We start from the raw sequence: 280011 nt of genomic DNA on the forward strand, positions 1-280011 counted from the left end.
GCCCATAATTCGTTCCCCTGCCTACCCTCTCCAGAGAGGCCTGTGGTTGGCAGGGAATATGGTCTGACTTCATATTCCATCACTTGAGGGCTGAGGCTGGGCTGAGGTGGGACACCTTGGGGCTGAGGTTGGGCTGGGGTGGGAGATTCTGCAGGGGCGTGGGACAGGAGGGGTGGGGCACAGCCTCTGCCAGTGTCCTGCAGCCAAGCACCTGCCAGAGACTGTGAGCTCGTGACTCTCAGGGGTGACTCTCAGGGTCGGGGAGGAGTTGGCCCTTCCTCCCTCTCAGGCAGTCACCTTTATCTCGCACTCTCCTCTGAGGAGCTTAGGGTCTACTCAGACCCCAATGGCTGCAGCAGGGCCAGGGACAGGAGGGCAAGGGCAGGGCCAGCCCTCTCTGTGGCCAGGCCCCACATCCAGGGTCCTGGCCAGAGCCTGAATCTCTCCTACTCCAGCCCCCATGTCTGAGCAGGGCTCGGCATGCAGTAGGTGCCAAGTGAGTGTGCAGGTGGCTCATGAGTAACAGCTGACCAGGTGGATGCTGGTCTTGGAGGACTCAGGGCCAGAGAGGGGACCACGCTAGGTCCTATCCTGTCTTGCTCCCGCCGGGACCCACCACACTGCCTGGGAATTGTTTCCATGTCACATGTAAACACCCATGCCCTGAACTGGCTGAGACACCATGAATCGATTGTGGCACTCTGGCCAGTCTGGAAACTATGGCCTTGAAACAGCCGAGGCATCTCTGTGGCCCCAACCTGGCCTTGGGTGGGGAGGGAAGGATGCTGCTTCCAGGGCCCACAGTGGCTTGCAGAGGCTCCCAGGGGGCCCCACCTGGGGTGCTGGGGGCCTCTGGTTACAAGATGCTGGGTGCAGGCTGAGGGGAGATGCAGAGGGAGGTGCAGCTCTTGCGTGGTCCCACTCGCTGCCTATTTTCTGGTCTGGGGCCTGGTTTTCTCCCACCTCCTCTGGGGCCTGGTGGGGGAGGGGAGGAGGGAGGGATTCTCTGGGGCTTTGCTGCTCCCCAACATCATTCCCTGCAGGCTGGCTATTTGCACAACTGAAAGGGGTTGCTAAAGCATGAATGTGAGCCCCTGCCCCCCCTTCTCCCCCACCTCTCACCACCTGCCACTTCTGAGGAGCCAGGGGTGTGGCTGAAACAAGCCTGGACAAAGGTTTGGGGGAGGGGTGGCTCTGCTCTGCAGGGCCACCTGCAGCCTCCAGCTCTGGGCCTCCCTGAGAGGGGCAAGTGTACAAGGGGCTTGGTGTCTTTCAGGCCCCACCCTACCCTGGGACAACCCTCCCCACACATCTCCCCACTGTAGAAAGTGCAAGGGCATCTCCCACCCCCCACAGGAACGCCTACCCACTCACCCCCTCACCCAGGGGGCTGTGAAGTGGGAGGCAGCATCGCCCTCTGGCACCCACCCAGGCATGTTTTGAGAGGGACTTCAGAAGGGAAAGTGGAAGGTGGGCCCCACCCAGCTTTGTCCACCTGTCAGGGCCCTGGGTTTGCACGAAGACCAGCACCTGCGGCTGTGGGTGTGGAGGGGGCAGGTGGCCCTCAGCCAGGGGGCAGCCCCTAGTTGAGGTGGGGCACCCAGCAGGACTCCCAGCCCTGGACTGCTTAGCTCCCCTGGTGCGAATGGGGAAATTGAGGCCAGCCTGAGCCAGAGGCAGCCCTGCCTCCCCCTGCCTTCCCTGCTCTGCCCTGCCAGGAGAGGGGGTGGGGCCAGCTGTCTGCCTGCCCACCCCCCTTACGGGGGTTGGGGGGCAGAGTTGACTCAGACTCTACAACCCCCAGCAGGAGGGGCCTGTTTCCCTGAAAGGGGCAGACCAGGTGGGCTGTTTGGTCTGGAGAGCAGGGCCGAGGGCTGGAGGCACCGCAGACACTGCTGCAGGGGACTGACCAGGTTGGCCTGGCACCCCTCTGGGGCTCTGAGACCCCTTCACTGGCTGTGCGCAGGGCAGTGGGTGGGCAAGTGGTGGGAATGACAGAGTGGCTGTCCTCCACAGACCAATGGCCTTGCAGAGTTCTGGACCCACCCTGGGGTCCTTCAGAACCCCCACCCGAGGCAGTCTCCTGCTTCTGCTTCTCAGCCTCAGTGAGTAATGCGAGTGGGCTGCGGCGAAGGGTTGGACTGCCAGAGTGCAGTGCGCGCTGGAGGGCAGCCAAGGGTTCTTTGGGGGTGGGGACCTCAGGAGAGGCTCTACCTGCCCCATGCCTCCTCCCAGGTCTGTGAACAGTGCCCCCATCCTTGGGAGGTGGCTCAAGTTCTGACAGGTGTCACAGATCTCAGCAGGTGCCTGAGTTGTGGGCAGGTTGTCAGGCACGTCTCTTCTTGCCTTGCCCTGCCCCATAGGGTTGCAGGCTGAACTAGGGCAGTGCTGAGATGGGGCCTCCAGCCAAAGGGAGGGTGTTTGTGGGCTAGGTGTCTGACTGCCCTGAGCAGTGGGGTTCTGGGAGAAGGATGTGGGAGGCCTGTGCTCCCTGGTGGGGTGCAGGCCCTGGCCTGGGGTAGGGCATGGGGGGCTTTGAATATGGGGTACAGGGGCCTGACCTTGTTTCCACACCTGTGGGGTGTGCACAGGGCTGGGGCCAGGGGGAGGCTGGATTTGCCTCCGTCCTCCCCATGGTAGGGCCTGCAGCAGGCACACCCAGAAGCCCTCAGCCGCCCCCTTGAACCTTGTGTTCCTGCCCTGCAGGGTGGGCACTACCTTCCACGGCGAAGACTGCAGGCACAGGACAGGTAAGGACTCTCTGGGGAGACAGGGGAGGGTTATCTGGCCCTCGGTGGGGGTCCTTGGATGCTGGGCCACGCACGGCTCAGCCACAACCCTGCTATGTCCTCAGGGTGTCACGACCTCATGGCTGCAACGCACCTCCTGGGCTCAGCAGCCTGAGCCAGCTGTCGTCCTCCCAAGGGCTCTGCAGGGCACAGAGAGTGAGCACAGGGCCCAGCCCCATCAAGTGGGAGACCTGAGGGTGGGGTCTGGCACTATGGGGTCTCACTTGCTAACGCTGTGGCTTTTTCTGGCTGCTCAGCACATTCAATTGTGAAAACCTTGGAGAGGGGACAGAATCTCCCCATTTTGCCAATGGGTAAACTGAGGCCTGGAGAGGGTCATAATTTGCCCAGGGTCTCAGCATGGTGTGGAAGGAAGAGGAGGTTGACTGGAAAAGCCCAGCCCCCTGACCCCCTGCCTGCCCCTGTAGAGAAGGCCTGCCCCTCAGGGAAGGAGGTCCACACGGTGGATGAAGGCCTTGTCTTCTATGAGGACTGGGAGCTGGAGGCCTGTGTGAGTGGGGCCCTGCTGGCCGAGCAAATGAACCTGGTGAACGCACTTCCCTTCACCAACGAGCAGCTTGCCATTTTAAAGCACAAACTGGACCAGGTAGTTCATGATTTAGCTTCTGCCTGCGGAAGATGCCAAAGCCTCCCCCAACTGACTGGGGAGTGGCTGTGGCCCTCACTGTCAATTTCCCCGGCAGCTCTACCCACAGGGGTACCCTGAGTCCCTGATCCAGAACCTGAGTTACTTCTTCCTTGAGGTCACTCCTGAGGACATCCACAAATGGAATGTGACATCCCTGGAGACAGTGAAATCTCTGCTTAAAGTCAGCAAAGGGCGGAAAATGGATCCTCAGGTGACCACCCGTTGGGAGGGGAGCACAGGGGGTGAGGCTGTGCAGGCCTTGGGGGATGCATCTCTCCCCGCCCCAAGGCACCTCACTGGGCTCCTCCCACAGGTGGCTGCCCTGATTGCCCGCTATGTGATGGGAGGGGGCCAGCTGGACAAGGTCACCCTGGACATGCTGGCCAGCTTTCATCCCACCTACCTCTGCTCCCTCAGTCCTGAGCACCTGGGCTTCGTGCAAGAAGATGTTCTTCGGTGAGTCCCAGGGGTCTGCCCGTGTGGGGGGTGTGCTGTGCTGCGAGCTCGCTTCCCAGCACCATACTGCCCCTCCAGGGGGGTCAGGCCCCAGGACCTGGATGCGTGCCACCCACTGCAGATGGACGTCCTCTATCACAAGGCCCACATCGCTTTCCGGAACATGAGCGGGTCCATGTACTTTGCGAGAATCAAGCCCTTCCTGGGTGAGCCGGGAGAACGTGGGGTAGCGGGATGCCAGAGGTCCCCATAGGTGCTGCCTTCCCCCTGGTGCTGGGACCGGGGCTCGGGGTGCCCACCATCCTTCCGAGTGTGTGTGTAGGCTGAGGTCCTGTGAGTTCTGACTCCCGCTCATGCACTTGACCACCTCCAGCCCCTCCCCTGACTCTGGGAGAGTCAGGTGGTCACCAGGCAAACCAGGGCCCAGGAGTTCCTTAGGAAAAGGGAATCTTGGTAAAGGTAGCAGGCTTCTCACAGCTTGTGTTCAGAGGGTGAGAGTGGGGATAGTGTTGTGAGTTCTCACACTTAGGGCTCCCTCTCCCTGGCCACAGGTGGGGCCTCCACGGAGGACTTGCAGGCTCTCATTCCGCAAAACGTCAGCATGGACATGGCCACATTCAAGAGGTTAAGGAAAGAGGCCTTACTGGTATGGCCACCAGAGGGGCGGGGCCATTGGAAGGTGCCGTGGAGGGGAGAGAGGGGCCGAGGAGAAGGGCTTGTCCATGGGTGGGCGGAGCCGCTGAGTGGGCGGGGTCTTGGGAGGAGCATCTGCTAAGCCAGGACCTGCTCCAAAGCCTGGAGGTGCTGGCAGGGTCTATGATCTAGGGAAGCATGGGGTGGTTTGGACAGGGCAAAGTCCAGCAGCCCTCTGGACAGAGGCAGGGAGACCCTGACGGCTGCCTGGGGGCTTTGGCAGCCACTGACCATTGCCGAGGTGCAAAAACTTCTGGGTCCAAACCTGGAGGGCCTGAAGGCAGAGGAGGGAAACAGCCCTGTGCGGGACTGGATCTTCCGACAACAGCAGAACGACCTGGACAGCCTGGGGCTGGGGCTTCATGGCGGCATCCCCAACGGCTATATGGTCCTAGACCTCAGCTTTCGAGGTGGGCTGGGGCGGCTGGCTGGGTGGGGCTGGGACAGTGAGGTAGAGGGTCTGAGTTACCCCCTCTCTGTGCAGAGGCCCTCTCAGGGGTATCCCACCTCGTTGGACCTGGATCTGCATTCATTATGGTCCCAGCTCTGCTCCTGGCTTTGAACCTGAACTGAGCAGGATGCTCTGGATGCTGAACTGGGCCCTGCTGTGGAGACTCCCACCTGGAGGGAGTAGGCCTGCCTGGGTGGTCCCTGCCCCACCCTAGGGGACAGGAGCTTAATAAAAGAGAACATGTTCCTCCTCCAAAGAGGTGACCTGTGGTGTTCTGGGGACAGCGTGGGAGGCCTTTATGGCTGTGGTGTTCTGAGAGGTGGGGGCCTGAGGGCTGTAACCCTGTGGACAAGACTCCCTGACTTGCAGCCCCTCCAGTTTGTGCTTGGAAGTGGGGTGGGGGTGGGGTGGGGAGAGGCAGGGCAGGGACCCCAAGCAGGTGTTGGGGGAGGGCTACGGCCTTCTGATGCCCTTCCATTGCTCCCATCTTTCCTGAGGCAAGGCCGAGAAACCCAGGGTAGCCTTGGTGATGCCCCAGGAGATGGTGGGTGAGAGTCCTGTTCCTGGCTAAGAGGGTTTCCGTGCCCTTCCTCGGGCCCAGAGCAAAGGGATACATGCAGGAAAACCACCTCGTCTTTTATTAAAATCAGCGCAGTGCTATAGCCTCCCCCTCTCCAGCCCCATTTCCTTGTCCTGAAGGAGACCAGAGGGCCGAGGCAGCATCTCCCTCAGCTGGCCCAGGTGACCCGGTAGTCCCAGCTCTGCCTGGGCCCTTGGTCTAGCTCCAGGTCCTAGGAGCTGGATGTGGGTGGGACCCTGCCCTGCAGGCTCCTAGGACGTGGGAGATGGCCGGGTTCCCTGGGCCCGGGGCCTGTGCCCTGGTCCCAGCTGGCATCCAGCTCCACCTACCGGCCCTGATTTTCCTGCATGTGGCGCCAGCACAGTGCTGTCTTCAGAGGCTGCTGTGCAGGCACCCTGTGAGCAGTCTCCAAAGGGCCCCAGGCTGCCCCAGTACAGCAGCCACAGGAGGCTGGAGGGCAGGGCCACAGCAAGTGGCAGACACCTCAGGTGGGCTGGTGGGCTGCCTGTGGGTGGAACAGAGAGGAAACACCCATCAGTCCTGGCTGGGAGGCACACCCAGGATTGTCTCGGCAGCTTTGGGCAGCCCCTCCTTCTGGGTTCCAGGCTCACACCAGCCCTGTGGGTGGGAAAGGCCATGTGTGACCACTCTTCTGCACCCCAACAAAGATCTCAAAGCTTCCCCTTCCCTGGTGTCTGGTCCCCACTTTATGCAGTCAGTGGGTCTGGAGGAGGCAGTTGTGTCCTTCAGTAAGTCAACGGAAGATACGGGGTGAAGCATGTCACTCAGATGTCACCCGAGAGGCAAGTGGCAAAAGCTGGCCAACGGAGTATGACATTGGGCACGAGCAGTGGTTTGGGGCCCATAGAGGCCATGGGCAGACAGGGCCGAGCAGAGGCAGGGGAGCCTGGGTGTGAGGCTGTACCTGAGGAGGGGCCTTCATTCCCAGAGCCACCCGATGTGGCGGCTAGATGGGATGCCCAGAGGGTTGTGTCTCGAGTCCCAGGGGTCGAGGGGACCAGGCTGGTAGGGCTGGCAGGGCTGGCAGGGTCCGTGTCCAGGCCCAGCTTGCCCAGAGCCAGTCTGTTCAGGCTGCGGAGCCAGGAGCTGACGGTAGGGTGGCTGCGTGCTTTCTGCAGGTCCCCCACATTCTGCCCGAGCAGCATCGTCACGTGGTCGACACTCAGGCTCTTTGAGGGAAGTGAGGCGGCCAGGTGGGAAGGGACAGAGAGTCATGAAGGGGCCCGGCTTCGGGGCCAAGGCAGGACAAGCAGTGCCCACCCAAGGAGTGGGCATGGGGGCAAGGACTGGCAGAATCACCCCAGGGAACTGACCTGAGGCCCACTTTGGGGTGCCCGCGAACCTGTGGCCTGGGGCTCCCCTGGCTTGGCCAGCCTGCCCCACGCCCCCAAGGGGCAGCCCCCAGGGCCCACCTGCAGCACGTGGGGGTTCAGGTTGGTGAAGGTGTGGATGTCCATGGAGACGTTGGCCTCGGCCAGGTGCTGCAGATCCTCCAAGGGGGCACCACCTGGGGGTGGAAGTGGTGAGGAGGGAGGGGGCCTTCTAGAGGAAAGGTGTCTGCGCACAGGGCGGGGTCTTACCAAGGTAGGGGCGTATGAAGTGGTAGTAGGCAGCCGAGCTCCTGGTGCTGCTGAAGGCCTCTCGGGCCTTGGAGTACAGCACATCCTTCCGGCTCTGAGGGCAGGAGGAGACATCCAGGGCCCCGGCCAGCCTGGGGAGGGGGTGAAGCTGATGGGCAGGCTGGGAGCCCTGGTTGTCTGGTTGGCTGGGTCTGGCCCTCTCTCCCTAAACCACAGGGGTCCCCTTGTCCTCTGTCCTGGGCTGATAGCATTTCCCCAAAATTTACATTCACGCAAAACCTCAGAATGTGACCTTATTTGGAAATAGGGTCTTTCCTGTTGACAGATATAATTAAAGTAAGACGAGGTCTGACTGAACTAGGGTGGGCCTTAAAATCCAGCGCCTGGTGTCACAGACACAGGCACGGGTTGTGGGGGAGACAGCCATGCGATGATGATGGTAGCAGAGATGGGGTGATGGGGCCAGAAGCCAAGAACGGCCAAGGACTACTGGCAACACCAGAAGTTGGAAGAGGTGGGAAGAAACCTCTGCTATGGGTTTCAGGGGGAGCCCGGCCCCTTTGACACCTTAGTCCCAGACTTCTGGCCTCTGGACTGTGGGAGAATGCATCTCTGTTCTTTTAAAACTCAGTTCGAAGTACTTTGCTTTGGCAGCTGTAGGAAACTAACACACCTGTGGTGGCCTGGCCCTGACCACTCCTGAGCCTCAGTCTCCCCTCTAATTCTCTGTGGGGAGCAGTGGAGCTGATGCTGAGGTGCAGCGAACATGTCGCTGGTGGGGCTCACCGGAACTCTGAGGGCCTGATGGCTTGGATCTGCTGGGGGCTCATCCAGCAGAGGCGGGAGCCCCCAATAGCCACAAGCAGTGCACTGGTGATCTTGCCCTTGTGGTCCAGGAACTTCTGCAGGATGGCCTGGGGGCAGGACAGGGGTTGGTGGGGCTGGGGTTGTTGGGCCAGGGTCAGCGGGCTCCCCTACCCCCCATCCTTGCCACCTGCCCCACCTCTACTGCCCTCACCTCTGTCTGGTTCTCCAGGGCCACGTCTGAGGCCAGCAGGGCCGTGACTGTGTCCCGAGATGTGATGTTCCACAGGCTGATCTCCGAGTGAGTGTAGAGGTAGACCAGTGAGGTGATGAGCCGAAGCTGCTCTTCTGGGACGCTGCTCGGGTAAATCTGCACCAGCGAGAGGGTCAGGTCCCACCCCTAGGGCCCGTGACCCGCTGGCCTCCACCCAGTCCTCAGTGCACCTGAGCCAGCTTGGCCTTGACGACACGCTGGCACTCGGCAGGTAGCGGGTGCTGCAGCAGGGGGTCCAGGTTGGCCTTGAGCACTTGGCTGCCCAGGCAGGACTCGAGCTGTGAGCAGTCATAGCGCACCAGGAAGAGGTCATCCCGCAGTGTGGCCGCCGTGATGTTGCCGTGGATGCAGGGTCTCACTGTGGCTGTGGGTGGGGTGGGCTTGACAACCCAGCCATGGCCTGAGCCGGCCACTGTGGCTCTACGGTGCTCCTAACCCTGACCCACCCTTGACTCTGTCCCCGAGCTTGACCTCTAGCCGAGAACCTGGCTCAGAGTAGACTGAGTCAAGGTTGACCTTGACCTCAGCTCCTAGCCAGGCCCTGGCCCAGAAGTCCAGCCGCACAGCCTGAGCCTGCCTGTGCTTGACACGGATGGCCAGGCCAACCTCGGGAGGTATGGCAGCAGGTGGGCCATGTATTGGGTGCTCCCACCCCAGAATCCAGAGTACAGACTGGTGTCCCCAGGCCACTCTGGCCACACTGACCTGTGTCCCTCTTGGGCCGTGAGGACATAGACTTGGCCTTGGTCTCAGCCTCAAGGAAGCTGGTGACAAAGCGCCTGGCATCACGCTGGCTGAGCTGTCCTGCCCGGCACGTGGCCACCATACTGCTGAAGAAGTCCAGGCCCACGGCCTGGCAGAGGGTGCTGGAGGCTCCGCACCCTGGAGCCACCTGGTTTCTCCTTCTGCCCCACCGATAAAACCCAGTGACAGGAGCGACTGGGGACAACACGTGGGCATTGGAGCTGTATGGTGAACAACCCTCAGGCCTGACCAGGCTGGTGAATGGTCATCTGGACACTCCTCCCTACGTCTAGGGTTAGTTTAGTTCCCTTACCTTGCCCCAGGGCACTATCCTACCTCCTGCACCTGCACCCACAGGCTGGGGCTGATGTAGGTGGCCAGCGGTCCCAGAGCCTGCAGCCCCGCCGGGTTCCAGGAGACAGGGGGCCTGGTGTGGGGAAAGAGGGAGCTGTGTCTGGGTCTGGAGCAGCACCCCAGACCCTGGAGGCCACCTGCCCTTCCCTGAGTGCACAATTCCCAGGGCCTGACCTGGTGGGACACCTTCCCTGCCCAGGACAGACTCAGGTTTCGGAGCAGGGGGATTGAGAGGCCCGCTGGGTGTTGGTAGCATCCCCAACCTTGTGTGCCCCAAAGGCTCTAAGGTCTGAGAAGGGCTGTGAGCTGCATCAGAAGTTGGAAGTCAGCAGGGCTCTGGAACTCAGTGAATTCCTGGGCCCAAACCCTAAATTGCCTCTGGTCTCATCTCCAGGAGCGGAGGCCTGGACAGAGGGGTTGGGGCCCCCACTCACCCAAGCACGGTCCTCCCACTGGCCAGTAGTGTGTTGACAGCAGCCTGCTGGGCAGGGGTCAGCTGGGGGCAGTGCTGCAGGTTCTGTAGCACTTGGGGGTCCGAGGCCACGATGCTGGACGCATCCATGTCGCACACCAGGATCCCAAGGAGCAGCAGGTCTGAGGCACTGAGCTGTCGGTGGGGCCCACCCTGCAGAAACAGAAGGTTGGCGAGAGCCAGGCCCCCTGACCCTCCCACCCCTCTGGCCCCACCCCAGGACCTACCAGGCAGGCTAAGGCTGCATGCTGCAGGGCAGCCCTCTGGTCAGGCAGGTTGGCCAGCAGTTCTGTGTCCCCCCGGGCGGCACGGCCAGTGAAGGCCCGACAGTCGGCTTTCCTTACCTGCTCCAGGCTGCAGGCAGGTGGGGAACTGTTGGGAGGGTGGGGCCAGCCAGGGGTCCTCTGGGGTGGCCCAGGTGCCCATGAGGAGCTGGGGTTCCCGGGACCCAGAGAGGCATGCTTGGACTGCTGGGTGTTGGGTGGCCGGGTGGGGGACACTCACTTGTAGAAGAGCAACAGGTCGGGCGGGTGGAGCAAAAAGTCACCCTGGAGGCCACGCAGGGCAGCCAGGTTGGCCAGGCAGCAGAGCTGGGCAGGTGGGGGATGCATCACTGCCTTGCCCAGCCCCGCTCTGTCACAGCATCTCCCCCTACTCCCATCCCCACATTCACCCAGTTTCCTCCTCCCATCTGCCTGCTCTGTGTGACCCGGACTAGTTGTCTTCCTCTGCCTGCCTCAATCTCCGCATCAGAATGGCCTCAGAATGGGTCAAACCCAGCCTGAATGTTACCAGCCCCTCCACCTACACCTTTACCCCGGGAGGGCATTCAGGCCCTCAGTTTACCCCCAGCCCCACTGCACCATGGAAGCTCATCCCAATGTCACATGCCCAGACCTCTTGTCCTGCCTAGCCTATGTTGGGGTTTAAAATTTATTACTAGTTCTGCCCTGGCTAAGTGGCTCAGTTGGTTGGAGCGTCATCCCATATACCAGAAGGTTATGGGTTCCATTCCCAGTCAGGGTACCTATCTAGCTTGTGGTTTCGAGCCCTGGTTGGGGTGCATATGGGAGGCAACTGATTGATGTTTCTCTCTCTCTCTCTCTCTCTCTCTCTTTCTCTTTCTCTCCCTCCTCTCTCTCTGAAATCAATGAAAAACATGTCCTTGGGTAAGGAGTAAAAAAAATTATTACTAGTGTTTTTTCTTTTCTTTTTTTGTGTGTGTGTTTCTTCCTTTTATTACTAGTTTTATACTAACTTTATAATGAGACAGAATGACTTCCTTCCTTTCTTCCCTCCTTCCTTCCTTCTTTCCTTCCAACTCAGAGCAGGCTATTCGTGGGTCAGCTGTCATTGAGGTGAGCTCAGCTGGTCCTTCTCATGGCCCAAGCTGGGGAAAGGCCAGCAGGCTGGGAGATCTACCTCAGCGGCCCGAGGACATCAAGAGGGCATGGTATGGCAGGTGGAGGCACGAAGGGGCCAGCACAGGCCAGGTGGCCAAGCCCTCACCCAACCAAGAACAGGAGGCTGGGGTCTTTGGGTGACTGGCTAAGGAGTCCTAGAAATGGTCCAAAGAGGAATGTACAGGAAAACCACCCGAGGGCGTGGGCAGGCTCTGTCACCTCGGAGTCAGCCTAAGAGGCCTCTTAGGTGGCTGTGAAACTGGCGGGTTGGCTTAGAGACAATGGTGTGCAGCGTCTCCAGTATGGCCCTAGGACTTCTGTGAGCACACCGTGTCCCGGCCAAATGGCCCTGGCCCTTGCTGGCCTGTGTCTTCTGCTGGGGACACTCCCATCCTACCCATCTCCAGGTGCCTTTTCTTTGGAGCCTGTTCTTGCCCTCGACACCCCAACCCGCTCATGCCAACCAGGGCTTCTTACCTGCCAGGCTTTGAGGAGCACCTGCTGCGACGCCATCCTCCTGATCAGAGCTGAAAGCTCATCCCGGGACAGCTGGCTGGCTGGCTGGCACCAGAAGCCTTGCAGGAGGGAGGCATTGGCACTGAGCAGAAGGAAGCAGGTGGTGAGGGGTGGGGGTGGGGGCAAAAGGGGCAGTCCGGACTGCAGCATGCAGGGTGGAGGTCAGACTCCCAACACTGAAGGAACGAGACACAGGAAGTGTGGCAGGCAGGGCCTCGACACAGGCAAGACTCCTGCTTTACCTGCCCCTCCTCCCTCCTCCTGTAAGCATCCCGTTAAGGCTCTGAGCTCTGAGCAGGGGTGTTCCTTGCCCAGATGCTGGGTCTTTGCTTCTTCCTAGCTGGTCCCAGAAGTGGCTGAGTGTTTAAAGGTGTGGCCTGGGCATCTGCAGGGCCACTGCAGCCAGGTGTATCTTCTCGCTGAGCCTTCCTCATGGTGTGAGTCTAATAAAATTTGTGCATGAGGAGGGGATCACTTGGGACTTTAACTAGGGCCCAGCTGGTCCAATTTGGGCACCCAACCTTGCTGGGTCAGCCAACTGATTGATCAATTGATTGATGGCTGACCAGTGAACTCCAACCCCCCAGGGAAGGAGAAGACAGCTGAGCCTAAGCATGGAACCCCTGGAAAGTGCACAGAAGTGATGCAGACTCTGTTCCGGGGCTTGGGAGGACAGCAAAGTCTCAGGGTACAGGAAGGATGAGGACTCAGGATGGGGAGTAATTGCCTGCCAGTCCAAGCAGGGCAGCATGAGCACCGGGGGACTCAGGAAGGACCCTGGACCCAGACAGCTGTGATGACCTGGGCACCTGCTGTCAGCCATGTGGACATGACCCTGATGCAGGACACCAAACTCTGGGCCATGCCAGGGCAAGGTGGGCCAGGCAGGCAGGCAGGCAGGCAGGCAGGCTGGGCCAGGTTCCCCAGGTCAGAGCTGGGAGTCAGTGGTCCCGCAACAGCTGCACCTGGGCCGGGGCGTGCAGACCCTGGAGGTGGTCCTCCCTTTTCAGCGCCCCCACCCCAGACCTGCCAGGGAATCGGCTGCGGGAGACATGGTTTGTGGATGCAGAGCCTGCAGCGGAGGCTGGCACTCACTTGGCCCACAGGTTGGCCCTGCTGGCTTCCAGCCCTTCCTGGGAGAAGCCCATGGCCTGGGGACGATAGCAGTAGACAGTGAGCCACACAAAGAGGAGCAGACCCAGGCTCACCCGGGGACCTGGAACAGAATGGGCCGTAAACAGCCACTAGCCCCTCGAGAGGCTGAGCCCCACCTGAGGGGGAGCGCGTGAATGGGGTCCTTGTGTCCCGGCTGGGTCTGTGGCTGCCCCCAAATTGAGACCTCAAAAACCATGTGGTCTGGTCACCTGTGTGTAGCAGCCTGGGCCTGAGTAGCCGGGTGTGTGTGTCTGACCAGATGGATGTGTGTGTGGCAGTGTGTCTGGCTATATACGTGTCTGCCTGACATTGTATGTGTGTGTTCCTAATAGTGCGCATATGTGACACACACACACGTGTGGTGGTGTGTACACACCTGTCGTGGTGTGCTTGCTAAATATAGTACACTTGAGTGTCTGATGAATGGCAGCGTACATGTGTGACAATGTGTTCCCATGTGTAGCTGGTGGTGTGTACCTTTGTGTGTGTGTGTGTGTATGAGCATGCATATACATATGTGATAGTGTGTATGTGTACCTGCCGGTGTCCACATGTGTGATGATGCACATATGTGATATATCATGTGCACCTACATACAGGTACCTCCCATCCTCATGGCTCTGTCCTCACAGTCTGAGTCCCAAGACTGCCAAGCAGAGTGACTCAACTTCCACCTCCTCCTGAGCCCCTGCTAGCTATGACCTCTCTTGTTCCTGCCTTGTCCCCTTCTGGACAGCCAGGCCCAGTGCCCTGCCTGCCTTTCTCCTTCCTTTCCCGGACCCCTCAGGTGGCTGCAGGGGGGCACCCTGGGGCAGGAGCCTGGACTACAGGCCAGGAGGACGTGGTGGCCAGAGTGAGAGCACTTTCCACATTTGCCGTCTCACTGCCCGGGAGCCCCTTCCCTGAGGGGAGTCATCACCTGCTCTGGGGCCCATGGTTGCAGGATGTGCACAGGTTGCTCTGGCGGGAAGGCGTGGGGTCTCGGGCAGCAGGTCTAGAACAAGCTGGAGAGGAGACAGAAAGCGATGAGGCCGGCCCCACAGTCTTCCCCAACCAGCTTTGGCCGAGGGGCACAGGCTAGGAGGGTGCCGTCCAGGGTCACACAGGATGGGTGCCTTGAGGGCAGGCAACCTGAGCTGGGCCACAGCTGTGTCTACCCGTCTTTGGGGAGGGGCACAACCCCACAAAAAATGCCTCTTTGCAACAAAAGGGAGCTGCTGAGGGGGAGCCAGGCCTTTCTTATCACAGGTTGGGGCTCAGGGGACCACAGGCTGTGGCTTGGAGTATGGTGTCTCCGATGAACAGATCTCTTCTTGAGTTACAGGGAAGGGGACAGCTGTCCCAGTGAGTCCCCACAGGCAGCTGCAGGAGAGACCCGGTGGCTACCCAACCTGCCCTGGGGTGGCCATGGCTTCACCCCCATACTTGGGTGGCCCACGCAGCTCTCTGTCCCTCTGTGGGGCTGAGACCTGGCCCCAGATACAACCCATGGTGTGGGCCCCTGGGTAGCCCTGGCTGTGGTGGGGACCAAAGCTGCGAGGCTTGGGGATGCAGGTCCTGGGAGGTGAGAAGCATCAGGGAGCCTGGCCACACTGCCCACTCCCTGGCACAGCCTTGCACAGTCTCACAGCTTGGGGTAACTGTGGGCCTCTGGATTCTACTTGGCCCAGGAGAAAGACAGGGCATTTACTACCCCACACAGGCGGGCAAAATGGAGGCTCAGAGAGGCTCAGCTACCTGCCCAGGGCTGCAGAGACCAGACTAGAAGCCTGACCTTGTGGGTCCAGCTAGAAATGGCCCCCACCCCGGCCCCTAGACCTCACCTGAGTACAAAGACCTTCTGTGGTAGCGGGTGGTGCTCCAGGACCAGGCAGCAGCCGTTGGGTGCAGAGGGCTGTAACCAGGTACCACACACTTCAGACACTAGCAGTCTCAGCCCACTGAGTGTGTCCGTCCCTGCAGCCAAGCCCTGGGGCGCAGTGGTGGTGCAGGGCTGGGGCACCGGGATCCCTGCTCATCTCCCTTCTTGTGCAGCCACCCACTCCTGCAGTGACGTCCACCCGGCCGATGCGCAGGGCAGGGGCTGAGGCTGTGCCAGGCAACGCTACTGTGTCAGCCCCTGGGGCCCAGCACAGCAGGCACCTGTTCCCAGCCCCAGGAGAGCGGGAGTTTGAGCACATGGTTGGCAGCTGCCCAGCATTCCCCCTTCCCACCGAGATGTTGTGCCTAGAGGGTTGTGTGTGTGTCCACACCCCCTCCACCTTCATTGTGTGTGCTGGTGTGTGTACACATGGGGCCTACACATGCATGCCTGGGAGCACACACATGTGTGCATGTGTGTCCCCTGCAGGGGTACTAGGCATACACAGACTCAAGGTGGTGCTTAGGTTTATTGATGTGTGTGGGTGCATTTCTTTTCTGTGGGTGCTGGAGCAAAGCCAGGCACGTGTGGCCATATACCAGAAGCAGAGAGGGTATGTGAGCACAAGGTGGGCAGCCTTTATGGTGGAGAGTGTGCCACACATACCCTGGGGCCAACCCACCAGGCAGGCCTGAGGCTCAGCAGGAGGGGTGCCTGCAGGAGTGACTTCCCCACCTGCCCACACCCGGGTCCCGCTGCTGGATGACTGCCATCTGCATCACATGGTTGTATGTGCCCAACAAGCCAGCCTCATGGCCAAGCAGAGGCACCGACCTGAGCCTGTGGGCCGAGAGCTGGAGGGACCAATTGTGGATCGCTCCTGGGCCGCACACAGGCCCCATGGAAGTCCAGTTTTTGGCTGAGGGCTTGCTAGGGCTCTACACACTTAGGGATTTGGGGGCAGCAGAATGTCATGTGGTAGTGGAGTCTCCACCCATTTCAGGGCTGGAGACTCCCACAGGTCAGAAGAGATAGGAGCAGGAAGCAGGCAGTGTGTGCGGGAGGCCACCCGCTGGCCTGCCCGTGGCAGGGCAGCCCCAGGCCTAGGCCACACAAATGACCTTGGCCACAGAGCAACCGCTAGGCTGGAGAGTTGCATCCTGCCCTGGCTCTTCCATGCAATGCCTCACTGAGTTGGCCTGGGCCCGTGGAACAGTTTCCATGCCCAGTTCAAAGATGAGGAAACTCAGGCCCAGAAAGGCTGAGCAACTTCCCTGTGGCCACATAGCAGAGTGGGGAGCACCATCAGACCCTGTGGCCAGGCTGGGCACCTGCGTGTGGGATGTGACAGGAGCATGGGTGTGAGGACAGGGGCAGAGAGTGGATGGGGAGAGGTGGGTCAGATCTCAGCAAGGAGGTGATGTGTCCTGATGTGAAAGAGTGAGAACTGGAAAAAGCAGGGTGTGCCAGGCTGGGGATTGGCGATGCTATCCCATCACACCCCTGGCCAGTCAAGCTGGGCACACCACAGGAACCATCTGGGCTACCAATTCCGGCACCCTATGGAACCTTCCCAATAAGGATGAGGAAACAGAGGCACAGGGAACAGGGACTGGGAGCTGGCTCTCTGCAGAGGCCCTACGGTGGCTGCTGCTGGCTCCACCCCAACTGAGTTCCTGCTGTGATCCCAGGTAGGTCTAGCTTAGGAGCCTCAAAACAGGACCTGTCACCCAGCAAGAGGAGTCCAGCTCAGCCAGGTGCAAGGGCATAGTATATGACCTTAGATTGGCTGGTGATCCAGGTGACAGCCCTCCCATGGCATTCTGACATGGTGGAGAGCCCTAACTAAGCCAATATAATAGCGGTCGGGGCAGGGGCTCTATTAGGGATCCTGGGAGACTAGACGGATGCTGCAATGCTTTCGGCTGGGAGGGCCAGGGATGCTCCAGCTTTTCCCCAGCAGGGCAGGCAGATGCTCACTGCACGGGGGCACAGCCTGGAGGGGAGTCCTGGCTCTTACAGGGGAGTTTGGGGCAAAGCTCTGTCTGGTGTAGGGAAGGGGGCAGAAGTCTGGGCTTCCCCCCAAACTCCCACATTAGAATTATTCATGGTTGTTCACAAGGTTAGTCACTGAGCTTTTATTTGAACTCCTGGAGCCCAGTCGTGCCTGGAGTGATACAGGCGTGCCATGGGGCACAGAGGTGGAGGCTGGGCTCCCCTGGCTCCCAGGCTGCAGTCTAATAATGGGTGGCTGTGTGGGAGGACCCCCCAGACAGCATTATGTCAGGTCACAAGGGACAGACAGACCCTCCCCCATGTGTGATGAGCCGGAAGTGGGTGGAGGCAGGAGGCCTACGGACAGAGTTTGGCAGAAGCCAAGACGCAAAGCAGGACTGGCCAGGCAGGGGACAAGTGAGGATTTGCAGGGCTCAGCGGAACTGGGGTGATATCACAGGGGGTCTGAGCAGAATTAGGAGCAGGGTGCTCTAAGGGTGGAGTAGGAGCCCAGGAGGAGCCTGCCCAGGAAAGCGCTGGCCGAGTTCCTTTTCCAGGGTGACCCTCACGCAATCTACAAAACTGGTCCTGGAGGTGAAGCTTTGAAGCCAGAAAAGCATTCTGGGATGACAGACAGGCCTAGGTTTCCCCTGGGGGCTGGTACCACCACCAAGAGCCCTTCATCTTCCATAATCATGGTTGCCTGGCTCCCCCTGCTGGCCCTGTCCGTTCTTTTCCAGGTTTGGCTGCTGCATTTGGGGTGGAGTCTCAGTCCTCAGTGGCTGGGACACCTGTGCCTTGGGATGATAGGATTAGGGTTCTGACCCACAGCCCCCATCCACTTGGAAGTTCCAGCCTGCACCCCAACACCAGGCCCATACTCTCAGTTGTCTGGCTCCAGTGTCCACTCTGACAACCACTGAAGGCATGAGGCCCGCTGTGCCTCTGTCTCAGGAGGAGTGGCAGGGTGTGGTGGGGGCCGGCCCGGCCCTGGCAGGCATGAGGAGGGGCTGCAGGGCCCAGTGTCCCCTTCTGTGGGCTTAGGGTCGTGGGCAGCCCGCAGGACCTGGACAAGCTGGTCCAGTGGCTGTACCAGAGTGTGGGGGCTCCAGCAGGCGTCGAGGGTGGGCACGAAGGGGTCCGGAGTGCGGGCTTCCACACACTCAGCCTGTGTGGGGATCCGCAGGTAGAAGGCATGTAACATCATGCGGAATGGTTGCTCCTCCTGACCCGAGGCCTGCCCATAGGTCAGGTCCCCCACAATGGGGTGGTTGAGGGCACTGCAGTGCACACGCAGCTGGTGTGTCCGGCCTGTGTGGGGAGAGAGGGCCAGTGAGACGGGGGTGCCACTCCACAATCACCATCCACCACCATTCACTGATCCTAGCTGCTAACCCACTGCCTCAGGCACTGCCCGGGGACAGCAACCCTCCCTGCTTCCTGCTACAGACAAGGGTAAAAGCTCGGAATGGGAATCAACTTTTGGGGTCACCTCTGGTGAGGGCAGAGCCAGGGTGGACTCAGTCCACTGGAGAACTCAGGCCAGACTTCTCACCGCTTCACATCCAGACCAGCAAGACCACTTGTAGATCAAGGGCTGCAGGTTGCAGAGTTAAGTGTTTGGGAGAGGATCAGCTTTGCTAGCAATGGCTGGGGTGGCCCCAGTGGGGCTACTCCGCCTCTGGGACTCCCTTTCCTTCCCTGTGTAACAAGGATGCTGCAAGGCACTGCTTGAGAAAATGCTGACATCAGGCACCTACCACACCAGGGGCAGGACACGGTCGACAGTGAGCGGCCTGGGGAGCTTCCTGGCCCCTGCTCCTGAACATACCTGTGAGGGGCTGCAGCAGCACTTTGGAGACAGGATCACCTGCATACAGGCCGTGTTCTAGGACCACCAGCTCCGTGAGGCTTGGTTTTGGGTTCTCACAGCCTGGTGAGGAGAAAGGGAGGCTATGAGGGTTGGTCAGGCCAGCCCTGGGGCCCCAGTCCATGCCAGCACAAGTCTGTTGTCTGGGGCTGGCCCTACTCACCAAAGGTCCCCCTGGGTGAAACATGCCCTGTGGCCCCTGCCCCCTTTCCCACTGTACCCTGGGTGCCCTCGATGCACATGGTGTGGGCCCGACCCTCTGTGTTGTTCCTGCCGATGGCATAGCTGATGGTCATCCGGCTCTCCTGGATGTGCCCCCGAACCTGCAAGGCAGGGGAGGCTCCCTGACACTCAGGGCCTGCCAAAGCAGGCTGAGCACTGGAGGCTCCATGCCCCAGGACTGGCCAGCCCTTACCAGAGCCAGGTAAGCCTTGGTGACACGCCGCTCCTTGAAGCACTTGTAAGCACTGCCTGCAGCTGCCTTATTTAGGGCCACACAGAGTGCTCCGCTGGTGGAGAAGTCCAGTTGGTGGCAGAACCTGGCACAGAGCAAAGGAAAAGAAGTGGCTGGGTTGGGGGTGGCCACTTCCCTCCAGTGGAAGCTGCCCTGAGCTGCCTGTGTTGCACTCCTACACACCTGAAGCCATAGTAGGTGTCTGGGTCAGCCAGCTCTGGAAAGTGGTGCCGCAGCTGCTTCTGGAGGGTCAGCGTCTCCCTCCACGTCTTGCTATCGATGCGCACGTCCCAGTGCTTGTTCACCACCAGGAAGTCACGGCTCTGGTACAGGATGGACAGGTTCTCCATGCTGCCTGGTTCCATGGCAGGGGCCTGCAATGCAGGGCAAGCATATGAAGTGGTGGTTCATGGGGTGACCAACCCATGTCAGGGTTCTGCCCAACGGGAACGGACAATTACTGCTCTCCCCAGTTCTGGATCTGAAGCCACAGAGTCTGTGTCAGGCAAGCATATGCACCTTCCCTGTGCCTGCATCCACTGGGCCCCTTACTACTCTCACCCCTGAAGCAAACAGGAGAGTCAGATACGACGAGAGTGTAGCCAAGGTAAGGGAAGCCAGTGCTGCTCTGACTATGGGGCAGTTCCGAAGTCCCGCCCAGACCCAGGCCTAGGGGGAAGCGGTCTTGCTCTCCAGCCCGTTCCCACCGACCCTTCCCAACAGATCAGGAGTGCGCGATTGGGACCTTTTTCTGAGTGGCGATAGGGTCATAGAGAGAGGTTACTACGCACCCCCCCACCCCACCACATCGGGGGTGGCACAAGTCAGCAAGATGCAAGGGTGAGGGGCACTGGGTGCAATCTACCTTTGCCCACCTACATTCCACTACGCAGGCACTCATCCCCTACCTGCTCTCCGCAGAAGCCCCAACTTCCTGCGTGTGTGGGCACAAGCCGAGGGGTTCGGAAGGACCACGACTGCAAGCTCCTCCCACGACTCCACCCACTCCGGAACCGACCTGAAGTCTGGCCCTGTCGTCAGGGCCCCGGATGCCGCAGACTTGCTCCGGATCCCGCCTTCGCGTCCCCGCGCCTTGCGACCAAAGGCCCGCGGACTACACGGAGCTGCGTTTCTCCGAGTCCAGCAAGCCCGCGCAGCCCCGCCCACGCTTCCAGACGGACAGCCATGAGGGCCAATGGTGAGGTCCCGAGACTTGCAGCTATGACTAACACAGCTCCACTCGACCTGCGCGCGCAGCCACGCTTACGCCCCAACCCGCCCACTGACCAATGACGAGCACTGTTCGGGACTCCGGCCGTTGATTGGCGGCGCTGGGACGCTGCAGGCGGGAGCGGCGCGCAGTGCTGTAGCGGGAGGTTCGGAGCGGATGGTGAGCCTAGAGGAGTCCGCTGGTCAGCGTGGCCATGGAGGACTACGAGCGGGAGCTGCACGGCGTCGAGGACGACTTCCACAGCCAGTTCGCTGCCGAGCTCGAGGTGCTGGCCGAGCTGGAAGGTGGGCGCAGGTTCCGCCGCGGCGAGGATGGGTACTCGAAGGAGGGCAGGAGAGCGACGGCTGGAGGCAGCCGTCACCTGGGGCGGGGGGCGCATCGGAGAGAGAAGGGCCTTCCAGCTTCAGGGCAGCTTTCTGTCGATGTTGGCTGCCCTGAGGTGGTTGCTGTGAATCTTCTCTCCCAGCAGGGACAGCGGCCCTATCACCATCCAGGGGCTGGCGGCGGCGGACGTTTGAGGAGGCCATAGCTAGAGGGGACGCTGCAGCTCTCGGCTCTCCAGTTGGACCTTCAGGGAACCGCAAATGCGGTGCCAGCAAGAGGCAGCTGGCCACTGCCGTACAGAGGGACAGATCCCCGCCCCTCAGTATGTCTGCAGTCCCCACAGGGTGGGGTGTGATGATGCAGGAGTGGGGTGCCTCTGTTTCTTCCCAGAAGTGTGTGTCTCCCCAGGTCCCAGGGTCAAGCGGCCCAGGCTGGAGGCAGTCAAGAGGTTGAACTTCGAGCAGGATGAGATGGAAGAGTTGCTCCTTCCTGATTCTCCTCCTCAGGACATCACCCCCCCACCGAGTCCTGAGGTCCCTGCTGAGCTGTGGGGCAAAGGGTGTGTAGCTTGGGCACAGGTGTCCCAGGTCATAGGAGGGTCTCATTCCTCAGACAGGTTCCCAAGCCTGGGGCTGCAGGCCTGTGGGAAGGATTGGTAGTAGAGGGTGGATCTGGTCCTCTGGCCTGAGGGTAACAGTAGGCAAGAGTCCCAAGACAGCTCTGTTTTTTTTTTTCTCAGAACTGTGGATGCTGAAGCTGACACGGGTCTCATACCAGCCTCGCCAGCCACTCGTAACCCGGTCCTGAGGCGACCCCCTGTCCTGGAGGACTACATCAATGTGACTTCCACGGGTGGTGACCGGGCCTTTCTGGTGCTACGGGCTGACCCAGTGGGCACTGGGGTACAGGTGGGTGCTGTTTGGCCATAGGGCTTGGCTAAGCTGGCCACAGCCTTCCTATGGGATTGGCAGGCTTCATGCTGCCCAGGAAAGGGTCCCGGGCAGCATATCCACACTGGGACCCTGGGGACTGCTCAGGGAGTTTACTTGACTTAGGAAGCACTCTCTCCCTCTCCTTTTTCCCCTTTTTTTCCTCCTCCACTTTTCTTCACTTCCCTTGAGCTGCCCCTCTCCCCAATAGCTCTTCCTCTTTGAGTCCCTGGTTAGAGAGGGAGCTCTTCCATCTCTAGGCCTGCTGCTGCTTGGGAATGCCACCTGGGTCTCGGAGCATTGTTGGGAGGGGTTCGTGGGTAGCCTTGTGTCCTACTTAGGAGGGCGTCCAGAGGTGACTGCTACTCTCGCTCCCCCAGAGCCCTTTCTTGGACATCCAGTGGCGTGGACGTGGCCAGCTGGATCTGCTGGGTGTGTCTTTCACCTCTCTGAAGGAACAGGTTGACAGTGAGGTGGGGTCTGCTGGGATTTGCTGGGAGGGGCGATGTAGTCCTGGGGTGACCGTGGCTGTCCGAGCCATCCTGATCGCAACTCCTCCTGTGCACAGCGACGGCAGCGATTACTCGAAGAGGCCCAGCGGCTCTCAGATACGCTTCACAGGTGATTCACTGGGTCCTTTTGCTCCTGGGAACCTCAATGGTTCTTGAACTGTTGACTGCCAGCCTGAATTCTGGGTGAGCGGTAATCCCTGCTGGAGTTGAGGCAGGGCAGCTCAGGGCACGGTGTTCTTCAGCCTCAGGACAGAGGAGGCGGAGCAGGAGGTCCCTGAGGAGGTGTCAGCCGACAGCCAAGACGACTCCCAGCACTGCCTCTGGGTGGATGAGTTTGCACCCCAGCGCTACACTGAGCTGCTCAGTGATGATGTGAGACTTTGTACTTGCTTAACTGACTGGCTTTCTTGTCGAGAGGAGGGAATTCAGGGTCCAGCCAAATAACATATTGCTTGCCCACGGGGCTGTCAGAAGGAAGGGCACGGCTCTGGTCTGCCTTGCTGAGTGGTAGGTGGGGAAACAGGCCAGCATAAGGCCAGCTTGCTGTTGGTCACCTATAACACAGGCTGGGGATCCATAGCACCCCATGCCTGGAGCTTCTGTTTTCTTTCCTTTTAGCAGCTGATGTCCCTGGGTGGGATGCTCCTGGGTATGGTGGGGGCTCCTGGAGGGGTCAGGACCAGGACTATGGGGATGGAGGCCCCTTAGTGAACCCCACTTTGTCACTCACCAGCAGGGTTAGTGAGTGTTGGTCGCTTGCTGCTCAGCCTCAGCTTCCATGTGCGTGTCCTTGGGCTTATGTCAGCTAGAGGGACAGATGTGGCGGGTCCCTTGCACTGGTGGTCCCCCAGGCAATGCCTCCTTTCCCACAGTTCACCAACCGCTGCCTCCTCAAGTGGCTGAAGCTGTGGGACCAGGTGGTGTTTGGCCAAGAGCGGCCGGCCCGGAAGCCCAGGCCCAGTGTGGAGCCAGCCCGGGTTGGCAAGGAGGCCACAACCACCAGCAAGTGGAAAAGCCATGAGCAGGTGTTGGAGGAGATGCTGGAGGCTGAGCTGGACCAGAGCCGGCGGCCCCGGCAGAAAGTGAGCCCTTCCTGTCTGCACTGTATACACCCCTGAGCCCGGGGTTATACTCACTGGCTGGTGCCTTTGTACCTCTGCGGGCCACCGCACATGCACATTTACTGCCTCCATGGCTGTGGGCATGATGTGTTGGTGTGGGGTGTCAGCGACATGAGTGGGACTTGAGTTGTTTTTTTAACGACTTAGGTAAAGTCAGTGTCTCTCGAAGGGCCCTGTGCCTCCCAAAGGGTGATTGTGATGGACAGTGGGTGGTTTTGGGGGTCAGTCACATCAGTAACAGATGTGTTCCTGTCAGGCCTCCCCGTCACTGGCTTTATTCAGGGCTTTCTCATTCTGAAGTGCTGCTTCTGAGCCACGAACATGCTGGGTCCTCACCTAGTGACAGGTGAGGTAGGGAGGACATTCCTCAGCACCAAGCCTCACAGGACAGGATTAGCAGCCTTGGTGGTGGGGCTGCGAAGACCTAAATGTGGTGCAGGTTGCATCTTGTCTTCGTGTCTTGGCTGCAGGTGGCGCTGCTGTGTGGACCCCCTGGGCTGGGCAAGACCACCCTGGCCCATGTAATAGCAAAGCATGCTGGGTACTGTGTGGTGGAAATGAACGCAAGGTGAGTGGAAGAGAAGGCCTGGCCTCTGGGGCTCTCGTCTGTCCTCACGTGTCTGGTTGAGTCTGGGAGACTGGTGGGTTAGAGGAGGGGCTGGGGTCCTCGGGTCTCTGGGATTTGGGGCAGCCATGTTGCAGGCTGTCCACTTGCACTAGCTTCAAGGTGTAAGTGTGGCAGCTTGGCCCTGGGAGATCATCCTGCCAGGGCCACTGGCTGCTGCCCTGCCCAGACCACAGCTGCCCTGATGGCCCTTCCCCTGCTCCACGGTTCCAGTGACGACCGCAGCCCCGAGGCCTTCCGCACACACATTGAGGCAGCGACGCAGATGGAGTCGGTGCTGGGTGCTGGTGGGAAGCCCAACTGCCTGGTCATTGACGAGATTGATGGGGCCTCCACGGTGGGCCTGGGTGCCTGACTGGTGGGTGGGCAGGCAGTGGGGACTGAGCAGAGGCTCATCACACCCTCTGCACCTTCCCCCAGGCTGCCATCAACGTACTCCTCAGCATCATTGAGCGCAAGGGCCCGAAGGAGGCAAAGCCAGGGAGCCTGGCCGTGCTGGCCGGTGAGGGGCGGCGGCTGCGGCCAGAGGGGGGTGTCTTGATGAGACCGGTCATCTGTATCTGTAATGACCAGTGAGTAGTTTGGGCAGGGGCGTGGATGGGGGCCTGAGGGTGTTTCACTGGGCGGGGCTTCCACAGGGGGGTGGAGGACCCTGGTGGATTTGAGGCTGGGATCTGGCAGGGTGGTTTCCCCCACACTCTGTGCCCATCCCGCAGGTTTGCGCCCTCTCTGCGACAGCTGAAGCAGCAGGCTTTGCTGCTTCACTTTCCACCTACAGTGCCTGCTAGACTCGTGCAGCGGCTGCAGGAGGTCTGTGGGGGTGGGGTGGGGTGGGGTGCAGAGCCCAGGCCACCTGTCTCATGATGGGGTGTGGATATGGCCTTCCCTCTCCTTCCCTCTTGCATCCAGGGCCCCATCTCCTTTGCTGCTGTCACTACTACTACCCCCTACCCCAGCTGGCCCAGGTCCTGAGGGTGAAGGGTGACTAGGCTACTTTGGTCTCTGGTGGTGGGTGGTCCCTAGCAGGGAACACGACCAGTTCATAGGGCATGCAATCATTGTCTCCTCTAGGACAAGAGCAGCTACTCACCTGTTTTCAGGGAGGACGTGGCCATAAGGGGGCGTTGGGAGGGGATGTGGATACCCATGCTCTCGTCTCCTGCAGATCTCCCTACGGCAGGGCCTGCAGGCTGACCCGGGTGCCTTGGCAGCCCTGTGTGAGAAGACAGACAATGATATTCGCGCCTGCATCAACACCCTGCAGGTGAGCAGGGGGACACCGGCTGTGGTGGGGAGGGGCAGGGGTCCATGACCTCTCACCTCCCACACCCTCTGTCCAGTTCCTGCACGGGCGGGGCCAGCGGGAGCTGAGTGTCCGGGCCGTGCAGACCACACGAGTCGGCCTCAAGGACCAGCGCAAGGGGCTGTTCTCCGTGTGGCAGGAGGTCTTCCAGCTGCCCCGGGCCCAGAGGTAGATGGGGCGACAGAATGAGCGGGTGGACCAGCCTCCACCTGGACATCCGTGGTGCCCTGGCCCCGGACACCAAACCCCACATGTGCAGTCTGGCCTCCCTTTGCCAACAGAGGCCCAGACCTGCCTGGGCCCTGCTTTCAAGGCTGTGCTTCAGCCTTCCCCACTACCCCTTCCTCGGGCCATCTCAGGTTGGGAGGGTGCTGCCAGGAGGAAGAAGTGGGTGGGGGCTCCACTCCAGCCTCAGCACCCCCTCTGCAGGAGACGTGTGGGCCAGGACCCCACTCTGCCTCCCCACACGCTCCTGCTGGGCGACGGGCTCACGGGCTCAGGGCACCAGGCTGCCGAGGCACCCCTGACCATGGCTGCAGAGCGGTTCTACCACATCCTGCATGTGGCCACCTCTGCGGGCGAGCATGAGAAAGTAGTCCAGGTAACCACACTCTACCTGAACCTTCTTCTCAGGGCATGGGGTGGGGGGTGTGTTCCTTTGTTCCCAGTGAATAGGAGACAGTTCAGGTAATGCCAAGCTCCAGGAGAAGCAGGTGGGGTGGGAGTGAGGCGGGGCAGAAACAGCATCAGGGAGCCCTCTGCAGGGACTGTGAACAGGGCAGAGGGCTGGAGGAGGGGCTGGCTAGTGTTAGGTAGTAGGGGAATGGCCACCAGCGTGGGCGAGGAGGCAGAGGCAGTGGGCTAGGGATGGGGGTGTGGGGCATTGATTGATGGGATCACTGGCTGCCAGTTGGGAACCAACAGGAGAGACAGCTGGAGCAGCTGATCAGCCGGATCCAGTGACCCGGTGGAGGGGGGGGCTTGATTCTGCACATGAGCTGCGGAAATTGGGACATGTGGGCTAGAGGGCAGGTAGGGATTTTGGTCTATCTGAGCAGGCGGCAGATATGTCCCTCTACCCCAAAAGCCCAACTCAAGCTGTCTCTCTAAGCTGCTTTGGGTTAGTGGTCAGGGACCCATGCAAATGCAGAAATCCACGGTGAGGAGGACAGAGCAGTAGCGGGAGGGCGGGACTTCCTCATGGGAGGAGAGTGGGGGCTCATCCCTCAGTTCTGTGGACAGAACTTCCTGTATGTAGGGGTAAGGGTGGGGGTTCTTTTCTGTACATCCCAGGTCTTGGTGAAACCAGAGTGGGGCAGCAGGTGGGCCCTCCTGGTCCTCCACTCGGTGATCTGTGGCCACTCACTGGCATTTGCTGCTGTCCTGAGACCCCAGACTCGGCAGGGCAGATGGGCAGTGCCGGGCCCGGTGAGGGCCCCCTATGGGGGAGCCACAGTGCTGGAGGGGCTCAGGGTCATACCGCCCACAGGGCCTGTTTGACAACTTTCTGCGCCTGCGCCTGCGGGACTCCAGCCTCGGCACCGTGTGTGTGGCCCTCGACTGGCTGGCCTTTGAGGACCTGCTGGGCCAGGCTGCCTACCACACCCAGAGCTTCCAGTTGCTGCGCTATCAGCCCTTCCTGCCCGTGGCCTTCCACCTGCTGTTTGCCTCCAGCCATGTGCCGAGGATTGCCTTCCCTAGCAGCCAGCAGGAGGTGTGCCCTGCACCCTGCCCCTGTTGGGGCTGGGCCCGGGCTCTGGGGGTGTCCTGCCTGATCTGGTTCTGGCTGTCCTCCACCCCAGGCCCAGAACCGGATAAGTCAGATGCAGAACCTGATCCAGACGCTGGTGTCTGGTATCGCACCAGCCACCCGCAGCCGAATGGCACGGCAGACCCTTGTCCTGGACACCTTCTGCCTGCTGCTGGACATCCTCATGCCTAAGCTTCGCCCTGTGAGTGCCTCACCCAAGAGGGGAGGGCGTGGCTTCCAGCAGAACTGGGCTCTTGGGTGTGTTTAGCATTCCTGCCTGTTGCGTACTTGCCCACAGGTGAGCACACAGCTGTACAGCGCCCGTGAGAAGCTGCAACTGGCTACCCTCGTGGGCACCATGCTTGCCTACAGCCTCACTTACCGCCAGGAGCGCACACCTGATGGGCAGTACGTCTACAGGCTGGAGCCGTGAGTCTGTGTGCCACCTGGAATGGGGGTGCCGGGGGGCTGGGCTGGGAGTTGGAAAGCGTCGCCTTGGTGAGGTGTGTGAGTCTCAGTGTCCCTATTTGTCAGAGGTTGGGGATTGGCGTCCCTGCTCAGCTCCTGCCCTCATGTTGACTGTGAAGTGGGCCCTTAGGCTGGGCAGAGCTCCAGGACCTCAGGTTTACTACAGAACCTCTCACTGCCTGAGTGTGCCCTGGGAGCTTCCCTAGAGGACCCTTGTGCTCCCGAGGGCATTGTTTCCTTGTCCTGAGGTGGCTGTGGGGATGGAGTGCTGCCCTGGGGTCCTGCTGCTCCCCAGGGCTCCCAGTGTGTCTGGGATGCAGATGCTCCTCCGTGTCGATAGCGAGGAGGCAGTGACGGTGGTTCCTGAGCACTGGCCCAGCCTTGCCACGTTGTCTCGTTCCCTCCCCGGGGAGGTAGGAGGTCCCGTCTCATGGCCACACCCAGTTGAGGAAACTGAGGTTCAGGGATAATCCCTTTGCTGGCCTGGGGCTGGGGCATGGCAAAGCCGTACCCTGCAGCTTTTGAATTCTGGCATTTGGTGGTGGTGTGAGTTGCCCCCGACCTCACCACTGAGTGGGTGCCCGGGTATCCCGCCCTGCTCGCCCTGAGCAGGAACTTGGAGGAGGTCTGCCGCTTTCCTGAGCTGCCTGCCCGGAAGCCCCTCACCTACCAGGCGAAGCAGCTCATCGCCCGTGAGATCGAAATGGAAAAGATGCGGCGGGCGGAGGCCTTGGTCAGAGATGGCAACAGCCCCCAGGTGAGCCCACCTCTGGTTTGGGCAGAGCAGGGCCTGGTAGGGCAGTGCCTTCCGAGTGGACACTGCCCTTGGACTGGCCTTGCCCATCATCTCTCATTGTATCCACTTCTGCAGGCGGACAAGAGTCCCCCCAGGGCCAAAGATCCACAGAAGGGTGCTGGGGGAAAAGAGGCACAGTTACCCACTCCACGCAGCCACGAGCAGCGGCTGGAGCGCATCCTGAAGAGAGCAGCCCTGGAGGACCAGGTTGGGGCCCAGAAGGTGGCCGTGCGGGTGGGGCTGTGCGGCCTTGGTGCAGCCCAGTTCTAAGCTCTGAGTGCCCACGTAGAGGTGCAGCTCCCCTACCACTCGACAGGGCAGGGTTTCACCTGGGCTCTGTTTCCCACCTGGGCAGGAGGGTGGGCTCTACTGGTACTTCCTGCCCTGGCCCCGATGGAGCTGGCAGCTGTGAGGGTGGTGAGGGACAGAGGGGACACTTGCCGAGCGGGGTAGCACAGAATGAGGGGAAGGGGCTGGGGGAGGTGTCTACTCCCCACCCTGGGCTGCTGTCCGGAGGTGCCGTGAGACCCATTCTCCCTGGCAGAGCTCTCCCCTTGCGGTGGGGCGTGTCCTCTGTCTGTTCCCATGAGCCTGACCACCCTCCTCTTCAGACCGAGAGGGACTTCTTCGGCCGTGTGGTCATCAAGAGAGCAGCAGCCCTGAGCGCAGGTGTGTGTGGGGTGGGAGCTGTGGAGGGAGGGTCTGGGCCAGGCACAAGACCAACCCTGTGGCCCCACAGAGGATACAGCCCCAGAGACGGATGCAGTGGAGTGGCGCATGGGCACTGCGGTGGGCAGGAGCGACGTCTGGTTCCGCTTCAAAGAGGGCGTCTCCAACGCCGTGCGACGCAGCCTGCATATCAGGGACCTGCTATAGCTGAGTCACACCAGACACCCCAGGCCACACTCGACCAGGGTCATGCCTGGTGCTGTGGTCCACGTGGACACCCAGACCCATGCCGATGCCCAGATTTACACCGGATGCCCAAGTGTCCCTCCCAGATAACCTGACGTCTGCATCTGACCCCAGATCCACACTAGACGCCCAGCATTGCTTTCTCTGTTAGAAAATATACAAAAGCACAGACACCCCCAGAAGTCTTTATAAAAGTCACACCTTTACAGAGTTGTCCTTTTCACAAAGAGGCATGAACCCGGGAGTGTGGGGGGTCTCATAGGATGGCACACTTGCCCTTTTCCACCCACGGGTTGTTCTTCATGAGATCAGGGTTCAGGAAGGGGTCTTTGGGGATGCCATCCTCAATCCACTTGAGAAGCCTGTGGGTGGGGAGATGGGGTTGAGCAGGTGGGCAGCAGGCCCCGAGAGCTGCCCAGTGGCTGTGAGAGTGATAGATCTTGGCTTATGCAGATGAGTGCAGGGCGGGGAAGTGATATGCAAATCAGCAGCCGGCCCTGGCTGGGGTGAGGCTGAGGCTTGGTCTGGGGACTCACTCAGGAATGGTCTTGGATGACATCTCCCTTTTGAAGGCCAGCTGATACTTGAGGCTCTCGACCTCCTTCTTCATCTGGGGCACATCCCACTCCTCCATGGCGTCGGGGGCTTCGGAAGTAGCCAGCCTGGGGTGGGAAGACATGGGAAGAAGTAACAGAGCCTCGGGGCTGTTGGCCTTTAATTTCCCCCAGGTGGTCCCTCTCCACTGGTGAGACCTCCACACAAAAGGAGGGAGGGGCCCATCCTTGCACACTAACACCCAAACCGCTGTCTGGGGGTGTCCCTGGGGGCTACACCACCAGCTCTGGTGCAGTACGGGGTGCAGGGCCTGGATGTGAGGCCCCACTAATGAGGTCCCATGTGCCTGGACCGCCCTGCCCCAAGGGGCTAATTAACTGCAGAGGGAACTTTGTACCCTTGGAGCTGCATCCTCATCCAATCAAAGCTTTACCAAGGCTGAGCCTCTGGGTTGCAGAGGTTTGGGGCACAGTCTCTGCTGGGGAGGTAGCAGGACTGGCACAGCACAAACAGGTTCCCAGGAAGCTATACCAGTCCCCCCACCTTCCAACTGTGAGGCCCACTCCCTATTCCTGGTTGCAGAGGTGGAGCGCAGACTGTCATGTAAGGGGCGGGACCCTGCCTGGCCCTGCCGTGAGCCTCCCGTGCTTTGCATGGGCAAAGCCCCCACTGAATGCAACTTAATCCCTGGGCTAGGAGATTTGACTGCACTTTGCATCTCTGGCTGGGGGCTGGGGATGTTGGGGATCTTGGGGGATCAGTAGATCCAGACTCGGAATAGGTACGTCTCCTGTTGCCCAGTGTCTCCCCTGGAGCTTCACAAACTGCATGGGCTACTTTGTGAACCAGCTTGGTAAAGCCATGAGTCCCCCAGGAGACCACCCAGTTTGGGACACGTGAGGGCAAGTCACTTGTTACCTCCCCACTCCAGCGGCCCAGGGAGCCTCATTACTTCATCCCTGATTCTGGGAGCCAGGGGACTGGCTTTCCTGACTGGGAGCGTGGGCCGGGAGGCTGCAGGCTGACAGGAGCGTGACCCTGCCTGCTGCAGATGGACGGTCTCCATCCTGGGAGGAGGGGATGGCCCTGGTCTTTGTGGTGGTTGGGGAAAGTGGCCAGACTGGGAGCAGCTATGGGACAGCCGGGAGCGAGGGTGAGAGCCCAGGGAGGTGGCGCAGCTCTGACGGGCATCTAAGAGGGGGTGTGCAGTGGCTTCTCTTCCAGAGACCCCAAGTTTCAACCCCCAGAGCAGGCTCTCACGTGGACAACTACGTGCATTAGGGGGGTGCGGGGCATTGCAGTCTGGAGGTGGCAGTGGTCCTATACACAACCCCCTTCGCTGCCACCTGGCCCTACCTGTGTGCAGCTGAGCCCGGCTTTGCAGCCCCATGCACCCTGCCTGCCCCTCAACTTGCACCACCCCCACACAGGTACTTGGCAGGCACTGCAGGGGCGAATTCTGCTCCCCTTCCTGTGGGCTGCCCCACCCTACTCCGCCCGCAGACAGAGGGGTCCTCCTCAGCATTTGGCTTGGTCCCTTGGGATACTCTGCGGCTGCCCTGGGCTGAAAGACACACAGGCAGAGGTGTCTCGTCTTGGGTTAGGTCTGTCCAGGTCAGCTCAGTGAGACCAGGGCAAGTCTTGGAACCCCGGGCCTCAGTTCCCCGCTCAGCCTCAGGGACCACCCGTCCATCAGACCTACCTTGGGCAGTGATGGTGAGGGAGAAGTGATGATGAGGGCCAAGTGATGGCAAAGTGACAGCAAGTACTAAATGATGGGTGAGTGAGGCTGGCACACAGGCAGAGCCCAGTAGGTGCCGCCCACTCCCGCCACCTGGGGCCCAGCCCTGGCCCCGCCCCCACCCTCCACCCGCCCTCCTCAGGGCTGAGCTGACCCTGGGGACTTGGCCTGGCCCTGCTAGTCTCCAAGAGTGGGAGATGCAGGGTGAGTTTAGCTCTGGCCCTGAGAGGTGGGGCCCTCCTTCCTGGCCCCTCAGCTCTCACAGCAGATGCCACCCAGGCCAGAACTGTACTCCCTTCTCAGATGGTGCCCTGGGCATGCCCAGTGGGCCCGCTCCTGTGCCTTACTCTAAGGGAAGCGGTGCCCCCAGGGCCATTGGGTGACGCAGGTGCCAGGCTGTATCCTGAGCAGGCTCCCAGGTAGCAGAGCCCAGCTCTCCAACCAAGTTCTCTAAGGAGGCTGGACCTGAGGCTCCCCAGTTGGGGCAGGCGAGGCCTGGACCAGGTCCTTAGCAAGTGCTCCTGTGGTCTCCCCTGGGCTGAGGGCCTGTGATCAGCCATTCTGCCCCACCTGGAAGGCAGGAGGGGTGCCCCTGCCCCTTCAGACACCAAGGTCCTTCCTGTTGTGATTCTGTAAAAGGAGCCAGTGATGCCTCCTGGTCCCTCGAGCCTGTACCCGATGGCAGATCAAGAGGCGCTCTGGAACTGGGGCATATCGGGGAAAGTAGGGATTACTTTATGGATTTGGTGGGGGCGAGGGCTTAGACCCAAGGGCGTCCTCGTTCTCAGGACAGATGGCCACAGTGCTGGCTTCCCTCCCCCCCCCCTTCCCCCCCATGCCCCAACCGCCTGGGGCCTGCGCTCACCTACCTGCCTGGCCCCTCTGGTACCGTGACTGAGCTGCCCGGGCCTCTCCTGGGACTGGGGGCTCTGCTCACACTGGTAGGAGGCTGAGGGCAGGGGTTCTTGTCAGTCCCCAAGACTGGCTCAGGGTTTGGACTGAGACCTAGGCTGCGTAGATTCCACTGCCTCATCACACCTTCCCCTTGGCTGGCACAGTAGATGGGCGTCCGGGACCAGGCTGTGGCCCGACAGTATCCCAAGAAACCCCCCCGAAAGAGAAGCCCTGGTTTGATCTCACCAGGTGTGGACCATTGTGCTTGGCTCCAGGGGCCTGCTTTGCAGGTGCTGTTTGGATTCTTCGCTGTGGAATGAGAAAGTTCTATGTGATCTCAGTGCCGGAGTTCTCCGGGATGTCCTCGGCTCGGCATAGCCGGGCCTGGGCCTGCAGGGGAGCTGTGTGGGGCGCAGCACTTCCCCGCCCGCACGCTGGAACAGCCTCTGGTGCAGCTGTGGAGACACCTGGGGTCAGGAAGCGGTCATCGAGCTGACTCAGGCGGACCCATGTGATGAAGGCCACAGCTGTTTGGGGGCCGAGCTGGAGAATGTCTGCTTGTGTGAGCTTATGAAGCTGCCCCCAGGTGAGAGTTGGGGAGCCCTGTGACTCCTGTTCCCCACCTTCCTGGGAGGTGGACTGGTGGCCCCAAACACATCCAGGTCCAGGGCCCCTCTCGCTGGAGCCTCCTGTGGGGTCTGGGCGGGTGCAGAGTGCTCAGAGGCCCTAGGATTCATTGTGGGAGGAGGAGGCTCAAAGAAGCAGGGGCAGCTTGTCCTCCAGCTGAGTGCCAACACACAGACTCCCAGAGTGGGTCCAGGGAGACAACCGCCTTTCTGAAATTAGCTCCAGTAACTGGGCTGCTGGTGAGAGCCAGCGGAGCTCCTCGCTGGCCTAGAAACGGCTGCTCCAAGCCCCAGGCTTGCAGAGGCCCCTCATGGGAAAGGTGATTTGGGCCAGGCCTCCCAGGGGGCGTGGCAAACATAGGAGGCAAGGGCAGTGAGGCCCTGTGGCAGTGATGCTTTCTGCATTCAGGAAGAATCAAAGCACGTGCATGGGTTGCTTTGACGCCTTCTGGGCAGGGTCCTGAGGAAGGCTCAGAGAGGAAGGGCAGGAAATTGCCCAACCAGACAGGACCCACACACGGGTGCTCTCCCCACCTGTTCCCAAGGTGGCTCTGACCTTCGGCCTGTCTCTCACCAGGTCACCTTTGAGCCACCCAGTGCCACGCCCAGCTGCTGTCAGCTGCAGCTCCATGTGGGGGCACAGTGCCTCTTGGGTTCTCCAGAGACTGGCCCCTCATGCCGTTGTTGGGAAGGGCTTAGGGATGGAGGAGTGACTCAGGAGGCCAACTGCCACGGCCATGGCCTGACGCCAAACGGTCCACCAACCCCAGGGGTGCAGGGCCTGGGTGCCTCCAAGTGCAGACACCACGTTTGCCGTAACTGGACAATGTTCCCCAGGCTGGAGGAGAAGCTTACTGTCTGGAAGTAGGGCTGGGGTACCTGCAGGGCCAGTGAGGTCAGGGGGGCATGCTGTTCCTGGGTGGGGCTGCAGCCCAGGACAGAGATCAGGACGCCCTGTGACACAGGTGCTCAGTGGGTGTGGCCCGAGGGGCCCCTGTCGGGCTTCCAAGGGAATGTGTGAGGCACATCTGCCTGGTGATGCAGGAGGGTGTGTAGGGCGAGCACTGCCTCTGTACAGGGACAGGTTCCTGTAGCGTACCCTCGGGGCCTGCTTCATGACGGCCCGGCGCTTTACTGGGGGACTTGGGCCAAGAAGCCTGGGTTGAGCTCGGCAGGTTCGGTGCCCTTCTGTGGACACCGATCAGACAGGCACAGACACAGTCAGAAATCGGGGTGCTGTTCTGAGCAGCTTGTCACCCTTGCAGACCACACCCCCTTATCGCAGCTGTAGAGGTCGTTTCCTGTGGGGATGCTGCTTGGTCAGAGCATCCTCAGGTAGTTCTGGAAGTAGGCGGGCGTGAGCTGGCAGGTGGCGCAGCAGGCTGGGCTGCTCAGGGACACCAGGGGCCTGCAGTCAGCACGGCGGAGTCCCTGCACCGCGCAAGTAGAAGGGGCTCCTGCATCCTCGGGTGGAGGGAGGAGGGGCTTCTGAGGAGGGGCACACACCTCCCTGCACAAGCCACTTGGGATTCATTGTGACAACTATCATTTGGACTCAAAGTCCATGTAGACTTGAGAAGAAAGGGGACATGTGTAGAGAGAAATCAGCTCCTTTCTCAGCCAATGGCATTTCACACCTTACGGCTTTCAAGCAGCAGAGGAGTTCTTTGTACCTGAACCGAGGCAGGAAGAGGTAACCCTGTCACCAAGACACTCCTGAGGACCCTCGTGGCTACTGAGTGGGCGTGTGGGCTTTGATGGCCGTCATCCCCAGTGCATAGGACAGCGAGAGGGAGGAGACCCCTGGGAGACACCAGCCTCTCACCCTGAGCGGGTGCAGGCTGGAGCCCCAGACTTCAGATAAAGTTGGGGCCATGCAGGCTTTAAATTACGTGGGAAAGCTTTGGATGAAAACATAGCAAGTCGTTCTTGATAATGTCGCAGCAGGGAAGGCCTTTCTAAGAAGGGCCCAGAACTGGGAACAGGAGCTAAAGAGTTCTAAAGAAATAAAGAGTACATACTGGAAAGAATGGTGGACAGTAAGGGTGCGAGGTGTTTGCTGCCTTCACAAACCAGCATGGTAGAGATGAAACCACAGGAAAACTGGCAAAACTCCTGGATGCCAGGACTCTCCCCACCCACCCCTGTGTCTGGAAGCCCGAGAGCACCCCAGGGTGTGTGTGTGGGGGAGCTAAGCCATACCATGTGCAAGAGGTCACATGGGGGAAGCGGGCAGGGAAGGGCCAGAGGAGCTTCCCCGGACCTCGGTGCCGACTCTGGGGCTCAGAACAGCAGGGCGGGTAGGGGTGAAGAGTTGGCCCACCCAAGCCTTGCCCAGGCCACAGATTTTCGTGAGGGCTAGTTTTATAACTGACAATGTGTAGAGCTCCTGGTACTGCATGAACCCCAGCTCGGGAGATGAATAACCACCATGAACGTGAGGGGTCCAGACTGCCCAGAACAGCCCCTGGGCCAAGGTCCCCCAGCAGGGGACTCTAGGACACCATAGCCAGAGACTGTGCGGACTGCTGCCGCCTGGCGCTGGCAGGCGCTGGTCAGGGGCGGGCAGGCGCTGCCCAGCGCTGGCAGGCAGGACAGGCAGAGCTGCCCCTGTGGTGCCCCCACAGAGCTGCACCTGGGACTGAATTTGAGAACTTACTGCCCTGTGCGGCTTTCCAACTGATCCTGCTTGGCTCTGCTGACAGTGAAAACTTTCCAGAGAAACTCCTGGTTTCCATTCTTTTTCAGTTGTCTAGTAATGCTTTGGCCTTTTAAAACTGTGGTCAGCAGCACGTGGTCCCACAGCACAATGTTCAAACTGAAAAGTGGACAGATGCAATAGGTCCCAGGAACGAGTCTTCATCTTCTTGCTCAGGGATGGTGAGCACCCAGGCCAGCAGCGCCCAGGCCCTGCCTTCAGCTCCACTGCTGGCTGCTCCACAGGCTCAGAGAATGCAGGCAGTGGGTCCACTAGAGCATCAGCCCACAGTCAGCGCGGAAGCCCACCTGCCCGCCTACCTGGGAAATGCGCTCAAAGAGTGAGCAGAGGCTACAGCAGGGCCCACTTACCCAGGGAGCTGGGTGCACAGTGAACCAAGTGCCTGGCCAGTCAGGGTCAGCATGCATGTGGAGCAGACAGACAGGGCCGCTGGGCCAGCCCACCATAGCCCCCAGAGTTTTAAGCCCCCTCCTACTCACTCACCAGTTTGTGAAGCTGAAGCAGTGTGAGGGGACAGTGAGGGGATTAGGGAAGAGAAATCGGGGAGGGAGACTGACTAGAAGAAGCAGGTGAGCTTTTCACTCAGAATTTGGGGGAAATCACTGAGCACCACTGTCTGCTGGAGGTGTCACGTAATCCTGGGCTAGTGAGGAAGGGCTGGCGCTGGGCTTCAAGTGGGCCACAGTGACCATCTCCTGTGCAGACCATGAGCAAGAGTGAGACAGAACCCTGGTGAAGAGGGCCCAGGGACCTGCCACTTGAACAGTCAAGAGGTGCCTCCTCTGCTAGTGAAGGCCAGGACCCTCCTCCCGCTGCCTCCTTGGACCACTGCATTCCAGACTGTGACTCAGCTCCAGAGGGCGGGGAGGTGACTATGTGAGCCTGCGAGGGCTGTTCCACCTCATGTGAGTCATACATGTGCACATGCATGCCTCACACACTGCACATCTCACAGGCACACACACACATGCCTTCCATGCATGCATGCCTAAAATATGTATACTGTGATGCCTTAAACATGCACACCATGCATGCATGCCTCACACATCTCACACTCCTGCATTCACATAGGCTTTGTGTGAACTTACATCTCCCATGCACACTTACACTAAACACACATGGCTTGCATGTGTGTACACACACATGCATGCCTCATGCATACACACACACATCCTGCAGCACAAGAGCACAGAGAGATTCTAACTGCCCAGAATGAATGTGTGTAAACTGAAGTGTGGGCACTGGCTGTCCAACAGAACACCTGGACGCATCTCACAGCCAGAAGGGAAATCTGGAAAGGTCCCCTGCTCAAGACTGCAGAAGGCCACCTGCCTGAGAGTCTGTAGCTGGCCCTTGAGGCTTGGCCTGTGGCCACAGTACCGGCAGGAGCTGCCCAGACAGAGAGCAGGCATGACAAAGCCATCTCAGGCCTTCGGACTTGGCCATGAGGACAGGCACTGCCAACTCCGGGCTTCTAGTGTTCTGCTGAGACTCTGTGAAAGGGACACAGTGGGTGCCACTTGTGGACGTAAGCATCCTTGGCACACAGCCAGGACCAGGGTGTACATGGGCAGCAGCACAGGGACTGCTTACGGGGAAGTGTCCTCGTGCAGTGCGGTTTCCTTAAGGGCTCCCAACAGCGTGATGGCAGATGCCTTGTGGTGCTCCTGCTGTGCCTGGCTTCCAGCGAAAACACCACCAAAACAAACAAACAAAACCAACCCAACCCCAGAGTCCCAAGAGTTAAAAAGTGCCCAATTCCTTTATATTAGGTGTAACTGAGCACTGTAAGTTTACTTTTACATGGTTTCCAACTTAAGGAGGCATTACTGATAGACAAGCAGGAGCACCACTCAGCAGCCCCATTTCTGGATGCTAAATGTCAAACTGACCCCCGAAGTTGGGGGTGGCTGTCAGGACTTCTCGGAGCCTGTCCTTGATCCCCACCTGTGAGGCCACAGTGGGTGCCTGCAGGGGAGCTCTCCCCACCCGCCAGCGGAGGGAGCACTGCTTTCTGCTCTGGAGCTCAGGGGCACAGTCTGTTTCCATGTACCTACTGGTCCTGACACCTGGACGCTTGGCAGCCACCCTCTGGGTGCACAGGTGCCTGGCGCTGCTGGTGGAGAGGGCACTGTCTCGAGTGTGGCCATAACCAACACATGCAGGCCTGTGAGTCCTGTGGTGTCGCTCTGTGGAGGTGATGTGGGTACAGCATGGCAAGCTCCTGCACAAACTGCAGCAGATGCTTTCCTGGAAGGGGCAGGGTGGGGCTGGCTGTCAGCACCCTGATGGCACCCTGCAGACACCTGGGGCCTAGACTCAGCTGCTCAACGCCACACCACAGGTCTCTGTCAATCTCTAAGAGCTCTGAGTTGAAGGTGACAGGGATGCCTGCCAGTGACAGGCTGCGCTACTCCAGCCAGCCCCTCCTCTTGTGGGCATTGCAGCATTACAGGGCTGATGGTGTCCAGAACTGGCACTGAGGGGTTGAGGAAGGGGCCCTGGACAGAGCCGTGTCACAAGCACTGAGCTCAGCCAGGGCTACACTTTGATCTGAAATGCTGCCTGGGAACGATCCCACGATGCACACAGAAGCCGCTTTAGTCATTGTGAAGAATGCCTCTTGCTGGTAAAGATAACATACTTAGAAAACACCATTTCTTGAGGCCTCTGAGGGGATGGGGGACAGAAGCCAAGCCAGGCCTCCAGGGAGGTGTGCGTGTGCACCCCCTTGACACCTTGACCTGTACTTTGGGCCGCTCTGCAGTCTTAGGCCGCACCCTGCCCCTGTCTGGGGTAGATGGTCACATCAGCCCGGGAGACTAAGGCAGCACTCTGTCCTGTTGCTCCTCTGTGACATCTGCATTCCTTGCTTCTTGGACACCAACTCTTGTCCTCTCTGAGGACACCCTCAGGGCCTTTTCTTTTGCTTTTGTGTCTTTCACATTGGTGGCTTTCCTCAAACATCTGGACACCTGGCTGTCTATTTTTTTTTTTTTTCATCAGAAGCTGATGGGAAGCTTCAGTGACTGCACAGCCCGAATGGTTGATGGGGACCCTCAACTATCAAAAAATCTCTTTTCCTGGACAGGACTCCTGGGTGACAGGGGTTTCTTTGGGGACTGTGGACTTTCACCCCCCTCCCTAGCCTGGGTTCAGCGTGGGATTCCCTCTACCTGCCCAGGTCCTGTCTGCCACTTCCCGGATGCAGCCTGTACAGAGCATGGCCTTTTTGCTGGTCAGGATGGGGAACTTAGTCTCAGAGGCAGACACTAGACTTACAGGAATCTGGACATCTCTATTTCCAGTGAAACCTCCCAGGAGGGTATCTCTGACATGGGAGAGAGTGAAGTTCACAGGAGTGCCTGACAGGAGCAAACTCAGGCCTGTGGCCTCATTCAGACCATGCCCCAGACGGCAGGGCCTGCCTGGGTGGGGAGACAGGCTGGCCTTCCCCTGGTTCATGGTCCTGAGGTATGCCAGGCTTACTCTGCAGGTTCACCTAAAACTAACCTGTAACACTTCAGAAACATCACCTGAGCTTCACAATGACCTGGGGAACAGTACTGAAGGGAGCCCCAGTTCCTGTGAGGACTGCTAATCTGAACCAGGAGCCGCATCCCACTGGAAATGAGCCCACTGCACAGGCAAAGCCCTCCCTGTCGAGGCCTCCCGCGCCTGAGCCACAGACCCAGAGACCCTGCGTTGGCTCCGTGCCCACACTCGCCTTGGAGGCGGGGCCTGTCGCAGGTGCAGCAGTAGCACAGGCTGCACGTGTCCAAGTTCCGGCCAATGGGAAGGGCCGTCGCACTCTCAGTCTGCCTGAAACACGTGGGACTGGAGCACTCGTGGGCCATACACAAGGCCTAGCCAGCACCCTTGGCTTATTCTTACAAATTTTCCTTCAGGCAGGAATTTTGACAGGAAATCCCAATGCAATAAATGTCCTTTTAAAAAAATTTTTTAAATTATATATTTATCTCATAAAATTTCTGTACATTTACTAATTATGTTTTTATTTATTGACTTTATTGGGGTGACATTGATTAATACAATTATGTAGGTTTCAGGTGTACAATTCTGTAGCACACCATCTGTATTGTAACCAATGCCATTGTTAAAAGGTGTCTGTTAGACAAAGGGTTTCTAGGACAGAGGCTGACAGTCCATTTTCTCAGAGAACTTAGAGCCAAATAAAGGTTCTGGTACCTTTTGTAATGACCTTTAGTGTAATGGTGCTCAACATAAAATATTTTTAGTTTAGAAAAGTCTAAACACATGCAGCCCCAGTAGAAACCACACCGAGAAGTCACACACGGAGCTGGCGTGACAACCTACAAGATTTACAGATGAAGGGGTGGCTCGGTGAGAAATGGCCCCCACCAGGTTCCAGGCCCCTCGGTGGGTCTGGCCATGGCAGATGCCCTCCGATGTGTATCTTGAGTGGGGTACCACGTTCTGTCTCCTGCAGAAAGTTGCTGTGAGCTCGCATTCCTTGTCCACGAGCTCCTCGGGTAGCCTTTCCTCCAGGACCACATCAGCTGGAAAGGAGACAGGGAACATGCCGTGGCCACAGTTGTCTAATTGCCAAACGTGCCAGGGCCCTTGGAGGACCCCAGGCCGTGAAAAAGTCCCAGATGTGGTGCTGGACCCTTTTCCACCCTGTCTGGACCCCGAAGCTGGCCCTGCTGGGATGGGCTGCCTACCTGAACGGTGAGTGTGCCCCCAGTGTCCTACGTGAGTCTCTTGTAGCACTGCTTTATGAACACCTGCTGGGTGTTTCTGGGAGGTTCCCTGAAGGGCCGTTTGGCCCCTCGGACGCACCCAGCCCGCCAGCCTGGCAGAGGCAGCTATAGGTCACCCACAACACCACATCCAGGGTGAAACTGCCCTGGCCTGCACCACACATCAGAAGGCTCCACCAGAAGGGTGGGGTTTCCAAAGCTGTGTCCACACTGTCTCATCAACTCTGGTCCAAATCACAGACTTGTCGAGGACGGTGTCTGCTGGGCCCATGGTGTCTGCAGTCGGAGCCCCAGCACCTGTTGGTGCCCAGCTAGATGGCAAACTCCTTCTGTTGGAAAACCAGGCTGACTTGCCCTTATACAAACACTGGGGACAGTCACCAAGGACAGCCGAAACCAGCAGGGGCGAAGAGACCACCTACTCCAGAGAGCACCTGCTAGGGCACTGCATCCTCGAACCCTTGCCCCTTTCCAACCTCAAACCCAGCAGGCACAGACCTTGAGGACAGACGGCTGTGCTCTGCACACCTCTCCCAAGCTCTAGGATAGGAAATAGCCCCACTCAGCCAGGGCAAGGACAGAAGATGCTCTGTAGCAGCTGCAGAACAGACTGGTCGTTGGCACTAATTCAATGCCAACAGGAACCCCCAATTTGAGGTGTGGTGAAGGAAACTTTATTCAGTGCTAAACAGCTCACTTGTGATAAAGCACAGCTGTGAGGAGGCCCTGGGGCCAGGCTCCTCTCTGGCTAGACAGCTCTACTCTGTGCTGGTCTGCTTCGCCCTGCAGTTGTCTGCTCCACTCTGCTCTGGTGTGCTCCATTCTGTGCCGGTCTGCTCTGGTGACACATCTTCAGCTCCAGGAAGAAAAACCACACTCCTCAACTTTGGGAGGAAAAAGGTGCTCCACAGCTAGAATGGAACTTACTTATATAGACAGAAGTCCTCAACCCTGGTCCCTGATTGGCCCATCCTTCTGTGAATGAGACCTCCAAGTATTTACAGTTTGATTGGTCCAAAAGGCACTATTCTGATTGGCCAGAATGAAGCAGCTCTGATTGGTTGGTGAAGAAAGTGATGGGGAGAGGGCCAGAACGGAGAAATAGCTGTGCAGCTCCCCACTCCACAAGGAAGGCCTCAGTTCTACTGGTTGAAATAGGAATCCAGGAACTCCTTTATAAAGGCTGGCTCAGATGGTGAAACTACATGCAGGCATGCAGTTCAGTGCCCTGACCTGCAGTTTGCATGAGAGGCTCCTGTGTAGGCTAGGCTCTGTTTTGTTTTTTAAAAAAATCACTGTTAGCTCAAAGGTCTTACTAAAACAGGCCCAGTACCCACTCCGGCTAGAGAATATTCAGAAAAGAAGGGACAAAAGCTGGAGAAGAGGGAGGTAAAGAGTCTGGGTGGCTCTGCCCTCGCTGCAGGGAGGCTGAACTGAGCACTGGCTGCCTAACTGTGTCTCTGTCCTTGTCCTTAAAGAAAGGGCAGAGATGCCTGGCAGCTCAAATGAGAGACAAGCTGCGGGACCTCCGCCTCCTCTGGATCAGCTCATGAAAGCTAGCCAGCCCTAGCTTCACCTGTCACCCCTCCGCGCCCCTTTGGTCAGCCCCACCGAGTACACGCCCCACCCGCGGACGCATCCTCCAGGTAGTTGTGGGGACCCTCCGACCACGGCCCGACTCTCCTGCAGCTTCCCCTCTAAGGACACTGGTCCGGCTCTGCCCTGCCCAGGTGGAACCCTAAGGTCCACTACAGCCTCCGCCTCGTGCTGTCCCGCTGTTTCAATTGCCCTCCGAGCCCTGCGCACTCCCTCCACCTTGGGAGATTACTTCCGGGTCAAAGACAAAAGGGGCACATTTGTGACGAGGCAGCCATCTTGGAGCCTGGCAGCGGTGTGGGGGCGGGGGCGGAAGGATGGAGTTGGGGGGGAAGTCCACGTTGACCTCTATGTGTGCGGACTTTGTTGGACACAGCGATTTTCCAGACTTGTGTTAAATTTTGACACAATTTTGACAAAAGGCCTTGGAGGGAGCCAGGCACTTTTGCCACTGGCCCTGTGAGCGAGTGGGTTGAGATTCCGTGTGAAGTGGAGCAGGATTGGAGAAAGATGACAGAGCCCGGCAAGGCTGCACCTAGGTCCCCTCTTCAGGTCTTCCCACCCACATTTTCCTACTGAGGTGTCCTCACTCAGGTTTCCCACCCAGGTCCCCACACCAGATCTCCTCACCCAGATCTACCCACCCCAGGTCTCCCCACACTTACGTCTCTCCACAGATTTCCCCACCCCAGGTTCTTACCCCGTCTTCTCACCGAGGTCTCCTAACTCATGTTCTCCACCCAGGTCTCCTCAACCCTGTTCCCCACACTCAGGCTTCCTCACTCACGCCTCCCCACTCAGGTCTCTCCACTCAGGTCTCTTCACCCATAGGGCCTTTTTGGTGGCAAGGCAGTGGACACCCTTCTTTCCTCCTAAATGGCTGTTCTAGAAACCTGAGTGGGCTACATAATTGTTGCTCACAGTTAATTTTTGGAAGGTCTTCCTCAGAGACATCAGGCAGTCAAGTGTGCAAAACTTTCATGCTGAACAGGTGGGTGACAGTAGGCAAAGCTTGTCTCCCAACGTTACTCGATCCAAGGACTTCAGGTGATGTCCCTGAGGGTCTGGTGGCTCTGGACACTGAGGAGGCAGGTTGTGAGGGCAAGTTGCTGGCAAGCGGGGAGGTGTGGCTTGGAGAAAGAATAGTCTAGTCAGACACAAGAAAAGGAGCTGTAGCATTTGTACCCTGCGAAGCCTGCTCTCCCCGTGACCCACGTCCCATCCTGCCCAGCACCATCTCTGCCATGGTGCAGATGGTGATCTGGTCTGTCTGGTCTACTGGGGATCCTGGGCCAGGTCTGGGTGCATTTCTGCCCCTCACGACTGGAGTGCTACTGCCATCTAGTGGCTGGAGGCTGGCATGCAACTCGACACCCACATACCCCAAGTGGCTTCACCATTGTCCTATCCTGATGGATCCTGAGTCCCTCTATGTCCCCGCCTGTCACCTGTCGGTATGTACTCACACATGCCTTTCTTCCCTCCTTAGCCTCTGGCCAGCCTTTGGGCGAGGTCAGGGATGTGCACACCACCAAGTCCCACCTTCTGGGATTCCCTATCTAACAGCGGTGCATTGTGAAAAATGCTCTCCATGGTATCTGCAGGACCCTGAGCAAGGCCTCAGGCCAAGGTATGCACAGTTGGGTCTTGGAGGAGGGTCCCAGCAGCCCTGCCCAGATAGAGTTTGAAAACAGAAGCCTCTTGAGGTGGTGTGACGGATAGTGCCTGTGGTCAGCTGTGTTCCCAGCTGCCTGGCTCTTGCCTCTAGGTGGAGCCGCAGGCCCATGTCATCACCACTTTGGATTCGAATGGCCGTCAGCCCACTGGCAGTCCCACTCAGGACCCCGAAACGCTCCTACGCGCCTATGCATTTCAAGCTTCTGTTTTGTGGTCATCCCTAGGGGTGTTTTACCGTGTTAGAAATGAAAATAGAGAAATCTGTTATATTTCTACTTTACACTTAAAACTAACAATAGTAAATCCGCTGTATGTGAGCATTACATTTTAATGACAGTTATATTTTCCCTTAACAAATTCAGAAGCATCCTTTTACATTTATGTAGATCTCTTAAAGGAAGAGCTGCGTTCTCCGCTCTGTGCTGCCCTCCGTCTGTGATGACGTCGTGGCCTGGGGAGCACCACACACTCTCAGGAGAGCGGGAGTGCAGTCCCCTGAAAAGCATCTTGGCTCCGCAGACCCCGTGTCCTACATCCACTGTGAGGACCAGGTATGGCCATCTCATTTCCTTTTTTGATGTTCTGTCCACATTGATTTTATGCTTTTTGCTTCCTTTTGTTTAAGACAAGGAGGGTCAGACATAAAATATTTCATATAATTTTATGGGGAGAAATGAGCTTGTAGAAGTTGGATTTGTAATCAGGATTACTCTGGGCATTAAGAAGCTGCCCCCTCAGTCTTGCTGAGATGGGGCCAGACACCCTCATGCCCCTGGTGGGAGCCCCTGGTGGGAGTGCCTAGTGAATGAATCTGGCTAGAAGCACCTGGTGGGAGCACCTTGCGGGAACTCCTGGAGGGGACCACTTGGAGGGAACCCCGCAGCCCCTCCCGGCATGGGGCCTCATTTCAGGGGGCGCAGAGGCTCTGCTTTGGCAAGGGGCTGTCCACTCCCTGGTGGCCAGGCTCAGCCCAGGGAGCACAGTCCACCAGGCCTCAGCCCCTCAGACCCCCAGGACCCAACGAGCATTCCTGCCCAGCCAGCCTGGCTTGTTAGGGGCATCTCTCTGGCTGGGGGAGTTTCTCGGGGCCTTGAGGTGCTGCTTCATCTCTCAGGACTCAGGTGAGGGTTGAGGACCCTCACCCTGCTGGTGCAGGGGACCTGGCAGAGGGCAGCTGTTCTTGTAGCCTGCTGCTGGTCATGGGTGACCGGTTCCTGCCGAGGCGGGTCTGCAGGAGCAGGCAGGAGGGGAGAGGGGAGATTGCATGTGTGCGGGGACAAGGTGACACTCAGGGCCGAGTGGCTTGAGTTGGACTTGGAGGTGGGGAAGGTGCTGGGAGACCTGACACTTTTGGAACCCACCTCCAGGCCATCCTCTTCCCTGCTCAGCACTTGTGCGAGCAGCCTGGAACCCCATGGCCATCTGGGCCTCATACCTCGCTGTTTCTGGTGCACCCGGTTTGTGGAAAAGCCTGTGTCCTTCCCAGAAAAAGTGCATTGGGTTCCACTCTCTGCTGACACAATGATGGTGGAGGTTTCTGGCTTTTAACAGACGTTCTTACTGAGCCCGTGTTTTCCGTTGTCCCTCAGACATGGGCCGCTGGACGGTTTTGCGCCCCCGTCTCCAGGCCTGCAGCTGCGGTGCCTTCGTGCGCCTGGCAGGATATGACCACAGTGGTTCTCGCTGCATTTCGTGAGAGCGTGTCTTGACCCTTCATTTCTGTCAAGCCACAGCTTGTTCCAGACTCTCTACCTTTCTGCGCCCCTTGCTCCGTGGCCTCCCCAGCCGAGGTTTCCTCAAGTACTTACAGCAGAAACAGAGCCCTGCTCCCCAGAAGCTGAACTTCTGTGGTCTGCCTTCAGAAAAGCAAACCAAGTGTTGAGTGGGGCTCCAGTGGATCGCTTCATCTATGGATGAAGAGGTAGATCTTCCCATTTCAAAGTGCACACACCTCCTTTCTTCCTTCCTGTGGGGGCGAGGAGCTTTTCTGTCCATGACACGGGCCACCATTTCCCTGCCCGTGAGCTCTGAGCTCCCTGTGAGACCAGGGAGAGGAAGGGACAGGAAAGCAGGATGGCCCCACTCACTGTGGACACGCGTGCCTCCTGTGCCTGGGGGCTGGGCTCGCAAATGGCCTGGTGTTTCAGGGATAGGCCTGTATTTTTTGGAAGTGGAGGGGAATTTATTCACCTTCTGCCAAGTGGAAGAAACTCCAGGCTGTCAGGACAGAAACCTTGAGTTTTATAACGGTCACGATACTTTATCAGGTGCCCTAAACACAGCCACGGTTTTACTGGAGGAGTGAATCAAGGGGAGAGTGGGCGCTGGGGGCGGATGGAAGGGCAGCTGACCTTGGCGTGTGTTCGGCATACTGGTGTGACTGGGGCTCTGGGAAGCCGCCAGCTGAACAGTTTCAGTCAGGGGATGTTCTTGCGACTGTCCCTGACCTTTGCGTGGCTCCACTGCGGCCTGCTCTTAGAGGAAAGGGCAGCACGAGCCCACCCAGCAGTGACTCCTGTTGGCCCAGGGGGACTTGGTCACAGTGCTGGGTGATGGGGCAAATGTCATTAGGATCTGCCACCCTGAAGTATATTGCTTTGGCATGAGGCTTGTTTTGAGGTGAAGGCAATCGAGAATCAATAGATGCAGAAAGCAACCTTTTAGGAGCTTCCCTTGTCAGACTAAAAGCAGCAACTTCTGGGAAATAAGGCTGCTGTAAATTTCTCCTTCACAGCAGTCTGCTCCCCGAGGAGAGAGCGTGAAAAAGCCTGTCACAAATCCCTTCTCACAGCCCTGAAGGAGACAGGGGGACCACTTGTACCTGCATCGGCCAACAGTAACACGAACTTGCTTCTGTCCCTATTGTTCTAAAACTTCATTTGTCTTCCCTAAGGAAACATATTTGTTCTTTTCATAAGAGCCCTTTCCTTCCCCTCCCTTATCCCTACTCATGTATATAAGCATCTAATTGAAACCATTTACCCAGCCAGCTACTTCTGTTAGCTACCATGTGCATGTGAATAAACTTTTTTCTTCCGTTAATCTGTTGTTTGTCTGTTTAATCCCCAGGCCCCAATCACTGACCTCAGAGGGTAGAGGAAAAGGTTTTCCTTTCCCTACAGCTTTTTTCACCACCGAGGCCCTGACCTGGCCGGAAATGGGGGTGGGGAGGCAAGGGAGTCAGAGTGGGTGCTGGCCCTGAGGACCTCCGCACCCCCATCTGTCCCTCCTCCCCTTATGTGTGACATCGTGCTCATCACACTTTGAGTGGAAAGATCAAGATCGCTCATGATCCCCTTGGCAGACAAATGACAACTTTTCGTCAGGAAAAAAGCAGTATTGTGTCGTGGAGCTGAGAAAAGGTCCCCCGTGACGGAGAGAAGGGGCCGGTGGAGAAGGGACAGGATACACACTTCCGCAGGGCAGGGCGCTCATCGTGGTTCTGAGTGGCTACAGACACTGGAAATTTTTAAATTGCTTTTGTTCTTCCTTTGTGGTATTAATTGAATTGATAATGTCCTGCCTAGGAAATAAAAGGGGGATTTGCTGCGTGCCACTGCTGTATCCAGACTTGTCAACTCCTTGTTACTCAGAGAGAACCAGGAGTCCGTGGCTCCGATGCCTGGGCCATCAGGAGATGCAAGGGTCTCAGTCAGCTGCAGGGAAGCTCTGGTATTCGGGGGACCCAGGAGCGGCCCTGCACACAGCAGCCCGGTCTTGCTGGACGGAGGCATGCTGACACGACTTGCAGAGCTCATCATCAGAGACTTTGTTGTCAGGCCGCTAGCGTGCAGGCCCATGCCTGTGTTTTCATGTAGATGCCGAAAAATGTGGTTTCTGAATTTTAGGTAGCTCCTTTTAAATCAGGCTGGCTTTTCAGGGAGAGACACTGCAGGTTTAAAATGCAAAGTGTTCAACGCGGCTCTCTCGCATCTCATGTGCTTGGAGCACATCTGTTGAGAATTATGTGGGCCCTGCTTTTGTGGAAATGAGTCCAAATTGCCTGTTTATCATGGGCAGAAAAATTAAAGAAATAGTGAGCCTGCCGTGCAGGGAACAGACTTGGTGTCTCAACTTTGAAATAGTAGAAAACATCTTTTGCGTTTGGCATTTGCCACTCTTAAGTTTACTGGTGCATCTGTATCGCTCTGTATTATTGGGCAACTGACATCAGTGTAACATTTTCTCCCTCTGCCTGAGGGCGCATTTTGGTTCTTACAACCCTTCCAGGGTGTCAGGTTGTGGTGAACTTGCATTTTGATGGTTTGGAAGCACTGGTGGCTGTTTTACTGGTTGGAGGTGTCAACCTGGCCTTTTCAGACACTGACCACTGGTGGCTGCCCCTCAGCCAGCCTGCAACACTCCAGGGGGTGGGCTGTGGTTGGGGGCCCTGCAAGCCTCTCACTGAACGCCGGGGGTCCCACTCGTATCTGGACCCTGGGAGGGTCTCGCCCAGAGCATGTACGTTACAGGGGCTTAAGACAGATGAGTGGAAACAACAAAAAGACAAATACCCCCAGTCGAAAAGGGCACCGTGGCCTTGAATAGACGTTTCCTCAGAGGAGAGAGGCAGAGGCCAACGGGCACCTGAAAAGCCGCTCAGCAAATGCAAATCAGAACGGCCACAAGATACTACTTCACACCCATGAACGTGGTCACAACACAAAATGCAAAGTAGCAAACGCTGGTGAGGACATGGGGAAACGGACATGCGTTCATCGCTGGGGGAATGTAAAATAGAGCAGCCGTTGTAGTAAACAGCCTGGCAGTTCCTCAAAAGTTAAACATAGAATTACCATGTGATCCAGCAATTCCGCTTTCAGGTGACCCCTCAAGAGAGTGGAAAACAGGGACATGAACTGCCCCTGGGTTGACAGTGATCAACCCAGATGTCTCCAGGGGGACAAACAGTTTAGCAAAACGGGCCCCTCGCACAGTGGAATATTATTCGGCTGTGAAGAGAGTGAAGCACGGGCGCGCTGTGTGGACGGACCTTCGTGAAATAACCCAGACGCGAAGGGCCACGTATCAGTGCGACTCCACTTGCAGGAGATGTCCCAACAAGAAAACCCATGGAGGTAAAGGGTATTAGTGGTTTCCAGAGGCTGGGGGAAGGGGATGGCCATGGGTACAGGGTTTCATTTTGGGGTGGTGGCAATGTTTGGACTAGATCGGAGTGGTGGTTGGATAGAAGGGGGATTTACACAGCAGAGAAGAGCTAACCTCCTTCCCCATCTTTGTCTGAGTGAGGATGGTGACGGGGGCGGTGTCATGGGTGACAGCGTATGGCTTTGATGGGCGAGCCAAGAATTTGCCTCTCTCTGTCCCCCTCCCACCTGGTTGCACAGATCAAGAGTTGTAAACTGAGGTCCCGGAGGAGACACCCCATCCTCCCCAGGCCAGGGGAGGCTGGGGGATGTAGAGTGAATGCCTCGTGACCTGCTCTTCAGGAGGTTTCTTGCGATGCCCAGGGACACAGAGGGGGCGCCACGTTCCAGCCCCATGGCCTTGCAGGCAGCCCTCCTCTCGGCAGGCTCGGCTGCAGTGAGTTTTGTGAGGCTGCTAGACGTCTTCCCAGCAGAATCCCCAGAGAGTTCTAAATTTCAGTCACACTCTCTAAATTTTCATTAAGAGCCTTCACCCGGAGAAAATGATGGATTAGATTTTATTGTTGGAAAGGAGCCAGATAAAATTAGATGCCTCTTAGTCCCCACCGCCCACCCCTCACTCCTCTGCTCTGTTCTAAAGCCTCCACTTCTTTCCCAGTTCCCGGCAAGCAGGCACCCGAGGGTGTTTATTCATTAAAGTCGCTGATGTGCCTGTGTCTCCTTTAAGCTTCTCTGCTTTTATTGCACGTGTGATTTTGCTTTTGCTCCAACTTTCAAGTCAGGACAGCTTTGGGCCTTGGGCTCTGCAGACATCGTGTGTGTGTGTGTGTGTGTGTGTGTGTGTGTGTGGTTTTTCTTTTCTTTCTAAAGCTTGTGAGAATTTTACAGTCGTAAGCTGGTAGAACACTGTGTTGCACAAACGAAGTTAATCTGATTCCTTATCTGCCTCTCCTCCTCTCTCCCAAGCCTTGCTCTTCTTGGCAGTTAACTGGCCGTCCCTTCCCTCTAAATAAGAATTAAGAGTTTACCCCAACCAGCCACTTTTTAGCAAAGCCAGGTGCCGATGGGCGGCTGTCTCCTGTCACTGTGTGTGGATGGTGAATTTTAAAAACAGCTGTTACTTCTTACTGCAGCAGGATGAGAAAGGAAGGATTACTCTGCATGAAAACGGGGGCTGAGGTCCGTTGGAGGAGACCGCGAAGGCGGTCACTGGTGGTGGGGAGTGTGAGGGCCGCCGACTCACATGTCTGCGTTATTCCTGTGAGGGCCGGCAGGGTCTATACATTAAATTCCATGTGGAATTCAGCGGAGACCTTGAGCAAATTTCAGACGGCCTCACCCTGACGTGTCGCAGCATCTTAAATTCATCGAGTTTGAAGATCAGCGTTACAGAGGCAGGAGGAGCCCACATGCAGCAGAGGAGACTTTTGTGCCGTGTCTGGACAGCGGGTGGACGCCGTCTGCAGGGAGATCTGGGGTGCGTGTTCCCCTTGAGTTGAGAGGAATGTGCGGTCAGGGGTGCGCTGTGGTCAGACGACCCGGTCGTAAACCAGCTGACTTTCCCAGAGATGGAAACCTCCTTGGTTTTCTCTGCACTGTTTTCTTCCCGAGGCGCGTCTTGGCAGTCGCTGTAGACTCACAGACACCCACTGAGAAGGCGTCCCCTCCACCCCCTCCCCGAATTTTAATGTTGTCCCAAAGGGTGTCCCTTGGCAGCTGAAGGAGAGTTTAGTGGGCAGTTTCATTGGTTTCTTGGTGTCGTTGCCCAAATACCTTGGACATTTTTGGGAGCCGGGGACACTGGTGAAGCCCCAGAGGCAGAGGCCCCGAACTGAGGAACTCGGCAACTGCTGTGCGGTCTGCCCGGCTGCCCCGTGGGCTCGGGACGAGACACTGGAGCCCGTCTGGTCACGACGGACATTCTTCTTCTTCTTTTTTTTGATTTTAAAGAGAAGTAAGTTTTTATTTCCTTGTTTCACAATAAAGCTGGCTGAGCTGGTTTGCTTTTGGTGATTAGTCAGACTAAATCTCATGTCCTTGTCTGACTCTTCCTTTGCTTCAACCTTGGCTGGGGCTGTGGCAGCAGGAGCAGCAGCCACAGGTGCAGACGGGTCAGCCTAGACGGCCTTGGCCTTTTCCGCAAGTGGGAAGGTGTCATCGGTCTCTGCAGACAAAGCCAGGACCCGCTCGTATCCATGGATGATAGGATGGGGTGCTGATGCAACAGCTGGGTAACCCACCCATCTGCAGACACGTGCCGGCCGCACTTTGGGCACTCTCTGGGAAGCAGGAATGCAGTTTCCTCTGTGATGTCAAGCACTTCGGGTTGTAGATGCTGCTGTTGTCAAGCACCTGCTGGATGATCAGCCCAAAGGAGAGTGGGGAGGTGCTCAGCAGTGTGACTTCGCTGCCTCCCACTTTGCCTCCAGTCTTCATCAGCTGCACATCACTCAGGACTTCAGTAGTGCCCTGGAGGCCTTAGTGGTGACGCCTAGAGCCTGGGAGAAGGAGGTCTTCTTGGGCCCCAGGCCAGCGTTCTGGGCTGGCACAACGACCTCATGGGGGGCAATGGCACCTTACTGGCCCCCAGCACGTCCCTAATTTCAGTGTGGCTCCCACTGGTGAACACAAAGCCCACATTCCCCCAGATATGAGGCAACAGTTTCAGAGGTTGGGGAAACTGCTGCGCTGTTTCCCAGGTTTCCCGGATGGCTTGGCGCATCGCGGTGTTCCTGCCCATCAGCCCCGCGGCCTTCTTGGGAGGGACACGCGGGTCTGCTGCCTCTGCTTGGAGCCCACAGTGTCTGCTCGCACAGTGACGCATTCTGGATAGCCATCTAGAAGTCTGATGATCTTAAGGAAGTAGTTGGACTCCCAGGTTGTCCCGTCTTCCCTGGAAATCTCGGTGGGGATGCATCAGGGACTGCCACGCAGGGTTTAAAGACGAGTCACACGCATGAGGATGCCTGGTGAGAGCCACGGTGGCCATTCCGACAGGTTCTCCGTCACCCACCTCGTCACCACCTGCGGGGCCAACGGTGGCCATGGGCTGTCTTGTTTGGTTGTTGGTCGACTTGCTACTCGCTCACTGTCCCCCATGCAGGCACCTTAGGAGGAGCCTGGCACAAAGCAGTGGGCAGAGATGACCTGCACCCCAGGGTCACGCTGCCCACACCGTGCCACTGGCCACACACGGCCACTGAGCCCTGGAAATGCAGCTAGTCTGGGCTGAGGCACTCTGAGTGTGAAACACACACATGGTGAGAAGACTTAGCACAAAAAAGTGATAACAAATTAATAAACTTTTTATTCACGTGGTGGAATGGTAACGTTTTACATGTCAGTTGAAATGAAATGTATTATTAAGATTGATTTCATCTGTTTCCTTTTACTTTTAGAATGTGCGTGGCTAGTAGAAAATGTAAAATTAGATCTGTGGCTCACATGATCACACACAAACGTGCACACACATGTGTGCACACACAGCCACACACACATGTGAACACATGCTCACACAGCCACACACATGCACACATAGGTGCAGCCGACCCTGGGCCCAAACTTTTGTTCTTCTTCACGTGCCTTTAGGGGCCTTGAGTGGCCCACAGTCAGGACCGGCCGGCTTCCCACTGACACCCGGGCAGTGGAGGCCTCGCAGCGCCAGGACGGGCAGGGAAGTGACAGGCTGGCAGCCTCACAGGGAAAATGGACCTGTCTCCTGTCCTGACTGTCTGAGTCAGTCATGTGTCCTGAGAACCCTGCCTGCTGAGTGTTGAGCCCTGGTGGGAACCAGCGCACACCGTCCCCTGGGGGGGCCACCCCCTTCGAGTGGTGACCACAGAAGGGGTACGAGACATGCCAGCCCCTTTCCGCCTCCGACTCCCTCCACTGCCACTTTTCCACCAATCAGAACAAGTGGGTTTTTACCAAGTTCTTTTCCTTTTTAAAATTGAGGCAAAGTGCATGTACCATAAAATTAACTATTTTAAATTCAGCAGTTCAGTGGCATTTGGCAAACTTACAATGTTATTCAACCACCTTCAGCATCTGATTCCAAAATACTTTCATCATTCCAAAAAGAGACTGCACACCCATTAGCATCAATCCCCACGCCCCCCGCCCCCACGGCCCCTGTTCTCGCTCTGTCTCTGCAGACTTGCCTGTTCTGGGCGTGTCACGTACGTGGAGCCAGGCACGCGCTGTGTGGTCTCGTGTGCCTGGCTTCTCTCACTTGGCAGCACGTGTTCAGGGTTCGTCCGTGCTGTGGCGGGTGTCTGTGCTTCACTTCTTTTTTAAAAAATTCTCATCCCCCTTCCCCTTTGGCAAACATGAGCTTTTTCTCTGTATCTATGTGTCTGTTTCCATTTTATTTTGTTTTTTTAGATTCCACATATAAGTGAAACCAAATGGTGTTTGTATTTCTCTGACTTATGTCACTTAGCATAATACTCTTCAGGTCCATCCATGTTGTCGCAAACAGTAATACTGCATTCTTTTTTGTTGCTGAATAATGTTCCATTGTGTGTGTGTGTGTGTGTGTGTGTGTGTGTGTGTGCATGCCATATCTTCTCTATCTATTCATCTACTGATGGACATCTAGCTTGCTTCCATACCTTGGCTGTAATTGGTTATGCTGTAACGAAAATAGGGGTGCATCTATTGAGTTAGTGTTTTTGTTTTCTTTGGATACTCAAAACTGGGGTTGCTGGGTCATATGGTAGCTTTATTTTTAACTTTTCGAGGATTCTCCATACTGTTTTCCATAGTGGTGCACCGGTTCATAATCACCAACAGAGTAAGGGGGCTCCCTTTTCTCCACATCCTTGCCAATACTTGTTTGTTGATTTTTTGATACCCATTCTGACAGGTGTGAGGCAATATCTCATTGTGGTCTTTTTATTTTTTTTATACAAGGAATTTTATCTATTGTGCAGAAAGAGGGTTATCTGGCTTCCCAGAAGCTTCTGGGCTTCATTAAGACTGTCCATTCCACAACTCTAGTTCCAGTTCTGCTTTTTCTTTTTTACAATCATTATTGATTTAGAGAGAGGAAAACAGGGAGGAAAGGAGAGAAAGAGAGAGGAGGAGGAGACAGAGAGAAGAGACATTGATTTTTGCTGTTTCACTTTCATTGGTTACTTCTTGTATATGCCCTGACTGGGGATCGAACCCTCAACCTTGGCATAGTGGGACAACGTTCTAACCAACTGAGCTTCCTGGCCAGGCCTCCAGTTCTTTTTACAGATTAACGGGTCCAAAGGCCCACGATTATGGGCACTGAGGAGGGCCACACACTTTTTGGCTCCAGTTAAATCCTTGGTGTCTGCAGAGTGTGGAGACTGTGGCTGCTTGCTTCCTGGTCCTGCCGCAGCCCTGCAGTAACTGGTTTAGGCGTGTAAGGTGGCCACCTCTGTGAGTCAGGGGCGGGGGGAGACGGCTCCCTTCACTGTGGTCTTAATTTGCATTTCCCTGATGATGAGTGATGTTGAGCATCTTTTCGTATGTTATTTGTGTGTCCTTCTTGGAAAAATGTCTATTCAGGTCTTCTGCCTATTTTTAAATGAAATAGTTTGGTTTTTTAAATGTTATGCATTCCTTTTTAGGGCTTAATAATTCTCCAGTGTGCAGATGAGCACGTTTTATTCACCTGTTCTGTTCCCCTGCTGAGGGACATTGGTCGCCTCTGCCTTTGTGGGCCGTGCTGCTGTGACGGGGGTGAGGTATTGTCGAAACACCCGCCTTCACTTCCTTAAGGTCTGCACCCAGGAGAGGGAGACCAGCTTTGTCTTCCTCCCGGAGGGACTCTGGCTCTTCCACAATTCCCCTTTAGTCCTTTCCACGAAGCCTCGCTTTTTGCCTCCAGACCCTACTGCACTGGAGCCCCACCCGGGCCACCAAAGTCCCGGTGAAGCCTTTCAGGGCCGTCCACAAGCTGGTGCATTCATGTGACACGAGTGACATGCCTGGGACTCAGGGGACAGAAGCCAAGTCTTCGTTCAAGTGCAGAATTAGTCCTCTGCCCACAAGAGGACTTTGTAAAGGTAGATTTGCACGTCCAGGACTTTCATGATCAAATGGGTTCAGAATTCATTTTTCAGGCCCCAGGCTGAGAGCAGGGAGAGGACCTGTGTGGGGCCTGGGGCGTGAGACCTGACCTTCCACCTGAAAGAGGCTGGTGCTCCACATCCTGGGGTTGGGACCAGGCCCATCCTTACACGGTGTCAGCTGGGGTGTGTGGTGTGGGGATGGGGGGTGGGGTGGGGGTGGGTAAGAAAACAACAGAGAAATAAAGGGCTTGCGCGTGACACAGCGTGAGAGGGAAGGTCTATGGTCTGCAAGGGTCCGATGCGGGGGCCTCGAGGGGACGCGTAGGCTGAGGGGCCCACCTGTGTGCTGAGGGGGCTCTCCGTCTTTCTTTGGGCTGGGGCTGCCACTTGGTACATTCACAATGGGTTTTTTGGATTATTCATTTATTTTTGCATTTTTATTGAATTGACTGGGTGACATCGGCTAATACAATTACGCAGGTTTCAGACGTACACTTCTGTAACACATCACTGCTGTAGTACATTCACAGTTTGTGCAGCCACCACCTACATCGACTTCCAGAACATTTCATCCTCCAAATGAAACCCCACATTTGCCAGCACTCACTCCCCACCCCCTCCCCCATCCCTGGTCCCCTCTAATCCACTTCCTGGCACTCTGGAGTTGCCTGCTCCAGGACCTCACATAAGAGGAACCATGTAGGATTTGTTCTTGTGTGTCTGGCTTATTTTTCTGAGCACGATGTCCTCCAGGTTCATCCACATTGCAGCCTGTGTTGGAGTTTCCTTCCTTTTTTACGGCTGAATAATATTCCCCTGTTTGGGTGGGCTGCACTGTGTTTATCTGTTCTTCTGTCCCTGGGCACTTGGGGTGTCTCCGCCTCTGGCTATTGGGCTGCGATTCCTGCTGCAGGAACATTGTGTACAGATTCTTACGTGGGCATGAGCTTGCGTGTTCCCCGGTGTCCCCAGGAGCAGAGGTGCGGGGCCATGTGGTGATTCTATGTTTAACTTTCCAAGGGGCCCCTTCTGTGAAGGTGGGCGGTCTGCCCTCCGGATAAGAGAGGCCGCACCACGTGGTGCCTGTCTCCTGCTGCCTGTTTCAGGAGGCGGCGGCCTTCAGACTGCAATTCCAGGCAGAGCGTCTGCAGGAAGGACCGCAGGCGGAGTCGCACCTTCCTGTGCAGTCTTTGCGGGGGTCCCATTATCCACCTGTAGATGAAAACAGTGTTCATGGACTTGTCAAAAGATGACTGTGGAATAGTGAAATATATGTATTTGGTCTTTGTCCCAGTTCCTGGCACCCACTCCTAAAAGCCTGGGCATCGCTGGGGGATGACTGTCTCTTGTGAGCCAATGAGGTGGAAGGGGTGGGGCTCCTAGGCTTGGTTTGTGCATGGGAGGGCGAGGGCCAGAAAGACCAAGGTGTGATTGGAGGGTTGGGATTTTCAGCCCCACCCTCGACCCCCAGAATCCCAAGAGGGACTGGAGACGGAGATAATCACCAATGACTTAATCAGCCTGTGTAATGGAACCTCCATAAAAACCCTAAGTGAAGGGCTGGGGAGCCTTTGGACCGGTGAACACGTGAGGTGCCGGGAGGGCACGCTCCCGGAGAGGGAGAGGGAGAGGGCTCTGACGCTCTGCACCCTTCCCACACCTTGCCCGGGCATCTACCGCCTGCGGTTCCCCAGGTGTGTCCTCTATGACAGGTCAGTAAGCGGAAGTAAAGTGTTTCCCTGAGTCCTGGGAGCCCTTCCAGCACATCATGGAACCTGAGGAGGGGTCGTGGGTGCCCTGTTTTATAGCTGGTCAGTCAGAAGCACAGGCGACAACCTGGACTTGTGACTGGGGCCTGAAGTGGGGGCGGCCTTGGCTCAGCCCTCAGCTTGTGGGGTCTGGTTAATGCCGGGCAATTAGTGTCAGAACTGAGTTAAATACCAGGACACCCAGCTGGTATCTAGAGAGTTGGGAATTGGTTGGTGTCCAGAGAAAACCCACACATTTGGTGTCAGGAGGGCTGTGAGTAAACTCGGCTCACTGCCTTCCCTCTCCGGACTCAGTGAGGCTCTAGGTGGGGAGGCTCCGGAGGCTGGGGAGGCTGGGCGCCCCAGAATGTACGCCAGGCGGAGGAATGTGAGCTCCGGGCGGAGTCACACGCGGCGCCTGCCCTTGTGCATGGGCCTCCGAGTGTCCGCTGCGGGGCCCCGTTTCCCTTGGCTGAGGCGGGACAATGTGAGGGCGTTTTATTAGGAAGAATTTTTAGCGGGAACGAGAACTCTGTCTTGCTGCCTGTGGTCCGGCCTGCGCTCTGTCTGTGGCCCTCGGGCCTGGCCGCATCTGGAGGCTGAGGCCCGGGAACCGCCGCCTGGGCTCCTAGCTGCTGCTGACTCGGCGCATTTCAGATAAGCAGGAAGTTCCTGAGAGGAAAGCCACAAGCTTTATTTTTATTTAATTCCAGCCATTCTGTGGTTTTTGGAGATGGCCTTTAAAGATTTGTTTTTGATTTTTATCTCAAAGAGAATGCAGAAAAGCCTGAGTCGGGCTCCAGAGAAAATACAGACAAAGAAGAGAAGAAGTGAGTTTGTATCACACCAGGCAGCTGCGTGGGGCCAGGCAGCAGGTTGAGCCTGGGGAGCTGGGGGCTGGTTCCCTCAGGAGGAGCTGAGCTTGGCCTGCCAGCGCCTTGCTTCCAGAATCCCACCTCGGGCTACTGCAGGGACAGTCCCCATGGGCAGTCAGGCTGTGCTGGTGGTCAGGTGTTAGAGGTGGATCCTTTTGTTGGCACTGTGGGCCGTGAAAGCATCGAGTCCTTGTCCCCTGCTGTGGCCACAGGGAGGTGATGGTGTCTCAGGGGTGCTGTTCAACACCACGGAGAGTCTGCTAGAGTATGGAGAAACAGCTTCCTAGAAAACACTGTGAGAAGCACCCGTGTTGGCCACGCTGGGTGGCTGGGAAAAGAGGGAGGGCATTCTGGCCAAGGGACTGACAGTTCCACTGCCCTGGCCCCCTGGTTCTCTGTCCTCTGGGAGGCGGTTACTTGCCCTGACTGCAGACCAGCATTGACCTTGCTGTGACCGTCCAGCCACTGATTCCCTATGCGCAGACTAGTCACTGGGGTCTTTCCTCTGGGTCAGGACGCCTGACTGGATTCTGAGGTGAGTTTCCATGCCAAGGGGAGGAGTCACTAAACTCGTGGGAGAAAGCAAAGTAAAGCCAATATAGGAGTTGGTCTGTGCTGTAGGTCCTGTGGTGGAGGAGTGAAGCTGTGGCCAGTCAGCACTCCCCGAGCCCGCCGAGTGGGCACTCGGGCACGTCTGCGGAGTGCCAGGGGCTCTGGAGGAGTAGGCCGACCGTGTGGGCCCCTCCCCCTCCCTCTGGGCCGGCTCCCAGATATTGACTTGGATATTGACTTGTGGACAGTCGGCTACTGAAGAGTGGGCACCCCAGCGGGTCTGTATAGCAGCACTGCTTCGGGCAGGTGGTTTGTCTCTGTGCACCTGAGCACGGTCACTGCCTGGCACGTCCCACTGGGAGGGCACGATTTGTGTGTGGCTTGTATCTGGCGGCATTCACTTTGATCGCTCCATCAGCATGGTGTCCACCAGGCTTCTTTCCCCCAGTAACCTCGAAACTCTGCAAATGTCCTGTCCCTCAGCAAACTTACCATTCATTCACTTAATTTCCCATTTTATTTTATTGCTCTGGCAGTTGGGGCCTCGCTGGTGGGGGCCTCTTGTTCCGGGGGGCTTTCCTCACTATCTGGGGCTGAAGACCGTCAGGCTGTACTCCCAGGGTCTCTGTCAGCACTGGGACCACTTGTTCTTCAGAGAGCCCGGAGATTTCAGTGAATGAAACTTTTGGGGTGTCACTGCTTTTAGACCCTCTTGATGGACAGAGCTAAAGAATACGTGACCACGCGCACCCTCATTTGTATGTGTTCTTGTGTTGACACCTCCAGCTCCACGTGACTACAGGCCTCATCCAGCTTTCTGCCTCTATGTCTGTGATGCGAGACTCCAGCAGTGAGAATCCTGTTCCCATGGGGCTCAGGGCACTTGTATTCTCTGCCCTCCATTCGAGACCGGACTCCCAGCTCCGCCCTCACGACGCCTGCCCCACTAGTGAGGATGCCTGTCTTGTTTGCCCCTCCAGGGGTTTTAGGATTGTGCACTGAGAAAGGGGCAGAGCTGGTCTGTCCCCCTGGCTTCTGCTCAGAGTGATTCAGAAGGCAGAAGTGAATGAGGAGGATGAGGGTGTGGCCTCCCAATGGGGACCTTGTCTCTACCACCAACTGCTGTGCAAAGTCACATTTCTGTGCCTTGGTTTCCTCCTTTGGGAATCAGGGAGAATAACATTGCCTCTGTCACTGGAGTAAAGTCATTTATTTAAAGGCATAACGCGGTGCCTGGTGAGCCCTCAAAGTTGGGGTGTGTGCATGTGCGTGTCCGTGCGTGCATGTGCATGGGTGCGCAGGATGTTTGTGTCTACGGAAGCAGGTAGAGACTGTGTTTGCCACGGGCATCTTGCTCTGCACCTCCCGCTGAAGCAGAGCCCTGCCTGTTTCTTCCACACATGTCAGGAGGTCATTCAATTAGTCCTTTCTTCATCCAACCACATGTGGTGGGGACTTGGTATCAGCACATCTGGATCTGCCCAGGTTTTATTGTGGCTACATCTTAAGAAGCCACTGCATGGAAGTAGGTAACTTAACTGTCAGTCCACCTTTAGAAGGACTGGAACAGTGCAGGCTGGGAAAAGTGCATCTCTGCGGAGGCCACACCCACCCGCCCCAGAAGAGCCTGAGTTCCTGGGAGGAGAGCTCTGGGTCTCAGTACAGAGGCACTTGTTTGTCTGGCTTTTAAAAAAGATTTAATCTGTATTGTATTCCACCCCCTTACTACCATATCGGTACTTGTAATTTAATTCTTTAACATTTTATCTTGAAATAATCTCATATTTAGAGAAAAGTTGCAAGAATAGTGCAACAAATGCCTGCATTCCTTCCCCCAGGTCGCCCCAATGTTAACATTCCAGCCTGTTCGCTCTGCTCCGTCAGAGGGTAGCTGCGGAATGGTGCTCCCCACCCTAAATATCCCAGGGAATGTTTCCTAAGCACAGGGAGTTCTCCCACAACCAGGGTGCCATGGTCCACACTGGACGTTAACACCCATTCGGTTCTACACAGGCTCCGCTCCGCAGTTCATCATCTTCAAATCTCTGTCTCTGTCCCAGTTATAACTTCTGCACACTTCCTGTCAGCGTCATTCCTGAGTATTTTATCTTCTGATTTCCACCATTGTTGGCGGATTCTCTACCATTCCATCCTCCCACTACTCATTTTGTGTCAATATCAAGGCTCTTGATTTCTGTGTTAATTTTGAACAGTTTGCTTATTGTGTGAGTCTCTTTCGCTCCATCGATCCTGTAGGGTTGTCCTTGCTGTCTAACACAGCAGTCATTTGTGGCCGCTTACCTTTATGTGTACATAAAATAAAAGGAAATGAATCCAAACACTTGATTCCTCAGTCACATTAGCTCCATTTTTATTTTTAAAAATTTATTTTGTTTCTTCATGTGTTTTATTAACCCAAATACAGTGACTTGTCTTCTGGCTTGTTGAGGCAACAGGTCAGACAGCATTTGCCACCATACTGTCTGGCAAGGGCTTGATCTCCAAAATGTGTAAAGAACTCACACGACTCCACTCCAGGAAGACAAAGAACCCAATTAAAAAATGGGCAAAAGTCTGGAACAGACACCTCTCCAAGAAGGACATAGAGAGGACCCAGAGACATATGAAAGGATGCTCGGCATCACTAGCCATCAAAGAGAGGCAAATTAAAACCGCAATGAGATACCACTTAACACTGCTCAGAATGGCCATCATAATCAAATCAACAAACAACAAATGCTGGTGAGGATGTGGAGAAAAGGAAACCCTGGTGCACTGTTGGTGGGGATGCAGACTGGTGAGGCCACTGTGGGAAACAGTATGGAATTTTCTCAGAAAACTAAAAATGGAACTGCCTTTTGACCTGGCAATTCCTTGCTGGGATTATATCCTAAGAAACCTGAAACACCAATCCAAAAGAACTTATGCACCCCAATGTTCATAGCAGCACAATTTACAATAGCCAAGTGCTGGAAGCAACCTAGGTGCCCATCAGTACATGAATGGATCAAAAACTATGGTACATTTACACAATGGAATTCTATGCAGCAGAGAGAAAAAAGGAGCTCCTACCCATTGCGACAGCATGGATGGAACTGGATAGCATTATGTTAAGTGAAATAAGCCAGGCAGTGAGAGACAAATACCATATGATCTCACCTATGAGTGGAACCTAATCAACAAAAGAAAAAAAGCAAGCAAAATATAACCAGAGACATTGAAATTAAGAACAATCTGACAGTAATCAGAAGGGAGGGGAGAGGGGAAAATGAGGGGGGAGGGGCAAAGCGTTTCCAGGAACAATTGTAAAAGACACATGGTCAAAACCAAGGGGGGGTTGAAATGGGAGGGAGGTGGGGATGGCTGGGGTTGAGGGTAATAGTTGGAGGTAAATGCAGACAACTGTATTGAACAACAATAAAATAATTTAAAAAATACTGTCTGGCAAAGTGGCCATACAATCTCCGGCACCACAGTCATCTGAAGGGCACTCCTGACGAAGGTGGCCGGTTTTGCCGTTCGCATCCACTCTGTAGTGTTTCAGCACAGCCAGCTTAGCCTTTCACTGAGGCTTATTCTTCACTTGTGCTCGCACCACTCTGGCGAGTGAGGTGAGACTTCCTCCTTTCTTAGCACCATCACGAAGTCTCAACGCGAGGTGATGCGTGGGCTCCTTTGGAATGTTGCAGTAGACACAGCGCGCCCGTCTGCACGTGGCTGGCCAGCGGAGATCAGTCTTAGCTGATCGGGGAACTCCTTCCGTATCCTGGGTCTTGGCCTTTACATTTTTCTATTGTATCCGAGGGTTCAACCTTGAGAGTGATGGTCTTTCCCATAAGGGTTGTCATGAAAGTCTGCATTTTGGCGGTGATTCCACAATAGATGGCAGATCAGAAAAGCATATAGGCCCCATTTTTAATACTCAGCAGCTGCATGTGACTGGTGGGGACATGGAGGATATGGGATGCTTCCATTACCATGAGTGTAACAGGACAGCATTTTTGTAGAGGTCCCAGGTACAGCATGGAGCCTCTGCGAATAAACAGTTTCACTCCTTCTCCAGTCTTATAGTCCTAACTGGTTCCTCTGGTCTGATTCAGTGGCTGATGCCTCCAGACAGTGAGGAGTGGCAGTGGAGACAGCAGGTGGGCTTGCCTTGCTCTGGATGCCAGGGGAAACGACACCGCAGTGCCTCGTTCAGTGAGGTGTGGGCTTAGGAAAAGGCATATATATTTTATTATGTTGAGACAATATCTATCAATTCCTATTTTCCTTACTTTTAATATTTTTATCAGAAATGGACATTAGGTTTCTGTCAAAGGCTTTTTCTGCAACAATGGAGAGAAACCATATGATTTTTCTCCTTTGATCTGTTCCTATACTGAATTTTGTTAACAGATTTCCTAATAGCAAAGCAACCTTGGAATCTTGTTTATGGTGTCTTGTTTTCCTTCCACAGGGAGAGGCTTTGGTAGGAGCTGAGAGGGCCGGGCAGAGGACTGCGATCAAATGTATGTATGTGTTGGGGGAACGGAGGGTGTGTGGGTTAGCTGTGAGGGGTGGGAGGACACAGGTAGGGGGCTTGCAGATGAGTGTCCCCAGCTCTGAGGGTTGGTGCTGCTCCTGGGCACCAAGAGCAACCAGGGCTTGGGAGTGCCCCTGAGCTGGGTGGGCACCAGGGGGCGCTGCAGCCCGCAGGTTGGGTGGGGCCTGGGCTGCAACTAGTAGGGGCACGTCCTCCCTCCTCTGAAACCCCATCCTGTACCCCTTCCCAGCCTCTCCTCCCACCACCCCAACCAGTGCCTGCGCTAGGTGCTGCCCAGGCGCTGCCCAGGTGGGGTCAGCACAGTCCTGGCTGCAGCATCCCCCACTTGTTGCAGGTGAGAGGTTCACCCAGGGAACACCTGTGCAGTGTTGTGAGGTGGCTTGTTTCATACTTGGTTATGCACTCTTGTGAGTTTCTGCAGCCATTTATTTCCAAGCAGCAGACACTGAGGCTTTCTGACCTGCTTCAGTGTCTCCTGAATCGGGGAGAAACTGAATGAACACAGGCGCGAATTCAAGGAACTCCTTGCTAACAGATGTAAGGAAGGTCTCACCCAAAAGATGACATGCTGAGTAAGGGGTCCTTGGGCAGGGTCAGTGTGAGCAGGGAGCTTTGGGCAGAGGCCTGACAGGGACTGAGGTGAGTGTTGTCAAGGTGCCACAAGAAGGTGGGGGAACAAGGGGAGGCAAGGCTGGAGTCCCTCTAAATGGCCCTGGGGACCATGGGGCTGGCAGGGCAGCAGAAGCTGAGGTTGGGGATGTGCTTTGTGGTGGGGTCAGTGGCAACTGCTGGGGACAGTTGCGGGGTGAGGGAGAAGCTGGGGAAACAGAGGTGTAAGATACTTGGATGTGAGGCGGAGGGGTCACTGAGCAGTTTGATGTGCCCAGCAGGATGGGAGCTGCCTGGGGGGGCTTTGGTTGGCTGTTCCCCCAGTGCCACATGGGCTCAGTCTGGCTTAGGCTGTCTGGGAGGCTGGTTCAGAGCCCAGCTGTTCATAGGCTCCCCTATTGTGACACTCTTTGAGTGGGTGCTGTGTTCTCCTGCCCAGAAAGTTGCTGCTGCAGACTCCAGGTATCTGCGGGAGCCGAGTGGGGGGCTCTGACTTGGTTGTCAGAGGACTGCCAAGTGGAGCATGGATTCACCCCCTGGGGGGTCTTTGGGCCCCAACCTTCATCAGTCTGCACCCCGAGGGAGCCACCAACTGCTTCTTCCCAGTGGTGACCACACACCAGCTGTTGGACTGGCACCAGCCACCCTCCTGTTTTGGAGGTGTCCTGATAGGACAGAGACCACAGACAGGCATCCCTGAGCAGAAAACCAGCTCTAGACAGGGCTCAGCAAAGTCCTTGCTGCAAAGTCCTCCCCACACATCCATTTGGGACGACTTCATCCAGGAGAGAGGATGTTTGAGTCCCAGTCAGAAAACAGCCAGGAAGGAGGCAGCTTCCTTTTCTGCATGTGTAAGCCAGAACCAGAAGATGCTGAAGGAAGACTTGCATCGGTGTGGGTTTTGTTATTTTTATCGTTGTCTTTTCTCTATGTCAAAAGCTTACTTTACCTTGAAGATGCAGTGAATGGTCCCACCTGTGCAGGTTTGCCAGGGGCAACAGCACCCGTACCCTCCTTCCCCGGAGCTCTCTCCACCCAGAGCCCCACGGTTCCTGCTTCCTGTGCTCCCTTTATCCTGAGGCCCAGGGCGGATCTGGTCCTTCTGAAGATGGTGTGGGCTGCCCCGCTAAAGTTGAAACGAATGTCTGCCACTTTCTTTCTGATCTCATCTGTTGCTTCAGTGCCAGGCTCAGATGTAATTCCTCTCCATTTCCTGGGTTTTCCAACTTCTCCATGCAATGGCAGAAGGCAGCAATACTGCCTTGTTAATAAAAAAAATCAGAGAACAATAGAAATCAGGAAATGAATAAATATATTCACAGCAATACCTAGGGCAAGATGGCTCAGTTGGTAGGTGCAAAGCATGTTGCGAGACTGGTAGAAGGGGCAGTCCAGAAGGGGAGACACTGCCTGTGTTGTCTGCAGTGCCTTAGGAATCTGACAAGATGACACAGATGGGACTACTGGCTCATGTGCCTGTCCTGCCCCGCTGTGGCAGGTTACCACTGGGGACAAGGTGAGATGGACAGCAGAGTGGAAATGTCCTTGGGGACTTGAACATATCCCTCTAAGAAGTTCAGAGAACAGGCAGAACAAAGTAAGCAAAGATATAGAAAATCAGAATGCAATCCTTAATAAACTTAATTTTATTTATATTTATAAATATTTATAATTTAGAAATGAATTCATAAACATGCGTATCATTATTTAATAAGTTGTTATTCCAGAGATTCAACAATACGGTTTCATATCAAAAATGGATCAGTACAGACTTCTGGTCAAGATGGCGACGTAGGTAAACACGGTGCTTGCCTTCTCCCACATCCACACCAAAATTACAAGTATAGAACAAGCATCATTCAGAACCACCTGAAATTGGGCTGAATGGAAGTCCTACAAGTAGGGAATTAAAGAAGAAGCCACATGGAGACTGGTAGGAGGGGCAGAGATCTGGAATGGGCTGGTCCCACACTCATGTGTGGCAGATAAAAATTGGGAGGGATATCTTGGCTGCTGAGATACCCTGAGAAGTGAGGAGCAAGGGGCCTCAGCCCTATACCAGGCCCCACAGCTCAGGGATCCAGGGCTAGGAAGAGAAGTCCTCATAACTTCTGGCCATAAAAGCTGGTGGGGATTGAGGCTGAGGGAGACAGAGTGTTTCTGAAGTCCCAGGTAGCTCCTCTTCAAGGGCCCATGCCCAGACATACTCAGACTCACTCCCTGTGAACTCCAGCACTGGGATAGCAGCTTGAAAGGCAACAGGGACATATGGGGAGGAACTGAATTGTTTGGCATTGGGATGAGAGCTGGCGGGCAGCTCTCAGACAGAAGTGCTGGCAGAGGTCATTGTTCCTTTGATGAGTCCTCTCCCCCCAGAGCTGGCAGGTGGGCACCATATCTGAGACTTCATCAATCTGGCTAACATAGTTTGCCTCACCCTGGTGATTCCCTAAGGCTCTGCCCCACCTAACTTTCAGACCACCCAAAGTGTTTGCAGTGTTTTCCATACAAACGGCCTGTTTTGGCCCATGCTTCAGATTTTTCTAAAATGCCTCAAATAAGCAGCATCTGGCCTCCACATGCCCTATACCCCTCGGTAAGTGGTTCCAGGCTGGGCACTAGCAGCAGCTGGCCATGGTTCATAGCTTGGCCTCGTCTGGGCACCTCCAAGCCCAGCACAAGTAGCAGCCATCTAAAGATTGCTTTGTAGCTCATGCCAGGTGGCCCTGGGCAAAACACAGGCAGTGGCTGACCTTGGCCTGCACCTTCTGGAAGGCTCCGGAACCAGCACACCCAGTGAACAGCTTCAGACCACATCGAAGCACCTCCACCCAACCACCTCCACAAGTGACACACTCCTCAAGAGGCAGACTCAGTGGGCACCAGAGCCTGGATGAATTAAGTCCTGCTCTGTAGAGTGGACCCTGCACAGCTGATAATTCACAGTGGTCAGAGGTTGGTGGTTGGTAGTTGCAACCAGTCCTTGCAGCTGACTGCTCTTGGGGCAAATACCTCCCACTGACATGCCAACAGCAATCAAGGCTCAAGTAGAAGAGGAGGGTGTACACAGCCCACATGGGGTGGGAGTGGTGCATCTTGAGTGCTCAGCTTGGACGATTGGGGAGGCTGTGTTCCTGGACTCTACAGAACACCTACTATAATACATTAGGCCACTGCACCAAGCCAGGCAGACAGCAGCTCTACCTAATATATAGAAACAAACACAGGGAGGCTGCTAAGATGAGGTGATGAAGAAACATCCCAAATGAAAGAACAGAACAAAACTCCAGAAGAAGAACTAAACAAATTGGAGACAAGCAATCTGATAGATGCAGAGTTCAAATCGCTGGTTATAAGGATGCTCAATTAACTTAATGGGAATTTCAACAGCATAAAAAAGGACCAGTCAAAAATGAAGGATAGACCAACAGAAATGAAGAATAATTCACACGGAATCAACAGTAGAGTAAATTAAGCCTAGAATCAAATCAGTGATTTGGGATATAAGGAAGCAGAAAAATACTGAATCAGAATAGTAAAAAGAAAAACAAATAAAAAAAATAGTGTAAGCAGCCTCTGGAACGTCAAGTGTAACAACATTCACATCATGGTAGCACTGGAAAGTGAGGAGAGCAAGAGATTAAAAACCTATTTGAAAAAATAATGACAGAAAACTTCCCTACCTTGGTGAAGAAAACAGTCATCCAAATTGAGAAGCACAAAAAGTCCCAAAGATGATGAATCCAAGGAGACCCACATCAAGACAGCTCATAATTAAAGTGCCAAATGTTAAAGACAATATTTTTAATTATTTTTAAATATATTGTATTGATTATGCTATTATAATTGTTCCTTTTTTCTCCCTTTTATTCCCCTCCATCCTGCATCCCCCCTCCCACCAGCATTCGTCCCACCTTATTTCATGTCTGTGGGTCGTACATATAAGTTCTTTGGCTTCTCCATTTCCTATAATATTCTTAACCTCCCTCTGTCTCTTTTGTACCTACTATTCATTCTTCTTATTCCCTGTACTTTTCCTCCCTCTCTCCCCACCCTCCCCCACACTGGAAACCCTCCATGTGACCTCTATTTTCGTGATTGTGACCCTGATCTAGTTGTTTGCTTTGTTTGTTTTTGTTTTAGGTTCAGTTGTTGATAGTTTTGAGTTTGCTGTCATTTTACTGTTCATAGTTTTGATCACATTCTTTTTCTTAGATAAGTCCCTTTAACATTTCATATAAGAAGGGCTTGGTGATGATGAACTCCTTTAACTTGACCTTGCCTGGGAAGCCCTTTATTTGCCCTTCCATTTTAAATGATAATTTTTCTGGGTAGACTAATCTTGGATGTAGGTCCTTGCCTTTTATGACTGTGAATACTTCTTTCCAGCCCCTTCCTGCCTGCAAGGTTTCTTGAGAAATCAGCTGACAGTCTTATGGGAACCCCTTTGTAGGTAACTGTCTCCTTTTCTCTTGCTGCTTTTGAGAGTCTCTCCTTATTTTTAATCTTGACTAATGTAATTATGATGTGCCTTGGTGTGTGCTTCCTTGGGTCCCACTTTTTTGGACTCTCTGAGCTTCCTGAACTTCCTGGAAGTCTATTTCCTTTGCTAGATTGGGGAGGGTTTCCTTCATTATTTTTTCAAATTAAGTTTTTGATTTCTTCCTCTTCCTCTTCTTCTTCTGGCACCCCTATGATTCAGAGATTGGAATGTTTAAAGTTGTCCTGGAGGTTCCTAAGCCTCTCCTAATTTTTCTGAATTCTTGATTCTTCAGTCTGTTCTGGTTAAATGTTTATTTCTTCCTTCTGGTCCAAACCATTGATTTGAGTCCTGGTTTCTTTCCCATCACTGTGGATTCCCTGTACATTTTCCTTTATTTAGCTTTGTGTAGCCTTCACTTCTTCCTCTATTTTGTGACCATACTCAACCACTTCTGTGAGCATCCTGATTATCAGTGTTTTGAAGTTGGCATCTGATAAATTGGCTATCTTTTCATTGTTTAGTTCTATTTTTTATTTAGTTATATGATTTGTTCTTTCATTTGGGCCATTTTTTTTTTTTTTTACTGGCATGCCTATTACATAGTAAGGGACAGAGCCTTAGGTGTTCACCAGGGTGGGGCAACTCACATTGCTGGATTGTGGCACTGTATGTGGGGGAGGGGTCTGAGAGGGAACAATGCCACTTGCTCAGCTCTTGCCAGCTTTCAGTCACTTCCTCCACTACCCACAAGCAAATTGGGCCCTTCTGGTGCTGATTCCTGGGTGGGTGGGTTTGTATATGTTCTAGGATCCTATGGGTCTCTCCAGTGAACTCTCATATGAAGCTGAGAGTTTCTCCCTCTGCCACACCCCCACAGGTTTTTTTCAGTCAGAGGTTTTGAGGCTTTATTTCCCCATGCTGGAACCTTGGGTTGTGCAGTGTGTCTTGCTCCCCTGTTGTTCCTCCTGGTTGTCTGCATGCAGATGTGGGACCGCTGGATCCACCAGCTGCTGCCTCACCCACTGTGGTCCTCCAGCTGCCATCTTGCTGCACTTCCTTTCCACTTGGCTGCTCATCTCCGCCCTTCCTACAAGTCTGGATGAATGTTTCTTCTTTAATTGCTTGGGTATAGGACTTCTATACAGTTCAATTTTCTGTCAGTTCTGGTTATTTTTTGTTTTCAAATTTGTTATTGTCTTTCTTTTGGTTGTGTGAGGAAGCAAAGTATATCTATGTATACCTACATCTTGGCTGGAAGTCACACAGAGAAAATCTTTTTTTTTTAAATAAAAAGGCATCTTTTAAAAAAATTTATTTATTTATTTTTAGAGAGGGAAGGAAGGGAGAGAGAGAGAGAAAGAGAGAGAGAAACATCAATGTGCGGTTGCTGGGGGTCATGGCCTGCAACCCAGGAATGTACCCTGGCTGGGAATCGAATCTGGGACACTTTGGTTCCCAGCCCGTGCTCAATCCACTGAGCTACGCCAGCCAGGGCTAGAAAATCTTAAAAGCGGCAAGAAAAAAGCAGTTAGTTAGCTACAAGGGAGCTCCCATAAGACTGTCAGCTGATTTCTCAAAAGAAACCTTGAAGGCAAGAAGGGATTGGCAAGAAATATTCAAAGTGATGAAAAGCAAGAACCTAAAACCAAGATTACTCTATCCAGCAAAACTACCATTTAGATTGAAGGACGGAAAAAGAACTTCAGTAAACAAAAAGGTACAGCTGTTCATCATCACCAAACCAGTATTATAGGAAATGTTAGAGGGTCTTCTTTAAGAAGAAAAAGAAAAAAAAAGACCCAAAATATGAATAATAAAATGGCAATAAATACATATACATCAACAACTGAATCTAAAAAACAAAATTAATGAACAAGCAGAACAGAAACAGTCTCATGGATACAGAGACCATTTTGACAGTTGCCAGGCGAGAGGGGATTGGAGGGGTGGGTGAAAAAGGTGAAGGGATTAAGAAGTACAGATTTGTTATTGCAGAATAGTCATGGGGAAGTAAAGTAGAGCATAGGAAATACAGTCAATATTATTCTAACAGCTGTGTATGGTGTCAGATGGGTGCAAGATTTATTGGGAGGGTAAATAAGTAATTATGTAATGTCTAATCACTGGGGTGTACACCTGAAACTAATACGATAATGTATGTTAACTGTCATTGAAAAATAAAGGATTTAAAAAAAGAAAAATTGATCAGTGCAGTTTATTTGTGAGCTAATGCTGAAAAAGTATTTGATAACTGTCAAAAGCAGTTTATGGCCCTGGCTGGTGTAGCTCAGTGGATTGAGCATGGTCTGTGAACCAAAGGGCTGCTGGTTTGATTCCCAGTCAGGGCACATGCCTGGGTTGCAGACCAGGTCCCCAGTGCGAGAGACAACCACACACTGATATTTCTCTCCCTCTCTTTCTTCTTCCCTTCCCTGTCTCTCAAAATAAATAAATACAATCTTTAAAAAACAATGCCTAAATTAAAAGAAAACGATTTATGGTAAATCATTTTTATCAGTCGTTAAATGCTTAGAGAATTGGGACTGTCATGTCACTAACTTGAAGTGGGTGTGTCAGAAAAATCGGCCCCTTGATGTCACAGGTGATGGTGGAAACTGAGCTCGCTTTGCTGTAAGACTAAGAACAGGCCAGGCACCGACTCTCATGGTTTCTGTGAATGTCGTCTTGGAGGCTGTCCCTACTTCGCTGCCACTTTCGTAAATCAAGGGACGCAGTGAGAACCTTGGGCCAACAAATTAGATAGCAGATAAAATGGGTAATTTCTACAGAGACACCAATGACCAAAACTGACTTGAGAAGAAACAGGCAATGTGGATAGACCTGTAAGGAATAAAGGGATTAAATTAGTCATTTAGAAGCTTAACACAGAGGAAGGCCCAGGCCCAGGCAGCGTCACTGTGATTCTGTTACAGGTTTAAGGGATGTCAGGCCGGGAGCTGGGACAGCGGCTCCTTTGGGCTGGGGAGACAGTGCTCTCGGAAAAGCTTTGTCCCCGAGTGCTGCCCCTGGGGGCGGGGTGGTAGTCCCTGGTGAGGCCGGGGCCTGATGCTGGTCATGGCCCTTTGGCTGAGGCTCCAGGGGACGTCCTGCATAAAGCACAGGCCTTGTCAAGGTCTTGCTTTCACAAGGATTAAAATCTTTGCAAGAATGTCATAATGTTGGAATGATGATGAAGAGGCAGCCTGGCCAGATCCCTTCAGCCTAAATCAGCCAGTCAAGCGGGGCCTTGGGATCTGGCACCAGCCTCTCTCACCTCCAGTTGTCATGGATGATGGTCCCCTTAAATCATGGCGATGCAGTGATGCCCCTCTGAGGGTCTTCCAAACCAAGAGCCCTTACTTGGAATGAGCCTGGATCTGGGGAGGCCGTTCTGGGGACTGCAGCCTTTTCCCACCGGCCTCTGAGGCCCCAGGGGTGGGGAGTAGTCATCGGCAGGCCCTACTCAGCAGGAGGCCAAGGGTTGTGGGGGGCTGTTCCTGGGCCATGGGCCTCCATGCCCTGGGCGGGGGGGTGGCCCTCATGTGACACTCTGCGACATGGTGCTCACCTGCCATTCTCTTCCACCTGGGGTGATGGCCACCCTGCTTTTCTTGGACTGTTCCCTCCTGCCCCTACCCCAGCTCCTCAGAACCAAGGGGCCAGTTCTCAGCCCACTGCTGTGTGGCCAAATGGTACTACTGTCCTCCCAGTCACCTGGATGTGTACCTATGAGCTTGAAAGGCCACCCAGGTGGTCACATGCACCTCAGACCCATGGGTGGGAAACCACGGCTGGGGATGCCTATCAGGATGACCTTGTGAATACAAGGAAAGGGTGGGCGGGGAAACTTTGGAGTCAGAGGCCTCTTTGCTGCACATGCTGTGTGGGTGGTCCCAAAAGGGACATAATGGGGGGAGCAGGGTTTGGGGGATTGCCAGGGGGGCGGGTGTCTGTGTCCCACAGGTTGCGTGTGACCATGCAGGGTTGGGCGTTGCCTCCACGTGGGCAGCTGGGGCATACCAGGTGCCGGGGCCCCAGTCTCGTGGACCCTCTGGGCCTACAGGTTGTGCTGGCTGCATGGTGTCCCTCAAAGATATGTCCCTCAGAGCCTGTGAATGTGACCTTGTTTGGAAATATGGTCTTTCCGGATAGAATTTAGGGTGAGGGGTCAGGTATGCACTGAGACCCTCAAGGCCTTAGCACTCACCTGGCTGTGCCCTCATGTCCTAGTGAGGAAACAGACCCACAGAGGACCAGAGACATGCAGGGGCTCCTGCTCTATCTGCTCCTCAAAATAATCAAGGTGTCTTGCTCATGATGAAACACGAGTGTCTTGTGCTGAGTTTGGTGGGGTTTGACAAATGATCCAGTTCTGGGACTATTCAGTATCTACTACATTTTAGGTGGGGTGGTTGTTTGTGGTTTTTGAGGAGTTCCTCCATTTCCTCTAAGTTATCAAAAGTGGTGGGAGAAGCCAGCCAGCCCCAGAGCTGACTCCGTTGCAGCCAGAGGCCCAGAGTGAATCCTGACGGGGCTGCGAGGAGCAGCTGCACCTCCAGGCTGGCGGGGGGAGTCACAGAAGGCCCGGGGAGGTGGGGGTGCTCCCATTTGGTCCACACGGTGGTGGGGAGTAGGCGTGTTGTGTCCTGTGACCGCCATCGCAAACTGGCACAAGCCGGGTAGCCCAAACCCACAGTGACTAGTTTTCCCCCAGTTCGGAGCCGAAGTCTGGGACCAAGAAGCCCAGGGCTGCGCTCCCTGAAGAGGCTCTATGCACTACCCCCGCCCCTTCCCCCCGCCGGTCTGTTCTCTCCCAGCTTCCAGCAGCTGCAGGTGTCCTTGGGCTGTGGCCCCGTCACTCCACACCATACTCCACCCCTGTCTCCAAGCGGCTTCTCCTCTGGGTCTGCATCTCTCCTCTTCTGTCTCTTCTAAGGACACAGGTCCTTGGATTTAGGACCTGTCCTGGTAAGCCAGGATGATCTTGTCCCGAGATCCTTAGTTTAATGAAAATGCAAAGATCCCTTTTCCAAATGAGGTCACGTCCACAGAGTTTGGGAGTCAGGACATGGCATACCTTTGGGTGCACACCGCTGAGCCTGCCCTGATGGGTCTCTGGCAGCAGCCACGAGGACTGCCCTTTGGGGTGCCCCAGCTGTGGGGTGCACACGGCTAATACTGGAATGAAGCTGCCTCCCCTTCCCGGCTCAGTTTGGACCCACAGGCCCTGAAAAGGCAGAGCTGGCTGCTCTCTGAGTGCACGGTTCTGGCTGCAGGATCATCAGGCAGGCAAATCATTCCGCAACGTTCCTCGGCTTCCGGCGCCATCTGGGAGGGGGCTCAGGCTTCCACCTTGCAGGCTGGTGAGGACCAGCTCGGTGCTGACCTGTGCGCTTCAGTCCATCTCCCGTCGTTGCGCTTCTTTCCCTGTTTTCACTGGAGTGGCAGAGGCTGCGCGTGGCTTGGTGGTGGGGTCCTCAGGAGCCTCTCAGGAAGGGGCAGGCCTGTGGCACTGCCTGCTGTCCACAGGGACCTGGGCTCAGAGCCCCCACCCTGTGTGGGGACCCATGCGTGCTCCTGTTGTCCGCCCTGGCCCAGAGTGGGCGCTGCCAGCCCGTGCGGCCCTGCAGGCCTGCCCTCAGCTCTTGCCAGCTGCGTCGGCACCGATTGGAATTCCGAGCACAGCGTGGGCACTTTGTTTTCCTGGGTCAGAGTCTGGGCTCTTGCTGTCGGCACAGCTGTGGTGCCTGAGCCCTGACAGGTGATGGGCCAGCTGTCCCCCGGCCCTGGGGTGGGGTGTCATCCCTCTCGCTGCAGTGTTTAACACTTGCCTGCTGGGTTCACCCTGGACAGAGGGGCAGCCTTGTGCCAGGCGTCCTTGCTCTCCCACTGTCTCGCCAACCTGCCTGGGGAAGACGAGTTCTGTTTACATCTCACTCCCTCAGGCCTGAGGTGGGTACCCCCCAGAAAGGCACATTCCACCAAGTCCAGGGACCATGGCATCTTCCGTCGGTCCAGGTGGAGGAGGTGCCCCACAGTCCGAGTGGACAGCACCTGCTCTCCTGGCAGCTCTGCCCCGGGGCCTGGAGGACACGGCAGGGCCGGGGAGAGCCGGGCCCGGGAAGGCTCAGAGTCCCTCCAGGGCACCTTCTTTCTGCCAGCTGTGGGGGTGTGAGAAGGGGAATACTAAAGTGCTATGTCTCAGTAAGCGAGCTGTCTTGAGGCCTCCAGAGCTGCTGCCTCCACTTTGAGGTCTTCCAGGCTTTGCCACCATTCCTGCCCCAGTTCTCCAGGACAATAGAGGGGGCCCTGCCTTGGTAACAGTATCCCACCAGCCAAGACCCGGTGACACCAGCAAATGTGGAATGAGCCCGGGGGCTGTGTGCCGTGGGGGCCTTGGGCTCTGGCCTGGGTTCATTGCTGCCACAGCTGCCCTGGGTGGGCCGGTTGTTGAAGGCCCAGATGGGCTGGGGCTCTCGCAGGAGCCGCCATAGCTGTGAGCAGGGCACTTGGAACCCTGAAGCCAGATGGTATCCTCCTGGTGCCATCTTGGCTCCTGAGAAGGGCTGGTGGACACAGTGCGGCCAGGCATCCTTGGTGAGGACATGGGGATGGGTCAGTGACACTGTGGGGACAGGTGCCAGATGGCTGCGGGCACCCCTACCTCTGGAATGCCCACCTACCCCTGGAAGGTGCGTTTGAACCTGGCGAGTGATTTTTGTGGGCAGGTGCTCTGCAGCCCTGCCGTCTGGGAGGGGGGCTCATGAAGTCCTCTCTCTAGGCCTGCCCTCTGCTGGTAGCTCTGGGAGCAGAATCCTGCCGGCTCCGAGTACAGGACCTGGGCAGGGAGGCGCTGGGGCCTGGGACCCTCCCCCTCCCCAGGTAGAAGCTGGTCCCTGGAGTCTCCACAGTGTCCAACCTCCTCTAGGGACTTGTTATGGCAGGAACCCACGTGTACTGAGGACAATACGCCCCTGGGCAGGCACCAGACCCGTGGGCTCTGGCTGGGTGTAAAGGGCTGGGAGGGGCGCCGGGACTCCCTGGGTCCGTGAGCGACGAGGATCCAGGCAATGCTTGGGGGTTCCCGGTGGGCCGATGGGGGGGGGCCTGCTACCTCACACTCCCAATCCTCTCAGGAGGCGCCCAGCCACCCGCCTCCCCGGTCAGTGAGGAGGGCGGCAGCAGGCTGCATACTCTCACGCCCTGGCACTAGAGGTTCTCCCAAGGCCAGGGCCAAGGCCCTGCTGCTGTGCGGTGAGTGGGTCAGGGAGGCCAGGAAGTGCAGGGCCGCAGGCTGGGTGCTGAGAACAGCAGCATCGCGTCCTCTCACCGTCTGGAGGCTGGAGGTCTGATATCAGGGAGTCTCAGGGTCTCGCTCCATTGGAGGCCTCAGGGGGAGGGTCCTTTCTGTCTCTTCCGGCTCCCAGAGGCTCTGCATCTCTCGGGCTGTGGCTGCATCGCCCCAGTCTCTCGTGCTATCCCATGACTCTCCCCAGTGCCTCTACGCAGAGTGCCTCTCCTCGTACAGTAAGGACACCGGACACTGGGTTTAGGGCCCACCCTGTCCACCACGACCTCCTCTCAACTAATCATAGCTGCGAAGACCCTATTTCCAAAGGTCACATGCTGAGGTTCTGGGTGGGTGTGAATTTGGGGGGATACTGTTCAACCCACTACAACTGACCACAGGCCCTCCTGGTGGAGCTGACGCCTCCATGAGGGGACCGAGGCAGTCGGAAGCAGAAGGTGGCAGTGACACCACCCAGAGAAGCGCAGTGGAGGGACGCCCGGGGGTGGCTGGGGAAGGCCTTTCAGTGAGCTGAGACCCAGTGGTGAGAGGCCACTCTGCCAGGGGTTGTGGTCAGTGAGAGGAGGGCTCTCTGCATGGGTGGCCTGACTTGATTGACAAGAACCACCTGTCCTTCCTAGTGGCCGGCCTGTGACAGGTTGGGGGAGGATTGGGACCCCTGGGGGCTGTGCAGCCATCTGGGAGGGACAACCGTGATGGGGCCTGTAACTCCCTGAGTAGGGGTGGGTGCGTTGGCCAAGGTGCATCCCCTCAGGCCTACGCACAAGCTCTGAATGTGGCGTCCACTTCCGTTTCACAGCGAGGTGAAAGGGCACGGGGCACGCGGTGCCCAATGGCGGTGGGTGGACGGAGGGATGGAGCCCAGCCTGGCGGCTTGCTCAGCGCCAGCCCTGCAGCTGCGTGGCGGCCACAATGGACTGAGGAGCATTGATGGGGACACACAGTTGGTCCCTGATAACTTGCTAATGGCGCTTCATATTTTTTTCATCTAGAAGAATTGTGTAAGTGTGAAAGCCGAGTGAGGAGATGAGGCCACTTGATGAAGAGCCTGGAGCCCACCCCTTAAAGGAACAAGGCGTGTTTTTTCCCCATTTTTTTCCATGTGGCCCAGACAGCTGGCTCCTTAAATATTAATCAGGGGTTATTGAGATGCAAATGTACACCCACCACTGAAAGGCCTGCAGCTGCAGGGCTGGCACTTTTGCCCTGGAGGCCCAGGTGCAGCTCACCCCACACCCCCCACTCCCCAGCCAGCGCACGGAGATGACTTGTGGACGACCCTCCCTGAGGACCAATGGAGTCGGTTTGCCCCTTAACAGGAGAGAAGAGACTAGCGGCATCATCTCGTCTTGCTGATTCTGTCTATCACAGCCTTCATGGTTTTTAGCCTTAGAATGCAAGGTGTGGGCAGCCTCCGGCTCTTCTCCATTGAGTGGGGCTTTGCCAGGCTTGCTCACATTGCTGGGTTCAAACGACTTCAGCAAGTTATGTGCACAGAAGAAACAAATGTCACCCTGACAAGATGCCCTGGGAGGGCGCATCTGGGGTTTCCGAGTCTCCGTCTGAGTCCCCACCTGGGCCATAGCAGGTTGGACTGTGGGCCAACCTGAGGGAAGAGAAAAAACTGAGGGAAGAGAAAATGTTTCTAAAGACTGAACAGGGAGGGTGGGGAGAGGTGGCAATAAACAAAGAAAAAACACAGTCAGTTGAAACACAAAATAAGTTGGGTGAAACTTGGGTCACATCGAGGGTCACGGTGGACACAGGCCTGTTTGCTGACACTTTTGCACACATGCCTGTGAAGACAGACACCCAGCCCCGTGCTCTTTGTGACAAACGCACCGGGAACGAAGCAGGGCCTGACACTCCAGAACGAAACACACAAAAACGTCCACAAAATCCGTGAGCTCAGAAAATGCTCACAAACTGAGTGTCAGTGTAACCACCACCGGGTCAAGAACTTGAACCTCATGGCCCCTTGGGTGTCCCCAATGGGACAATGACCCTGGTCTGTAACACCAGTGTCTGGGTCTGCACGTCTGCGCTAGGAGATGGACGGCGTCCCATGGCACGCGCTTTGCTCGGCCGCATGCGTGGGACCTTCGCCCCATTTCCACAGGGTTGTAGACTGGGGATTCTCTCGGCTCTAAGGTATTCCACCAAATAAGCACATGGACATCATTTGTCTATCCTTTTTACTTTTTATCCTCACCTGAGGATATTTTTTCATTGCTTTTAAGAGAGCGAGGGAGAAAAGAAGGGAGAGAGAGACATTGATTCAAGGAAGAAGCATCGATTGGTTGCCTCCTAATGCTCTCGGACTGGGGAGTGAACCTGCAACCAAGGTATGTGCCCTGACCGAGAATCGAACCTGCGACCTTTCGGCTATGGGAGGGCGCTCCAACCAACCGAGCCACACTGGCCAGGGCTGGCTATCCTACTCTTGATGAATTTGGAGTTGTGTGGTTTTTGTCTCTTAGGAACAGGCTGCTGTGAACTCTAGCACATGCCTCCTGGGGACCTCTGTCCATCGCGCATTAAGCACACAGTGAGTGGTGAGTGGCCAGGCCCTGGGCACTTACAGCTTCGGTAGATGCTGCCAACTTAGACTGTGGCCGGCACCTCCACTGCCTTCTGCATTGCCAACACTGGCACTGCCAGTCTTACTTACTTCCCCTGGAGTAGTGATATTTTAGCATTCTTTTGTTTTCAAAATCAACTTGATTACGCTGTCGGTGGTGGGGGGCTGGTGCTGGTGTGCAGCCCTGCACAAGGCCCGGTCATGCTCGTCCTTCCCAGCTTTGTGCCAGGTGATGACTCTCGTAGCCCAGACTCAGACTCAGTGGGGGTGCTTCTGTCACAGAAACCACAAAAACACACTACAAATTGGGGCTTTCTCTGGAGTCAGCTGAATTTACACAAAATAAAATGTACCTATTTTAAGTGTACGGCTTGGTGTCTTTTGACAAATGTGTACACCAAGGTACCTACCATGCAACAGAGAAACAGAACATTTCCACCCCCCCAACTATTTCCTTGTTCCGTGTCCCAATCAATTCCTCCCCAGCCCAGGCCCAGGTAACCCCCGACCTGTTTTCTGTCACCGTAGTGGAGATGTTTCCCTCCCCAGAGTCCTGTAGAAATGCAGTCACATGGTGTGTAGTCGTTTGTCTCTGGATTCACTAGCTAAGCATGCTTTCCAGGTTCGAGAGTGTTGTTGTGTGTGTGTGTCAGTCATCTGATGTCTTTATGGCTAAGGATTAGCACACAATGGAACCACCCACTCTCCTGCTGGTGGGCTCCGGGGCTGTTCTGTTTTCTAGCTCTTATGAGTAAATCTGCTACTAACATTACTTACAGGTCTCTCTGCTTTCATTTCTCTTGAGTGGATACCGAGGGGAGAAACGGCTGGGTCAAGCGGTAGTGCACGTGTAATGCTTCCGAAATGCCAAACTGTTCTCTAGTGTTGTACCTTTTCCCATTCTGACCAGTAGTGTGTGAGGTGTCTTTCTCCATTTTCTTAAAGCTTGTATACTTTTTTCTCCTTTAAATTATAATTTCTCCATTAAATTTTGGTTAGAATTCACCAATCAAGCTATGTTGGCCTAAAAATATCTTTGTGAAGTTTGAAAGAATTCAGTTTGTTTAATTGTTATGGAGGCTATTTGGATTTTCTCTCTCTTCATGAGTCGGTTTTGGTAACTTGTGTCTTTCACGAATTTTTTTTCCATCTCAACTAGGATGTCAAATCTATTAGAATAGTTGTTTACGATAGTCTTTCAGTGTTGATGGGATCTGCAGTGATGTTCCCTTTTCCTTTCCGATTCTGGTAATTCGTGTCTTCTCTCCTTTTTGCCTAATCATTGTGGCCACAGATTCACCCATTTTATTGATATAGTCAAAGAACCAGATGGAGTTTGCTTGACTGTATTCTCAGATGTTTTGGCCCAGAAAGGGTGCTAGTTTTATGCAGAGGTCTTTGCTGGGAGTTCCCATGTCATCAGGACAAGGTGCCTCTTCCCTCCAGCCTGGGGTGCGCCATTCTGGCCTTCAGCTTCCTTTTTTGCACCAGATTATTCCTTCTGTGCTATTATTCCCTTCCTTTTCCAGAAATTGACCTTAACAATAAATTAACCATTGAAAAGTGAATAATCATTGGCATTTAGTACATCACGGTGTTGTACACGAATCACCTCTCTCCAGTTTCAAAATACTTCATCACCTCCAAAGAAGACCCTGTGCCCATCAGCAGTCGCTCCCCATTCTCCCCTCCCTCCAGCCTCTGGCAACCACTAATCTTCTTTCCATCTCTATGGACTTACCTGTTCTGGATATTTCATGTAAATGGAATCATATAATTGGTGACCTTTCATGTCTGGGGGCATTTTTCAAGGTTTACCCATGTTGTAGCATGTGCCAACACTTTATTCCTTTTTGTGGCTGAATAATACCCCATTGTGTGGGTAGATCACACTTCGCTTATCCATTCATCTCTTGGTGCACATATGGGTTGTTTTCAACTTTTGGTTATTTATGAATAATGTCGCTGTGAACTAGTATCTGCTTGTGTACATTTTCCACTTTTTAAATATATACCCTGAAGTGGAATTGCTGGATCATACGGTGATGTTGCGTTTAACTTTCTGAGGAACTGCCAGAGCATTTCCTACTGGGGCTACACCATTTTGCATTTCCACCTGCAGTGTACAAAGGTTCTCATTTGCACTTGTTCTCTATTTAAAGAGTTATAGCCATCCTGGTGGGTGTGAGGTGCTATCTCATTGTGGTTTTCATATGAATCTCCCTAAGGATGTTGAGCATCATTTCATGTGCTTTTTGGCCATTTGTATGTCTTCCTTGGAGAAATGTCTCTTCAAGTCCTTTTGAATTGTCTTTTTGTTGCTTAGTTGTAAGAGTTCCTTATCTATCATGAACACTAGACTCTTCTCAGATACATGACTTGCAACTAATTTTTTCCATTCTTTTGGTTATCTTTTCACTTTCTTTACAATGTTCTTAGATGCACAAAGGTTTTTTATTTTTTAATATACTTTATTGATTATGTTATTATAGTTGTCCCATTACCCCCCTCATTCCCCTCCACCCTGCACACCCTCTCCCACCCACATTCCCCCCTTTAGTTCATGTCCATGTGTCATAAGTTCTTTAGCTTCTACATTTCCCATACTATTCTTGCCCTCCCCCTGTCTATTTCCTACCTACAATCTATGCTACTTATTCTCTGTACCTTTTCCCCCTCTCTCCTCCTCCCATTCCCCTGTTGATAACCCTCCATGTGATCTCCATTTCTGTGGGTCTGTTCCTGTTCTAGTTGTTTGCTTAGTTTGTTTTCTGTTTTTGTTTTAGGTGTGGTTGTTAATAATTGTGAGTTTGCTGTTCTTTTACTATACATGTTTTTTTAAATCTTCTTTTTCTTAGATAAGTCCCTTTAACATTTCATAAAATAAGGGCTGGGTGATGATGAACTCCTTTAATTTGGCCTTATCTGAGAAGCACTTTATCTGCCCTTCCATTCTAAATGAAAGCTTTGCTGGATAGAGTAATCTGGGATATAGGTCCTTGTCTTTCATGACTTGGAATACTTCTTTCCAGCCCCTTCTTGCCTGTAAGATCTCTTTTGAGAAATCAGCTGACAGTCTGATGGGAACTCCTTTGTAGGTTACTGTCCCCTTATCCCTTGCTGCTTCTAGGATTCTCTCCTTTATTTTTACCTTAGCTAATGTAATTATGATGTGCTTTGGTGTGTTCCTTCTTGGGTCCAACTTCTTCGGGATTCTCTGAGCTTCCTGGACTTCCTGGAAGTCCATTTCCTTTGCCAGAGTGGGGAAGTTCTCCTTTATTATTTGTTCAGATAAGCTTTCCACTTGTTGCTCTTCCTCTTCTCCCTCTGATACCCCTATAATTCAGATATTGGAACATTTAAAGATGTCCTGGAGGTTCCTAAGCTTCTCCTCATTTTTTTGAATTCTTATTTCTCCACTCTTTCCTGTTTGGTGGTTTCTTTCTTCTTTCTGATCCACTCTATTGTTTTAAGTCCCAGTTTCCTTCCCATCACTATTGGTTCCCTGTGGATTTTTCTTAATTTCTCCCATCATAGCCTGCATTTGTTAATTTTATTTACGACCAAAATCAACCAATTCTGTGAGCATCTTGATCACCAGTGCTTTGAACTGTGCATCTTATAGGTCGGCTATCTCCTGGTCTCTTAAAAGTACTGGCTGTGGAGCTTTCATTCTGTTTGAGCCATCTTCCCCTCCTTTGGTCTGTTTGGTCTGGTTGCACCTGTTATGTATGAGGGGCAGAGCCTTAGGTGTTTACCAGGGTGGGGCACCCCAGTCGCTGGGTTGTGATGTTGTATATGGGGGTGGGGTCCAAGAGGGAAAAATGGCACTTGCTCTGCTCTCCATCAGACCTCAGTCCCTTCCACCACTTCCCCTGAGCAAACTGGGCCCCTCTAGTGAGTATTCCTGTGTGGGTGGGCTTGTGCACTCTGTAGAACTTTCCAAGAACTCTCCTGTGAGGCTGGGAGTCTCTCCCTGCGCCTCAACCCCCACAGGTGTTTTCAATTAGTGCCCTGAGGCTCTATTTCCCAGCACTGTGATCCTGGGTTGTGCGCAGTGCCTTGCTTCACAATTCCTGCCTTGCTGGGTCTGCCGTTTGCCACCCCTCGGCCGGGGTCTGCCAGCTGCAGTCTTGCGTGCTCTGGATGCCTTACAGGCCCGGTCCCAATGCTCTCTACTCTCCGAGCCACGACCTGCGCCCGGCTGCCCAACTCCGCTCCTCCTACCGGTCTGGATAAACGGCTCTATTTCAACTTCTTGGCTGTCCAACTTCCATACAGTTCAATTTTCTATCAGTTCTGGTTGTTATTCTGTTTCTAAATTGTTGTTGTCCCTGTCTTGGTTGCGCGAGGAGGCACAATGTGTCTACCTATGCCTCCATCTTGGCCGGAAGTCAGGTTTTTAATTTAGAAGAAGTCCCATTTTTCTTTTGTTGTTCCTGCCTCTGGTGTCATATCTAAGAATCCATTGCTAAATCCAAGGTCATGAAGATTACCTGTGTTTTCTTCTAAGTGTTTTAATAGTGTTAGCTCTTATGTTTAGGTCTTTCATATCCATTTTGAACTAATTTTTTTTTCTTTTATTGATTCAAGAGGGAGGGGAATGGAGGGAGAAAGAGAGGGAGAAAAACATCGGTGTGTGAGAGACACACATCAGTCTGTTGTCTCTCACACTCACCCCAACTGGGGATTGAAGCTGCAACCCAGGCATGGGCCCTGACTGGGAATCAAACCCATGACCTTGCAGTTCAGCGGGATGATGTCCAGATGAGCCACACTGACTGGGGCTCAAACTAATTTTTTAATGTGGTGTGAGTAAGGGTCCAGCTTCAATCTTTAGTGTTTATATCCATTTTCCCCAGGACCATTTCACGAAAAGACTCCTTTCCCCACTGATTTGTCTTGGCACCTTTGTCAAAAATCATTTGACCATATGTGTGAGGGTTTATTTCCAGGTTCTCCATTCTAGTCCATTGGTTTATGTGTCTATCCTTATGCCAGTACCATGCTGTTTTGGTCATCGTAGCTTTGCTGTTTTTAAATCAGGAAGTGTGAGTCCTTAAATCTTTTTTTCAAGATTATTTTCATTACTTGAGGCCCTTGCAACTCCATATGAATTTTCAGTTTGGCTTTCTGTTTCTATGCAAAAAGGCCATTGGAATTTTGATAGAGACTTTATTGACTTTGTAGATCACTCTGAGTAGTGTCGTCATCTTATTATTAAGTCACCCAATCCACAAACAGATACCTTTCATTCACTTAGGTCATCTTTAATTTCTTTTTGCAATGTTTTGTAGTTTTTAGTGTATAAGTCTTTCTCTTTCACCTCTTTGGTTAGATTTATTCCTAGGTGTTCCATTCTCTTGGGTGTTATTGCAAATAGAATTGTTTTGTTAGTTTCTTTTTTCGATTGTTTATTATTAGTATGTAGAAACATATCTGATTTTTGTGTGTTGGTCTCCTGCCCTGCAATTTTGCTGAATAATTTATTAACTACAGCAGTGGTTTTGTAGATCACTGGAGTTTTCTACATAGTCATGCATGACATGATGTTTCAGTCAGCAACGGGCCACATATACAACAGTGGCCTCAAAACTTCATGAGAAAGCTGACAAGTTCCTGTCAGCTGGTGATGTCACAGCGCAGTGCAGCCCTCCATATCAGTGGTGACGCTGGTGTGAAGAAACCTGTGATGACAAGCATGTAGAAGTATGGCAGATACAATGATATCAAGGACATAATTCTTCGTAATAATGACTATGTTACTGGCTTATGTATTTGTTATGCTATATATTTTATCATTATTCTAGAAGTTTTTTCCAACTTATAAAAGTTGGCTGGGGCTGACTTCCGGCCAAGATGGAGGCATAGGTGGATGCACCATACCTCCACGCACAACCAAGATTGGAACAACAACAATTTAGAGGCAGAATAACACCCAGAACTGACAGGAAATTTATCTGAATGGAAGTCAGACAGCCTAGAAGTTGAAATAGACCTGTTCATCTGGACTGGTAGGAGAGGTGGAGATGAGCAGCTGGGCGTGACAGCTGGGCGCGGAGAGCAGGGAGAGTTGGGCCCATAAGGCATCCAGGGGTGCATAAGGCACCTGGGGCAAGCAAGATCACAGCAGGTGGACCGATCACGCAAGAGGCAGCTGGCAGACCCAGTGAGGTGGCGATTGTGGAGCAGGGCAGAACGCGCAACCCAGGATCATAGGGAAGGGACTGAGGTCCTATGGAGAACGGAGATACCGCCATTGTTCCCTCTTCACTCTGCTCTCACATACAATGTCACAATCTAGCAACTGGGGTGCCCCGCCCTGGTGAACACCTAAGGCTCCACCCCTCACTGTAACAGGAGTGACCAGACCAAAAAAAAAAAAAAAAAAGCAAGAGATGGCTCAAACAAAAGAACAAATCAGTGCCCCAGAACTCATCCTTTTGAGCGACTAAGAGATAGCCAACCTATCAAATGCACAGTTCAAAACACTGGTGATCAGGAAGCTCACAGAATTGGTTGATTTTGGTTGCAAATTAGATGAACAAATGCAGGTTACCATAAAAGGAATGAAGAAAGATGCACAGGGAACCAATACTGATGGGAAGAAAACTGGGACTCAAAACAATAGAGTGGACCAGAAGGAAGAAAGAAACCACCAAACAGGAAAGAGTGGAGAAATAAGAATTCAAAAAAAATGAGGAGAAGCTTAGGAACCTCCAGGACATCTTTAAACATTCCAACATCCGAATTATAGGGGTACCCGAAGGGGAAGAGGTAGAGCAACAGATTGAAAACATATTTGAACAAATAATAAAGGAGAACTTCCCAATTCTTGCAAAGGAAATAGACTTCCAGGAAGTCCAGGAAGCTCAGAGTCCCAAAGAAGTTGGACCCAGGAGGAACACACCAAGGTACATCATAATTATATTACCCAAGATTAAAATGAAGGAGAGAATCCTAGAAGCAGCAAGGGATAAAGGGACAGTAACCTACAAAGGAGTTCCCATCAGACTGTCAGCTGATTTCTCAAAAGAGATCTTACAGGCAAGAAGGGGCTGGAAAGAAGTATTCCAAGTCATGAAAGACAAAGACCTATATCCCAGATTACTCTATCCAGCAAAGCTTTCATTTAGAATGGAAGGGCAGATAAAGTGCTTCTCAGATAAGGCCAAATTAAAGGAGTTCATCATCACCCAGCCCTTATTTTATGAAATGTTAAAGGGACTTATCTAAGAAAAAGAAGATTTAAAAAAACATGTATAGTAAAAGAACAGCAAACTCACAATTATTAACAACCACACCTAAAACAAAAACAGAAAACAAACTAAGCAAACAACTAGAACAGGAACAGACCCACAGAAATGGAGATCACATGTAGGGTTATCAACAGGGGAATGGGAGGAGGAGAGAGGGGGAGAAGTACAGAGAATAAGTAGCATAGATTGTAGGTAGGAAATAGACAGGGGGAGGACAAGAATAGTATGAGAAATGTAGAAGCTGAAGAATTTATGACACATGGACATGAACTAAAGGGGGGGGAAGTGGGTGGGAGAGGGTGTACAGGGTAAAGGGGAGTGAAGGGGGAAATGGGACAACTGTAATAGCATAATCAATAAAATATATTAAAAAAAGTTGGCTGGAAAACAGTATGTTGTGTCACATGGGTGGCAGCAGCCCCTCACATCCTGGGTTTGCTGATCTCTTGACTGTACCGTGCTCTGGAGCTTGATTTCACCCCTGGTTGTTTCATATAGTGACATGTTACCTGTCTGTAGCCAAGGAGCAGCAGGTCCTGCCGTGGGGCCTAGATGTGTAGCCAGAGACGCCATGTGGGTGTGTGTCTACATAATGACAAACAAAATTGTCTAGTGACTTGTTTCTCAGAAAGTGCCCCCATTGTTAGCAGTACATCCCTGTACATAAGGCACCATCCTCTGTGAATGGAGATAGTTTCACTTCGGGTGAAAAGCAGTGGTCAGAGCAGGTATCCTTGTCTTTGTCCTGAGCGTGTTAGCTGTGGATTTCTCGTGAATGCCTTTTATTATGTGAAAGGGTGTTTCATTTTGTCAAAGGCTTTTTCTGTGTCAGTGGAGGTGGTCATGCTGTTCTGCATTGTTAAGTGGTGTGAGGACCTTCCAGCATGTTGTTAGGTTTGTTTTGCTAGTCCTTTTGTTGAGGATTTTTTGCATCTATAGTCAAAAGGATGTTGGTGTCTTTGGATTTGACAGGGTATTACAAACCTCATAGGATGAGTTGGGAAGTGTTTTTGAGAGTTTGAGGATTGTGTTAATTCTTTAAAGTCTTGGTAAAATTTAGTAATGAAGACTTCTGGTTCAGTATTTTTCTTTGCTGGGAGGTTTTTGATTACTGACTCAATCTCTTTACTTGTTAGAGATCTTTTCAATTTTTTACTTTTTCCCAAGTCACCTTTAGTAGTTAGTTTGTCTCTAGGAATTTGCCCATTTCATGTAGGTTATCTAATCTGTTTGCATATAATCGATCATAGTACTGTTATATTTTTATTTCTGTAAGGTTGATAGTAGTGCCCTACTTTTTACACCTTTAGTTATTTGCTCTGACCAGCATGGCTCAGTTGGTTGGGAACTGTGACACAAAGCGAAAGGTCATGAGTTCCATTCTTAGTCAGGGTACCTGCCTGGGTTGTGGGCCCGGTCCCTGGTTGGGGTGTGTGCGAGAGGCAACCAATCAATGTTTCTCTCACACGTTTTTCCTCTCTCCCTTCCTTCCCTTTTCTCTAAAAGTAAATAAAATCTTAAAAAATTTTAGTTGTTTGCATCTTCTCTGTCAGTCAAGCTAAAGGTTTGCCAATTTCGTTGACCGGGAGTTTTGAAGGCTGGTTTGCTGATACACTGAGACCCACTTTACCTAGTGGTGTTGGAACTGGACCCCTGAGGACGACTGTGTCATCTGAGCGGGGCTGAGGGGAGCACGTGCATGACCCCAGCAGGCGCCAAAATGCAATTAATTGTCTTCGAGTGAGTGCAAACCATTGTGGCAACTGAGATGCTGTGAGCCCCTTTGGAGTGATGAAGGCTTGCAGACACCTTGCCTCACGTGCGGCGTGTCCTCCCTGGGCCAGGCTCCGGGCTAAGCCTGCTGCTCTGGAGGGGGCGGGTCGTGCAGGCACAGCCACTGTCTGGCGGAGGGCACCTCGGTGTCTAGGGTCCCAAGCCTGATGTCCCTGGGAGAAAGCAGGGACACAGGTGGTCCAACACGGGCATGTCCACCTGAGTTTGGTGCGCATTCAGTTTCCAACAGACGCCGTGCTTCCTGTCGGGTAGGGCGGAGGGACCTCACCCACAGGCCCCTGGATCCCAGGTGGGCAATTTCGGGAGAGAAGGGGGAAGAATGTACCCCCATTCTCCCAGACTCGGCTGTCTGGAGGGAAGGTGAGGTAACACCCCCTGCCTCATGTCCCAGATCACCCCCTCGGCTCTAGAAGTTTCTCTAGGGCTGACCGAGAATCAGCAGATTCTCATGAGGCTGGAGTGAGGGCAATGTCAGGAGAGGCAGATGTGAACAGTGTTTGGGCCTTTTTCTGTCATTAGGGGGATGGTTTATCCAGCAAACCTGTATTGGGTGCCGCTTGGCACTGGGGGGCCAGACCAAGATCCCCACCAGCCTTCAGCATGACTAGCAGCAGCCCGGGGTCCAGCGAGGGTAGGGTGAGGCAGCCCTGAGGGGTGCAGGCCCCCAAGGCCTGGTCTGCTGGTGGGCACGAGGAATGGGGAGGATGCAGGGTGCGGCTGAGGTAAGGGGCAGTGACCCCAGGGTCATGCTGAGGGAGGTGGCCCTGTGGGAGGCTCCTGAGGGGAGGAAGGCTTCAGGTTGACTCGCTTCAATGGGAGGGCGTGGCCTCAGGAGAGGCTGTGGGAGAAGCAGGGCTGCTGGCTCCTCCCATGTCAGAAGGTGGCGCCTCACTCTGGCCACTGCGCCCTCACAGCCTGGTCCTGGAGTGGCCTGTGACACCCCGGTAAGTGGACGTTTGTCTTGTCCCAAGACGGGGAGGGGGCAGTTTGGTTCCTGAGGGCTCCTGAGCCAAGGGGCTGCCTGGCACTGCTGCCCACTCCGGCCCTGTCTGCCGGCCTAACCATCCCCTCCTGTGAGCGTCGTAGGGGGTCCTGGAGGCTTTGAGGACAAGGACGGATGGAGACCCAGAGAGTTCAGTCAACGATGCTGGGTCATAGGTGGCAGTGAGCCCAGGGGCAGAGAGGATGGCGGGGGGGCATCACGGCTCCTGGCAGGGAGGCACCGCAGGGGTGTGGAGCCCCGCTGGAGCCAAGGTGTAGGGTCTCTTCAGGCCCTCTGGCGCCCCCACCCACTGGCAGAGCCCCCAGGATGGGCTGCCCAGGCGGTGGCTGGTGGTTGGCGGTTGGCGGTCTCGGGCAGCCCCGCTGGCTCCAGGCTCCGTGTCTGCGGCCTGGCCTGCCCCGCTACAGACACAGGGCGCCTGTTCCCCAGAGCAGGGACACGGCCTCTCTGTTGGTGCCTGGGCCGCCCCCCGGTGGGAGGGGGTCTGTTCCACACAGACTTGCATTTGTACCCACCTCTCTGGAGCCCTCCACAGTATGGCCAGGTTTCCTGGGCCTGCAGGGCTGGGGCGGGGGGAAGGGGTGGATGGCCATCCCCACTGGCACTTGCCAGGCCAGGGAAGCAGGAAGGGCTGCCTGGCACCCCTGGCCTGCTGTCCCCTGGGTGGGGCTGGCCTCAGCCCCCTCGGGATCCCTCAGCCTGGCTGACCAGGATTAGAGCGGTGCCGTGGGCTTGTCTGGCAGGATACCACCTGACTGACTGACAGCCCCTGTCAGGCAGGGAGGATTCTGGGCTGCACCCCGGATCTCACTGCAGGGGGCCCAGGTTTGCCAAGCAAAAAGTAATTAATGCAGCTTAACTTCTGACAAGTGGGCCTCAGAACTGCCGCTGCGGGGACCCTACCACCCAGGCTGAGGCTGAGCACTCTGCTGTCCCCTCGCCCAGCAGGCCAGGCAGCAGGAGGCTCCGCAGTATGTGACTGGGGGACCTGGCACAAAGGAGCGCGGGGGGCACTGTGCTCAGGGGCCGGTGGGGGCGGCCCACCCAAGGGGGCACAAGTGGTATCTGGATGCCGGTCACTGGGGAGGAATGCAGGGCCCAGGCCAGCCCGGAGGGGTGTGTGCGAGGTCTGTGGGGTTCTGAGGAGGGAGTGGGCACGAGGGTGGATTGGGAGCCTGGGCTGCTCCCAGTCTCAGCCCCTCTCCTGGATGTGCAGGAGAGGCAGGGACTGAGGTTTTCCTCTCGGCCACACCAGGCACACAGCAGGGGTGTGCTGCTAAGGGGTAAGGGCCTAGCTGTGGACCCCGAGGGGACCCGCGTCCCCAGTCAGGCCAAGGCCAATGGGAGAAACTGAGGCTCTGTGCAATGGGTGCTGGTGGTCCCAGATCAACCAGAGCTCTCTTGGGACACCCTGGTCCCATCTAGGGGTGACAAGGAAGATGACTAGGGGTATGGTGGGGCAGGGGGCTTTCTGACTTGCCTGGGACCAATTGTGGGAGATGACAAAAACATGCCCTGGCTGGTGTGGCTCAGTGGATTGAGTTCTGGCCTGCGAACCAAGGGATGGCCAGTTTGATTCCCAGTCAGGGCACATGCCTGGGTTGCGGGCCTGGTTCCCAGTAGGGGGCGTGTGAGAGGCAACCACACATTGATGTTTCTCTTCCTCTCTCCCTCCCTTCCCCTCTTTAAAAAATAAACAAATAAAATCTTTAAAAAAATAAAGCAGATGACCACTCAGAATCCCAGCAGACCCCAATGCCACCCCGCCTCCTGGTTTGCTTTCCTGGATGTCCGAGTGCAGGCGGTGGCGCTGGGGTGCCAACGTCTTCCCACTTTATTGCTCAGGACACAGGGCCTGGGCCCCTCTATTCCAGTTCTGGGAACGGCCACTCCCGTGATTTAAAGTAGTCCTTCAGGTCCCGGAGGCTGAGCGGAGGGAAGTAGGGGCCGATCCTCTTCCGGATCCACCACTTGCCATCTGCAGCGTGCAGGCCCCCAGGGCGGCTGAACTTGTACCTGTAGTGCTCTCCCCTGACCCACCTGCAGGGAGGGTGGGCATCAGCCTGCAGCCCCTGCCCAGAGCAGCAGCCTCTGCCTGCTGAGGCCTGGCTTCTCAGGGGGCCCCAGGCTCAGGGTCCCAGGTTTGCACTCCAGGAGGGGCTGTGTGTCTATCCAGGCACTTCTGGGGGCGCCGTGGAGAGAGGCTGCTCAGGGAAGCCAGAGGGGCCCATGAGGAGCCCCCACCACAACCAGGCCCCGGACCAGTGGTGCAGGGCAGCAGGACTCCAGAAAGGAGACCCGGGTGTCTACCTCCAGGAAGGCCGAGTGCTCCCAGAGCCCGGCAGGCCTGAAGGCCAGGACTTGCTGTGGGCGTCCGCCCCTCCCCCGGGAGCCCGTGTCCTTTCAGCAGGTGAGTGGTGCTGGTGAAAGGGGGTCACTCGAGGCCCTGTGGACCTTTGCACCCGGCACGTTTCCAGGATGGGGGCCTGAACCCCAGAGCACATTCTGCAACTGGGGGAGCAGCCCTGAGAGGCAGCTGAGGCCACAGTAGGTGGGGTCCCACGTGGGAGAAGAATCTTACCTGGGAGGGGCCCTGTCTGCAAAGGGATTAAGGGCCAGCAGGGACAGAGCCTCGGCATCGTTGGCCAGGAGCTTGCCTGCCAGGTGGATGACCCACTCGTGGTGCTCGTAGGTCTGGGGGCAAGAAGAGGAAGGGTGCTTGGGCCACTGCTGCCGGGTTGTTGTTGGGTGCCAGCAGGCTGAGGCCACAAGCTTGAAACCTGGTGTAGGCAGGAGCTGTGGGGGTGTGGCCCCCCAGGCCCTGTAGGAGAGGGCGTGCTCTCTGCTTGCTCCCTCCAGAGGGCGCTGCCACGCCAGTCCCTACAGTGGTCTGTCATCTGTGCGGTGTGGGACTGAAACTCGGTCAGTGGGCTGCCCTGGGCGCCCACGCCCCATTGCTTTGGTTTGGATTCCCCTCCAGAGGGGCTGCCAGCTTCCATTCTCATCTGTCGGCCAGTTGTTCACAGGAACCGTTCATTCACGTGCCCGGGCTCCTGCCCCACTGTCCTGTCCTCGGGTAGCTTGGATGCGGCAGGCGCAGGGCCCAGCCATGCCAGCTCACCTCTTGGCTTTGTCACCTGGCAGCCCTGGGCTCTCGGGCAAGTGATGGAGCCTTCCTGAGGCTGTCACACCGGGTGAGATGGGTCAGGGGCAGATGCGGCACCTCCAGGCTCTCTCTGGCCCCAGCTACCGCTCTGTGAATGTTGGTGGCCCCGGCATCGGTCACGCCTGGTCTTGTCATTTCTGGTAGAGGGCCTTTGGGAGGCTGACTGTGGTGCCTGGTCCTCTGCAAGGGTATCTGAGGGTGGCCCCTGGGGGCCCGTGCCTGAGGGGACCCACTGCTGTCCAGAGGCAGAGCCTGTGTGTAGCAGAGCACAGGGCAAGGCCTGGAAGAAAGCCCGGCCTCGGGGCCGCCCGCCCTAGCCAGGTGTTTGTCCGGGTCTAGGCTGCTCCATGAGTGAAACCCGGCCCCCGGGAGGGTGGGACCCTGGGAGAGTGCTGTCACATGCTGCTGCCTGGCCCTGGATCTGAGGTGGCGTGTCCTGGCTTGTTCCTCAGTGGCTGAGCAGTGAGGTGAGTCCTGCCTCGGGGGCTGGGACCGGGAGCCGCCTCGCAGCTGACAACCCCCCGAGCCTGACCTCCTGTCCTCCAGGGCCCAGGTGTTGTGTGAGGCCAGTCACAGTGGGGGCTGCACCGGCACCCACGGCTGAGTGCTGTGTAGCGGCAGTGTTGTTTCCAGCGGGGTCTGATCTCGCCCCCGACCCGCCTCTCCCACTGGCCCCGCAGTTGTTTCCGGGGCCCCACGTGTCCCTCCTTAGGGTGACACCGCATCGGGGATACCGGAGTGATGGGGGCCTGAGTCTGCCGTGAGCACCTGGATGTGCAGGGTTGGGGGGATGGTGGGGCAGGAGGAGAAGAGGGCCCTCACCTGGAAGGCTGCGAACCACATGAGCCAGTCGAGGCGGTGGTGGTAGGGGGAGATGAGGCATGGCCGTCTCCTCAGGTCGCCTGGCTTGCACTTGAACTCGTAGTCCTCCCACACGGTGTCCGGTGCGCTGGCGTTGGGGCTGGCCGTGCCCTGCAAGATGACCTCTGTCCGCTCCCTGGTGATGCTGTCGAGGAGACGGAGTCAGCGTGGGCCGAGCCCTGGACAGTCGCAGGTGGGGCGGCGGTGCCTCTCCACCTGGCTCTCCGCCCCGGTCAGACCAGGGTGAGGCTGGAGCTGCGGCTGTGGGTGGAGCAGGAGCAGGTGCGGGATGGCCCAGGGGTGGCCCAGGACTGCCCACCTGGCTGGTCAGGGCTGGGTCTCCCATGTGGTGAACAAGGAGAGAACGCACCCAGGCTGGAGTCAGCCGAGAGGGAAACCGCCGGGGAACGAGGGTGGAGTACCTTCCGAAGGCTCCATATGTGTTGACGATTCTGAGGGGGTTGAAGGAGCTGTTCATGACCTGCTTGGGGCTCAGCAAGTTGAGGACCACAGGGATGCTGAGCCAGGCGACCAGGATGCCCAGTGCCAGGTTGGCTGCCTGTCGCACCATACGGCCTGGGCCCAGAAAGAGAGAGCCGGTTGGTAAGCTTCTGCCCCCTGGGCCCCGACCCCAACCATGGGGAACAGCTAAGGCCACCCCTACCCCTCAGCTGGCCCCCCAGACCCTGGTCTCTGTCTGGCCCCTCGGGGCTCACAGAGGCTGAGGGCAGTCCACTGGCCGCCCGCCTGGGATTCTGGGAAGGGGCCTCTGCATACAACCTCCATTTTCCCCCAGCTGAGGATGTGGAAACTGAGTCACGACAACTGTGCCCTTGGGGTGGGCCTGGTTGTCACTGAATCAGAATGGGCCAGCACCTCTGGGGACCAGCTGTCTTGGGTCCGGGAACAAAGGCCTTGTGCTCACGTCCCCAGGTGTCCACCTACCGATTGTCGGCGTAGGCCGGGCCTCTCGGGCTTCCTCCTTCTGCATCTTTAGGACTTGGTCCTGGAGGCCGCCAGGCCCAGAGGGAAATAAGAACCCTAGGGCGGCGTCGTCGAAGCAGGCGACACTGGGAATGATGGTCAGCCAGTTCAGGAAGCTCAGGTTCCCACTAACAATGAGGACCACCTAAGGGACGGAGCAGAGGATAGCTGCCCACCCAAAACTCGAGGTTTGGGTGCTCCTGCGGGTGGCAGCCTGGCTATCCCTTCCGGCTGCCTGTGCTCCGCCCACTGCGCCACCACACAGCAACTCAGCGGTGGCTCACAGACCCCGTGCACAGAGCTGCCGGGGCTGCGGGTTCCCAGATTCTCCTGGGAAGCACACGTGGGTGCGTGTGCCCTTGCCTGAGGGATCAGGGGGGCAGGAGGCCATGGCCCAGGTGGCACACCTGTCCTTCCTAGACGTCTGTCCCAAGGACATGCCCTGAATGACCTTGAAGGCAGATTCTTCCCAGAGTCCCCAGTGAGGCCCCACCTGCTGACACCTCGATTCCAGCCTCTGAGACACTTGAGACTGCAGCCAAGGCCGCCCAGGTTTCTGACCTACAGAACTGTGAGCTAGCAAGTGTGTGCTGACACTGGTGTGTGTTTGTGCTGTCGTTACAGTAGTTACTGATGGATACAGGCCTAGGCAGGACCCCTCCCCCGGGAAGCGGCTCTCCCGCCATAGGTGGGAAGTGGGCGGGCTTCCGCTGCTCCCCCATCAAGGGCTGAAGACGGTGGCACACTTGCCTGTCTGCTGCCCTGTCCCCCACACCCTGGTGCCCACGTATGAGGCTGCCCCAGGTCTGGGCATCCGCTGGGATGGGTGCGGCAGGTTTCTGGCAACCTGCATGTACAGAGCTACGCTCGGGTGTGGCTCAGATGGAGCCCACCTCCTTGTACTTGTATAGGGGCCACAGGGACAGGACCAGTCCAGGGCTGTCTGCTGGACAGCTCTCTGGGAGGCTGGTCACTGCCGCTCCTCAGAGGCCTTGAGCTGCCCTAGCTGCTTCTGGGGCAGGGTCTGGGGTGTGGCTGGGTGACACAAGACCCAGGAAGCCCAAATGTGCCTGGTGAGAAATGGGCATGTGTCCCAAATCCCATGGAAAATGGTGACCAGGGAGGTGAAGCTACCGTGTCTGGACCCACCGGGTCCATCTCTGTGGCACCAGTGTTAACGTGACCATCTGGAGAGGTTTCCAATGAGGATCGCCCCCAAGGGACCAAGGCTCCTGGCTGCCAGCACCAGGGCCATGGATGCGTGCGAGGCTGACACAGCATGGGGCTGTCCCACACCCGGCCTGCCTCAGAGGACTTCAAGCTGGAGCTGCCTCCCAGCCCGAAGTCTGGGAAGTTCCTTCTGGTAGGGCACATTTTGTAAATTGCCTTAGAGACTTGAGAATGGCACCTTTGGTCTGACTATGCCCTGTTGCTGGGTGGTGGGAAACAGGGAGTGAATGGTCCTCCCCTGAGGGGAGGGGAGAGGAGGCCTCTGAGTTCACGACCTATCCATGCGCCCCAGACACAGGCCTCTGCTCTCCAAGCCCCCAGGGACCCACAGGGCCTGCCGAGCACAGAGCTTCCTTGGTGAGAGGACTCCAAATGACCACAGCGGATGACTGGCTGGGAGGTGGGGAGGCCTCAGGCCCCACTGGCCTGTGTGCTCGGGTGCGGCCTGGGATGCAACCCCATGCCTCTGGAAAGCCCAGCCTGCAAGGGAGGTGGCTTGGTAAGAGCAGGTCTGACTGTGGTGGCAGGAGGTCCCGGCCCACCAAGGGCGCCCCAGGCCAGGCCAATGCCCCTGGAATGTGAGCTCCCTGGGGACTATGGGTGTCCTGGATACAGGGCAGCAAGGCTGCAGGGCAGAAGGTGGTGGCCGGAAGCGGGGAGGAGTGACCTGACCACAGAACAACGCTTTTGTGGTACAAATGGGACGCTGCAGATGCTGCAGGGACAGGAGCCAGAGGGACCAACATGACGGGGCATGGGCAATGCCCCTCTTCCTTTTTAAGTTGATTTTATTGATATGAGCAATAAAATGCACCCATTTTTAGCATATATAGTTCAATGGCTTTTGACATCTTTACTTCTGTGTAAATCACTACAGAAGCCACAACTTCCACCCCGAGAGCTTCCTGGGGCCTGTTTGTGCCAACCCGCTCCCCCCGCCCACCAACATCTCTGAGCTGACTTCTGTGGTGTCTGTTCTCTGCCTGTTCCAGAGCTTGGTTCCCGGGCTCAGCTCCAGGCCCTGAGACCTGCACCCCCGGCCTCAGGGCCTCCCACCCCCCACAGAGGGACACTGCGGGGGAGGGGTGTTCGCCTGCCCTCTGGTGAGTGTCGGACCAGGACTTGACACCATGAGTAAAGTTTTCATGAATATTCACGCAGAGGTGCTGACTCATGCTGGGTCACGTGGTGGTCTGGACACCCTTCGCCCTCTGGGCCTGTGAGCAGCAGCTTGCTGATTTCACTTGGGGGTCTCTGTGAGCAGCGGCCTCGAGGGGTCGCTTCCTGTGCTGCTGAACTTCACGTGTTCTCTGAGAAGCACTTTTTCAATTTTCTTCCCATTAAAAGAAGCCAAACCACCGGCTGATTCCTTGGGCTGTGAGAGCTCTTTGTCCGACCTGCTCAGACTGTGATCACTTCCTGCCCGCCCGTGGCCCGCTCTTTTGTTTTTGTTATGGTGTCTTTGCAAAAGATGAAGTTTTAGTTTTTTGTGAAGTCCAAGTTATCAATTTTTTCAATTCTAAGAAACCTTTGCCCACCCCAAGGTCATAAAGATCTTTTGAAAGGCCACAGGTGGAGCTCTGGCCCATCGGGGTGAGTGTAACACACGCAGTGCGAGGTGAGGCCGAGAACTCCTCTCTCCGTGTGGACTCGGTGTGGAGTCCATTGGGCCGGCTCCCTCGCGGGCCCAGGAACCAGCTCGGGAGGAGAGAAGGGTGCGAGGGCGAACTGGGCCAGGCCCACAGGAGCCCCAGGTGCTGGGAAGAGCAGAAAGACGGCTGGGCCTTCCGGGAGCAGCAGAGGCGCTGGAGCAAGCGGGAAGGGTCGGGGTCAGGGTCAGGGTCTGGGATGACCGGGCTACTGAGGGAATGGGGTGGGTCCACGGGGGCCGTGGGTAAAGTGTCTACAGGGAAACGAGCTGCCCGAGCCCAGGCCTCTGAAAAGAGGAAACAGGAGCCTGGAGCCGGGGAGGAGCCCAGTAGGCCAGGGACCCACACACGAAACTCGATGAGGGAAAGACAGACAGGCGCGGCACCAGAGAAGCAGAGCACGGGCGTCTGTCACGTGAGGAGAAGGGCCAGATGGACACTCTCCAGAAGGGACTTTGAGGAAAGGATGAAGCAAGGGCAAGTAAACAGAACCACAATGAAAATGGTAAAATCACCATGGAAACAGAGGAATAAAAAGGGAATTTCATGAAGTTCCACATGTACGTACATCTCACACCTAACCAAGTGCGCGCATTTCTGAAAAACGAGACCATAGCTAGCCAACGGCCCTGCAGGGGCAGAGCCTCGCTTCCCCACCCAGGTGGCCAGGCTGGCACTGTTGCTGCAGAAACACCGGAGAGGGGGCAGCCCGGGGAGGAGGCGAGGTGACAGACGCAGAGCAGAGGGGCTGCCCTACCTTCGCCAGGGGTGTGTCCTCTTTGGATGGCGGGCAGGGATATGCCATCTCTGTGTGGCCCAGCCCCTGTCACCTCAGCTCTTCTCCAAGGCTGAGTAAAACTCAGCTGGTGCCCCAGACCCTTAATTGCTGAATTTTAATTAAAGCTGGTCTTGATCCCAGCAGTCGGCAGTCGGGAGGAACACAAGGTCACAGACGCCGGCCTAATGAGGGTCTGCGGGAGGAGCCGGCCTGTCGCTGGGCCAGGCCAGCTTTATGGATCATGACGGAGTTTTATGATGTATGACATGAGAGGTTGTGGGTTCACAGCTCTCACCGGATTAACTCAGAAAACTAGTTTTCTTGGCTATGAGCCCAAAAATAATTATTTCTTATTCTTCTCTGTCTATGATGTTAACAAATGCATGTGAAACGCTGCCACTCTGGGCCAGCAGTCTCTCCTGCCAGTCCCTCCTGGCCTGTCAGGGTCCCCACGCCTCAGGTCTGTGCTACAAGAGCTGCTGTGGGCAGGCGGGCTTCTTCCTGAAGTCTGTGGACGCCACTGGCCCCTGACGGTCTGGCCACTGGGTGCCTGGGCTGTGCGGCTGTGGCAGGAGCTGAGGTGCTGACAGGTGGGGCGGGTCAGAGCCTTGCTCCCCAGCCCCCTCTCCCACCACAGGGAGGGTGTGGGGCTGGTGACCGGGCCCTTTGGGGTACCATGGCGGGATGCCCGGAGTCCTGTGGCTGCTCCAGCTCCAGCCCCTTTCCCATTCCCTTCGCAGTTCGTCTGGGCCAAACCCGATGGGACGGGAGCATCCGACTCCTGCTCTCCCTCCTGTGGGTCCAATCTCTGGTTTTCATCTCCATAGACCTCTGTGCCCGCTTGGCTTCTGAGTCTCTCAACCGTGAGAGTGACTTGCAGGGATGGAGTCACAGAAGCTCAGATGCTCTGCTGCGCTCCTGCCTCTGGGATCTTGGCTCTGACATTCTGGCTTGCAGTGGCTCTGCGCCTTCTGGTAAACGCTTCATACCGTGTCTGGCATGGCTCAGTGGACAGCTGGGCTGCTGCATCCAGAGCCCCCCTCTCTGTGACTCCACCAGGTAGCTAAGGCCCGCTGTGCAGTAGAGATCAGGACAAGGACCGGCCACTACCCTGAGGGGCTGCTGTCTGGGGCCACGAGGTGAGAAAGCACTGCTGGCCCTTCGCTGCCCAGTTCATGGCTGAGATGGCCGCCAAGGCCAAGGAGACCCAGAGTGTGGCAGCCCTTCCACTAAAAATGCGACATGGCTGCCCCTCAGAGCTCCAGTGCAGACAGAGCAAGAGTGGGATGGAGAGAGGACAGCCAGCTCCTTCCCACGGCCCTCAGACCTCAGGGAGGCACGGTTCCAGACATTCCCCGCTGGCTGGGCCAGGACACGCTCCTTGTGGGCGGGGAGGGTGGATGGGGTGCAGGGTGTGTGGGTAACAACCCACCTTGCTCAACCGCACAGAGCAGGCCCTGGAGGAAGCTGGTGGTACCGGGCAGCTGCCCTCTCCTCACCGTTCTCCACCTGAAGAGCCCTCTTGCCCTGTGACACCCTGTGACACTGTCCTCTGCAGTTGACAGCCTTTGGGCTGAGCACTAGCTCCCACCTGTACCCCTGAGAGATCTGTCTCCATCAATGCTCGTACCACCAGCAGACATGGTGACCATGACCTGCAAGGCTGAGCAGGGCGGCTTGCTGGCTCAGGGGGAGGCCGACCTGCCTGGGGAGTCCGCCTGCAGCGGGCCTGCCTACTGGAGCCCTCCCGGCCAGTCCTGCCTGCACACGTACAGAGCCCAGTCTCACCTTCTGGACTTTCGAGGCTCCTCTGAGACCCCAGAAGGCCTGGTGCAGGGAGAGGCATCCAAAGAAACCCAGGCCAAAACGCCACTAATTTGAAAGAAGCCTGACCAATAAATAGCATCTATTCATCTACACCCTCACATAACAGGGTGCACAACATGAAAGACTGTAACACGTGAAAAGCAGAATGGAGACTGCGGAAATCAGAGTCGGTGGTTCAGAAACGGACGTGAGAAATCCTGCCTGAACGTGGTGCGGAAATGGGAGGACCGACCATGGAAACGATGCGGGCTCGGCACAGTCAGGGGCTTGGCCTGGCAGCTTCCCGGGGAGGGAACTACGGGAGAAGGCAGCTGAGAGCCCCGCGGTGCAGCAGCCCGGGCCTCGGGCTGAAGGACAGGTCCCTGGAGCAAGACGCAGCCTGCACGAGCTCTGGCAGTTTCTCGTTTCCAGAATGAATTGGAAGAAAGAACAACATGAACCTTTAGGCTGAAAATGTAAAAAATGAGGGAAAAAGCAAAGAAGGAAACAAAGAAAAGGCAGTCCAAGAGGTGTCGCGTCTCTGGTCTGAACACCAGAACACAAGGCTCGGGCAGCGTCCTGGCCAGGCTCTGGGGGAGGGCACAGGCCCGCCCCCCTCTCGGGACAGGCAGGTTGGGTGTGGCGGGGGCGGGCAGGGCCCACGTCTGTGCAGCCTCGGGGGTTTCTCGGTGGGGGTGGGGGTGGGGGTGGGGTAGGGGGATGTTTAAAAGGAAATTCAGGACAGAGCCACTGAGTCTGGCCCCCAGATGAGGACTGGCCTGAATGATGAGACTCGGCGTCTGCCCCACAGCTGGGATGAGGATGAGGGGAGAGCCCCAGAGACACAGGTCCCCGCGCCGCGCCCGCACCTCCGCCCTGCCTGCTTCCCTGAGACCACTGGGATCACGCTCCCAGGCGTGCACGTCCTTCCTCCGTGTGGGGTGGAGCTGGCCGGAAATGGACTCGGGGTGTCCCCAAGCTGCACCCAGGGAGCGGCAGCTGTGCACACCACCTCCACCCTCCCTGACACCCCCAGAAGAAGGGCCCAAGAGCAAGCCGTCCTCTTCTGCCTCCTCACTCTGACTTCACATTCCAGGGACGACAGTTTTCAAGGTTAAAACTCCACCAGAGAGTCCTGCTTCAGGCCGAGAGGAAGGAAGTAGTGCTGGAGCCGCTGCTGCCAACACAAACAGCTGGACACCGAACAAAACAGACGAAGCGGCTGTGTGTGACACTTGGCTGCGGGCCCCGCAGGACTCCTGACTCAAGAAAGAAGGGAAACCAACAGATCCCTGACAGCCTTTGGTGGGCACGCAGGGAGGGGTCCTCGGAGGGCAGAGCCTGGAGGCAGGCAGGTCAAGGGACCGGTGCCCACCACGCAGGAGCCAGCTGCAGGAACCCCAAGAGTCCTGGGCGGCTCTGCTCAGCCCTGCGCTCACAGGCTCCCAGGAGCCTCCACAGGCCAGGGAGAGAGCACCACCAGGAGGCCTGGCAGTAATCCCTGTTCACACTGGTTTGGGCGACTTTCAAGCCCTGACAAACCCGCGTACGGACCCCTCGTGGAAGCCAGGTGGGCAGCAGAGGTCCCTGGGCCGTCCTACAGGCCGGCCTGAAAGGCAGCCGAGAGCCCTGGGAAGGCTGTTTTAGATCCACTCAGAGGATTTGAAGACAAATGTAAGATGATCAAACTGATTTGCAAGCAAATCAACAGCTTTTCAGGAGAGAATTCAGCACCACAACACAATGGCCAGTATCCAATCAACAGTTGGGGCAAGTCAGCAGCAGCACGAGAACCACAGCTGGAGGACAAGGACAGCCTCCTAGAAACAGAACCGGAAATGGCGGTGACCGGGTGTAAGCCGATGAGAACGCTGAAACAGGTACCGTCAGTAAACTAAAGGATCTAAAAGAAAACATGGCCATATCTAAGAGAAGTAGGAAAATCATAAAGAAGAACCAAGAGGTAATTTGAGATTTTAAAAGGTGATATAGGAAATGGAGAATTTACTGGAGAGGCTTTGGACAACACTGACATAGGAGAAAAGTTAGCGGCTGAGTGAGAACCTCCTCAACCGAAGAAGCACAGAGCGGCCAGAGCCGGGCAGCCGCCCAGCGGCTGGGGACGACATGCTCTGGTCTGAAGCACGCGTGGGTTGTGTCCCAGGAAGGGAAGGCTGGGAGAAACAATAGTTAATAAACCATGTCGAAACATCCTCCTATTTTGATGAAAACTATAAATGCACAGATCAAATAAGCCTTAAGGAATCATAAGCAGGACAAACGCAAAGATGTTCATACCACAGTACATCAAGTCAAACTACTGAAAACCCGTGACAAGGAGAAAGATGCAGAAGCAGCCAGAGGGGAAGAAAGGAAATGAAAATGATACAAATAAATTAAAGCATATACTGTGCTCATGGATAGGAACAACTAACGTCATTAAAATTTCCATAGCACCCAAAGTGATCTACAGATTCAGTGTAGTCCCTACCAAACTACCAATGGCAATTTTCACAGAACTAGAACAAATAAACCAAAAATCTACATGGAACCACAAAAGGCCCCAAGTAGCCACAATAATCTTGAGAAAGAAGAACAAAGTTGGAGGCATTATATTACCTGATATCAAACTATATTACAAGGCTATAGTAATCAAAGCAGTATGATACTGAGGTAAAAACAGACACAGATCAATGGAACAGAACAGAGAGCCCAGAAATAAACCCACACCTACACGGATAATACAACAACGGATACAAGAATATACAATGGGGGCAAAGATGGGCTCTTCAATAAATGTTGGAAAAATTGGACGCATGCAAAAAAATAATAAAACTATACCTTTTTCTTATATCACACACAAAAATGAATTGAAAATGGATTAAAGACTTAATTGTAATAACCTGAAGCCATAAAACTCCTCGAGGAAAACTTAGGCAGCAAACTCTGTGACACCACTCTTAGTATTGTTTTTTTTTGGACTGTGTCTCCCCGGGCAAGGGAAATAAAAGAAAAAAATTAGCAGGCCTACATCAAACTCAAAAGTTTTTGCAAAGCAAAGGAAACCATCAACAAAATGAAAAGACAGCCTATTGAATGACAGAAGATGTTGCCAATGACACATATGATAAGGGGTTAATATCCAAAATCTGTAAAGAACTCATATAACTTAACACCAAAAAAACAAATAATCCTATTTAAAAAATGGACCTGAACAGACTCTTCTCTAAAGAGAGCATACTGATGGCCAACAGATGTATGAAAAGATGCTCAGTGTCACCGATCATCAGAGAAATGCACATTAAGACAGCAAGATAACACCTCACACCTGTCAGAATGGCCATCATCAATAAATCAACAAATAACAGTTTTGGTGAAGTCTGGAGAACAGGAAACCCTCACGCACTGTTGGCGGGGTTGCAAATTGCTGCAGCCACTGTGGAAAACTGTGGAGATTCCTCAAAAAATTAGAAATGAAGTTGCCTTATGACCCAGTGATTACACTTCTGGGTATTTATACAAAGAAATCTAAACCATGAATCCTTATGCTCACTGCAGCATTATTTACAATAGCCAAGACATAGAAGCCACCTACGAGTCCATCGGTAGATGAATGAATAAAGATGTGAGATGCACACACAGGAATATTGCTCGTCACAGAAAAGAACGCAGTCTTACTGTCTGCATCAGCATGGACAGACCTAGAGGGTATCACGCTAAGTGGTACAAGTCACATAGAGAGACAGTGTATGGTTGCACCATACATGGAATCTGAAAAAAACAAAAAACAAAGCAAAGGAAAAAACAGAAGAGCAAAACAGACTCACAGACACAGAAAACAAGCTGAGGGCTGGAGACTGGGTGAAAAAGGCGAGGGGCTGTAACTACAGACGGGCAGTCACAGAGTCCAGCACAAGGAACACAGTTAATGACACTGTGGTCACTGTGTATGGAGCCAGGTGGGCACCGGACTTATTGGAGGGGCCCTTCACAAAGTACATAATTGTCTAACCACTATGCCGCCCACCTGAAACCAATGTAAAATAACATTGATTGAACACCCGCCGTAACAGGAAAAACGAAACCAAACACAGGACTATCGGTGGGCATGTGATGGATCTTCTTCCCTTTTACTTTTCTGAATAAGTTATTTTCCATTTACAAGAAAAAGTGCCCTCAGGGGGATTCCTGGTGCCTCTGGGGGTCCTCTGGCCACTCCAGACACGTGAGGACCACACCCCAGTGGCACGAATAATCGGCCCTGAGCTGTCACCAGGGTCCTGCAGGCATGCACTGCAGAGGCTCCAGGGGCCCTCCCTGCTTTGATCTGGGACTTTGTCACCTTGTTAGCTGCAAACTGAGCCTTCTTGGGGGACAGATGGCTCAAGCTATCCCTGGTGATCCACAGTGCCACCCACCCACGGTGAATAGGGGGGTTTGGTGGTGACCAATACTTGGCAGACCCGAACAGGGTCCTTTGAGTGACAGGCCCCCAGAGAAAGGGGTCCAGCTGTTCAGCACAGGCAAGAATGGGACCCACATGGGGTCTTCTTCAGCCTTTGAAAAGAGAATTGGAAAAAATGAAGAGCCACCCCAGGGCCCCACATGAGCACCAGAGAGAGGTCTGCATCCCTGCAGCCCAGGTACTTCCAAGCCTGGCCCTGCCTGGTACTGTGGCAGACACAGGCCTGGACCTGCATGCGCAAGGCCACAGCCCAGGCAGGTGGGAGTTAAGCCTTCTCCCTGAGGTTCTAGGTGGCAATGCTGTCCATTTGGCACCGTTATCTTGACGGATAGTAGCTTTGAATCAATGCCTGGTGACACCTGTCCTGCTTCTCGATGAGGCTGTGCGAGCCCAGCCTCTGTGAGCTGTGCTGCAGACACGAGAGCGGGAGCCGTGGGCCAGCCCCAGGAAGGTCGTTCTCTGCACAGCTGCAGGAGCATCTGCCCACCTGTGCCCGATCCACATGACCGCGCTCCAGAACGCTCAGGTGCCGACAGGATCCCAGAAGCCCGACAGTTTTATCTGGGTGAGAACTCGGGAGTGCATGTTGAAAGGCATGGCCACGTGGCCCTGAGTGACCTCTGAGCAATGCCTGGCCCTCCCTGGGCTCCAGCCGTAGTGGGTCTGGGTGGGGCAGCCCTGGCACCAGCATATTTTCTAAGAACCCCGTGGGTCATTCTTATGTGAGCCCCGCTGGGTGGCTCTGACCTCCTGGAGAACTAGGTTCAACAGGGCACAGTTTGGGGATAAAATCCTGTTTCTAAGAAAATAGCAGAAACCACGGGGACGTCACTTGGCCGTGCACAGAGTCCGTGTCAGGCACATGCATGTCCCCACCCAGCCTACACCCCTTTATCTGCCCCATCCATCTGGATGGCCATGTTTTAATAAAAATGGGGTGTGGCATCATGTGCACGGCCCCCGTGTGCCGAGGGGTATGTGCTCTTTCTTGGCATTGCTGCGGCATCTCCTCTGAGGGAAATGAATAGACCACACCGGGCATCCGTGTTTACACCGGCTGGCGGAGGCTTAATCACACCCTCAGTGCATGACGCAGCCTGCAGGAGACCTGAATGGGGCACTGGCCCAAGGCCTGTGCCGGGGCCTCGGGAGTTGGACGATGTGCAGGCAGATGAGCGGTGAGTGCTGGCTCTCGAGCCCAGGAGACGCTGCAGCAGATGTTCTAAGATGAGGTAACAGGATTCCAGTGAGGGAGGGGTGGGCTTCTGGAACTCGCTGCTGGGCTCTCAGCTTGCACAGCCTTGCTGAGGACACATGCTTATCCTTGGGAGGCTTTCTGCAGCCCGGATCCAGGGGCAGGTACCCGGAACGCAGGGCTGGTGGAGGCAGCTCTCCGTGCCCGTGCCCATGGCCATGGGGATGGCCCCACTGGACCCTGTCCTTAGGACTCTGGCCAAAGTCGCAGAGACTAGAAAGAGCAGGATGTGGTGGGAGGTGAAGGAGAACCTGGCCTGGGACCCACGATGAGAGTGCACTGACCAGGAGCCCGCTGCCTGGAGAGTGCCCGTCCTGTGCCAGGATGGGAGCTCTGCCCAGTTCCACAGCGGAAGCCAACGGCTGCCCCTCCAGGGCCTCTCCCTCAGGCCTGGGATTAGAACAGGGGTCTGAGGCTGGGGTGGTGCGCTTCTTCACAGAGACAATGGCCTTGCAGAACCCTCCGGAGCAGCTGTGTAAACTCGGCGTGGGAGGAGGTAAGGCGCTCACATCCTCGATCCTTTCCCAAGGGGACGGACGGAAACAAACAGAACCAGAGCCGCCTCTCGGGGTCTCAGGCACAGAGACAGGTGCTCGGCCCCTACTGCGGCACCTCACAGACCCACGGTGCACACCTAACGTGAGCCACTCCCCAAAGCGACTGACGTGCCCGGCCCAGGGCAGCAGCCCTGAGGAGAGCTGAACACCTGCTGAGAATCGGCTCCCTGTGGCCCCCCAACCCTGAAACTCCACACGGCCTGCCAGGGGGCTGGACATGCCACAGCTGGGCCAGCTGGCCATTCGTCCTCGCTGCTCTGGACAGCTGAGGCCTGACCCCTGAGGGGGCAACACACCAGGCCTTGGAGAAGAGCCACAGCTCTGAGGTCCTCCTGCTTTGTCCTGGGCATGGCATGGGGCTGGAGCGGATGATGCTGGGGACATGCCTGGACCAGGGGCTCCCAGGGCCTTCAGGGAGTGCAAGGCAAATACATGGGCTGATCTTCTGGGATGATGTTCAGAGTCGCAGGGTGGCAGTAAGGCCCTTTGAGGTGCAGCCCTGGCCCTCCCCTGCCCAGGGTTTCTGTGCCACCACTGTCCACCACTGTCCACCCAGGCAGCAGGCCCCAGAGCTGGGTCTGGACCTAGCCATCTGGCCTGAGGCTGCTGGGATCCATCTACCCCTGAGCCCTGAGGCCTCCCCCCCAGCCCTCCCCACTTGGGTGTCGGGTGCCCTGGCTGGGACGGGATGCAGATCCACCACCAGGCCACGCCGAGAGAGCCCGTCCTCGCCTGGACGGACCAGGAGACTCGGCCAAGCGTGCTGTAAGTGATCAAGGGCACTCCGAGGCCACTGGTCACATGGTCCATGTGGGTTCTTTCCGGATGTGATTTTCCACATGCACTGGTGACCAAACTTCCTTAGGTTATCTTTTTTTTTTTTTTTTTTTTTTGAGGTAATGTAACAACTTGCTCATTAGTGCTTGTCAAAGCCGGCTTTGGATTACTTGGACAGAAAGCCAGTCATGTAGCTTGGTGGATACTGGGGGGTCCTCGAAGACCTTGTGGAGGGTGCAGCCCTGAGTGGGTTCTGCTGACTCACTGCAGCGAAAGCGGCGACTGATCACCACCCTGCTGCCCCAGAGTGATTCTCGGTCACCTCGGGGGCCGTGGAGTCAGAGCAGACCTCATTCCTCCCGAGGCTGGGTGCCGTGCGGGTCCTCTGAGCAGCCTCAGGAACCAGACCTAAGTTCTCCGTCCAGAAGGGAAGGCGGGAGCCATGGGTTGGGCATCCTCAGACAACAGGGGAAGGTCCAGCATAAGGCGGCGCCCCTGCTGGCGGACCTCAAGCCTCCACCTGGAGCTTCCTCCCACTGGCTTGAGACCACAGAGCCATGAGGCCTAACGGGGCGCGGAGTGGGCACAGCAGTGATGCTCTGGCTGCGGCAAGGGGGGCGCTGGGTGGCCAGGGCTCTGTATCCGGCCAACTGTGATAGTTTACTGATGAATGGTGGTCCATCTGGACAGTGCAGTATGACTCGACAATGAGAGGAAAGAGCTCTCAAGCCACGAGAAGGCAAGAGGAACCTCAAATGCATATTACTACAGACACAAGTCAGCCTGAAAGGCCACATCCTGGATGATTCCAGCTACATGACACTCGGCGAAAGGGGAAACTACGGAGACAGTGAACAGGCCAGTGGTTGCCGGGGGCTGGGGAGCAGCAGGAGGGATGAATCTAGAGGGCACAGAGGATTGTTAGGGCAGTGACGTCGCCCTCCGTATGATGCTAAATGGTGGTTACATGACGTTGAGCATCTGTCCAAACCCATAGAAAGTAAACACCCAGAGCGGAGGGCAGCCTGAACTGTGAACTTCAGTTAATGATAAAGTATCAGTGCTGGCTCATCACCTGTAACAAATGTATCAGAAGATGTTTACTAAGGGAAAACTGTGCCCGGGAGAGCGGGCTAAGGGAATCCTCTATACTCTCTGCTCAGTTTTCTGTAAATCTAAAACTGTTCTAAAAACACTCTGTTGATTAAAAATTAAACAAACAAAAAAGAGCTAAAATCCCAGGGTAGTGAAAGCAGGTGAGTAGGTAGGGGCAGGGCAGTTAAAGCACCGTAGGGCTTTAGGGCCATCACAGCAGCAAGGGTGGGAGTTATTGGGGGTTAAATTTAGAATTTCCATTTGTTAACTGAGCATGCACTCACTTGAAAGAAATAGAGCATATAACTTAGGAGAGCAAAATAACAGAATGAGAAAACCTCAAAGGAAAGCTAAAAGGGATGAAAAGAAAATAACGAACATAGAAATAAAGACACCAGAGAATGCGCCTCAGCCTCAGTCTGGAGAGAATCCTGCTCTACACCGGACCAAAGGACGCGGGCTGAAAAGAGAAGGTAACAAATCCAGACTCCGCAAATATATGAGAGCATTATGACTTTCCTTGGCTAATAAATTTGAAAACATACGACATGGACAAATTCCCAGGAAAATGTTTGCCTTAAAGCTGCCTTCAGAAAAATGGAAACGCTGTAGCTCTGGCAGCCACCGAGGCCCCAGTCAGTGCCACAGACGCCCGAGAGGCTGGCGGCTAGGCAGGAGCGCCGTCTCTGTCCTCGCGATCGCACGCAGAGAAGGGGCCAACCCTCACGGGCTCGGTGAGGCCCGTGCAAGATGCGAAATTACAGACCAATCTCATTCACCGACAACCATGCAAAATCCGAAACCAAATGCTAGCAAAGCATACCCAGTAACATTAACATATACAGCAAGATTAATACGTTGGTTTATCTCAGGAAGGTAAAATTGGTTCAACATTAGCAGTATTCATGCAATTCACCACATTAACAGATTGAAGGGGGAGAAAAGTGACCTCACAGGTGGTGGGAAAAAAACATTTGTTAAAATTAAACATCCATTCATTCTGGGACTAAAAATAGCCAAAACAAAAATCATAGAACAAAACTTCCCACTAAAGCAGAAACAGAAGAGAACTTGATAAAGGCAACCACAAAAACCAACCAGCTGGACGAACCACCTCCAGCTACATCTTGCTGGGCCAGGGAGCCCCTCCTTCAGCACCAGGGGCGGCCGGCCCTGCTGCCTATGCGCCTGCAACGCGCCACGACACAGACCCTAGACACCATGGGGAAAACCAGGAGCGGGACTGGCGAAGTTGCAAGGGCACTGCCATTGTGGCGTGTAAGTTACCCGTGATGAAAGCAAACAATAAGCAGGACACAGAAACTTTAAATCCCGACAGTGTCTTCCCTGGGAACTGACAAGCCGAATTCATGTTCAGAGGGGTCTGCAGTGACTCACCTGGAACAGGATCTGCAAGGCGCCATGAAGGATGCACATCCGCCGTCCCAGGAAGATGAAGAAGGGCACCACGAGCTCCAGGAAGTGGTTGCTCAGCGTCTCGAAGCGATGGACCCACCACGGGGACCGGTGCAGGAAGTAGGCCATGGGGTTGGGCACTGGCTGCGTCTGTGGAACAGGAGGTGGCCTGTGAGCTGTGCCCTAAGCCCCAGCTCACAGGGGACCCCAGCCGGCCTGTACTGACCACATGGTGCCCACTGGCTGGTTTAGGAAGGAGAGTGGGCTTTTGGGGGAAGACAGATCTGGGACCATCTGGTTGGAAAAGGCAGCGGGGAGGCTGGTGCCATGGCCCCTCCTCCAGAAGCTCACCCCGCTGCCAAGACACAGATCGCCAGGACAGGGGTGCTGGGAGCATGTGTCTAAGTCTTTTTGAGGTGCGCATCAGAGGCACCCTCCCCTGCACGGTGTCCTGTAATTCTCACACAGACCCATTCAGGGGCTTCGAAGGTCCTGGTTACACAGAAGCTCAGATGCTGGGGAAGAGCCCGTGGTCAGAGCCCTGAGCGGTGCCGGGCACTGTGGAGCCCTGTTCAGAGGACAGGGTGCTGGTGGGGGGGGACTGTGGGCCTGTCTCAGGCGAATGCTTACACGCGAGCGATGTCCGCCTGAAGGATGAGAAGGCTGGGGAACAGGTCCCGCCCTGAGTGTGTGTCCCCAGGAGGCCCGAGTGTTGACTCTGCTGTGGTGCTGGCCACCCCAGGGCCCAGCTGACAGGCCCTGTACCTTTGACCACAAGGCCCTGTGCTCCCCCACCCCCCATCCTGTAGTTGAGGCTGGGAGCAGGCCATGCAGATGGTCACGTGGCCACCAACGCTCAGATGGACTGACTGTGCTGATGCCGTGTGGGGCGGGGTACGCCGCTATCCACGAGGCTCGGAGCAGGCCTGGACTGGGCTCGCTGCCCCATCAAGGAGGCCCCAGTGTGACACTCAGCTATTGGTGAAGGGCATGTGTCTCACGGTGCACAGGGACGCCTCCATGTGGACAGGACACCAGGCACTGGGGCTCCAGGCCCAGGTGGACCTGCCGCCCCGCCTCTCACATGAGCTGCTCCCTTTCCTGTATGCAGAGAGCACGGCGATTCTGACCGGGTGGAGGTCTACTGCGCCCACACCCGTCCCTGCCTGGGCCTGGCCCTGCCGCCTCCTCATGCTCCCGAGCACTCAGTGGCACCCTTCTCCCTCCTGGGGACGTATGTTCTCTGCACGTGCATGTGTGCTCGCGCGCACACACACACACACACCCTACAGACATAAAGGGTGCTGTGCAGGCAACAATGGCCACTGTCAGGGCACGGCTGTGCTAGAGACACAAATGGATGATTGCTGGTGTGCCAGCACAGCTTCAATAACACTAAACACACTTGACCTCATTACACATGGTTTAGGTTCCAGAGGAAGAAAGTGCCTCTTGCAACAGCCACGGGAGTGCTGGCCCCAGCCCCTTGTGACCTGCTCCCCAGCCACAGTGTTTCTCCGACCTGCTCCCTTGCCACGTGGCCCCGGCCCCGGCACTGGGCCTGGCTGCAGCCTGGCTCTTACCTCTGCCCTGAGCTTCCTCTCAGATTCGCTGTGAGCTCGAGGAGGTGGCTATCCTGCTGGTGGCCTGCTGTGTGATAGGCACAGAGAGGTGACTGCTGACTACGAGGAGACACTGGTCTAAGTGCAACGGCCTGGGTGCCCTGAACAGTGTGGGCCCTCTCTCTGACACTCATTGTGAGCGAGCGGCCGTGGCGAGAAGTCCCCAAAATGGCAGAGCTCCTGGCTGCCTGGCCACCCACCCGCCTTGGCTCAGAAGTAGAATGGCAGCTGGGAAGGGTCGCTGACCCAGCTGGGAAGGTGTTTTCCTGTTAACTTTTCACTTTATTTGGACATGATTCCTGACTTAGAGAAAAGTTGTAAGAACAATAAAGGAAATCCCTTAACTCCCAAATGTTTCCATGTTACCCGCCCCCCTTCCTCCTTCTCCCGCCACTGGTGTGTCTCCTGTACCATCTGAGAGTCAGCAGAAACACGACACCTGGTGCCCTGAGCACTTCGGGGTGAACGTCCCAGAAGGGTGCTCTCCCGTGTGCGCAGCAGCACTCACAGCCCGGGACTCAGGCCAGTCACCAGTTAACACCTTAAACGAGAGGAAGTCCCAGGCCACACACCGCCTTTCGCCCCCACGTCTCTCTGGCCCCCCGAGCACTAGGCACTGACGTTCTGGGGTGCATGCTCACTTGCAGGACGCTCCTCGTGGTAGGCTGGGGCACCTGCTTGTGGCAGGAAGACCCCAGGGGTGACAGGTGTCCTGGGTGTCGACGTGTCTTAGCACAGGTGGTTCCACCTGGATCTCCAGGGTAAGGGGTGTCGGCCAGGGCCCTCCTCTGCAGAGCTTCTGCTCTCCCCTTTGCAGTGTGAGGCCTGACAATGACCCATTACACCCGAACGCCCCATCTTTGGCACCTTCGATGACCTTGCTGGAGTCAGTCGTCCCAATGGCATTTGAATAGTGAGTTCTGGGCCCACTAGTCCTTCTGCGTGGCGTTCCTCTGTAAGGAGAGGCTGTGCTGCCTCTCCGTGTATTTACTGGTGCCAGTGTGGACATGTGGGTTATTTTATTCAGTGAGTTATAATCATGGATCATGGGTTTTGATGGCATATACCACTTTCTGAACATTTTTCTAATTTCTGGCACTAAACATGCTCTAGGGTCACCTGAACCCCTGCTTGCCCAGCCCTGGGCACAGCCGTCTCTCCCAGTAGCTGGGTCCTTCTGACTGAGGCTGGACTCACCTTGGCCTGGGCATCACTGTCTCTGGGCTGTTCAGCAGGCAGGGCTGGGAACCAGACATGTGACTACGTCTCACCTGACCCTGCATCCACACCAGTCTAGCTCATTGATCTCTGCGTTTAACTGAATCCTGAGTGGGTTTCTGCAGCTGTGGGGAACACGCAGCAGGCCTCTCCCAGTCTTCCCCAGGGGCTTCCAGCAGCTCTGCTTATTTCCACTTGCGAATGTAGAGGGAGGGCCAGGTGGAGAGGCAGGCCCTTCTCCGGAAGGGGGTCCGGGGCTGTGGGGGCAGGGGGATGCAGGAGTGGTGGGCCAGCAGGCCTGTCTGGGCTGTGTCTGTTCACAGGCCTGTGCTTTGTGACCACAGGTTCACCACGTGCCAGGTAATGCCTGAGGAGAGCAAACTCCCCATGGTCCTCAAGTTGCAGAAATTCTGGTGGTTAACAGCAATTTCATTCAACAACAGAAAAAGGCACCAAATCAGTTCCAAATGTTTCAGCTTTTAAAAAAAACTAGCAGAGTTGCCCTGGCCAGTGTGGCTCAGTTGGTTGGAGCGTCATCCCGTAACTGATGGGTTTCGGGTTTGATTCCTAGTCGGGGGACATACTTAGGTTGTGAGTTTGGTCCCTGGTCTGGGCAGGTGGGATCGCTGGTCAGGGTGCATGTGGGAGGCAACCAATCGATGCTGCACTCTCCCATCAATGTTTCTCTCTCTCCCTTCCTCTCTCTCTCTAAAAAGCAATGAAAAAATGTTCTCGGGTGAGGATAAAAAAATTTATAAATAAAAACAGCAGAGCTCTCTGGAGGCAGTGTGTGTGCGCACAAGTGTACATGCGTGTGTGGTTGTGCAAGCCCATCCCCATGGTGCCTGTGGTCCCTGGACAGGAACGTGCGCCAGGAGCCCAGCACCAGGCCGGAGCTGTGTCGATGAGGCCAGAGCAACCTCAAAGTGTGTCGCTTGCTCTGCGGGCTGGCGGCAGGCCCCCAGGAGAGGACCCTCTCCTGGCACACAGACTTGTTTTCTGCTGGCAGTACCAGGAAGAATGCCGGACAGACAGGTGGTGACAGGACAACCACCCTGTGTTTCCCCCAAGTCAGGATGAGCCCCCTGGTCACATTTTAGGGCCCAGTTCCAGAAAGGGGTACATTCTCGGGGGTACATGCAGGTAGGGCGGCAGCTGCTCGGCCCTCTTTCTGGCTGAGGGATAGCAGGCCCTGTGTACTTCACTTCTTTATTCGTAAAAGGCCCTACTTTTTACTAACAGTCCCAGCTAGCCAAAAAAAGCAAGGTTTGACAAGATGGCCGTGTCCTCTCCACGGTGAGGGGGGGCTGAAACGGGAGCCCCATGCCCACTCTGGCTGCCTCTGCAGGCTCCTGGCACCAACACAGCCCCTTCCACCCACAGCCACCAGACATACGGAGAAGGGCGAGGCCTAGGGCCCTCTGCGCCCCCGCCCCACCCGCCCCATAAGCAAGGGTAGGAGCTATTAAAGCAGCCAGGATGACATGACAACGCACTCATAGCTATGTTAGCATCACCGCTGGCTCCAGGGCCGCGTTGGCCCTGACCAGTTCGTCTGGGCAGAGTGGACACCCTGAGTCCCACCATGGGGATGTGGCCAGCCCAGGTCTCACGCAGCACAGATTTGGATCTGAGGACCTTCTCTTCTTGACCCTCAGGCCCCTTGTTGAAAAGGGCACCATGTTCCTAGGCTAGCGAGACTGAATTTTATAAATCCAGCTAAGGACTGGCCAGAGAGCAGGCACCCCCCACCAGAGAGCAGGGAGCTGCGCTGGCTTGGGGATGGGGGCCACGCAACAAGGATGTGGGGGCCTGGGGCTGAGCGGCCCCAGCTGCCAGCCAGCAGGAAAACAGATCTTGTGCAGAGATGTCCCTGCCAGGCTGGCTGGCCTCCCCAGTCCTGGAGACACCTGGGGCACAGCCGTGGGCAGGCTGGGGCCTGTGTGCTGTCCAACTCAGTGCTTGGCCCAGGGGTGGTGGCCGGCCATGCACAGGGCCTGAGGTCTTTGCTCTGCCCAGCGCCCTGACCCAGCACCAGGTGTGGCTGATATTCAGGTGAGCTGGAAGGCGGAGGCCCTCTCCTAGAGGTGGCAGGCACACAGGTAGGGCTCCCTGGCCGGCACCTGCTCAGGGACAAGTGAGCACAGTGCACGTCCCCTGGACATAGCCTCCCTGTTCACTGTCACCTGGCTCTGACTGCCCTTGGGGCACCCTGGAAGAGACGGCCTGTGTCCCTTGCCCTTTGGAGCAAGCTGCCCGAGGCGGACCGACGGGCACAAAGGCTCTGCACCAGCTCTGCAGGGAGCTCTGTGGGGCCTCACCTGGAAAGCCCCGAGGAGAGGGCCTGGGTTGGGGCTGCCTCACTCTCGGTTCCCAGCCGGTGACAGGGTGCTGTCTTGAGAACAAGTAAGAGAAGCATCTGCAAGGAAAACAAGCCGATGACACGACACGGGGAAGAACGTGTTTCTGCGTGACCTCCAAGCAGCCGCGTCTGAGCATGCTGAAGCGCTGCCCCCTCCAGGAGGCAGGGGCCTCTGCGTCCTGTGGGGGCCCTCGCGGAGCCCGTGCGGCAGGCCCACGTGCACCTCCCTGCTGGGCAGCCCCGCTGCGTGTAGGGCGTGTGTAAAAAGGAGAAAGACTGTAAACAGAGTTTGTTTCTGCTCGCTCGGAGCTGGGGAAGGAAGCCAGACCCTTTACTGGGTGATGCTGGGGGGAGGCGTCTGCATGTTCCTTGTTTTTGGAGGGAATAGTAGCAGAGAAGTGGGGCGCCGGCCGCAGAGATCAGGCTAACGACATCCCCTAAGTATTTCCAAAAGAAATAAACAGACTGAGTCCAAGAAGAGTAAATCGCTGAGCGGCGCCCACAAACAGAACCTGACGCAGGCTGAGCGGCTGCTGCCTGTTCCCGCAGCCGCCACGGCCACCTCCTGACAGCACTCCTTACTTTCCACTAAGGCTCAACGGCCCGTCCTGTCACTCAGGAGCAGGGCACCTGGAGCAGGGCCTCCCGGGTTGGGGCTTTGGCATTTTTCGTTTTCTGAGCATAAATGCATGTTTCCGTGGTTGGTGCCAACTTCTAGGAACCACATCACAGGGACAGGATGTTCCCCAGGATGTATGAGTCATTTTGCATCCTCATGGGAGCCCCAGCAAGATGCGGCTTCTCAGGATGGGCAGGGCCGGGGACAGGGGGCTGCAGACAGTGGGTGACTCCCCAGCCCCATGCAGCCTCTGGGTCCATGCCTCATCGGCAGGAGCCTGGGCAGAGGACTTGGATGCTGGCTAAAAGGCACATCAGATTTGAAAAGGGAAAGGACCTGACCCACATTTAAAGAGTTGAGCCAGTTGCTGTGAGTTCGTGTTACTTCAGATTTGTGTGACGCTTCTTGACTTCCCCAGGTGAGGTGCAGTGAAGGCCAGAATACGTGTAAGGGAGGCACCGAGCCAGTGATGCGTGGGCGCAGCGGGGGCAGCTGGAAGACCAGTCACTCCCCACTCCCAGGGCGGTGTGGAGCCAATTCTGTAGGCGGGAGCCCCACGGTAGGTCCTGTGCCCTCAGCCCACTCGAGGCTCCACTGTACCATGTAAACGAGAACAAACGTGGTGACTGTGACATTAACAGTCCTTGATAACACGAGTTCCCTGAAAGGAAGGCTCTATTTCGTGAGGGCCCCGTTCGCCGGGGCACACCACATTTCAGCTTCTCCGGTGGATTTATGACCTGCCAGGAGAGGGTGTGTGCGGGTGGGGCCTGCTCTGCGTGCTGATCCCTACAGACACTGAACCCCGCCAGGAGGGTGTCAAGGCCTCCCTTCTCCTGCAAACCAGGACGGTTTTATTTCTGTTTGCACTGAGCTGGGGAAAAGCCCCATGTTGTAAAATCTGGTCGTAAACCGTGGAAGCAGTGACTAGAGAGCATCGCACCCCATAAAGCACGGCGGGGAGTGGCCGGCTGCCTGTGATGGCTGCGGGGCCACGCGCGCTACGTGGCCGAGTGCCCAGAACACGGCCCAGCCCGGACATGGCAGCCCAGATGTGCGGCGTTCCACAAGAGGTCCCCCAAAAAGAGACAGTTTTAAATAAGGAAAACATGACGAACATACGAAGAGCGATGAAAACTGTTTAAGGATGTAGAAAGTAACAAATCTTTGGGGAGCACAGTGTCACTTCCTGTGGGGGGACAAGCACTCTCCTCTGACGCCCCCTCCTGCCCTGCAGCGACAAGCCCAAGAAGAGAAGTGGTTTTCCAGCCAGTTTCTCAGGAACTACGGGTTCTGCGTGGGGCTTTATTGAGAAAGGGGGCACACGTGACTCTGGTCTGAAGAGTTTCTTAAACTCTCTGGCCCCGCTCATCCCACTCTAACAGAAAACCCTGGGGTGCGACCACCCCAGCCCCGCTGGTCCAGGGCCCCTCCTTCGCAGAGCTGGGAGAGGAGGTTTCGGGGTGGGGCACCTCCTCCTACGCCAGAGGGAGTGACGTGTGTCCTGAGGACGCACAGGTGCCCGTGGGCCGGGGAAACACCGCACACCCAAGCGAGAGTCTTAGGGTAGAACAGCAAGGCCGACTGTGGGTTCTCACACGCAGCTGGGGGCCCCCGACGGGCAGGGCCCGGTGTTGGGGCTGAAGGCTCCTCCTGTCGAGACCACGGCCGATGGCGGGGCGTCCTCGTGGTGCTCACTCCGTGAACATGAACCGCCCCGTGGGTACTCCCCACCTCCCCCCACGAGGAATGTGGGAACGGGGAAAAGAAAAGCGAGTTGTAAATGTGGGGCTAACCTGAGGCACACGCAGGCCCAGGACGAGTGAAGCACCGCGGGGGACGGCGGGGACACTCGCTGTGGCGGCCCCCGAGCACACGGCCGCCTCACTCGCCCGGGTCCCCTCGAGGTGGCAGTGGAGCAGCGCCCCTAGCGCACACAACTAAACCTGCTCACCCAGCGTTCTGTACCTGCCAGAAACCTCTTTCAAACCAAAGGGCAAAGAGAGACTGTTTCAGACAGAAAAGCTGGAAGGACTCCTTTACACTGCAGGAAGCTGTCAGGTGAGGAAAGTCTGGGCCCATACCCAGGGCAAAGAAACCTGAGGGCAGTGAGGGGGCCGGTGGACTGCACGGCTGTCGTCCCAGCTTCATGGGGTGTCTTTAAAGGGTGGTTTGACTATTCAAACAGGAATAACGCAGTGGCGGTGGCCTGTGCACAGTGAGCGCAGGACAGCGCCAGCACGGGGCCCGGGGAGGGGCGGGGAGGGGCACGTCGCTGTCGAGTCCTGTGTCGTTTATGCAGTAAGTGGACACGTCACTTGGAGGCAAGCTGTGATGAATTAGGGATCTATCCTGCAAACCTGAAAACCACCACAAAAGTAACACAACTCAGAGTTCTAGCTAATAAGCCAAAAAGAGAAATAAAAAGGAATCATAAAAAACATTCAACTAATTCAAAAGAAGCAGAAAAAGATGAAAAATAAAGACTGAAACTTAACATATCACAGATTGCTTTCAATGCCAAAGATCTAAACACGCAATTGAAAGGCCACATTTGTCAGACGGAATAAAAAACAGGACCCAGCTATGTGCTGCCCATAGGAGACGCACTTCAAATATGAAGACTCGTGTAGGTTAAAAGTTAAAGCTTGGAAAAATGCGTACCAGGAAAACAGTAGCCAAAAAACCCCCACAGTCATTATATTAACATCAGACAAAGAAACGTCAGAGCAAACACTATCGGAAATAAAAGGTCACTTTGCAACGCTGAAGGGGGCTGTTTCATCAGGGGGTCCCACACTCAGACATCCTGGCACCTGTAACGGAGCTTCAACACACACAGCAAAAACTGGGGCAATGCGAGGAGACAGACAAACCCCAGGTTCCAGTCAGAGGTGCTGACCCCCCTCTCTCGACACCTGACGGTGCGGACGGACAGAACATAAGTAAGGACACGGAAGACTTGAAGCACACTCCTGACCAACTTGAATTAGCGAGCATGACGGAACACAGAACACACACACCTTTTCAGGCTCAAATGGAACATCCATTAAGATAGACCATATTCTGGGCCACAAAACAAGTGTGCATAAATTTTAAAAGATTTCAATCACATACTGCATATTGTCTGACAATAAAGGAATTAAATCAGACACCAGTAACAGAAGGATGGCTGGAGAATTCTCACATTTGGAAACTCAGTTGCACATTCTTCGTGGAGTTTACACTCCAGTGTGTGGCATATCACCTAATTCATATGACACCCCGGGAGTTGTTGTGAAAACAGAATTTTAACAGTTAGGTAACTTTCTCAGGATCAGACAGGCCTGAAGTGGCTGCCCTGAGAGGGCAGGCGGCACGGGTCTGCATAAAGACATTTGAACCTGGGTTCAAGTTTGGACGCTACCATTCTGGAGCTCTCCACTGTAGCAGATGCACACTGCTGACCCTGAGGCTGCACCCTCCCCTGTCGCGGTCTTGGCCTTGGCCTTGGCCTTGGCCTGGTGGGGCTGGTCCTTCTGGGTGACCCCAGGGTGTGGGCCCCAACAGAACCACGCCGTGGCCAGCCGCCCTGCCAGTGCCGACATTCCCTAGGCCCAGCACTGACCCCCTCTCCAGTCCCTGGCACACACATAAAACACCCTCTTCTTACAAAATCAATAAAACTGCCAGTGGACAAAGCAAATATGCCGCAAAATTCCCAACCTACTGGAGGTAACTCGGTCACAGCTTCCACCAAGTTAACATTTACAGTTTTCTCGGGAATGTCAATCTTGAATCCAATTATTTCTGAACTGGTGGACCCCTATATCTAAGAGTGCTTGGTGACCCCCACCCAATTATGGTTCAAAACAGCTGGTAGCCCAGGTCCCTGGGTGGCAATTAAAAGTAGGATCCGCTGGCCGGAGACACAAAGAGAAGCCACCCCGTGCTGTGAGTGGGTCTGGAATGCGGGAGGAAGAAGGCTCTGCCACGCTTGTGCACGGGGTTGGCAAGGCAGCCCAGCTGTGCCTGCACACAGCTGCGCCCAGGGCTCAGGCACCGTGAAACGCGCTGGCTACAGGTGGCCGGGCCGGACCAGTGTTTGCAGGCGGATTACTGCAGCTCACCCAGAGGCTTAGCCAGCATTTAGTGAGCAGGCTTCCTTGAAGACTCCCATTACCAGGAGGGCAACTGGCTGCTGGGGAGGTGGGGAGGGCCCTGGAAAGGGGCGGGAGGCTTCCACTGGCACTGCTGTCCTGGGCAGCAGGGCACGTCCATGGGGCTCAGCCCAACTTGGCCACCCCCAGGAGCACCTTGGTGCAGCTGCCGAGGTCCCTGGCACCTGGGAAGGAGTGCCCGGCCTGGGTCCAGGGTTGGTGTGCTGACAATGACCACAGCTTGCAGAGGGATGAACAGTGTCCAGGAACAGGTGGCCATAGCGCCCCTGTTGTGAGTTGAGAGACACTGGAACAAGGGACCATTTTCCACCCTGACATGTGCAGACGTGTCCTAGATAGGCAGTGGCCTTCCTGACCTCAAGAGAAAGAGAAAAAACATCTCCTAGGAATGCCAGCAGGAGCTGCCTTCACACTCACGCCCTGAGAGTGCACAGTGATGGAAAGTGTGTCCCGAGCACCTTGCATGCGCTCAGCTGACCCTGAGGGCAGCACATAGCAGTGCATCGTATGGACCACCTCATGTGCATCTGGGGGGTGGCAGGCAGCAGGGGGGACACCTAGTGATGACCTCCTGTCAAGCTGTACAGGAAGGTTCTGCTCCAACGACAAGGCCCTGTGGTGAATCCTGGAGGTGCCCTGTGAGTCAGCCGTCCCTACTGTGGGCTTCAAACTCTAGCTTAAAAACTTTACTGACACAATACAAAGGCCTCTTTTATGTGCTATGAGGCTGTGGGACTTTACAAATAATAGGAGTGAAAAGTGATTTATATCCAGGATTAAAGGTCAGCTCTGCATGCCGGACTCTGGAGTATGACAACAGTGTAAACTTGTTTGCACTCATTCATGTACCCTGGGGGTAGGGGAGGAACAGAGAAAAGCTGCTCAGGCACGGAGCAGCTCCAGAGGGGCTGCAGGCAGGACCCACTGTGGGCAGAGGGACCCAGTGAGGCTAGGACACTTCTGACACTTAGCAACCAAAATACACAGTCTTCTTAACAGTGAGTCACCGACTTGTGCAGTGACGGCTGCTTTATGTGAGTGACGTGTCCAATACAAAGGAATTTAAGGAATAAATTTGTGTAATCAAAGTACACCAAAGTTAAAAAGTTCAAATTTGATTAATCTGTATTGTCGACACTGAGAAAGAAGATATCTACTAAGAAGGGCTCCTGGTGGGCTCAAATAAAAACAAAACAAACAAAACAAAACAACAGAGCCTAGCAGCCATTTCTACACAGGGGCCTCTCACGCAAACTGCACTTCACGAGCTGCCTGCACTGAATTGCCTGCCTGCCCCGGGTTTCAGCCCTCTGAGCCAGCCCCTACAAAGGAGTCCCTGGAATCCTATTTCAACCAATAGGACTGAGGCTTTTCCCAATCCAGTTGGAACTGTGCAGCTCCAACCAACCAGAGCAGCTCTATCCTGACCAATCAGGATAGTGCCTTTTGGACCAATCAAACTTTGAAAACTTGGAATCCTCATTTGCATGAGGACAGAACAATTAGGGATCAGGGGCGGGTACTTCCATCCGTATAAGCCAACTCCCCTTTGGGACTCCAGGAGCACACTTGCCCTTTCCACCCAAGACTGAAGACTGCATTTCCCTGGCTGAGCTGAAATCAAAGATGTCTCCGCACAGCAGGGTAGACCAGCACAGGCCAGAGCAGAGGGGAGTAGTGAGGAGCCGAGCTATCTAGTCGAAGGAAGAGGGGCCCGGCCCCAGGGCTGCCTCACAGCCATGCTGTGTTCACAGCTATGACGTATCACACTGAAGCGGTTCCGTCTTCAGCACATCCCAAACTGTGGATTCCCGCTGGTGCTGAACTGGCACCAATGGCCGCAGGTTGACAGTATAGACTGGTCCACAAAGAAACACCAGTTTGCTGTTAAGAGCATTTTCTTAGTGTTCCAAGTGGAATGTTGCATATTTTAAAGGTAATTGGACAGAACATAAAACTGCTATCAAGTAAGCTATATTTATTTTTCTTCCTTTCCTTTAGTGTCTGACAGCTGAGGTGCGCCCGTGGGCACTTCTTGTGGGTGGTTTCACTGAGTATGGGAGCGGAGCCCGTTGGTGCGTGGATGGAGGCTTCAGAGCTTTTTCCTGCCTTGGATGTGTCAGGGACACTGGCTTCGTGTGGCTGCAGGCCCCACCAGCGCCAGATCCTGGGGACTGCGCTCAGTGGTGGAGCGTTGTGCCAACGCTGCCTGCCTTTTCTCTGGCTGTGCCTGATGATCTGTGTCCGAAAGACACTTGCCCAGTGTTGCTTCTGGCTTGACCAACTGAGCTCACCACCAACCAGCTCACAGCTGCGAGCAGACGGGAAGGCAAGGGGCTGTGTGGGTGGCTGCATGGGCGCATGGGCCCTTCAGGCCAAGGACGACTGGCAGGGCGGGCCTCTCCTACCCAGCCGCGCATGGGCTCCTGGACCTGTGCAGTGAAACGCGATGGCAATGCTGTTCGTCTCGCCCTCTGTGCTGCGGAAGACATCATGGAGGAGTGTCACCGGGCTCCTGCCACGTGCTCTAGGTCTCCCAACACAACAGGCAGGGACAGTATATCCCTGACCTGACGCCTTGTCCACGTGGTGAGGATGCAGAAAGACGGCACAAGGGCCTCAGGCCTCACACAGCAATCACGTCACGAGGACGTGAGCTGTGTCCAAGAGGCAGGAGGGTGGGCTGATGCCTCTCCCACCAGCCCTCCACCCACTGGCTGGGTCAGGGTGAGTGGGGCTCAGCTGCCATTCCCTCGCGGGTCAGGACGCTCGGGAGAACTCACACGACCCCAAGCACCAGACGTGCCAGGCTCAGCTCCGTGAGCTCCTGACATCCTAGGCCTTCACCGGGCCTCGCTGCGGTAACACCATGCAAAAGGGCATCCCCAGTAACAGCCACATTCGAGGAGAAACAGAGGCAATGATGAGAGTGGAAAGGAGCCTGAGCTCTTGTCTCACTGGGAGCCTCTCCCTGCTGCCCAGGCTGCTCCCGACACCCCCACCACCGTGGCCGCCTCCCACAGTGGGTCCCTCTCATGAGGCTCCCCCAGAGGAGCTATGCCAGTGAACAAGGCACCCTCTATTGTCACACAGGCCCCACCATTACCTGGAGCCCCACTGCCACTGGCCATGGACTGGAGGAGTCCAGGTCACAGAGGACAGGCCATGAGGCCCAGCCACCCTTGCCCCAGGGGCATAGACAACTTCAAAGGGATGAATCGAATGGTTTGTTGTCAGCAAACAGCATGGCCTGGCCCCTAAGGAGACATCAGTCAGTGCCCTCACTCCAAACCGGCTTACGAGGCAGGTGGTGAAACAAGATCCGGCTGAGGAAAGGCTTCCGAGGCTACAGCGAGTTGGGAGGTGTAGTCCCTCCAAAGGGCCTGACCCGGGAGCTGCGGCCGGCACTCTCTGTGACGGCAGCACTGAGCAAGCAGGGCCTCAGAGCGCCACTCCATCTGGCCCTGGACCCAACGCGAGCGGTGGCCATCACGTTCCCGGTGCTCAACGAGCCACAACTTGGGCTGTCCTAGAATGTCGATTCTGAGTGGTCTGAGCTCACATACACCGATGTCACAGCCGGCAGGCTGTCCCCAGGACTTGGTTCACAAGCTAGAGCTATGGTAGTCACATTCCATCGCCTGCCCAATCCCAGGCAGGCCTGTGGGGAAGACAAGCTCTGCCCTGGCGTATGGCTGGGGACACCCACCCAGCCCTGCCCTCCACTCCCCAAGTCCGCTTCCACTGTCCTAACACAGAAGTCCTGCAGCTGCCTCCATGTTGGCCAGAGGGTTACATGCGCAGTGAGCATGGGTATTTGCACCCCCGGGACTGATAGGCACAGCCTGTTCACGAGGCTCTGACGCCCTTCAAGGGGTCAGGGGGACACACATGGTCTTCACACTTCGGGTCAGTGTTAACATGGTGGCTGAGGGGGCTGGCAGGCCCAGGACAGAGCAAGGGCCCTTGGGCCAGACCATGGGGAGCCACACTCCCTCCTGCCAAGCCAGAAACATTTCCTCTCAGGTACTTTTTGAAAGGTCAGCTCTAGGACCAGGGGTGGGCCACATGCGTCCTTGGGTAGGAGGAAAGGCCACTCTGAGGCACACTAGGTGAGACGTGGAGTGATCTCTACACCATGAAATAAAGCCTGACCTCCTAAATGCAGCACACAGGGGACACCTCCATCCCGGGCTGCTTACCAGATGACACAGCCCAGAATAACACAGTCACAGCAAGAAGCAGGCATTACCCCGTCCCCAGGACTGAACCCACTGGGGACGGAAAGCCGCAGAAGGCCTGAGATTGTCTGCAAGCCGCCTTTCAGAGAAAAGCAGATGAATACCACTTTCCCGTGTTTGGGCCATAGCGACAAACAGGGAACATGGGAGAAAACATTCTGTCTGATGGCCGGTGCTCCAGACACATCAAGGTTTTCGCTGCCAACAAGAGCGATGTGAGTCCAATGTGAGAACGGACACCCAACAGGCATGTACTCTGTACGCGATGAGCCAACATTACTGAGAAGACGAAAGGTATTTCGATGCCAAGTGCCCTCAAATTAATTCCTAAGGAAAAACGATCCCAGCCCCCCGTGCAGAGGCCTCAGTCAGTAGAGACAGGAATGTCTAGAGGGGCTGCACCAGGGCCTGGTCCTGTGGTGGGTGGAGCATGTCCAAAACCCCGGGCCAAGGTGGGGAGGGGCCTGGGGGTCCGAACACAGTATGACTAGGGCCTGTCCTCCAGGAAGCTGAGACATGCCTGTACCCCCATTCACCGAGGCTGGGGCTGGGCAGGACTGTGCACAGCAGCAGAGGAACGTGTTGCCCGTAACCAGATGTTCCAGACCCACAACCGTGGTGGCCAGATGCCCCATTCTGCCAGCCTCAGCAAGTGGGACCCTGCCTCTCAGAGAAAGGAAGCAGGAAGGGGTGTCCAGTGGGCTGAAAGTTGTGTCAACATGTCACCGCTCCTCACCTCGTAGTGGAAGTCCATGCAGGTGAGGTCTCTCCAGCACTGGTCTCCCCGGACCTTGATCAGACCCTGCCAAGGCAAGGAGAGGAAGCAACATGAATCAATTCCCCAGAACGGCAAGGACCCCTGGTGACAGGGGAACCACTACTGGGGGAAGAACCTAACCTAAAAGGAACTTTAAGGGAGCCACAAATTTCATCTTACTCCTGAAGTGATATAAAGGGTAAGATTTAAAGAAAGCTTCACAAAGGCTCTAATGACGACAAGTCAGCAAATGCTATAGGCAAAAGGACGCTGGGTTCTGTTATAGCCGGTTCCTTCTGTGCTTTCTTTATAACTCAGTTGTCAGACTGTGAGCATCAGCACAGTGATGCAATTGGAAGGCTTAAAAAATGGACAAGTTTGCAAAGCTACATACACCCAACCTTAGTCACACGTCTACAGATGCCAAGGAGGATGTGAAAGGGACAATGCTGTAATTGCTGTGATGACACACTATTCAGCAGCTCAGGTGGGCTGGATGAATACGTCCACCCGTCTCCCCGAAGGGTCACTGCTGTTTCACGGTCCCCAGGACTCCCCGGTGCCCAGGCCTGGGAGTGCCTCCAGGGGGCTGCTTTGCTGCCTGGTCCACTGGGCAAGTGGCTTCAGGGAGAAGGGACTCTGTTAACAGCCTGTGGTCGAGCTTCAGGGTGCTGGCTACCCACCCCAGCACCGTCGGCTCCCCCGCACCCTGTGCGGCTTCCAGGACGCCATGCAACGCCCACATCATGGTGGGTCTGCAGTTGCAGGGAGGACCGTCAGCTCACATGCCTGCCCCTTCCCCCCTAACAATCCTCTTTCTCTCCACGATTCCTTCCTAAGTCAGAAACCAATTGTTCTCCTACCAGGAATAAAAACATTGCCTGAGATGCAGAGATTCAATTCCAATTTCAGTCTCTTATGTAATAGCTGGATTAGAAAGTGAGAAAGAAACTACGCCGATAAAGACACAACCCTGGAATGCAACTCAGCTTTCTCCTGTGATGGTGGTCTCTGCAGTTATGACCTCAGTTTCACCCAGTAGTGGTTCCATCCATCCATCCATCCATCCATGCGCCACCCAGGCTGCCCAGGACAGTATTCTGCACTAAAGATGACTGACCCTAAATTTGAATCACGTCTGTGAAACACCCTGGTTGCGGCGCTGAGATCAGTGTTTGACTGCATACCTGGGGGCAGTGGACAAGACTGGCTGGTGCATAAACCTGACCTTTACACGTGGGAAAGACTCTGGGGCAGCTGAGGGCTTGGAGCCAGAGACCAGGGTGTGAGCTGATGGGTCCTCTGGTGGCCATGCGGCCAGCAAGGCAGAATGACGGTTTGGGAGGTGGGACGTGTCCCATTCTGGACACGTCTGAAACATGGAGGATGCAGGACAGGCAGAGGGACTGGAGCTAGTGTGGGTGGAGAGCAGTCAAGACCTCTGACCTGGACCCCTGTGGGTGGTACGGACTCAGGGACCTCAAAAGGATCAGGGAGGAGAAATGTGGAGGGGGTTGTGGGGGCCACACAGGCCTCACACCTTGGTGGAGCTGAACCCACCTGGCCTTCAGCTGCACCTGCTGCCTCTAATGTCATGGAGCTATGGCACCAGCTATGCTTCAAGGATAAGGATGAATGAACCACTTTGTAAAGCAGAGTCACATCTTTCTGGAAACTGGGTTTGCTTACATCACAAAGTGCCAGAGACAACTTCCAGTCTGAATTTGGCCATATACAGTCATGTCTGCGTGAAAACAGAGCTTCAGAAAGTCAAAAGTGCCCGATGACCTAGACCTCAGTGAGCCCGTCCTGCCTGTGGCAGAGCTGCTGGTTTCCGACGAAAATGTGCCCCTCGTCGTGCAGAGAACCTTAGCCATGAGGTCACACGAGGCTCCCTCGTGAGCAGGGCTCCGCTCCCTGCACCCCTTCAGAATCTGAGAATGGTACTCTTTGGAGATTCAAACCAGGCGAAGAAGAAAAAAAACAAAATAATTAAAATGTCATTCAAACTCTAAGCTGATATAAGACACTTAAAAATCTGAGACATTCTTTCAGGAGCGGAGGATAATTATATTCCTCCCCATCTACTGATTTCTCCCTACAATGCAGATGTCAGATTTTCCACAGATTTTTTTTTTCTTTCAGAGTAAGTGTCAAAGGAACAAAGCCTTCTTTGAGACTTTTTTCAGCCCAAAATTAATTCTGAAAGAAAAAAAAAACGGCACAGATAAGCCACTAACATGCAGACCCAAAGAGAGCTAAGTGACCCACAGCTGTCCATACAACCCCTGCTCTCCGCCTGGGACCGGAACGCCAGGATGCTGGAACTTTCCGGAGAGGCCCAGGCCATACAGGCAGTGGGCGGGAGGCAGGAGCATAGAGGCGGGAGCCTGAGGGCTGCAGATGGGCTCCTCTCTGAAGCTCAAGGGTGTGAGAACACTCATCTTAAAAACTCCCATTCAGAAACGGGAAATTCCAAGGCCTCACACCACAGAACATCTATTTCTGTAAGGCTGCACGAGTCCCTTCACACCTGAAGGGGGCGGGGGGGTCAGCACTACCAGGCCTGCAGTGAAGCCAGGGGCGACAGCACACGGACGCCAGGGAGGCAACCCCCCTCACGTCACGAGCACCTGTGCACCACGGACAGCTCTGCCTGCACTGCCTCATTTTGAACATACACCTGTTCTATCATCATTGGGGGCCCCGCCTGCTCCTTCTCCACAGAGGGGACGCCTCATAGACCCTGGAGCCCTGAGCACTAATGAGCGGCTCACAAGTGTAGAGGGACAGGCCATTGCTCTCATGAGCAGACGCGGTGTCTGGTGTGCCTCTCAGGGGCGATGGGGAGGTTGGGCCAGCGGGGGCCAAGACACCGTGGATTCTGCCCTGACCCAAGTAGCATGCCACTTCTCTCTATGGGAGCTGGGCTGGGCCCACAGCGTCCCATGTGCACCTTTAACAGGTGAGGGTACCCCATGTCTCAGGGCATGTGGTCACTGCTGCATTTGAGCGGCACTGCTTAGCATGCCGTATGTTATGTTAGCAATCACAATGACTGAGCTGTCTCTGTATTTGAAGGGCCCCCGCCAACTAGTGTCATCACCTGGCCCCACCTCTTACTCTCTGGCGTCAGTTTGGTGGTGTCGGTGCTTTCTGACCCCAAGGTGAATAAGATAAAAATGGACCATCTACACCCACGACGGCACCCACTCGGACTGCAACGTGTGGTGGGGGGGATAAATCACTGCAGTCATATTTCGTGTTTTATTCTGCCTTCTCTCAAATCCTGGAGACCCTCTGAAAATTGCCATCGTGACACCTGCCTGTGACAGACAGACTGTGAAACGGGGCTGCATGGAGTGGGTGGAAGAAATTGTTGCAGGTCCTTGGAAGCATTTAGGACTCTGCAACTTTCTAGACCACCAGGAGCTGAGTGGCTGTCTTCCTCCTGAGGGCAGTTCTGAGACAAGAGGCTGGAAATGGAGACACAAAGACGGTGCTGAGGAGGGAAGCCTGGAGCCTGTGTGAGCAGGGGGAGGGTGGGGGGGGTTGGGGGGCGGGGAGGTGCTGCAGCTGGGGGCCATAGGTCAGAACGTTGCAGACATGTTTCCCAGAAATTCCCATGCTGCCCCCAGGCTGGAGTCCGAGGTCTGCTCTCCCGAGTGCTCCTGCAGGAAGGAAGAAAGCCCCTTTCTTCAGCTCTGCCCACACTAATGCAATAAAACAAATTGGGATAATTGCTCTCCTTGGGGAGTGGGGATCCCAGGACGGGTCAGGCTGGCCAAGGAAATGACAGCGACATCCGCTTGATTTGAGTCTTCATGGGGCATGTTGCATTCTGACACTTATTTCATTACATGTAATACGATTTTACTGGAGGTAATGTGATTCCAAGAAAGAGCTCCTGATTTCAAACTCTTATTTCTCCTTTAGTGACTTAGCTCCTTATTTTCTTTGCTAAACTTTCAGTGCCTCCTGGGGCTGGAGCATCTCTGGGACATGCATAAGTGGGGCATGCTAACAAGCAAAGAGCTTAAGATCACTCTGGGTCACCCGTTCCAATCAGTCCCTGGGCCTCCATGGGGGAAGAGCAGAAATCCAAGTGCAGACTTGTTGAGCTTCTGGGTTAAAGCGTCATCTCAGCTGGAAAATTTCCTTCCCATCAGATGGAGGCTTGAACCTCAGGGTAGGAGCTGTGGAACCGATGGCCAGCCTGAGATCCAGGTGTGGCTTGGACACTGAAGCAGCAAGCAGCTATGGCCCCAAGCAGACACGGATGAGCATGTACTCACTGCCACTCTGCCAGCAGGTATCAGAGCCTCCCTTAGTCCCAGCAAAAACCTGAACAGAGCTGGCTCCTGACTGCGTCCCAAACATGACCCCTGTTGAGGAGAATGTCAGCAGTCTGTGCAGCTGCCCTTCTCTCCAGTGCTGGGATGCCCACAAGGCTCTCCCAACAACAGTATGACCAAGTCCCTCATTATCCCCAAGGTGTGTGGAGTTTATGGGGCTGCACCTCACAGTGATCGTTCCATGTGAAAAGCAAACTCATGCTGGTCTCTGAAGTCTGAGGGTTGAGCTTCAGTTTACACAAAAGAAAATGCAAACCTTTAAGTACTCAGTTCAATGTGTTCTGGCTGCTGTATACAATCAGATATCTAGTACCTTAAGCAAGATACAGATTTCAGTCCCATAGAATGTTCTCTGGAACCCCCTTCCAGGCAATTCCACGCCCTACTGGTCAGAAAGCTGTGCGACCAGGCCCAGCTCTGCCTGCTCTGGGATCCCACACAGATTAACTCGGGCCCAGGTGCTCTTCCCCTGGGTTCCGACAGGTCATGATGAGCATGCCTCACGGTTCACCTGTGTTGCTACAGCAGAAGTTGGTTCCCTTCTACAGTGGCCCATAGTGTGCATGCATCACAATTTATCCATCCTGCTGATGGACATTTGGTTGTTTCCCAGGACTGGCAGTTACAAATAGGGCCACCATGGATGTGTGTGACCTTTGTGGACGCAGATTTTCATTTCTTGTGGGCAAATTCCCAGGAGTGGAAGGTTGGATTGGCTCACAGAGCAGGTACAAGTGTCACCTTATAGGAGGCTGCCAACTGCTCTTTACTGTGACTGAACCATCTTACAGCCCACTGCTGATGAACCCCAGTAGGAATTCCAGCCCCTGCACACTCACCAGCATGGGGTGCTGACAGGGTTTTAAACTGGACCCTTCTTGTGGGTTAAAAGCTGTCTCAGAGGTTCCACGCACTGTCTCCATTCCTGTATCTTCCCTTGTCTTCAGGTCCTACGTTATTACCTGCGATCTGTACGTTCAGGATGTTAATTTTGGGTTGGACTATGCACGGCTAATATTCTTCCCAGTCTTTGCCTTACCTATTCATTTTCTTAATTGTGTCTTTTGATGGTAGAAAATTTTAATATCGCCAAAGTACAATTTATCAATTATTTTCTTAGACGGTTAGCACTCTTTTTTGTGTCCTGTCCAAGAAATTTTTGTCTGCCTCAAAGTAATGATCTATGTTATCTTTGAAAAGTATTATGATTCTGGCTTTTATGTTTGTAAAAAAAAAAAACTTTCCTTGCCCTACTGATTTGACTTAGTGCATTTGTTGAAAATCAATTGAGTGTATCTGTATGAATGTGTTTCCGGGAGATATTCTTTTATGCTTTTTTTTCTAAGAACTTTATGGTTTTGCTTTTACTTCAGGTCCATGATGTATCTCAAATTAGAGTTTGGTATAGATGAAACTGCAGTCAGAGCTCACTTTATTTTTCTATACAGATATCCAATGATTTCAGCTCTATTTATAAAAAATGACCTTTCTTCATCCACTGATTCGATACCTTAGTTTCATATCCATCAACAGTAGGGGTTGGGTCCGTTTCTGGACGCTATTCTCTTTTGCTGATCTGTTTTTCCAGCTTAGATCAGTACTATACTTCAGTTCTAAATTAAGCTGTAAAACCAGGAAGTGTAAGTCCTCCAACTTTGTTCTTTTTCAAGATTCTCTGTATTTCCATGTAAATTTTAGAATTGACATGTCAATTTTTCCAGAAAAGCCCCCTGGGAGTTTGATAGGAATTTTTTTTTTAATTAATACTTTGAATTTTATTGTTGTTCAAGTACAGTTTTCTGCCTCCCCCCCACCACCCCAACCACTGGAATTGCCTTGAGTCTATATATAAATTTGGGTAAAATGGACATCTTAACAACACTGAGTCTTCTGACCCACAAACATGGTGCATCTCTCCAATTATGTAGGCCTTTTAAATTCCTATCAGCAATGTTATGCTGTTTTAATGTACATGTCTTAGACCTCCTTAATTAGATTTATTATGAGGTATTTGGGGGCTTTTAATACAACTGTAGACTGTATTCTCATTTTACTTTCTAATGATTTCTTAATAGTATATGAAGTACAGTTATTTTTGACCCTGCAAAATTCATGTACTCATTTGCTTTTTATATTCCCCTGGATTTTTCAAACACAACATGTCTATGAATAACAGTTTTGTTTCTTTTTCTTGTCTTATTGCACTAAGACTTCCATACAGTGTTGAGGAGCAGAATGAGGAACAGACATCTGGGCCTGGGTTCTCACCACATGGCAAAGCTTCATCCTGGCCCTGAAGACCTGGTGTGAGCCGAGCTTTCACAGATGCCTTTGTCAGGCTGCAGAAGTTCCGTCTAAGACAGTCATGAGTGGGTGCTGAATAGCATGGTGTGCTTTTTTTTTGCATTTGAGATGGTAAAATGGTTCTTCATCTATATTCTGTTAGTATAGTGAATTGCATTAATTGATTTTCAAATGTCAAAACCACCTTGCATTCCTGAGATAAACCACACCTTTTTTTATTGCCAGATTGGATTTGCCGGTATTTTGCAGAGGGTTTCTATGCCTTTGCTCACGAGGGGTATTAGTCCCTACTTCTCTTTTTCTGACGTCCTCATCGGGTTTTGGTATTGCTGTTATACCGGTCACATAAAACAGTTCGGAAAGTGTTCCCTCTGCTATTTCCAAAAGAGTTTGTGCAGGATTGCTGTTATTTCCTCCTTAAACATTTGATAGATTTCACTGGTGAAGCCATCTGGCCCTACGCTTTTCTTTCTGGAATGGTTTTTGATTACAAATTCAATTTATTTAACAGGTATGGAGCCACTTAGATTTCCTGTTTCCTTTTGTCTCAGTTTCGGTAAGCTGCATTTGTCCATTTCATCTACATTGTTGAATTTATTGGCCCAAAGCTTTCATAATATCCCAGGTGACTCTTTATGGCAGGATCTCGGACGCAATTACCAGTTATTTGAGGAAAGTGTTTTCTCACGGTGCCCTTCAATCACAGCTTGGCTGCGGCTCCCAACTCTGCTGAATTCTGACCTGAAAACTATAGTTCCTCTGGGCCCATATTTTGTGCATTTCAGATACGGCTTTAAGTCTCTTGTGTTAACAAGACGGTAGGACAGTCTGCACACAAGGAGCTTCGCAAGGCCCCACTGAGGGTGCTGAGCCAGGTGTGAGCACGGAGCCGTGGGCAGCACAGGTGTTGAGCAATCAAGCCTCTGCCGACCGACGCCGGGGACTCGAAGTTGCCCGCACGGAAATGTACTGGCCTCTTGCCACTGCCTTCTGCAGCCTGTAGGTTACTCGGGGGTGACTAAAATGCATGGGCAGAAATGCTAATCCTCACATCAGCTTCTGAGAGGCGTCAGAGGCCCTTGCTCATGCCCGAATTTGCCATGTCTTGATTCTTTGTTCCTCCTTTTATGTTGTGTGGGGAAAAAAAAACCCAAAACAAAATGAAAACCTCCAGATTCTATGCAAAGTAACCACACAGGATGATTTGATCATAAATTCTTAACTGGGCAGGTCATACTGGGTAGTCAAGTCCCAGGCATATAAGGTTTTTCAGCAAAAGGCCTATTTCTGTCCTAAGCCCTGTCCGTTGCTTCTGTGCATCTAGGTTAACACACCTTTGAAGTAAATATAACCACCTTCAAAAGAGCACACAATCTTCTTCACTATCCTGTAACCTAATCCTGCCTTGCCTTCTCCCACCCGCATGTCATCTCCCCGAATTTCATATGCATGCACGAGGCTGTGACACTGTCACTCTCTAGAGTACTTGAGATCTTGCTCCCTGGCACAGGTTGTTAGCTTGGTTCAAACAAACTCTTACAGAAATTCTCTACAGGTTTAAACATTTCTTATGTTGACAGTCGTATCCTTCCACTTACTTCATATAAAAACAACTTGTTCCAGCATAGCAAATATGCAACTTGAATGAAAACTGCTAATTTTAGCCATGCTATTGCTCAATAAGAATTGAGGGCATTAGGTCTTTAACTCTTAAAATGTAAAGCAATAATAAAAACAGTTTACTATCAGGAAGACAGCAGTACAGGATGTTGGAAGGACTGCAGACAGAACATGCAGGACAATGAAAGCCACGCTAACATGCGCAGTGCAAACAGAAGCAGCTGTGTCGGGGAGCCGGGTCCCTACAAGTGCAACACATCAGCAGTCGGGTTCCTGACATCGACTCTCCTTACTACCGACTCTGAAGAGCGTTTGGGCATCACAGTTTCCCACTTGCCCTTGTTCAGGTTTGCACGTGCTCTGCAAGGTAATGCTTATGCCAAAGCGGGTTCCTCCAGAAAGAGAGAGATGGCAGCAAAGAGCTCTGCATATCTGCTGCTGCCAAACCTGACGCCCCATACACACGCCCCCAGATGGAAGCAGGCAGAGGGGGCGGAGAGCCGGAAAGAGGGAGGTGCAGAAGAACTGTTGCTTCGCTGTCTCAGTTCTTGGGGTGGGGCAAAGTGAAACCGCGTGGCCTCCCTTCGTACTGTCCAGGTCTGAGAACTCCCAGCAACAAGGGCACTGGCTCAATTCCCAGAATTTTAGCAACTGAGAGCTCGGAACCCTCAGAGCACACAGTTCATCAGCCTACCACAGCATGCCATAATTAAAGGCGGCCTCAGCTCCGAAAGCACCGCGTGGAAAATCCATTGTCTGCTCCTGCACGAGAAGCACAGGGGGTCAGAAGCAAAGGCTCTGGGCTCTGGCGACAGGTCTCTGACATGCTCTGGGGTAAAAACTTTGGCTGGTGTGAAGTCAGTAACACACATACACGCACATATTCTGTCTTTATAAAAATTGAGATTAAGAAAAAAGTGAAAACTTTTCTTAAAAGCATAAAAACAACCTAACTTTAAATATGGTGATGCAGACATTTTTACCATTTCCCATGTCTGCAAGTGAAAGAGATGACTGAAATCTATGTGTTTAAAGCAGAATAGAGCCTAAAATTGGAGAGATATTCCAGAGCTCTCCCCACAAACATCTTGTGTGTGTTTGCCCCATTCCAGTGGAAAGGCCCAGGTATGTGCCCTGAGCAGATCCGTGTCTTTGTTCTGAGGAAGGGGGCTGGATGGGTTCGCCTGGGCCCACAAAGCTGCTCTGCGCCACCCTCCCAGCAGCTTGAGGTAGGAGGACAGGGACACAGGAGCCTTTCTACCTTCTCGTGTGAGGAACGTGATGACTCCATGCTGCTTACAGCCTGGCTTCAGGATGCAGATTTACAAAGCCCCAGCCGCGGCTGGGCCGGAGCTGCACAGAGGGAGCCGAGGGGCACTCTGGTGCTGCATGAACCCTAGCTCCTGTCCAGTCGTGTTACCAGTGGGATGACCACTTTGCCTCCACCAGGCCATGTGGTGAGAGTTTGGAGCCGTTACGGTACCTATACAGTAGTGGGCACCAAAAGCTAGAGGAGTGGAAACAGGACATCCCACCTCACCCAGCCCAGGCCCATAGCTGGCACGGGGAGCTGGGGAGGAAGTCGCGTCCTGTGGGCCAGTTTCAAGCTGCAGCCTCTGGCCAGGCAGATGGTCTTTCCAGGCTGTGAGGCCACGGGCTTTTTATCTGGCATTCAAGGAAGGACTCGGAGGGAAACCTGGCTCTGGCTGGGTCTGTTGGGTGGAGTCTGTTGCTCTCCGGTTCTGCCCACAAAAAGATGTCTCTGCACCCCTGAAGCCCCCTGCTGCTGACCTCTTGTTAGATTTCCAAAACAATTGGTCGTGCCCTGAAGGGTGTGGCCGAGGAGCTCTGCGGATGTGCATGCTTGCGGGACCCTCACCCCATCAGCACACAGGACTTTTTCATCACCCTGCAAGTTCTTCCATGCGCCCTGTACCGCAGTCACTCCCCACCCTGAATCCCAGAGGCAATCATTTCCCTGCCTCTCCCGGCTCCAGAACTTCCTACACAAGGGCTCGTGTGGTGCACAAGCCGTGTCTGTCTTCTCACATTCAGCACCATGCCCGTGAGGTCACCCAGGTCTGTCACACAGTGAGGACTATTTGCTCCTCTTCCTTACTGAGTGGTTGCCTTTGGGGGTGTTTGGTATGGGGTGTCCACTTTTCCTCCTGTTGGTGGGCTGTGGTTGGGTTCCAGGGCTTGGTGCACGTGGATGCTGCTGCTGTGAGCGTGTGCGTAAAAGATCTTTTGAGCACATGCTTTCATTTCTCTTGGGTGAATGCTGAGCAGTAGAACTACTGGGTGGTAGAGTGAGATGAGAGTAAGGTTACTTTTGTAAGTAACTGCCAAGCTGTTTCCCCACAATGCTGGTACCACATTACATACCCACAGGAGGGCAATGCAGCAGCTCTCTTCTTGTTCACATCCTTGCTGCTATGGACTTAATATTTGTGACCTCCCAGAAATCATGTTGAAGCCCTGGCCCCCCAGTGTGGCTGTATGTGGACTAATTAAGGTTAGATGAAGTCATAAGGGTGGGGACCCGATCCAAAAGGATTTGTACACTTATTAGAAGAGACACCAGAGCTTCTCTCTGTGCCGGCTCAGGACGCAGCAAGAGGGTGGCTGTCTGCAGTTTGGGAAGAGTCCTCACGGGGGGATCTTAGGCTTCCAGCCTCCAGAACTATGAGAAAATGAATGTTAAACAGCCCAGTCTGTGGAATTTTGCTAGAGCAACCCCAGAAACCTAAGACACACTCCAATACTTGCTTTTGTCAGACTTTAAAGTTAGCTAAGTCTTGTGGGCATGCAGTGGTACCTCACTGTAGACTTATTAGCATCTCCCTAATAGCCAACGAAGCTGAGCAGCTTTTCAAGTGCTTATAACAGCCATGTGTGCGTCTTCCTTTGTGAAGTGTTGAACTGTCTTTACTATTGAGTTTTTTTGGTTCTTCATGCATCCCAGGGAGAGGTTTTTAGCCAGATATGATGATATTGTGAATATTTTCTCCCAATCTGTGACCTGCCATTATCAATGGTGTCTTCTGAAGAACAGACTTTAATTTTGATGAAGTCCAATTAATTCATTTTTTAATTTTATGGTTAATGTCTTTATGCTGTATTGTAAGAAATCTTTGCCTATCCCAAGACTACAAAAATATCCCTTTATGTTACCTTCAGAGTGTTACATGAGACAGTTTTGTATCTACAGTCCATCTCAGACTAATTTTGTGCCTGGTGTGATGGAAGCGTTGGGGTTTGTTCACCCCCATGTAGAAATCTAGGCATCCCAGCACAATTTGTTGAAAAGACTTTTCTTTCTCAATTAAATTGATTTTGTGCCTTCTCCCCCCAAAATTTGATGGTGATTTCAATGTGGGACTATTTCTAGACTTCTAACTGCTTCACTGACAAGCTATCATTCGGTGCCTACACCACACTGTCTCAATGACCATGTCTTCTGGAAAGTCTTGAACAAGTAGTGTTACTCCCACAACTTGACTCTTACTCAAAATTGTTCTGTCTATCCTAGGTCCTTGGCTGTCCATCAATTTCTAAGAAGAAAATCCTTCTAGGATTATGTTTGGGGTTGTGCAAACTCTATAGATCAATTTGGGGACAACTGACAGTTGAATAATATTGAGACTTCTGACTCATAAACATGGCCTACCTGTCTAAGTCTAAGTTCTCTTGGCTGTGTTTGGTAGCCTTCGGGATACAAGTGTTATACTTCTGTTAAAATTTCCTAAGTAGCTCTGATTGATATGACTCAGTGGTTTGGGCGTAGTCCCATAAACCAAAAGGTTGCCGGTTCCTGGGTTGCAGGCCAGGTGCCTGGTTGGAGGTATGCAAGAGGCAACCAGTTGATGTTTCTCTTGCATTGATGTTTCTCTCCTTTTCTTTCTCCCTCCCTTCCCCTCTCTCTAAAAATGAATAAATTAAAGAATTTTCCTAAGTAGTTTATCATTTGGGATATTATTATTTTTGCTTTATTTTATAATTTCATTTCAAAAATTTTGGTAGCATATAGAAATATTATTTTGTATACCAACCATGAATCTTGTACTTTGGTTAAATTCATTCACTAGTTATAAGGACCCTTTGATCTTCCACATACATGACCTTTTCATCTGTGAATACAGATTATTTTCTCTCTTCCATTCTAATCTTCAGGGTTTCTATTATTTTTTCTTGCTTTGTTTTGCACAAGCTAAGATCTTCAATATGCTGTCTAATAGATGTGACGAGAGGGGACAACCCTGTCTTGTTCCCAGTCTTATGGGGAAAACATTCAGTGTTTCACCATTAAGTACAGTATTAGCTATAGGTAGTTTATATACTAATCTTTTATCAGGTTGAGGATGTTTCCTTCCATTCTTAGTTTGCCAAGATTTTTAAAAATTAATTTGTGTCTAATACTTTTCCTACATTGAGATGATCACATCATTTTATCTTTTTCTCCCTTGATCTTGATCTCAAGGGACTGGTGAATTATACTAATTCACTCGTGTCCAGCCAATCTTGTGCTCTGGGGAAAATCCATGTGGTCTTGATGCATCAGGCTTTTCATGTCCTGCTGGATCCATTTGATAATAACTCCTTAAGAATTTCATGTCTGTGCTCTTGAGGAGTTTGCTGTGATTTCCTTTTCCTTTTCTTTGTAATTTCCTTTTCTTGACATCCTTTTCTTTGCCAGCCTCAGAAAAGTGAGTTAGGAAGGGTTCCCTCTCCTTTACTTTCTGAATGAGTATGTATAGGATTTATATGGTTTCTTTCTTAAATATTTTATAGAACTCATCAGGAAAGGCTTCTGGGCCTAGTGTTTTCTCAGTGGGTAGGTGTTTTTGCTTTTTCTGTGTAAATGATTTCAATTTATAGAACTACTCAGATTCCTGTCGCTTCCTCTGTTAGTGCTGGTAAACTATGTCTTTTAAGGAACATAACCATTTCCTTGAATTACCTGCTCTATGTGCATAAAGTTGTCATATTATTTCTCTTTAACCTTTTATTTGAAAAATTCTTAGACTTTAGAAACCTTGGAAAAATTGTCTGGAGTTCCTGTATACCTGTTGCTATTAATTCAATACTATTAAACTATCGACCTTCCTTGGATTTCAGTTTTCCCATTATTGTCCTTTCTGTAACAGGGCAATCCAGGGTGCCTCACTCACTGTCACATCCCCTGAGTCTGACAATTCCTCAGTCTTTAATTGCATCACACGACTTTAATAGTTAAAAATCCCAGCCAGTGAGACTTCATGGCTCCCTTCCTCACACGACCACATCAAAATTACAACTAAAATATAAAACAATCATCACTCAGAACTGTCAGAAGTTGAGTGGCATGGGAGTCTGACAACGACAGATTTAAGAAACCAGATTGGTAGGAGGGGCAGAGATGCGGAATGGGCTGGTCTCACATCCATGTGCGGTGGATAACAAATTTGGGAGGGACATCTCAGGAGCAAGGAGTCCCAACCACACACCAGGCCCCCAGCCCAGGGAGGTAAGTGCCAGGAAGATAAGTCCCCACAATGTCTAGCTGCAAAAACCAGCAGGGATTAAGTCAGTGGGAGAAACCCCTAGAGTCCCAAACAATTCCGCTTAACGAACTCACATGCACACTTACTCAGACTCACTCCCTCTGAGCTCCAGCACCAGGGTAGCAGCTTGAAAGGTGCCAGGGGCATATGGGGAGGACCAGAAGTGTTTGGCATCAAGGCAAGAGCTGGGGGACAGCTTTCTTCTAGACAGAAAGGTGGGCAGAGGCCATTGTTCCTTTTCTGAGCCCTCCCCCAACAGATCACAGGGGTACATAGAAAGCAGGTGGGTACCATATCTGAGACTCCATCAACCTGGCTAACACTGTTTGCCCTGCTCTGGAGATCACCTTAGATTCCATCCTACCCAACCTATGGGCCCACCCAAGCTGTTAACTGTGACTTTTCCATATGAATGGCTGGTCTTGGCTGATGTTTCACAACTTCCTAAATCCTATCAAACAAATAACAGCTGGCCTCAGTGAGCCCCCAGCCCCTGTACCTCTAGCTAAGTGGCCCCAGGCCCAGCACTAGCAGCAGCCAGTCTAGATTCACAGCTTGGCTTCACCTTGGAATCTCCAAGCCCAGCACAAATAGCAGTCATCATAGATTGCTTTATGGCTCATGTATGGTGGCTGTGGGCAGAACCCAGGTGGGGGCTGCACCACCCGGGAAACACCAGGGCCTGTGCACCCAGTGGCAGCTACAGACCACCTTGGAGGACCACCACACTGCCCCTGCACAGCTGATCCTCCTAGGAGGGTGGAAGTTGATGGTCGGTGGTCACAGCCAGTCCTTGCAGCTGACTGGCCTGGAAACATCCCTTCCATTGACTTGCCAACAGCAACCAAGGCTCAACTACAAGAGGAGGGTGTACTCAGTCCACATGAAGGGCACACCTTGAGTACCCAGCTTGGGTGATAGGGGAGGCTGTGCCACTGGACCCTACAGGACACCTACTACATTAGGCCACACTACCAAGACATAGAGTCAAAGCAGCTCTACCTAATACACAGGACAAACACAGGGAGGCTGCCAAAATGAAGAGACAAAGAAACGTTGCCCAAATGAAAGAACAGATAAAAATTCCAGAAAAAGAATGAAATGGAGATAAGCAATCTGTCAGATGCAGTGTTCAAAACACCTGGTAGTAAGAATGCTCAAGGAACTTAGTGAGGACCTCAACAGCATAGAAGAGGTCCAGTCAGAAATGAAAGATACACTAATTGAAATAAAGAATAATTTACAGGGAAACAATAGTAGAGAGAATGAAACCAAGAATCAAATCAATGATATGGAACATAAGGAAGCAAAAGACAACCAAGCAAAACAACAAGGAGAAAAAAGAATCCAAATAAACAAGGATAGTGTAAGCAGCCTCTGGGACAACTTCAAGTGATCCAACATTCTCATCATAGGGGTGCCAGAAGGAGAAGAGAAACAGCAAGAAATTGGAAATCTACTGGGAAAAATAATGAAAGATTTGGTAAAAGAAGTAGACATACAAGTTCAGGAAGCATGAGAGTCCCAAACAAGATGGATGCAAAGAGGTCCACTCCAAGACACATCATAATTAAAATGCCAAAGGTTAAAGATAAAGAGAGAATCTTAAAAGCAGCAAGAGAAAAGCAGTTAGTTACCTATAGGAGAGTTCCCAGAAGATAAGTCAGCTGATTTCTCAAAGAAACTTTGCAGGCTAGAAGGGACTGGCAAGAAATATTCAAAGTCATGGAAAGCAGGGACCTACAGCCAAGATTGCTCTACCCAGGAAAGCTATCATTTAGAATCAAAGGGCAGATAAAAAGCTTCCCAGACAAGAAAAAACTAAAGGAGTTCATCATCACCAAGCCATTATTATATGAACTATTAAAGGGACTTGTTTAAGAAAAAGAAGATCAAAATTATGAACAATAAAATGGCAATAAATACATATCTAACAACAATTGAATCTAAAAAACAAATGTAGCACACAAGAAGACAGAGACAGAATCATTGACATGGAAAGTATTTCAACGATTGCCAGATGGAACAAAGGTGTGGGAAAGAATGGGTAAAGAGGTGTGGGGATTAAGAAGTACAAATAGGTAGTTACAGAATAGTCATGGAGATGTAAAGTCCAGTATAGGAAAGGGAGTAGCCAAAGGACTTACATGCTTGACCCATGGACATGAACAATGGTGTGGGGATTGCCTGAGAGAGTTGGGGGTGCTAGGTGGAGGGGGGGAGGAATTGACACAACTGTAATAGCATAATCAATAAAAAATATGCAAAAAAAATTCTGGTCAGTAATTTTGAAGAATATTCCTGTTGGGTTTTGTCTGATGTTTTCCCATGATTAAATTAGCACAATGCGTGTTTATGAGACTGCTGTGTAAGTGATGTTGTGTCCTTGGAGCTTCTTCTGTGCACAGAGTCCCCTTCTCTGTACCCTGCTCCGGAATCCAGCAGGATTACAAGGTGAGAGAAGCCCCACTGCCTTCCATCATCCTCCACTCGCAACGGTCGGCAAGGTCTCCCTGCTCTGCCTGCTCTCCTGCCCCCACCTCCCTGTGTCTGCCCCCTCTGCCTGCCCCTACCTCCCCACAGAGAGCCAGGTAGTCGAGAGGCTGACCTTGTGTGTTTCCCTCTGGACCCCTGTCCCACACTGTGTGCTGTCCAACATGAGAACAGTTGCATCATGCAATGTGTCCAGTGTCCAGCTGTTTCCAGAGAGCAGGGTGGCCTGGGCCACCTCTCCACCAATACTCCCCACACCCGCTCACATCCCCCCACGACACTGCAGGGGGTCATAAGGGCTGAGTACATAGAAACCTTAAGGACAAGAGCTGTGCAAACGCCATCTCAGGCTCCCTGGAAGAGCAAGCAGCCTTTCCGTAGGCGCAGAGGCCATGTGGTTTCTTTTCATTTTGCTCGGCACCTGTACCTGCATGGCCTCGGGGTTCCCTCTGAGACTGAGCTCTGTAAGAGCCCGTCTGTCTTTTGAACCACTGCCAGATGATAAAACCACAGTCACTTCTGAATGTTCAGAACAGTTATGCTCTAAGCTGATTCTGTGGCACCAGTTTTGACCCAGTAGCAGAAGCACGGGGGGCTTCGCCCACAGTCATTTTAATATCGCCAGGTCTACTGTGGTTTCTCTCCTCACAGAGGAATGAACATTTTGCTGCTGGCACTCTTTTTTGTCAAGTCAACTCTACTTTCTGCTTTCTACCGAAGGAAGATTAATAATATCCAACATACAGACTAAATCAAGTAATTACACCTTTTAGTGCACCTGATAATTTCTTACCCAGCTGGTGCTAACAGTCAATCAAAATGCCATAAAAGGTGTTTTAGAACGTGCTAATGATCCACTGCACTCTGTCAGGCATGGTGGGGACTTGTTCAACTCTTGACATCACAAACTGTGCACAAAACAGCCTGACAGATGTACCACCCAGAGCTCCACACCGGAGCTGCCCGCCACTGGGAGCCCCTCACTCTACATGTCACATGTAACAGAGCTGCCGTATTCCACTGGATCCCCAATAAAGTCCTTTGAAATATTTTATACATCTTTATACTTTTTAAAGCCAGCTAAGGAGAGAATCCAAAATCAAGTCCTAGATGGACAAGAAACTACAGACTACTAATATTTCAATATTTCATTAAAAGCAACCGTTAAATGGGAAGATAAATTTAGAGAAAGCACCACATCTGGATTGTGTGAGATCCAGACACATCATCACCCCAACAAGGCGTTTTCCAGTATCTGTAGCTACTTGTAGACGCCCACGTCGAGACCCTACCAACCACGCCTGCTCCAGACAGGGTGCTCTCCAGGCTGCTGCACACCCGTCTGCCCCTCTGGCTGGTGCTGCCACAGCCCTGGGGGCCTGCTCACCATCCCACAAGTGGACATGATCAGTCACACTGGACCCTGGCCCTAGGTCTGCTACCCACGTGGAGCTGACCCTCTGCACCCAGCTGCTTCCAGTTCCCTGAGGCCCCGACACAGTCACCCAGACCAGACAGCCGCTGTGCTGCGAGGAGAGCTACCAAAGAGGGACTCTGAAACATGTGTGAGTGGGCTCCTGACGGGGACAGAAAGAACCAGGAGGTGTGAGCCTTTAGGACTCCAGTTCCGTGCAATGACCAGCATGCCATCCCTCCGCAGAGCCCATGCCTGTCAGTGCTGGTTCAGAGCTCGTCCTACTCAGTTCCTGCGCAGGGATATGAAAGTCAGAGTGTGAAGAAGGCTGACAGGAAAAGATTCATTCATGTGAACTATGTTGTTGGAGGAGAGCTTTATGGATACCCTGGACCAGCAGAAAGATGAACAGGTGGCTCCTAGGGCAAACTAAGCCTGAAGCCTTACTGGAGGCAGAAACGGTCAGCTAAAGCTGCCCTACCTCAGGCAGGGCTGCCTGGAAAAGACAATAATACCAGGGAAAAGTGAAGGCCACAGGGGAAGAGGGAAACCAAATACGAGCAGACTGGCTCCACAGAGAGCCCATGGGCATGAGTGCACGGGAGCGGAGCAGGGCTGCTGAGGATAGGGCATTGTGGACGTCACCCATTCAGAGGGTCGCCAGGAGCATGAGCCGACCACAAGGCATGTGACAACACCCAATGGCCAGGACTCCAGGGTGATGAGCACAAAGCAGATGCAGGGAATGAGGGCATCATGTCAACGACAGCCACGGAGAGCTGTGAGAGTGCCGTGCTGAGCAGAGGGCAGAAGGGAGCTCGTGCGCACAGACGCAAATGCACGAGTCAACGGAACGTTTGCTGAGAAATGGGAGAGCCATGCTGTTTTATGGGACCCACTGCAAGACACTGACCACTCACACTGTGAAGAAAGTGACTCTGTGAGAGGACCAGCTGGGCCTGATGGAGTTGGGGGAGGGGTGGGGGAGGGGGATGCTGCCCCCAGGAGGGGATGCAGGGCCTCAGGCTGGTCGGGAGCACAACAGACAGCCGCAGTGCAGGCCACTGAGCAGGGGAGGCGGAGGACCACCGGGATGGGACGGGACACAGCGAGCTGACCCTGTGGGTGCAGCAGTGTGTCCTCAGGCAGGCCAGCAGCACGTTCTCTGCCCTGCTCCCAACAACTCCACACGTTTGTGACTGTCCCCTGAGGAAAAACTTACAGTAGACACTTAGCATATCTGTAAGACAAGGTTTCCAATGTAAAAGAACTCAGGATTTTATAACATTTTAACAATCAAGATCTTACTTACAAAGGGTAAAAAATAGAAGAGAGTGAAAAAGAAGAGAAAACTGACAAATTCTCTGTGGTCGGAAGTCAGAAGGAACTGTGTCACTCCTGATTTTAAGGCTCGGAAATGTTTCTGAAACACTTTAAGGCAACTGCTAGTGAGATTAAAAACAGGACACGCACTTCCAAAGGCTCTGCAGACGACAGAAGCTAAGGAGTCACAGTTTCCAGGGCTGAGCAGGAGAGCGTAGGAGAAGGAGAACGCAGGTGACGGCACTGAGCTGAGCACAGCGCGGACCACTCAGCTGCCACTGCCTTCCTGGCCGGTGGAGGGGAGGGCACAGTGAACACACACCCCAAACCCAGTGAGCACACTAACAGGCAGAGAGAGAGAAGGAAGCTGGTGTGGCTTTCTGTGGTTGCGAATTACAGATGATGTGGTGTCCTTCTTTCCTGACTGAAAGCGACACGACACGCGTCACACGTCCCAGAGGCCACCAGGAAGGACGGGGAGAGGGGAGCACTGGAGGCTCCACCTCGGGGGTCTCTGTGTGAAACGGGCGAGTCGTGGCTGTCTGCACAGAAACCGGCCCTGCCAAGGATCAGTGAAGCCAAGAGCTTCCAGGGCTCAAAAACAGGCTGCCGGGCATCACAGAAGGGGGCAGCACAGGCCCAGCGGGCCCCGCCTGGCCAATGTGAGGACAGTGAGGTGAGTGACTCGTTTTTAGCACATTTCCCCCAAAACAATACAAGTAAAAGTTCTACTCACCGCTCCGAGCATGATTCTGAAAATCAGCCACCGAAAGCCCCACAGAACCACCCGGGAGGTGGGGGTCTTCCTGGGCAGTCGAGACAGAGTCCAGAGAGGGCACAGGAAAATCCCTAGGAACCCTGTTTCCAGAAGCTGAGACTCCCATCCTAAATGGTAACAGCGAGAGAACAAAAGGCCATGTTAACCGCAGCTGGACACTCTCTAGAGAAACAGCCTCACCAAACTCGGGGCAGATGCAGTGGCTGAGGGTGCGTTTCAGCCCACAGTCAAGGTGTGCCTCAGGGGCAGCCGTGACTGTGCCGCCCCAGCCAAGCCCTCTGTTTTTAGGCCACTGCCTCCCGTCCTCAGGGCACTAAGATGCGGCGTGGCCTCCTATTGAGCACACACTGCCCACGGGTGTTGGGGAGGCCTCTTCCATTCAACAGGGTTGTGTCTGAAGTCATGGTGTTATGCATTCTTCCCTGAGGGGCATTCACCGGGATGGATGCCATGCATCGGGGAGGCCAGAGATCTGCATGTGAGGCTCTAAATGCAACGCTGACTCTGGCCCTTGTCTGCCCCAGCTGAGGGAGTAAGTCACAGAGGGGCATGGAACAGGTATAGGTGAAACAGCCCCTATATGCCCCAGGTAAGGGAGAAAGCCAGGGAGAATTACAGGTATAGGTGACAAGGTCCCCAGGTAAGGAAGAAAGCCAAGGGGAGATGCAGGACAGGTATAGGTGACATAGTCCCTGTCTGTCCCAGATGAGGGAGTAAGTTGCAGGGAGACATGAGACAGGTACAGGTGACACAGCCCCTGTCTTCCCCAGGTGAGGGAGGAAGCCATAGAGAGTCACAGGTACAGGTAGCATGGCCCAAGTCTGCCCCAGGTGAGGGACTACGTCAGGGGAAGAAATAGGAACATGAGACGGTGGCTCCAGGTGAAACCACCTGCTCTCAGCCCCATGTGGGCTCAACCTGTTCTGGCAGGCGGCTCGGCGGTTAGGTGTGAGGAGTGCTAGCCCATTCTTACTGCCCCGTGTGAGAAACACAACTGAGTGCAGTGTACCTGAGTTCTTTCTTGTTCTCACGAAGCAGACAGCACCCCAAGTTCCCCTAAACACTCCCTGAATGGACCCTACTGTGGAAACAGCTGCTCACACTGTGTCCCTAGGACACCAGGAACCAAGAACAGGTTTCAGGTGGTTGTAAACTGGGCTCTTCAAAAGGAACCTGCACTTGATTGTGCGTGTTGCACAAGTTCCCAGTAACATGCTGCGTGAAAGATGCATCAGCCAAGGGTAGATACTCTGGTTCCATTTACAGAAAGTTCTAGTATAAGGAAAACTGGTGCAGGTGAGAGAAACCAGAACAAAGCTAGCTGCCCGGGGAGGCGGGCTGGGGGACACTGGGAGGACACGGAGTCTGCGCCCGGCCAGGGAGCAGGGCTCAGGGCGTGCTGGCCGAGACCCAGCAGAGGCACCTCAGGGTCTGTGCATTTTGTCGTTCAGTTCCTTCCTTGAACAGACATACAACCCTACAGAAATTCTGAACCCCAGTTTTAAGGCTGATGGACAGGTCTTCAGGCCTGTAACTTATTTTGAGGTACATCAAACATTAAATCGAGAAATGAACAGATGTGTGAGGAAGCCAGCAGAGCAAAGGACAAACCAGAGTCCAGGCAGGGGGAGCTCATGGGTTTCACTGTACAATTGAAACTCTCTGTAGTTTGAAACTTTCTGTAAGATTGTGGGGCAGGGATCCCATTTACTCTCACACATTCTACGGATTTCTGAAACCCCAGTTCCAAATCAGTAGTTCTTTTGGAGAGAACAGGTCGTTTGCAGTAAAGTGGTGCCCAAGAATGGCATGCCTGACACCGGGGTGACAGTGACCTGTAACCACCCAGAAGGGCAGGTAGTCTCAGCCTGCATGGGTGGCTGGCATCAGTGGAGCCACATGCCCTGAGCTGGTGACACTGGGACCATTAGCACACACCCTGCCCTTGTCAACAGATCATTCCAGCCCTGGCCGGTATGGCTCAGTTGGTTAGAGTGTTGTCCCATAACTGAAAGGTTGCAGGTTCAATTAGTGGTCAGGGCACATGCCTAGGTTGTGGGTTTGAGCCCCAGTCCAGGTGCAGACAGAAGGCAACTAATCGTTGCTTCCCTCTGTCATCAATGCTTCTCTCTCTCCCTTCCTCTCTCTCTAAAAGCAATGAAAAAAAATGTCCTCAGGTGGGCATAAAACAAAAGAAAGATAATTCTAGAAGTGGAAAGAAGTTTGGACGTGTTGGGGGGCAAGGCAAGGCAGGTAGCTGGAGCCACATTGCCACCGGGCTGTGCTGGGTCCTGTGTCACCGCTGTTGGCTGGCAGGAGAGGAGAGCACTAAGCTGCAGCGGGCTCTGGCCAAGGCCGGCGGGGAGAGACTGGATGCACAGAATGCCCCTCGGGCGCCCACCTGCACCCACCCCGCACTGGACACTTACCCCGACTTCCCTCAGAGGTTCAAGAGGGAAAAATGCAGAAAGCATCTACACTAGTATTATGAGATTTCAGACAGAACAATTGCTTACTTTGGGTCAAGGATTCCCCCCTTCTTATTCATAGTTCAGAAGACCTTTGCTTTACAACTTGCTTCAAACTTCCCTTCTCTCAGCCTGGAAAAAACAAACTTATTTCTGTATGACAATTTCTTTTAGTTTGTCTCAAGGTGATTTTCATTAACTGTGGACTTATTTCACTTAGGCTGCATTTTACAAATATATGAATTGATGAGCAAAGGATATACAGAATGTGGAAGTGGCCGTGGTCCTGGCTCTGAGCATACTTGTCTATAGATAGACATGTCCACTCTTTGAGAAAGTACCTCAAAGGCCACCTGTTTTGATCCTTCCTCTACTTGGTGGTGAGAAAACTCAGGAACCCAGAGTCCTGTGCCTCCCGCAGCCCTGCGAGCAGAGCAAGTGGAGCTGGGGTTCTGGGCAGAGAGAGCCAGGCCGCAATGCCGCCTAGAAAGCCTAGAGGAGCTGATGTGCCACTGCAAGTGTGGGGCCCTCGCTCAGGCCCGCAGTGCACACCTGCCTTGCTCCACTCCTGCAAACCCCTTGTAAACTCTAAGACCCCACGTGGGTGAGCACTTCCCTGGGCGCCAGGCCTGCCTTCTTTAATTGTCACCTCACTTTGCACAGATGTGATGAACGGAATTTTAATATACAGTTTGAGTGACACCAATCAAAGTGATATGCAAATGGCAGAGCCCAGAGACCGTGTAAGTGCCAGGAAGCAGGTGACAGGGTGGGTAGGCAAGGGATGGGACGTGCTGTCACCTTAGGGATGTGCTTGTACTGGCAGAGGGTCACCTGGTCCTCCTTCCTCCTGAACCTGCTGAAACACTCCTTAGCCTGTTGGGTTGCACGGGAGAGCGGACGCCTGAGAGCCAAGGTGCACGGGCTTCCCACTTGGGATCCTCAGCTCCCACCTGCCCCCTCTTTCCCTGGAGCTGCCGCCTCGCTGGCCACCAGCCCCCCAGCCACCAGCACTCCCTGACACCGCTGGGGAGGAAAAAGGGTCGCCTGCAGACCCACCTGCTTCTGCTTTCTTAGCTTGGATCTTGTTGAATTTCAGCAGCTGTGCTGCCTGCACAAGAACACCATTGTTCTCCGCTTCAGCATGGTGGGGAGGCGTCCCCAGAAAAACAAATGCCCAGTGCACTGCTGCGGCGGCTTCCTGTGGCCGAGAGGCTGTCCATGTGCCTGCAGATGGCACGGCACACAGCACCCTGCTGAGATGGGCTCACAACTGCGAGCCAGTGATGACCCCGACAGTCCCCAGGCCCCACTAGGTGCCTCTCACAGCCAAGTGCCTTTCGACCTGTGCTCAGAGCCTCTCTGGGCCGGGATAGAGACACCTGGCCCCTCACTTGGCAAACACCTACTTAACAATCATGGTGGGCCTGGAGGGCTCTGCCCCCCTGGCTGTGTCTTTGGGATGGTGCTGGTGTGACAACGGTCCAACAGTGGCTTTGGGGGTGACAGCAAATGCCCACTGGAAGCCATGGAGTATGGGCTACACCTGCCTGTTTCTGGCATTTTCATTTCCATAGCTGCTGGCTTGTTTCAAATAACACAGACCAGCCCTGAACGAGCCACGTCTGGAAAGTTTCCACATAAAACTGAGGAACACCTCCCGCTGTGAGAGGGGGGAATGGGTGCTCCCAGCCCCGAGCACTCTGACCGGCACAGTGGCTGCTGGGGCAAAGTGTCTAGGAGGCGAGTAGCTCCTGTGTGCATCTTTGCTTTTTCGAGGAGATGTCCCACTGTCTCCTGGGATGTCTGCAGACAGGTGGCGGATGGGGTGGGGACGAACCGCACTAGAGGAAGCTCAGGGTCTTCTAGCCTGGTCCTGGACAGTGAACCTTCATGAAGTGTTGGCCAGAGCTCAGGGCTGGCTGTCATCCATGACACCCGGGTCTGAGGGCAGCCACAGTCCCTCATCTTGTGGTCTGTGGGCAGTCTGGGCACCCCACTGGCCAGGACCAGCTGTGCCTGCATAGACTCAAGAGGTCAGAACAGGCCGGTTCTCTCCTTCTGCTGGTTTGAGCGTTTAAATAAAACTCCTCAGAATGCAGCACATGACCTGTGTCTACAGGCAGCTGCACGTGAAGTCTGAGGAAAAGCCCCATGAAAGAGGCTGGATTTGGACTCTCGCCCTCCAGGCCCAAGTTCGGAACCGAGGGGCCCCTCACTCCTCTGGCCTAGCCTGGGGCACCTGTTCTTCAAATAAAATTGATGTAATAATGGTGTCAATGTTTCTTTTCTATCAACTTAGGGGCAAGCGAAGAGCGAAGACGTTTTCTATTGCAGATGCAGAAAGTTCACCACCAAGAGGCCTGACCTGCGCCTGGCAGCCACGGCACTGGTGCACGTGGGGGGCGGGGGGGGCGAGGGCCCCTTCAGAATGAACGTGAGTGGGGCACCGCTCTGCTGCTCCTCAATGGGGGGCTCTTGTTGCCAGTGCCCTGGACAGGAAGAGCGAAGGTGGGGGCACCGGCGCACAGCCTGCAGCCGACAAGGGGGCCACCTGGCTAGCACCTCAGAGTCAAGGACGACACAGTACAGGCGCCACTCTGACCAAGGAGGAAGACAATCTAAAACACGGCTTCAGAGGCAGACGCTGCCCAGATGGCCACTCCAGAAAGAAAATACCAACTGAGGCCTCACATTACCTTCCTTGAAACTATGATAGTTACTTAGAAAAAGTAATTAAATTTCACACATATGGATCCTTCAGAAATGACAGCCACCATCCATGTTAGAAGCAGGAACCCATTAGCTTCACGTTAAAATCGGGGAAAATGGAAGGAAAGCGCTTCCTTCCTGACGGGCTGTCACTCCTGCATGGAGCGCCCCACCCTCGGCCGCCTGGGGCTCCTAACGATGCTCTGGAGACTACTTGAGCTCTTAAAAAGTTATTTTCTTAATCTTTATGGGTTGTATGCCAGGACAGAAAGTTCTGGATTGGCACACCAGATCTCGTCTGTAGTCACTGACACGGCGAAGATGAGCTCTGGGAGGAAGAAAGCTCCCCCCATGCAGATGAGGGTGACCCTGCGTGCACGGACACGGCACTTCACGTCGTGCCAGAGCACCAGACCTCTGCAGAGGCACAGAGCCTGCTGTGGCGGAGAGGGGGGCTCTGGAGAGCCGCTGTGTGAGACATGAGGCGCACCTGTATGGGGTGGGGGGGCGGCGCCCGAGGGAGCAGTGCCGTGCTGGCCCACTGACTTTGGCCCCCTCTATGCTGGTGGATGGTTCTGGGTCCTGCTCACACCCCTGCCCAGGCTGCATGGTGAACATGTGCTGAGGTCCGATGGGGCAGCAATGGCTCCTGGGGAGGGTCAGCAGGGTGGTGGGATGAAGCAGGCAGCTTTGATGTCACTCACTGGGACATCAGGTGCTGTCCACACCCATCCCTGGGACCTCCCTCAGAGTACTGCAGACAGTGGGAGACCACCAAAGACTGCAGACGGCGAGCTCAGAGGGCCACCTAGGTCATCCAGGCAGTGCCATCATGAGGGGGGCAGGCACCAACCCCGCGTCACAGGGGACGTCGTGGCCTTGTCTGTGTTCACAAACACAAGGCCTACAGGCCCTGCTTCCCTGCGTGTCTCTGACTCCAGGGAAAGTAATTTCTGTGGTAATGTAGACAGAACACATGCTTCAAACACGTGGGCTCTTCTCACAGCCTCGGGAGGTCTGGCGGGCACTTAAGTCACAGCTGGTGGAGGGAAGGACCTTTCTTCTAAGCTGGCTCTGGGTTCAGGCCATGCCTCACAAACCCTTGCCTCTCCAAGCTGTTTCTGCCACTCCATGCTCTCCCATGGCATGGCCATTCTGCCAAGTCTCGTTTTAGTTTTACCTGCTGTTGCTCAGGATGCCACTCAAGGAGAGCTGTATTTTGAATGTGGAGTGACAGCCAAGCGTGGGTGCCCTGCCTGCAGCCTGGTGCACAGAAGAAACACTGCACAGGGCCAGGCCTGGAGCGTACCTGGCAGGGGGCCAGCTGGAGCCTCGACTCCCACTGGCACGCAGCCTCAGGTAAGTAAGGAAAGGACAGTTCTGTTGCAGCCTCTCCCTGAGAGCTGGACTGGGGTCGCAGGGGGGCTGCACAGCGCGGGGAGCAGAGAGTCCCCGATACTGTCCCTGACTCAGCTTGTCTGCCTGGCTGTCACAGACAGGACCTGGGGGAGCTGCCTGCTGCCCAGTTACTGCTGCAAACGTCATTGTTGTGACAGGCACAATCCATCAACAGATTGGGTGAGACATTTTCCTCTTTCATTGAGACAAAATATAAAATGAGATCAGGTAAAAAAAAAAAAAAAAATATATATATATATATATATATATATATATATAAATAAGGGAGACGAAGACAAAATTTGAAAACTTCTGCCGGTGTTTAAAAATAGTGAGTGTCCATCTACCAAGCCATGCAGAAAATGCATTTCTGTATTTTCTTTACTTGGACAAGGCCGCCCAGCAACCTGCCCTGCCTGTTCAGCAGAGATCAGAAATCTGTACCTTGACTGCTCACATGGTCCTTTTCCTCCAAACACACTCACCATGGCAACCAGCCACAGTCAAGAGGCACCACACGTGTGCCTGTATGGGAGGGCGCCATTTACAAGGCTTTGCTGAGGTCCACTAACTTCTTCCAGTTGTCAGAACCACCTGGCAGAGCCACCCTTGTTCTAAGAGGACAGGCTGGGGCCATCCTCCAGCCTCACGAGCCAGGGAGGCACTGACGTCAGCTCTACCCCAGAAATGAGGCCATGCTCTTGCCCGCCTTCCTGGCCTGGGCCCCACTCACTCCTGCCTGGCCTGGCCTGGTCTGGAGTGTCCTGTGCCCCCCGATCATTGGCACGACAGACCTGCTTAGAACAGGGTCTGCCTGGGAATTTCCAGAACCAGCCTGAGCTAGGCAGGTCCCCTGGACAAGAGCCGAGTCTGTCCATGGACAGAACCTAACCACTAAAAGAAGGACTTCACATTCAGCCAGAGATCAGATCATAAATGGGAGGACATTTTCTAGCAAGTAGGTATTTTCAAAAGAGCAGGTTAAAGGCTTCATGTTTTAAATAAAATCATTTTACATTGCATGCTCCCAACTATGAGGCACTTAACAAATTGCTAATGTATGTTTTAAGGATATCCTTGGGCACTTCAGGGAACAGGAAGTGACCTGTGTAACCCACACACCCGCAGTGACCCTCCGTGTCCAGTGCACTTTGTCACGGTGCTGGTTAATACTCAGTTGCCATGGCAACCAGACTTCCTAGCCCCAGGTGTCCCCTGTCCCTTAGATCTACGCAGGTGTCACCCCCGAGCCCAAAAACAAAATCCATAGTAATGACCTTAGCTGGCTCCTTGGTTTTAGTTAAATATGAAAATGCTTCCTGTGAACGGAAATTAGACTTAGCAACAGATTTTTTAGGATTAATATATTCCAAATATTTAACATATATCAGGCTGAAGGGCATTTCTTTGTCTTTTGTTTCTTATGCATAAAAATTAGCCAAAGCTTGCCTCAGAGTGACTTGACAGAACCCTAAGAAGTGACGGTCAGTTCTGGCCCTGCCTGTGCTGTCCAGTGCCAACTGGCCACATGAAGGCTGCAAAGCCTTAGAGCTCAGTTTGAGGTGGACAGCGAAGACCTGGCCCCGCTCTTGTGAATCCCAAGAGGCACGTCTGCCCGGGGGCGCTGTGTGCACAGGCCCTGTGTGGAGCAGGCAGATCTGTTCTCGCACTGCAGCCAGGGAGCTCCTGCCCGCACTCAGAGGTGGCCCTTGTGCCCACAGAAGTGGGCGTCACCCTCATCCCTCACCCCACATTTGAGTGGGCCGTCAGCACGCGGGGCCCTGTGACCACAGAAGTGGGCGTCTCCCTCATTCTACATCTTACTGGGCCATCAGCACGCAGAGCCCCGCAGGCACGGGTTTCACCCTCACCCTCATCTTAGTGGACCATCAGCAGGCAAGGCCCTCACGCCCATGGAAGTGGTTACTGCGCTCACCCACATCTGAGTGGGCTGTTGGCACACAGGGCCCCATGCCCCCAGAAGAGGGTATCACCTGCACCCCACATGGTCTTGGAGGATGACCTGTTTTCCCTCACAGCTTTTCCAGATCTTTCTACACACCCAGTGAACACCATTGCCGGGCATCCTCCATGTTGTCGATGAGCACACCCTTGTCACATGAGGGAGGATGGGCCCTGGTTCATCGGAGAGGATGCCCACTTATGTAAACACACATACTTGTAAGAAATAACGTGGAGCGTCGGTTCACCAGTAAAGTGGGAGGGAATCACACACAAATCTCCACCTAGCACATGCATAGGTCAGAGGTCAGGGTGGCCCTCCACCCTCTGCCCCACGCAGGCACTGTCTCCACTGGGGGTCACCAGACTGGACAAATTAGCACTCCTCCTTCCCTCTCCACAGCTCCATCTGTCTGCACGTCCTTACCAGTGGAGGCACTTTGCTGACTGACTTCACAGCCCTTCGAAAGCGAGTTGTCTCTGGTCCTCCAGTGAGGACAGTGGTAGCAGGCAGCTCTTGAGCACAGGGGCTGGGATGGCCACAGCGGGGCAGCCTACCCCACAGACCCACACTGGGCAGTATGAACACCCCATGGGGACAGGGAGGGGAGGGTTGAGCATCTTGGCCACAAAACCAGAACCTGGTGGGCACTTCTGACAGTCAAAATCTTGCTCACAGGTCCCTTTCAAAGGAGCCTTCAGTGGGTTCAGTGACTTGGGGAGAGGCAGTGATGTCCTCAGGTATCTACTGTACACTTACAAGGACTCTTCTAGAAGAAGATGAGCACACAGTAAAGGATCAGGTGTCAGCTGAGTCAGCTGACAAGAATCATCACAGGAAAACAGCACATGAGTGACCACAGAGAGGCTGCAGGGAAAGGATGAAGCTGACCAGTGCCTCACTGACCACCGCACCCACCTAGTGGCTACTCTTCTCCTCGGCTGGAGGCCCAGGCTCACCTTAGGTCTCTGCCCCAGTGTCCAACCCTGCGGCCCTCGTCAAGTGCCTGCTCAGGTGCCACCTCCTCAGGGAGCCCTTCCCCCAAACGTGGGCCTTAATCCACCCTGGTACTATCCACCCAACACTGTCACCACTCCACACGCTGCATACCTCACTTGTTTCCATTTTCTGTTCATTCAGCACCCACAACGCAAGCTCAAGGCAGACAAGGTAAAGCACCCGTAATCAGCATAACCAAGGATGAAAAGAAAAATATGCTCACAAAGCAGAGACAGATGGGATATTCAGTAGAGAGGAAGAACTATAAAATAAGAACCAAACAAATTCTGGAGCTGAAAAATAAAGTATCTGAAATTAAAATTTTACTCAATGAGCTTAATAGCAGATTGGAGAACAGAGAATAAAAAGGTGGTGAATATAAAGACAGTCCTACTGAAGTTATTCCATCTGAAGAACAGAGAATTAAAAAAAAAGAGTGAATAACAAAAGAACAGACCCTTGGGAACCAGTGAAACAACATCAAAAGGTCTAGCATATATGTAACTGGAATCTCAGAAGGAGACAAAAGAGAAATGGAGCAGAAAAAACCCTTGAAGAACTACTGGCAAAAACTATCCAAACTGGGAAATGACATAAATTAGAAATTCAAAAACCTCAGGGAGTCAGAAGCAGGATAATATTCACGCCCCCGCCTCCCCAAATGCCACATGTAGGCACATCATAGCGAAGCTGCTGCACGCCAGTGCAGGGTGAGCCCGCTGCTTCCGGACTGCCACACAAGTCTGCGCTGGGAATATAAAGGAGGGGAGGCCTCAAAGAGATGACAGGGGCACCTCCCTCAAAGGGGTTGTATCCTTACTTGGACAAACCAATTGCAGAAAGGCGTTTATTTATGAGACAACTGGCAGCACTGGAACGCTTACTAAATATTTGATAGAATTCATTCTAATATTTTTTTATCAAAATTTTTTCAATTAGACTTCTGGCCAAGATGGAGGGGTAGCAAGACACACTGTGCCTCCTCACACAACCAAAAGAAGGACAACAACAATTTAAAAACAAAAAACAACTAGAATTGCCAGAAAATCAAACTGTATGGAAGTCTAACAACTAAGGAGTTAAAGAAGAAACATTCATCCAGACCGGTAGGAGGGGCGGAGATAGGCAGCCAGGGCAGAGAGGACTCTTGACAAGGCGGCGGTTGTCGGACTGGGGTGCGCAAGGCAGCAGCTAGTGGAGCAGGCGGTCCCACATTCGAGCGTAGATACACCGGGAGAAACTACTGGGGAGTGAGACAGACCTCTCGGCCCAGAGCTCCAGCTCCAGGAAATAAAGCCTCACACCACCCATTGAAAACACCTGTGGCGGTTGAGGTGCCGGGAGAGACTCCCAGCCTCACAGGAGAGTTTGTTGGAGAGACCCACAGGGTCCTAGAATGAACACAAGACCACCCACAGGGAATCAACACCAGAAAGGCCCAGTTTGCTTGTGGGTAGTGGGGGAAGTGATTGAAAAAGGGCAGAGAGCGGAGCAAGTGCCATTGTTCCCTCTCAGACCTCTGCCCCACATACAGTGTCACAGTGTAGCAACCTGGGTTGCCCCACCCAGGTGAACACCTAAGGTTCCGCCCCTCACTACGTAACAGATGTGTCAAGACAAAAAAAAAATGGCCCAAATGAAAAAACAGATCAAAGCTCCAGAAAAAGTACAACTAAGTGATGAAGAGATAGCCAATCTATCAGATACACAGTTCAAAACACTGGTAATCAGGATGCTTACAGAATTGGTTGAATTTGGTTGCAAAGTAGATGAAAAAAATGAAGGCTATGCTAAGTGAGATAAAGGAAAATGCACAGGGAACCAATAGTGATGGGAAGGAAACTGGGACTCAAATCAATGGTGTGGGCCAGAAGGAAGAAAGAAATATTCAATCAGAAAAGAATGAAGAAACAAGAATTCAAAAAAATGAGGAAAGGCTTAGGAACCTCCAGGACATCTTTAAATGTCCAATATCCAGATTATAGGGATACCAGAGGAGAAGAGGAAAAGCAACAAATTGAAAAGTTATTTGAACAAATAATGAAGGAGAACTTCCCCCATCTGGCAAAGGAAATAGATTTCCAGGAAATCCAGGTTGCTCAGAGAGTCCCAAAGAAGTTGGACCCAAGGAGGAACACACCAAGGCACATCATAATTACATTATCCAAGATTAAAGATAAGGAGAGAATCTTAGAAGCAGCAAGAGAAAAGGAGACAATTACCTACAAAGGAGTTCCGATAAGACTGTCAGCTGATTTCTCAAAAGAGACCTTACAGGCAAGAAGGGGCTGGAAAGAAGTATTCCAAGTCATATAAGGCAAAGACCTACATCCAAGATTACTCTGTTCAGCAAAGCTATCATTTAGAATGGAAGGGCAGATAAAGTGCTTCTCAGATAAGGCCAAGTTACAGGAGTTCATCATCACCAAGCCCTTATTATATGAAATGTTAAAGGGATTTATCTCAGAAAAAGAAGACAAGAAATATGAATAGTAAAAGGATAGCAAACTCACAATTACTAACAACCACACCTAAAACAAAAACAAAAGCAAACTAAGCAAACAACTAGAACAGGAGCAGAACCACAGAAATGGAGATCACATGGAGGGTTAGCAACAGGGGAGTGGGAGGGGGAGAGGGGGGGAAAAGGTACAGAGAATAAGTAGCATAGATGGTAGGTAGAAAATAGACAGGGGGAGGGTAAAAATAGTATGGGAAATGTAGAAGCCAAAGAACTTGTATGTATGACCCATGGACATGAACTATAGTGGGGGGGTGGTGCGGGAATGTGGATGGGAGGGGGTGTGCAGGGCAGAGGGGAATAAAGGGGGGGAACGGGACAACTGTAATAGCATAATCAATAAATTATATTTAAACATTTTTTTTCAATAACAGTTGAGATATAATATTGTATTAGTTTCAGGTGTAAAAATTCATGCTGATTTTCCAGAGGTGATCACGATATTATAGTTACACTATGTTAGAAGACCCAATCTATTAGGGGTCTAAATGAAGTGCTTGCAAATAAACAACACGATACTGAAACAGAGTCGAAGGGAAGGTCAGTAAACAAAAGACGGGCGCGTGCTAGACAACCGACAGTCTGCGATGCTGCCTGGAGGTACCCCATGCCATTCTCCTCACTTCTGTATTTGTTTGAAATTCTTCATAATCAAAAGTTAAAGAAAAATAAGCAGGAAACTCCCATCTTCTGCCTGAGACGTTTAAAACTGACCACTGGAATTCTCATGAACCAAAACAAACTGTGAACTGCAATTGTTTAAACTGCCTTTTGTTACAGTGAATATGGAAGCACGTTTTTAGGAGAGCTGAAAGTCAGTATCTCTGGGAGCTGGGACACCGCTGCCTGTAGTGGTGAGTGTGATCAAACTATTCAGGTATGACCCTAAAAACAATGAAGATTTTTTCTGAAACAACATAGGGAATCTATTTTTCAGAGTGGCTGACTTTTCCAGGAGACGAAGAACTGAAGCCTGGACTGGAACTGACAGGAACATGTGTGTGTTCTAATGTAGAAGCCACACCGCAGCCTGTGGTGGAGGCCGAGAGCTCTGTTTACTGGACCGCTGCCTGAAGCGCAACCCCTCCTACAGGGCAGGGAGCGTTCTGGGGGCCGAGGAAGAAAGGTAGGGGTCCTGCTTTCTGTGCAAAATGGCCACATTCTCTAAGAAAACTGCAGGGTTTGCTCTAGTTCAATGTTCAGGTAAGAAAGAGGGTGTGTCCAGCCCGGGCGTTCCGCTCCGGAACCAGGGAGCTCCCGCGTGTGCACTTGAAGCCCCCTCGCCGCTCACCCTAGCCCTGGGTTTCACTCTTGTGCCTGCCCAGCGTGTACCTGCTGGCCACCTGCACTCCCCCGGATATTTCCCAGTTGTTATTTTTATTAGGGATTATGACTATAATTGCTGGTTTGAGCACAATCAAAAGGAAAAACAAAGAAAGAGTTGTCTACGTTCTGATGATGAGACAAATGGGTTTAATGGTACCATCTGTCTAGAGTTCAGGTCCTGAAGTCAAGTAACTAAATGGGGAGGGCAAGATTTCATCAGCGAAGATTGCATAACAGTGTTTATTTTGAAACACTGACACACCTCATTGTCTTATGTAAATGGGGACCGAGGTGAGACCCATTCCCTGTTGCTGTCACAGGCAGCACTTTGACACCAATTTAAAACCTGATGATGCACTGATGACCTTCACGTAAGTCTTGACAAAAATCTCTCTCTCTCTCACACACACACCTGGGATTTAGGAAGAAGAAGGGGCTCAGGCCACTGAAAGCCCAAAAGATTGTGAGGCCTGGAGAAGTCCAGGAGACTCAGGGCTATTTGGTGTGCTGAAAATCAAGGTTTCTGTCTCCTGTATCACTGCTTTTATCTCCAAGCTCTGTTGCCTTTCTTGAGGCAGATCAAACAACTCTTACTAAGATGAAAGGGAATTCCTTGCCTTCAAAAATTACAAAACACAGCACAAACACAGCAAGTAAAGGACATTAAACTCACGAAGCAGCAAGTGCCCACCTAGCCAGATCCACCACCACACTGGGAGCAGGACGGGCCATCACATCTACCCCCCAACTTCTGCAGACACACCCCAAAGTGCTCTCAGTGCCAGATAAGCAGAGATTGTTTAAAAAGTATTTTGCACATTCTACATTCCCCAGACTCACTTGCTCTCACTTCCACGCCTGCAGCTGGATTCCCTGCAGCTCAAATCTCGGGACCCTCATCTCTTCTGGTTGATCAGGATGGCCTCTCCTTGCCTAGTCAAGACCCCACCTCACACCTGACCCTCCCTGCACCCTTCGCACTCTCAGTTACCAACTGTCTCCTCTCTGAGCACTGGTGTCCAACGCCTCCTGCTGGGCAGCGGTGCGGAGAGCAGGGCGACACTGGGCCTGGCTGGAGACAGGTCCACAGCCCCTTCTCAGGGGCTCAACCTCCTGCCACCCTCTGGAGACCTCCACCCCTCCCAAATCCCCGGCACTGGCTCCTGAACCTTGCCGGTATACTGCCTCCACTGACAGGCTGCTGAGGCCCAGTCCCAGGGAAAGACGCTTCCTGCCAGGCCAAGGTGTCCCTGCTCCAGCTGGTCAGGCTGCCTCAGCGGCCCCCTGCGCGAAGCCTTTCCCCCCTCTCCCTTTCCCACCTGGGCTCTTACACGCCTGTTGTCGACACCAGCTCAGCTCACGTCTGTTCACCCTTGATTTCATTTTGTTAAAACTAATGTATTAACCTTTAACCAAAGGCAAAAATGTTCAGTGAAGATGAACTGGAACTAGAAATGAGAAAGTCGATCTGGTCACCCAGAGATAAATATGGGTAATCTCTTGGTCATGGATTTCCAAACAGTTTTGATAGAATTTTTAAAGAAAAAAAAAAAGGAATATCATACACACTATTTAAAACCCATTTTAACATATCATTAAAACATTTTCCTATCATTAAATAGTACTATAGTCAGAGAAGGGATATAAATGTATTTAGCTAATTCTCCATGATGGAACCTTTAAAAGTATATCCGCTTTCTCCTCTCAAAAACATGGTGACGAAATCCTTGTGTCTAAATAGCCTTTGTGCCCGTTCCCGAACCTGCTGCAGGAACCCTGGAGTGGGGCTGGGGGCAAGGCGTGCAACCGCATGGCCACCCTGTCCTTCAGGGTGGTCGCACCCACTCAGGTCTCCCCACAACACCCAGCCCCAAACCCATAACATATCTAATTATGAAAAAGCACCAGACAAACCCAATTTGAGGGATATTCTACCAAATTTATGACCAGAACTGCTCTAAACTGTCAAGGTCATTAAAAGTCAGGAAAGCCTAGGAGATGGTGACAGACCGGGGTGGGGGGGATGACGACAAGAAGATGACTGAAGGCAGTGAGGTTTGGGGAGGGGTCCTGGATGGAGAGGGCCCTGGTGGGAAAGCTGGAGAGACCCAGCAAGTGTCTGCTACCTGGCCAGTAGTTGTGACGCTGCCATCTCAGTTTGACCACGTGGTTACAGGAGATGGGGACACCGGGGGAAGCTGGGTGAAGGTCGATGGGGACTCCCTGTGCTACCTTTGCAACTAGAAACTACGTCAAGACCATCTTTCTAAATGCTGCTGACACCGTTTTCCCAAGCATGCTGCAGCCTCTGTGCAGTGCCCAGTTTGGCCTGGCCTCAGAGTAGACACACACCTGACTGTCACAAGGAAGACAGGGACTCAGGGGCTCTCTGCCTTGGACATGAGATGCCACAAGCCCTAGCAACCTGGGAACAAAGCATGGAGAGGCCACTGTCAACCCTGCAGTCACCCTGCGGACTCGAGGACAGCAAACCACAGATGAGGCCAGAGCTCCGCAGCCTCGCAGTCTGGCTGTGCCCCACCACGCACTTGCCTTTGGTTGGGTTCAGTCTGCCAGCTGTGGGCATTCTGCTCAGTGCTTCTCCCGCATCTGGCTCAGTGCCTCGCGGGGAGGAGGTGCCATGTCTCCAGACCTGTGCACTGCCTGAGCAAGGTTGCGAGCACGATCCCTCAGAAACACCAGAACACACACTACAACTGTGCTAGCAGTTTTGGGTTCAGGAGATGTTTCACTGAAAAATCGGAAAACTAATCAGGTTTCCTGAGTCATAGCATGTGACAGCCACCAGACTATTTGCCATCGCGTGACGCCACATGCGGACCCAGAGTTCCTCGATTCCATGTGCAGACGAGCTGTGACAGAGCTCCTCCCTGTCCTACGCACTGTCGGGACGAAGGGGATGGGCAAAGCCCAGACCTCGTGGGGAGGACGTCTGGCGGGAGGAGGGGCAGGTACAGAGAAGACAAACTGACATAGAGACCCACTGAAGAGGTGGCAGGCTGGAGAAAAACAGAGCTGAGGCTGGGGCTGGGGCTGGAGCTGTGCAGGTGTAGGAGGTGGAAATGAGAAACATGCAGCCAGCTCTTGGGGGTCATGACCCACAGCGGGGACAGCCAGAGTGGGGCCATCAGTGGCAATGGACATCACACAAATATTTATCACTGTATCCTGTCTGCATGTCAGTCTTCTAAATGCTCAAGACATTCACCAAGGCTGAAACCAAATGGAAAACCAGCAACACCATGCTGTTAAAGAGATATTAACCTGAGACCAGCCAGCGTGCCTGTAATAAACACAGGGAATAAACACCGTGCCTATAATAAATCCTGCTTTATAAGGGGTGTAAAATTCTTGATAAGAGGAGGACACAATCATCAAGAAGAGATTTGTTATATGCACTTAGGAACCATTAATAGTACTAAAGCTGCACCAGTATCTGTGTCTCCATTCAGTGAATCCACACAGACAAGAGCTGCTATTGTAACAGCGACAAAGCATGGCTTCCTCGTCTAAAATTTCTGTTTTAAAATATCAAAGCATTTACAAAAGAAACTGGCACACAGCTGCTACTCCAGGGCTAACTTAACAATGCCTCTCCCTGTTACTTGCACTGGCAAAGGTCAGGCTTGCCGACGCTGTGTTCTTCGTGCATCCCACAATGGGGCGTTGGAGCCAGGAAGCTCCAGGGACACACGACAGATTCTGGAGGTTCCAGGCCAGCCAGTGGTTGTGATGGTGTCTGATGAGACCAAAGGCCCTTCTCTGGCCTCTGGTGCTCACTGCAATTCAGGACACCTAAATGTTGACCGGGCAGGGGAGCAGCAGTGGAGCAATGTGAATAAAACCAGCCGGTTCACCTTGCCTCACAGGGCAACTGCTAATGCTGGAGTAGAGAGAAGGACCCGTCTCACCAAATGCTTTTAGCTGTCTTTATATGAGTGATCAAGAAAAGGGCTTAAATGACCCTCCCTAAAAACACTGCTCTAGAACCTGTAGGGGAAGAAGGTGGTAGAGAGCAGCTGCATCTCTGCGCCTCACCCAGCACAACTAGGTACCTGTCCCTATGAACTAATAGAGACCCTTCAGACAGCATGCGGGGCAAATCCATCAGTGGTACCCGAGCTGACAAAGGGTTAACCTGCCCTATAATCTCCAACTCCAAGGTCCTAGAAAGCATCTACTCCAGGCAGCAACCGAAAGCTCCTGAGCAGAAATCTCTATGAAGCAGGGAAGAAAAACTGAGAGATTTTGCAATGTGTTTGTTTCAGTAAAAAGCAGTCCAGTATTAGGAGAGGTCAAGCAGTTGTGCTGGTGAATCTGGAACGAATTATTGAAACACGATCAGGGATGAAAAACAAAGCAAACCAAAAAAGGAGAGGCAACTGTTAACTCCAGGAAACACAAAGTTACTAGAAAAAATATATGCTCTGCTACTGGCTCAGAAATCAGTAATAGTTACATAGTCACAATAATGTGAAGACTGAGTATTATTTAATAAAAAATTGTATTTGAGACACAGTAGTTATACTGAGGTAGTGAGGGGAAGGGTGTTAGGGATATAGCAGAGTAATCCCTACCATTCATAAAAGCAGGCACATAGGTAATGTCTAAGGTGACACACCAGGAGTAACCTCCACCAACCCGTCCCAACCCGCGGAGGTGGACACCGGGAGCGCCAGATGAAGATGCTGCTGCGGAGAGCAGGCGGGGTGAGGAGAGGTGAGGGGCGCTGCTATTTCTGCGATAAGCTGTGTAATACAATTTCACTTTCTAATCTATGCACATGTCTAAGTTTTTTTTTAATAATTAAAAAAACAATCTTCAGGCCATATTTATCTGGCCATAGTGTGATAAAACCAGAAATTGGTCAATAAAATTAACCTACAAAACCCTAAGGGCCTGGGAGTTCCGAAGCTCTTCTCAAACAGCACTTAGACGAAGAGGTGCCAGCGACGAGGATTATAAACCCCGCTGTCCGCCACTGTCAGGGAGGCACTGGGGTCTCCCCGATGGGGCGGGACGGGAATGTGCTCAGAGGGGAGTGGTCGCCTGCCTCCATTCATTCATTCGCAGATAAGATGGAAAACTAATGAATTAAACAATCAACACATGATCTTAGAAAATAATAAACCCCTTCCTCTCAGAAGGGGGAAGCAACCTATAAAAAGTAAAGATTAATGAGCTAGAACACTTTTTAAAAAATCTGATAAATAAAACCAGTTCTTTGATTGAAGAGACCCGTGACGGAGACAGCCTGTGGCTGTTTTGATCAGCACTCGGCATCGCATGCACAGGACAGTCGGGAAGGACTGCAGCCGGGCGTGGGGGTGGGAGTGGAGAGGCCGCCCTGAACAGTGTGCGCCAGGAGGCAGCGCGGAGGAGAGGGCCAAGTTCCGACAGATCAACAGACCCTCGTCTGCAGGGACTCACAGCAAGTCTCTGGAAAATAGGGTGGCGATGAAACCACCTTCTTTAACTGTCAGGGTGCCGGCACCCAGGGAACTCTCAACAGTTGGCTGCGATACTATCATTAATTCTACTGTCAACTGAAAAGCAAATGCTAGTCAAAGTTACGTATTGACACAACTCAAATAAAAAGTAATTTAGAAGCATTTCAGACAAAAGCCGCCCAAGTGGATTTAGGACCCAAAGTATGAATTATGGCAACAAAACGCTTCTTCAATGTCCCAGCACTGTGCACGTTAGACAGGTAAGCATGTTTCAGACGAGCGGACTACCAGACACCGGACACAGGTGACTGGCTGTGATGGGAGCAATTCAGAGCAAGCACAGTGTTAGCAACAGTGTGAATTTAAAAAAATGGTCTTTAAAATATATTTTCTTTTTGTTCCAGCTAAGTAATTTTTGCTGGATACTACTAAGTGGAAAAAGAGAAGGCAGAAATGCATGTGCCACGGCCCCTTTGGGTAGACGCGGCCCGGCCCCATGTGTGTGCACCCCACACTGGCACACAGGGTGAGCACACCACGAGAGGCCACAGTCAGGTGGGTGGTTAGCTCAGGAAGGGGGGAACAAAATTAGATGAAAAAGAGGACACTGAAAACAAGCACCAAGTATAGCGTGTGACCACATATGAAGGAAGCAGAACCTCCACCACGAGAGATACATTCTAAGGGACTCCAGTGCCCCAGAACCGGTTTTTCCCCTTCAACATCCTGGTCTGAATGCCACGCACCCCTGCCAGTCTGGACACCGGGACAACTCCTGAGGTTCCGTGGACAACAGTGCCAAACTGGGTGATAGCCAGGAGCATCGCCTTCTCCCTGTCAGGGCATCTGCCCCCCTAGTCTTCTTCCCAGCGCCAACCCCTCACCCGCTCACTCCTTCTCTACCAGCAACAGAAAGTCACACCGTGGAGGAGTCCCTTCAAGATCTTTATTGGTGTCCCATTGACCTGAGAGGAGAGTACTGTGGGGGGACAGGGAGGAAAGAACGTGACCTTGGTTGAGAAGCACCAGAGAGCCCGGAGCACCAAGGAAGAGTCTCAGACCACAGGTGGATGGGACCCTGGGTGAGGAGGAGAGAGGGACCCCGGTAGGGCTGGCCCCTCTTTCTTATCAACCCGGAGCACCTAGGATGTGGCAGCAGACTCCCCAGGAAAGGCCTGTAGCCCTGGGTGACCTCACAGTTGGGTGGATAAGGCTGCCTCTGATTATGGGAATAATTTAATTAAAAGAAACTGCTTTCTTGGGCATGGGGGCTGGGAAGAGAATCAGACGAACCATAATTAAACCAGAGGATATGAGAACCAGGCGAAGTGAGGACCTGGCGGAGGTCTGGGGGACCTGCTGTGGCTTAGGTGGCTCGGAGCTCCAAGGCAGCTAATCGCTTCCTGCAGGCAGGCTCCACTCCAGCACTAATAGGTTTTTAATAAAAACTTCCAATTGGGCCAGTAAACCCCTCATTAAGCTGTTTTTAAAGCATGACTTTAAGAGCAGCAAGGGCGCGGGGTCACAGGGAGCAGTTAATTCACAACGGCTGGTGGGAGGCGCTGCTGTGACAGAGTGCATCGGGTTCAAGTGTCCAGGCCCATAAACACGCAATGCCAGCACTGGACCTGCCTGGAAAACAGACTTAGTGAGGCAGAAGTGAAGCGTCCCGCAGGACAGAGTTAAAAGCTGCTCTCAGTACAGAGACAGTGACGAAAGTCAAGAGCAGCCTGTATGCACAGCCCCTCCCTGCTTGCCTGGGTGTGGCCCACTGCCCACAGCTCCCCTACCAGAGACCAGACTGTCCAGGGCAGCGCCATCTGGAATGGACTGAGGCTCCCCTAGCTCTCCTCTGAAGCTCACTCAGCCCACCCCCCGCGGTTCACCCATGGGCCTGCCGCTGCAGCCCTGGTGTGTGCTATTCATTCCTTGTGCCCCAATGAGGGTTCCTCTCACCGAGGTCGGGGTGCTCAGAGCTCGCAGACCATGACCTGGATCAGCCCCCAAGGCCTCCTTCCTGGTCCTGCTCCCTGACTGCTGTTCCCCGCAGAACTTGCTGATACCTGACCAGCATCAAGGAAGACTCGAAACTAGCTAACACCTGGTTTCCACATTAGGATAAATAAATAATTCATTGATTACGGTTATTATTGAAATGAAGGATCCCTAAGTTGTCTAACTCATAGCCTGACAGGCCTTCATTAAAAAAAAATGTTCTTTTTCAAAAAGGAATGACCTGGGTGTGAAGCCTTTCAGGATCCTTCCCTGAGATTCCCTCCGGACCCCTCACTCCATCCTGAGTGTGCTCACGTCCGCAGACCCCACCGCCAACTCCCCGACAGAGGACCATCCCCAACCCCTTTACCCAGGGTACCTGGCAGCCTCCTTGCTACCCCAACCCTTGTTTCCAGTTCCCAGCACTGAGTTGAGAACCAAAACTACAGATCATACACAGCTAAGCTTGAAGCTCAATTTTACTGGTTTCGGCATCTTTTTGATATTAAAACAATCACATTAGAGGGATCAATTCAGAACAAATATATTAGAGGGACAAGTGCAGAATTCACCCCACAAAAGCTTCCTGCTGACTGCTGCCTTCCTCGATGCCCACCTCCTTGGGTCTACCTGGACCAGTACGAATAGCTCTTGGTGGCTGCAGGACCCCTCAAAGTGAGTCTCTCCATGCCTGTCACATCCAGGAGGCAGCGGGACTGGCCCTGCCTGCTCCAGTGCTGTCTGGGTTTTCCCAGGTCTGAGAGGGCTGGCCTCTGAGGGCAGGCTCTGCAGTAAGTCACAGGGCTCGGGGCTCCAAAAAGTAACTGCTATGGCCCTGGCTCATCCTAACTTCACCAAATATAGGCAGACGGGAACCCCCTTCCGGGAGTGCTTGGTCCCTTAAGGCTGAGGTGCACGGCCCAGGGGGCTCAGCATGCCATCAGGAGGGCATGGGCCAAGAGCAGCCCCGTCCTGGCAAAAAGATCAGAAAGCCCTTCCTGGAACCTTATGCCGCCTGCTGGGCCCAGCACTATTTTCAAATGCACCAGGACAACGTGAAGTTCAAAAAAGACTCCAGCCCCAACCTCACAAATATCAAAAAGCTCACTTCCTGCAGAGCAGCCGGAAACAGCACATAGAGGGGTGTTGAATTAATCACGTTTTAGACCCATCCTTTGAAGTAAGAGTTAGCAGACTGGCGGATTTCAAAGCACGGCCTCAATGCTTCAGCAGAAATGCAGCTGGTGAGGCGGTGTTATCACGAATGCTGTGGTTTTCCTGTGTCCTGGAGCAAACGACCTCCGTTCACACGCCGTCCCCTTACCTAGCAGTCATATCCATGCGAACGGGGATGCAAGACCCCAGGGGACAGGGCTGCAGAATGGCAGCAGGTAACACCCACATTGAAAAGGGGACTTCAAGACCAGCAGAAGTGTTCATAGAAACTCAGAAATCCCGGGAAACACCTGGTCACTGAACAAAGGAAAGACAACCAGAGAGGCCTTGGCTGTGCCTCCTTCAGGGAGACCAGCCACACGTCCCTACTCCCAACCCAACGGGGTTATACTCACACCTGCCACACCACAGTGGTCAGCGGAGAGAGGTAGTTGAGCCCCCAGAAGAATATGGTGGTGAAAGGAGGGCGTCCTCTGATGAACCATCCACAGAACTTTCTAGAGCAGGGGTGTGAAGCTCATTTTAACGGGGGCCACGTCAGCCTTGCAGTTGCCTTCAAAGGGCCAAATGTAATTTTAGGACTGTATAAATGTAACTACTCCTTAACTAGGGACAAGGAGCTTGATGCTGCCGCTGGGTAGAAACAAGGTGCAGGTTGCGATAAAACAAGGTGGAGGGCCGGATTCGGCCGCAGGCCTTGTGCTTGCCGCCTGTGCCCTACAGCATGTGGGGAGCTCTGTGACCCACTTGGCCCAGTGTGTCTCCTGAGCACTTGATGTGCCGCAGGTGTGGCTGAGGAGCCCCCAGCTTTATTTCGCTTAATTTTAATTAAACCAGAAAGCATCTGGCTGGAGATGAACATTTTAAACAGTAGCTTGAGTAGTGTTGCTCAATTCAAGTCAGCCGGGGGCCCAGGGGCACCGCATTTTCCGAAATCGCTGTTCTGTGGTGCAGCTTGGTGTCTCAGCCTGTCATCCAGAGTTGCTTTATCTTCATCCAAGTCCATTTGCACAATAAAGACAATGAGGTATAACTAAGTTCTACATTTGTTAATATATTTATGTCCATTATACCGATATCCATGTTCACTGATGAGAACATAGAGATACAAGTGCAAACAAGAGAGGATGATCTGCCTGTTATGAAAACTAAGCTCTCGTAGGCAACCCCTGACTGAGGCCAATGGGAAAGTCCCTCTGGGTCAGCTGTCCCTGCCCCGGCACCACAGTGGCTGAGGAAGGGAGCAGAGCGGAGATGCTTGGTGGTCGCCCGGCGGCAGGCCAGCTGTTGTGGCCATCAGGGGTCTTCTCAAGTTGTGCTCGTGGACTTTCAGGGGGGGTGGCCCACCAAGTGCTCAGAGAAGACAGCACATGAGAGTCAGTCCTACTCAGGCCCCTCGGGGGGAAATGCAGTAGCAAGTCAGAAGCTGGCTTCTCAGTCTCCAACTGTGGCCAGATGGGCAGTTAAACTTGTGAAGAGCACAAGACATACCAAGAGAAGCATAAATGGAGGACAGACTTGCTTTAATTCGGAGCAAAATGTAGCTATTAGCCCAGCATCTGGATCTTTTCTACCGATTGCTGCATCTCTGGACAATCCACTGTCAGCAAGTCCTTTTTTTTCCGGGTGTGTGGTGACTTTTCTTAGTATGTCAAATATTGTGTGGAGAAAAACAGTGGCTCCTGAGGTGAATATAACTACCCAGAAATGAGCATGCACAGTGAGGCTGTTAGTTGAGGGTGGGGGTGGGGACAAGAAAATCTAGCCAGAAAAAGAGCTGGGTTTGGGCTTGTTGTTCCCTCATTACCCTCAGTGACCACAGGCTGCAACTCCCTGGAGGCGGGGCTTCGGTCACCAGCCCTGCTCGGTGAGGGGGCTGGGCGTTTCTCACTCCCGCAGCTCCTGACTGGCCAGCCTGATCAGCCTCTCCCAAACTACTGCCTGTCCTTGGGTAATGGGCAGATGATAGGAGAAGGAACTGTCAGCTCCTGGTCCAGCCTAACTTGCCACCTTGGGGTGGGGCCTTCTCAGAATCTCTCAATTCTCCCCCTGCTCCACTCACCAACAGCCCCCAGCAGCAGCAGAGTTCACTGGGTATCAGACTCGACGTGTAGCCCCTCTCACAGATCCCCTTCTCCCAGGGACCTGGGTGCGGTGCAGTGCAGTGCAGAGGTTGATCCTCCTTCCCACTAGTTCAAGGCTTCAGCTTTCTATAAGAGGACAGTCCAGTGGGCAGGTGGGTGGCTGGTCACCTCCTGCACTGCACCACCAAGGAAGCCCTGGGTGCTCTCCCCACCTGCCCCAATCCTTCCCACAAGCCTCATGGAGGCCTGCAGACCATAGCACTGAGTAAGCAAGAACTCTGTGTCTGGGGACAACTGTTTTCCTTACCCTTTCCTGCTTTCGCTTTGCAGAAGGTGAAGCCTGAAAACAGACCCATCCCTCCTCAGTCAGGGGGAATAGGAGTTCTGATTCCTTAGCTGCTTTGCAAATTCAGTGCGCTAAGGGAGTCCAGAGAAATTATGGCTTTTGCAGAATATCCAGCTCACTGCTAGGATGGGAGAGACCGTCTCTCACAGAAACAGAATCTATATGATTTAATCCCTCTTCCACTTAATCCTTGTGTGCAGCCTGGCGGAGGCCGGTGTTCCGGTGGAGGAACCGTGTGTGTGGGAACAGAACCTGTGTTCTCAGAAACGCCCACCAGAGGTGGGGCCCTGGCAGTGCTGTTCGGGGGTCCATCCCGTCATCAGCTTTCTATCCAGCTGTTCTGTCAACGAGGGAAAGGGGGTTGAAATTCCTTCTCTGTCTCCCTTTACTTGTCACTTTTTTATTTCACAAGCTTCAAGGTCTGTCATGGCTCCTGCCTGCATGATGACGTGTCCTTTACCTCCAGCCATGCGCGGTCCTGCGCTGACCTTCTGACTGCTGTTCTCCAGTGTGCCTTTCCCGTCCACTTTCTTTCAGACTTTCTGTGTTCACATTTAGTGTGCATCACCTGTAGGAGAGTATAACTACATCCTACTTTTCTTCTTCTTAATTCGTTCTGTTGATCTCTGTCTTTTAACTGGAGTGTTTAGTCCACTAACACTTAATGTAATTACTAATATGGTGTTCAGGCTTACCATTTAATTTTTTATTTCCTAGTAAAGCCTTAGTCTCTACTCCTGTGTTCCTCCTTCCCTGCCTTTTGTGGGTCATTCAAATGTCTTCAGACCCCCCTTTAAAGTGTCTGTGGGCGTTTTAACTGTCACTCTAGATCTTCCTGGTGCGAGTTCCAGGGGCTATCACACAGGTGCTTAGCTTTTCAAACCCTATTTAAAGTTAACATTGTGCTGCTCGACATAAAGTGTGGACATCTTGGCCCCAGGGGTCCGTCTGTGCCTTCTCGAGCTCCATGTCACACTCGTCACATGTGTCCCCTCTCAGTGCATTCCAAACCTCCAAAGACAAAGAATTCGTTTTGCTTTTAAACAGTTATATGCGTTTTGAAGGAAGTAAGTGGAGCCAAACCCTCTTCACATTCACCTGTGTTATTGACTGGTTCCCGTGTGCCATGTTCCTGCTCAGGGACTCGAGTCCTCTCCTCCTGTCCCTTCCCTCAGCCTAGAGAGCCGCCCCTGGCATTCCCGGAGTGCGCATCCGGAGTGCGCATCCGCCAGTGATAAATTCTCTCACTTCTGCTTATTTCACCTCCGGCCCCGGAGGGCGCTATCTGGGTGCAGGGTCTGGGGCACAGTGTCCCTCTCTCAGCACGATTGCCCCTGGATGCCGGGGTCCAACTACTCCAAGGGTGTGTCAAGCTTCTCCAGCTGCTTTCAAGCTTCTCCCTTCCCCTTTGATTTTCAGTATTGATTTCAGGTGATTTGAGCATGTAGTTTTATTTATGCCTTTTGGGGCCCACCAGGCTTCCTGAATCTGTATGTTTAAACATCTCCCTACACTTACAAACTTTTCAGCCATTCTCTCTCCCCTCCTTCTGGGGGTCCGGTCTCAGCCTGGGGGATGTGTGCTGGTCTCTCATTCCTTTGTTACCGCCACCCTGCTATCCAGTCCATCCGATGAATTTCTCACTTCAGAGACTGTATCTTTCAGTTCTGAAATGTCCACTTTTTTTATATTTTTGATCTTTCTACTGCGATCTCATTTTGTGCTCACTCAGCAGGAGCCTGTTTTCCCTCACCTCAGTCGGCACAGTCTTGGCAGCTGCTTAGTCCCAGTCTGAAAGTGCCGGGATCCAGGCACCTTGGGGCTGGTCGCTGTCATGGCCTATTCCCTCCAGAATGAGCCCGCCCTCCCGGTCCTTTGTTTCTTGTGTGTCCTGAGCATAAGGATGTTGAGCGAAGGGGCATCTGGGTTCTGTCGCGCCCCAGGGAGAACACTGGTGCCTTTGCTGTAACGGCATGTCAGCAGGTGAGACGCAAATGTAACCTGTGCCGTGCCCCCACCCTATCCAGTCCCGTTCACTTGGGGGCCGTCCTCTGCTCACCTCCAGCCAGTGGCCACGGCCCCACAGCCCATTAATTTCTGAATAAAAACCCTAGTCAGCACGCTCACCCTGGTGCAGCGTTTCCCTCAGAGCCCAGGCTGGGGGGACCTGAATCCTCCCCCTACCGAATCAGGCAGACATCCAGCCACCTTTGGGGTACCCTGCCAGTCAGGGACAGTGCCAGGTGAGCCCCCCTCTGTGTATGTTGTCCACAGGCTTGTGTCCACTGGGGACTCAATGTGGCCTGGAGAGGGGAACACACGTGTCACAGGTCTTTTCACTCACCCAGGGTTAGGGGACAGACTCACAATGTGCCATGGAGCCATTGCTGCTGTCACTGCTGCGGGACGATGCTACCAGCAACACAGAGACTGGTGCCACACGCAGTGAACCCGAAAACGCGTGCGCTCCCTCATCTGGGCTGGCTCGCTACTCTGGGCGAGGAGGCTAGCTAACACACACAGCGTCAGGACAGCACGGCCAGCCCTGTGTGTTGGTGCCAGATGACCAAGCAATGAGAAAGTCAGTAAGAAAAAGGCGCGAGGATACATACCCCAACACAAAATGCTAACTCTTGCAGAGTTTTTCTAAATGATTTTCACTTACCAAATGAATACCTGGAAAACAAAAGGAGAAAAGTGTATTAAAATTTGGCACTTTGCCAAAAAAAGCTTATAAGATTTAAGCACTGCGTTACCCAATTAAGTAGAGCCCCTGTCCGTGACCCCAGGGCAGTGTGGTGTCAGGGCACAGAGCTCATGGGGATTAAATGCAGCAGGGGGTGAAGGGAGAGGGCAGAACTGTCCTCAGGTGCCCTGAGGGGGCAGTTGGGGCCCCCAGGTCCAGCAGGCTGCCCTGGGGGACTGTAGCCTTTTTGTCTCCTGCCCACCCCACACAGACAGTACAGGGTGATGTCTATAACAGGCCAATCAAAAAATATTTTGGAAAAAAGTAAATGTAATACTTGGTTTTCCCACAGTAAATAATTTCAATCAAACACCATAAAAATGTCACACCCTGGAATTTGAAACCTGAAAGGATACCCCAGTACCCTGAGCACATATTATTAGAGAAGGGCCCTAAATTACAGGACCTTGGGGGGCTGCCTCCTCTCTAAGGGTCTGAGGTCTGTCTTTACGTGGGATCTGAGCAGAACCTGGAGTCCGCACACTGGCCTGGGGCTTCCGTGACGCAGGCTCACTCTGCACCCCTGGAGAGGGGAGAGACATCAGCCCCAGTTGTAGACTTAAATCCCTACAATGTCATGGAACACAACTGAGGTGAGGGTCGCATGGGCCTTGAAACAAACACCCCTCACACCTGTGCAGCTCTGGCACCTGTCTCCCAGCCCGAGGTGAAAACAAAATCCTCCACTTGGACTCAAGGATAACAAGACCACACCCCCGGAGAACTGACACATGCTACAATGTGAATGAGCCCTAAAAGCATCCTGCTGTGGGATGTAAGCCGGCCACACAGTGCGGGACTCCATTTATGTGAAACATCGAAAACAGGTGAGTCTACAGAGACAGAAAGAAGATCAGTGGCTGCTGGGGATTGGGAGGGAAATGGGGGCATAAGTTTCTTTTGGGGGTGATAACAATTTTTTACACTTAGTAATGACTGCAGAACTCCGCAAATATATAAAGCCACTGACTTGTACCCTTTAATTGGTTAAATGTTATGGTATGCAAATTACACCTCAATAAAGATGTTTTAAGAAATACGTATGAATGAGAGGATAAGGCCTGAAATGTGCACAGAGCCCCTCAGTGAAGAGAGGGCGGGACCTCTGGAGGATGAAAGGAGAGTCAGTCTTGGGCATCTGGGGGGGCTGGGGCAGGTCCCAGGGCTCCCTACACTGCCCACTTTTGAATGTGTGTGTGATTTCCCACGGTGAAAAAAGTTCAGACGCAGACCTTACAGGCAATAGCAACACACTGGAGGGTACCTGAAGCAATGCAGGCACCACGGAAGAGCTGTCAGGGGGCTGTTCTCTTAGAGCTGCGTCTGGCAGCGATGGTGTCTTTAACCACCCTGGCCCATCAGAGATGCACGCTGCTTACAGGTTAAACACCACAGTGCAGGATTTGCTCTTTACTCCGGAAAAGACAATTTGGGAGAAGAGGGGACACTTGTGTGTGCATGAGGGTTCTTGGCATTATACTCTACTTTTTTTTAAAGATTTATTTGTTTTAAAGAGACAGGAAGGGACAGAGAAAGAGAGGGAGAGAAACACGGATGCTTGAGACGTACATCAGTTGCCTCTCACACACCCCTAGCTGGGGACCTGGCTGGCAACCCAGAATGTGCCCTGAGTGGGAACCGAACCGGTGACCTTTTGGTCCGCAGGCTGGCGCTCAATCCTCTGAACTATACCAGCCAGGGCTACTCTCTACTTTTGAACAGGTTTCTAAGTTTCTGTAGTTCAAAACCTTTAAAACAGCCAGTTTACATACTGGCTAATTCAAGAAACAAGTTTACCCAGCACATTCTCCCAGTAAACCACCTTGTTGATGGAGAAGGAGAAACGGGCTAATTGTCACAAACTTACAGAGAATGAATGGTTTATATTTTTATCAGATCTGATTGAAAGAGACAGCTTTCAGGTCAGAGCTGGCCTCGCATGGCTCCCGTCTGCAGCCCGGCCACCAGAGTACAGCGCCCCGTGGGAACCAGGGGTGGGCCTGTGGTGTTACAGCCATCGCATTTACTGAGGGTATTGAAAAATGCCTTTCATGACTTTAGCCGTTTTGAATTTTGAATTTCAAGGCTGCCTGATATACGGTTTTTAAACACAAGTAGTTATATTTAATTACTCGAAAAACTAAAAAGGCTTCACTACTTTTACAGCTTTTACTGTATTTTTTAATAGCTGGGATTTATTTTAGAAGAGATGGCTGTCGATGGAGCTATTTTGGGGATGTTCTACTGTTTTGTTCTTTAAAGAAACTCCGGCCCTTCCATTTTAGCTTTTGCTCCCAGGTGGTCTGTGTGAATGCAGTGTCTCCGCCTGCCTGCTAAAGACGAGGCCCCTTCACAGAGGCAGGCGGCTGGTCTGCGTGCAGACAGGAGAGGACCGGGCAGGGGCGGGGCCTTGCGGAGGCACTGCATCCACTAGGACCCTTGCCCGCAGCACAAAGCAGTCTTGTCCACGGCCCCTTGGGCCTCAAGCCACCACAGCGACTTTTGTGTGAGGTTCCTATTTTTACAGAAGGCCTCTGATTAAAAAAGTACATCAGGCTTCCAGCACTTTTTGCTTTGTGAAAAAAAACTTCTTGGATAAATATTTGTTAAATTATGCTTCCCTGCCTGTGGAGAGGCAAGCTGTGAATTTGTAAGACTTCTCCCCACTTTCTTGCCCGGCACTGAGCTCCCCAAAGGCTCACTCAGAAAGCAGGTAGACAGGAGTCGGTGTGATAGGGCCTGCTCCTGTGAGCCCCCCTCAATTCCTGATGCGAGCCTGTGGCTAATCATGTCGCCCGCATGGAAGTCCCTGTCACATGGTGAAGGCCAAACAGAAGCGAATCAGGATGAACATGTCACAGGAACTAAAACAGCGGCCCTCGGTATGCCCAAGCAGTCTGAGGGCGTCCACCCTGGCCCAGCCCTAACCTCTGCTAAAACAGCTCATCACAGAACCGTGGGGAGTGGGGCCCCACCCAGTCAGTGGGACGTGGGACCCGCCATGGCACTGGCAGGCCCTGTCTCAATGCCAATGTGCAAGAGCAGAGAAGGTCCCTCTCTGCATGTGAGAAGGGGTGTTTCACTGTGGCCCAGCTGAGGAGGCTCTGGGATAGCTGGACCTGTATGACACATCTGTCTGGCAAGAATGGAAGGGCCTATAGCACACCATCCTCCCTCACCACCTGTGACTGGGCCCCTGCCTGGCTCTGAGTACTTGACCCTTATTACTACAGAATGGAAATGGCACCATTTTTTTTAAGAGAGAAGGGAAGGGAGGGAGAAAGAGTGGAAGAGAAACATCAATGTGAGACAGAAACATTGATTGGTTGCCTTTCGTATGTGCCCTGACTGGGGACTGAACCTGCAACCCAGGCATGTGCCCTAACTGGGAATCGAACCTGTGATCTTTTGGTTTTTTGGACAGTGCCCAACCAGCTGAGCCACAGTGTCCAGGGAGGAAATGGCACCATTCTGCTCCCTGGAGCCTCATAAATCCAAAGGAGAAATTCATTTTTATGCATCACATGTATCTATACCTGGTGAAATTGATGGGCTACAAACCAGGATGGGGGCAGCCGTGGAAGAGCATTGTATTTAAGGCCTGGAGCCAAAATCAGGTTTCCATCCTCAAGAGTCAGAGCAGAGCCCTGACCCTGGTCCCTCCACATCTCCCGGGCCTGCTGGCATCTGTTCTTGGTGCACTTTGAAGTTGATACCGTCCCTGTGTCAGAGAGATGTGCCAGAGGCAGCTTCCTCCACAGGAAGGGACCCCCTGAGCTGCCCAACCTCGGTCCAAGTTTCTAGAGATAGTCCTTTCTTCTTTTTGGGGGGCCAGGAAGGTGGGGAAGAGAGAAGGATGGTTATACAGCCATCCTTAATAGCAACAAAGAAGACTTTTAGGATTATTGCCAAAGTAAAGCACAGACAAAAGGATCACAAACCCAGAATTTTGGAAAAGCTGATACTTAACTAACTGGAGAAACTGGGGCAGATGTCACTTAGGATTTCTAACGAGGTTCCACTGTTTCAGACAGGACAGGGCTAACTGTGGTTAGGTTCTTCTTTAAGACCACCTAAATAGTAGTTACCAAACTCTGCCTCTTTCTCTGAAACGCTGCTGATCCCCAAGATGTTTAAATTGCTAGAGATATAGAACGGGTACCCCAAGTACTATAATAGATGTACGCAGGAGTCCACACTGATCAATGATTGAATGGACAACATGGGGGGAGAAACAGATCTCTGTGCGGGAGAGCCCACATCACCGTGCAGGTGCCCCGCCCTCGAGGGGCCCCGAGTGCGGGCTGGCTAGTGCTGCCCCCAGAGAGAACACGTGGTGCAGCCCTGGGAGGGGAGAAGGAGTTCACGGCCCACTGAACACCAGGGGCAGCGCCGTGGACATGAGTTGTGTCAACAGCACAGACTCGCTACGGTGGACAACAATGACAGTGCACCTCCGTGCTCTTCTCCCCAAGCCCGAGGCCCAGTCACTAACGAGCAAACATCAGACAGGCCCCAGCAGAGGGAGGGACGCCCAACAGACACCTGACCAGCTCTCCTCACAGCTGTCGGGTCAAAATCTGCAGAGCCGAGCCGGGACACGGCCCCGCCCGGGGGAGCCTGCAGGCACCGGGCCGACACCGAGCAGTCTCGGAGACCCTGACAAGAAAGAGGGTGTGACGGAGGAGCAGAGGAGGTGTTGGCACTGGTTCGTCTCGTGTGACAAACACCCCATCCACGGTAAGAGGATAACAATACGGGAAACGGAAGTGGGGTACAAAGAAGTCCTGAACTACTCCTGCAACAATTCTGTAAATCTAAAACTGTTAAAACTAAAAAGTGAAGTTTATTAAATTAAAAACAAGTCAAGGTAGCCAGGCAGCACCAGGATCTGCACCTATCAGGAGAGCAGCCTCCACCAGCCTTGCCTACGCCTCATCGGCGCACAAGTGGAGCAGGCTGGGGTCCGGGGAAGGACCGCATGGGCCTCCTTCGACTGGATGCTACATCTGGGGGCTCTGGGCAGACAAATCAAGTTCTCAGTAAGAACAGGATGAGCCCAGGCCAAGTTCTCAAAGGCATCCCTACTTCCTCCCAACCCCATCTGAGAAGAAAGGGATAAAGCCTCACAGCAGTGGGCTGCCCGCCGCCCAGTCTGAGGCACCTTATGGCCCGATAGGACCTCAGGCTGCCTCCTGTCCCTCATCCTGGCAGACACAGTTCTGTGCTTTCTGCTAACCAGGCTTCTTCTTTAGAAAAAGCAGAAAGCAACCAAGAGTAGTCATTTAACTGCCTCATTGTTACCCTCAGGACAACTTGAATACCTGCTATCACTCCTGTACTTGGGCATTATCAATCAAAACCCATTCCAATCACACTTGACTGATAATGAGAGAGTGGGCTCCTGTGAAGCTGGGGCCCCACTGTGCCATGTCCTTGGAAACCCTGAGCCCCACCCAGGCTTGCCCTGCACCTCTACTGTGGGGCCTGCAGCCTGGTCACATTCTAACTGCCCACTTACAGTAGCCAACATAAAGGAATGTCTGGCCACCTGGCACTGGGCCACTTTCCTATTTCCTGTCTTGTAAAATACAGTCCTGAGTCCCGTCACCTTTCCTGCATCCAGGAGAAAGGACCGATGTGAAACAGGCCAGTCCAGCTGTCCACCACAGCCCATCCTCAGAAGGCAGAGAACATCTCAATCGACCAAATAAGAAAATAATCAGAGCCTAAGAAAATGCCACAAAGGAAGTGAATGTTCTCCTTTTTCCCTCCCACCCAAAAAATTCTCTCACCCATCCCCAAGCTTTGAACCACCGGGGCCTATTTTTTAAGTCTACCTACTTGAACCCAGACCCTACAGGGCCTGCTCTCCTGCGTGTGGGGTGCCTGCACACCAGGATGTGGGTCGTTACTCCGAGAAGCACGGCTGTGGGACTGAAGCCACCCTCCCCTCAACGAAGCCCTTCAACCACGGCCCTCAAGGAGCGGATGCATCAGGTTCCCACTTGCCTCGCCGAGTGTCGGGATCCAGACCGGAGAGCGGGGGGCGGGCGGTCATGCTCCTAGAATGTGCGGGACTCACGCGAGGCTACCTGACTCTGCCCCAGGACAATGGCCTCAGAAACTCAAAGCACTACTACATGCAAGGTTTGTTTTGTTTTTAAGATTTTATTTTTTGTGAGAGTAGAGAGAGAAAGAGAGGGAGAGAAACACTGATGTGAGAGAGAAAGACTGATTGGTTGCCTCTTGTAGATGCTCTGACCAGGGACCGAACCCGCTACCCAGGCATGTGCCCTGACTGGGAATCGACCTGGCGACCTTTCAGTTTGTGGGACAACATGCCAGCAACTGAGCCGCACTGGTTAGGGCCAAGTGCAGGGTTTTACCTGTCTCCTGCGTCAGCAGTTCAAGATCCCCATGTGTACTGAGACATGCATTTATGACATTGTGAAGTCATCATGAACACTGGTCAGGGCCAGAGAGAAGCTGAGAGGACACCCATTTAAGAGAAGGGAGAGGAGGAGGCTCTCAGTGAAGCAGCAGCCATAGCACGCACTCAGCAAAGCTGGGCAGCCGCACGGCGGGCTGAGTGCCGGCGAAGCGCCACGTGCACCTGCCTGGCGCCTCCTTGCCCCACAGGGGCTTCCTGTCCCTGCCACGGGGTGCCAGCTGGACGACACTTGAAAGACGTTCCGTCAACAGTGTCCATTATCTGAGCATCTCATCCCAAACAAATATCCTTTCCTCTCAACTTAAAATAACGAATAACGGGGACATGAAAAGAACAGATTGTGTCTAACTTTCATTTCAGGATAGCAAGGAAAAGAAAGCCCACTTTCCACTTAAGTAGTCCTCGCTCTCTCAGCAAGCTTTCAAAGTTGCTCCAACCACCCAAAAACTGCCATCCGCCAGGGAAACATGAGTCAAGAGCTGACCTGAGTGCCCATGAGGGGTGAGTGCGTCTGAACCATGCTGACCACCCACCGCGGTGCTTGTGGGGTCCTGCCTCACAGCCCCCAAGCCCGTGCCAAGCAGGCCATACGGTCACCGTGACCATGGATGCCTGGCATCAGAAACACGGTGAGGAAAACACTGGTCTTCATGGACAGATGTTTTCTTTTGTGACGTTTTTCATCTAAAACATCCCAGGTGTCACTTCCTAGAAGATACAGCTTTATTTTATTTTGCTTTAGCAGACTTAAATGAATTCGAATCACATTTTTTAACATACCCATGGGGAGAGGAGCAAAATACCTTTCCCAATAAAAAAATACAGGCCTCTATTTTTAGCCACTTGTACTCAAGACTGGCTTTCAGAAATTTAAACATGGGGTTAATCATACCTGCCAGTATATTCTAGACATAATTCAGAAATACTTTTTGAAGTAAAACTCGAAGTTGATATGGTTTAGCTGCAGGTACAGGAAGGCATGGCCGGGCCACCTGTCGCAGACGGAGCGTGTCCCCTCTGCGTGTGACCCTGCCGTGGGGTTCTCCCACTCTGTAACTCCGCTGTTAGACGAGGGCAAAGGCGCTAGAATTCTCCCTTCTCTGGCGTGGATTAAAGTCACAGGTCTCAAGAAACAGCAGCCCCTTGGACACCACAGAAAAGCCCAGCCAGAGGCCTCTTGTGCTGGTGAACTACTGGGTGGGCAAATGGAGGTGGGCAGTAGCCACTGATGGCCGCCACGCCGGTCAGATGCCCGTGTGGTGGCACCAATGTGTGCCCTGCGGTAAGGGGCAGATGGGAGTGAAGGAAGTGGCACTGCCTCACAGCTGCTTTGTGCTCTGGGTCCGCCTGAGATGCCAGACACACCTAACCACCCACCGCCCTCAGTTCCCCTGCACTGCCGTGTCCTTCAAGAAAAGAAAATGCAATAAATCACATTTAACATAGCCCCTTCTCTAGGAACCAACACAGTTTCTGTTGGAACTGAAGACACGGTGCACAGGCCATAGTGATATGTCGTCAGCCACTCAGTGGCCTGTGTGAGTGCCCACAAAGATGCCCACGGTTAAGTAACCGAAGGTGTGGCCCTTGGTCTTCTTCCCCAGTGCAGACAACTCACACCACAGCTGCAAACGCTGAAGACCCCCAGTCTCTTCCTCAGTCCCAAACTCTGCCACAGCATCTGCTCTCAGCAGTCACTTGTTGGAACAAGGCTGCAGGGCAGAAGATGGGAGGGGATTTTGGGGTGATAAGACACCCGAGTCCTCTTTTCACAGGCTGAATTTGGGGCTGCGCATCCTGTACACACACTGTGCGTCGTTCACACTAGTCCCGATGCAAGCCCAGGACAAATTAGCACTTCCTACAAGAGGAAGAGGCGCAGAAAGATCCAACCCAGATGCCTTCTCACAGCAATGCGCACCTGTATGGGGACAAGGGCACAGATGATGGAGCTGAGAGGGGACTGCCACACAGATCCCTGCCTACGCCACAGCCGTGTGACCATGTAAACATAAATCAACAGGGGAACTGAAAGTCAACTCCTCGTGCCCAGGAGTCAGATCTCCTGGGTTAACATCCACTCTCTGGGAAGCTTCGCCCTCTGATCTAGGGCCCAGTGACCCTCTCCATCCTGGCCCAGCATGGAACAGACCTGTCAGGTCACTGAAAAAGCTTTTCTCCCAGAGCACACATAGGCCCTGGAGGGACCGTCCCAACGGTGGCCCCAGATGGGCGGAACCTCCTACATGTCTACACAGACACACACCTCCACGTCTACTTCCTGCACATCCACACAGACACCCCCATGCCTACCTCCTACACACCTACACAGAAACCCACCCCCCACCCACTTCCTACATGTCTTCAGACCCCAAACCTACAACTACCTCGTGCCTAGTTATGCAGACACCAACCCGCATATCTACCCCCTGAATGTCTGCACAAATACCCACTCTTTTCCTAGAGCTTTCTCCTAAAGCTCCATCTCATCTCTCAGGATCTTCTGTGCTGCCTCTTTCAGGTGATCTTCCCTATGTGTGGAATCCAGACATGGCAAGAAGGCAGGGATCCCCCCATCTGACCAGTTTAAACAAACCACAGCACTTCAGGGCCCCTTGATGTCATCCTGGCTTATCCCAGGTTACAGGCTGCCCTGACATGCCCACATGCCCTGTGTGCATTCCAATGGACCTCCCCACTCTCCCCACCTCCAGGCTGCACCATCACCACCCCTGATTTGTCCAGCACTGCAGCCCACTCCCCACAGCAGGGCCAGCCTGGTCTGTGACCCTTGGTACTAGCTGGTAAAGGTCCCTGTTGACAAGGAGGGGCAGGAGAGGGTAGGAGCAACAGGCTTCAACCCCCAAGTCAACCCTGTCACCAGAAGCACACCCAGCGACTTCCACCTCCACCTCACCACCCTGCTGGCTGCAGTGGGTTGGCCATGTGGTCTCAGTACAGTCATGTCATTCCCAAAGGAATGGCAATTGTTCCCGAAGAAGAAAGGCCCCTCCCTGCATTTTGGTCGATTGGCAATTAGCACTCTTTACCACAGCCTCGTTAAAAATGATATTTTCCCCAACTAATGTAAGGAGAAAGCCTGCTCAGTCCCTCCAGCTGCCAGGATATTGTGGTTTGCTCTGCGGTGTGTAACATCCCCAAGCCGCCGGGTTACAGCACGCTGAGCTCACGTGTGCCCAGTCCTTCCCACTTACCAGATCTGTCCCACATTGACTAGGGACATGTAGAGGACCCAGAGCGCAGCCATGAGGATCATATTGGCACAGCCTGTGACCAGGATGAAAGCTGAGATGCCCAACCCGAGCAGCGCGAGGGCATCCAGGTTGGAGTCCATGTGGGACCAGTCCAGCAGCCAGAGGAGGGTTGGGGTGGAGCTCACGGTGTCCCAGCCGACCCGGCCCTGGAAGTGCCGCTGCACACTCTTCAGATACACTTTGCAGGGCAGTAGTCCTCGGTCTCCAATCAGCTGCTTGTTCTGATGAAAAGCCACCAGGAATGCCACGACTGGAAGAAAAAGGAAAAGAAAGAGGGAATGTGAGCAGGAACACACCATCTGTGGACACCAGTGGGTGCTTTTCCGACACACGGGGGCTCAGCTGGGCGAGAAGACGAAGTAGAGTCTGACCAATGGTCTAGAACTGAGACATGGACTCAGGGGTCTGACATTTCTCAAAATCTTGGGGGAAATTTTGGAAGACCCAACCTGGAGAAATCACATATATATGTATATATACCTGTAAATGGTATATGTACTTATACACATTGTATACATATATACAGGTGTATCTATATATAGACATACACACATAGAAGACATGTCTTATTACATGTTATTACAGTTAGCTCCCCCAGATTGCACACAGCATTCCCATTATAAGTACACCCCGATAACCCATGGGTCCAGTCAGTAGTGCTGCTCCCAGAACTAGCTACAGGGTTTGAGGCTATGACAGTGCTTACATGCAAGTCACGACTGCCCCCCATTCTAACCACAAGTTTCTGAATCCGTTTCTCACAATCCCCACTCCTCCCAGAACACAGTCACGTCCTCTGGACTTCAGTGTTGACACAGGTATGTTCACACAGAGATGCTACAGGAGAGAACACAGCACTCCTATCTGTGAGCATGAAGAACAGAGAAACTCACAGCCACCAAGAGAGGAAAGGCAAGCGAAAGGCAGGGTGAAGCAGTTCCGTACAGCCTGCTGGACAACTGCTGGGACGCCGCCGGGCAGAAAACACACGCACGCTACAGGAGACAAGCTGCACGCTCACGAAGAAAGCTCAACACCTCTGTGCATTTCCATAGGGAATGAAGCCGCATTACAGGCAGGACTGGGGCTGAGACGGAGAACATGCTGGTGGGTTCGGCTCACAGGTGTAACAATCACCACCTGCTCTTTCAGGAAGATGGGCAACCCCTGGTCCAAAGCAAACAGTAACGACGAGCTGTGTGTTTACAGCTATGAAAAGCAAAATATATGAGAAAAGAGCACAAAGACTAGAGGGAGATAGTGAAATATGCTCTTAGAAGGACCTTACAGGACACAGAAAGTGGTGGGCTGTTGCGTGAAGTCAGCACATATTAACTTAGAATGTACTATATTGTAAGTCCCGTCAGAGAGCAAAAAAAGTTTTTTAAAACAATTCTAAGGAATAAATCAATACAGATACCAAAATGAAATCATAAAAAAAGAAAATGCTCATTTAGCCAAAGAGAAAGCAGAAAAAAAGAAAGAATGGAAGGAATAGAAAATAACCAGCAAAATCATAGATTTTAATCCATCATTTTAAATGAGAATGTTCTAAACACACTAGCAAAGACAGAAATTGTCAAATTGGATTAAAAAAACAGGACCCAAGTTTATTCTGTCTATAAAAAAATCTACTTTAAATATACATACATAGGTAGGTTAACAGTAAAAGCACAGAAAAAGATATCATGAAAATACTAATCCAAGGAAAGCTGGACAGCTGTATCAATATCAGACAAAATAGAGTAAAAGCAAGTAATGCTGCAGAGAAGAAAAAGGACACTATATAATGAGGGATCAACAAATGAACATTCAGTACTAAATGTGCATGAACCTAATAACAAAGCATATGTATACATATAATGACCTAACATATGTATGTACATGTATATTCTCTATATATACTAACCTGACCTGATACTTATATACTATAAAAAAGCAAGACACAACTATATGACATCTTTAGAGCACTCTGTTCAACAGCAAGATAATACCAGGTCTATCCAGAAGATATCCAGCCACAAAATAGGAAAAATAGGGACATTTATTGAAGAAGATACAGAATATAAGAAACACTGTACATAGACAATGACACCTCAGTCCCCATCAAAGCAGGCACCTTGGGACCTCACATAGTTCTCTCAATTGCCATCAGCTGCTCTGTTACATTTTCCTGAATCTCATCAATGGTCAGAAATCTCTTCCCTTTCAAAAGTGATTTTAATTTTAGGAAAAGTCAGACATTTCAAGGCACCAAATCTGGGCTGTAGGGAGCCTGAGACACCCGGGTGATGTGGTGTTTTGCAAAAAAAAATTCTATATGAGACGTGATGTGTGAGCGGGCGTATTGTCATGATGACGCTGCCAGTCAGCAGTTGCCCATAGCTTCGGCCTTCTGAATCATCCGAATAGTTTCCGTGGAGAAATGTTCAAGCTTAATGCAAAGTTTAATGCAGATTTGTTGCTCTACTAGCTCAGTCATTTTTTAATGTGATGGTCACACAGTACACATGCTCACTCAACAGTGTCTACCGCCCCCACTGACTAGTACAGTGAAGTCATCACTGTTCATGCATGCACATTCTAGTCCATTCTCCTTGGCTGCCAGGTTACACTGATGTCGTTCAATATGCTCTCAATATGTTGACAATGGCTGGACTTTTTCTGGACAGAAAATAGATATAATTTTCAAGTATCCATGGAACATTCATGAAGATGGACCAGAGTGTGAGCCATTAAGTAAATTATTAACATATAGTAGAATTAAAATTTATAAAATGTTTCCTGACCACACAGGATTAAACTAGAAATCAGTAACAGGATATTATCTGGAAACATACTCAAATATTTACAGTTGAGATCACACACTTCTAAATAAATCAGAGATTTTTTTTAAAGGCACAAGAGAAATTACAAAATATTTTAAATTATATTTTATTGATTATGCTGTTACAGTTGTCCCGATTTCCCCCCTTTTGTACCCCTCCACCTAGCAGCCCCACTCCCTCAGGCAGTCCCACAGCATTGTTCATGTCCACAGGTCATGTGTATAAGTTCTCTGGCTACTCCATTTCCTATACTGTACTTTACATCCCCATGGCTATTCTGTAACTACCTATTTGTACTTCTTAATCCCCTCACCTCTCCATCCATTCTCCCACACCCCCTCCCATCTGGCAATCATCAAAACGCTCTCCATAATTCTGTCTCTGTTCTAAGTCCTTTTACATTTCATAAAGTAATCATTTAGTGATGATGAACTCCTTGTGTGAGAAGCTCTTTATTCACCATTTGATTCTAAATGATAGCTTTGCTGAGTAGAGCGATATTGGCTGTAGGTCCCTGCTTTTCATGACTTTGAATATTTCTTGGTAAACCCTTCTAGCCTGCAAAGTTTCTTTTGAGAAATCAGCTGACAGTCTTCTGAGAACTCCCCTGTAGGTAACTGTTTTTCTCTTGCTGCTTTTAAGACTCTCTCTTTATCATTAACCTTTGGCATTTTAATTATGATGTGTCTTGGAGTGGGCCTCTTTGCATCCATCTTGTTTGGGACTCTCTGTGCTTACTGAACTTCCACGTCTATTTCCTTCACCAAATTAGGGAAGGATGATGTGAATGTTGGAATGCTTGAAGTTGTCCCAGAGGCTGCTTAACTATCCTCGTTTTTTTGGATTTTTTTTCTCCTTGTTCTGATTGGTTGTTTTTTGCTTCCTGATGTTCCATATCATTTATTTGATTCTCAGTTTCGTCCACTCTGTTGTTTCCCTATAAATTGTTCTTTATTTCAATTAGTGTATCCTTCATTTCTGGTGGGATCTTTTTTATGCTGTTCAGGTCCTCACTAAGTTCCTTGAGAATCCTTATAACCAGGTGTTTTGAACTCTGTATCTGATAGATTGCTTATCTCCATTTTGTTTTGTTCTTTTTCTGGAGTTTTGATCTGTTCTTTCATTTGGGCCATGTTTCTTTGTCTCTTTAAGTTGGCAGCCTCCCTGTGTTTGTTTCTATGTATTAGGTAGAGCCGCTATGACTCCCTACCTTGGTAGTGTGGCCTAATGTAGTAGGTGTCCTGTAGGGTCCAGTGGCACAGCCTCCCCTATCACCCAAGCTGGGTACTAGAGGTGTGCCCTTCATGTAAGATGAGTACACCCTCCTCTTGTAGTTGATCCTTGGTTGCTGTGGCAGGTCAATGGAAGGGATTTACCCAGGCCAGTCCACTGTAACGACTGACTGTGACTACTGACCACCAACTTCTACCTTCTGTGGAGGATCAGCTGTGCAGGGGCAGGGTGGTGGTGCACCAAGGTGGTCTATAACTGTCTACTGGGCAAAAGGCCCTGGGGTTTCCTGGGTGGTGCAGGCAAAGGTCAACCCCCACCTGTGTTTTGCCTAGGGCCACCCTACCTGAGCTATAAATCAATTTGAGAAGGCTGCTACTTGTGCTGGGCTTGGAGATTTCCAGGCAAAGCCAAGCTGTGAATCTAGGTTGGCTGTTATTAGTGCTGTACATGGGGCCACTTAGCTGTTGCTTGTTTGATAGGATTTAGGAGGGTGTGAAACATGAGTCAAGACCAGCCATTCATATGGAAAAGTCATGGTTACCAGCTGTATGTTGGGTGGGGTGGAGTCTCAGGAGATCTCACTAACACTGAGGGCAAACAGTGTTAGTCAGATTGATGGAGTCTCAGATATGGCACCAGCTTGCCAACTCTGCGCCTCTGAGTAAGGAGGGTTCAGAAACTGGTCAATGGCCTCTGTTCGTCCTTCTGTCTGGGAGAAAGCTGCCCCCTAGCCTTGCCTTGAGGCTAGACCCTATATTTCCTCCCTGTATGCCTCTGGCAACTTTCAAGTTGCTACCCTAGTGCTGGAGCTCAGAGGTTGTGAGTCTGAGTAAATCTGTATGTAGATTCTTTAAGGGGAATAGCTTTGGACTCCAGAAATTACTTTCACCAACTCAGTTCCCTCTGGTTTTTGCAGCCAGAAGTTATGGGCATTTATATTCCTGGCACTGGAACCCTGGGCTGGGGGTCTGGTGTGGGGCTGGAAGTCCTCATCCCTGCATCCCTCAAGAACTTTTTCCACCACATGTGGATGTGGGATCAGCTTGTTCCATGTCTCTACCCCTCCTACCAGCGGGATTTTGTTTCTTTAATTCTGTAGTTGTCACACTTCCATTCAACTTGGTTTCTGATGGTTCTGAGTGATGGTTATTTTAAAATTTAGTTGTAATTTTGGTGTGGTTGTGGGAAGAGTTGAGCCATGTTTACCTATGTTTCCATCTTGACTAGAAGTCCACAAAACATTTTTAATTGAATGAAAGTTGAAAAGACAACACATCACAAATTGTGGAATGTTGCTAAGGCAGTGCTGAAAGGAAAATTTACCTTAAAATGCTAATGTTAGAAAAACAAAAAGGTCTAAAATCTAAACTTCTCCTTTAAGAAATCAGGCAAAAAAGAACAAATTACAAAACAAACAGCAGAAAAGAAACTTCTTAAATTTTAAGACCAGAAATCATTAAAATTGAGAACAGAAATAAGGCAAATCTGTAAAACCAAAAGTTGGGTCTTTGAAAAGTTCAATATATTTGGTAGACCTCTTGTCAAATTGACTAGGTAAAAGAGAGAATACACCAATAACAGGAATGAAAAAGAAAACATTGTTGCTGATCCCACAGACATTAAAAAGATATTAAAGGAACATTACAATCTCTCTAACATCATAAATTTGACAACTTAAGTGAAATAGACCAATTACTTGGAAGAGAACTACTAAAACTCACAAAAGGAAAAATAAAGATGATATTGGGTTGGTCAAAAAGTTTGTTTCATTTTTTCCATAAATGGCAAAAGTAGATGGCTCTAGTAGTGCTTAGTTGTCCTCAACTTCATTAGAAACAATCTTGTTAGACTGTATTGTGACAGCTGTCATATCAGCATGCATTTAAAAAATATATCAAAATTGGCCCCTGCTGGTGTAGCTCAGTGGATTGAGTGTGGGCTGTGAACCAAAGGGTCACTGGTTCAAGTCCCAGTCGGGGATGTGCCTGGGTTGCAGGCCTGGTCCCTCATGGGGGCCATGTGAGAGGCAACCACAAATGACATTTCTCCTTCCCTTCCCTCTCTCTAAAAATAAATTTTAAAAAATTTTTAAAATATATCAAAATTGTTGAATTTTTGTGTAGCCATTTTAGTATTGAAGGTGGAAGAAAATATGCAACATTTCAGCATATTATGCTTTATTATTTCAAGAAAGATAAAAACACCACAGAGATGCAAAAAGAGATTTGTGCAGTATGTGGAGAAGGTGCTGTGACTGATCAAACATGTTGAAAGTGGTTTGCAAAGTTTTGTGCTGGAGATGTCTCACTGGACAACGCTCCATGATCAGGTAGACCAGCTCAAGTTGATAGCAATCAAATCAAGATGTTAACTGAGAACAATTGACGTTATACCATGCAGGAGATAGCCAACATATTAAAAATATCCAAATCAATGAAGTTATTGGTGAAAATTAACAATGCATCTTTTATTTTACGGAAAGAACTAAACAAACTATTTGGCTAACCAACTGCATCCCAGAAATGCAATGCTGGTTTAATACTCAAAAATCGATCAGTATAGTTTGTCATACTAAGACTAAATAAGAAAAACCTTATGATAATATCCACTGACACACACAAAAAGCACATCACAAAATTAAACATACATTCATGATAAAAAAACTTTCAGCAAATTAGAAATGAAAGGAAATTTCACCAACTTATAAAGGGTAGCTATGAAAAACACCCAAGATCATACTTAAAGATAAGAAACTAAATATTTTCCTCCTAAGATCTGGAGCAAAGCAAGGATGACTCACTACTCCTATTCAACACTGTATGGGAAGTCCTAGCTAGTGCAATGAGGCAAATAAAAGAAAGAAAAGGCATACATATATGAAAGGAAGATATAAAACTGTCTTCATTAACAGATGATGTGATTGTCTCCAAATAATCTACTAAAAAAACAAAACAAAACAGCTCTGGCTGGTGTTGCTGGCTCAGTAGATTGAGTGCCAGCCTGCGAATCAAAGGATCGCTGGTTTGATTCCCAGTCAGGGCACATGCCTGGGTTGCAGGCCAGGTCCTCAGTGGTGGGTACTCAAGAGGCAACCACATATTGATGTTTCCCTCTCTTTCTCCCTCCTTTCCCCTCTCAAAAAATAAATAAATAAAATCTTTAAACAAAACCCCCAAAACTCTTGGAACTAATAGGTGAGTTTATGAAGGTCACAGAATACAAGATTAATATACATAAAGTTAATTGTATTCCTGTATCAATAATGTACAACTGTAATCTGAATTTTTAAAAAAATGACAAAGCAACCAAAAAAAGTGCATGGGTAATATCTAACAGATTCTAACAGAATCTGTATGTGAAAAACTACCGAACATTGATGAAAAGAAAATCTAAATAAATGGAGAGATACATTGCGTTCATGGACTGAAGAGTCAGCTTGTTAGTTCCCCCCAGTTTGGCCTATATATTCAATGTCATCTCAAACAAAATATTTAGCAAGCTTTTCTATAGATACTGACAAGCTGATTAAAAAATTATTTGTCATATCTTGGAACTCATCAGCTTCAGAACTTGTTAAATCCTGTATTTGTCACATTTTGATGAGAAAAAAATGTTTCGGCACTCTGTGCTTACTTGGGACTCGTGCACTTGCTAGAACTCATACGAGTCACAACGCCACCTTGCAAGAGAAAATGCTTCATCATTCAGTGCTTGTCAGTTTTGACACCCATCACTTCTGGAACAAATTAACAACAATACCAAGGTACCACTGTATATGAAAAAGCAAAGTAGAATAGGCAAAATAATTCTCATAAAAAACAAAATTGGAGGGCTTCTATTAAACAATGTCAAGACTTACTGCAAGTCTATAGTAATCAAGACAGTGTCACATGGGCAAAAGGATAGACACATAAATCAATGGAACAGAATAGAGAGCCTAGAAATAGACCTTCACAAATACAGTCACCTGATTTCAACAAGTGATACTAGAGAATTAGATGTCATATGCAAAAAGATGAACCTTTACACATATCTCACACCTTCACAAAAATGTACTCCAAAAGGACCATGAACCTCAATGTAAACTATGCTTGTACAGAACTTCTGGAAGAAAATCTATGTAACTTGGACCTGGCAATGAGTTTTTAGATATGACACTAAAAGCATGATCCATGAAAGAAAAATATTGAGTCCTTATCTTGAAGACTTCCAGCCAAGATGGAGGCATAGGTAGATACACTGTGCCTCCTCGCACAACCAAAAGACAGTAACAATTTAAAAACAAAAAACAACCAGAACTGCCAGAAAATAGAACTGTACAGAAGTCCAACAACCAAAGAGAAGGAGTTAAAGAAGAAACAGTCATCCAGAGTTGTAGAAGGGGCGGAGACGGGCAGCCAGGATGCTCAGCAAGGTGGCAGCTGGAGGGCCAGTGTGGGCAAGGCTGTGGCTAGTGGAGCAGGCGGTTCCACATTCACATGCAGATAAACTGGGAGAACAACTAGGGAGCAAGACAGACCGTGCAACCCAGGGTTCCAGCACGGGGAAATAAAGCCTCAAAGCCTCTGACTGAAAAAACCTGTGGGGGTTGTGGCAGAGGGAGAAACTCCCAGCCTTACAGGAGAGTTTATGGAAGAGACCCACAGGGTCCTAGAACATATATAAAACCACCCACTCAGGAATCAGCCCCAGAAGGACCCAATTTGCTTGTGGGTAGAGGAGGAAGTGACTGAAACCTGGCCAGGAGCTGAGCAAGCAGCATTGTTCTCTCTTGGACCTCTCCCCAACATACAGGATCACAAAGCATCAATGTGAGTTGCCCCACCCTGGTGAATACCTAAGGCTCTGCCCCTAATTACATAACAGGTGCACCAAGACAAAAAAATATGGCCCAATTGAAAGAAGAGATCAAAGCTCCAGAAAAAATACAACTAAGTGGTGAAAAGACAGACAACCTATCAGATGCAGAGTTGAAAACACTGGTAATCAGGATGTTCACAGAAATGGTTGAGTATGGTTGCAAAATAGAGGAAGAAGTGAAGGCTATGAAAAGTGAAATAAAGGAAAATGTACAGGGAAACAACAGTGATGGGAAGGAAACCAGGACTCAAATCAACAGTTTGGCGCAGAAGGGAGAAATCAACCAGAACAGAATGAAAAAACAAGAATTGAAAAAAATGAGGAGAGGCTTAGGAACCTCCAGGGCATCTTTAAACATTCCAACATCTGAATCATAGGGGTACCAGAAAGAGAAGAACAAAAGCAAGAAAGTGAAAACTTATTTCAACAAATAATGAAGGAGAACTTCTCCCATCTGGCAAGGGAAATAGACTTCCAGGAAGGAAGTCCAGGAAGCTCAGAGAGTCCCAAAAAAGTGGGACCCAAGGAAGCACACACCAAGGCACATCATAATTACATTACCCAAGGTTAAAGATAAGGAGAGAATCTGAAAAGCAGCAAGAGAAAAGGAGACAGTTACCTACAAAAGAGCTCCCATAAGACTGTCAGCTGACTTCTCAAAAGAAACATTGCAGGCAAGAAGGGGCTGGAAAGAAGTATTCAAAGTCATAAAAGGCAAGGACCTACATCCCAGATTGCTCTATCCAGCAAAGCTTTCATTTAGAATGGAAGGGCAGATAAAGTGCTTCTCAGATAAGGTCAAGTTAAAGGAGTTCATCATCACCAAGCCCTTATCATATGAAATGTTAAAGGGACTTTTCTAAGAAAAAGAAGATCAAAAATATGAATCGTAAAATGACAACAAACTCACAATTATCAACAACTGAACCTAAAAAACAAACTAAGCAAACAACTAGACAGGAACAGAATCACAGAAATAGAGATCACATGGAGGGTTATCAGCAGGGAGGGGGTGAGGGATAATGGGGGGAAAAGGTATAGGAAATAAGAAGCATAAATAGTAGGCACAAAACAGACAGGGAGAAGTTAAGAATTGTATAGGAAATGGAGAAGCCAAAGAACTTGTATGTACGACCCATGGACATGAATTAAGGTGGGAGAATGCTGGTGAGAGGGGGGCTGCAGGGCAGAAGGGAATAAAAGGGAGAAAAAAAAGGGACAACTGTAATAGCATAATCAATAAAATATACTTAAAAGGAAAAGAAACAAGAAATGTATTTTGTATTTATTAAGTTAAAAACTTCTGTAAATAATACTTTAAAAAAAGGTTTTTTAAGATTTTATTTATTTTTAGAGAAAGGATAAGGGAGGGAGAAAGAGAGGAAGAGAAACATCAATGTGAGAAAGAAACACTGATTGGCTGCCTCTCACACACTCTCAACTGGGGACCTGGCCTGCAACCCAGGCATGTGCCCCGATCAGGAACGGAACCAGTGACCTTTCAGTTCTAAGGATGATGCTCAACCCACTGAGCCACACCAATGAGGGTTGTAACCATACCTTTAAGGGAAGGAAAAGAAAAGCTAAAGGTATCTGTGAATCTTGTATCTGACAAAGGACTCATACCTAGAATATTTAAAGTAATGTTAAAACTTAATAAGAGAACCAAAATCCAAGTTTTAAAATAGGCAAATGATCTGAACCGACACTGAAGTCATCTGTTTCACACAAAGAAGATATACAGATGCCAAAAAACACATGAAAAGATGCTCAATATCATTTGTTACTGGGGAAATGCCAATTAAAACCACAATGCAATATCACCACACGCTTATCATAACAGCCAAAATCCAAAAAACTGAAAACACCAAATGTTCCAGAGGATTTAAAACAATAGGAACTCTCATCACTGGTGGGATGCAAACTGGTAAGCTACTCTGGGTGTGTCTGGCAGTTTCTTAGTGAGCCAAGCAGATTTACCACACGACCCAGCAATGATAACCTCAGGTATTCACCCAACTGAACTGAAAACACATTTACATAAAAACCCGCATGCAAATGTTTATCAGAGCTTTGCTCGTGATTGCTAAAACTGGACATCGGTGTCTCTCAACGTGGAAACGGGTAAACAAACTGTGGTACATTTATACAATGAAATAATGTTCAGAGGCAAAAACATAGGAGCTGCTGATTCACACAACACAGATGAATCTTAAGTGCATTTTGCTAAATAAAAGAATCCAGACCCCAAATCTACATGCCATAGGATTCCATTTATACAGCAGACTGGAAACAGCAAAACCACAGGGACAGAACACAGATCAGAGCACGCTGGGAGCTGGTGCGGGGAAGCTGTGACTATGTCACCAGGGAATTTTGGGGGGATAGAACTATACTGAAGAGTGCTGGATGATGGATAACAATGCATTTGTCAGAACCCATAGAGCTGCACATCACAAAAAATGAACTTTAATGTATACGAACTATCAAAACAACCTAGCCAGTAGGTCAGGGGATGCCAGGATGGAATGCAGACTGTGACAAATGAATTGAACTCTATTGCAAATGTGTAACAGACCACACTGAATGGGAGGGTAAAGAGGGCTGCCCTAAGTAACTTTGGAAAATGTTTTGAGTGAAAACTGTAAGAACAAAGCCAAAAGGAACTGTATATAAACACTGGAGTCTAGTTGGTTTTTCTCACGGGGGTAGGGGAATAATTCTGCAAGCACTCTGCATGCGCAGGGGGTAGGGGATGAGCAAACACACTGTGGCAGATGGCGGGGCAAGATTTCTCACCCGCACAGAAGGGAGTTCCAGGTAAGCAAGAACAGGAGGCCAGCACACACCTGTGCACTGGATTAGACCTGGAGATGCCAGGGCGAGTTCACGTTTACCTGACCACACCTTCAGAGGAATACACAGAGAAGCAATCACATATGAGTGCATACACACACACACACGGCCTAGCTCCACCCTCTAAGGAGGTCTGGAAGCAGTGACACCTGCAGCAATGGGCACCCAGTTTGGGCTCCTAACACCACTCTCCAATAAGAGGAACGAGGGCCTCTGGAGAAGTGGCTGGTTTTAAGCCTGGGAAATAGGAAAGGAGCAGGCAGCTTCCTGTAGCACCAGAAAAGAAGTGCTCAAAGAAGGAAGGACAAAAGCATGTCACAGGGACAAAGGACATATGTGGGAAGGCCCACCACTGACCAGAGTCAGACATCCGACGCCACAGTAACAGTGTTGGACCACAGCCCAAAGTGAAACTAAATGTGGGTTGATAAACAGGGAGAAGACAGGCACAAAACTTCTTTAGAGCAATTCCAAATAATAAATACATGGAGACACCCACTCCCAAGGGTGGCAGTGAGTCCTCCGCACCCCTGGAGCACAGGCTGGACTCAGTGATCAGCCTCCGGAAGACAGCTTGGATAGGCAACCTCAAACAGAGGTTGCCTCACTCGTGACAGAGACACGCGGCAGTCTCGACATCACGAGTAAGGATGGACAGGGCTGCAACACCGCAGAGGTTGGGTGGGGAGGGCAGCAGAGAGCACCCACAGCAGTTCCCACCCACCGCTCACGAGTCCGTGTGTCTTTCCTGAGGCAGACTGCTCCCACACACTATGAACCCCCTGGCTTTTCCACACAGAGACCTGATTATCAAGGGCTCAACAGCTGGATGTCCTTCCTGCCCAAAACTATAATTTGCACTCCAGTGCCATGGAAGAAAAATGAAATTTGATTTCCCCAATTAAATAGTTTAAAAAGTAACTCTAAGACAAGAAGCACAGGAAACTTCCTAACTTATCAGAAAAAAAGACAGACTAGATTTAGATTTCAGAGAATAAAATTGATTTAAATTTCTACTCCTGTTATAGAAATGGTTAAGTAGAAAGAATAAACAAAAATTTCAAAAAAAATCATAGGATCATAAAGCTAAACCAACCAACCAACCAACCTTAGAGAGGCTCAGTCAGCCCCCAGCCCACTCTAGAAAGGGGTGGGGGTGGGGCATAAGACTTTCCTCAGCTGCTTGCTGGGGGTAGCCTGGAGACTGCTCTAGGAGAGGTAGCCGGGTCACCCATATACCTATACATGCATTGTCAAGAAGTCTGCAAATAGTCTTTAAAAATAAAGAAGAGAGGGGGCGGGGGGATAAATGGTGATGGAGGAGACTTGACTTGGGGTGGTGAACATATGATACGATACACAGATGATGTACCAGAGAACTGTACACCTGAAACCTATATACTTTTATTAACCAATGTCACCTCAATAAATTCAATTAAAAATTAATTTAAAAATTAGTTTTCTCTCCTTTCAGATAAATCATTATAAAATTGAATCAGAATCATCCCTGAAATGTCCTTCTTCACCAGGTGGCTTTTACTGACGGTGGTTAAATGGTGGCCTTGGTACAATGGCCTCTGATACTTCTTCTGTAAAGGCCTGTGCTGCAGAGAGCTCAGAGGTAGGGCAGTGGGCTTGTTTTTTACACAAACTGGAAGCATTTTACTGAGAAGCCGACAAAACCAAGCAGAGCATTCCATTAGAATTTAGGTGGCCTGGAGGCGAGGACGAGGAATGTCTCAGGAACTCTCAGAATCACTGGAAGCTCAAAACACAGAATAAGGCAAGATTTCAAGCGTTCTTTTGGTTCCACTTTTCCCTCAAATTACCAAAAAGCAGCTAAGTGTTTAGCAAATATGGGTATGAATGGTTCTGCTCTGCTGCTTCCATCCTGTGCTCAGATGCTGCAGGGGAGCCAGGCTGAGCCAGGAGACCCCAGGAGACTTGGCGTGAGCAAAGGTGTAACGAGCTACTCCTTTTAGGAAGTGCAACTGAAATTTATCTCAGAGCACAGTACTCAAATGATGAGTGTTAGCTGAGAGGAAAAGAATAAAACTCTATGTAATGTAAGGAAATAGGGCAGAGCAATTGCACAAATCAAAATACACATGATAAGCATGGTATCGCAAGATGCGTCTGAACCAAAAGAAGGTACTATAAGCAAATCCAGGAATTATAGAGTTGACCAGAAACTAGCTTTGAGAGCCTTTCAAAGTTGGATTTTTAAAGAATGTTATCTGCCCTGCCTGGTGTGGTTTAGTGGATTGGGCGCTAGCCTGAGAACTAAGAGATCACGGTTCGATTCCTAGCCAGGGCACATGCCTGGGTTGTGGGCCAGGTCCCCGGCTGGGGGCATGCGAGAGACAACCACACATTGATGTTTCTCTCCCTCTTTCTCCCTCCCTTTCCCTTTCTCTGAAAGTCAGTAAACAAAATCTTTAAGAAAAACAAAAACAAAAAATAACCCCACAACCTAAAAAAAAATGCTATTCCAGGGACTCCAAGGTAACAATGTGAAATCATTAAAATAAGCAAATTTTGTATGTCAAAAGTCCTCCATTGGCTGGCTCCAGTGCTCACGCTTCCTTCTGGAGATGCCCACAGCACAGCCACCATTACTCAGATGGTCACGGCGGTCACATACGTGGGTTCCACATCGGGGCACAACTGCCAGGGCCTAGGAGGAGCCCATTTTCTTTTCCATCAAACCTTCATTTAGCTCCATGAAGCAGCTTTTTAGGCTCCACCCAAGTGGGGAGGCTTGATGGGTTGGTGGTCCCCCAGTGAGGTTTGGTATCTACTGGAGCATTTGGGACATGAGCTTCCGTCAGCAGATTGGGGAGGGCCACAGAACCTCATTCAGAACAGGGCAGATTTCCTGAGGCCCCCGAGAGGAAACAAGGAAGGAACTTCACACAGACCCGCCATTAAATAACAAGGACCCAGAGCAAGGATGGGGGAGAGGATGGCAAGGTGGCAGAGACTCTAAAGGCTTTCAGAGAGAAAAACAGGTTCCCGTGATACTGTCAGATAATAAATATTTATGTGCGTCTTCTCTGGTCCTGGCACAGAGCTCCTAACAATCCTGGGATTTCCTGAGTGACGGGGTGAGAGAAGCATTTGTTGTTATTCATTAACAAGCCCCTTTCAACTTTACCAGAGTTTATTCCCATGAAGTGACCCTTAGAGGATGGGGACTGGTTGCTAGGGGAACCCACCTTGTCATTAGAGGGCTGGAACTCTCAGCCCTGCCCCTGACCATCTTGGAGCAAGAGGAGTTAAAGACTGAGCTAATCGACAACGACCAATGCCTTAATCAACCAGCCCATGTAATGGAACATCCATAAAAACCCTAAAAGAAGGGGTTCAGAGAGCTTTTGGGTTGTCAAACAAGTAGAGGTGCTGCAAAAGTGGTGCTCCTGGGGACCGCATGGAAACTCCACTCCCTCCCCACACCGTCCCCATGCAGCTCTTCTGTCTGCTGCTCCCAAGTTGTATCCTTTATGATAGATCAGTAAACCTAAGTTAAGCGTTTCCCTGAGTTCTGGGAGCCCTTCTAGTGCATTATGGAACCCGAGGAGGGGGTCATGGAAACCTTGAGTTTTTTAAAGATTTTATTTATTTGTTTTGAGAGAGAGGAGGGAGAAAGAGAGGAAGAGAAACATCAATGTGTGGTTGCCTCTCACACACCCTCAGCTGGCAACCTGGCCAGCAACCCAGGCATGTGTCCTGACTGGAAATTGAACTGGTGACCTTTCACATCATATGCCACTGTTCAATCCACTGAGCCACAGCAGCAAGGGCAGGAACCCTGATTTATGTCTGGTCAGTCAGAAGAACAGGTGATAACCTGTACTTGCAAACTACAGTCTGAAGTGGGGGCAGTCTGGTTAATGCCAGGCAGGCTCTGTCAGAACTGTTTAGTGTGAGGAAAAAACTCACACATTTGGTGTCAAAAGTGTGAGAAGAGTTTCTCTTTAGTCACTTGCATAAAGAGCAGGAGTCAGACTGTGTGAAGACTTCTCCTCAACACAAGAAAGTTCTGAGGAAAATTGCTTTGACAAAGATTTGCAAACCCAGGCAAACTGATAATTTCCACACACGCAAAGAGGTAACGTTTACCTTCTCCATATCCTTTCTTGAAAAGTTGTTTGGGGATATACTCCAGCAAAAAGAGAGAATAAACCAAAAAATAAGGAGGTATGAGATCTGAGAAATTATAAATACAATTGGAGAAAGAACCACTGGGCCTTGTGGGTGTGCAGCAGGTGCACACCCAGGGAACGAGGGTGTCGTGGGGGCACGGGAGAGGAGGGGAACATGGCTGAAAAAGTATCCCATGGTGACACAGAGCAATAATAAAGACGGTGGGCAAAGTCAAGCAAATTTTACAGACCAGGACATACCCCTAGAAGACAGAGATAGAGGTATCAATAAAAGTGTCTGAGCTGCAAAGAGCTCACAAGTGGACGAACAGATCAGTATGTTAACACTGAGAAGTCTAATAAATGTATAGAGGGTGAAGGAAGCGTAGGACAGGGGTCCATCATTCAGCCTTGTGGTGGGATTGGTAGTCCCTGGGTAACTATAAAATCCAACATCAAGTGAACTGTGTGGACAGCCCCTATGGCACAGTGGATAATCACTGGGATTGTACGTCAAGACACTCTGAAGTGCCTTACAGGCCAGTGAGACACAGAACTCTTTAGAAAAAGATCGGTGCAGAATGATCAGTGCGGCTCACTTGTCCCTAGCCATCTCAGCCAGACAACTTGTCCCTGAGAGACGGGAAACTGGTTCCTTTATACAGTTGACAAACACGGATTTTACCCCAAATATACTCCCAAGATAGAAAAAAAGTACATCTGCCAAAGCAAATCATTGTGATCAGCACAGAATATATCTGCTTGACCCAGTGGCTCAAAACTGTTTCCTTTTGAATTGAACAGAGAATCCCCTCAGAGATCAAAGGCGTCCTGCTCATTTGAAAGCCAAGAGCCAGGTGTTATAAAGCTGTGCACTCTCTCTGCACATGAAGCCACTGGGGTTTTTCCACTGTGATAGGCTCCCTTTTAAAGGTCTATTAAAGTCTCACAGATTAACTTTGTCTTGACTTCATCTTTTGCTAAGTGACAGCTCAAACGTTTGGATAACTACTAAATCCTGTGGAGGATAAAACAACACTGCAAGAACTCTTTTATGTAACAGAGAAAAAGGGCTGAGCTGAGAGCACATATTGACAATCCCATGGCACTCGGAGTCCCTTCAGAAAGCCTTGCAGTGACAATCGGTGTCCACTGTGTGCTAGGAGACGGCCTGAGTTATCCCAGGGAAGGAGACACCCAGCCTCACCCTCCTGGGGTGCTGCCCTTTTTGAGAAGGGCTGAAATTCTGCACTTTCTTCCACGTGTCAGGAAAGAGATTTAGAAATGAAGGCGCACAATCACTGCCAGGAACCAGCACCCTCTGGACCTTGCTAGAAGCTGAGGGCTTCAGCTAACACCTCAGCCTGGGACTGTTCCCCATCCCTACTGGTCTCCCCTCACTTCTAGATTTGATTTGAGAATCTCAGAGTTTGGTTTTAGTCGTGACTGCAGGTTAGGCTGATGAAGTGCATACTTGTGTGTTCACTGCTGCTCCCGTGCTCAGCACGTTGTGTCCTTCTGGGTGTAGGAAGTGGGATGGGGGAGGCGGACTCAGCGCTGGTTGCCAGGGCAGAGGTTATTGATGTTCTGGGCACGGACTGACTTCTCTGGGGCTCTGCAAGCTGGCTGGGCACGCCCTGCACAGCTGCCTGGTTCTCAGGCAGTTCTAAGCCTAATCAGATGTGGATGTCACCGAGCCCCGCGGGTAATGTGCAAGTTTCATCTGCCGCTGTCTCAAAGCTGCCAAGAAGCCTCCGGTGAACATCAGGAGGCCTGGGAGCACCTCGGACCCGCTTGGCCTCCAGGATGATGAAGGATCAGGAGGCTTCAGATCTCACAGGGGTTGTCTGCAAGTTAAGATGCACTCGTGGAATCGGAGGCGCACCGAGTAGAGATGCTACTCTCTTTTTGCGGATTGGCTGCTCCAGTGGGAGGGGCTGGGGGAGTCGAGGCAGGCGACAGAGAGCAAAGGTGAACCAGGTGCAGTCACCTGCGAGGACCCTCATCCCTCACCCCAGACCTCAACCAGCCCTCGGGACCGAAAGAGAGGGGGTTACGCGGAGGCGTGCACGTGGTGTGGAGGGGGAGCGTACGGCTGGGAGCTTGGCTGTTTACCCGCCCGAGGAGCGGCCAGGGGACCCGGCGGGGCAGGGTTACTGGCGGGGGTCGCGTGCGCGCGCAGAAGAGCGATACCGACGGGGCCCAGGCCCCGCGGACTCACAGTAAACGAAAGCGAGGGCCCTCAGGAGCACGATCCTGGTCAACCAGAAGGTGCCCGCGCGGAGGCGGGCCTTGCAGGCCGTGGGGCTGCGCCCTTGCCCCAGCGGAGACCCAGGCTCCTGGCCAGCGCCTGCAACCTTCCGCCTCCTAAGGGGCTCTTCGGGCGCTGCCATTGCCGGGCCTTCAGGGTACATGCGCGAGGAGCGTTGCGCGCCGGAATGCCCCGCCCACAGCCGAGACCACGCCCGCTCCTTCTGGTTTCTCCGCCCACAACTGCGAAGACAAGCCCCTGCGCGGTAGCTCGCGCCAGGCCCGAACGCGCGCGCGCCCCCCGCAGGCGGTGCGGGACACTGAAACAGTGAGGGCAAGGAAGTGGGTGTACCTGAGAAGACCGCGAGCATTACTCCACTTGGAAGGGGTTTTACCCACTCCATTTATTCACTCACTCGTTCCTGAGTCAAAGTTGAGGAGGGCTCCGGGTGCATTTCCTGGCCCAGGCGCCTGCCCTCATGGGCCCTTAGCTCTAGGGAGGGGATGGGAGGCATTCCAGAAATAGAAGTGCAGTGCGAAGGAGACTGTTGGAAAGTTTGTGTCTGTCCAGTGCCAGGGTGGGCCTGGTCAGCTTCAGGGAAGTTGCACTGTGTGCAGCTGAATACCCGGGCGGGTACTTCACCTCCTGTGCGGCTCTGGGGTGTGTGGAGTCGCAGTCCCACACAGGAAAGGCCAGAGCTGTAGCTTCAACCTAGGGTGTCGGGCTGTTATTGCCTGCAATGGGGTGTGTGGCCAGGTGCCTCACAGGTGTCCCCTCCCTGACTTCTCACTTATGCTGTCCAGGGAGGATGCTGGGATGGAAGTCACACAGGTGGTGAGGGACAGGGTGGGACTTGAAATCTAGCCAGATCTCCCAGCTTAGGCCAGTAAAGCCATTGTTAGGCAGAGCTCTTATGGGCCCTCAAGACTGGACCTCCAGCAATGACCTAAGCAGAACCCCAGCGAGGACCCAGCAATTCTACATTCTGAAGACAGCAGTCCAGGCATTGCCTAGGAGAGGTGGCTCCAAGAGGGTGGAATCATAGGCCTTCGTCAGAGGAAAGCAGGGGTGTACGGGACAAAGTAGCATTAGAGCCCCAGGGCTCATTGGGTAAACTGTGGGATACCTGGAAACAAATCACTGAGGTAGGTATTCTCATTCATTTGGCAGAACTTCCTACATATCAAAAGATCCTGTTCCTTTTGTGTATATTGCAAATGTTTGTCCTGGTTTTTTTGTTTTTAAATCTCATTCCTAGTATTTTGACATATAAACTATCAATACTTGTGCGATCAGATTACCAGTTTTTCTTGCTTGTTTAGTTGAATCTTCACCATCTGTAGTGTGAGCTCCATGAGGGTAGGGACTGGCTCTGGACATAGGGTCCCCTAAATCTAGGCCAGACCAGCAACTTCTGGAACCCCTCCTCAGCCCCACCCACTCAACCATTGTTGAAGTAACAGCATGTACGTGCATCTTACAATGTGATTTTTTTAAGTTACTTTTTCTTTCCCATGAAAACCGTCCCTTTGGAACCCAGCTTTGAAGTGGGACTTGTAAAAAATGTTGCCGTGGGCGGTGCAAACACCTTCCACATCCTGGTAAACCCCCAGCAGGGAAGCATGTACCCAGAGGGCTCACAGCCCTGGGAATCAGAGGAACACGTACCCTGGCCCAAGCTCCCAGGTCCTTCCATAAGAACCCACACCCAGCAACCCCTGTTCCTGTTGTTCAGGCACGGTGCTTGGTAGGGGCCAGCACAGCTGTTTAGGGAGAACTGGGAAAATCCAGCACCCTCACCCCAAGCGGGCCCAAGCGGGCCCAAGCTTACCCGGGTCCCTGTCCGGATGCGGGAACTGCTCAGGAGATAGAAGGTAAAGAAGGACAGCTCTGCCGTCAGGTGTGACCCGGGTGCTGCTTTTCAGGTGGGGATGGTCCTCACAAATGGGCCCTTTGTCCTCAGCGTCCCCTGGCTGGGGGCTGCATTGTTCTCCCCAGAGAAGGGCACAATGGGGCATTGTACACAACAGAAAGGGCCCCTTGTCAGGCCTCCAGCTTGCTGGGCTCCGGGTTCCCTGTTTGGGTTTGCCCAGGGTGGGAGAGGCCATCAAAGAGGTCCGCTGGGAGCTCATGTTCTTGTGTTTTCTCCAGGGTCCTCCTTCCTGGGAGCTGACCTCAGAGGTCCAGTTCATCTGATGGAGTGGACCCCACAGGGCTTGGGCAGAGGACGGGCTGGCCAACAGCTCAGTTCTTGCCCATTCAGCCTGAATGTAATCAAAAGTTCACCGTTGCATTACTCAGCCATGAAAAGGTGTGAAGTACTGACGCATGCTGTAACATACCGAGGGGAGGCAAAAACACTGGAATATATTTATTAAAAATTGTGTATTTAGTCTTACATGTTTAATCTTCAGTCACCTTCAAAGTACTCTCCATTTGATGCAATGCACTCATCGAGACATTTTTTTTTCCACTGCTCAAAACAGTTTTTGAACTGTTCGATTTTGATGCCTTTTAGTGCTTGTGCTGTTTTTTGTTTCACCTCTTCCACATCAGGGAAACATTTCCCTTGGAGGGCTTTTTTAATGCAAGCAAACAAACAAAAAAAAGTCACTTGGGGCAAAATGAGTGAATAGGGAGAGTGAGGCGGGGGTCAGGCTGTTCTGAGCCGTGGAACTGCTGAACACTCAGCACAGTATGGGCAGGTGCGCTTGTAAATCACCCATCGTGAAATGGGGAAATGCGTGGTGTCTTAAAAAAAAATTCATTGAACCTGAACGCAGCCTCTCACAACATTGCCAGTTGGTACAATGATACAGATGGGTTCCTAGCACACTCACCTAATAGGGGAAGCCTGTACTACAAGGGGGTCTGCCCTCCAGAAGATAATTCTGTTTTTTGGGGGGGTCCCCATAGATGAACCACAAAACTGTCATGCCAAGTGAGAGAAGCCAGACACACAAGGCTGTGTGTTGTCTGGTTCCACTTATGTGAAATGTCCAGAATAAGCAAATTCACAAAGACAAAGCAGACCCATGATTCCCGGGGGCCAGGGGAGGGGGATGAGGAGCGACCGCTAATGGGTACAGGGTTTCCTTGTGGAGTGATGAAAGTGTTCTAGAACTAGATGGGGTGATAATTGCACAATATCGGGAATGTAGTAAATACCACTAAATGGTATACTTAAAAATTCTTAATTTTATGCTATGTGAATTTCACCTCCAAAAAAACCCATAAAAAATATACCCCAGTGTTGTTTCAGAATCACCTATAAGGCACTGCTTTTTCCTGTCAGAATAGATTATATCATTCCTGCCAAATTTACCTCTTGATCTCTATTAGGGAGCACCAAACAGTTTTAGAATAATACTTAGGTGTGAGTGTGTCTTCTGCCCCAAGAATGCGCTCTACTTAAAAACAAAGAAAACCTTTTCTGCAAACCACGGGCCAGCCATGGAGCCCGGAGCTTGCGCTGGAGAGGCTCCAGGGTGTTTTCCTCTCACCCGACAGCTCCGTGCCTGCACCACAGGCAGGCACGGTGGACTCTCCAGCAGGCAACCTCTCACCAGCAGCAGGGGACTGAGGGGCAGGGCACTCCTGAACCTTCGTTTTCAAGCAAAATACTGTATGAAAAAAAGTGAGGGGCTGAGATGAGGTCCAGTTGCTTGGGACTGGTTACAGGAGGACCCCGGGGCAAGCCAGACAGGGAGCCAAGAAAAGGAGGAGAGGGAACAAAATGGGGGGCGCCCTGAGAGGAGCTGTCAGCCCAAGCTTGGGGCTAGTGTTGTGCAGATCCACACACAAGCTAGAGCCCTTAGGTGGGCCCAAGTCCCTGATGGGCCCGTCCGCAGCCCCTCCGGCTTGCCTCTGGAGCCAGGACACACACAAGCCCGAGGGCTGGCGGCATTCCCAGCAGCTGAGGGACGACTTCACAGAGGAATGAGCCCTGTGTCAGCACCTCGTCCAGCTGTCCCCAGGCACCCTGGCCTGGCAGCCCCTGCCGCATCAGGGCATTTGTCCCTGACGTGCATTTGCAGCTGTCTCTGGCACCCCTGAGGACCCAGCTTGGGTCCGAATCTAATCGTGCACCCTTCATTTACCCTAATTTTTCATGTCTTGACATGTTGATGGGGAGGGCAGGACCCACTGGCATTAACATCTGTCACTTCTTCTGGAGGGGTGATCAGTTTGGGCCCGTCCCACCAGGGCTGTACAGCGGCCAAAACTCCCTGGTAAGGCTGGCAGGTGCGGGTGAGGGTGGGCAAGCAGGTGCTGGGCCATTTGCTGGTTGTTCTGGAACTGTGACTCACTCACAGACGGCTGTTCTGCCTGGCTCACCCAGCTCTTCTGCCGGCACCCTCAGCTCCAGCCTGAGCACTGCCGTGACTGTGTCCCAGAAGGAGATGTGGCCCTGTGTGGCCCAGCGAGCTGGTGAGCCATGATTGCTAGGCAGAGGAGGGAGCAAAAAGCTCCCAGGGTGGTCCCATTCTCTGGTTGTAGAGCTCTGCAGAGGAAAAGAATGTGTAGTTACAAATTTTATTTTTTCTTTTAGAATCACATTCTGAACTGGAAGAATCTTGGGAATTGCCTAGGCCAGGAGTCTCTAGCAGGAGGCCTGTGGGCTGAATCCTGCCCAAAGAGATGTATCGGTTATTGATTGCCACAGTAGTGCCATGTAACAAACAGTCTCAAAAATCACAAGTCCTTGTGTCGGCCAGCAGTGTTACCCATCCAATCTGGGCTCAGGCATGAATCTGTGGTCAGCAGAGGTCTGGTGGGTGGCCTTGGCTGGCCGTTGGGATGACTAAGGCCCCTCTCCAGCCATCCACAGGTCCCACCATTCCTTACAGCTTCGCCCGCAGCAGCATCCACATTCCCTCCCTGCCTGGCTCCCCAGGGCACTGAAGTCCAAGACCCCTCATTTGGCCCAACCTCTCATCTCACAGTGGGGGAAAGGAGCTGAGGGGGAACTTGTGACCAACACCATCCATCACCAGGTCTTCCCTTCCTATGACCCTCCCCCGGTGATTAAAGCACACAATCCATTTCTGGAAAGAGTGGGCGGCCTTCCTGTTACATGTTCTCCTTGAAGGCATGCCCAGATGGGTCCATCCGCAGGAGATGATAATGAGTTCGCGAGCATGGAAAACACAATAAACACCAGGTGTTGGCTGCTGCAAGCCTGCCATTCTACATACATCAGCCCACACAGGCCCACAGTGCCCCTCTAGGCAGGCACTCCAGACTCCTCTACTGCCCATAGTGACCCCTTAACTTGCCCAAAGTCAAAGGACCACAGAGGACAATGGCAGGTCCCTTGACCTTAAACACCCTACTTCCCAGAATCCCAATGCCTTCTTGGGGAAGTCTGCGATTCCTCTTACCCCATAGGCAGTTTCCATACCCCAAAGGCAGTTGGCAGCCCCTAATGACAAACCACTCTGTAGCACCTCGTTTTACACTTTATTTAGGCTTTTCCAGCATTAGCTTCTGTAGGGCAGGCCCTGTGGGTCATCACCTTCTGGCCCAGCACCGATACAGGCCTGGCATAGTGTAGAAGCTCCGGAAGTGTTTGCAGGAAAAGCTACAGAATAGAAAAACACACCCTCCAGGGCCTCATGTCATGGACCCACTTGGTGGCTGCGTGAGGGGCTTTCTGTGTGTCAGGATGGCCACACATGATGTTGAAGCAGCCAGAAACCTGCTCCTAACCTCCTTGGGTTGTACCATTACTTCCAAAGAATGCTCAGGAGCTTTCAGTTGGTTTATGCAGACCACCTCTGCAAAGCCCACTCAGCACCCATTGAAAGCGAGGCTATGCACCCTCAGCCATTAGAAGGCCCCAGTCCAACTGCCCTGAGGTCCCAGCCACCCCCCCTGGTGACTGGCCAGAGCTGCAGCCTAGACAGTGAGTGCTCCTGCTCTTGCCTGACCAAGGAGCAGATTTCTTCTCACACTGGCACCGGAGGTGACTGAGGGCGACTGAGTTTGTGCAGCAAAGGTGGCCCATATTCTGCAGTCCTCAGGTCCCGGGGGTGGGTGACTGCTGGATCCTGCCTACACATGTCAGGTCCCATGAGGAAGGGGACATGAGGGTTTGCCACTGAGGGAGCTGGGGTCTGCACTAGCCAGCTGGCCAGGTCCCCGTGGCTGGCCCTGACAGACCAATGCAAAGAGGACCTGACAATTTCCTGCACCTCTGCCCCTGATCCTGAGCCTGGGGAGGCAAAGCTTGGTCTCACTTTCATCTGAGACTTCCAGATGCCGGCTCCTTCAACAGTGCAACTGCCTTGCTTTGCGGGAGAACCACGCAGCTTCCTTCTGCTGCGCCCACTGTTCCTGCCTGAGGGTATCTTAATCAAACCCTCCTTCACCAGAAATCTCTGCCAGATGTGTTTAAATTTGCCTGTGGTACCAATGGGTCGTGGAACCTTCTGTCTGGCAGGGGTGGTCAGGGCACCTCACTTGGAAAGAGGGCTTCCCTCTGTGATGTGTTTATTTCCATCACCCACACGCCTTTCCCAGTCAATACCCGACACAGGGATCCGCTTCGGAGAGGTTCGAGTTTAGACATCTTGAACAGAAGTCTCATTCAATCTGAAAATTGAGCTTAGAAGGATGAACACAGCTCTCAGCATCCACTTGGGTTCAGCAATGATTTTCTAGAGCTGACTTGGGCATCCTCGCCGTCCTCCTGCATGTGGGCTGAGGAAGCCTCTCCTAGCCCTTTTCCTGGTGGCTTTTCAGAGCTCAGTGCCCAGGAGACAGAGGAGCATGGTGCACAAGGCCAGGGGCACAGGGCATGGGGAAGGGCAGGGGTCTGAAGGCCCAGAGTGAGAGTGGATCCAGAGGAGTGAGGGTCTGTAATGAGGCTGGAAACTGGGGGTCTTGGGAAGTGAGGGTCTGAAATGAGGCTGGGTAGCTAGGGCCTGGACTGAAGGTGGAGTCTGAGATCCAGGGCAGTGAGGGCCTGGGGTGGGGCTTGGGTCCAGAGACCCAGGAGTCTGGTGCCACGTGGAGCTTACGGGATGGCAACGTCCAGGGAAAGGCACAACTTGATCCCATGTCTCTAACACCTCAGCAGACTTGGTTTACTTAGTAGCAGATGCTGCCAGGGCCTGGCCTCGAGCCCTGGTGCTCTCTTTACACGGGGAGGGCTGAGTGCTGAGACCCACAGGACCCTGCCTGAGGATGTTTTTTGGCTACAGAAACACCATCTGCTTGCCATCAAGGAGATGTCGAGCCGAGACCTATAGGCTGCTGGTGGGGTCAGCGCCCATACCCCGGGGAGAGATGGGTAGGCACAGCGGGGGCTCAGGGACTGCTCCTAGCCGTGGGTGAGTGGAGGCCAGAGCTGAGGCCTAGCTGTCCCCACATCTGCACACTGACACCAGGCACCCACACTGGGGCTCATGCCCCATGGATGGGACCAGTGCCTATCACACACTGGCCCTGAACACCCAGGTGCTGCAGGCAGAGAGGGGAGGAATCCAGGCATAAGGTCCCAGTGTCCTCTGAAGGCATGGAAGCGTGGGGAATGGACATGGCCAGCTCCCAAAGGGGTATCTGCCCAACCAAAGGGCCAGCTTCGAGCACAAATCAGAACTTCCACACCAGCAGGCGAACTGAGTTGAGGATGGGGTTTCAGTGAAAGGCTTGGCCCGGAGTCCCAAGTCTGTCACCGGGGGGGCGGGGGGCCGGGTGCTGGACTCCTGGCACCACTGTGAGGCCTTCTCCTCTCACCGGAAACTCAGTGAGGCAAGACGAGGCTGCCATGATGGAGCCGCTGCTCAGAGCCGCTCCCCATGTCTGCCCTGGACGCTTGGTTTCTATAGACCAGCCAGTAATTAAAAGCACCAATTAATCACCGAGGCCAAGCCAGGGTTTCCAAGGCATGATGGCAACCTCCTCAGGCAGGCTGGTCGAGAGGCCCAGACCAGGGGTGCAGACACAGGATACACGCCAGCATTCACATTCGTGGCCCCACGTGGCCTGCCCCCAACACCAGTCTCTTCAAGACTGTAAAAACTACGGACATAGCCCCGCTGACTGTCCAAGACCGGGGCCAGGCAGAGGATGGCCAGGGCAATGTGAGGAGTGACAGCAAGGTTTCCTCCTCCCTGATGTCATTTAGCCCTGAGCAGCCCCTTCCTTTCCACTCAGCTTTTCCAAGGCCCAGTGAAGACAGCCTTCCTGAGCTGGCCACCCTAGAAGGCTTTGGGGGTCTCTGTGCCTGGAAGATGTTTCCTAGAACCCTCCAAGTCAAGACTGGCCAGGCCTCAGGTCTTGCATGCATAGTGGGTGCCTGAAAACCAACACCTCCTTTGCAGGTGCCCTGAGACCTCTGTCAGTGGTACGGGTGTATCAGCTGTCCCATGCCCCAGGGCTGACAGTCCAGACCTTGCCAATCGGATCATTTCCCTGGAACCACAAAGCCCCCTATGTGAAGGTAAGGTCATGTGGATGGGGGCAGGTGGGAGCAGAAGGAAATGCTAAGAGGAGGGGAGGCCAGGAGGTGCACTGAGAGGGGGTTCAAAGAATTGTCCCTCAAGTTTTAATTCACCACAGCCTTGCTGTTCTCAGATACCCTGTGTTTTCTGCTGCCTCGGTGCCTTTGCACAAACCTCCATCCCTCACCCTGGGAGCGCCCTTTCCTCTCTCTCTGAGAGATCGGAAGCTTCAAGTCTCAGCTTAACCGTCACCTCCTCAGAGCCGCCTTCCTGGATCCTCGCCCCATGTGGTGAGTGTCTCAGCCCCTCGGTGTATCTGCTGTCAGACCCCTCCTCAACTCCAGCGTCTTCTGAACGGGGACTGTGCAGTGCAGTTCTGTGATGTGCTGCCCAGAAAGGGCCCTGGCAGAGAGCGGGTTTCATCAATACCAGTGAACACGTGAACCAGGTGCCACCAGCTCCTTCTCTGAGGGATGTCCTGGTGTCCTCTCAGGGTGCACCTAGCAGCTGAAGACATGGACCACAGTCATTGGTAATGGAGGATGAGGCTGGGAAGCACAAGGCAAAGGACCCATCCCGGGCTGCAGGGGCTGCTCCCTGAATGCTGCCCTCTTACACGCACATTTGCTTTCAGTGGCTTGGGCCAAGCCCGGGTGGGGAGCTATGTGTGCTATTGGGGTGTGGCCTCCACATGTACGACAGAGGCTCCCCACCAGTCCTGGGGTGGTCAACGCAGCCCAGTAGGGCCTCAGAGTACACATGCCACATTACTGTGACCTAGCATAGGACTCCCCCTGCTCGGCCTCCTTTGCTCCAAGGTCCCAGAAGTCACCTGTCTGTGTCTTAGGGACTCTGGCATGGCTGTGTGCTGCTCCTTATGCGTCGGTAGGGAGCTGGGAGAGGCTACCTGCCTGGTGCCCCCAATGCAGCCTACGCATCACTTTGCTGGGAAAAGAGAGATCTTTTTGAAAACCAACCTGGTGTCAGAGGGCACACTAGGTACAGGAAGGGGGTGGGATCTGTTCCCATGCGCAGGACAATTTGGACCAGGTGTGTCATCTGTGCCATCCTGCTTTCACTTGCGTGGGTCCCGTGGGCCAACAAGTTGGGTGGATGCCCCCGGGGAAGCCCCCAGTGGGGCCTTCCCTCAGTGTCCTCAGATTGTGGAGAGGGGACCAGGAGTGGAAAGCAGGTCCTCCAGAGGGGGGCCACTGCAGACCAGCAGGGGAGGGTGTTCCTTGGCAGGTGACCCAGCAAAAGGAGGCATGTGGCAGGAGGGGAGGCAAGAGAACAGACCACTCTTGTAAGCCAGCTCTCCCTCTGCCACCAGGTGGGAGCACTCAGTTCACTTTAAAGAGCAAGCGCACCCCCTACCCCCTTTCCTGAAGGTGAAAAGTGGGGCTCACTGACCTCTGGCAAGCAGGTTAGTCCACGACCAAAGACAAGAGGCCTTCTAGTCACCCGCAGGTGGCCCGAGACCTGGGCCGGCACAGTCCAGGTGTGAGGAAAAGGAAGGCTGCCGGTTGGGACCAGGGCAGACCCAGGGAGGCGAAGGCCTCCTCCCTAGCTGGGCGGTCAGAACAGTCCGGACCATCAGGACTCACAGACTCTAAGTTCTAAGTACTGCATCTCCGCATCTCCGTTTCTAAGGAATTCACAGCCCCGGGAGGTAGTGGACCCGTGGGGCAAACGGTGTCCTGTGCCCGGCTGGGGGTAGGAGGCTCCTTCTGCGCATCGGGGGTGCATTGTCCTCCCTGGGTTGGTAAAGGGCAGAATTCCACACGCCCCGCCGACTTTCAATTTGGAGTTTTCTGACAGACCAGCTCCTCCTGTTGCCAGAGAAAGGGCATCATTCCTGTTCCAATGCTACTCAGGCTTCCGTGACTCGCCGGGGCGGGGGGGGCGTGCGAAGCTGAGGAGCCCGGCGCCCTTGCTTAGGTAGGGTCACCGGGGCTCTTTGGCCCCAAGTTCGGAGACACCCATAACCAAGTCAGCCGTTGGGGAAAAGGGTGTTGCACCGCGAGGCTCTACGCGGCCGGTGGCCTCCCCGCGGGTTTGGAGAAAGAATCCGTGCTGCCCTCACGGAACCGCGCGGCCCAAGGCCAAGTCGCGGGGGCGGTCTCGGAGGCGTGGCCCGGCGCTGCCTCCGGGGAAATGTCCCTTCTCCGACCCCACCGCCCCCCAGCCCGAAAACTGCACACCCCGCCCACCTCCTCTCCTCCGCGGGCGCGCCCACCTCCTCCACTCCAGGAGCCCCAAGCGGCCACCTCCGCGGGACCACCCAGGACCGCCCCGCCGGACTGCATCCCCATCCCCACCCCCTGGGTCACGCCCGGAAGGCTCTGGGCCCCCGCGTCCGGCCACGCCATCCGCCGCGAGGCCCCAGGGACTCAACAGCTAGGGTCAGCCCAAGTCTCGCCCAACGCTCCCACCCCGCACGGCTGCCCCGGCTTCTAGGGCCGCGCCCCAGCCAGTCTTTTCAATACCCGGTTGGGGCGAGGCACCTGGGATCACCTCGCTCCGAGCCTGAGCCGAGGCTCCTTGTGTTACTCGAACGTGCGCGGCACGCAGACTCGGGGCGCGCCGGACGCTCTGGCAAGTTTCGCCGGCTCTGCGGGTGGTGAGCTTCGGCTTTGAGGAGAGTAGGCCGAGCCGACCTTCCCCTGGGCGGAAAGCTGGCAGTAGTTGACCCCGGCGCCTCTGGGCTGCGGGCAAGACGTCAAGGCTCAAGACAGGCTGGTGGGAGAGGCCCTTGAGGACCTGTCTACTCGCGGAGTTGGCTACCGAGGCTGGGCGACTGGATAGGGGCAGGGTGCACAGGGGCCACCACTCGCCCGCTGAAGGAGCAGGGCGGAGAGCCCGGGGGCATGCAGAGCACCCCACTGTCCCCATCTCTGACCTCCTTTTCCTTCTCGTCCCTCCTGGAAGGGAGGCCCGCGGCACTGGGGGACGATTCGGCGGGCGGGTGCACCGTTAGGGATCTAGTCCTCGGCTGGCTGGCGCACCGGACCCCACGTGGTTCAGCGCCGGGCGGGGCGCCCGGGGTCGCAGCGGGAATCCCGGCGCTTTCTTTAAGGTGGGGGGAGGGGCGGGGGCGACCAAACTCCGCCTTCGGGGGCAGCGGGCCGCGCAGGCGGGCCAATGAGGAACCTAGAGAGGGGCGGGGCCTCGCTATTGCCGCTTAAAGAAACTTGTTGCGGGTCCCTCCGCGGGACTGAGCTTCGGCGGTAGAAGCGACAGCAAGAAGATTGGGGACGGCGGCGGCGGCGGCGACGCAGGTCAGGCCACAGCACGGTGACCTTGGGTTCCAGAGGGGCCACAGCGCAGCCCGGCATCTGTCCCGGTGCGCATCTCCGGTGCACGCCCCTTCGCGTGCGGCCCAGATGCTGGACATGACCGAGACCCGCACCCAGCCGCCCTGCAGCCCGTCTGGCACAGCCAGCTCCATGTCGCACGTGGAGGACTCGGACTCGGACTCGCCACCGTCGCCTTCGGGTTCTGAGGGCCTGGGCCGCGCGGCAGGCACGGGGAGCAGTGGCCGGAGCGACTCGGCCGAGGCGGCAGACGAACGTTTCCCAGCCTGCATTCGCGACGCTGTGTCGCAGGTGCTGAAGGGCTACGACTGGAGCCTGGTACCCATGCCGGTGCGCGGTGGCGGCGGCGGCGCGCTCAAGGCCAAGCCTCACGTGAAGCGGCCCATGAATGCCTTCATGGTGTGGGCGCAGGCCGCACGCCGTAAGCTGGCGGACCAGTACCCACACCTGCACAACGCCGAGCTCAGCAAGACTCTGGGCAAGCTGTGGCGGTGAGTGTCCCCAGTCTGGGGGCGGGCGCTGCGCGTGAGTCCTGGGGTGCTTGGGGGCTTGGGGAGGTGGCGCTACGCCCGGTCTCGGCCCTGCTCCCAGTGGCTGTTCCCAGGGCGAGTCCTAGTGGAAAAACACCCTTTGGCCAGCAGGGACCAGGCGCGCTGGCCCTCCGGGTGTGGACCCACAGAGGGCAGCAGGAGGAGTGTGCCACCCTTACCACATTCCTGGAACCTGGAACGGGAACAGCCCGCGGAAGGTGGTGGCTGGCAGTTGGGGGCCCCAGCTGTAAGTGGCCTCAGAGCCTGGAAGCCTATCCATCCCCTAGAAGTGTTGCCTCTTGTCTGGGAGCAGAACACAGCAGTGGGCAGCATGCTGCTGTCTGGAGGTGGTGCTCCTTGGAAAGGGCAGAGGGAGGGTCTGCTCCGCTGGCAACTTCCCCATGCAGCTGCACAGTTTGGCATAGTGAAGCTGGTGGGTTTTGCCGAAAGTTGGACAGCAGCACTGAGAAGGTTTCGGCTCACCCCACCGAACACTCTATCTGGGTTTAAAGTGGACAGCTTTGGGTTTAGAGCACTGGTACACCGCTCCCCGATTCTTACCTCACGAGTGGGCTCTTGAAGCTTGCACATTTGTCTTCCGTGCTACTGCTTCTGTCCGTTTGGGGTGCCGTGGACTTGTTGTGCCTCTGTGCCCCAATGCCCTGTCCCACAGGCACTTAGAAGTGAACTTCTGGAAGAGTCTGAGGGGCCAGTGCATGTTCTGGGCCTCACTGAGAACCACTGGGTTTTGCCAGTGTTTCTGGAGGTCTGGGAAACCCAGTTGTCAGAGGAGTCCCACCTCGGTTCCCAGAAAGCTCACTTTGTCCATGGTGTGTGTATTCTCAGCTGGGTCTGGCTCTCCCCACACCCGCCCGCCCACCTTAGAAAGCCCTTAATAAGGAAGGGGACAAATGCAGGCTGGGCAGGGGAAGTCAGAGGAGGAAAAAGGAGATGAGAGATACGGGTCTTGTTACTGCTTCTTCTTTGATTCTAACAAGCACCCAGACCTCACCAACTGGGCACCGTGGCTCAAAGAGGGGGAGTACTGCCCACTGAGGAGCGGGTACACTTGGGCTTTTCTGGCTGGGTCATCCTGGTCCCCTTTTTGCACCTCCCCTGGGGTACAGTCCAGCTTCTGGGCAGCATGGACACTGGTGCTGGCCCTGACACCCTTGCCATCCGATTGTGCTCTTGGCTCGGCAGCTTGCTGAGTGAGAGTGAGAAACGCCCCTTCGTTGAGGAGGCAGAGCGGCTGCGTGTTCAGCACAAGAAGGACCACCCAGATTACAAGTACCAGCCCCGCCGGAGGAAGAGTGTGAAGACAGGCCAGAGTGACTCGGACTCAGGTGCCGAGCTGGGCCACCACCCCAGTGGTGCTGTATACAAGACTGACGCAGGCCTTGGCGATGCACATCACCACAGCGACCACACAGGTTGGCTTCTGGGGTCCCCAGTATCTGAGAATCCTCAGTGGGAGAAGGTGGGGTTCTGGCCGTGGCAGAGATGAACAGTGAGGGGGGAACAGGAGCTCACTCCCAGGGCAGGCACGCATAAGAGAACCAAGCCTTCCCTGGGTATCCTCCAAAAGCTTCCAAAGCCCTGAGTAACAGCCACTGCTGACGCACGCTCCGGGTTGGGAGAGTACCTGGGTTAGCCCTTCTGAGCTTGAGTGTCTCACAGCTTTGCCTGGTTGGCACTCTGTGATGTGGGGTTTTCTGTCCTACCCAAAGGCATCTCTGCGTCCCTGGGATTTTTTGCTGGTTTTGACCCAGGACTCACTCCTACTGCTGGCATGGTGGTCAGCTGCCCAGCTTCTGGATCCAACTGACTGGGGTGCAGTCTTGGCCCCCAAGCAGCCTCGGTTAAGGTGGCTACAGTTACAAACAGGGTTTGTGTGGATTGTGGTTCTGTCCTGTGCACAGGGCCGGGTGCTCCTGGAGAGCTTCCTAAACGTGGCTATCTCTTTCTTCTCCACTGTGGGTTTCACTCTGGGGCCTCCTTGGCTCTGGGTCTTCACATAGAACAGTGCTTAATGGAATTTTCTCGGCCAAGGAGTGAGGTCTGGGTCTGGCTTTGCTGGAATTTCTGGGAAATGTACAAGAACAAAAAGCTGTTGATTCCTACCTGTGGCTGTTAGTGGGCTGGTTTTCCTCCTGTGTGCATGTCTCCAGCCCGCTGGCCCTGCCAGCCCCACCTCCTACCCCCACAGAAAGGGTATTTATCCCTGAAATGTGCTCTGACCCTAGGGCAAACCCACGGGCCACCCACCCCACCCACCACCCCCAAGACTGACCTGCACCAAGGGGGCAAGCAAGAGCTAAAGCTGGAAGGCCGCCGCCTGGTGGACAGCGGGCGCCAGAACATCGACTTCAGCAATGTGGACATCTCAGAGCTGAGCAGCGAGGTCATCGGCAACATGGACACCTTTGATGTTCACGAGTTTGACCAGTACCTGCCCCTCAATGGCCACTCGGCCCTGCCCACAGAGCCTGGCCAGCCTTCCACCTCTGGCTCCTATGCTGGGGCCTCCTACTCACACTCGGGGTCAGCGGGCATTGGGGCATCCCCTGTGTGGGCCCACAAGGGAGCCCCATCGGCCTCCACGTCACCTACTGAAGCAGGTCCCCCTAGGCCACACATCAAGACCGAGCAGCTGAGCCCTGGCCACTACGGTGACCAGTCACACAGTTCTCCAGGCCGTGCTGACTACAGCTCCTACAGCGCCCAGGCCAACGTCACCACGGCCGCCTCTGCTGTAGCCCCCAGCTCCTTCACCAGCTCCCAGTGTGACTACACTGACCTGCAGGCCCCCAACTACTACAACCCTTATGCAGGCTACCCATCCAGCCTTTACCAGTATCCCTACTTCCACTCATCCCGCCGGCCCTATACCTCGCCCCTGCTCAGCAGCCTCTCTGTGCCGCCTGCCCACAGCCCCCCCAGTAACTGGGACCAGCCGGTGTACACCACCCTGACCAGACCCTGAGGGCACCGTGGTCGAGTGGAGAGGGCCGGCGTGGGCGGAGGAAAACCTTTATCAGCAAAGACAGCCTCTGAGGTCTCCCTGGAGGTGTTGGCCAGCAATGTCGGAGGAGGCAGCAGTGTGTGCCGGCTCCATCAAGTGCCTGCTGATGTGTGCAGGAAACTGACCAATCCCCTTTGCTTCCAGATCTGCAAACTTCCATCGGTGGACAAAGCCCTCTTTTCCTCCTCCTCTCTCTCTTTGTGGTGACTGGCAACTTCAAAATGAAAGATGGCCATTGGGTCCGTTCTCTGCGCAGACACCAGCGCCTCGGTTTTGCAGCACAGTGGAAGCAAAATGGAGCCGCAATACAAAGGACAAAAGGAGGGAAGAGGCACAGTGTCTCCAGGCCTCCTGCGTTCTGCGGTCCCGGCCAGCCCCAGTGCCGAGAACTCCCAGGACCAGTGGGGACACCCCTGCAGCGGGAGGGCACACCCACCACCTTGGCGGGACAAGTCTGGAGGAGCAGCCGGGCAGGCACGAATCCGCAGGAGCGCCTCAGCGAGGATGGGTCTGCAGGAGCATCTCTTGGGATCAGCTCATTAGCTCTGAGGTGTTCCCTGCACTGATTAACACTTCTCTCTTTTATTTTTTTAATTTTTATTTTTGAAGCTTAAATGTGTTGGATTTGTTTTGAAAGCTGTTAAAATGTATTTATGTCCTGTGTTATTTTATCTTTAATTAATGAAGTAATTTGTGCAGAGAGTAGAATTTAAGATAAAATGGACGCCGAGGAGCTGAGGACTTGGGCCAGGAGGCAGGTGGGGTTGGGACCCTCGTTCTGGGCCTTCTGGGGCCCGGCTGCTGGGAGGCATCAGGGAGGGGCTGAGCTCCAGGCTTCCAGGAGGCAGCTGGGACTCTGAGGGAGAAGGAGTTCGCCTTGTAGCGTGTCTTAGATCAGGTCGGGGTGCTCCTGGCACCAGGCATTAACTTGAGGTGTAGAAGGCAGGGACGTTGTTCAGTTTCATCGCTGCCCACAACTGTGCTAAGTGGTAGAGACGGGAATTTCCTGGGATGTGGTGGCTTCAGAAACACATTAATCTTGGCTCTTAGGAACCAGGCGCCACCTCCAAGCTGTGAAACTAAAACCTTATTCACTAAGTGTTTTTAGATTCTTTGTTTTAGACAAATAATATCTGACTTACCTGTACTGCTTCCGCTGTATGCTGAGCTACAGTAACTGCCAATTTCATGGAAACTTGTGCCTTTAAACTTTGTAAATTTAAATACATTGGAGAAGTTGCTTCTTTTTACTTTTTCTACTCTACCTACCTTTTTCTAGAAAAGTCTTTGCATATCTCTCTCTGGGGGTGGGGGGACAGGGAACGACAACAAACTCATTTTTATGCAATCCTATTTTTCGGTGTTGAGTTTGGACTTTTGTTCTCACTTACCTGCTGTGTTTCGCTACTTTCTGACCAAGCAATGCTAACTTTTGTACAGATCAATTTGATAAAATTAAAAAAAAAGCTTTCTACCTATGTGGGCTGCATCGTGTTTGTTGCCTTCCCTCAGTCGGGCGGTAGTCGGGCTCCGAGGCCCTGGGGTCCTGCTTGGACGGGGCTCGGCCAAGGCAAGGTGGATCTCTCCAGCCTCAGAGCCCCCGGGCCCACCCAGACCCCCACTGAAGGTGGAGACCCATCTCCATCCTGGGGGTGGGGGTGGCCAGACCACCCTCCCTCCTGGGCACTGTGTCTGAATCCGAATACGACAGATCTCAGAAACCTCCAGGAAGCTGGCGATGGGTCTTCCTTCCTGGGGGGCCCCTCAGCACGCAAAACAGGTCCAGATGGGCCAGATTCAGGGGCTGTGGTTTCCTCCCAGGCGAATCCCAGAGCGGGTTTCTGGGTGGCTGACGGCATTTCTCGGGCGCTGGCACAGGGCCAGGCCGGGAGCGGGATAAAAGCCGCGCTGCGGGAGCCGGGCTGGGCTGTCTGGTTGGCGGAAAGTGTTTCTAGGGAGAAACGGTTGTGGGGAGTGACAGCGAGCAAGGGGCAGCCTAACCCCCTGGCGGGGCCTCCCCGGCACACGCGGCTGGCTCAGGGGCCTCTCGGGGCTGGGGGTAAGAGGGAGTATATGCTTCTCGTGAGAACCCAGATACATGAGGCAGCTGCCGCTGCGATTTTATTGGGGTGGCCCAGGTAGGGGGATGGTCACCCCATCCTCTCGCCTGCCCAGACGCCTGCGTAGCTGCGGTCCGGGGCATGTCTCTTGCCCCATGCTGGGGGCCATGTCTAAGGACTGATGAGAGTAGTGTTTGGGAAAAGCTGATTGGGTTTTTGAGTGTTGGCGCGGCCCAGGGTGTGCCACACCTCTGGGGCAAGGTGGCATGTGGGAGGGGGCTATGGAAAGCCAAGCTCGTGGACTCCTTGACTTTCACAACCCTCCGCCTGCATGGAAATGGCCCAGCCCATCCTGTGTCCAGCCAAGGGCTGCCCAGATCCATATGGCCCTCAGAGCTCTCCTATTGACACCCCAAATGCTGGAATCCTGGCGTCCGGCTCACTGATGGGGTGAACGAGGCAGCCTCTTGGCTGCTGCAGGTTTGCTCCGGCCTTGCCAGGCTCCTGAGGGCCGGGCGTTCTGCAGTTTTGTTTGGACTTGGCGGGGCTTCTGCGTGTTAACTCCTGGGGGCCTGGCCCTCCCTCCCACCAACCTGCCCTGGTGGAAAAGCTTCATGGCACTGGGTCCCAATGGGTTTCCCACCTCTGAGCTCATGAAGCTTCAGGGACAGGAAGGACAGTTAGCACTACCTTGGAGAAATTATGCCCCTGCCTGGGCTGAGGGCACGGAGACGAGAGGCTCTGCACTTTCCCCTGCCTGTTCCAGGCCCCCTCTTCTCCCCGGAGGCCCTGTCACTGGCCTCTCTGCTAAGCATCCTCGGGCGCTGAAGGGCCTTGGAGTCGTGGGGTCCCCATGTCCCTTAGTGATGCTCTGGGGAGGTAACCCAGGCGGATGCCCTGGGGGTCAGGACCTGTATGATGGGTCCTGGGGACCGTCCTCCAGCTGGTGAGGGTTTTTCAGGAGCTCCTGGCTGATGACATTATTCACGAGGCCAGCTTTGGCCCTGCCTTGCCCGGAGTCCAAGGTGGTATTTGTCCAAGGTTGTACAGAACCCTGTTCTCACCAAGAGCAGCCTATCCTGGGGATGGGCTAGCGGGAAAGTTCCTCATTTTTTATTTCCTTATCCAGAAAAGAGCACGTTGCCTCTGATCTCAGCTGAAGAAAATGCCCTGTTCAAAGAGAAAGGGGAAATGGCGTTTATGATGCAGCCGGCTCTGAGAGAGGAGAAAAGCCCCGTCTGGCCCCAGGCACAATAGCCCTTCCTGGGACCATATCGACTTTCAGGACTGGATTTTCTGTTTAGATGTGAGTTCACGGCCAATGTGTCTGTCAGCTTCGGGGAGGGCCTATGGCCTCCAAGCAGCTGCCTGGCAGAGGCCTATGGCCCCCACTCACCAGGCCTGACCCAGGAGTCAGATTCGGGGTACATGCAACCTCCTTTGACTTCAGGCCACATTTAGGAGCCCAGGGTGGGTGTCATAGCCTTGGGGTCCTGACCTGGTCTCTGGACCCCAGTGTTTTCTCCCCAGTGTCTGGCCTAGGGGATCTTCGTGGGCCCTCTCTGGCTGACCAAGTCTACAGGGGCTGCTGCCCATCAGGGCTGGGGGATGTTTCCCAGTGGGGACATGACGGCCACCAAACACTAGACAAGCCCTCGCCACCTGTGTAGACCGCCTCCTTGTACTCTTCCACCAGGCTCACAGAAAACCTGCATCAACCTGGACCCAGTCTCAGAGCCACGGAATTGGCATTGCTGCATCCCCCCTCCCACTGGAGAACATGGTGGGTCCCAAGACAGGGAGAGGGGGCTGCCCCACCAAGTACTTGGGCCAAGGAATCATTCCAAGGGAAGGAGACCATAGATGCAGGATGCCCATAAACACAGCCTCAGACCTGGGGCCCTGCTACCTGAAGCCTGCTCTGTGGCCCTGACCCATCCTGGGGACGTGACGGTGGAGCTGCACAGTCAGGTGAGGGGCTGTGCCTCCTGACCACCTATGACCCCTGACCAGGATGTGCTTGGGAGCCACAGGGACTCACCTGGTCCCTGTCACTCCTGGAACCCCCACATTCCACGTTGTCGGGGAAAGGAACTTCATCTCCCTGTCTGCATTTTGGACAGAAGTTTTGTGTCCTAGTGCCTCCTCCTTCCTGTCTCACCCCAGCAGAAGCTTGCCCACTTGGGTTCTCCTGTATCCTGGAGGGAGCGGGTCTGAAGGTGACATCTTCCCAGGTGGGGGCTGTTGGGGCTGCAGGAGTCTGCAGAGGAGGAAAGTCAGGGAGGGAAGGGGCAAAAGGGAGAGATGCCCTAGGGCGTGGGCCCACCCTCACGTGAGGGCCTGCCGGGAGCTGAGAGGGACCAAGGCCTGGCGCTCAGGGGTGTTGTGTCTTTTGTTTCATCCAGCTGTCTTTGGGGAACCTGGCTTTCCTCTGGGAGCTTGGTTTTCCTGCCTGTAAGATGGGAATGTCCCCCACCCTGGTGCTGGGGGCACTCAGTGAGATTGGGACCTGCTTCGATGGAGCACTTTGCACTGAACTGGAGAGTGGCTATTGGTGGTATCACTACTACTTCCAGTCACATGATGCTTCTTTCTGCGCATTTGCAAAAGAGGGAGGGTTTGCTAGTAAGAAACTTAAGTAAAAGTGAAACCAGCAGAGAAGGTGCATTTGAATAAAGGTTGGGGGCGCTCAACGCTGCTTCTCCCATCTTTGCCTCTGGGACTGGATCCTCCTGCTGCAGCGAGGCCACCTCCAGTCTTTCCCACAGGAAGGCTGACTGAGCCAGTGGTTGGAGGCTCCGCCATTTGTCAGTATATCTCTCTGTACCTCAGTTTCCCTGAGGATTAACCAGGCGTGGCCGAGGCCAACACACAGACACATGAGACAGGTGCCTTCCAGCTGCATCCTGCTGGCAGACTCGCCCCTGGACTCCTGGGAATTTCTCTCCTCTCGCCTTGTCTCTCCCAGCCTTGCAGTGACTTGTTGCGTGGCTCCCTCAACTGGGCCCTGGAATGGCTGGTGGAGAAGCTCAGGTCGCCTCCCCTGCCCAGGTAGGCTGTCCCCTGTGGGGTCCTGTGTGTGCATGGCAGAAGCCCTCTCCACACCTCCCAGCTCTCTCTGGCCCCTGTGTTCCCCAGAGGGCTGGGCCAGACCCTGAGCTCCTCCAGCTCTGGCTGCCACAGGAGACACTTCACGAGGTCTTTCTATGAGGCTTCCTAACCAGCTCAGGTCAGCCTCTTCCCTGAACACCAGCAGCGGCAGGAGCCCCACTCATCTGCTCCCCAGAGGCTGAGGCAGGCTGGCACCCCAAGCCAGAACCCCGCAAAGGGTTAAGGGGTGCGAGGCCTGGCAGGGCAGAGCAGCCAGGCTGGTACAGGGCCAGCAACTCTAGGGAAGGCGCTGCATTTTAATGAATCATTATTGCCGGGAGGCCTTTGTCTTTCTTTATCCGGTGCACAATAAAAGAATTAATTAGACAGAAAATGGCAGGGCAAGGAACTGACAAGTCATTACGGGCTGCTGAATGACCGATGAGATGCACGCTGGGGTGGATTTCAGCTCCAGAATGATAATGGCTGGCTGGGTGCTTTGTATGCGCAACCAGCGGCCTCTGTGCGGGCATTGTGGGCACTGACACTGTGGCCAGCCAGAGCGGAGCAGCGCCAGCCTCACTGTCCAAAGGCAAAGTGGGCAGTTGGACTTGCCCGGCAAAATGGGGGTATTAATTTTTGTGTGCGGACAATGGCAGTAAATATTTAGATGCAGAGGGGCTTTGGGCAAAGGTTCTGACCCCTGGACTCCAGTTCCCAGCCCAGGGGACAGAGGCCAGCAGTGGGAGTGCTCCTGCACTGTGAGAAGCAGAAGACAGGGAGGGGGAGTGGGAGGGGGAGGGGAAGGGACGGTGGAGAGAGATGGAGAGGAGAGGAAAGAAGAGATCGGAGAGGAGGGGAGGAAAAAAAGAGAGAAAAGGGGACAGTAGGGGAGGAGAGAGGAGGAGACAGGAGGGGAGGGAAGTGCAGAGGAGCTCTGAAGACTTAGAAGGAACTCCTCAGAGCCTGGCCCTACCCTCCTGATAGCTTCTGCTGTCATGGTTATTTAGACTCCACCAGGAAAAAAGTGCCACCCACAGATCCGGTTCTCCCACTCAGAGGAATTGAACTCCTCTGGGGGGAGCAAGATCAGAGAGCCTGTGAATTGGGCCTACATAGTGGGGCCCACTACCCACAGCTTCTGGACAGCGGGAGGCTCAACCTGTCTCATCCCTACGACCTTGCGGCCCTCTGGGGGCTGGATCTGGAGACTGCCTGGAGCTGCTGGCTTCCTGGTCTCCTGCAGCTTTGAGACGTGTCCAGTTCCTTCACTGGGTGTCTCCTCAGGAACGCTCCGAGTGTGCGTAAAACCCAAGGCAGGATGGGAGAGGGGTCTCCCCTGCTCTGCGGGTGCCAACCAGTCAGTCATCAACCCTTTCTGGGCTGGATGTCGGGGGACAGATGACACGACCACTGGGACACCTCGCAGAGCTGGTGCCAGGACTTGAACCTGGACAGGTGGCCAGGCTGTCCTCCAGGCATGGCTCCTGAGCGCCTGAGACCCTCATGGGGACTGGGCTGCTCTGGGCAGAGGGTTGCCCCTCGTACAGGCAGAAGGCAAGTTCTGGGTGCCCTCTCCACCGGGAAGAGGCTCTATCCCAAGTCAGGGATGCATGGAAAAGAGGCCACACCTACTTCCAGGTAACAATTGTCCTGTTGGGTGGCAGGGCATCCAGACACCCTGGGGGAGCACTGGCAATGCTTTTTCTATGCACCATCTGACAGCGTGTGTCCCCTCTCAGATACGTGCGTGGGGCTAAGGCAGGCCTGGACGCGCTGGGTATTACCCCTGAAGAGGCAGGGCCCTCCGGCCCTCCCCTCCCTTCTCCCTCACATTCCGGGCCCACTCACGTCCTCTGAGGAACTTGTTCACTAAAGGGGGAGGGGGGACAAAGGTGGATAAAGTGCCTGGGTGACCCTGGCTCTAGAACCCTGAGGCTTCTGCTTTTTTCCAAATAGGGAGAGGGGGAAAGGTTCATCCTGGGGCATGGTGCCTGGTGTCTGGGAGCTTGGGCCCCCCAGGGTGCATGGATATGGACAAGTTACCGGCCTCTTTGATCTCAGTGGCCCGTCTGTGAAATGGCAAGAACACACCCCTCCCCCCAGGAATACTGTCAGGAACGCAGATGCCTGTGGGCAGATGCTTGGCTCAGGATTTGGACGCCAAGCCTGGCCTGGGACCTGCCGCCATGATGGCCAGCCCAGCGGGAGCTGCTGGGGTGCCAGGTCCCCTGAGCAGGAAGCGCTGGCTGGAGTACTTCCTCCCATGAACAGCAGCCCCAGCCCCACTGCGGGCAAATGGATGTCACAGGCCCAGCCTGCCGGGATAAGCGGGGTTCTCATTGTTTCAAGAATCCAAACAGCGTCAGGAGTTAGCAGACGCTGCTGAACCCTGTCACTGGAGGAAGACAAGCTGGAGCTGCGCGAAGGTGGGCGTCCTGTTCTCATCTGGCAGGAAAGTAATTTTCTTGCAGATCAGGGATGCAGCCAGCTTGGTGTCTTTGGAAGGGAGACAAATCACATCTCAATTTGCAATGGGGTCTGGCTCCTGCCTCCCATTCAGCACACCCCAGTTTGAGATGGGCGGCTGAGTCTCTTCTCAAGGGTGCCTGTCACCTGTTCCTCCCATTTGCAAGCTAATTCCACAGGGTTCGTGGGCGGCACAGTGGCAGAGCAGCAGATCCAGAGTGTGGGAGTGTCTGCTCCCTGCCTTTTGCAGAACAGTCTCAGGGGAGGCTCATTTGCATAAAGCCCCTGGAGAGTCCTGAGAATAGTCCTCTTTTATTCTGAGTCCCTGAAGCTCAAGTCTGCAAAATGCACTGTGTTGCCCTCCAGTCTTTGCCCCCTGACACAGTGTCAGGAGGGTGGAGGGCCGCCAGATATAGGCAGCTTCCACAGTTCTTGCTGATCGCCCACCCCTACCAGGCACATCAGGGGAGGCTCAGACTCTGTTTACCCATCTGGCAAGTGGGCACCTGGGGGCTGTCTGCCTGGGCCCTCAGAGGGGCTAGGAAGCCAGCCAGGAAGGAGATGGCAGCTTTGCCAGTGTGCCATCAGGAGCTCTCATTTTAAATGCCCGGCTGAGAGGATTAAAGTGGGAGACACCCATGCAGCCACGAGATGGAGAAGCCAGAGTGGTGCCATGCTCTGAGTCTCAGTGACTCCTGGGGCAGACGTCATGGAAAGGAGGACATGTGCACCCAGTGGCCCTGCTGACATCCCAGAGACTCTGCCCTTTATAGGCACACACAGGAGGCTCTGAGCTCTGGAGCTCCGGGGGACTCGGGGGTTCGCCCTGGGGGAAGTCTGGGGCTTTTTGCAGCAGTTGGAAACAATACGCTATCAGATATGGGTACTGGTTCCCGGGTGGGCGTTGAGCTGGACTGAGCCTGTGAGCAGAAGGGCACTGTGTGTGAAAACGGCTGGTTCTCAAGGAGACACCCTGGGAGGAGCTGGAGCCCCCGGGGCTGGTGCTGCGGGGAGCAGATAGAGGAGAGGGTGGGGGGAGAATATTAAGGAGGTGGGGGGTGGGTGACCCAGGACGATTGGGGCAGCACTCAGCTCTCTGCACCCTCAACCCAAAGGAAAGACGAAAGGAAAGAAGGGTGCCAGCTGGCTTGGGACAGAGCAAGCCGGCGTGGCACTTGCCACTTCCCATGAGACCAGATGGGCTGCAGCAGGTCATCTGTTTGTCTCCAGTCTGGGGAGGATGGACAGCACGCCCCAGGGACCTTCCTGGAGGTCGCTGCTGTAAAGGGACACCCTCCTCCGGGAGAAGGGGTGAGTGGTGTGCACTGCCTCATGTCCCTGGGTGTCCTCAGTCCCACACATGCCTCCCTACCCTCTCACTGTCAGATCATATGCTGCCGCCTCTGAGAGGCCTTCCTGACTGCCCTGAACAATGAGCCCATCTGACTATTTTTCCCAAAGCCCAGGTCACCATCGGCAATGACCACAATGGGTGTGACTATGTAAGTCCTTGTCATCCCAGCTCACAAACTGTGAATCCCTAGAATGCCACAGCAGGCTCACTCTGGTCATTGTGCGCTCTAGCACCTCATGCCAGGCACATGGCTCTGCCCATCAGCAGCTGTGATCGGGTGACAGGCTTCAAGCCCCAGAAGAGTGGATGGGGACTTTGGGACAGAGTCTGGGTGGGGAGCACTCAGTTGTACCCTGGCCCAGCCCCCCAGGCTGAGCACGGGGCACTTGCCAAGGCCCCATGTGATGTCTTTCAGATCCCCCAGATGTCTTTCTGCCCATGGGGAGCTGGGGCCTCTGGGGTTATAAGGCGTCAGAGACAGTGAGGCCTCTTGGGCTTTTCTCCAGCTAATCAGGGAGGGCCAGGCAGCTGTGCAAACCTTTAGGGACCCCTGGGAGCAGGAGGCCTTTTTCCCTGTGACCCCAGATCCAGGAGGCTGGCAGGTGCTCCTGGGGCTTTTCAGATCCTGGTCTGGAAGGGTCAGCAGAGCCCCCAGGGGACAGTTTGCCAAGGACTCTGGGTGGCCGGACCCTCTCTGCTACTTGCAGGCTTGGAAACACCAACAAAGGCAGACAAGGCAAGCAACAGCCTGTGCTCTCAGAAGGGCCTCATCACTGTCCACACGCACAGCTGCCCCAGGATCCTTCCTGCTCAGGGGAGCTCACCTTGCCAGGCCATGCAGGGCAGGAGGGGGCTGCTGACATCCACCAATCACCCAGCCACCAGATTGGGAAAGGGCCGCTGTGACCGCCAGGGGGCTGAGATCTCTCCTGAAGCCCCATGGGATCGACTCTTTCTCCTGTCCAACCCAAGTTTCTCGGTGACCTTGACAAGTGGCCTGTCTGAGTTCAGCTGTCTGGCTGTGTCTGAGGCCAGGGGAGGCTGGGGCCAGAGGGAGCAGCACCCTCAGACAGGAGCCCCAGGCGCTTGTCAGCAGCTCCGCCTGGCTGGCTCCTCAACCACGCGCTCCCTGACGCCGTGTCTGGGTGAGAATCGGTGAGACTGACTCTCTGGCCATGTGGGCTGAGCTGGGGGCCTAAGCCTGCTCCAGAAAAATCAAAACCATATTTTTTCTCCTGGAGCTTCCCGAAGTGTTTTAAAGCAGACTCAGAAAGCTCATTTGGACAGATGCCATTTGCCCCCAGGGGATTCGCTTTCCCCAAAATGCCAGCAGGAAAATCAGTTGGAAGCTGGGTAAGGGAGAGTGGGAGGGAAGGCAGAGGCCGGGCTCTGAGGAGGCGCGGGAGCCGGCGGGGCACATAGCCTCCCCGGCTCTGCCTGTCCCAGTGCAGCGGTGGGCGCGTCCTACAGCTTGTCTGGGAGGCCACTGCTCACCTCCGGGGGGATGGGCAAGAGGACACAGGCAGCCCCTTATGCCAGGCTCAGAGCCTGCTTTTAGAGTGATGAGGGCTGCCCTCAGAGGGGACAGTGGACACGGAGTGACCTCTGTGAACAGGGAATCAGTGTCTCTGTATAGAGGAAGCACCTGGTACAGGCACCCAGACCCCTGATGTGCCACATCTGGGCAGTTTAAGTTAGTGACATTCAAACTGTCCATGGGTAGCCCTGTCCCCTGGCTTCCCGGTGATGCCTACAGGATAAACCAGCACACGTTGATGCCTGACTGTGTGGTGGCCGGATATGCAGACTGGGACCAAGTGTGGCGGTTTGACCAAGCGCTCACTCTTGTGGTCCTGGAAGAACAGGGTGACAAGGGTCAGGCTGAAGGGTAGACAAGTGTAGCCCATCCACACAGTGGACCGTTACATAGCCATGAAAGAACTGAAGTCCTGCCACGTGCTAGGGCATGGGTGAACCTCAGAAACGCCATGCTCAGTGAAAGAAGCCAGTCGCAGAAGCCCACAGAGGGTGTGATTCCACCTATAGGAAATATCCAGAGTGGGCAAATCCACAGGACAGAAAGCAGGTTAGAGGTCGCCAGGGGCCAGGGGAAGGGGGGTAGGGAAGTGAGTCGTGATGGGTACAGGGTGATGAAAACATTCAAGAACTGGATAGAAGTGATGGCCACATCCCACTGTGAATGAACTAAATGTCACAGGATCATACACTTTAAAATGGTTAATGTTATGTTACATGACTCTCTCCTCAATAAAGAAAAGGAATTAAAATAGAAAGATTCGCAGCAGCCAGGATGACTCAGGTGGAAGGTGACTCATCCGACCATTTGCATGTGGTCACTTAAAATCCGACCTTTTCTAAAAGGCTGGAAGACCTAGTGATGTACCACGGGCCAGGACAGCGGGAGGCAGGTTGGACAGCCTGATGGCTGGTGTCCACCCAAAGCGGAAGATGGGCAGTGGAGGCAGGCGTGGCCCCCCAGGTCAGGGGAAAGATTTAAGTGTGAAGGGATGGACGTCCTCGTCAGGGCTGAGTTGGCAGGGTGGGGTGGGACCAGGCTGGGGTTGTGGGGCGAAGAGCCGGGACAGACTCTGCCCTTCTCGGGAGCAGCCAGTGCGAAGAAGGGTGCTACAGCGAAGGCAGGAGGGCACGTGGCCTCCTGGGGGTGTGGCCCAGGCTTGGTGAGCATCTCGAAGCCCCTGCCCAGAGCCAAGGACCCCAGCTGAGAATGAGGAACTGGTGCCGTGTCCCCACCTTCAGGCCCCGTGTGCTGCGGGCATACCTTGTGACTGCCACAGATATACTCAGTCCACACTCATGGACATGTTCCCCCAGGGCCCAGGGGCCACTTCCCCCTGCCCACCCCTCCTCAGTCACACACCACCCTCAGAGAACAGGGCAGGCCACAAAGAGGTTTTCCAGGCTTTGTGGAAAGTTCTGCCCACGGCCGAAGCCTGGGAGGGGCTCCTCACACCGCCTGGCTGGGCTGAGAGCCCAGACTTGGTCCCAGAAGGGGCTGGAGTGTCCATTGGTTGCCCAGAGTCCCACATGCCCTACACGCCACCCCCTCCCTCCCGATAGTAGCACCTGGATGCTGTACAAGGCAAATACTGCCCCGGGGAAAGTCCACTGGCATAACATCCCCTTTCATCATTCGTCGCTGTCAGGCCTCATCAAGGGCAGTGCTGGGTGGCTAGGTCATTTCTCTGAAGGCTGGTAGACTTGGTCCCCCAGCACAGTGCCAGCCCTGGGCAGTGTCCCCTGATGCCCCTAGAGGCTGTGACATATCAGGCAGTCTCCTCCGTGGCCAGGTCCCAACTGACACAGGAAGTGCAGGGACAGAGCCCAGGCAGCAGGGGGTGGGCACAGGGGCCCCTGACACAGCAGCACGGGTGGCCCTTGGCAGGGGTGGGAGGGGAAAAGTTTCTATGTCATCAGTTGTCCAGGCCTGTCTGGGTGCTGCCTCTGGCAAGGGTTGTATACCCTTTGACACCTTTGCCCCTGGACGTGATTATCTGACCTTGACGTTGCTGGTGGTAATAATAGCTGCTGTGGAAAGGAAATTCACACACGTGGCCTCCAGGTGGCGACTCTGGTTGCATCCCTTTTACAGATGGGGAAACTGAGGCTAGAAGAGATGATGCACCCAGGCACTGCACCGGGATTCCTGGGGATGGAAGAGTGAGTTAAAAATCATCTCCCAGCCTCTCCCCATCACCCTTCAGGCCAGCACACCGGCCTAGATCTGGGTCCCCTGGACAACAAGTGTGTCCCCTCCCTGCCTCCCAGTGGTTCTAGGCCTGTGTCTCCATCTCCATGCCCTGCCTCTGGGCCTGGGGAACAGGGGAGGTTGTTGCCTCTTCCTCGGGGTCAGGGGGATAATGAGCCTGCAGGCGTCTGCAAACGGCCAAGCTCTAAACATCTGGGCGGCAGGTCTCATTTTCACTGTCACCCGGGCAACAGCCAGATGTAGCAGCTCCTAGTGTGTACCCCCAAATTCCCATGCTGAAGTTCTGACCCCAGGTTCCTCACAATGCGGCTGCATTTGGACACGGGGCATTAAAGAGGTGATTAGGACAAAATGAAGTCATTGGGTGAGCCCAGCCCCACATAACTGGTGTCTGTGGATTAGGGCACAGACGTGCACAGGAGGGGCCATGTGAGGACACAGGGAGGGGACGTCCATCTAGCAGCCAAGGCCTCGGGAGGAACCAGCACTGCCGACACCTTGATCTTGGACTTCCAGCCTCCAGGACTGGGAGGAAACACATTTATGTTGTTTGAACCACCAGGTCTGCAGTGCTTCATTATGGCACTATGGAAGTCACTAACATATTTGCAGGGCAAGTGCAATGTGATGTCAGGCAGCCTGTGGTCACATGCTGGGAGGGCTTCCAGAAACTTCTGTGCCCCCTGACGTCTACCCAATAGCCCCTCCCTGGGGACAGGCCTAGGGGGTTCCTCACTACCTGTGCGGACCCCCCTTACAGGGAGCACGGCATGGACACACGTGGCAGCTGGCCTCCCAGCTGGCTCTCCCTGAAACCAAACCTTGGCACCGAAGCCCCGGCAAACTGCCGCAGCGCGAGGAGCCACGTGGTGTGGCTGCCTCTGGCTCCGTGCCCGCGTGGGCCGTGGCGAGCACAACGGTGAGCTTCACACTCCTGGGAGGTTTTAAACCCCAGGCTTCTTTCCCGTCCAGAAGCCACTAATGAACATTCTGTGGAGGAAAAAAAGAAAACCTGTCATTTCTCCCAATGTAAATGCGGACACCCCGTGCGGAGCCCAGGGTGGTTCCCAACCGTCCACAAACATTTCAGGAGTCTGGGGAGTGAGGCAGGCGCGTGTGAGCAGCACCGCAGGGCCCCCCACTCCTGGGCTGGGTCAATATTGACGCAGGGGGAAGGTGGTGCCGGCGGGGCCTCCACCGGGAGGGAGCCTGCAGGGCAGCTACCTGGCTGCTGCGAGAGGCCCCGAGCCTGGGGTGGATGGGACCCTCAGGCTTGGGCAGAGATGGGGGCTCTGGGCTGAGGAGAAAGGTTGATGCCTGCGTAGGCATTCCCCCCTCCCCAACTCATACAGTAGGTCTATTCCTTCACTTTGCCAAAACCAAATGAGGGAAAATTTCCCTGGCTTATTTTAATAAGACTCGTTTATAAAATGTCTATTTCCAGTGGGCGTCCAGGAATGTGGAAGACTGCTCCCTTCTCCTTGGTTCTAGGATGGGCCCGTTCCCCAGGCACCCTGCTGGTCCGGACTCAGCTCCTGCCGCAGCCCCTGGAGGCTGATGGCTGTGGAGGGACAATCTCTCCAGGGGATGGTCATCCAGGCCCGAATTCTGTGTTGGAGCTTAAAAGTCAGCCTTATAAAAGCTAGGGCTGAGACTCTCTTAGAGACGAGTCATGTCTCTAATGGGGACAAATGTAGGTTCAAGTTCCCACCTTCTTGGGCCTGGTTACCTCCTCCCTCCGAATTCTTGTCATTGACAAGAGGAAGCAGGCTGTGACCAGAGGCTGCAGGCCCAGGTCCACGAGTGCATTCTGGCTCTGAGTTTCTGAGGGGTCGTGGGGCTGCCTGGCCCAGCCTGCTCCCTGGGCGTCCCACACCCAGCAGCTCCTTAGCCTTTCCTTGCTCGCCTCTCGAGACGGGAGCCCACCCTCTGTCAAGGTGGCCCGTGCCTGGTAGGGTGGCTTGAAGTGTGGCAAAGCTTCTCTGATTCCTTCTTTTTGTTCATCTGCGCCTCCAAATTTCTGGAGGTGACAAAGCTGGGTATGTTACAAAGCTCCCCACACACCAGCTCTGCCCAACCACGTCAGGGTGGACAGGGGCTGGGGGCTGGGGCTCTTTTAGGGCTCTGTCCAGCAGCAAGAAGCGAGGCTGTGAATGAATGAACGAACGAATGGGTTTGCTGTAGAGGCCTGGTTGACTTCAGAACTTTTTCTGTGAGACGAGAGCCGCCCGTGAGAGAGCCCACCCCCGCAGTGGCTACGGATGGTGGGTTTTCTCCAGCCTCCTATGGGTCCTTGCCAAGTGTCATAAAATACATCAGAGTGTGCCAGGATGCTCAGAGCCACACTTACTGCCTTGGGGTGAGAGGTTAAACAAACTCCTCTTCAGAATTTACTGTGCTCATTTTTGCCTCAGAGCAGGGCCCTGCCAATGGGAGCTGTATTTCATGCAGAAATACCTCCCCTAAGTGTTCAAAGGGGAGGGGCCCAGCACGTACAAGGCGGCTTCCAGATTTTATAGTAACAGAGGTAGCTATATAAACTCGCCGAAAACAAGTTCTTCACAGAAAGCCATTTGTAAAATTTACTTTCCAGTAAACCAGGAAGGGAATTGCAATTTGAAAGATGCAGTGATAATTTTATTTTCTTGATTTTGTGCTGATTTGAATTTTTGGAAAGTGGTGGGGAAAGGGGAGAGAGGAGGTAGGGTTTGGGGTCTGTGGGCTGGGCTGACTTACCTTCTCCCCCCTGGTCTGGGGTCTCGGAACCGCTGATGTGAGCTCACCCCAGCCCCGAGGGACGTAGGACCTGGCTGGTCTTTGGTCGTATCCCGGGCAGCACTATCAGCCAGCCCAGGCCAGTGTCAGCGTCCAACCCTCCCACTGTGGCCACAGCCAGGGTAGGGTGTGGACAGCTGGGGAAGCAAGTAGGTGCCTCCTGCTGCTGTTCACACAAAACTGTCACCAGCATTCCAGATAGTGGGCTCTCCAAAGCAGCTCAGGGCCCCGGCAGGGGCTTTGTGACACTGGCCCAGAGTGGAATGGCGCAGAGCAAGAGAGGAGGCTGATGTGAGCCCCACGGGGAGCGTGAGAACACTGGTGCCATCTGATCTCCTTCTTCCAGGTGGGGATGTGCCTAGGTGCCAAGGGGCAGAGGCTGCTGGCTCGGGACCCCGGAAGGAGAGGCCCTCTGGCTGTTCACCATGTTAACACCCAGGCCACCAGGGGAGCTTGCAGGTGGTGCCTTGTGTCTAGTGGGGAATAGATGTGCAAAGATGCTCACGTGGGGCGTGAGCAGGGCAGCTGCCAAGGGGGCTGGAGGAGCGTCCCCAGGCTTGGGCTCCTGGTCTGCTGTCCCTCCATAGGACACCTGGCACTGAATACTCCTCACCACTGGGGCCACCCTGCACCAAGACGCCCGGCAGCCTGACGTTGGTGTGAGTCACCAAGGCATATGGGGCAAGGGCACCTGGCAGGGAGGTCCCAGTGGGTGGGGGCCATGCCCCTGTCTGGCTAGATGAGTTGAGTCTCCATCAGGCACCTGAAATAGCTCTTGAGGTGTCCAGAACAAGGAGGAAGGCGTGGAATCCTCACAGAATGGTCGCGCCCTGGGCTGCAGGCAGCCCTGCCAGGCCAGTGAGCCAGAGGTTGGCCCAGGGTCTGACCCTCTGCCCAGACTCAAAGCTGGGGGAAGACAGCTGTCTCCACTCCTCACTGAGGCTTCATGTCTTTCTCCTACCCTCTCAGGCCCTGAAGGAGAATCTGACTGGCTTAGGGCCAAGTTCCTGCAATCTCCACTGCCTCCTTCCCATGGCCCTGGGGGGAGGGGGCTTCTGGGACCCACGAGGCCGGGCTCCAACACTTCTTCCGCTGGATCTTAGAAGGGACCTCCAGCCTGGTTCCCACAGACACTGTCACCCAGTGTGTGGCTGGGATGTCCTGCTTGGCGTCCTACCCTTGCCCCTACCTCCCTGGCCAAAGGGAAAGTCAGGATGTCACCGATGGTGCTTACAGATGGTCCTTTTGGGCAAGACCCAGGAGCCGGTGGACTCCCAATCCCCACAGGGGATGTGGCAGTAATGAGGTGCCTGTGTCAGTGTTATGGGGTCACTACAACGATCCCAAAGGAACTGGGTACCTGAAAACAGCTGCAATGTGTACTCGGACAGTTTTGGAGGCCAGTAGCCTGCGCCCGGGGCCCATCGCTCCGGCCCGTGGCCCTGCAGTCACCTGGTCGTCTTCCCTCCATGCTCACCTGTGCTTCCTCTTGTCATACACACAAGGGCCACCAGATCGGGGTTCATCCTAATCCAGGATAACCTATTCTGGTTTCATTACATCTGTGAAGACTCTTTCCAAATAGGGTCACATTCTGAGATTCCGATGGACATGAACTTGGGGGGATGCTGTTCAGCGCAGGACAGCGCCCATGTGTAGCTCTGGCAGTTGAGGTCCAGAAGTGTGGGAGCTCCCAGACACAAGCTGACTTCTGGGGGCACAGCCAGGCCAAAAGGGGTGGGGCTGTTCTGTGGGTCACATGGGCCTGTGCACGGCAGGGAGCCCCCAGGTGCTGCGGGGAATGAGCTGTTTAAAGCTGGATGTCCAGGGGGCTGAAACCGGAGCTGGCCAGACAAGGAAATAGGCAGCCTCCTGCGGCACCGCTGGGTGTCTGGAAGGTGGGAAGGCTTTCAGGGAGGGGTGGTCCTGAGGGATCAGGCTGGAAGGGCAATCCCAGAGCCACATTCTGAGAGGTGGTTTGGGTTGAGTTTCTAAAAAAAGAAGTGAACAAGGAAAGGAGCCTCAGTCGCAGCCTCTCCCTGGAAGGACGGCAGGTCACAGTGTGCCGAGAGAAGGGGCCTGCTGGGCCCAGCAGAGGGAGAGCTCTGGAGTGGAGAGCCGCTTGGCTGGCCTTCGGGCTGCGGAGGCCTGGCCTGGGTTGGCCGCACGCGGTAGGTATTCAGAGAACACCCAAGAAAGGACTTCCCAGAAACAAGACGGAAACGTTATGGGACACTGGCAGAGGGAGGCAGGAGGCCTCCAGTAGCTGTTGCTGCTGCTCGAGCCTCTGATATCTTGCAGGTCACATACTCACGGCGGGGACCAGGAGGATGCGGCCCACGGGCAGCAGGTGCCCTTGAAGGAGCAGGCCAGGGGACAAAGTGTCCCTGAGGCCAGTCTCCTGGCCTATCAGGAAGCCCAGCTCCGTGTGAGGGGGGAGAGGGCAGCCTCGTAGCTGGGGGCCCGGGCTGACCAGGGGGCTCACTCTCTGGCGCCTGGCCAGCCTGTCTGCCCCAGCCCCACTCGGCGCCTCTTTGCCAGCAGGTGCTTTGGCGTAGCTGCTGGCCCTCAAGGTGGCCTGTGGCCCCTGTCTCGTGCCCAAGCCAGCATGTCCTGTCCCCCCAGCCTCCCTAGTGTCTCAAATGTAAGGCCGTAAAAAGGACTAGAGAGGCAGAGGCTGGCACCGAGGGGTCTGGGAGGACTTCCTGCTGTATGTTGGAGGTGCTGGATGGGCAGACGGCTGTAGCCCATATTAAAACTGCTGCCTGTCAGCAAGCGGGAAACAGAGACAGCCGTGGAAACATGCCTGGGCTGTGACATTGACACCAGATGGCCTACAGCAGCACCACCAGACAGGTGGGGCACAGGTTGGGGGAACCTCGCCGTACACGACTGGGGGCAAACATGTTGACCATGAGCAGTTTCTATGACACCACTCTGCAAGATGGCTTCCACTTGGGGTGACCTGCTGTGTGACCATGTGGTCTCAGCTGTGGACTGGAGACTCTTACCTTCCTCAGGAAGAGAAAGGAAGGAAGGCGAGGCAAGTGTTCTTGGGTCCGTGGGTGTGGCATCGCCTTCCCTGGAGCCGCCAGAGGACTGAAATCCTGTGGACACCTTGATTTAGCAATTCTGGCCTCCAGAACATGAGAAAGTAAGTTTGTATTGTTTTAAGTCCTGGTGTATGAGCCTTGTTCCGGGCCCCGATTCTCACTGGTTTTCTGTAGCCACCGTGGGTGTCGGCAGTTCTTGGCAATCTCAGCTGGTGGTTGAATCTCTCCGATCTTCTCCCCCAGTGCAGGTTCCCTGCCTGTTTCCATGCCACATTCTCAGCTAGTCCTGCCCCGTGTGGGTGGGGAGGCTCCTGAAGGCGTGACTCCGTCCTGACTCTTGCCCGCCAGCATGCTCTCGGGGGTGGGGGATGGAGAGAGAATCTGGTGGGTGGAATGAGCGGGGAATCTGGGCTCTGCGGCTGTGGAAGCCCTGAAACGTGCACTGGATGCGTGACTGGCGAGGCCACAGCCTGACTCCAACTCACCGTGGCCAGCCACCCACCCTTTTCCCACCTCGGGTCAGAGAGCCCAAGGGCCTGTCCTATGTCCCCAGCTCATGCTCCCTATAGGGTCACAACCCACGTCTTACAATGCCTTTTCCTCTATTTGAATGCATTCAGCCAGTGGCGTAGAGCTGGGTGCATGGCAGGAGCCACGAGACACACGTTAACCTCATCTCTCTTGCTAAACACTCGGTGGGGTGGGGGTGGGCGGTGTTTACAGCACTATTTGCCTTGATGGACTCACAGCTCCCTGTGCCACTAACAGCCTATTTTTTTTTTTAAATAAATCCATTTTTTGAGTTTCGAGTCTGTTTTGAAAGGAGACCTCCCATGGCGGATTTGTGATGCTGGTGGATTTCTCTCTCTGGTACGTCTTGGAAAACTGCAGTCTTGTCAGCAGGAACGGCTGTCGTCTGAGGCACTGAAACCACCTGGAGAACCTCATGTGGGCCCATGAACACCCAGGAGCTCCCTGCAGGCAGGTGGGGCCGGGTCCAGGGCAAGGTGGGGTCCAAAGCAGCTCTGGACCCCGGCAACCTGAGGCCACGGTGGGGGCTGTGCTTGGGGAGACAGAAGCCAGTTAAGTGGGGTAGAAGATCGGTCTTCAAGGCTCCCAGCGGCTCTCTGTGCCCTCAGGAAGGTGCGGATTACCCCAGCACTGTCAGGCAGCATCTGTCTGTTTCCTAAGGCGATTCGATAGCTGAACAGCTGTCCTGAAATCCGCACATTTGGGGAGGCAGCGGGGTCACTGCAGAGCGCTGGGAGGGGCTGCTCTGGGTCCACAGCTATGGGAGCTCAGGTCTCCTGATCAGGGCTATTCAGCTGCACAGGACACCCAGGACAGGTTACCCAGTCCTGGAGACCCGAGTGCTGGGTCCCACCTCCTGCCTCTGCCCATGCCATGGACCTGTCTGGTATACCTACCCACAGCCACAGAACAGGCAGGAGGCATCTGAGGCGGTAAAAACTGAAAGGTCCTCTTGGCCCCACCACAGGCCCAGGCCCGTCACTGAGTGTCCTGCTGCCCACAGGATCCTGGGGCTAGGCTGAGCCCCTTATGCCTCCCAAAACCCTCAGAAGCATTCCCGAAAGCTAGATGCATGCACACATGCACACAGCCACACATGCACACATGCACATACACTGTCGTGCTCACACACTTGGGGAACACAGCAGAGACACAGGCACACACACTCATGGGGAACACATAACAGACATGCGCGGTGCTCACAGACAGATGTGGGAGGCAGGTGGGTGCTCTGTTCCCAAGTCCTTCTCTGTCTGCTAGTCTGCCTGTGAGGCAGGTACAGCCCCCACTGGGGAGCTGAGCCTTTCTGCCTGAATGCCCTACCTCCCCTCACCCCACTCAGCAGCTCCTCCTGGGTTATTCTGAGCTCCAGTGGCCCAGTGAAGTCTTGGGCTGTGCCAAAGACACAGGCAGCAGGAGGAGCTGGCCAGGCACTTGAGGGCAGAGGCCAGTGGAGCAGAGCACCCCCACCCTGCCCCACAGGGCAATGGTCTAGCTCTGGTGGAAGTGACAGTGGCTGGGGTGGGGGTCAGGGTCCAGGCATCCCTGCCCTGAGGGCAGCCTGAGCCCAGTGGGTGTCTTGTCTCCTCTTGGCCTTTCCTGGGTTCTGTCTGCAGAACTGGGTGGGTGAGCTGTCTCCTCAGAGTGGGGGTCCAGGTGTGGGCTTTGAGCTGGGGTGGCCCCTCTGAGTAGTGGGGTGGCACAAAGCACAGCATACACTGGCACTGGCCCGAGTTTAAGGACAGTGTTTGGTGATGGTATGACCCCAACCAGTCTCAGCGACAGAGACGACATCCTGGATGGCTGGAAGCTGCTCCCTCTGGGAGGGTGCTCCCGGCCAGAGCTCTGGGCCTGTGTGTGTTGGGGCTGGGCCCATTCTCTGTGGCCGGGCCTGCTCGGAGCAGCTGGGCAGGCTGGCCATTCAGGCTGGCCACTCAGGCTGGGGTCGGTGGAGGACAGAGGCCTCCAGGGCCTGGGGTGGGACAGGCTTGCGTGCCCAGCACTGTCGGGATCCCACAGGCCCCCTAACGAGCCTCAGGGCCCCAGAGGCAGCCCCTAGGCCAGAACGTCGGTTTCCCTGTCAGAGCTGGCTGCCCATGGAGGTGGAGCGCCCAGGTTGTGGCCCTGCACGTCACAAGGCTTGCTGTGTGATGCCAGCCGTGGCTGTGGCTACGCCGCGTCCCTCGGCGGAGCCCTCCACCTCACTCCACCAGCACTTGGTCAGAAGCCACCGCTGCTGGTTTGCTGGGTTCGTGTGGGCAGCTGGGGCACCAGGCCTTGTTCCTAGGGACCGCCGTTCCTGCACGGGGGCACGGGGGTGGGGATGACTCGTTTCCCATCACTGCTGTAACAAACCACCACAAAGTCATTACCTCAAAATAACGACAGTTTGTTCTCTCCCAGTTCCGGGGGCAGGAATCCGACACGGGTCTCACTGGGTTAAAACCCGGATGTCCAAAAGACCGGTTCCTTCTGGAGGCCCCTGGGGGTGGGGGGTGGAACTCGTTTTCTGTCTTTCAGCTTCTGGAGGCCCCGCCTTCCTTGGCTCGTCGCCCCTTCTCCGTCTCCAGAAGGTGGCCGGCGGTCCTCACTTCCCACCTCTCTGGCCTGCTCTTCTGCATCTGAGGACCACTGCAGTGACATCGGGCCACCTTTGTAATGCAGGGCCCTGCCACCTCGGCCAGTGGTTGACAAACTCAAGTCCACCTGCAACGTGAATTCCCTTTGCAGTGCAGTGCAAGGTGGGTTCCGCACAGTGGAACCTGAGAGCCCCCGCCCTCGGCGCTCTTTCCTCCTCGCACAGCTCAGCAGGCCTCGGTCCCCCTCGGAACTGCTGGCCGCTCCCCCAGCCCAGCCCTGAGACCCAGCCTCAGGCCCAGAAGCCGCGCCCAGGCCAACAGTAGCACCATGTTTGACCCACTCCCCAGAATACACACTGGCCTTAAACAAGATGTGCCGATAGTGATGTTTCTGGCAAGGGGTGTTATGGGTTGAATTGCATCCCCTAAAATTCACATGTTGGCGTGTTGGCCCCCAGTTCCTCTGGCTATGCTTTCATTTGGAAATAGGATCATTGTAGCCGTCATTAATGAAGTTAAGATGTGGTCATGCCCGAGTGGGTGGCCCTGACCCAACAGAACCAGTGTCCTCACGGGAAGGGGAAGTGGGGGCCCCACACGCACTCGGGGGCAGCCCCTGTGTAGACTGGCGGGATGCTCCCGCAGCCCAGAAGCCTCGGGTAGTTTGAGAAAGGCCTGGAGCAGATTCCCCCGGCGCCTGCGGGGGACACCCCTGCACACCCATCTCCTCCGGGGGCCCGTTTACCAGCTGGGGTGATCCTGTTCAGAGCTCCAAAAAGTAGGCCAGGGCTGGCCGCTTGTCTAAAATCCAGGCAGGGACACAGCAGAGCCCAGGGCTCCCCGGTGGGTGGGCTCCCCTGAGCCTTCCCTCCTCCCCGGGGTTTGGACTCGGGAAGGAGGCGCGGGCAGCAGTGTTGGTGACTTTGGCAAAGGCCTCAGGGTCTGCGCGGTGGAGACTCTAGGCCCCAGAGCTGGGCCTCCCCTGGGAGGCCTGAGGCTGGCTTATTGCCTCATACGATGCTGATGTTTAAGAATTGGGCAGAATCCAGTGCAGATTTCAGAAAAAGACTGTGTAAGATACTCCTTTCAGGGGGAACTGTATTCATACCCAGGAAGCTGGGCACAGCCTGCCCGGGGCAAGTGAGGGGGTGAGCCCCCCCAGGTTCTTCCTCTTTGGTAGGGCCCAGCACCCAGTGGGTCTGCAGAGGCCTCTGAGAGGGACTGACAGGGGAGCCGTAGTCTCCTGTGCCCGCTCCACCTTTGCCACGTCATTCTAGGGAACAGGGGGGAGAAAGGAAGCACCCCTAGGCCGTGAGCCCCAGAACCGTTGAGGGCCCGGGCCTGGGAGAGACGGGCTGCGTCTGGAGTTGGCTCACGCCCTCTGGGCGTGTGTGCTTCTGTGTGGGCGTCAGGGGCCTCAGGGGCTGACGGCCTCCGGGTGCATGGGCCTCCCCATCCAGGTCACCAACAAGCTCCCAAACCTATCTGGGAGTGGGCCTCACTTTCATAGAACCCACATGGCTCGAAACATATTAAGCTTTAGTCACTGTGGTGGCCAGAAGGGGCCTCTTTGGCCAGCGTCCTTCTGTGACGAGCCCTGAGCCTTCTCCTCAAGGCTGCCCCAAAGCTGCCCTCGGTCTGCGGAGACACCTGGCTGGTCCGGCCGTGCGTCACCCTGTGGGGACAGCCCTGCACCCTGCACTCAAGAACAAGTTACAGAACCACTTTTAGAAAGGCTGCACATGCTGGTGGTGACCGTGCACATCTCTGTGCACACGGGGCAGGTGGGGAAGCGGTGGGGGTGAGCGTGCCAGGGTGTCATCTGGGTTCTGCCATTTGCCAGCTGGTGATCTCAGGCCTGCCTCTGTTTTCTTATCTGTAAAGCCCGCTGCCTGCCTACGCTTATGGGGATGAACTTAGTCACACATGAGAAGTGCCTGGAATGTGCTCAGCACGCAGTACTCAGCACATGGGAGCCAACAGCACCATTATAATAAATTTCTTTCTATCTTTACTTTGCCTACCAGGAAGCTCCAAGCGGGTCCACCTCGACCGACCTTCAGAGTTCTGGGCACTCTGCACTTTTTGGTCCCTTTTTCTATCTCTTCTTCCCATGTCCACTCATTATTCATTTTTAAATAATTATTTTTCTCTCCTTAGATATAATTTACATACTTTAAGATTTGCCATTTTAAAATGTACAACTTTATTGTTTATAGTATATGCACTAAATATACTGGAATTGCGTGTCCATCATCACAATCCATTTTAGGACATTTATCACCCCTAAAGGAAACCCCGTATCCCTTAACCACCCCTCTGTGGCCCCGAAGCCCTAGACAGCCACTGATCTACTTGTCATCTCTGTGGAATGGCTCGTTCTGGACAGTTCACGCAGGGTCTGTTATACAGAATGTGTCTTTTTGTGTCTCGCTCACTTTGCCCACCATAATATTGTAGCACATGGCAGACCTGTGCTTCTTTTTTATGGCCAATTAATATTCCATTGTGTGGATGGAGCACATTTTGTTCAACCATTCATTCACTGATGGGTGTTTGGGTTGTGTCCGCTTTTGGCTATTGTAAATACTGTTGGTATTAAAATGCGTGTACAAGTTTTAGTGTGAATATAGATTTTTGATTCTCTCGAATATTCACCTAGAAGTGGAATTGCTGGGTAATAGGGTGATTCTATCTTTGTCCTTTTGAGGAACCACCCAACTGTTTTTACAGCAGCTGCACCATTTCACATCCCACCAACAGCCCATAAGCATTCAGAGAACGCCCAGAAAGGGCTTCCCAGAAACAAGACAGAAATGTTATGGGACACTGGCAGAGGGAGGCAGGAGGCCTCCAGTAGCTGTTGCTGCTGCTCGAGCCTCTGTCCTTCTAGAATACCTCACAGGTCACGTGCTCATGGTGGGGACTGGGAGGATGCAGCCCACGGGCAGCAGGTACCCTTGAAGGGGCAGGCCAGGGGACAAAGTGTCCCTGAGGCCAGTCTCCTGGCCTATCAGGAAGCCCAGCTCCGTGTGAGGGGGGAGGGGGCAGCCTCATAGCTGGGTGCCCGGGCTGACCAGGGGGCTCACTCTCTGGCACCTGGCCAGCCTGTCTGCCCCAGCTCCACTCGGTGCCTCTTTGCCAGCAGGTGCTTTGGCGTAGCTGCTGGCCCTCAAGGCGGCCTGTGGCTCCTGTCTCGTGCCCCTGTCCTGCCCAACACTCATTGCATTGGGGGTTCTGTCAGTCTGTTTGTTGACAGCAGCCACCCTGATGGTGTGAGGTGGCATCTTATGATGAATTTGATTGGCACTCCCCGGGTGACTAATGCGGCTGAGCATCTTTCTTGCGCTCATTCGCCATTTGTGTAGCTTCTTTGGAGAAATACCTGCCCAGACCCTTTGCCCACTTTTAAAATTAGGTGATTTGTCTTCCCATTGTTGAGTCGTGAGAGTTCTTTATGTATTCTGGACACCGGTCCTTTACCAGATAATGATCTGCAAATACATTCTTCCACTCTGTGGGCTGTCTTTTCACTGTCTTAATGGCTCTCTGACACACAAAAGTTTTTTAACTTTGGTGAAGTCCAATGTATGTATGTTTCCTCTGTTGCCTGTACTCTGGGTGCCTTTATTCGTTTTATCAGACTGCAGTGCACTCGGGTTGCAAGGTGCCAGTCTGAGTGAGCAAAGTGGCGGGGGTGTGCCCAGCCTTGGGCACTGCCTGTAACTACAGGTGGCGGGCGGCAGAAAAGATTTCTGGTGGAAGAGGCTGGTCCCTCACACGGCGAGGTGGGATCTTCAACCTGGCAGGGCCTCCTCGGTGTGGAAGTGAGACCCCCCCAGCCCCCTCCAAGTGGGGGTTGTCTTCTCCCCTCCACCTGCTTGCCCTCTAAGCCCCACTTCCTGAGCCCGGTCCCTAGAATGAGGAGTGGGGAGCAGGAGACGGCAGGGCTGGGAGCACGTCGGGTAATTAATTCTGACTTACGGAAGCTGTATTAAATTGGATAGAAACTGGTGAAAATAGGATTAGGAGGGAGGCTGAGCCAAGAGCAAACAGAAGGAAAACTTCCTGAGCCAGCGGCTGAGCGCTCAAAGCAGGGAGACCAGGAGAAGGCCCTGGACATTTCTGGGCGATGGCGTCATGTCCGAGGCTAGGCCCCCCAACGCCCACTGGAGGGGCGGCCAGCTCCGGGCCGGGAAGATGGGAACATGATGGCTCCCTTCCCTGAGACCGGCTTATCTGCACTGAGCTCACTTGAGTCCATGGATTAATTTGGAAACAATTAAAATTCTGTGCAAAACAAGCAGCGGGCTGGGCTGCCTGCAGGCTGGCACGCACGGGGCCCTTTCACCACCAACGCAGAAATCTAATTAGTGTGGGATTAGGGCGGCTGCAAATCAGCAAGCAGGGAAGGCAGCTGAATCCCGGAGCAGGGCACGCCCCACAGAGCAGGCAACAGACACAGCAACGGTCTGCGCTGGGCTGGCGTCTCCAGCCAACAGCCCGAGAGGACGGCTGCACCCACAGGCGTTGCCCTGACCCCTTGGTTGTCCCCAGCCCACAGGCTATTGCCGTTCACGCTTGCATAAATGGCAGACCCCTCTCTGTTCCACAGAGGAAGGTACTGGGAGGGGCTGAGGTCCCTCACTGCCATGCCCACCCTCAGTTGTACCTCACTTTTGCAGCTGGGCTTTGTAAATCGCTCTTAGGCCTATACTTTTTATTTTTTGCAATTTTGGGGGGTTTCTAGAGCCCTGTCACTCTTTCTCGGGCCACTGAGATAGTTTTGGCTGTTTGGCTGGAGGAGCCAGGGTTTGGCTGAGATGCAACCCAGCCAAGTTCATCCTGATGGGCACGCAGAGCAGCCTTCAGGGTCACCCGTGGTCCAGGTATGTGAGGACCGGGCAGAGCTGCCGTGGTGCTGAGTCAGGGAAGCATCCTGGTTCTGGCGAGGACCCACTGCGCAAACACAGCCAAAGGGATGTGTCCTGGCGGCCTTCTGGGGCAATGGTCACTATTCCACACGCCCTGGAAGCCCAGCACCTGCCCTCGGCTGTGTTTGCCCACATCACAGGTCTGTGTGCATGAGAACCTCATGCAGCCACGTGCCTGCCCCACTGAGGGACTCCTGACCCAGGCAGAAACCCTCTGAAAGCCACTGACCCTCCTCCCAGAAAAGCACCTGCCTCCCCGCCCGCATCCCCCAGCAGGGTCTCTGTTCTGTTGAGATCTCCGCACACGTCCTGGTGCCCTCAGGTCCCAGAATGACAACCTCTGCACAAGGACTAATAGGAAGTAGAAGGACATTTTTCTGAGGGTGTTCGTAGCTCTGCTTTCACCGTGTGTGTGTGTGTGTGCGCTCGCGCGTGAGAGAGAGAGGGAGAGAGAGAGAGAGCGTGCATGTGTGACTGCATGGTCAGGGCACCAGGTGGGCCGAGGGTTGTGTGCAGAAAACTCTCCCACCAGGGGGTTCTCAGTGGGGGCTTTTCCGGCACTTTGGTGGAGGCAGAGGGTAGGAGTTCAGAGGTGGGGGCCTGGGTAGTGGGGGGTCCAGGTCACTTTGTCCTCTCGCCTGCTCCCCCATCTGTTGGAGACCACAGAACTGGTGAGTGATGCATCTCATCCTGCTGTGTCCAGCTCTCGGCTCACCTCCAGGTGGCCACACAAAGCCACGGGGGGATGCTGCTATGAAGGGGGACCAGTGCCTGCTGATGTCACAGCAAATGGAGGGGAGGGAGGGCTGGTAATCCCTCACCAGATGAAAACCTAGAGGTCAGAAATAGAGAGGCTGAGAGGTCGAGGCTTTGGACATCCTGTGTGTGCTAATGAGTTTGAACTCTGGCCCCAGCTCCACTGCTGGGAGGGTCATCCTGGGAGGGGCTCTGTTATCAGCTCCCAAAGATGCCATTCAACTTGTCAGCTGGTCCCTCTGCTGCTTGGAGGCAGACACAGTCCAGCTGGGGCCAGGGCAGGGGCGCCTGGTCCCAGCCTACACCAGGAACTGAGAGATTAACCTGTATGCATTAGCGGTGGCGGGGGAGGCCGGGGAGGTGGAAGGTGGACCCAGAAGACACTGCCCCCAAGTTGGGAGAGGATCCCAGTTAGCTGGTGTGTGCAGCTGGCCGATGTGGGAACCGGGGCAGCTCGGGGCTGGGCCTGCTGACCGCCTCCCCTGGCCTCGTTGGTGGGCAGACTGTGGCCACATGTGACCCGGTGTCCTCCCATATCCAGAGAGAACACTGAGTTACACCATCGAGACCCACAGGCTTCGCTTGTGAGCCACAGACCTGGGGGCTCTGGGGGCTCCCTCGATTTCCACGGGCGGCTGCTGCCCCCAGGGGCCTGTCGGAGGCCTGAGCTGAAAGCTGTGTGTCTCTTACCCACCGTGACCCTTCTGGGGGTTTCAGGTGATCTGAATAAACTTCTGCTTCTGGGTGGATTCCCAGCAAAGTGGGGTTTTCCTGGCTGGATGCAGAGTTCAGACAAGGGTTCTGGTGGCCAAAGGCCATGCTGGCAGAGGTGGCTCGGAGTGACTGGCCGGCTGCAGTGAGGGGACGGGCAGTGGGTGCGGTGTCCAGCTGCCTAGAGTCCTCTGAGTCCTGGCTGGGTTCCAGAAAGTGGCTTACACAGGCCAGGGCCCCCAGTGTGTCTTCCATCCCAGCGGGAACTTGTCTGTCACTAGTTCTTTCCCAGAACGGGGTCTCTGCACACACTGCCGGTGTCTGACATACAATCCAGCCCTGCCCCACCACCGGGCTCCAGCCTCAGCTCCAGTGGGGGCAAGGCCTTACCCTCAGAGCCCCTGTGGGGCTGGCGTGGTGGGATCAGTGGCTGTCCAGAGTCATAGGTGCTTGGCTGTGGGACCATGCAGACTGGGTCAGGTGCAGTGTGACCGGGTTTCTCTTTCCCTGGGGCAGATTAGAAAAGGTCTTCTCCTTCTTGAGAGCCAGAGCTTGGGGCCCATCCCCGTGTGCTAAATGAGGGGCTGATTCCTCTTCCTCATTTGCCTGGAAAACACCCTTGGAATCTACTTGGCAGGTGGCCGAGGTACCTTGCAGGACGTTCCTTCCGCTTCCAGCGGGAGCAAACACGGCCTACAGCCTCACCTTGCTGGTCACGTGAGTGGAATTCTCAAGGGTGCTTGGCTCTGCTGGGGGTGGGGGTGGGAATGCAGAACTGGTGCAGAGCTGGGAACGAAGACTTTTGGCAAGGTCAGGCAGCTTCTCCTAGTGGACAAGGGCCCACGTCAGGCTTTGGGGGCTCCCTCGATTTCTGCTTCCTGGGGGCCAGAGATGCTGGGTTTCTGCTTCCTGGGAGGCAGGGCAGCTGGAGGAGCCCAAGTACCACTGTATGGGGATCCAGATTGGGTGGCAGCTCAGATGGGGCCCCTTGTGTTCTTCACTCAGCCCTGGAGGCCCCCGACCCCTCATGTTGGCCAGCAAAATCAAGGCCTGTCCTGGTGTACAAGCATCGGGGAGAGTCCTGAGCATCAGCTCAAGCAAATGCAGAGTGCAGACCGGCCAGCTGGGCACTGCAGGGCCGTTGGGAGCTGCAGCTCAAGGATCTTGTGGGAGATTGACAAAGAATGAGCCATCCCCCTCCCAAGTCTCGGTTTCCTCCCCGTGAGATAAGTGCTATATCACTGACACCAGTCAGGGGTTAGAAAACCCCACTGGGTGACAGGTGGCCTGTGCCGCTGCACCTGTTTCCTCACCTGTACAGGGGCGGTGAATACAATGTAGAAGGATGCTGGGAATGAGCCCCTGTCCCTCCCTGGTGGCCATGCACTGCTAAGGGGATCCCGGAAAGCCCAAGTACCCTCAAGGGGCTGGGGAGTAGCCCCTGACACCATCAGGACGCTGTCAGCAGAGACCTGGCTCTGGCTGATCTCACTCCCTCTGGGTGTCTGCTTCCTGGCCACTGGCATCTGAAAGTGAAGTAAATCACTGGGGTGAGGGCTTGGCTAGAAACAGCTCAGGGGCTGAAAGCCTGATACCCCTGAGAAGGCCACTTTCTCCACCATCATTGAGCTAGCATTGTCATGGAGACAGCCACTGCCTGGCACAAAGACACCCTCAGAGGTGAGCAGGGGCAGTGAGGGTGGGGGAGGAGAAGTCGGAAAGTGACTGCTAATGGGGGACAGGTTTCTCTTCGGGGAGCAGGAAGAGTGGGGCAGGAGTCTGCATGTTTGGGAAGCAGAACAGCTGGCGGGAGGACGTAGCCTGTCCCTGTGACCGTGACCTCTGACAGTAGCAGCACAGTGGTCAGGATATGCTGTACCACCCAAAAGGATGTGGTAGGTCTTTCCTTCCCCCAACATTTGAAGCTGTTCCATTAGAAAACCAAACACAAGGAGCTTGTTGGAAAACATCTTCAGAGGACGGTCTCTTTTCTTTTTAAAAAGTCAGAGCTATTGACTTCCCTTGTTTCAGTACAACCTTGATAGGGTACAGCTGTGGTTGGCTGTCGGCATGATGGGGCTGAGTGGGGCCAGTGTCCTTCAGTTGGCATGGCCACTGGGCCAGTGAGCCCTGCCGTGTGGCCGGCCCAAATTGAGATGAGCCATCAGTGTTAAATGCTCACCAGATTTCCAGGACTCAAAAAAAGAATGTACTGTGGTAGAGCCATGTAATGGAATGTTACTCAGCCTTACAAAGGAGTTGACACAGGCTACAGCATGGACCGGCCTTGAAAACATGGTGCTCAGTGAAGGAAGCCAGACACAAAGGGTCCCATATTGTGTGACTGCATTTAGGTGAGACCAGCACAGGCAAATGCACACAGACAGAAAGTAGATTGGTAGTTGCCAGAGGCTGGGCTGGGGGAGGAGAAGTCGGAAAGTGACTGCTAATGGGGACAGGTTTCTCTTCGTGGGGATGAAGACATTCTAAATTTGACTGTGCAGATGGTCGCACAGCTCTATACTAAAAGTCGTTGAAGTAAACACTTTAAATGCGGACACCCCACTTTAACAGACACAGAAGGGACTTCTCGATGGCAGTCCTGAAAAAGTCTGGTCACTGTTACTATAATGAGAACAGTTTGTATGACATCGATGTAACTTGGCAGCCACGGAGAGTCGACTGGAATGTGCATGCGTGAACAGTGACGACTTCACTGTACTATTCAGAGGGGATGTAGATGCCATTGAGTGAGCATGTGTGCTGTGTGGCCATCTGATTCAAAATGACTGAGCAAGAAAAATAATGAATCTGCATCAAATTTTGCGTTATTCTTGAACATTCCTCCATGGAAACTATTGGGATGATTCAAAAATCTTTCAGGGATGGTGCAATGAGTACACTGCAAATAAAAGTGTGGCACAAACACTTCAGAGGTTGTCAAGAATCTATTGACAGCGATCCACATTCGGGAAGGCCTGCAACAAGAACACCTGAGAATGTTGAACGTGTACGGGCTGCAGTCAGTAATGATCGGTGACCGACAGTGCCAGAACTAGAAGCTAATCTCAGGATTCCAAAAACTACTGTGTCCGAGATTTTGACACAGGGTCTTGACATAAAATGTGTTGTGGCAAAGTTCATTCCTCAGTTTCCGCTACCAGAGCAAAAGGAACATCGTGCTACAGTTGGGAAACCAGTATAAGGTTCCAAGGTGCCTACTTTGAAGCGGACTGAGGCATCATTGTCCTATGTACAATGTTTTTCGTATCCTGTATCTTCTACAATAAAGGTCTCTGTTTTTTCATAGTATAGGGCTGGATACTTTCTAGACAGACTTCCATGTGGTATATGAATTATATATCAACAGAATTATTTTTCAAAATGTGCAGTTTCTCTACCTGGCCAGTGTGGCTCAATTGGTTGGAGCACTGTCCTGTAACCGAAAGGCTGTGGGTTTGATTCCCAGTCAGAGCACATGCCTGTGTTGCAGGTTTGATCCCTGGTCTGGGCACGTATGGGAGGCAACTGATTGGTGTTTGCCTCTCACATCAATGTTTTTCTTTCTCCCTTCCTTTCTCTCTAAAAGCAATGTAAAAGTATCCTTGAGTAAGGATTAAAAAAAAGCAAAGTACCTCAGTAATTTTTATTTATTTATTGTTATTAATTCTTACTCCAGGATATATTTATTGGTTAGAGAGAGAGAGAGAGAGAGAGAGAGAAACATTGATTGGCTGCTTCCTGAACACACCTGGATGGGAATTAAACCTGAAATCCAAGTGTGTACCCTGACCAGGGTCCAACCTTTGACCTTTTTTTTGTTTGGTGTCTGGGATAAAGTTCCAACCAACCAAACCACTCAGCCAGGACAATAATTTTTCTATTAATTACATGCTGCAATGATTATATTTTGAATACACAGTTAAACCTCAGATCACTACCATTTTTATTCTCGAACAATTTGGTTCTCTACGAAGTTGTCCAAGGCAAAAATGTCTTGGTTGTCCAACAAGACTTTAGGTCTTGGTCCTCTACTCGACGGCCCTTTCCTGCTGATGTCTATGTGACCAGACATGTGTCTCTCAGGCAGCAAATCTGGTGTCTGAACGAATCTCTGCTCCAACAGTTTTCTGGAATGAATTAAGTTCAAGAACCGAAGTTCCACTGCATCTGTCATAGAACTTCAGTTTGGGAGGGTGAAGAGGTCCCAGGGAGGGCGGTGGTGATGGCTGCACAGCAGTGAGCCTGCGCGTAACGTCACCGAGCTGTGCACCTCACAGTGGTTAGGATGACAAATTTATGTTATGTGTATTTTGCCACAAAAAAGGAGGAAAATGCAGCCATACAGACTTCCTCACTCCAGTTCTCATGCATGTCCCATAAAGAGTTCTGTGCTGTGTGCTCTGCCACAGGGCTGTGCGGTGAGCCGTTTTCACCAGTCCACAGTGGTGGGGCTCCATGGCTTAGCCGTAAACTGAGCTCTGACTCGCAGCTGTGACGAAAGACTGAGGGGCCAGTGGGCTGGGATGGGAGTGGAGGTGAGGGGCAGTGCCACAGGGAACTTGGGGGTCCTTGCTCCTACCTGTTCCCACATGGAGCAGATGGGAACCTCCTGGTTTGGCCTCCTTGCCCCATGGGTTTGGCAAGGACAATGGGGACAATCCACATCAGCCATGGCACAGGCTGGCTGGCCGAGCTGCTGTTGTCGTTTTCCTCTTCATGGACCTTAGAGGGGCTGGCCGGTTTGCAGAACACCCCACCTGAGAGACCGGGTGTCTGGGCCATGTGAGAGGCCCAGAGACCCACTCCATCCCCCTGACAGAAAACACACAGCCCTTCTTCCTCTAGGACCCAAAGCTGGGAGCCTGGGGAATGCTCTGTGCTGGTCTGGGGAGGCCAGGACCCTGGCTCTACATTCCAAGATGCACAACTGCTTCCAGTCACTGCTGATGTGCTTTTATCAGCCCCGGGAAGGAAGGCTGTGAGGTCCCTACCTTTCCACCTTCCCGCCAGACATGCACCCAGCTGCCTACACCAAGTACGGCACCTTCTCAGTGGACCCTCTCCTAAGTACCCCCATCCAGATATGACTCTGGGAGGCCTTGGCCTTTCGTTTCCCCCACCTGGGAAATGCACCCAGCCTCTTGCTGGCTGCCTAGAGGGTGGACGCAGCTCTGTCTCTGCTCAGCACCATGGACATCTGTCATCAGTGGAGGCCAACTGTGGCTGTTAAGTCCCCCAGACATGTGCCTGGCCCCGAGGATGGCCATGCCTCCCCAGATTCTGCACCTCCCAGTGGGTCAGCATGTGCCCTGCCTAATTTGAGCGGGTCCCAGCTCACTTTCTCCCACCTTGGTCCTTCTTCCTTCCATGGTCCTGCTGCTCCTCCCTCCTGATCACTCCATGGGCATCTAGTGACCACAGATGTGAGCCAGCTCAGGGCCCCGACAGGCTCCCTGCCCAGGGGTCCTGTCCTCTCTCCTGCCCCAGAGAGGCCTGCCCCAAAGCCTCCAGTGGCCCACCCCACCCCCGGCTCAGCACAGGACCCCAGCTGCACCTCACTCCCTGGGTGTTGCCCACAGTTTCCACAGGAGGCCTTGGTGCCTCCGGGGGTGCTGTTCCAGGTTCCCCTAAAATTCACATCTACCCTGGATCTCAGAAAGTGACCTTATTTGGAAATAGGGTTTTTGCAGATGTAATCGCATTAAGATGAGGCCAGACTGAAGGGGATGGACGCGGATCCAGCGACTGGCGCCCTCATAAGAACAGGAAACTGAGACGCAGACACGCAGGTCAGGAACGGTGTGCCGTGCTGGACGTGGAGGTCGGAGCGATGCAGCCACGAGCCAAAGCCTGGGGGCACTGCCAGCAGCCGGAAGAGGTCAGATGGATCCTGAACTAAAGCCCCTCTGAGGGAGAGCTGCCCTGGGGCACCTTCGTCTTGTACTCTATGGATGAATTTCCGTTGTTTCGGGCCATCTGTCTGCGGTGCTTTATTTCAGCAGCCGCAGGACTAAGATGCTGCCCAGCTCCACCCATGCTCTGTCCATGTGGCTGGCCCTGCTCCTGGACCCAGCCCCACTGGACTGAATGTGGTCACTCCAAGATGGCCCTGTGGTGGTATGTGAGACGCGATGAGAGTGAGGGCTCAGGATTCAAGGGCTGATCCTGGGACTGGAGGGTGTCACTCCACATGGGTATTGGCTGTCCGTCAGCCACAAGGCCCCCCTCCTGCTTACAGGCTCCCCTTGGCCCGAGAACCCTCTCCTCAAGGGTTGCCCAGCTTGTCCCAACAGATCACTCCCCTGGCAGCTGCTAAGCTGTGTCTCCTGTTTTAAATTGCCGCCTGGTTGGGTTCCTGTTGCCCCACCCACCCCGGTCCCCGTGGCTTGGCAATGAGGTATCCCAGTCTCTTTTTCCAGCAGGCGTGGGCTGGGTGGAAAATGACCTCAGAGGGTGGGGTGGCCAGGCCTGAGGGAGCTCAGAGGGTGTCCTGGCAGACGGGGCTGGGGGTCTGCTGGGTGGAAGGCCTGCTCCCAAGCACTGTGCACAGGGGCCCGGGACTCCGTGATGAAGGGGGCATTCCCATTCCCAGGTTCAGTTGGAGACTCTTTACCACTGTGGCTCACCCTGTGCCCTGGGCTTTGATGGAGACCTATGTGGGAGGGGGAGGGGAGGGGTTGGTGGTGGGCTCCACTCCCACGACTAGGGCACCTGAGCACCAGCTTCACGGAGCAGGGGGCCTTGGCCAGGGCCTGGCATGTGGCATGACTATGCTCCTAGCCTCAGCAGGACTCTCTGCGGTCACTTAGGTCAGACAGATGGCGGAGTCAGAAGCTGCAGCTCTGGACCCGGGGTGGGAACCAACTGGCTGAATAAAAGGATGACAATGCTGATAAAAAGGTCCCCTCAGTTGGTGGCCTTCCAGGATAGACACCCCCTTTCCAAGGCATTTACACAAGCGGGTGCTGAGCGACCCCATGGTGGGGGCACAGAGGAGGGGTGAGGCATGCAGGGATGGGCAGCAGTTGCCATGGCCACATCTCAGCTGGAGGGGCAGAGAGGGTGAAGGGGGTGCACTGGGGGCCTGGGGCTCAGAGAGGTCAGAGAGGCACAAGGCAGGTGCCTGAGGGGTGGCCAGGAGATGAACCCAGGTGCCCAGCCACAGCTGCCAGGGACCCCAGTTTGGTGGATGGGGGACAGACTACCCGATAGAGGGAGGTGGCTTCTTGGGGTGGCTGTCAATCCTGAGTGTTCCTTGGCGTGTGGCTGCATCACTCTGCCCTGCGCCCCCTCCTCTGTGTCTGTATTGCTCTTCTATTGCTTTCAAGGACAGTTGTCATTGGATTCAGGGCCAACCTGGGTGACACAGGATGATTTCATCTAGAGATCCTTAATTACATCTGCAAAGTCCCCTTTTCCAAATATGGTCACCTGCACAGGTGCACACAGACAGGTCCCAGATATGATGGGGACTGGACTCTACCTGTGACTTTCCAGGTTGGCTGGAGTCGTGTCCCCAGTGCCCCGTAATGTCACCAAATAGAGGGTGCTGCCCGACCTCCAAGTCTTTGCTAGAAAGCCCAGAGAAAGCTTTTGGGTCACGTAGGATGTGGCCACATGTGGAACCATCTTCCAGGTTAAAAGGGCAGGAGCAGGGTGACCCAGGGCTTGTGTGAGCCTCTCAGACAAGGGCCACAGCTGCGCTCACCACCCAGGTGGTGGCTCTGCCCCATGATCCCCTGACAGCCAAGACAACGGGGCTGAAGGGACATTTGCCCTCCCAGGCTCTGTTAACTCCATCTGTCTGTCCATCCACCCATCCATCCATTAGTCTATCCAGCTATGTCTTTGTCTGTCTCTCCATCTAGCTGCTCATCCACTCATCCATCGCTCTGCTGCATGTCTGACCTTGAGTGAATACTGAATGGGAGGAGAGGTGAGTGTCAGCCAGGTGCCTGGCCCACCCTCGTGCCCAGGGTCTTGGCCTCCCTGCTGGCTGCCAGGCAGGCAGCCCAGCCTGCAGTTGTGGGATCTGAGTGGGAGTCCGGACCTGCTGGCTCCTGTCCCTGCAGCTGAGAAGTGTTTCCAGTGCGCGGGAGCATACTCACCCCCCTCCCCTGGTTGGGGAAGACGCTGACTCTGAGCAGGGGGAGAACAGAGAAGCTGGACAAGGGTGGTCTGGGCAGAAGCGGGAGGGCTTTGGGGGTGGCTGTGAAAGGGCCAGGGGTTCCGGGTTGGGGCAGCTTCCTGTGTCCCCAGTGTCCATCTGTTCAGACTTTTCAGGGGCCTTTGAGTGTAGTGCCAACGTGGGTGGGAAGAAGGGGAGCGGGGAGGGGGCTGGGGGCTGGGGGCGTGGTCTTGGCAGAGGACAGCAAGGTGCTGGCCAAGGTGGTTGGGCTGCCAGGGCCTTGGGAACCCAGCAAGTGGGGCTCGGGTCCCAGTGTGGACTGGCTTCACATCCGGGCACATGGCCGGGGCACCTGAACAGAGGTCTAGAGGGGCCCGACCCCAAGTGGATGCTGCCCAGGGTGCAGTGACTGATACCCTCTGACCCCGATTTGACACCCCCTCCTCCAGGCTCACATGGATGGTCCGAGGCCACGGGCCATGGAGTGATCCTCAGGGTGCCTGGAGCAGCCAGTCTGGGGCAGTGGCGGCAGGGCTGGTGCAGGCAGCTGCCAGGAGTCTGGGGGCATTGGCTTCAAATGGGGCCCTGGTTTCAAGAGGGACGTGGGAAGGGAGTGCAGCACGGTGGGCACTGGCCCTGCCCAGCGCAGTCCACATCGCCTCCCTCCAGCTTCCAACCTCCCTGAGAGGTGTGGGCAGGGCACCGGGGCCCAGCGCCACACAGGTGGTGAGTGGCAGGCCGTGCTGTGTGGCCACTGCTGACGCTGTGAGCAGAGGCCGGCAAGGGGGTGGGGCAGTCGGGTGGCTGGAGCCCTGTCCTAGAGGCCTCCAAACCAGCCACCAGCCTTGGAGGTGCAGTGCGCGGGCAGTGGCCTCTCCTGGCAGTCCTGCCAAGAGGGACACTTGCGCTCTGGGCAGTGGCCTGACGCGCTCTCTCCCTCCGGCGTGGGCCACAGCAGACAACGAGGCCCTGTTCAGAGCTGGATGAGTGGGCGCTGGGGCGGGGGGATGGAAAGAGCTCCAGGGGTCAGGAAGGGCCAGTGTGGGGGCCTGTCTGCCTGCTTACCATTAACCCCTTAAGCCGAGGCCAGAGTCTGGGAGGGGCAGGTCAGCTCTCTAATATCCCGGGCACACAGTAGGACTTCAGAAGGAAGATCTTAGCTCAGTACCTACTGTGTGTACTTCAGGCCTGTGCTGGGGCTAGGGCCATGTCCCCAAGGCAAGGGTGTCTCCACAGGCTCTCACTGTCCGTGCCGGGTGGCGGGGGCGGGGAGCAGACTCCCTCACTCGCTTCTTCTCACCCTCCCAGGAGGGTGTCTGTATTTAAGAAGCACCCCGTGTGCTGTCTCCTAGGGAGTTGTTCCCTAGCCACGTTCTCTGCCCCGCACAGGGGACCCCGAGGGGCTACAGCCCAGCCCCACTGAAGCTTCCCCTCTGCTCCCGCCGCAGCCCGCTCGCTCAGGCACCCCCTGGGTGCTGGAAGGCCCCCCAGAGCTGGCGTGGAAACGTCCCGCTTCCTACCCCACGGATAAAGTGCCGAGGGTCCCTGCTGCCCGCTCCTCTGCTTTGCTTCCTCGTGCTCCTGCAGTCAAACTCCAGGCTCTTGGGCCTCGTCTGGGGTCTGACTATGGGTGGGGGGCGGAGAACACTTCTGGGGCCCTCGCCCATGCAGGGCTAAGTAAGAGTCCCCACTGTCACCTGCATGGCTGCTTTTTCCGGGGTTTGGAGCAGGAAGGGGCCTGGAAGCTGTGCCTTCCTTGCCCTCCCGCCCGTGGACCCACCAGGTTTGGGGAGGGGTGTGAGAGACGGGGCTTGGTCCTGGGCTCAGTCCAAGTGTCCCCCCCACCCTTGAAGGGGGATGGTCCCAGCTGGGAAGGGGGCTGTCAGTTCCCAGGGGCCAGGGGTTATGTGTTCAGAAGTTGACCCCCAACAGAGGGAACCCCCTGGAGCCACTTTTCCAGGGGGAAGTTACTCAGGGGCCATAATTCATTTCAGATTGCTCATCTACCAGCGTTGCCACCCCCCACCCCAGCATGTAATCATCACATTTCCGATGGCCCAGCGATCCTGCACACATAATTAGGGGGGCTCCCTCTCTGGCCCGCGCCCACCTGAGGCTCCAGCCAGCAACTTCCGAAGGAAGGCCCCAGGCCAGTCATCTTCAGGAGGAGCAGGCGTGGCTGAGCGCCTGGAATCCTGGAGGCGCCCACAGGAGGAGGGGGCAGGAAGGCAAGGGTCCAGGCCCGAGGGTGCCTCGGTCAGCGCTGCCACTGCGGCATCTTGGGGGGCCCAGGAGGGACCAGCTGAGACATCCCACAGCTGAGAGAAGAGACCCACCTGGAGACAGACGCCCCCGAGGGCGGCCCAGCCTTCCCCACACTGGGTGTGTGCGTTTGTTACTCTGGGGATTTGGGACAATGACATACGGTCATGAGTGGGCTTTCTTTGGTCACTGTCAGTTGTGGCACGCAGGAGACTGAGAAGGGGCCGAAGCTGGAGGGAGGACGGCACCTGGGCCAGTCACGACAGGAGGGGCCCAGTTCAGGTCTCAGTGCCATGGGGACGGGGTTCTGCTCCAGGTGGGGTCTCTGCCCTGTCCCACCCCAACCAACCACCTCAACAGACCCCTGCTCCTCTGTGGGCCCGTGTGGTCTTCCTGAGCACAGCCGTCGGCTGGCAGAGGCCCTCAGAGCCCCCGGGGCGGGGGTGGGCAGTAGCAGCACACCTGACAGGGCCGCTGTAGTGGGGACAGAGGAGGAGGTGCGCTCACTGTATGTTCGTCCTCTTCCTGGTCCTGCTGTCACGGTTGCCTGATTGTGACAGGTTCGCCCTGGAGGGGCCCCACAGCAGCCCTGGGGGTGGGCTTCATGTGTTGGGGAGGAGAAGGAGTCTGTGCAGCAGGAGGAGGCCAGGAGTTGCCCAGGGCTGCCCTGCCTGAAACCTGGCTCTGGGGCCCTCCCTCAGGCTGAGTCTCTTCCTCCTGTTTGAGACTTTTCTTGGGGGCGGGGCTCGGGGCTCGGCAAACACTTCTGTGTGAGCACTCACCTAGGCAATGGCAGAACGCACCAGCAGGGACATACCGTGATTCGCCCAACAGTGAAGGAAGAAGCAGCTGGTTCCGACTTGTGCTGCCGCTTTAGCCCAGGTCGGTGGGGCCAGGTCGGTGGGGCCAGGTTGGTGGGGCCAGACTCCTTCCCTGCATCCTCTCTCTCGCCTTCTCTGGGACCCAGGAATGGTGGTCTGATCTGCCCGGCAGCCTCCAGTGTCAAGGTTGGGACTTAGAAGTCTCTGGTATTGCCAGTTTTCTTTCTCTTTTGCATAAAGTTTTCAACAATGTTATACAAAGAAGATACACTTTTGGCACAACCCTTAGAACAGGCCCATGCAACAGAGGGCGTTCGAAGGTTTCTATTGTGACCCCACACACACTAATCGTGTGAGCCTGGGGAAGAGTGGCCACACTTCCTCGAAACACTTTTCCTACAAATGCAGGTAGAATGTGTTCGTTTACTGATTGGCTCATAACACAACAAAATGGAGGCAGAGGCGGGGGCGCTGGGTGACGTGCCCAGTGTCAGCACCAGAAGGCAGCAGAGCCGGGTTCAAACCAGGCCAGCAGTGAATCTGGGTCTGAAGTTCCTCATGATGCTAAACAAACCCCCGGCACTGTCTCTCAGACCGTGCGAGAACCCCACGCCTGTGCGGGCGGATTCCGTGATGAAAACCGCTGCTGCCGTGGCCCTGGGGCTCTGGGCCTGAGGCTCTCCTTGCCTGAGGGGGTGATCGAGGCTGGGCGCCCGGCACCACTGTGACTTTCTCCACAGATCATGGGAGCCTGCAGAGAATCCAGAGAAAGGCTCTCCCTGTGCATTTTGCTGTTGATGACATGGAGCCCTGGCTTTCTACACGGAGAGGCCCACACTTCCTCACCAGCTGGGGGCAGGATGGCTGGTGGTAGCCTCATGTTCAGCCACATGGTGTGGCCATTGCTGCACACACATCCTCACTGTTGGTCCTCTTGGTGTCCCCTAGAGATAAGAGTATTATCATTCCCATCTCACAGGCAGAAGCAGGGCTCAGAGAGGTTTAGTGACCTGGCTGAAGTCACACAGGATATTGAACCCAAGTCTAAAATGTCTGTCTGTTAACAGAGAACAGTGAAGGCTCCACCTTCCGGTCTTAAGGAAACAGAGCTCTCGGAGAGGAGACGCAGCCTGCGCCGTGGGGCTTGGCTTGGGGACCTCGTGGGGTGCACAAGTTCCCACCCGACAACAGGCTGCGTACGTGCTCAGCACCACAGCTGCTCGGGAGCCTGGCGGATCTGGGGTCCCCTGGGGCCCCACGGCTAGAAACTGCCTTTGGAGACGACGGCCAGGCCTGCAACGCCCGCCAGGCTGGCCCCACTGCGGTCCCAACGTGTAATTAGGGAAGTGGGCTTTCGGCTGGGCACCACAGAGCCCTTGGCAGACCACGAGGCCCGGAAGCCCTGGTGCCATAAGCTGAGAAGACATCAGCCAACCGCCTGCTGTCCCTGAGTGCGTTTCCACCAGACACCCACACTAAGGAGCGAGTGTGCGCGTGGGGCTCGTCCACGGGGCCCGTGGGCCTGGGTTCCCCGTGACTGTGACCGCCTCCACCCCAGCTCCCCCTGCCCCGAGGGCCCTGAGCCCTCACCTTCTCTCCAAGAACCCCCAGCCCATACTTTCTCCCTCAGGGTCCCTCATCTTCTCTCTCAGGGCCCCCCCCACCCTTTGTCGGGGTTCCCTTCATGCTCTGAGGCCTCCTCTCCTGGGCTCTCTCCTTGCCTCGGGCCCCCAGGCAGACTGGGGTGACTCCTCCGCCAGGCCTGGCACGTGAATGGGCCTCATTCAGCCCGCTGCCACTGCCTCCAGAATGTGCTCATCCTTCCCAACGGAAACTGTGTCCCCGTTAAATGCTAATTTCCCGTTCCCCTCCCCGGGCCCTGGCACCCACCGCTCTGCTTTCTGTCTCTATGAATGTGGCTCTAGGGACCTCGGAGAAGTGGGATCGTGTTGTGTTTGTCCTTTCGTGACTGGCTTATGTGTCCTAAGGTTTCCAAGGTTGTAATGTGTGTCAGTGTGTCAGAATTTCATTCCTTTTCTTTGTGGCTGAATAATATTCCACTGTATGTATGGACCACATTTTATTTATCCACTCGTCCACTTGCCCACATAGCTCCTGACCTAGGACTGCCTCCTTCCTGCACTGTAACTCTTTCATTGCTGAGGCAAATATTGCCCCCATCGTAGTTGTTAAACCTTATCTAGTGCACGCTGCGTTGTAACTGAGATATTTAATATAGTTTTTAGAATGATTTTATTTATTTATTTACTTATTTTTAGAGAGGGGGAAGGGAAGGAGAAAGGGAGGGAGAGAAACATCAATGCACAGTTGTCTCTCATGCGCCCCTACTGGGGACCTGGCCCGGAACCCAGGCATGTGCCCTGACTGGGAATCGAACTGGCGATCCTTTAAATCACAGGCAGGTGCTCGATCCACTGAGCCACAGCAGCCAGGGCATAGTTGACGTAGTTTTGAATGAACTATATCAGTCTTTTTCTTCATGGTTTCGGCCTTGGTGTCAGACCTACACGAGATTCTCCACCACAATTTTACTACAATGTTGTCTCTTGCTATCTTCGAGCATGTGGATGTTTTTATTGCCCATGTTAACAGCTTCCACCCACCTGGAGTTTACCGTGAGCATGGTGTGAGGTAGGGATCTGCCTGCACGTGTTTCACAGGCAGGCGGTTGTTGTAGAGTCCATGGTCTTCTGCCGCAGATGCCCAGTTTGCTAAGTTCCCCCATTTTTGAGGTTTGTGACTGGACTCCATCATCCTGTCGATTCCAGTCAACCTACAGAAATGAATTTAATCAGCCTGTTTATGCATGACTCTGAAACAGCTGGTTAATTTAGTGAAAAGAATCACATGCCAGATGTTGGCAGATCATGTAACAGAATGGCTGGTTCTCTATTTTCAGTTTGCAAGGGGGATTGTGATCACCACTTGTTCGCCATTTCACTCGGCAATGCAGTGCCGGGCCCTGGGCTGGGCTGTGGGGACTATTGGCAGGGAATGGAGCTCCTGATCTGAACAACCTAGGAGATGGAGATGGGCAACCAGTGAGACAGACACACACACAGTGCCACTTCCGTGAGGGCCAGTGCTTGGAGGAGATTACTTGGTATGGGCACAAGTGGCTGGTCAGGGAGGCTTCTTGGAGGTTGCTAGAGATGGAATGTCCGTGCCCCGCCCCCCTACCAAGTTTACAATGTTAAATTCTAACCCCCGATGTTACAGTATTAGGAGGTAAGGGACTCAGGAGGTGGTTAGGTCATGACCCTCACGAACTGGATCAGCATTCTTGACCCCAGAGACTCCTCACCCCTTCCATGACTTGGGCATGGCAAAAGGTCAACTGTTCATGCATCAAGAAGTGGGTTCTCACCAGACACCAACTCTGCTGGCCCTCTAACTTCCCAGCCTCCAGGACTGTAGGAAATGTGTGTTTGTTGTGTGAATCCTCTAGTGCATGGTTGTTCATTGTAGCAGCCTGAGTGAACTAAGACAGAGGAGGTGGCCTCTTTGTTTGCACTTGATGGGCAAGGTGAAGCCCAAGTGCAAAGATCTGGGTGCAGAAATTCTAGGAGGCGCGAGTGCAAGGCCCTGTGGCTTCCCGTCTCCGCTGTGGTCAGGGTGGCTTGAGGGGAGTGGGTTACAGAGATGTTGACCCCATGAAGCAGAAGACTTACGAGGGGCAGGGAGGGCAGCAAGGCTGCTGGGCTGGCTCACCAGATGCTTTCCCACATGCCGCCGCATGGCCCCAGGGCTCCTCCTCCGCAGACAAGGCTAGAGGCGGGACGAAGGTGAGCCTGCAGCTCCCCTCCGGCTGCCCAGGGAAGTTCACACGTCTTAGCCTGGTGTTCTCGGCCCCTCTGCAGACAGCAACCCACCCTGGCGTGGTGCACATGATGTGGGTTTTTGGTGCTCTGGTCTGGCCCTGGGACCTTCCCTTGGTCTCCTGCACTGGAAAGCCAAACCCGGTGCCCACCCTTCACCCAGCACGGTATTTTTAAAATTTGAGGATTGGAGACAAGCCATCTAGAGTGTCACTCTGCAGCCACGGAGGAGCCCCACCTTTCAGGGGACACTGACAGTGTCTGCCTAGACGCACACTGTCCACCCAGGGCTGGTGATAACATGGCACCCTCTGTGGCCCCAAAGCTATAGGGGTGTGAGGCTCTGGGCAGCTGTCTGAAGGGCCCGGCCAAGGCCTCAGCGGGACAATGAGGTCACTGCCCTGGGGTCCAGCTCCCACCTCTCCTGGGCACAGAGACAGTGGGCAGCCGGCCACCGAGCTGCGGTCAGTGGGCCTGAGGCACCCTCAGGCCTTGGGAGCATCAGGTTGCCCCCTCAGAGCCACAGAGCGTGACGGGAGTGGGTAATTGGGCTCTGGCTGTGACTCAGGCTCTGGGGGGGTGGGGTGGGTTTGTGCGGCATTAAGCTTGGCTCCACTTCGCCGGCTGCGGAATTCCTTGTCTGATCCGGCTTCAGATTGGGCTGGGGAGAAATTGGGGGAGAATTGATTTGTGCCACATCCAGGCAATGTCGGGGCTGGGGGCGGGGTGGCAGGGAGGGGAACGGGATGCCCTCCCCACCCACCGCCATCCTGTTCCTCTCCCTCGTTCCTTCTCCCTGCCCTCCCCGTGCACTCTTGGCCAGCTGCCGTATCAGGAGAGGTGGAAGCAGGAGAAGTGGTTGAGGCCTTCCCATGGGGGGGTCCCATTACCCCCCAAAGGTGGGAGCCCAGCAGGGTCTCTGGGGCGACATTCATCACACAGGGCTCTATCTGCGTGCCAGTACAGTGCCAGGCCAGAGATGCCCTGGCCTGAGTATCCTGAAGACAGGAACACTCACGAAGAAGCTTCAGAGACCAGGGAGCCTGGTCAAGACTCCCTGTCCGCCAGAGAGGGAAGCTGAGGTGGGGACAGACAGGCTCTAGCCCCAGTTACTTTTCCTGGGCTCTTTCACAGCCCTGCTATGAGCTGTTACAGGAAGGGGAGGGTAGGCCTCGGCAGACTTCCTGGAGGAGGCAGCCCCAAGCTGGTGCTCATGGGGATGAGCAGGGCTCGATGAGCAGGGCCGAGGAAGGAGGAAAGACACCTGGCAGGAGGTAAGACTTTCGGGCGTTGGCCAAGGCCATAAAGCACCAGTGGGCCAGGCGCTGGTGGAAGTCTTTCCCTGGCCTGGGGGCCTGGTTTGGGCTTCAGGGAATTAAACGTGCTCTTCCCACAAGCCCCTTAGTGTCAGCACCATCTCACGCCCAGCTGAACACTCTCAATCACCTGGAACGTCTCTCCTGACACTGAGCCTCCCTGAGCACGTGGGAGTCAGTCTGACAGGCCGCACTGTGCGTGGAGCTCCTTCGGGAGCGCCAGCCCCAGGGGGCCTCCCTGGCCACCTAGGCCCGGGGGCTGGCAGCCAGGCAGGGGACCAATGGGAGGCCCGCCAAGATGCCGAGGAGGGAAAGGCACCAGGAGGGCTCTGGCTTTCAGAGCCAAGTGGTTCGCCTGCCTCTCTCAGGCTGGCAGGCAGGGCTGTCTGCAGAGACCCTGGCCCCTGGGGCAGCTGGGGAGGCGAGCACAGGGAGAAAACTCTGGGGAACAGTTTGGGTCCCCGGGAGTATCCATCCTGCAAGGAAGCCACAGTGAGACCTGGTCTGGGACTTGCCATCCAACACCAGCGCTGCCAGCACCAACCCTGAAACATTGGTGGGTTCTGGGCCTTGGTATTCTCATCTGTAAAATGGAGCCATCGGGGCCCTGCTCAGCTTCCCAAGGCTATTGTGCAGAGCTGACATGGGCAGGCAGCCTCTCCCCATGGCGGGCACTCCCAGGTCATCTGTGGGGCCTCCCTGGCCCTCGTCCCCGAGGCCTGCCCGCACCCACCCCACGGCTTGTGTCTGTGGCAGGAGCTGGGCTACTCTAAGGCGTGAGTTAGCATCACACCCCTCGAAGTCCCGGGGAGCCCAGGCCCAGGGCCAAGTCTGATTTTGACTCAAATCCTGTTGTTGGGGCCAACTGTTCCCGCCTTTCATTTCTGTCACATCCTGTACATTAAAACAGCATTAACTTGAACCTCTTGTTTTAAGGAGCAACTGTGGCCCCTGTTGGCACAGGGAAATAGGTCAGCCTGTCTTCTGGTCTGGACACAGGGCATTCCCCTTCTGACTGTTGGTACAGGTGAGAAGGGCCTAGACGGGGCCCCCAGGTTGGCTGGGGAGCTGTTGTGAAACTGGCCTAGGGTCCAGTTGCCAGGGGTCTGTCTGATGGCTGGGCAGTCCCGCCTCCTGGGCTAGCTCCAGCTGTCCTTACCTAATGCTGCTCCAGGGAGGGAGGCCGGGCGCCTGTCCCCACATGTGTTTCTGGGGCCAGTGTGGGGTGGGGAGGGCCAAGTGGGGAGCCAAACCCCAGCCTCCTGCCTTCACTGGAGTGGCCTGCTCACGGCCCAGGCCCGGTGGGACAGGGCTGGGAGCAGAGTCATGGGCCAAGGACAGACCCCCTTTTTCTTCCCCACCCCATGCCGGCTGCTGCAAGACAAGGCCCAGGCCCAGCGAGCTGGGGAAGGCACTTCTCAGAGAGGGCTAGGCAACCAGGGAGGGCTTGAAGGGTGTGAGAGGTTGTTCGGGCTTGTGCGCTGGAGCTGCATGGACGAGATGGCAGCCCTGGTGTGGCGTTTACCCAGCCTGGGCCCATCCGCAGGTTAGCTCCTGCCGTCTCCCCTCCCCTGCACAGACAGGAACGCACAGCGGGGATGTGCTCTGTCTGCAGCCCTGCGTGCCCAGCTGGGCTGGGAACCCGGGGCCTGCATTCAGCACTCCCCCGAAAGGGCCCGGCAGCCCTTAACGTTACCTGGCCCCTGGTGACCCATCCCCTCATGCTAGGCCCTCCTGTTGCCCAGTCGGTTTTCTGGGCCCACTTCCTGCTCCTCCTACTTCTCACTGCCTCCAGGAAGTCTCCCAGACTGCCCTGTGTTTCTAGCCCCAGCCACTGCCCAGACCACAGTGTCGGCATCTGAGTCCTGGGTGTGGCCAGGCACTGGCTTGGGGCCTATGGTGGGGTGAGGGCCACCTCGCCGCATGCTGTCCAGGCCGAGAGGGCAGGGCCAGGGCTGGGAGAATAGGCCCCTTCATGCCGTAGCCCTGGCCCTGTGTGTGCCGCACCCTAGCCCGGCCCGGCCCACCCATGCCCCCCACCCTGCTGGTGCCCTCCGTGCCCTCCTCCGCTTGCTCGGCTGGCGGCAGGGCCTCCTCGTGTGGGACCGGGCAGCCACCTGCTGCCCACAGCCGCAGCCACACAATGGGGCCCTTGTGAGCGGGCGGGCGCGGGCAGCGCTTCCCGGCCCACCCCGGGCTCAGAGCGCCGTTGTGTGGGGCGGTTGCCTTGGCTGGGCAGCATGGAGCCGAACAGGCTGCTCGACCCACCTTGGGCCACGGCGATGCTGGCCCTGTGCCCCAGCCGTCTGCGATTCCTGTCCCTGTACTCACTGGGGGTGGTGGTGGGGGGGGGGCGGGGGGCTGGAGGGGTTTGTCTTGACTGAGAAGTCCATGCCAAGGGCCCCTTCCTCAGGCATCTTGGGCAGCCTGGAGCTGAGTGCCAGCCATGTGCCGCCATCCACTTCTGGCTTCACCTCACCCCAGGGCCTCAGCCTCCTCACAGCCAGGGTATGGCAACTGGTGTGCTGTGGATGCCAAAACTTCCCCAGGCGCTGCCCTGCTGCTCTCAGGAGCCGAGGACAGTCCACGGGCACGTCCTGTAGGGAAAGGGGCCCCGAAGAGCCTGTGGGGTGTAGGCTCAAACTGAGGAAGGCTGCCTCTGTCCCTGGGTGGGGCCATCGAGGAGAAGCCAGGCACGGCTGGCCCGCAACAAGGGTTCAGGGCTTCAGAACTGTGTTGTTTCTTGTCGCAGCCCCAGTGGCTATAGGGAGCTTGTGCTGGGATCTCGCCAAGCACCCCAAGGCTGTCACCCAGGAAAACCAGATGTCTCCACTGGGTAAAGAGATGCAGTCCCTAGGTTGGTGGCCAACGTTCTCAAGTATCAGCCTTTCAACATCAAGCTCCTTAAAGGCTTGTACCCTGAAACGTTGGGAGGGGACACGGGCCCCTCTCCCCCTGGCCACTTGGGTTCTGAGGCAGAGGGCTTTATCTCAGGGTCCTCTCCCCTGCCATGGGACGTGGTGCGAACTGCAAGGTCAGCCCGAGGTGCCGCTGAGCTGGGCCGAGGAGAAACAGGGACTCTTGTCCTCAAGAGCTCAGGGCTTGGAGGAGGCCGTCTTCCTGGGAGAGTGAAGGCACAGAGAAGCTGAGCTGAGCCGTGGGACAGGCAGGAGAGCTGACAGCCTGATCCAGCCATGCCTGAAGTCAACCCCCAACTTCATGATCCAGAAACTTGTGCTTTTCACTTAAGTCAAGGAGGTTGAAGTTTCTGTTATTTGTTTCAGAGGCCTTTGGGTGTTGAGTGGATCCTGGGTGGGGGGGGGGAGCGCTGAGGACACGCTCAGGGCCTGTGATGGGCAAACTCCATTCCTCTCCCTCCTCCTCCCTGGGAGCCAGCACTCGCCTTGGCTGCCCGTGGCTGTGCCTGTGTAGCTCTGAGGGGCATCCCTGGCCCTCTCTGGCCTGGTGAACACAGTAGGCTATCTCTTCCTCTGCTACCCCACTGTGGGGCCACCAACAACCCTCTCCTTGGGGAGATGAGGCCCCTGTCCCTCAGGGCAGCACGTCCTGGGCAACAAGATGCTGTGGCTTCGAGGGGGGCTCTGTGAAAATGCCACCATTTTTCTGGGGGTGGGGGTCTCTCAGCAGGGGTGTGCTCCCTGTCCAGCCTACACAGGGTCACTAACCCTTACGCCTGACCCCAAGGCCACCGACCCACAGGGATGCTTTCCTTTGTCTCCTAGTCACATTAGACCATGGCTCCATGCCCCCAGGGTGGCTCCAGGGACAGCTAGGAGAGGGACCCACACCCCTCCCCAACCCAGGACCCCACAGAGCTCCTCCTGTCCTACCATCCCTCCCTCAGCTCCCGGCTCCCCAGCTCCCAGAGCCCGGGGTGTCACAGAGATAACTTGCTGACGTTGATCACTAAGACTTAGATAGGGCTGTTACCTGGCAAGGTAGGGGATTCTGGGCCCTACCCTGGGGTCAATTATAGCCACTCAGGGGGTCTGCTCCTGCCTAGAGTTAGGAGGTGGCCCAGGGCAGTCCTGTGAGGGCAGTGGCCGCCACCCTGGGGGGTAATGACACAGACTCCATGACCCAGGTCTCCTCAGTGGGTGCCAGGTGAATCCCTGAACCCAGAGGTGTGGGTTCCAGGCAGGGGTCCCTGCGGAGTAGCCCCTGCCCTGTTCCCCACTCAGAAATGATGTCTAGCCAGCCGGGCCCTGCCAGAGTGGGAGAGCAGCCCAGCGTCCCCATCAGCCGCCCCCTCCCAGCTGTTCCAGGCAGCTCTGTGTCCCCCGGGGCCTGTGCAAAGCTAAGGATTTCCTCTGGTGGGGCCACAGCTGCATGCACACGTGTGAGAGAAGATGAAGCCTGAGCAGAGGCTGCAGCCTGGGGTGGGGTGGGGCTGACACAAGCCCCCCAGGCCCACAGCCTGAGGACCTGCATCAGTGGGGCCGAGGGGTGGTGTGTCTAGGGGCTGGTGGGCATGGCCCGTGTGTGAGATGGAACTTGGTACTCACTATCTGGAGGGCTCAGTTGGGCATGACATAGGGCCACCTCTGAGGTTCTTAACCATGTGCAAACATTTTCCTTTTGCACTGGGCTCCTCAGATCTGCATTGTCCTGGAAATGGGGGCCGGGGGTCAGGGAGTGTTCCCAAAAGGGCACAGGGTCCTGGGGTGGCTGTAGCCCCTGTAGGCCTCCCGCCAGGGTCTCAGCCTGAGGCAGCATGGTGCGGTGCCTGAAGCTACGAAAACCGCACGAAAACCGCACGAGCCCCCACCCGGGTGGCGGTGGTGGTGCATGGAGGGTGCCGCTAGGGTGCCGGGTGCCTGCTTCTCCAACCCGCCGGCTCAGGGCTTCCGGGTGGGGGCTCGTGTGGTTTTTGTATCCGGGTGGCAGAGACGTCTGAAGCTGCTGCTACCTCAGCGGGGCAGAGGGGCCTTCCGCCTCAGCACCCTGGTAATCCAGCCGCGCTCGGCCTCTGGAGGAGACAACAGAGCCTGAGACTCACGGGTGTACAGTCGCCTTCCTCAGCCACTGGCATCCACCTCCCAGGTCCCCACGTCCTGGGGGTCCTTCAAGTGCTCCCGGCTCCTATGAGGCTGGCTGTCCAGTCTGCCAAGACTCCCTGAGTTGCAGGACCCAGGTGGGGAAGAGGGGCCAGGCCTGATCCCAGGGCCCCTCATATATGTCTAGGGGGATCTGGGCAAGGCCGGAGCACAGTCACCCAAGGGTGAATTAAGTTACGGAGCCTCCCTCAGACAGGCTGAGTGAGCCAGGTGTACCGAGACCTGTCACTTTGAGCTTTGTGATTTGATGTGGATGGTAATTAGTCAAGATGGTCACAGGACAGGGTCAGGCTGGCAGCTGGGGCACCCACAGCAGGGACAGCTCCCCCAGCCTTCTCTGACCACAAGGCAGCGCATGTTCAGGAGGGATAGACCTGGCCCCAGGTTTCCCCAAGCCCCCTTAGTCAGAGGGCCTCCCTAAAGTCACCCCGGAACCCCTCCTGCTTCATCATAATTTACCCCTGTCCCCGCCTGGCACGCACACGGAGGCCAGCTGCGGCGGTGGTGCATGGAGGGTGCCGCTAGGGCGCCGGGTGCCTGCTTCTCCAACCCGCCGGCTCAGGGCTGCCGGGTGGGGGCTCGTGCGGTTTTCGTATCTGGGAATGGGATAATGATCCTTCTATGTCCGATCCCAGGGTCGAGAACAGAGCACACGTTCATGCAGCTCTTTGAATGGCATCTGACACACGGGAACACACAAGGAGTTCGTTAAATAACCGTTGCCTGTCGAGGCCTCACGCCCTCCCTGCAAAGGAAAGGCCATGAAAATCAAGTTTAGAGGTAAGACAGCACATAGTAGGTGCTTAATGATTACCCCTTTTTTCGGGGGTTGGGGGAGTGTTCCTGGTGTGCACCAGCCCTGGCCAGAGCCGTGAGACGGCAGCCACCTGGGGTCTGTACTTCTGGGTCGTGAGACACCCAAGGGACCGATAGGAGATCCTGGTTTTTCTCCTGAGAGGCCTGGGGCCTGAGCGTGTTGCCAGCATCTGAGCTGTACCTCGACCGGTTTCGGGGTGACCCACCAGGGGGTGTGGTCAAGCCCTGTGGAGCTGCCACTGGCCCGGGGCAGCTGGGCCCAAGTGAGGGATGGTAGAACAATCTAGCTGAAATAAAGTTCTTAATAGCAAAACCACTTCTTCAGAGGGAAAACATGATATGCAGCCAGCCGGTGCCTCCACTTGGGGGTCTGGAAAAGAAAGAAAGACCCGGAGACACAAACGGCTCTGTGCGGAGCTGCCCGAAACCCACCGCTAAATCACCAAACGCCCGTCGGGAGAAGTGATAAAGTAAACATCCCTGCTCCAGTCTCTCTCGGACGTGAAAGGTTCCCAGAGATGGGAAATCCAGACCACGCAGAGAGCCACTCCGTCGAAATAAAATCATCCGATGTTTGTTTGAAGATGCTGGGGAGAAACAAAGCCCAGATAAATTACCTGCGTGAAGCCCGCCAGCCAACCCGCCGCTGGGTCCGGGGCTGGAGGTGCCTGCGTCTGCAGCGTGGCTGATGGATTGGGTGCCGCAGAGGGGCCACAGGAGCCGATGCTGGTGTAGGAATGCGGGGGCTCAGAGAGGGCCCGGCCCTGTCTGCCTGACTGAGGTGACGTCTGGCCCGGGCTTCCTGTCACGGTGGGCTCCGGAGAGCACCGGAGTGTGGGAGCCACCGTGCCCGCTCCCTTCTCTTCTTGCCAGGGTGTCCAGGGAACTGACCAGAGCTCCGAGGCCCCGAACGGTCCACGCCGGCCTAGACTTCTGACGTTGACCTGAAAGAAACTGCCTCCAGGAGTGGCTCTGGTCAGGGGCGGGTCGGAGGAATCTGTACAGGCTGCCTGGGTCGTCCTGTGTGTGCTCGGCCAGCACGGCGAACGCTGGCAGGCCTAACGCCATTGCCACGCGGGGCCGGGCAGACGTCACTCCAGCATCTGCCTCGGAGGTCTCACGGCCTTTCCCACATCATCTCCCTTTTCTTCTAAGGACACCAGTCACTGCGTTTAGTGCCCACTCTAACCCAGTCTGGCCTCATCTTAGCTTAATCCCACCTATAAGTGAGTGGGGGTCCAGGGGGATGTGAATTTGGGGGGACACCATTCAGCCCAGTACAGGCAGCAAGGGGAAGCCGGTCTGGCTCACACGCACCTGTCAGGTGAGCCTCCTCCCGGATTTGCAGCCTCTCCTCTGTAGGTGGGTCAGGTGCTCTCAGGGGTCCCCCAGCCTGCCCTCGCATGTCCTGTGTCCTAACTGGGGCCTGCTCCCTGTCTCAGAGGACCTGGCACCGATGAGGGAGGGGCTCACAGGGCCAGAGAGAAGCATAGGTCTAGAGTGTTGGGGGCCCAGGGAGGGCACCCCAGGCTGGGAAGCAGGTGCAGAAGCCACAATGGAGTCAGGGCTCAGAGCTGGCACAGGGTGGGGGGAGAGGGCACACAGGGTGGTCCCTGGTTTGAAGGCTCAGCTCCTCTTGGGATGGCCGTGGAAGACGGCTTGGGAAGTGTGCAGCTGGGCTGCATGGAGCAGGGCCCGGCACCTGTTGGAGGCACCCTGAAGGGGGGGACATTCCTTGACAAATGTTCACAAGTGGTCTTGACAGCTTAGGGGCCCCCTCTCCTGAAATCAGAGTGGACGGTAGGGACAAGGTCAGGGAAGACACTGAGTGCCAGGGCCTGGTAGGTGGGGAGCATGTGGGGCAGGACCCTGGCTGAGTCTGGGTGGGGGTTGGGGGTGGGCTCCCTGGGCTCACTGCTGCTCACTCAAGGGGCTGGGAGTGAGGACGCTCTGAGTTCCTTGGGGAAGCTGACCTTCCTGGCCCCTGCCCTGGGGACCTCGGACAAGGCACCCTGTCTGGGTCTACACTGCCAGACTCACAGGGTCCGACGAGTGTGGCTGGCGGCAGGGGCCCTTTCTGGCACTGGCTGCAGTGAGCACTAGGGTGACCTTGCCCACAAGCTGGCCACAGGGGGCCTGGCTTCTGCTGCCACCAGCTTGAGGACCCTGAATGTCAGTCCCAGCCCAGGCCCCACCCCCCACCTCCAAGTTGAGCAGTGAGGACCAGTCCCATGCCCCTGGGACAGGCCCTTGGTAGGCTGGGTTGGGCCATGGGGGCACACCTGCTCTGGGGTGGGTGGGGAGCTTCCGGGCCTGCAGCTGTTGGTCCCCAGGACAGACATGGCCTCCCCAGCAACAGCTGGGCCGGAGGCTCCAGAGCCAGCAGAGCCCAGAGCCCAGAGCCCAGGCTGGCCCTGCGTGAGGATCAGTTACAGGGGCTGCAGATGCTTGGGGAACAAGGGAGGGAGGAGAGGAGAGAGGACTGGGAGGGGAGAGAGGGCTTGAGGGAGAGCACAGCGGGCCCCCGCCTGGCCTCTGGCCCCCAGGGATGGCACTAGTGCTCCCCTGGATGGGAGGCTACACACATGCAACTTGTGGTGCCTCTCCACTCTTGGGGTTCATGCTGCTCGTAAGAAGGATGCCCAGCTTCCCCTAGTCAGGTCTGAATCTGTGCTTAGTGACTACAGTGTCTCCAGCTCCAGATTACCCCCCGCCCCCGGACAGCTCAGTGACACCCAGATGCTCCTCCAACCTGCCCCCTCCCCCCGCCCCCAGAAGGCTGACATCTCCTGACAGGACCAGCCTCCTGGAGCTGCGTGGAGGTTCGGCAGGTCGGGGCAAGGTGGGTGCCGTGTGGCCTCGATGAGGGCCGTTGCAGGGAGAGGGTGGGGGCCTGGAGGGGCTGCACCCGAGTGGTGTGTGCCAGGATCACTGGCCCGAGGCAGGTGCTCCGTAAATGCTCACGGAGTGGTTGAGCGTTGGCGTGGCACGGTGCTGACCTACAGTCTCGTAAAGTTACTCCTGTGGGTGCCTGTCCTGCTTCCTGCAACCTGAGGTTGCAGGGGTCAGGGTAGCACTCACCCCCCACCCAGGCTCTTCGCGGGTGCCCTGAGCAGGCAGGCGGGGAACAGCGCCTCACCTCAGGCCCAGCAGCAGCCCAGGCACAGGCAGCTGGCCGAGGGGCTTCCACAGCTCTGTGCCCCTCCCCTCCTGCAACAGGGACCCCGATGACCACTGACTGGGGCTTCCCTGGTGGCTGCGTGACTGCACAGGGACTAAGCCTCAGACTCCCTCTGTTTCTGGTCTGAGGCAGCTGGGCGGTGGGACCTGGGTGAAAGTTGCTCTGACTCTTTCTGCTGAGAAGTGAGTCTGCAGGCTCTCCTGGTTCACTCCAGCAGCAGGGACACACCTGCCCCACCAGGGGTCCGGGGTCAACAGAGCTTGGCCTGCCTGAAGCCCCTGCTACCCCGGGGAGCTGCCTGCCTCTCCTGCCTGGCCGCTTGCCTGCCTGGCCACAGTCCCCGACAGCCAGTTCAGCAAAGGACAGGCCAACCATCAGGACCGAGGACTCCCTGGCTTGGCAAAGCAGAGCCAGTCTGCAGGATTTGGGGATTTTGAACCAGCTGCTGTGGCAGGTGTGGCTGGAATGGCTGAGCGAAGTCTACCCGCCACGCCACCGGGCAGAGCAGGTCGCCCACCAGCTGCTGCCAGAGGTTGTGGGGCGGCTGCACTGGCCACTGGCCCAGGCAGCAAAGCCAGCGGAGGGTGGACCGGGTTGGGGCTGTAGGAGGGCCCAGCACACCACGTGGTTCACTGCAGCCCCCTGCCAGAGCCCAGTCGGCAACCCGGCTTCTCCAGGCCCTAAGTCAGGCCAGGGCAGTTGGCCAGACCTGGGTCTTGGCCTGAAACCCCATGTTCTCAATCCGACATGGGAAATCCTAGCCATCAGTTGGGGAGGAGGCACAGCGAGAACATCTGCTTCCCAAAATCTTCAGGTCTCAGCTGGGGCTGGACGCCCCCCTACCTTGTAGTCCTCTTCCCCACCTTCTGTTGTGTCAGAGCATTTGCGAACTGCTGGCGCCCCCCAGTGGCAAGTGCTTCCTTTGTTCCCAGTGATTCTCAGAGGCTGATGGGGTTCCAAGGATCCGGGAGTCTCTGGGTGGTGCTGTGCTGTGGTCCACTGAAGGCACAGGGTCAGAGAGGGTTCTGAACTCTTACCTTGTCAGGGGCAGGTTTAGGAGGCTGAGGTGGAGGAGGGAACCAAGACGTGGTTGGCTCAGTAAGGATCCCCAAATCAGGCTTCGAGACAAGGGTCTCAGTGTCAGAAGGAAACCTGAGAAGGGTGGGAGCCTTAGGAGTGTGCCCCAGGGCCACCTGGGCAGAAGCCGTGTTCCACACCCTCTGGACTTGGGACAGCTGTGCTGGGTATGAATGGCCCCGGGCCTGTCACATGGGCGTGCCCAGAAACCATGTGACCAGGCTCCTAGTCCTTCAGGGAGGAATGGTGAGCTGGTTCCATAGGGGTGGGCAGAGGAGTGACCTCTTCGAGAAAGGTCTCACCCCCTCTTCTCCTGTCCTCTCTGTACCACTGGACCCACATTAGGGGGACAACCAGAGGCTCTCGCCACTGATGCCCAAGAGACTGGCTCACCCACAGAGGCTGTGGGGCAGGGAGAGGCGCTGTGGGAGCCCTAGGGAGGGGCTCTCCCACCGAGGGGCCCCAGCATAGACTTCGGGAGGTCTGAGAGGAGACAGGAGGCAGGCCTAGGGCAGGGTTCTGCGGAAACTTCTGCAGGAGTGGACAGGAGGGATGGTCATTATGACCGTGTTGCCAATGAGGACCCTGAGGCTCAGAGAGGTTGAGTGACCAGTTGAGGCCACACAGCAAGAGCTGCTGGGAAGCCAGGCCCTGAGCAGAGCCATGAGCCAAGCTGTGGATGGGGCTGGGGACACTGAGGTTTGTTCATGGACTTGGGTGTGACCATGGGTCTTTAAGGTCCTGGGACGGACTGTGAGGGGCAAAGGGGGCCCTGGGCTGCCTTCTCCTAACCCTGCCATCACCGCGTTCAGGAAGGACTGTGGCAGGGGGTGGTCATGCCACCCAGCCTCCCCTTTGTCCTCACTTTGGGCACCCCCAACCCCAGTCCCTCTGCTCTGCAGTGACTGTGGTGCTCAGCAGATGTCACCAGAGACCAGCAGATGGGTGATCAGATTCCTCCCGCTCCCTGGCGTGTTCCCCAGGGTCAGGGCCTGGCAAGGGAGAGACAGGACGTGGCGAGGGAGGACCAATGAGCAGGCAGGAGCAGGGAGGGCAGTCCCCCTCCAGGAGGGGAGGGGAGGGGGCTGGCTCCTCCCAGAGACCCCAGGGAAGGAAGTGAGTCCTGAGTGACCTTGTCGCCTTCCCTCCTGCTGTCCCCTGCCTCACTGCCCAGGTGGGGTCCAGTCAGGGAGGGAAGTGTTGGGAGGAAAGCGAGAGCTCGGGGTCATCCATGGCCTGAGGTCCAGGACAGATATAGGAACCCAGAGGGAACACAGGGTCCCAGGAAGAGGACCTTCAAGGGGAGGTGGTGGCAGAAGAGGGGGCAATGGGACGTGAACACCCTACACCCCCCAAATGAATTGCGTGAGGGGTTGGGGGGTAGAGAAGATGGAGGACGGAGGGGCCCTTGAGCCCATGCGTCTGCACCCCTCCCCTTCCCTCTTGTTTCATCATCTCGGCTCAGACCAGGTGCACCCCACTTTCCTGTCAGCTACGCTGAGAGCCTCTGATTTGTCCTTGGCTAAATGACTTAATTTGTCTTTTCAGCTGATTGTCACAATGTCAACCCGATGTTCTCCAGATCCACATAGAAGCACAGGCTGGGCCTCTGAGGTTCTTGACAGCGCTGAACACTTTCACCTGAGCTTGAACCCTGCCCCTCATCTCAGCTCCTACCTCGGGACCACCCACTCCCCTGATGGCCTGGCATGAAGGGAAGGGGGTCAAGGCTGAACCCCAAGAGAGGACGCTGCAGACTCCGACCACCTGCCTTTGCCCTCTTTGTCTAGGGAGGGGCAGGGACGACCTCCTCATGGCAGCTGCTTCGTCTCACCACCAGGGGCTTGGGGTGAGGGGCGAGGTGGCCTGGTGACAAGGGTGGCTGCTTCTCGGCCAGGAACCCCTCCCAAGGCCTGAGTGCCTGCGAGGGGAGGGTTCCAAAGCTGGAGCAGACGGAGGTGTGGCCGGCAGAGGGTACGTGACTGTAGCTGTCCTCAGCCCCACCTACACGAGGCCACCTCTGGGCCAAGTTCCCCCTAACAAAGTTAGAGACAATGGCTCTTAAATGCCTCAAGGAAGCTGCTGAGAGGCTCACAGAGCCTATTGCCGATGAATTGTTTATCAGTCCCTAGGGACTCTGCCGGCCACACACAGGAGCCCTCCGGGGGCCCCACTGGGACCCAGAGCTGACATAGGTCACTCTGGATCACCAGCCCAAGGTCCGACTCTTTCTGAGTAGGCAAGGAAGCTGGCCTGGCACTCAGGGGCCATCTCAAAGGTTACCTCGTCCTGGGAGCACCCTCAGAGCAATCTCCAAGGAGCCCAGCAGCTTAGCACACGGGAGTGGGTGGACCCAGCCCCTCTCCCCGACTCTGTCTTCACTGGGGGTTGGCTGGTACCTCCCCCCCTTGTGTGCCAGGTGGTCCCCTCGGGGGGATGGAAGGACAAGCCCCAAACCCCGGGGCAGAGCTTGCAGATGAGCATCATAGCCCAATGGTCACTGCAGCCAGAGGCCCTGCTGCTCAGAAGCTGGGTGGGGTGGGGGGCAGTGCTGGATTGTGCTCCCAGAAAGAGATGTCTGAGGCCCCATCCCAGTAACCTAACATGGAAATAAAGTCTTAGAGGATGTGATCAAGGTAAGTCCCAGTTACACCGGAGCAGGGTGGGCCCCAGTCCAATGACTGGTGCCCTGATAAGGAGGGAGAGATGGCCATGTGACCACAGAGGTGGAGATGACACCACGCGACACCACTACCAGGACGGGGCAGGAGGGAGCCTCCCCGACAGGCCTGCCCATGCGACGATTTTGATTTCTAGCTTCCAGAGCTGAGAGAATAGATTCCCACGGTTCCAGCCCCAATTTATGGCCCTTTGTTACAGCAGCTGTGGGAACATGACACAGGTGGCCGTGAACAGGTGTGCAGTCCCTTCGGCACAGGGGTGACTGAGGTTTGGGAATGGCACTCAGGCCCAGAGCCCCACTGGGCGCCTGTTGGTCTTTGCTGTGGTGGTGGGCGGGGAGGCCAGTGTCCATCTGGGTGCTCCCACCCCCACTCCAGCCCCTGAGAATCATGAGACAGCTGGACTCTGGCCCGCTGGCCACCATCGGGCCAGTGGTCACCACTCGGGTTCTGGTTGAATTTGGTCAAACATTAGTAACCCGTTAAGAGGCTGTGGCCTCAGTGGGTGGAGCTCATCAGAGACATGGGCCTGGCTGGGGACAAAGCTGGGTCATTGTCACCTGGCCCTGCCGGCTGCAGGGTGGCTCTCCCTATTAGCCAGGCGTTCTCCAGGGGCCCATCCCTTCCGAGGCCTGTGGGCGGGATATGTCTGTGACCTCTCTGGGGCCCCAGGGTCCTTGCAACGTGAGCCTGAGTCCAGAGGAAGGTGTCCCTGTGGTGTGGCCTTTGACGCTGCGGTGATTTCCTTTGTTCCCTCTCCACCAGGAAGCCTGTTTTTTTCTGAAGCCTCCAAAGCTTGAGTGAGGCCTGCCCACCTCACAGAGGGTTACTGCCCTTACCTAAGCCCCCGTGACTGTAGTTGTCAGCCACGGCCACACAGGCCTGCACGGGGCACCAGCGTGCATGTGAGTGAGCAGCGGGCACTAGGGCTGTGCCAAGTGGGCACAGGAGCCCAGTCGAGTTGGTATCATCATTGTTCATTCCTACTGGGTTTACTATTCCTGCTCTCTAGACAAGGAATCAGAGGCTCAGGGTGGGCCACTGTCCGGGGTCCCCAGCTGGTCAGGGCAAAGCTGGGGTCCCTCAGCTACACCTCTACCTGGGCCATCGCAAAAGGACGAGGCTGCCTGGCTAGGTATCGGGGTGTCTGGGGAGATGCGGCTACTGAAGCAGGTCCGCAGGCGGCGTGTCTCCACAGGCCAGCTGACTCAGAAGAAAGTCTTAACCCCTGCTCATGAGAGGCTCTGGGGGCCCCACAGGGCCCATCCCCTGGATATGAGTCATTTGAGTTCACTGACAGCACACGTGAGTCGGTCGGTGCCTGTACAGCCATTTCTCTGGAGAAAATGAGAAGTTCCGGCGATGCTAGGTCCTCCTCCTTGGGCGCACAGCAAACGGCCCTGCCCTGCCCATGCTGCCTGGGGCAGCGGTGCTGCCCTCGCTGAGCAGCCTACCCTCACTGGAGTTTGCCGTCTGGTCCCTGAGGGCGAGGTGCTCCGGAGCCCTGTCGGTCACTCCTCCCCTGGGGCTGGGACACTGTGATGAGGTGAGCTTGGGGCGTCAGTGTCCCCACTGTCACTGTGCCCTGAACCCCAAACACCAGGCTCACCACAAAGGCAGCGCACTGCCCAGCTCTGCGGTCTTGTCCTGACTGAGCAATGACTTTTTATCTGCTGAGGAATTCTGTCTCCAAACGCCATTTGACTATCAAATGGAATGATATATGTTGGTCAATCACTAAGTTCTCACATATTAGAAAAGACAGCTTTCCAGAGGCATCCAGTGGCCAAAATGGACTTTTTAATGGATGGAAAAGTTGATCGATGTGAACAGATCAAGCACAAATCAATGCGCTTCTTCGATTTGCCTCTCAGTGGGAAATTAAGAGACTCAGATGAACTTCGAATGTGTCAACATCAAAACACACTAAATGTGAACTCATGAAATTCAGAAGTCCCAACAGCACCCTTGTGTTTGGGGAGAGAGTGGAGAGGTGAGGGAGAGCTGGTGGGCCTCTGCCCGCCTCCAGGGGGCAGACCTTTGCCCCATGCCGGGAGCTGGGGACACGAAAGCGCCCCAGCCCGGACATCCGGACACCCAGCCACAACAAGAGCTTCGAGAAGAGGCCAGAGCTCTGAGAAAGCACAGGGGACTTGCCCAGGATGAGGGGCTCCAGGGGGGCAACAGGAAGAGAGGGAGGGAGGGGCCTGTAAGGACTGAGCCTGTGCTGGTGTCCTGGGGCCCTCAGAACAGATGATCACACACCTGGTGGCTCACCATGACGGAAGTGCATCTTCTCACGGCCTGGAAGACAGAAGGCTGAGATCAAGGTGACTCGGGGCCTCGCTCCCGCCCCAGATTCCAGGGGAGGATCCTCCCAGCCTCTTCCAGCTGCCGGGGGCTCCAGATGTTCCTTGGCTCGTGGCCGAATCGCCCCCATCTCTGCTTCTGCCTTCACGTGGCTTCTCCTCTGGGTCTGCATCTTGTCTCGTGTTCTTCTAAGGACATCAGTCACTGGATTTAGGGCCCACTCCAAATCCAGGGAGATTTCATCTTTACATCCTTCACTTAATTACATCCGCAAATCTCCGTTTCCAAATGAGGTCGCTTTCTGAGGTTCTGGGTAGATGTGAATTGTAGAGGAACACCATTCAGCCAGTGCAGGGCCCTGCTGTGTGCCAGGCCCTTGAACACTCAAGAGCCTATCATGGCCACTGAACTTCCTGGAGGAGGTGGCAGGGCTGTGCTGTCCAGAAAGCTGACATATCTCCCCTTGGTTTCCGGGCCCATCGTGACTAGGGGGTACAATTTAAAAATTGTGAATTTTTTATTTTTGGAATTTTCCATGTAATATTTTTGGATTGCAACCGACTGTGGGAAATGGAAACCAGGGATGAGGGGAGATTACTGTCTGAGTGGAAGATGCCAGTCTGAAAGGCTACCTCCCGGCTGATTCCCACACTACGACGTCCTGGGAAAGGCAAAACTATGGATGGCAAGAGCATGGGGTTGCCGGATGGGGCGGTGGGGAGGGGGAGTGGGTGGAGCATAGGTTTCAGGGCAGTCGCACCACTCTGTGTGGTGCTGCAGCGAAGGGCTCATGGCATCACCCGGACCCAAAGGGCGCACACCTCCAACGGGGAGCCCTGGCGTGAACCTCGGACTTCCGTTAGTAGCAGTGCATCGACAGCATCTCTATCGCAGTGCCATGACAACGATGGTGACAAAGGTGTCGTGCGGAGTGTGGGGGGAGGGGTACATGCGAACTATGTCCTAGCTGCCCCATCTTGTGTGAGCCTAAAACTGCACTACAACATAAAATCTATTGATTAAAAAAGAACAGACAAGGGTCGGTTTCCGGATTTCATACTGTAACCAGGCCACCACAGGCTTGGCACGGAGGTGTCCGTGGGAGCCCCCACCCCAGGCTCCATCCTGGCAGCCCGACGCCCCCAGGCCTCTTCCTCTCCGGTCCTCGTCGAAGGCCAAGCCCACGTGTTGTCACCTTAGAGCCAGAGCGCGCACCTCCTCACTGCCCCCAAGTGCCCCCAAGTCGCTCTGGCAGTCAGCTGAGCTGACTGCTCACAGCTGCTCTGCACCGGCTTGTGAAATTGCACCTGACTGAAGCACTTCCTGACAGGCTGGGGACAGGCTCCGAGGTGTCCTCAAGGGCAGGGGAGGAGCCAGGGCTGTGTGGGGAGGCACTGTTCTTGTTTCCTGTCCAGGGGCTCCAAGTGGAGGCAGAGATTAACTTCAGCCCAGGCCCCTCAAGGAGCAGGCGTAGGTCATACCTGCCCACCTGACCACAGCCAGCCCACCTGACTGTTGCAGACCCAGAGCTGACAGCCCTGCTCTCTTGCCAAGGGCTAGCTGAGGCCACCGACTTGCACGCGAGGGATGGTCACATCTGATCTACTGTCTCCTTCTCAGGTAACCCAGGCTGTGGGAGACGTGACATCACAGCTCGGTCACTGGGAGTTGAGGACGCGGTGCAGGACCACCCTGTGGCTCGTGTCCACTGGCACCAGGCCCACCCCGGACGGAGCCTGCGAACTGGACATGGGCAGTGGGCGTGCTGAAGGGGCGTGTGTGCAGCCTGCTTTGGGCCTAAACCTTCTGCTCACTTGGTTGTTTTGGTTTGCAGGGAAGGCTGGCTCTTGCTAAACCACTGTTTTGTGTGCCGAGAGCCTGCCCGTACCAGGCCGGGCCCAGGCTGGGAGATGCATCTGCATCTTCTCTCTGTCCTCTGTTCATCCTTCCTGCTCCAGGATCCTCTCCCCACTCCCCCCTCTCCCTTCTTCCTCTGATTAACTGGCTACACAATTTGTGGACCCTGTGCAAGATGAGAACGCAAGGCCCCTTGTTCAGGAAAAATCGGGGGAAAAGTGCCATTAGCTGTGCTACTATAGACAAGGCCTTCCTGTTGTCTGCAGTCTCTCCCGACATGTAGTGTCTTCATTTGGCTGCTTAATGTTGTTCTAAGTAAAGAGACATTAAAGATTTAAATTAGGGCATGAATTTCAATATTCATCTCTATACTGTGCAGTGTCAGCTGTAAATGCAGCTATAAGAGCATTTCGCTCATCAGTAAAATCACCCAAATTGCCCAATTTGTGTTTCATGGGTGGTAGATATGTGTGTACTTTGTTACCAGATTAGGGAAAACGTGGCACAAATCTGATGCAGCTGTTCTAGTTTCACTCCTTTGTGCACACACTGCAGCTCTCGGCCTCTGTGAGGGAGCACTGGGAACAGGCACTGCGCTGTGGCATCATTTCTGTGTAATTGGCTCCCACAGGAAGTAGCACAAGTAGGAAAAGGAAGTGACAGGCTCCCTGGTCACATGTGCTTCTGAGAACACCATGGCCTGTTCTGGTCTGGAGAGCTCGGGGCCCTGATGTCAGCTGCCTGCCCTCCTGCCCGCCCTCCCTCTTTACTCAGCTGCAGACTAACACCCTCACCAGTGCACTGGCCTCGGAAGAGTGCCCAGAAAGGTCGTGTTTGCTGGGATCCTCAGGATGTGACCTTATTTGGAAATAAGGCCATTGCTCATGTAATTAAGGGTCTCAAGGCAAAACCACCCTGGGTTTTAGGGGCCCTACAACCAATGGCTGGTGTCCTTATAGGAAGAGGATGCAGAGAGACACACAGACACACAGAGGAGACGGCTGTGTAAGGAGGCAGGTGGAGAGTGGAATAATGTGGTCTCAGCTGGGGTGGCCCCAACACCAGGCACAGGAAGAGGCTGGAACGGATTGTCCCTTAGGGCCTTGGGAGGGAGCGAGGCCCAGTCATTGCCTTGACTCTAGACTTCCGGCCTCCAGACTTAGAGAGAGACTACCTTCCCGTGGTGTGGAGCCCCCAGCGTGTGGTCCCGTGTCGTGGCGGCCCCAGGACACCTTAGACCTAGCTGAGCTCCCTGCGCAGTGGCTCCGCCAGCGTCATGCGCCCAGGGGTGCACTCAGGGCTGCCATGTGCTCGCAGGTGTGGCGGACGTGCGCATCATATGCCTCTCCCCGCTTGCCTGCCACTGCACCAACAGATGTTGCTTTTAAAACACTGGTACAAACTCAAATTCTGAGACATATTAAGATGGCCACTGCAGCTCATCCAGCCTAGTGAGGGCCCAGGGCAACTGACTGCGTGGGTTGCGTGCGGCGTGGGAAACGGCTTCTCTGCTGCAGCACTGCACTTGGAGTCCACTCCGTGTTTCACTTCCAACATCAGATGAGTCCACAGGTCAGGCAATTCTCAGGCGCCAGCTGGGAGTCCCACAACTTCATTCTGACACTGCCTCCCTGGGGACAGCTGTGGGTCTGACAGGGAGGGGCTCAATCAGGCCCTGGAGACGCCTCCTACAGGAAGCCACTTCGCCTGCCAAATGCGAGTTGGGGTGGTGTCCTATGCCACTGACTGACCAGCTGCAACCCGCCAGAGAGCAGAGAGGGTGTTCCTTCAGAGCTTGCTCTGGCCCCGGGCGGCCACACTAGCACATGTGACAGAGGTGGGGCGTTGGACTGGGTAGGGGAGGCGCTGGGGTGGAGGAGGGCCCACTGCAGCAGTGACCCCCCTGCACCTGGGCCCCTGTGGGATGCGTTTGGGAGGCACGTTCGGCTGCCCTGCACCGGTCCTGGGTTAGAAGCAGGGACAACACAAAACAGTTGCCGTTGCTACCAAGGCCTGACCATTCTGGGCAGACGTTCTGGTCCAGCGTCCTGGGCCGGTTGCGGCACATTGAGTCACAGTCCCCTTGTCATACACTGCTAGCCTCTGTGTGTATGTCCAGTCTCTTATCCCCAGCAGCCACCCCAGGCCCCTGGCAGAAGGGCCCTGCCACACAGCTTCCCTCTGGGCTTGGGGCTCCTCCCCTCTCAGCCATCTCGTCTGAGCATCTCCTGTCCTGCCTCCTGGGGATTCGGGGTGATGAAGGTGGATATCTTCAGACCCACCAACCCAGTCAGGGCCTGAGGGCCCCCCATGACTCCTGCAGCGTGCACTGGGTCGGGGAGTCACGGCTCTGTCTGCCACATCTGACGTTCTACGGCTGCCTCCTGGCCGCTTTCCCAGGGAGGCCCAGGCCTGTGGGCACGGCACCCCCAGACGGGGTGTGTTGCCCCTCTCCATGTTATAGTGCTCCTTTTTCCTGGTCGCGTGTGCTCCAAACCTCAGGTTGCCTGCTTTCATCTGCCTCCACCCCACGGGCCAGTCAGCAGGGGAAGCCCACGGACTTCAGTGTCGCGCAGGGTTGGATGATATCCCTGTCACCTGCTCCCAGAGCCTTCAGGAGAAGGGACAGCCTCTCTGCACCTTGTCTGTGTGCCCAGGAGGGCAGCACTTGCACATCTGTCCCTCCCGGATCAGCTCAGGCTCGGGGCAGGCCCTCGGCGAGTCTCTGCGGGGCAGTGGCACGGGCTGCATGTGCGCCAGCAGCCCCACTCCACGTCACAGCCAGGTTTGGAAGCTTGCTGCCCCCCTTTCCCCTCTGGTGTCCTGCTCTCACACCTGCTGCTGAGTCCCTGCCAGCGGCAGTAGGGGGCCGGCGTCTCGCACACAGGTGGGGCAGCCCTGGAAATGACCTAGTTGCTTTTGAGGACAGGCCTCGGCTACTTTCCCCACCCTGCCCAGGTGAGACTGAAGCCCCTGAGGACCAGCTGCCCAGTCTGTGAGGAGGTGGGGAAGATCAGCCCCGCCTATGTGGGTGCTGCATAGTCACGCTGGAGGGCTCTAGCCGAGCAGAGCAGAGGCCCAGCCTGGCTTCCGGGGACTCTCCTTCGAGGATGAGGAAGGTCCCAGTGGAGGTGCACAGCCGTACCCAGAACACCCCAGCCTACCCAGAACAGGACAGCTTATGCCTGTGCCCTCCTCCATTCAAGGGACAGCAGGGCATCTTGAGCAGGTCCCAGGCTGGGTGTCCAGAGACTCAGGTTCAGCCCACCTTTGCTCTGGGCTCAGCCCAGCTCCTTCCTCTCTGAGCTTCAGTTTCCCATTTCCAAATGAAGATCTAGGACTTGCCTCTCCCACCCCCAGGCTGCAGGGTGGGGAGGGGTCTAGTGTGCCAGGCACCTGGTGTCTGGCCTCTCCCTCTTCCTTCACCAGCCCCCGTCTGGGGGCACGTGCTCTGTGCAGAGGGTTGGGCCATTGGGCTCCCGCTGTCTTGACATTCTGGAGTGCCTACGAGAGAGTCACTGGGGTGTGCACACCTGAGAGGCACTGGCCTGACAGATTCCACCTCCTTCTCTAGGCAAGGGGTGGGGCCAAGCTGGCATAGGCTGGATCCCCAAATGAGCCAGTCAGAATGCTCAGGACAGATCTGATGCCTCACCTGGGTAGTACAATCTGTCAGTGAGGGAAGAGCTATTTTGGAAGGGGTGGGGCCAGGTGTGGTCCCAGTGATGGGGTGGGGGTGCAGGTGCCAAGTCTGGTGGACTCAGTCCATCCAAGTTCCTCCTATTCCCCTCCTGCCTCCCCAGCTAAGCCAGGCTTGTGGCCCCTTTACCAGGGGCTGGGTCTCTGGCCCCCACTGCATCCCTGCTCCTGACTGGTGCCCAGTCCAGTGTGATTCTCTGTAAGCCCCTGTGAAGCCTCACAGTGCGCCCACCTCCCGTTCTGAAGGCTGAGGGGCCTGTGAAGCTGCATTCTAATGTGCCTCTGTTGTAAGGAGGTGCCCACTGAAGCCTAAGGCCGTGGGGGGGTGTCAGCCCCATCTCCACCAGGCACCCAGGGGCTCAGGCACCTGCAGAAGGCTCTTGCCTCCCATGAGTCCACAGGGGTATTTACAGGGTGGTGGGTGGCAGACACTCGCTCACCAGCATTCACACCTTCTGCAACCAGGACTGACATCGCCATAGGGATGTCATCTGGGAGCAGTGGGCAGCCAAGGGACCAAATAACCCATGTGAGGCAGCCAGGGAAGCTTCCTGGAGGAAGGGGCATGCAAATTGACATGAATTAAATGAGAAAGGGGGGTGGGGTGCAGCAGGCATGGGCACAGCCAGGGCAAGGCTCCGTGGGGAGAGGCAGCATGGCCCAGCCATGGGGTGGAGGGAGGCCCAGCTTGGCCAGAGGACAGAGAGTGCCTCGCAGCTGACAGGGCCCGCCCCAGCTCGGGCACCTCCCCGGGGACACAGGCAGGGGGGCCTCTGGGTGTCTCCAGGTGAACTGGAGTCAGCCGGCCTCGCCGCTTTTGAATAATCGCAGGAGTCCCAGAGGCTGTGGCTGAGCCTGACATGGGCGGGGGCCAAAGTGGCTGGAGGCGGTGGGAGGGGCAGACTCTGTGTCCAGCAGCTACTGGCCTCAGCCTCTGGAAAGGGGGGACCACAAGGCCATGGCAAAATTCACAGCTCGTGTGGGGTGCCCACACAAGGGGTCCAGGGGTCATCCCCGGGGAGTCCACTGGGCCACTGACCCGTTGCCATGGCTCTGGCTGCTGCTAATCCTCGCCCTCCTCACCACCAGCGCTGGAGTGACCTCTGCAGTGTCCCCAGGCATCACCTCCCCTGATCCTCCTGGGGCTCAGACCCAGGGATGAGAGGTAAGGGGGCTCTTGCCAGAAGCACGGGCAACAGGAGAAGGCAGTCTCAGAGTGGACAGGCCACCTCTCTGGGCACTTTCTTTCCTTTGCCAAGGAGGGCCTGGGTGAGACCACCTAGGCATTAGGGTGTTGGGCTGCCCCAGTCTGATCCTGGGCAAGCACCCACCCACCCACGAGGCCATGTCCTTGCTGTGCTCAGGGTCCCATTCAGGACTCTGTGCCTCCGGAATGATGGGATCACAGAGGCTGCTCAGGGGGTCCTGGCACTTGATGGGGGCCTCCGGGTCCAGCTGGCGGGAACTGGGCCAGCACAGTACCTGGCTCAGGTGTGCATCCCAGGCTTCCGCACCCTACCTGCTGCCTGGGGACTACGTAACCAGCTCACTTGCCTGTCTCACCCAGGCAGTCCCAGAAGCAGAGCCTCAGTCTGGGGGTACCATTCGGGTGGTGATCCCAGGAAGCAGGAGGAAGGAGTGGGGAGTGTGAGAGAGGGCAGGGTATAGAACCTCATACAGCTTAATCCACCAGGACAGGCTGCCTTCCAGAATCAGTCCCCAGAAAAATGGGGCTGGGCAAATGCTGGCTCCTGTCCCCCCACTGGTTGGGGGTGCCCTGGGCAGTCAGCCTCCTACACTTCCAGGTTGGCTTCTTGTGGGGACTCAGGAGCTTCCCCAGTGAGAGAGTCCCAGCAGACACGTGCAGGGAGGAGACCCTGTGTAGAGCAAGATGGCATGAGCCCTAGGGGCCAGAGCTCACAGGACACAGCCCACAGGTGGGCCGCCAGGTGGCTGTGAGGGCTTCCACATGCTCCCCATGCCCACCTTGGAGACACCCTGAGCTCTGTGCATGTGGAGGACACAGCTGACCACTCAGGCCAGAATG

At 54.4% G+C, this 280011-nt stretch overlaps 7 protein-coding genes and 1 pseudogene across 17 annotated transcripts in view; 3 read left to right on the forward strand and 5 right to left on the reverse strand.

The window, feature by feature from the left end:
• Nucleotides 1-5294, forward strand: part of MSLN (mesothelin) — a 5963-nt gene extending 669 nt beyond the window's left edge. For 2 of the 4 annotated variants that reach the window (XM_045849081.1, XM_045849082.1), the window contains exons 2-10: nucleotides 2017-2105; nucleotides 2707-2750; nucleotides 2855-2945; nucleotides 3218-3396; nucleotides 3494-3894; nucleotides 3973-4100; nucleotides 4446-4540; nucleotides 4811-4997; nucleotides 5072-5294. In XM_045849081.1, coding sequence (XP_045705037.1) covers nucleotides 2021-2105; nucleotides 2707-2750; nucleotides 2855-2945; nucleotides 3218-3396; nucleotides 3494-3894; nucleotides 3973-4100; nucleotides 4446-4540; nucleotides 4811-4997; nucleotides 5072-5160 — 1299 coding nt within the window. In that variant the 5' untranslated portion in view covers nucleotides 2017-2020 and the 3' untranslated portion in view covers nucleotides 5161-5294. Of the gene's footprint in view, nucleotides 1-1807; nucleotides 1914-2016; nucleotides 2106-2706; nucleotides 2751-2854; nucleotides 2946-3217; nucleotides 3397-3493; nucleotides 3895-3972; nucleotides 4101-4445; nucleotides 4541-4810; nucleotides 4998-5071 lie in introns of all 4 variants that reach the window. The other 2 variants (XM_045849083.1, XM_045849084.1) reach the window with 2 other exon arrangements.
• A 575-nt stretch (nucleotides 5295-5869) lies between these two features.
• LOC123825461 (mesothelin-like protein) lies at nucleotides 5870-13876 on the reverse strand. The gene is made up of 15 exons (XM_045848827.1): nucleotides 13861-13876; nucleotides 12882-13002; nucleotides 11748-11868; nucleotides 10372-10457; nucleotides 10095-10221; nucleotides 9830-10020; nucleotides 9378-9468; nucleotides 8999-9150; nucleotides 8468-8651; nucleotides 8238-8393; nucleotides 8006-8133; nucleotides 7220-7350; nucleotides 7052-7146; nucleotides 6544-6808; nucleotides 5870-6123 (listed from the first exon to the last, which is right to left on the reverse strand). Exons 1-15 carry the CDS (start codon nucleotides 13874-13876, stop codon nucleotides 5870-5872), a joined length of 2118 nt encoding a protein of 705 aa, XP_045704783.1.
• A 3048-nt stretch (nucleotides 13877-16924) lies between these two features.
• RPUSD1 (RNA pseudouridine synthase domain containing 1) lies at nucleotides 16925-20302 on the reverse strand. Of its 2 annotated transcripts, none has more exons than XM_045849057.1 (6): nucleotides 20030-20302; nucleotides 19305-19495; nucleotides 19083-19206; nucleotides 18888-18990; nucleotides 18629-18730; nucleotides 16925-18108 (listed from the first exon to the last, which is right to left on the reverse strand). In XM_045849057.1, the coding sequence occupies exons 2-6, from the start codon at nucleotides 19484-19486 to the stop codon at nucleotides 17681-17683; spliced, it is 939 nt and encodes a 312-aa protein (XP_045705013.1). In that variant the 5' UTR covers nucleotides 19487-19495; nucleotides 20030-20302; the 3' UTR covers nucleotides 16925-17680. The 2 variants fall into 2 exon arrangements, with proteins under 2 accessions (XP_045705013.1, XP_045705014.1); XM_045849058.1 differs by having other exon boundaries at nucleotides 20140-20300.
• A 158-nt stretch (nucleotides 20303-20460) lies between these two features.
• Nucleotides 20461-29107, forward strand: CHTF18 (chromosome transmission fidelity factor 18). 4 transcript variants are annotated; one of them, XM_045848764.1, is made up of 22 exons: nucleotides 20461-20636; nucleotides 20819-20998; nucleotides 21085-21235; nucleotides 21416-21584; nucleotides 21986-22078; nucleotides 22174-22226; nucleotides 22360-22489; nucleotides 22990-23199; nucleotides 23709-23806; nucleotides 24077-24200; nucleotides 24284-24435; nucleotides 24580-24673; nucleotides 25029-25127; nucleotides 25204-25334; nucleotides 25596-25767; nucleotides 26656-26880; nucleotides 26969-27118; nucleotides 27215-27345; nucleotides 27997-28141; nucleotides 28256-28387; nucleotides 28792-28849; nucleotides 28920-29107. In XM_045848764.1, exons 1-22 carry the CDS (start codon nucleotides 20546-20548, stop codon nucleotides 29054-29056), a joined length of 2925 nt encoding a protein of 974 aa, XP_045704720.1. In that variant the 5' UTR covers nucleotides 20461-20545; the 3' UTR covers nucleotides 29057-29107. The 4 variants fall into 4 exon arrangements, with proteins under 4 accessions (XP_045704720.1, XP_045704718.1, XP_045704717.1 ...); XM_045848762.1 differs by having other exon boundaries at nucleotides 27215-27324; XM_045848761.1 differs by having other exon boundaries at nucleotides 20822-20998.
• Nucleotides 29108-29260: 153 nt separating this feature from the next.
• Nucleotides 29261-32289, reverse strand: GNG13 (G protein subunit gamma 13). Of its 4 annotated transcripts, none has more exons than XM_045848768.1 (3): nucleotides 32261-32289; nucleotides 29632-29757; nucleotides 29261-29457 (listed from the first exon to the last, which is right to left on the reverse strand). In XM_045848768.1, exons 2-3 carry the CDS (start codon nucleotides 29727-29729, stop codon nucleotides 29352-29354), a joined length of 204 nt encoding a protein of 67 aa, XP_045704724.1. In that variant the 5' UTR covers nucleotides 29730-29757; nucleotides 32261-32289; the 3' UTR covers nucleotides 29261-29351. The 4 variants fall into 4 exon arrangements, with proteins under 4 accessions (XP_045704724.1, XP_045704723.1, XP_045704722.1 ...); XM_045848767.1 differs by lacking the exon at nucleotides 32261-32289 and adding an exon at nucleotides 31962-31993; XM_045848766.1 differs by lacking the exon at nucleotides 32261-32289 and adding an exon at nucleotides 31353-31466.
• A 323-nt stretch (nucleotides 32290-32612) lies between these two features.
• On the reverse strand, nucleotides 32613-51802 carry LOC123825462 (annotated as a pseudogene).
• A 37576-nt stretch (nucleotides 51803-89378) lies between these two features.
• LMF1 (lipase maturation factor 1) lies at nucleotides 89379-197694 on the reverse strand. The gene is made up of 11 exons (XM_045849087.1): nucleotides 197488-197694; nucleotides 179285-179594; nucleotides 169535-169545; nucleotides 142369-142517; nucleotides 122560-122625; nucleotides 107584-107751; nucleotides 92535-92718; nucleotides 92012-92165; nucleotides 91551-91734; nucleotides 90144-90256; nucleotides 89379-89602 (listed from the first exon to the last, which is right to left on the reverse strand). Exons 1-11 carry the CDS (start codon nucleotides 197678-197680, stop codon nucleotides 89428-89430), a joined length of 1707 nt encoding a protein of 568 aa, XP_045705043.1. The 5' UTR covers nucleotides 197681-197694; the 3' UTR covers nucleotides 89379-89427.
• Nucleotides 197695-209200: 11506 nt separating this feature from the next.
• SOX8 (SRY-box transcription factor 8) lies at nucleotides 209201-214271 on the forward strand. Its single transcript, XM_045848770.1, has 3 exons — nucleotides 209201-209772; nucleotides 211015-211244; nucleotides 212058-214271. Exons 1-3 carry the CDS (start codon nucleotides 209351-209353, stop codon nucleotides 212795-212797), a joined length of 1392 nt encoding a protein of 463 aa, XP_045704726.1. The 5' UTR covers nucleotides 209201-209350; the 3' UTR covers nucleotides 212798-214271.
• Nucleotides 214272-280011: the final 65740 nt, after the last annotated feature.

The sequence above is a fragment of the Phyllostomus hastatus genome, unplaced genomic scaffold (genome assembly GCF_019186645.2).
Source record: "Phyllostomus hastatus isolate PE091 unplaced genomic scaffold, TTU_PhHast_1.1 phas_contig_64, whole genome shotgun sequence".
Lineage (NCBI taxonomy): Eukaryota > Metazoa > Chordata > Mammalia > Chiroptera > Phyllostomidae > Phyllostomus > Phyllostomus hastatus.

Bases quoted from the DNA above. Each gene is read 5' to 3' on its own strand.
- LOC123825461 (XM_045848827.1), bottom strand. The intron at 11,869-12,881 runs GTGAGTGCCAGC...CCTTCTGCTCAG, and splicing joins AGGGCCAACCTGTGGGCCAA to TGCCAATGCCTCCCTCCTGC. The intron at 9,151-9,377 runs GTAGGATAGTGC...ACCCTCTGCCAG, and splicing joins TGTGGGTGCAGGTGCAGGAG to GCCGTGGGCCTGGACTTCTT.
- RPUSD1 (XM_045849057.1), bottom strand. From the start codon at position 19,486: ATGGAACCAGGCAGCATGGAGAACCTGTCCATCCTGTACCAGAGCCGT. The intron at 19,207-19,304 runs GTGTGTAGGAGT...GCTCTGTGCCAG, and splicing joins GACACCTACTATGGCTTCAG to GTTCTGCCACCAACTGGACT. The intron at 18,109-18,628 runs GTATGTTCAGGA...CTCCCCACACAG, and splicing joins GCTGCTGCAGCCCCTCACAG to GCCGGACACACCAGCTGCGT.
- CHTF18 (XM_045848764.1), top strand. From the start codon at position 20,546: ATGGAGGACTACGAGCGGGAGCTGCACGGCGTCGAGGACGACTTCCAC. The intron at 20,999-21,084 runs GTATGTCTGCAG...GTGTCTCCCCAG, and splicing joins GGACAGATCCCCGCCCCTCA to GTCCCAGGGTCAAGCGGCCC. The intron at 24,436-24,579 runs GTGAGTAGTTTG...CCCATCCCGCAG, and splicing joins ATCTGTATCTGTAATGACCA to GTTTGCGCCCTCTCTGCGAC.
- GNG13 (XM_045848765.1), bottom strand. From the start codon at position 29,774: ATGTCTTCCCACCCCAGGCTGGCTACTTCCGAAGCCCCCGACGCCATG. The intron at 29,458-29,631 runs GTGAGTCCCCAG...CCCCACCCACAG, and splicing joins TCATCCAAGACCATTCCTGA to GCTTCTCAAGTGGATTGAGG.
- LMF1 (XM_045849087.1), bottom strand. From the start codon at position 197,680: ATGTACCCTGAAGGCCCGGCAATGGCAGCGCCCGAAGAGCCCCTTAGG. The intron at 179,595-197,487 runs GTGAGTCCGCGG...TTTTTCTTCCAG, and splicing joins GGCCCTCGCTTTCGTTTACT to TCGTGGCATTCCTGGTGGCT. The intron at 89,603-90,143 runs GTAAGATTCTTC...CCCTCCCTGCAG, and splicing joins GCAGACAGGGCCCCTCCCAG to GTGGGTCAGGGGAGAGCACT.
- SOX8 (XM_045848770.1), top strand. From the start codon at position 209,351: ATGCTGGACATGACCGAGACCCGCACCCAGCCGCCCTGCAGCCCGTCT. The intron at 209,773-211,014 runs GTGAGTGTCCCC...TTGGCTCGGCAG, and splicing joins ACTCTGGGCAAGCTGTGGCG to CTTGCTGAGTGAGAGTGAGA. The intron at 211,245-212,057 runs GTTGGCTTCTGG...CTCTGACCCTAG, and splicing joins TCACCACAGCGACCACACAG to GGCAAACCCACGGGCCACCC.